Below are 288,358 nucleotides of genomic sequence, written 5' to 3'. Positions count from 1 at the left end.
CAAGTAAAATGCTGAGCACCACCACTTTAGGTTTTTATTGTCAATGTTTTTCTTGGTCAGGCCATTAAAGCCTGAGGTCTGTGCTCAAATCTGTTTGGACACAAGAGCAATGGTCCAAGGAATGAGAGTACCACATTGTCCCCTTATGATCCAACAGATTTTATGTCCCCGTGGAGATGAGTTATGTTTGCAAGTCCTCACATTGCCTGAAACTGGTCTCAGGCATTTCCCTCTGGCTTGTGCACCTCCTCCTCTATCCACTGCTGATAAAGTCAGCAAGTTTTCCCTCCTTATGCCGTGCCAGCTGCAGTCACAGTCTACAAGCCTGCACTTACTCCAGAACAAAAAGACATTGGGAAATGTTTTGAATCAGACAAGAATATGCCTTTCCCTGGATGTTATGAATCATCCTGAAGATATTTATCTTTGCCAATTGCCTTTGTGCATGTTGCCCTTTGACTTAGGATGGTGGAAAGCAAAAATCCTCTGGGGTGAAATGAAAATAAATTGAAATAGTTTATAGATTATTCTTTAACAAAATCTTAACAAGATCTTGCTTTTCAAAATTTCTAAACAGTCTTTTCATTATTTGATAATTGCAATGTATGGGAATTGATTAGTTGTAGAAAAATAATTATACATCCAATTAAAGCAAATTGAAATAGACTCAAAATGTTGGCACCCATTCCTGCTGTCCTCAACAGGAAGAATTGATTTGACCAGGATGGTTATATCACCAAAATGTTTGACTTAAGATAAAGAACTATATTTCGTTTTTTGGCATTGCAACAATGAATTTTAATGAAAGATTTGATTGTGGGTCAGTGCTGACTGGACAAAAGGCAACGTGTGGGATTTGACTGCAAAAATCAATAGTTAAAAATAGAACAGAAATTAATAAGTGCTGGGAAAGATCATTTAGCCCTGATTCCATTTGCATAGCTCAAACAGGAGTTACTGCTGCTTAAATCTATCAGGGAAAGCTGGACCTCACGATGAAGCAGACTTATCTTCAGACCCCTAGAACAGGAAAGCTTTTTATTAAAAGTGTTGGCCCTTTCCCACAGCAGTGATTTTATGCAGGCGTGGCTGAGGGCTGGCACAAGAGATGTTCAATGCATTATAATTTGAACAGGAAAAGGGTAGTGTGATCAAAGTAAAGTGTGTGGGAATTAAACAGAAAGAGGCCAAAGAAATGTCAATCAGACCACACACTAGCCAATTCCAGCTGGAAACATATCCAGACTGCAGGAGTCCAGTGTCTTAAAAGTAGCCCCTCTGACCCTGTCAACAACCTTCTATCAGTTACGTGCCAGATCAAAGGGCATGAAAAGGACAAAGGAAAAATCCTTAACTCTCTTCCTTCTGATACTTGCCTTCAGCCATTATAAAGTATGATTCAATCATCTCATCAATATTCCCTATTACAGAACACACCAGCGCTGGAGGACAGAGCATCCTGGAGATAGCTTACCCCTCCTGTTGACACACAACAGCGATGCAGTGATGAGTGTTTCTGAGCTACACGAGGTAAGTGACAAATACCCAGTTTACAGCTGGTATCTTTCAAAAGAAATCAGCATAGACTCCATCACTGCAGTGCAATCCAGCAACCCGCTATACTCAGAAAAGCAACTTGCAATCTGACTGCTAGGCAGAAACAGCTTAAAAGAAGGCAGTGAAGTAGTATGCAGTGCTTGCCTGAAGCAAATAGTACGGGTGGGGTTCACATGGAGAACCTGAACCTGTCCTCTCCTGCCCAGAACCGTGGGGCAGCAACAGCAACAGCTTGCAGTCTGCCACACAAAATGGGGATGGTACCATTTTACCAAACACCACTATTTGCCCACATTCTTATCTGAATAAAGCAATAAAGAATAAGATCCCAACTGCAGCTTTCCTTTCACACCTCCAGCCCTCCTCCCAAATAAATATATAAAATTTTGCACCAATGCTCCCTTTCTGTTAAGCACCTTCACAGATCTTGCCATACTATCATAGGAATATCCCTCTGTCTTACATTCTTCTTCTATTATCAGCTACAAAATCACATAACAGTCCTGTATACCCCAAACTGTTTCAGTCTACTAAATTTTAAAGGACTTTCAGAATAATGGGTGAATTGGTCCCAGTGAATTATCTAAGCTACAGATGCACAAAGAACAACAGCGACCACTGCTCAAAGCACCAACAAAACAGTTGTATAATCACTACTCTCTGCACTAAAACCAAATGTTGTTTCAGCTCTGGTTTATCAGCCATTAAAATAAGTGATTACAGAAATCAAAGAAGTATTCAAAGCTCCAATGTGTTTGGAGCCTTTATCGATTAATTTTATTAGTTCACCACAAACACAGCAAATAACACCTGCAAATTAGAGCTACTTTGGATTGCTAGACGCTGGCAGAAAAAATCTGCATAGGTACATTAAATTATTAAAGTAAGCTATTAAATGTCAAGGAGAATATCATAAAAAGCTTTAACTTATTGAATAACTGTATTTGCTGAAGGGCATCAATGTGTTAACACTAGTGTTTTATACAAAATTCATCTTGCAATATAGTAGCTTTACCTCTAAAGCCTATTATAGCTCTATCCCCTTGGGCAGAGGCTGGAGATCTGCCATTTAATTGTCAGTGCTATAAATTAAAGGAGTGCTTGAGTCAGATGTCATCCAGAGCTTACAGACCCAGCAGAGTGGGTAGGAAATGCTGACAGGGAGTATCAGCCTGGTGAGAACCTTCCCAATGGCTCTCCCAGCACTCCGAACCTAATTAATTCTGCTGATCTTTTATGTGCATCTGCATTTGCATTGTATTTAAATTAAATACAGCTATGTGCACTGAGCTTGGCAAAGCCTGGATAGCTAGGAAACAAAAAGCATGAAGGAAAAACAGTGATTCTGTTTTCTTCGCTATTGTTTAGCACATTATAGGGGGAAATGTAAGCCTAATATCTTACTGAGTGCTACAATTCCTCCAACTGTTAAGACTTATGTTACAACCCAAAGCAGAGAATCATTTCTAGGAAATACTTGAAGACACGATTGCCCAGCACATGAAAGTCAAAATCCTAATTGGCAGAAGAAGTAAAATAAATCAAATTCCCTACCAAAGTCAGAAATCATCCTTGAATGGCAGCACTGTGCCTCGTGTTTGTAAAGCACAGGTAATAATGACAAGCTGAAGGTATTGAGTAGAGCCCATCAATTCACCCACAGAAACCAGTACATTCATATTCAGCTGCCTGCTTCTATGATTTGAGCTGTTTGTTTGCATTTTTCATCAACATCTTCTATCAAAAAGTGAAAAAAAGCACGGTCTTGTCACTGCAGCCCCAATTTTGTATTTACAGATTACAATCAGAGTGGCAGAGTTAATAAACACAGCATTCCCGCTGCAGATGTCACCTCACCTTTCCTTTCTCACTTAAAATCTTGTCATAACATGAACTTCTTCCCTTCCATTTCCTAAAAAAATATGGTTTTAATCTAACAGGGTACTCAAACTGCAAGCCTATGGATGGAAATCAAGGTTTGCCAGTGGTGAGTGTCGATCGTTGATTCGGGCAGCTGATTTCAAGGCCATTTGTTTCATGACTAAGTCAGATGATATGACATCACCTAAATATGCAACCATGGTCAGCTAACATTCAGTTACTTTCATTTGTTAATTATGCATTTTTGGTTCTGGTGACTGAGTTCACCAGGGAAGCTGTATTCCAGCAAGGCTGAAGGTTCCCTCAGAGCAGGTTATTTCATGCTGAGAGTGTGTCATCAGTGAGAGTAATTTAAGCAATTTGCCATTTCTTTTCCGATTTGATAATTGCAATTTTATTTCCAAGAGTCAAATACAAGACTTAAGAGCTTCCTTCCATTCAAGTTCACCTAGGCCACTTGAAGAAACCAGACATAAATCAACATTTAAAAAAAAATCTGGTTCATTCTGATGAGCAGTGACAAATGATATGGAAACACTTGAAATTCAGTGTGGCTGGGAGAAAGCTGCCTACACTTCCTACTGGGTTTGTGGGAAATGGATGCAAAATAGAAGCTGAACATGCACAGATTAACATGGACACAAAAATAAAAGCTGTAATACATTTTAATTAATCTGCATGGGGAAAAAAAAAGAACTAAATAATTAACTAAACTCACATAAGTGCTAAGGGCTATACGTACAGAAGGACTTTGGTATTGCCCCATTCCTCTTCGCCACACCTAAATACGAGGCATCTGCGGTCAGGAGTGGCAAACACAGCCCTGAGCTCCCAAGCATTAACGGAGGAGGTAAGGGAGACTCCAAGGGACTGCCATAAGCCAGCACCTGACATGTGGGATGGCTAAATCCACCAAAGGGGAATATTGCAGAGGACCGACCAGGTCTGGTATTTCTCACCAGAGATGAGACTCCATCCTTGTGTCCTGAGTGAGGTATGTGTGGGAGATCAGGTATCACAACCTACAGCTTCAAACTAGATCAAGGCAATCATGACATTCCCTATGGGAAAACAGCTCAGTGATTAGGGCACCGAAAACCAGAGACCGTGTCCTCTTTGGTCCTCTCACAGGGACAGCTCCAGCCACTGCTCTGGGATAGCCCAGATGGAGCACAATGGCATAAAAGTTACCCCGGGCACCTGAGAGGTGTTGTACCATGCCTGGTACATCACTGGTCACACTGGAAAATATGCAGGCTTGCAAAAATAAAAATCAAGGATTTTTTACAAAGCAAAGATTAACAACCAGGGCCAGCCTCGCTGATGCTCGCACTTTTTGATGGGCAGGGGCAGCTAGCACGTGGCCAACTCTTTATTTCACCAATCCTAGGACAAAAAAAGACCAAAATATCTCCCAATATTCTCATAATTTTGTAAGGCTTGCCAAGGGAGGATTTGATTTTCTGTGGCAGAACATCCTAAGTGACCTTCAGTTCACTGATGGAAGGTTATTCTTCACTCTGATTGCTTGTCCAAAGAGTGCAATGGTATAGTCAGTACAAAAAGTTACTGAGAAATATGGGCTATTTCCAAATGTAGCAAACTAAATAACTCAATAATTAAAAACAAGGTGCAAACAAATGTAATAATAGGCAAAAGGTAAGGGCTATAATTTCATTCAATAATTCAGAAACAGAAATTATATTTCTTTGAGCAAGGAAGCTGACCCAGAGAAACTAGGAAAAGATGAGGGAACCTGTCCTCCTTCATGAAAGTCTGGAAAAACTTGCAGTATCTCAAAATATGCAAAGGTACTGAAAGCCTCATTTTTTCCATAACAACTAGAGGATATGAATCGTGGGAAATCAATGGTGCAGACAGTAAGAAAATTGAAGTTTTTGCACTGTGGTAAAGACAAAAAGATTCCTGCATCTCCTAGACCGAAAGGATAGAAATTGTGATATTGTGATAGAAATATTACAAACACTAGTGTAGGAAGGCAGACTGTGTTAGAAATCAGTAAAATAAGATCCGCACTTTTTGGTTATAGCAATCAAAGACAAAGTCTAAGTACTAGGAAACTAGAAGGTGCTGAGAAAGCAGAAGTGCCAGAAGGATGTAATAGATGCTGAGTGGAGCAGCATCCAGTGTGCAGAGTTAGCAATGGGACAAGGAGTTTTCTAAAAGTTTAGCTGAGAAATCACTGGTGCTTAGTTGTGGGCAAATGGATTTTGACTAGCAAGTGCAAGTTTTGCTGGCTGCTTTCTTGCAGGAGCTGGCAAGGATCACTCAAGCAAGCTCTGAGCTTGTGCATTGCCAAGACACACTGTAGGATGCATCCCTTGCAGTCCCCCAGACACCAAAAGCAGGCTTCAGTAGTCCGGTCACCAGCATTTCCCATCACTGTAGGCACTGCAGGGTGTCCCGGTGGTGACCAACTGCTCCTCCTGGCCCTATCATAGACCCCACATTGCATCTGCTGACCTCATGCAGATGTTTTGAGCACACTGGGGAAAATTATTCTAAATGGCTGGGAACCAATCCCTAAACCAACGTGAACACTTTTTGAAGGCTCTGAAGCAGCCTTGGTACCCCTGATACATTTGCCCATGGTAGGAGAGGGGCTAATGCGCTGTAAAGCTTGCCATCAGCATCTCAGCTCCATCAGCCCCTCAGATCACGAGGGAGTAGGAGAGAATCTGAAGGGAGGAGACGGGCCCTGCTCTGCTGCCTCTGGCTCAAAACTAGGGCAGCTGGCACCTGAATGCAAAATGGCTTTCAGAGGCATGAATGCATACATGTCTCCAAATGTGCACACAAATGGGAATTTGCTTATAGGATGAAAGCTGTTGTGTTTCCCTTTACGGAGAAAGCGTCTCCTGCACACAAGACTATTACTCTTCATTTGTTATTCACCATTTACCTGTTTAAAAACTTTCAATTCTCTAGTCAGGGAATAGAAACACTGTGGCTTAACAGCTCAGTTACACCACCTGAATAATGAATTGTTGAGCTTTACCAGCCATCAGCAGGTTCCCCCAAACTATCTAGCAACCACTTATAAATACCAGCCACATTTGCAGAAATCCCTGCTGATTCAAAACTATTTTCAAATAGAAGCTGGCACATTCGTCAGATTATATATTTCCAATACATAATTTAGTCAGCTCCAGCACCTGGCAAACAACAGAAGACAGCACTAAGAAGTCATCAGAAGGGAAAAGAACTGTAAAAACCTCAATTTTTTCAAGAATCACTGGAAATAAGATGAAACAACAAAAAAGATATTGGGTAGCCAAAAGATATTGTTACTTGCTGAAAGGTATTTCATTAATCAGCAACAATGATTTGCAATTCTATAGCACTTCTTGCAAAATAACCACCTCGAAGAATTTCAATGAGCTGCTTCTCTGGGCTGACCAGCAAAGAAAAATGATGCACAGCTCAGCGCTGTTGTACCAGTCAAAAGGAAGGGATCGAGCTGGCAGAAGCAAGTTTAATTTCTGACTGAGAGAAATGACAGAGTTGGAACCTGTATTGACATTTTTACTGTGTTTAGCTAGACAAGGTAACTAAAAGACTACACAACTAAATAAACTTTAGTCCATCCTCTACCTTTGCTCCCTTTCTTCCTCACCCATAAAAGTACAAGTAAAAATCTGAAAGTATAAGTAAAAGTTGCTAGCTTTTGCAGTAAAAGCAACCCAAACAAATCACAACCAAGGAATGTGGTTTCACTGCTGTCCTCATTAGACAGCAGTGAACATTTTCAGAATTTTCCTAGGGACCAAAGAAAACTAGGCTGGAAGAGGTTTAGAGGTCATGTAGCTCATCACGATGCACAAGGCAGGATCGGCTCTATCTGTGCCAGCCTGGCATATGATTGTCTGTTCTTAAAAGCCTCCAGTGATGAAGAAACCCCAGGCTCCCCAGCAATCTGCTACAGAGCTCAGTTAGCCGCGCTGGTAGAAAATGTAGCCTAATGTTTAAGTGAAATCTCCCTTGTTGGAATTTAAGCCAATTACTTCATCTTTGTAATGGATACGGAAAACATTTGACTGCCTTCTGTGTAGTTCTGTTTTACATATTTGAAGATTATTGTGTCTCACTTCAGTAACTTCTCTAATTCCTTCTGTCCAACCCGGTTCTTTCAGCCTTCCCTCCAAGTTCATGGTTTTAGGTTTCAGGCACTTTTGTACTTCTCCCTTGACTTCTTTCCAGCTGGTCTGCCTTGAACTTATAGAATGGTACCTGAAAGAGGACACAATGCTGCAACAGACATCTCAATGAGGCTGAGCAAAGTTTTGCTTCATATGCCCTATGGCGTTCTGTTCATATATCATAGTTCAGTGTGTGCTATTTTGTTGCAGTTTCAACAACAACATAATATTTTTGACTCATATTTAAATTAAAATGCAGTTAGGGCAGATTCATTCGTTCCTTCATTTATTTATGTATTTATTGCAAAAAAATGCAGCTTATCATCTTTCTTCACAGCTTGCTTTTGCACATGTGATCGTTCTTAGCTGTTTGTGGATAGCAATTCAGATGTGTATCTATACACCTAAGAATATAAATCCTAGCCTCCCTCTCTCAATGTACAGAGATGACATTATAGGACTTTTATCAGATATATCTCAAAAGACATCCTTAGAGGAACTCTTAAAGCATAGGCAATCAGAAGAACTGAAACGTTCAGGTTACTGAGTTTGTCTGCATGCATAAGCCTTGCGCACAAGAGCTACTGACAAACCGTTCACTGGAAGAACTGGAATTCTGCTTAAAGAATGGAAGGTTCAGGCTGGCATGCAACTGACACCACAATACACTAGTGAGTAAAAAATGGAACAAAAAAATACAGAAAATATGATGGTGCAATCATGTAAACCAATGGAAGAGCAGGAATGCTCAGGTCATCTCAGTCCAGCTCAAAAGTAGCAGAAATTAGAGAGTTCCCGAGAGTTATTTGAAAAGAACCAGTAATTATTTTAAATTAAAAAGTATATATATTCAATGTCCATTCCCCAAAACGGCAGTTTTCAGACAAGGTAAAACACAAAGTGAATGCACAGAGCATTTTCCAGAGTAGTAAAGTTTTAGCTCAGTCAGCTTATTATAGAGAAAAAATCATTTCGTAATGCTCTCACACTTCCAGTTCTGTCCTGCAGTAAATGCCTTCCTAGAGAAGTGTATTAGTGAATTCTCTCACGTAGTCCCAGCAAACAATTCTGATCTGAATTTTTTGCAGAGGTGCCATTACAGTCCTGGGAGCGAGCTGCTGATGCCCTCAAGTGCTGTTTGCTGTGGTAGTGCCAGGGCACTGCAGGAACGATTTGCGTCTCATTGTTCAGAGTGTAGTGAGTGATGCAGAGTAATGAGACATGACACTGAATAAATTGATGGAATGAGATACAACAGAAAGCGTGGGACTGAGTCCTACAGAGGAGACCTTTGTGTTGGTTAATCTGAACCTTTAATTTAATTAGATTTACGTGCAATGACAGCAGGGCATGAGGCTTTAATGCACAGTCAATCTCTGAGCTACTTTCTGGGAGACACAGTTCTCCCAAGATGAAATAAAATACTGTAAAAAAGTCTTTTATGTAGGGCATACTGCAAGTTCTCATATTAGGCTTTTTATTACTATTATATATACTGTTCCTAATGAGTACAGGGCCTCACTCTGGGAAGCAGCAGAGAACAACGCCCAGCCTAGGGACAAGTGAGAATACTGCCTTGATTTGTCAGAGGCACAGAAATAAAGGGTTGCACTTGATCCAACCATTACAGAGCCTAAAATAGACACTGGCATCTGGGTTCAAAAGAGTGACAAGCAATTGCATCTGTACATCAGCCAGTCCAGCCAGGCCCTGGCTCTGCCTTGGGACAGCGGGGACGCTCGCTGCCCATGCTCGAACCACAGGCTGCCAGCAGCTACCAAAGGCGGCCCTACCTACGAGACAGGCTGAAGGACTTGTCTCTGGCTTGAACTTCAAGCCCATAGCAGGCACCAAAATAGCTCACACAGGGTCACACAGTACCTGTCACACCTAGGTAATGGGTCAGGAACTGAAAATCTGACACCTATTCCTCCTCTCTCCTTTTTTCTCCCTGACCACCCAGAGATGAGACAGCTAACTGCTACTGTGAATCATGCTGTAATTCTCTTTTTACTTCTATTTAAAGAAAGGTTTATACAGATGAATGTGAATCCAAATACCTTACATTTCTGCGCACAGCAGACAGACATCCCTGCTGCACTGGTGGAAACTTGGAGCAGTTCTGAGGCTGTCCCCAGCTCAGAGGGACAGCTCTGGTACCTTCTGGAGCTGAACTGCAGCACTTGGAGACTGGGCAGCCGTGGTTCCATGTCTCCAGAGTGATGGGTAAAAGGAGATGCAAACAAACAATACACATTTGCCACCATATCTTGATTGCAGTAATGACAGAAATGTCGTACTTCATTGATTTTGGAACCAAAGTAAGTCACGAAAACACGCAATGACACTCTGCTAACACAGGGTACAAAAAGAGCTTTCTCCTGTTTTTCTCCCTGATAATGCTCATTTGTGGTCCAGGTCAGGCCTAGATCTAATATACTACAGTGCAACACCAGTAGTGTGCTCAACCAAATTCCTCTGGAGAGCAGGTTTGTCTTCCTCGCTGAGCTGACCTTGGCCGACTGGAGGGGTGGAAGAGAACTGGACTTGTAAAGACAGTGCAGAAAAAAGGGTAAAACACAACATTACTCAGTTAGAGATCCTGGGACTATAAGGTGGGGTGGAAAATCAAGAAGAGATCTTCACCACCACTTGGGAGGTGCTCACATCCAAGGTGTAGTTTCTTTCTGAAAGTGAGCACAAAGTCTGGACATGAATCCAAACAGTTGTGGAGCACTTAGATTTGAGGTTTTAGTTTGGATCTCTTCTTCATTTGCTCCTTACATTGCTCTGGAAACAACTGAGCTGATTCTGACAGGCTGGAATTTGGTCTTGCTGGTGTTGCATTTGATCCTTTCAGCTCATGCCTTTCAAACCTTCACAGACAAATGCCTGCTCTGCCTCCCAAGACACCTCGTATGCAAGGCTTGTACAGAAGTGCAATTCCTCTGGAGCATTTGAGCAGAACCAGTTTGCAGAAATGTGTCAGCAGGCAAGATGCACAGCTCTCACATTATGCCCGAAAAGCTCCTTTCTGAACTCTTGACACAGATTTTGCATGAACCACCACATAAGAATGTAACAGCCTCGACCCTGGCTCTTCCCATCACAAAGTAGGGCAGGTGAATTGCCCTTTTAATCTTTTCTTGGTGCCTGTCTCTACAGCAATCAAGCAATTTTTCTCCTTTTCTGAATTCTCTTCAATTTATACACAACTGCTCTTGCAGATCACTGGGCTTTATATTTACTACTTAGTGTCTTTTAAGTTTTATTTTAATTTGTTATTCTCTGCTCACATTTCTAGTAGGTCTAGATCCCTTTGTGGCATTTATTTTCTGCATGTATTCTCTGGTCTCAGTAATGCTGCTACTTTCATTATCATGCAGCTTCCTCCCTCTTCAAGATCGTTAAGGAAAATATTCAATGAAATTGGATCAAATAAAATCCCACACAAGCTTCTCAATAACTTAATCCATTTTGAATCATTAGGGCACATGTGTTTATTTTCATATTATGCCATAATCTTCATAATAAAGATAATTCAAACTACTTTTTAACTGCAAAAATCCAGAACATACTGCATGAAATTATTTCAATCCAAATATATTGCATTTGTTGCTCATTTATTCACTAATTTTACATCTGCTTAAAAATAAACGAGATTATAAGACTTGTGCATTGTAAATCCAGGTTACTAATTGTTCATAGGTCTATTATTGTCTCAATGTTTCATGAAAGTTAATTAAGTTCCCATTTTCTGCCAGGTCTGGTTTTATCACCAAACAGAGAGATCTAATTAGCATAGAGCAAGATGGATTCAATAATTTAGGAAGAATGTCTTTACAAATCTGGATCATCCAGGTTGCTACACCACACCCTCACCACTGTCTCTGAGCACATCAGTAAAAGGATCTGTTCATTTGTGTTTAAATCACAAAATGCAAATATGTCAGGATACTCATTGATGTTAATGTGAGCTTGCAGCTCTGTAAAGAAGAATCACAGAATAAGCATTGCAGAAAAAGTCTCTGCACAAGCCAGAACACTCGAGCACATGTGCAATAGGGTCATAAAAAAACAAGTACATGCTGCAAATGACAAAAGAAAAAGAAAAAAAAAAAAAAACAAACAATTGGAAACCTAATGGCAAACAAACTTAATCAAGAGCCAATGTAGCATTATGGAACATATGGTAGAAGCCTTCATTTCAGGCAAAACTGGAAACATTCAGGGACCTTGACATACTCTGTAAGTGTCAGTCACTCAGAGATGTTCTCCATTGCGCTTCACAAGGTTTCCTCGGGCAGACTCATTTCAGCACCAACTGCACCCCGTTTGCTTTGCTGGCTGTGGCACCTCCCCGCCGCCCCATGGAGGCAGCAGGCGTGTTACCCGTTCCAGCAGCATCTCCCCAGCCCTGCTGAGGCAGAAGTGGAGGCGGTGGCAGGGACAGCTCATGCTCTGGGACTGAAAGCCCGGCCAGGGAGAAAGAGGAGAGAGAGCATGCTGGGTTTGGAGAGGGAGAGATTCCTGTGTCCCTGCTCTTTGGTGCCACAGAGATAACATTATATCTTGTAATTAATATGTTCTGTTAATACATTAATATATTCTGTTAATATTCTATATAAATATAGTTTAATATCTTCACTTTAAAATAGCAAAGCTACTTTGAATGTCTGTGAGACTTGGCCAGACCAGACTTTTCTGTCCTTCCCCATAGATCTCCATCCTTCATTCTCGCCCAGGTGGGAACTGGACATCAAAAGAAGACAGAAGTTCAAAAGCTAGCAGCTGTCTTGGGGGAGTCAGACAGACATCCAGGAGTGAGCAAAATGGACTTTCCACAATGTAAGGAATAGGAGGCATTAGGGAGGGATTAGATATTCATTCAGCATGCTTTATTGTCCTGAAGATACTCTTTTCTGGAAATGCACTTTTCCTAAACAACAAATACAAGGCGTTAAGGATGTTATTTGGTCACATTACTACTATTGTTGCCCTTGATGGAAAAGAATTGCATATTTGAATGTAAGTTTGACCTACCGAGGTAATCATGGGTTGATACGCAAGAGACTGCAACTCTGGCATGAGCTGAGGGAGAATTGTCTGGTTCCACGGCACAAAAGGAGGGGGCTGGAATATGTGTGTCAGATACTGATCAGCACATGCAGTACGATGTCATGTATTTGCCTCTTGCTAGACAGATATTACCGTTACGGGCCAGAGGTTCACTCACCTTCCCAATAAATTAAACCAAAGGGACCGTGTGATGGCCTAAAGCATCTGTAGTCTCTTACCTTAGCATTAACTTCAGCAGCCCAGCTGTACAAAAAAAAAATAGAGATGGCTCCATATCAGTAGAAGATCTTACATAGCATTTTCACTACTGCCTGTGCTGTTCAGAGACCAAGACACCATAAAGCACCATAACCCACAAAAAGAACAGTGGGATGTGTAAGAATGACCTGGATCATTGCAGTTATAGGGTCGAGTATTGCAGAGAACAAAATTAGCTAAATGTTATCACCAGTAAATAAACAGCCAAAGCATCAGTGAAGGGGCTCCAGCTCACTACACCTATAAATTGCTGCTCCAGAGAAATATCGCAGAGTAAGCATGAAAATAACTGAACATTGTTCTGCTAAGGTCACTCACTCATATTGCCCCAGCACAGCAAAAGAAAAAAAATCTGTTTGCAAAGCCTTCAACACACTGCACAGAAGCATGTTTACAGTAAGTGATTTGCTTATAACTGGAACCTAGCACAGAAATTCCAGCTTCATAGCTGGATTTAGGTAGCAACACGTGCGTTCAAGCACAGGGAGTGTATTATGCAACAGCAGGAAAACGGTTAAACCTTCATTTTTTTATTTAGATAATTTACACAAGGCAAAAATTTTTCACGATGAGGGTGGTGAACCACTGGAATGGGCTGCCCAGAGAGGTGGTAGATGCCCCATCCTTGGAAATATTCAAGGGCAGGCTGGATGGGGCTCTGAGCAACTTGATCTAGTTGAAGATGTCCCTGGAATTGCAGGGGGGATGGACTAGATGACCTTTAAAGGTCCTTTCCATCCCAAAGCATTCTATGATTCTATGATTCTAAATGGTCAGGTGCTTTTCTGCGCTGTCTCAACAAGAGGATACAAAATGGAGAAAAGGTTTGCCAACTGGCTTTTCAGCATTGCTTGAGTCCAGCTGAGACAGAAATAACTTGACTGTACATTTTCCCTCTTTATTTTAGTACATCAAATTCTGTTTGTGCCTAGACACAAAACCGAAAACCACTGAGGAAGATACATGTCTGTGTATTTTTCTCATCTGTTTCTAGCCTGATTTCAGAATTCTGGGGTGGCGGGATTTATTTTGTTTAAAACTACCTTAATCTCTGTAATAGCTCTGGTTATTTTTGCAGGAAGATTCAGAGATCCAATAAGATTGCTTATTTCTATTTTTCCTCTCTTACATGAAAACAAGAGACTTCTTAATGATCATAAAGTGCCCTTCCAGATCTAATGTAATAACGATATCTGTCTTTCAGGAAAGGAGACACTTTTCCCTTTTCTCTTCTCTAAATAGCCTCTCTAACATTCATCTTTATTGAGTACTAGCTGCTCACAGTTGACTCTCTTTTCATTTATCTCTCTAAATTCTGGGCCGGTGTGCTCTCCATAGCTTGGTTGCCATTTCAATTGCTGGGCCCAGTGGGCATGTTATGTCAATACAGTGATATTTGAAGTCTGCTCTATATGTGCATGTGTTTTACTGAACAATTTGATACCAATTGCACAAGTTAGGCCTCTGTGCCTTATGAATGTTTTATTCTCCATCTCCCACCAAGTGACATAACCTTTGGATTACAGAATGAACATGTACAGTGATATTTTTGTTATACTTTTTGCATTTCATTTCCAGTTGAATAAAGAGGAGGAGTGGTGCACTGACTAAAGCAGTAAGAAAAGTGGCCTTTTGGAGAAGTGAGTTCAATCTCCGGCTCTGCCAAAACCATTCTGTGGCTTTATCTGCCTTGCCCAACAGCATGTGGTGCCGAGGTCCTTGATTTACTGTCCTTGATAAAACTAATTCCTCAAACAAACCTCCAGAGCTGGCCCAGAACAACGATGGTGCTCTACTTGCAGACCATTGTTGCTGCATCGTGCTGTGCTGAGCAGCTGAAGGTGCCGGCTGAAGTGTCCTGTGTGACCTGTCACACTTTCTCTTGAGTCAGCCCCAGCTTCATGCAGGTCCTTATTCACAAGTAAGGAAGCATTGTGAGGGTGACCAAGCACTGTCACAGGTTGCCTAGGGAGGCTGTGGAATCTCCATCCTTGAAGAAATTCAAAAGCCATCTGACATGGTCCTGGGCAATTGGCTCTAGGTGGCCCTGCTTGAGCAGGGGGGGGACCAGATGACCTGCAGAGGTCCCTTCAACCTCAGCTATTCTGTGATTCAATGAAGAGCCACTAGGTATCTACGTTAGGGTGAAGAAAACCCCTCTCCAGGCTGTGTGGACTAGATCTCCATCAGCTATAACAGGAGCTTACACACCTTGCAGACATGCCAACATCTAAATGTATGTGTTTAAATCTGGAGCTGAAATTTACCTCGTGTATCCCAGTTCCATGTCAGTAAGATGACGACAACACACTGTCCCTTTCCGATAGAAGTGTTGTTAGAGAAAAATGTTTAGTATTGGAAGAGTTGTATAGATACTACTGCTAAAGGAGTTCATGACTTACAATGACTAATAGCTGATGAAGTCCCATCATTTCTAACTAATTCTAAACAATTTGGGGGCCAACTTGTCAAATATACATATGCAAAGCCAACATATATATGTATTTATGTGATGTGGAACAGGTTGTAATCCTACCTCCACAATGTCATTTAGAAGGGGTCAAGAGAAACCGAATCTTATCTAAAACCAGTCATGGTGTGACTAATGTGGACAAGTCACACTTGGGCCCTTAGCCAAGAAAGAACGAAGTCAATGGGACGCTTCAAAATGCAGCTCTTTGTTTCTTGACAAATTTTTCATTTAAAATGACAAGATCAGTGTGCAGCCTGGGCAATCCTTGTGTCAGCAGTGCTATCTCCTTTTATTTTTTACATCTGATGAAAGATAAGACTTCTCCAAAGATTAATATTGCTCTGTTAATTAACTAATATTTGAGCAGATGTTAACTGCTTCAGTAGTGCCAAACATTTCTGTTGTTATTCACTGGAGAGTCAGATGTTTCTAGGCTTTTTTTTCAGAGCAATGAACAGGGTTTGAAAGCTTAGGGACACAACTGCAACTCTGTGGTTAAGTCTCCATACCAGGCTTCAAAAACTGTCCTCAAGGTAGGGCTGTATTCTGCCATTTCTGTGCGTATGAAGAAAGGCAGTGTTCGCAGAGTGCTGTAGAGTATGGCCCATAGCTAATGAACACTGCCTCATTTATCTCATCTAGCTGAGAAGAGGGACTGGTTCCTGTCACATTTTCAAGTGATGTCCAACAGCTACAAGTCGTCAATAGGGGACTAAAGATGCAGTGTTTGAAAGGCTGTGTCTGATGTAAGCTGAAGCCCCAGAATCAAATGTCTGCTACCGAAAAATGAAAATCTGAAGCTTACTGAACAGATGAAAGGAAGAAAACTTTGCAAGCATCACGCTAACAAGGCTGCATTTTGTAAATTGCTGTCAGTTTGGTCTGAAAGGCTTAGGGCTGAATCCTCACTTCAAGGGATGACAGTACCACAGAGCTCCATTTTGTTGGATGATTTCGAAAAAACGTCTTTCCCTCTAATCAAGCACTGCTGTAAACAGCAGTCTGACCTACTGCTTCTACAGTTTGAATACAAATCTCCACATGCAGATCTGAAGTGCCATGTGATGTTTATCTAATTTCTCATTCCTTTATAAAATGTTCTGCACAAAAAAAGTGTATAAAAGACCAAGCAGGCAAGAACCTAGCACAAAAATGATCTATTGCAGCCCCCTCACCCCTTGACTTCTATTTGTGCTGCTGAGAGAAGAAATGTTAAACATCAATTTTGATAGGCAACCGCCCAAAGTGTCCTACAAAGTTTTTAACTCTAGTGCAGAGAAGCTCTGAAATCAATGCAAGTCCTGTTGCTCTGCTCCCACAGGCTGTATTCTTGCTGCATGTGATAAGCTAAGTAGCACTGGGTGTATTCAGGTTGAGACCTGCAATTAGAACCCTGTTTCTTTAAAAAGTACAGCAGTTTTAACCTTGTGAGATGAGCTGTGCCTCATTCCAAAAAGAGAGATAAAACTGAGGTTCTAATGAAACTCTTCTCTTTCTTAAAGATGCTCCATCACTCTGTGGCAGTTGCACTGCTCAGACTCCAAAAGGAGTATGTGAATTCTGCCTAATAAAGTTTTCTCTTTGGAGCTTTGTAAACTGTGCTATGTGTTTTTGTACAACCCCAGTTCCTAATTCAAGAATTGGCTATGAGTCACTGCTGTCTCCATATCTTTGAAAAACACTTGGGCATCTTCTGGAGAAAAAAATATTAAGTGTTACAAGTGTACATCCAACATGTGATTTGTAAATCTGTAACATCAAGCAGTGCATGATCCGTACAGCCTACAATAAATACCTATGTGAACGAGGAACATTCCCAGGCCTAAAACCACACTTGAACACACCTGAATATATGGAATTTCTATTTACTCAGGCCTTAGATGACCTTCTCTTGAATGTCTTACCAGGTGAGCCAACCCCCTCTGACCAAGGAGAGGAAAAAGAAAAGGAAAAAGGAATCATTTCCCAAACATTTTCAGGACACTGCGATCAACAAATCTATAATCCCTACTACCAAAAAAAAAAAAAAAAAAACAACAAAACAAAAGCAAGCAAACAAAAAAAATCAGATCACACTCAATCAGATGTCACTTCCAGAGAGCTAAAAATCTAAGGCTGCATCTGATTCTCCTGGCTCACAAACCAGCTGCCAAATCAAATCCCAGAGGCTGGCCCAGATGCAGCACAACAAAGAACAGAAACTAATGGGGGCCCATCAATTCTCAATCAAGATTTTCCCTAATCTGCCATCAATCACAGAATATCATTGTTATTATCTCAATTGCCAATATGCTCTGGAACTCCTAAAGCTGTGTCCAGAGATTTTAAAGTGTTTTTTATCCTGCTACAATATTGAGCTGCTGCAATATACGGAAGATGAATGACCCTTTTTAGCTCTTCCTAATAACATTTTTCTTCTGACCTATAGCCAGCAAAAGTAAGATCATGCTCAGTATAACTTTGTTTTTCCCAGTTTATGAATCTGTAGTGGTTTTTAGAAATGTAACCCACCTGTGTGTTTGAAATGCACGGTACAGCGGTGTTCAGGAAAGCTCAGTGTGACAGTGTTCAAGATCCCAAGATAGTCTCATAATTTTTTTATGAAGCAAACCTCAAATTAATGAAATCTTGAGAGACATACTGGCTTTCCTAAAACACAGAACATACTGCAGCCTGCCACAAGGCTAGGGAAGAGAAAGGCATTTGGTAATCAATATTTTTTAATGTCTAGATTAATAAAAGTCAGGATTTAACCTAAATTTACAGGATTTACTTTATGTTACGGTAGAACCAAAATGTATTAGCTACTAATGAAACCCACAAGACAAGTCAGTTCTTGCTCTTAAGGCATTAGAAAAGTTTCCTTTTTAAAGAAACTTTGGAAGTATTACCATATAACAACTTGCTGCATGTGAAGCTACTGGGAATCTGCTGCTGGAGGCAGAGATAGCTGTCAGGAGCACGAGGCGTTGAGTTGTGCTGGCTGCTTATTTATTTCCTAGTAGAATTTAATCTTTAAAGTTCTCTTTTGCCAAACAACTGCACATCCAAATGACCACTTTTATATCACCTTCCCCCAGCCCCTCAACAGCCAGAGCTCCTTCAGCCTTGCCCTTCTAAATCTGAATGGAGCTGGAAATATTCCCTAACTGAGGGGCAAAATCCCAGGTAAGCTTTATGAAAGAATAACAACAACAAGAAAAACTCCTGATGGATGCCTGAAATAAACTGAAACAGCATCTGTCCTGACCTCTAATTTTTTATATATGTCATGTTGTTCCCGAACTTTCAATCCTAGAGAGTTAAATCTAGTCCTGATCAGATAGCCTACATATTAGATTAACTGACTTAAGCTCTCAGAAATAGCGCTAACCGTATGCCACGGAGACACAGTCTGGTTCCACCTCGCTGCCTTTTCAGAAATAGTTCCTCCAGGTCACCTGAACCTTTCTTCACAGAGCCAGCTGGCTCCTTCTTGCTCCAGGAACTCCCAAGCCCTTCTGAACTAGCCATTGTTCACAGCTGCTCCAGTGTTCCTCGCCGGACACCACGCAGCGTTGGCCAAGCGACCAATGGGGTATCACAGACATATCAGCATCCTGAAATAATCCTCTCCTACCTCTTCTGTCATCAGCCAGAGCAAATGCCCAAGAACCACTGTTCTTGCTCTGAGGAATCATACTGATCTTACCTAAAGCTGTCTATTTGTGCTAATGATCTCCTCAAATGTCTCCAAGTCAATAATTAGAAATACCAGCGTTTTCAGCAAAACCTCACCAAGAGCTCAAAATCATTAGTTAGTTCTTCTGCAAACCTTACCCTAATCATTGGCAATCAGTCATCCCTATTACATTTCTATTAGCAAATTAAGCAGTGCCAGGAAATATTCCCAATCACTGGAACTAAGTCACTTGGACTGCTGAATTGTCACCATGGTTCCTGCCACAGTTTTGCTCCAGGTCATCTAGGAGCCTCCCAAATATTCCCCAGCAAGGCACAGGAGATAGCAAGGCCAAGAAGTACAGTCAGCAACTGGCCACTCTGTGCTGGAGGGATGAGAATTTAATGCCATGGACATGGACCACCCTCTGTCAGAAACAGTCCCAGGCATGTTTCATTTCCTAACACAAACATAGCCCCAGGGTCTCTCAAAACAGCCACAGAAAAATAGATGAGATTCAAAATGAAACATAATAGGAGCCATTCAGGGTAAGACAAAAAGAGTGAAAATTTTGGTCAAGAGGTCCTCACCAGAAATATCAGCCCTTTTCCATCTATTCATAAAGGCAGTTACCGTAGCTCCCACAGCATCAGACAGTGAGAAGCAGGTTCACCCCAGGTTGCAAAGTATTTTACATTTAAAATCAACACCTTGAAATGCATCCAGAACCAAACTGAAAGCCAGGAAGACTCAAGAGCATAAATGTTATCAAGTCCCCTGAGGAAAGCATAGCTGAGTTGGGAAGCAGCTGTGTCCTTCCCCAGGCAGAGCGCATTGCAGAGGTTGACTCTCTAAGGGAACAGCCTGGATCACTGCAGCAATGCTTACGTCTAAAAAAAAAGTCACAATTTTCTAGCTAAGTACAGGTAGAAAAATGGATGAGGCCTGTTCTGTTCTACATCAAGAATTAGCCAAGGACTCATCTTGCCTCCTGTTTAGTGAATTTGGCTTCAAAAGAGAAACAGACTCTCAGTTGCTCCCTCACTTATATAATTTCTTTTCTATTTTTGCCCACAAGCCATTTTAATTTCACCTCATTCAGGCTATCAGCCTGATCACTCTTTCCCCATTAACACCACAGGGAAGCCTGGCTTGCTGCTCCATCCCTTTCTCAAGGAAGAGAGAAGGGGTATGTCTGCACCCAGCTTGGTGGACAGAGGCGCTCAGGCTGGGTGAGCTGCTACAGTGAGAGACTGTGGGCATTGGAGAGGCATGAAAAGAGACTGCTTCAGGCTGACTCCCCAAACACAGCTGCACACAGTGCTAGTAAGCTCTCAGTACTGTGCGCTGCCATGGTTGGGAGGCTTAGCTAGCCAGCAGTTCTGCACCATGCCAGAAAATTCTGTAGCCATGACCTCCTCATCACGCTGAAGTATAAGCTACGAATCATAACCCATCTCACCTCACTAGCTTAACAAGCAAAATCAAACCCTTTTTCTGCAATATTCATGATGGTACTGTGGACCTCACTGCCACAGGACATTGTGGAGGCTGAAGGGTTAAGCAGGTTTGAGGAGGGCTTAGACAAATTTCAGGAAGGTCAGTCATTCATGGCCATTAAACACAGCAGGGTGGATGGGACCTCTTATCCAGAAAGTTAGGTATTACTCTGTGGCCATGATCACTCTTACCTTCTTCATCCAAGCATTCATTGTTGGCTCTTGGTGGAAACAGTATCCTGGGCAAGATGGACTTTGTCCTGAGGCAGCATGGCCATTGCTATGTTAACCTCTGAGATGGGCCACTGTGTACACTGAAAGGGCATGGTATAAAGAAGGACTGAGATAACCCACAGGGAGCACTAAGGATAGCTGAGCATCATCCAAACATTATTGCACAAGGTATCCCAGAAAGAGACCAACCCCTTCTCTCCTTGACCATTTGAGAGGCATCCAGATAGCAGATCCTTTGCTAAGCAACAGCAAAAACAACCAATAGGTGCAGCCAAGAAGCAGTTTAGATCTGGTCTTCCTTTTACTGGAGCTATCTGAACGTTCCTACTCACAAGATGAAATTTGCTCTGCATTGAGAGACAAAACACTGCTAGCGCTACTACAAACTCAATCCACTTTCTTCCTCCAAAGACTAACTAAATAAGGCTGTGGAATTGTACAAGGCTTGAGTTTGCTCAGTGAGATCAAACAGCTAGAAGGTGCTACACAAGCAAAGTGCCCTTTGATCCTACCCTACTGACTCTTAATCCTCTACAAGTGCAGCTTGCTCAACAGCCTACTCTGTTGACTTGCTTGTGTCCCCCCCCACGACACTCCAGACTTCAGCAGTCTCATGCATGCGAGAGGATCCTTCTGCACCCAGCTTACCCCAGCAATAGGAAAAGGGGCAAGTGGCCACTGTGGCTGCCGGAGAACACAGAGGTCCTATACTTTTGTTAAAGGACACCACTCATATGGTTGATTATGACAGCACAAAAATTTGAGAAATTGAGAAGTATGCCTTGTCACAGAAGTAAGCTTGATACAGACCAGTGTCCACTGAAAAATTAAAGATGATTACCTGTCTAATTATAAAACATCATCATTTATTATGCCTAATTTTGACAATTACAGCAGGGTATGTAAAGAAAAAGCCTGAAAGAAGGGATCAGGAATATTGCAGCTACAATGAGGAATTATCATTTTTACAGAATGGGCCCAGTTACTGTATGTTAACACTTCAGGCCCTGGTTCACTTTGCTGGAATTACATGCACTTAACCTCCTGTGATGCACAAACTATTTCATTGACTTCTTACTAACAAAGCATGCCACATTCATTTTAGTAGGGATATTAAAAGAGGACAGACTGTCTATATTCAGCCTGGACAATCAGCTACCTTCACCTAATCTCCTACCTCCAGACCATTTTTAAGCACCCTTTTAACTCAAAAGCCGTATAATAAAATATTACTCAAAATAAAATGCACTACTGAGAAAAATACTTTCTAGTTAACTAAGCTTGCTTAACCTGCCTGAGAACTGAGAGGCACCTAGATCCAGTACCCACTGCAGTTAATTTACAACCTTTCACTGACTTCAGTCAGGCCTCAGGCATAAGATAATGTTCTTGTCTTGCTCGAAAAAGATGGATCTGTTGGGGAGGAGCAGTGCTACAGAAGAAGCCTTAAAAAGAGAACTGAAAGAGACCTATGCAGGGCTGTATGAGCTATGAGTTTTGGGGTGTTTTCTCTTACATATAAATATTTTTTCAAGTGCATTTATCAGAATAAAAATGCAGAATATCTGAAGGTTTTTGGCACCTTCAAGTCCAAGCTGCTCACAAACACAAACAAAAAAGAAGAGGAAAGTAAACAACATGAACAGTCTTCATTGTTCCAACATTAACTTGAAAGGAGCAGAAAGTTCCTTTTCACCCATGGTACCATAAGCATGAAGAAAATACCACAGTTCAAACAACACTGAGGATGCCTTGCTCACTTAATAACCATAGCAGGAATTCTGAAAATAGTCGCAGAAAGAAGCTAAATGTGGCAGACAGGCCTCCTTTGCTGTTTGAAAACATAAGAAATAATAGGGGATAAAATTATGTTAGAGGTGGTGGGAACAGAAAAGGTCACCTTCATTAGAGTTGACCATCATCCACAAGTCCAGCCAAATTTACCCTGTGGAGAATCCTTGAGGTCGGAGTGAAAATCAAATTCTTTAAAAAAATGCAACAAGATATGAAAGAAAATTCTCTTTATTTAGGTAACTGCTACTGGATCCCTAATCGAAGGGAAACAGGAACAGCTGGAGGGTAATAGCAGTCCTCTAAAAGGCAAGAGATAAGCAACATCTGCTAGCAGGGACCTGAGTGAAAAAAGACCTGTCTGTGAACGGACATAAAATATTAATATTCCCATATCTAAGTTCCTCTAGACAATGCAAGAAACAAAGAGCAAACCTTGAACAAACAAGACTTTTGCAGCAGATCTCTATTCTGTGAAATTTAAAGCCATATTTCACAGTATGACATGATTCACAGGATGCCTCTTCACTATTGCACTTCCCAAGAGGAATCACAACACACAGCCCCAGAGACTGTGGCAGCACCAGTCCCTGAGCACAAAGGGCTAGATTTTAATGCGCTGATTTTCTGTTGGTTGCTTGCTACCTTGTTTTTGTTTCCCTATGTAATTTTAATTTTGTCTGTAATATGTGTACATATTACAGTTAAGTGGCCAGCTCAGCAGAGACCTCAGCAAGCCACCGAACACGGTTACAAAAAGGCTAATGGACCCCTTGCCACTTTGCTGATGTATGTTCTGTGTGCATGCCATTTTTTCTTTATGGTGGCTGCTTTTCTTTGGAGAGGAAAATAACTGGCACTTAAAAGCAATTTTAACAGATATACAAGAGGAACAGACTTCCTGGTGACAGAGTTCTGCCACTGGCACCACACCATATAAAGCCATTTCATAGCCACACCAAGCTCCATTTTGGAAGCAATCACTGTATTTTGGTTAGAAGGCTCTTCCAGGACACCACCACTGTAATGATGGGGAGCCACCTTTTCATTTCTAGCCTGAATTTTCTTCTGGCCCATTTATATACCTTCAGTTCTTGTACCATTTTTGCTATTTTCAGAACATCCCCATTCATCCCACCAGCATTTTCACAGACAGCAGCTGTATCCCCTCCAGCCTCCATTCAGCTAAGCTAAACAAGAAAAGCTCCTTCTGTGTTTTCAGATATGACATGCTCTTCCTTCTCCTGTTCCCCACAATAATCCTTCTGCAGACTTTTTCCAGTCTGAAGGCAGAGCTGCACACATGATCCCAGACACAGTCAGAACAAGCCCTTGTAATAAATCCTACCATCTCTCTACTGGAAATCTGGGGATATTATTCTCTTCTACATACCTGCACAGCTGCTAGCATCACCCTTGGATCAGTCAATACACCAAAGAGTTTCCTCTGGAAAAGAAGCCCAGCTCTCAGCTTAAAAAACAGCTGGCTCGCGTGGCTCCACTTTCCTGCAGTGCTGCCTGTTGAAAGGACTCAGGCAGGACACAGACCAAAACCATTCCTACAGGAGGAATTAATGCAGCCTGCATCTTAACACTATATAGTAAGCCCTTCTCCTCAGAAATGGGAAACTCTGATTTAAATCACTCAATCCTCAGTCTCTTCTCCTAGGTCTGCAATATTCCAGTATTCCTCAGAAAAAAAAAAAAAAAACCAAAAGAGTGGTAGTTAAGATTCATTGTTAAGACACTTAATAGGGTGATCAAGCACCTTGATGGATCCAACCAGGGAGGCTGAGACCCTTCCACCCCATCATGGACATGAGGCCAGATTAACTTGCAGACTGGTTCGGGAGACTGCAGGCATTTAGCATCCCTTCAGGTAGTTTACAAAAACTGCAGATAATTTCAATGTGATCACTGCTGCACATGACAAAATTAATATTATTCTTCTTTTTAAATTAGAGCTCTCAGTCAGAGCCCAGGTAAAGGCAATGAACCATGGTTTGAACACTTAATTGATCATCCATCTGCACTCATTCTGTGTTCCCTTTGTCATCAGAAGACTGAGGCTATTTTGCACATGAAAGTGATTTTGTGCAAACTTTTGAGTGCTGAAAAGGTCTGGTAAGTCAAATCTAGCTTTAATTCTTCTGCTTTATAATCATAATTTTCAGACAAAGATAATTTGTTGATTTGGTTTTCCATCCATTTAAGCACAAGTCTCAGGCAATGTCCGCATTACCAGGAGAGACAGACAGAGCAAACCGTGACCACATGCAGACCGCACAGGGCTGGAAACCGTCCTTGTCTTACTCTGGAGAGATCAGGGACCCCCACATCACATCAGGGAACAAGTACCAGCTACAAGAGCCACAGGCTGTTCTCCAGGTTGTGTTAGTTCTGAAATGTTTGGGGACCAGTTCCTCATGGTTCATGACCAAAGGGTTTAGGGCCAGGGTGGCGCTAGCAAGTACTTCATGTAGGAGGTGATGAGAAGCAGCTTGGCTGCAGGGAGCACAGCCTGGGACTGACGAGACGAGGAGCTATGCAGGCAGCAGGGGAGCGGGAAAGAGCACTGCCTGCTTGTGCCTTATCCTGGGAGGATGAGGAGGTTGTTGCATTCCGATGAGGAGACAAGCTGGTGAGCATTAGGGAGGTCACCACATCTTTACTGGACTGTTTGAACTAGCAGAACGCTGATCTATTTCCCAGTGGTCCTATCTCTTGGGAGGGCATTTCATCAGACTGAATGTCCAAACACATGTTCCAGATGGTTTATAAGCTAAAATTGATGGCAAATGTATTCAGCTGCTGGATATCAGGCCTGTGTTATCTACCTGCAGTGAAATCTGCATTGCCAAATTTTTCTCAGTCTCTGTCTATTCACCACTAGGTTCGATCCACACTCAAACCTGCTGACATTTCTTGCATCACCTCCCAGCATGAGCTACTGAGCAATTTTGGAGACACTGACTAAATTTGCAGCCACACAGGTGAAGATTTACAGGCATGCATGCTAGGTAAGCTGGAAGATTTGCAGTGTAATGCTTCTGACAGTAGAGAACAAAGCTATGATAAAGCACCAACGTCTGGACAGTATGTGGGACTGCAAATATAACTAAGAGACATCAGCTTCCTGGCTGATGTGAGTCACTGCACATCCACGGCTACTCCTCAGCACTTGTCTACAAGCTGGCAAAAGCTTTTTTTAACACTGCGCATGTGTCCCTCCTTTTTGCAGTGTGATGGAGAACGTCGTGCAACTCACTGGCAGAAGTTTGAACCATCAAAGAAATGGGGAAGACTGAAGCTCAGCTGCAATGGGAATCGAGCATTATCTGGGCAGGGGCACCACCACACCCTGGCAGGTCCAACAGGGCGAATGAACTGGAAGGGAGATGAGGCTTGATGTCAGACATCCCACCGAATTCATTGTGCTGCCTGCAAACACCCTTTGCATAAATGCTGCAGAAAACAGCTGGAGATATTGCAGATGTGCAAGGCCTTTTCCAGACTATTTGAGAGGAGGCGAAAGCCACTATTGCTATTCCTGGTTTTGGCCAAGGGATCATTCTGAATGCATCAAAAGGGCAGGAAGAAACACCAAGGCCTGGTACAGCCCAAGCATACTGAGCTGAGGGACCTGGCATCAAAAGCCGGGCTGCAAAATGCGTGGGACTGAGCTGTACCTGTGTGAGGCTGAGTGAAGAGAGCAGCTCTCAGCAGGAGCAGTGAGCCCGTCTCAGCAGCCCTCCAGCAACTCTGCTTCCCAGGGGCTGCAGCAATGCCAGGCCAGTCTCAGGTGACAGAGGATATTTCATCAGCAGCTACCCAAAAGGCTGTAGAGTAGACAGCACTGACACATTCAGACATTTTCTTGACATAAAAAGAAAAGTGCACAAGCAACAATACAGGAGCATAAACCATGTGGTCAAATCAACCAAAGCAATTGTGCTTATCAAACTTGTCACCAAGAACTGTGCAGCAAGGGCTGTAATCAACACATCCGCTACCCAGAAACCATAATGGAGAAGTCCTCAGTGCTGCAGACTCCCTGTGCATTGCTCAGTACTCAAGCACCTGGGACTGGAGCTATTTTTCTACTTATTTATTTTACAGCTCTACAAAATTGCTCTACAGCGCTTCACTTTGCCTTCTATTTTCCCACAGATGTTTCAATATAAATTATAGTAATTATCCATTGTGAAGAAATTAATTGGCATTAACAATTGTGTGAAATGTAATTGTTATCAATTTCATGGGATTTCTGTCATGTTCAATCGCCCACATAAGCTTGAACAATCTGCATATTGTGGAAGTACTGATGTATAGACTATCCTCAAAGGATGAGTTATCAAGATGCAGTTTAGTCCATCTGACTTGGAGCTTTGGGACAGAAGTGAATTTTCTGGAGGAATCTGAAAGAAGTGGTGCTAGAAAATCCTTTCTGGAGCCAGGCAACAGTACAGAGGAACAAAAACTGTAGCTTATCCTTGTAACACCCTTCTCACATAGCAGACATTCAACAGAGCCCAAAAATGTATTCAGCCCAATTTCAATCTTTAACAAAAGTGACGGGACAAGAAGAATTTTAGCTGAAATTTTCATCCTAAAGAGTGAAAGAGCACTTTCCAACACACCTTTCTGGAGCTGAAGTTAGAGACTTTCAGCAAGGCATTTGAAGAAAAAACCTAAACCATTAATGTCCTGTTTTGATGTGTTAAATGGGACTTAAAAGAAAGATAAGAAAGGGTCAGTTTAAAGAAAAATTAATCATGTTGTTTGGTATTTTCAAAGCAATGTCTCCAGGCATCTCTCCTCATTGAGTCCCATCGTGACAGTGATGTTACTATTTCCATGACTGATTTTGCTGAAGTCTCTATTGTGGCTCTAAATCACAGCCAGTTTAACTACAGATGATGTTCTTACACATTTGGATTCCTCATTCTCTCTGAGTCCTGACAATCCTTTTTTAGTAATATCTTACAAATGTGAGTTGCAGAGATCAACAACTTTACTTCTTAGCATTCATTCAACAGTAACCTAAATGGGACCTATATAACTGAGTACTTGTCACAGTTTCACCTGGGATAGAGTTAATTTTCTTCCTAGTAGCTGCTATAGTGCTGTGTTTTGGATTTAGTATGAGAATAATGTTGATAACACACTGATGTTTTAGTTGTTGCTAAGTGGTGCTCACACTGGTCAAGGACTTTTCAGCTTCCCATGCTCTGCCTGGTGCACAAGAAGCTGGGAGGGGGCACAGCCAGGACAGCTGACCCAGACTGGCCAAAGGGCTGTTCCATACCGTATGGCGTCATGCCCAGTATATAAACTGGGGGGAGCTGGCCAGGGGGAGTGATCGCTGCTCAGGGACTGGCTGGGCATCGGTCAGCGAGTGGTGAGCAATTGCATTGTGCATCACTTCTTTTGTATATTCTTTTACGATTGTTGTTGTCGCTACTATTATTATTATTATTATTATCATTATCATTATTTTTCCTTCCTCTGCTGTCCTATTAAACTGTCTTTATCTCAACCTGCAGGTTTTACTTTTTTTTTCTCATTCTCTCCCCCATCCCACTGGGGGCAGGGAGGGTGAGCGAGTGGCTGTGTGGTGCTTAGTTGCCGACTGGGGTTAAACCACAACAGTACTCCGGACTGAAGGGCCCCCCCCTTCATGAAGACACTGTATGATAGCATTTCTTTTCTGATGATTTCCAGCAGCTGTTTAAAAGAACTTAGATTTTGTTACCTTTTTTTTTTTGTCCTTGCCATCTGGAAGGTTGTTAGCAAATGTGATTACTCTGATGGCTAAATAACCCCTTTTGACTTCAACTTTCCAGTTATTTATGGCAAGCTTAAACTCAGCTGTTATTGTGTGACCATGGCCTTTTGCAATAAATAGTTCCCCTCTCTCTGGGGTGCTTACATCCCCCCTCCCTACAGTGCATATGTTTTTTAGATAGAAGTTTCAGCCCTCTGAACAGGACTGGCACTCTAGGTCCCTTTTCATCCCTGTGACTCCTCTCTACACTCTTCACAGCCCGAATCTATCTCCTATGAATCACACAAGCACAGGACAACTGAGGTGGGAAAGCCCTTCTGGAGATCATCTAGTCCAACCCACTGCTCAAAGCAGGGTCACCTAGAGTAGGTTACTCAGAGCTGTGCCTGGGTGGGTTTTGAATATCTCCAAGGATGGAGACTCCACAACATCTCCGGGCAACCTGTTTCGGTGCTCAGTCACCCTCACCATAAAAAAGGTTTTTCTCACATTTAAATGGAATTTCCTGTGTTTCAGTTTGTGCCCATTGCCTCTTGTCTCATCACTAAACACCACTGAGAAAAGCCTGGGTCCATCTTTACTCCCCCCATCAGGTATTATATACATTGATGAGATCCCCCTGAGCCTTCTCATCTTCAGGCTGAACAGTCCCAGCTCTCTCAGCCTCTCTTCATATGTCAGACACTCCAAGCCCTTAATCATCTTCGTGGCCCTTCATGGGACTTGCTCCAGTATGTCCATGTCTCTCTGGGGAGCCCAGAACTCGACACCACACTCCAGGTGTGTCTCACCAAGGCTGAGCAGGGGCGAAGGATCACCTCCCTTGACCTGCTGGCAACACTTTGCCTAATGCAGCCTGGGATGCTAGTTCTGGGATCAGTATTTCTAGCATTCCTCATGTAATGGCATTGATATTCTCCTACCACCACTGCAGACAGCTAGCCTAGTTGAACAGTACTTTCATAGACACATCATTTTGGATACTTACAGCCACTCTCTGATCTACCAGTGCCTCCAGAAGCTTTTCCTCCTCTGTCATTTACAGCTGATGATATCCCAATTTGTTATAAAGGTTTTGTTATTAGTTAGCAAGTACCTGACCTTTCATTTTGTACTGTTAAATTTCAGTCCCTTTCGATTACTGCAGTCCTCAAGGTCACCCAGTTCTTTCTGAAGATGGTATGAATATTTTACATTTGTCCAATACATAACCTTTCTCTTTGGAAGTTCTCATTATCTTTTAAAAGTCTCTCTAGTTGGAAAGTCTCTGAAGTCTTATATTCCTTATTCATTTTGCTGCCCTTTTCTCAACTTTTATTATTTCTGCTTTGTCCTTCATCTTATCTGCAGTCATGCACCATGGCAAAGCCTTCCATCTCCCTTTGATATCAAGAGGAAGGCTTGGCACCACCCATTAATTTTCTATTAGCTAAGCACAAGCTGTATGTACCCTGCAGCAGGAATAACCTAGGTAGGTAGCGCAGGTACTTCCAAACTACCACCCTAGATCAAACCAAACTCCTTTCAATATCTGGTCTGTTAAACCCATTTAAGAAGCAGTCTTGTACTTCTGGTGTACTGAGAGTTCAAAACTAGGCAGGTAGCTGCTCCTTATATCTGAAATGCTAGCCTGGTTATGTCAATATAAGATGTAGTATTTAAGCCACATGTTGCATTAGCCAGAGATCTTCACTGAGCTACAAATGATGACTGACTTTCTTCCTAAGGTCTTACAAATAAATCAGAGCCTAAAATCCCTATATACAGAACTGAAAATGTTGTCTGCGATGGATATATTCTTGCTTATGGAATTGCAGCTGCTATTCTTTTACTTCCTTTGGGAACCTCTTCAACTGATTTAGACATCAGTATGTAGGGCATGTACAGGCCAAGAACAAAAAAAAAAGAGAGCTTTCTGAACAAAGCTCTGCAGCTAGGTTATTCAGCAAACTTTCAAGCCAATTCAAAACCATTAAAAAATCTTAATTATTTATAATTAAGATCCTAGCCTTGGGCAATAACATGACTAGACTTTGGATACCATGATAAACATCATATATGCTCTTTGGGAGTGGGGCCAAATGCAGGAAGAGTTGTTAATAGCTATGCATTTTTAGAAATTGAGATGAATATGGCATAGCCTTGCTCTACATTGTTTGCATGTGAGGCTTAAGGTATTGCAGTACAGTTTTCTCTCCTTAAAGTTATTTGTAGCTCTGTGAACAACAGCTGGGAAGTGGTCTTTCCTGAAGTAGTTGATAGATGCATTTTTTCTCCAATTTTCCTTTGGTATCTTTAGGCTTTGTTTGAAAAACTGAAAAGCCTTTAACTCAAAAACACATCAGAGTATCAACAACTGAAAACATGTTTGGGTTCCAATCTGTTATCAAAAAGCAAGAAGTGAATCAGGACTTCTAAATTAAAATAGAAAGGCATTAGTCTTGGCAGTCTTTTATAGGAAAAAAAAAAAAAAAAGCCGTGAAGGGAAACTTTTGCTTAGTTCTATGAAACCTGAAGACAGACATACTTTTCAGAGCAACTGGGAACTTCACAGTCTGTCCATGCTGCAAACAACAGCTCTGTTCCTCCTGCGTGAAAACCCTTCATACTTCACCTTTTAGGGTACATTTCTGATTTTATGAGTATTCCAAGAATGAAAGTAGAAAAAAACAGGTCCCTGTTAATTATTGCAGAAGGAATCCCACACAGTCCTTTGCCAATCACGCAGCCTGTGAGCATTAAACACTGTCAGCAATTACTGGGTTGCCAAGGGGCAGAAGCAGAGCTGGCTGACAGTCATCTCTGCTCGCATACCCTCGCAGAGTACACAGGCACTGGCCACCAGAGACCCTCCATTAACTTCTACACTAGCAAAAGTGATTAAATATGCAAGATGTGGTGAAACAAGGAGCAGTTAAAGTTGCTCTTGTGGCAGCATGCTCAGCATAACCAGGCAGCAGTATGCAGCTTTCCCAGGAGGGAGTGAAGAAGATGCCCTGCCTGCCAGCGCAGCCCACGGCGATGGAAGAAGGGTGCCACAGGAGACAAAACTAGAGGTGAAGAGACTGAAGTGAGCAGAGGAAACTAACTGAGGTGACGGGGGTGCTCAGAGACCCTCCTGAACCAAGGGAAGACCTCCTTGGAAAGCCTTTGGAAAGGCCACCTTTGGGGGAGGGGGGTGGAAAAAATGAACTTGCAATTATCTGGTCATCTCTGTCAACACTCACACCTGCACTGCCTCAGTGCCAGAAACCTTGAAGCTTGTGCCATCCTTATCACTGCTAGCTTATATTGTGTTTATTTTTTGGGAGGGGAAGGGAGCCGAAGCTCAGGAGCCTGATGAAGAGCTGGCTGGCAGCTATCCGCTGGTGTTGGGAGGGAAAAGTGGGAGCGCTTGCACAAGGTCACTTCAAGCTGAGCTGTGAACAGACACAATGTACCAGACACATCTCAGACTTTGCCCACATGACACATGGAAAACTATAACTAAAAGAACCAAGTTACCACACACCATCTGATCTGGAGGAGGTGCCTTTGTGTCCATTCTCACTCCTCAGCAAACGGTTGCTGCCACGAAAGGAGGAAAAAGGGGTCTGGCATTTACCTTGACATGTCATGAGATGAGAATGTGCTTATGGGCTGCTGCCATCCAGCAGCTGACAGACACAAATACAAGATCACAAATAATTCGTGGTCATTCTGGTTTTCAGATATTTTTCTTGGTGCACATGTTACTGCCTAAATGATTGGCCTGTAGAGAAGTGTCTTCCTGGCCATACAGCTTCCCTACAGCAGCTAAACAAACTGCTTACAGGGAAAGGCAACAGCAGGAATAAAATTTCAGATGTCCTCTTTAAATTACAGCTACTTGCCTGAGCCAAAGAGGCGGCAGTTGTTACCAAACATGCTGTCTGCTCTCTGCAGAGCAACATCAAGGATTTCACAAAACAGTTTGGGAACCTTTGAATTAACATCTTAGCCAGCGGGTCAGCAATGTGGAGAGCTGCAAAAAGAAAGAACAAAAGAAACCTCAGCATTCATTTTCAGATCACAAGTTTTCACATATGTAAACTAATACTTTCATGAGTACATTTGCTCTTTCTTCTAGCAAGGAGCATTTTTATGGTGAACATAAATTTTCTGCTCTAGAGAAAAAATACAACTTTTCTGAAGACCAAAATTCCTCAGAAATGTGAAAACTATTTCTTATATGGCAATACTTTTGCAAAAAGTGCTAGGAATTTTGAGCACAGCTCCAAACAGCAAACAGTTCAGTGCTACCCACCTAAGATGCAGAACAAGCAGGTGTCTTCAGACTACAACTGATTACTGACACTTAATTTTCATGGCTGGGCCTTGAAATTTCCCAACACATACACTAGTACACATTTTCCTTATATTGATATTGAAGAAATACATCCTCCAAGAACTCTTCTCATGTGACTAGCCTACTAGTCTGACCTTTAGGGCTAGCAAGGCCCTAAAGGCCCAGGTTTCATGTCTCAAAACGTTAAGGCTTACAGTGATGATTACAAATGATCATGTGGCTTCAAAGAGAAATGATGGTCTAATGATAATTTATCTCAAATAAATGCACGTTACATTAATTATGCCTTCTTATCAGAGATTTTTTTGTCATCTGTCCAGCTACGCATGCAGAGTATCACTTCAGATTATTAGAGGGAACACGCATACCTTTGGCTATGCAGAAGCCAGGAAACTGCAGCCTGAGATTTCCGCGCTGGAAACCCTTCCTGGAGAGGTTTTCCTCTGTGGCAGAAGCTTGCCTGCAGCACCCTGACATCTTTGCTAGACTGCTTGATTGCTGTTTCTAGCCCTGAGAGGCAGGACGGTCCTGGGAGATCTGGGTGGGGGACCCAAAATGAGCATCAGGTCTTGCACTAGCTACAGGAGCGGTGTACCCTGCCCGCTGCCTTGCCCTGCCCTGGTGCACCAAGGCTGCTAACCCCATGCAGGACGAGCTGCCTACAGTGACCAAAGTGAGCGGGACACCTGCAATACACAGGAGAATCCATAGGAGTTAGAGAAATTGCAGATGTAAGGAAAGTGCAGTGGACCTTTATAACACTGTACCCTTTATGTTCTGATAGGCAGCTTCCTGATGGGTGGCAATGCAGTATACTTACGGATAAGGTAAAAGCTAACAATATAGGGAACATTACTTTAGGGGAGAGTTGAATGCAGCCAATAAATCCTGAGTGTTGCACTGTCACTTTTCTCCCTGTTTTGAAGCCTGAATACAATATAAAAATTAGATGGATCCTACATATCCACAAAAACAGGGCAAATTGCAGTTAAGTTAAAATTAAGAAACTTAACAGAATGACATAGTGACTGAGGTTGGAAGGGAGGTCTGGAGACCATCTAGTCCAACCTCCCTGCTAGTTTAAGTTGCCAGTCCAACCCCCCTGCAGGTCAACACTAAGTTTATTCCTACTGAATTGGTTTTCACAAGACTTTAGGAAATTAACGGGTCTGAAAGACCAGATGACTTACCTTTTAATGGGCAAGAAGGCAAGGATATTTACAGAGCAGGGTCTCCAGTGGTAAGCTCACTAAGAGAGGTAAGGAAAATGCAGACAAGCCATGGTTTTCCTCAAAACCTGCCTTGGTATAAAGAAACCTTTTCTGGACAGGACCAGGGGTGTATGATGAGTAGGTAATCCAGCTATTGCTGTTAATAAAAGATGCTGTTTCACAGGTGGGAACCACTTGGTGAAGGATAAATATTACAGACAGCAAACTCAGAAGAATATAAGCAAAAATATTCAGAAAATATAATATTAGAAAAAGACTTGAGGAGTAGTAAGAAGTTGTGACACATCCAAAGAGCAGGGAGGGAGCTCATTTGCACCCATCACAACACGTATGTGATAAAACCAGTAAAAAGACAGCTGGTCAATAGCCACCTGCAGCACTGAGTGAGAAGCAAGCAGTGCGGGAACGCAGGACATTCACAGCAGGCACAGACTGCGCCATGAAAAAGCGGCATTGTGCCCAGCAGTAAAGGAGAAAGTCCTGAAGGACCTGAAAGTGCAGCAAATACAGTACATGCAGCTAAAGGCCATCTCTTAGGAGAGCAGGTCTCTCTGGCCACCCCAGAGAAAAGCAAAAATGATGGTTATGAGCTATATGCAACTACGCAGAAATACCCCCGAAAGATCAGAACTGACAGGCTGGACAAAAAGCTCATCATGTAAACCACTTCCAGCTATCTGTTAGGAAGACAGAGCTAATGGTGAATGCCCTTTTGTGTATCCTCCACACATTAGTTATTCCACGAGGCCATACTACAAGAAGTTGTGAAACTCTGACAAGCTTGACAAGAGGTGGAGACACCTGGTGATGTTCTAGCAGCTGACAGCACCAGAAAGCAGCACAATAAAACCTAGAAGCACTCCTCCCAAACTACAGGCAGCATGATCTAGAGGCAGACTACAGAAGATCGCAAATCAGTATGTGGCAAAGCAATTTTGGTCACCTTTTAGGAAATGAAGGAATCCAATTCAAGTGAAAGTTGACAGTTGTTAAAAATACCGACTCCCCAAAAGAACTGAAAAAGGACACTACTGGAATAGCAGTGTCAAACAGAAAACAGGCAGTCACCCGCACAGCAAATCTACTTTACCACAAAAACACCACTTCACTGACCTGCTTTACAAGGAGCGGTTGGAGCAGAATTGCTGCAGCGAAGTGTTCCAGTGGGGAAGAAATCCAAACAAAACAGAGCATATCATACTCAGATCAAAAAGGAACTCTTTTCCTTTGACCCTGGAAGTCAGGAGTTTGATTAGCACATGCACAGCCTTACAGTAATGATTGATTGCAACAGGTATCAAATCTCTTGGGAATATCCTTAGGATAAGTCTGGCTCCTCTATCAGCAAAACTTCAGTACGCGATCTTATAGTTACAAAACACCAGTAAAAAGGCAAAAAAAAAAAGGTCCTGTAACAGATTCTTTCTCACATAATGCTGAAGAGGAGAGAGACTTGAGAACAGGGCCACATGATACTATAGCAGTTGTTAGTGTCTGCAAATAAGAAAGCCAGCAAAAGTCATGAGAGAAAGAGGGAATTATGATATAAGTGAAACTTCTAAGAAAATAGGTGTCATCAGGCCAGTGTGCACAAGAACAACAACCTCCCTGCAATGTCTATGAATTTTGGAATGGAAAAACAGTTCCCTGTGGATAATGAACATGGCTAAAATTGATTCATTGACTGCAGATGAGAAAATTTTAATTCCGAAGAAAGCAACAACAGACAGGAAAGACTCATAAGGGGATTCCTATTTAAAAAAAAAAAAAAAAACCACACACACAAAAACCAAACAAACCAAACAAGAAGACACATACTTGTCTGGCCCTACATGAATTCAGAAAACAGAACACATGTTTAGAAATTGCTACATTTGTTCAAATGCCGGAGACAGAACTGCAAGGAGCTGCTGATAATTTGTGACACTCCTCGTGGAGTCTGGCAGAAATTGGCAACTGATTTATTTGAACACAGGAAAGCTCTGTGTGATGATAGTTGATTATTACTGTCATTTTTTCCAAGGAATTCAGCTAAGCTTCACATTATCCAGCACTGTAGTGAATGACATAATATATTATTTGCCAAACCTCCAACAAGCTTGTTTCGAACAGAGCACAATACTCAGGACACTTCCAAGGCTGCAAAGGATTATGCTTCATAGAGAGAAGTAGCAATCTATTTCAAATATATGTGTGACTAACCAAAACCAGATATAAAAAGCCAAGAATAGGGGTTCTAAAAGTGCCGGCTGCAGGCCTCAAACTCTTTGCATGTGCCCATTAAAGGGGCTTTTGAACTGTGATCATCCTCAGTGGAGCCAGCTGAGCTTGAGTCCATAGTGGCTACAGCCCCTTTCAGTTGTCCAAGGACCAGGGCTGTCCATTCAGAGACACTTAAGTGTTAACTACAGCCCCAAATCCCACTTCTACAGAGCCACCGGCCAATGTGAGCTTGGAGATCCCCCAGCCATACTCATATGCCAAAAACGCTATGCACCCTCCCCTCCACACTGACCAGAAATGCCTTAATCACAACAAGCACCTTCTGCTGCCTCCCAGTAACTGAGCAGATCAGTGAAAACAACTGCAATGTTAATTGCACAGGTTGCAAATGATGCTGCAAAGTTAAAACCACCTTGCAGAAGAATATTTTAGTTGCTATATTGTCTGGTCTCATGGACTCTGCCGTATTTGCAGAGCTAACTCTAGATGAGGTTGGTTTGGACTGGAAGATCAGGAGTGTTTTCTCTCAAAATCTGGATATATAAAGGCCAACACAAAGGCATAATAGCAAACAGGCATAGCAGCCAGCACAAACGGAAGACTCCACTTACCAGATGAGCATCCATGCAGGGACTGATCACCCCTTGATCAAGTCTTTCCCACAATTCAGCATATGAGTATATTAATGCACAAGGAAGCATTATCAAGAATTACCTAGCACAAGGCAAGTGCTAGCAATTTTCAGTGAGTTTTTTTCTATTTTCTTTAATACAAGAAGCACTAGAAGTCAGTCATTTTCTACCCTGCTCGCTCTGCACCAGGTGGGGAGTGCAAGCAGTGCAAGCAGCTTCTTCCTTGTAACGAACCCCCATTTCTTCCAGCAGCATTAGAAGCCACATTAGCATCTTTTTTCTAGGGTAACACACTGCAAAGATAATGGAGAGTTTCGACTGCAAATGAAAGAGGAGAAGTAATCCTGAGCAGGGGTGGGAGTGGGAGTCCTTCAGCAGGAGGGCTACACATGTGCGACGGGAGATGATGACTGTTACAGCTGTTGAGTGTAGAGTAGTTCATTGCAACCTTGCCTGCTGGGAAATCAGGAGCACAGCTCACATGGATTTCATTAACAAAAGGCTTCAGTCTGTAACAGCTCAAAGCAGCATCATGGTATTGCCAGGATTACAAATCACAACAAAATATGGACCAAAATTTGGATCCACGGAGGAAAAAAACAGGTTTCCTATTACAGTGTTTAAAACCACTGGAATATCATAACCTTTCAGAGCTGATAACTGACCCAGCGACACAAACAAGGACAAGTGTCACACAGCCAGTGAATGGACAGTGTCCTGGTTTTGGCTGGGATAGAGTTGTTTTGGTTTTTTTTTTTCCTAGTAGCTGGTATAGTGCTGTGTTTTGGATTTAGTATGAGAATAATGTTGATAACACACTGATGCTTTAGTTGTTGCTAAGCAGTGCTTACACTAGTCAAGGACTTCTCGGCTTTTTATGCCCTGCCAGCGAGAAGCTGGGAGGGGGCACAGCCAGGACAGCTGACCCTGACTGGCCCAAGGGCTATTCCATACCATATGACGTCATGCTCAGTATATAAACTGGGGGAGTTGGCTGGGGGGCAGCAATCACTGCTTGGGAACTGGCTGGGCATTGGTCAGCAGGTGATGAGCAATTGCACTGTGCATCACTTGTTTTGTATATTCTTTTATCATTTTTTTCCCCTTCCTTTTCTGCCCTATTAAACTGTCTTTATCTCAATCCATGCATTGTACTTTTTTTTTTTTTTACTTTTTTTCCCCCCCGATTCTCTCCCTCATCCCACTGGGGGGGGCAGTGAGTGAGCGAGCGGCTCTGTGGTGTTTAGCTGCCTGCCAGGTTAAACCACGACAGACAATTACATAGGACACATCCCAGGAAACAGGGACTCTTCTGCAGCTGCTGACAGGGACAAAAGAGCCACTGGTGATGCTGAAACAGGCATAAGAGTATGCAATGCTATCAGGATTTTAAATGGCAGAGCAAGTAGCACTGCAAATACAGTCATTAGAAAGACCATGACCTATTTCAGGAGCTGGTGTAGACACAGTAATAACTTTACTTCTCAACCCCTCTTTATTTGCAAGGAAGAGGAATTGTATCCATGGGTAAATTTAAGAGATTGGTACCTTCTCCCTTTAAAACTGGCATAGAAAGGGACAAAAGATATTTGTTTTTATGTCTGCCTCTTTCTGTTATGTACTTGTGTGGGCTACAAGGAGGAAAGAGTGAGTTTCTGAATCCTTTTTAATTAATCGGACTAGATGATCATTGTAGATCCCTTCCAACTGGAACTATTCTATTCTATTCTAACACCAGCATAGTTTTTACCATTCTGCTCTGGCTAAGCCATGATGATGCCACCAGAAATTTAAAATATTGGTGGAAAACAAATAAAAAATGAAAATTATAATCCCAGCAGTGTACAGTCTCCCAGTCCCTGAGGAAAGGGGCATGAATAAGGATGTGCATCCCAGAAGGACATCTCTCAGACCACAGGAGACACACTGCAAATTTGCTATTGGGCTGCATAAAGAAGAAAACACGATAAGAGCAGTATTCCTCCATCCTGCAATGGAGAAAGGCAGCCCCATGCCCCAGCAGCACCTAAATGCGGGAGCAGCAGACCAAAAAGGGACAGAGAACTTTGAAACATGTTTCAAGAGCATTTTTCTTCCCTTCTCACCATGTCCCTATGGGAGACGGGTCTTTCCACTCTGGTAACCAACCACTGTATTGATATACAGCCAACGCGCACTAAATGGCTAGTTCATGCAACTCCCTAATGAGCAGGGTAACCTCATCTGTGCTGCAGTGGGAGCAGGAGACAAAGTGCAGGCACCAAGTGGCAACATGCAGAGCTCTGGTCACTCCACCACGGACAGAGCAGACATAGAGAATTTAGGAGGCAAAGTACAAAGGCAGGTCAAAAAGACATCAGAATTGGTGCTACTGCAAATGTGTGAATAAAGAGCAGAAAAGATGAAGAAAATAAAAATGAACTACAAGAAAAGGCCACCTCTCAGAGCACCCCAAAGGGTACGCTACCCCTAGGTACATTTTGACTACAAACCCCAGTTCATTTGCAGTGAGTTTGTATATCATGGGCATATCATAGAATCATAGAATGGGTTTGTGTTGGAAGGGACCTTTAAAGGCCCTCTAGTCCAACCCCCCTGCAATGGGCAGGGACATCTTCAACCAGATCAGGTTGCTCAGAGCCCAGTCCAACCTGACCTTGAATATTTCCAGGGATGGGGCATCTACCACCTCTCTGGGCAACCTGTTCAGTGTTTCACCATCCTCACTGTGAAAAATTTCTTCCTTATATCTAGTCTGAATCTACCCTCTTTTAGTTTAAAACCATTACCCCTTGTCCTATTGCTATTGGCCCTGGTAAAAAGTCTGTCCCCATCTTTCTTCTAAGCCCCCTTTAAGTACTGAAAGGCTGCAGTAAGGTCTCCCCGCAGCCTTCTCTTCTCCAGGCTGAACAACCCCAGCTCTCTCAGCCTTTCCTCATAGCAGAGGTGCTCCAGCCCTCTGATCATCTTCGTGGCCCTCCTCTGGACCCGCTCCAACAGGTCCATGTCCTTCTTGTACTGAGGACCCCAGAGCTGGACGCAGTACTCCAGGTGGGGTCTCACCAGAGCAGAGTAGAGGGGCAGAATCACCTCCCTCGACCTGCTGGCCGCACTTCTTTTGATGCAGCCCGGGATACGGTTGGCCTTCTGGGCTGCGAGTGTGCATTGCCAGCTCATGTCCAGCTTTATCATGTCATCACTGACATACAGACTATCAATCAGAGCCAAACCAGCTATTACAAAGATTATGACACTATTTATTACTGAAAGAAAAAAAGAAGAAAAAAGAAACTAAATTTTAAAAAATGCCTACAACTCACCCCAGAGCAGAGGAAAGCTGTCACACAAGCCTTTAAAAGCAGCCTCATGCAGTGTTCAGTTTCAAAACATACTCCCACTTTTCACCCTATGGACACAACAGCATTAGCAGTAGGGGAAGGAGAATTGTACCAAAAGGAAGAGACATCCAGTGACCCAAATATGCTGAAGCCAAAAATCTGGCAGAACTGCCAGCAGAGAGGCTGTCTCAGAAAGAACCTCCTTCCTGAAGATGAGTTGTGATAAGTACATGTATTTATCAGGTTAATCCTCATTCCAATAACTGAGTAGTGGGTGGGCATATATTTCATTAAAATGGCAAATGCATTCGCCTACCATAAACCAAAAATATAAACATGAATATGAAAGGCCATGAATTATGCACTCTGCTATCTTTGATCATCAAGTAGGGAAGAGAGCTTGAAAAATGACTTACAGGAATCAGCTCAAGTTATCAGAATACCTCAACATCACAAGCATCAAGTAGGTGTTGATCTCATAGCTGATCAAAGGCTGATTTGTTGCCTGCCTTCGCAATAAAGATTTGCATTTGCACCATATCAAACTGCCTGTAAGATGCACACAGCACATTTCCCAGTAATCAGGTACAAAGAACAGCTCTTCCCTACCTGTAGAAAATAACTTTAAATTCCCAAGTAAGTTCAGGCTTAATTAAGAAAAAATGTTTTGCATTTCCTGATAGAGAAATAAAGAGACAGAAAGACCACTACATGCTGGTAATGATCTCAGTGCAGGAATACCTCTACCATACCTGAACACCCGCACAAAGCCATGCAGACCCTTGCTTGGGTCCTCCTATATCACTTTTTTTGTGCATTCAGCTCAGTCAGCACCAGGAGGATTCTTCACTTCCCAGTATGAACATGCCCTTACATGGAGGTAGCTGGTTGTACATGTGAAGGGAGGAGAAAAGCCCAAATGCCATATAGCCTCTCACTTTAGGTTTGTACCTGAACACACATGATTCCTCATGTTACTCACCTGGGGTGCTCCCTACATGCAGCCAAATGGTCTCCAGGGGGATGGACTGTGCTAATGCTGGTAGCACAACCCCTGCCCACCTTCCTCCACGCTCACCACCATAAACTCTGGTGAGGGAGGAAGCCTGCAAGCTTCCAAGCACTAAAGCACCCTGCAAAATCTGCTGACTTCAAGGACGGCCACAGTCATTCACGCAATAATTCACTGAATGCGTGAGGTGGGCAGCAGAGCCATACATCAGCACCGTCTGTTGGCTGCCTGCGCCAGGAGCCTCTGGTGTGCCACCGGCCTCCTGCACTCCCTGTTTCCTTGTACCTGCAGGCTCTTGCACAGGGATGCTCTCAACCATATGCATTAGGGAACCATTAGTCACTTGAAAAGCAGAGACGCTCTGACATTCACGTAGAGATAGGCAATTTTAGTGAGCTGGCTTTTAGTGAGCCGGCAACACAGATGCAACCACCTGTGCCCAGACTGTTTAGAGTTGAGAAGGACCTGCTGGTCTTGCTGCTGGGTGGCAGCCACCACTGCCATCTCCTCACCCACCTCCTAATGGGAGGGCAGAGACTGCTCCTCCACTATGCGAACATAAATATGAAGTGATTCAAACACACAGTGGTTTTTTTTATGTATATAATGACCTGATGTTGCCTGCTTTTCACCTTTATAAGCAGGTTGATCGGTTTATATTTAAAGATGGGAAATATCTTTTATTTTGTAACTTTGAGCTTTTCTGTATTTTTCTTCTCTATGACAGGAATCAGTGAGGGCTGAGGACAACCAGAAGCTTGCAAGAGATACGCTGCCCTGTGCAGCATTACAACCTGTGGGAGGGAAGGGCGTCAGACCTCCCTGCCTGGCTCAGCTACGGGATGGACACAGCGCCGGAGGAGGCACAGAGCGGGAAGTGCAGGGTGAACAGGCAACTACTGCAGCGGGGCAAATCACATCGTTTCTGTGCATGGTCTCTGCAGTGTCCAGCCATCACATTGCGCAGCTTACCGACTCCTGCCAGTGGTGGACAAGAAACCGAGTTTCCAAGGGACTCCCCCAGGTCTTTTCCCAAGCGATGCTCTACCCTTTTCCCTCTCCAGACTCCAGAAAAAGTAGATGCAGGTGGCCCTGAGCACTGTGGTGGGTTTTAGGTAGGAGAGGAAAGGGTGCTGAGCTGTGGGATGGCTCATTTCAGGGATCTAGAAGACATTTGTTACAAGAGGAGGCCTCACAGGTAATTCTTCTCATGGTGGGAGGGTTGAGGTGGAGGAAGGTGGGTGGGCTGAGGCCAGCAGTTACGAGCTCAGTGCCTGCAGAGCTGGGAAGATGGCAGCACACCAGAAAGGCAATGCTTGTACATGGAAGCTATATATGTGTGAAACAGATCATGACAACTTAGTCTGGAGACATGACAATTTAGCCTGGAGAGGAGGAGGCTGAGGGGAGACCTTATTGCTCTCTACAACTACCTGAAAGGAAGTTGTGGCAAGGTGGAGGTCGATCTCTTCTCCCTAGTAACAAGTGATAGGATGAGAGGAAACGGCCTCAAGCTGCGCCAGGGGAAGTTTAGGTTGGATATTAGGAAAAACTTCTTCACTGAAAGGGTGGTCAAGCATTGGAACAGGATACCCAGGGCAGTGGTTGAGTCTCCATCCCTGGAGGTATTTAAAGAACGGATGGATACGGTGCTCGAGGACATGGTATAGTGATGGACTTGGCAGTGATACGTTAATGGTTGGACTCGATGATCTTAAGGGTCTTTTCCAACCTTAGCAATTCTATGATTCTATGATTCTATGAACTACATTTGAGGTTATTAGGACAACAGAGAAGACAAAGGAAAGGGCAAATAGTGTCTTCTTCCACACTTCCACCTTCTGCGCATAAAATGCTCCCACTTCTTACACCCCAATAGCAGAGCCCCCAGGTCCTCTGTGCACCCCTCTGCAAAGCTCTGCTCTCTGGGCACAGCCCTAACTTTGCCCTGCCCCATGAAAGCCCTGCAATCCAAGCGATGGCAAGAAGCCCATGGTCACGCTGCTAGAAGAAAAAGTTTTCCAAAAGGAAGTTCTGCCATACAAATATATGTGGCAGGGAGGGAGGGAGGCAGAGGAAGGTCTCCTTTCAGGTTGTGCTTGATGAAAGCACACAGAATAGATGGAGGCGAAAATGCCCTCTTTGACTGCTGCTTTTATTCTCCCTCCCACTATGCCTGAACGTGGCATCCACAGCAAATTTTATTGCACAGACTGAGGAATCAGAAAGTAAAAAAACTGGGGGGAAAAAAGCAAAAAACATTACAACAGAGAAGATTTCTGAGCCTACGAGCAGCACACTAAAGAGGGCAGAGCAGGAATAAGAAGAGATTTTTAACAACTGGAAATTATTTAGATCACAGAAAGAACACCACAATATGTCTACAGGTTGGAGAAAAAGAAAATAGGATGAGAGAAGTCACCCTGTTCTTTATAATGGAGAAAACTGTTCACGTGGTCCAACTCCTTGCCACCAGCAAACTGTGGAAACTAGAAATATAGAAGGGTTCAAAAGTGACTGAATAAGCGCAGAAGAAAAATGAATCAAGGGGTTTTAATATAAAATGTGCCATCTTTGGCTCACACAGTCCTTCAGCTACAAATTGCTGGAGCTGGGGAGTTAGGGTAAGTATTACTACGTTTGCCCTCTTCTGCTCTTGCCATTGCTGGCCCCTGTCAGAGAGAGGTGTTGAATTGAACAGAGCTTTTGCCTGACCTGGCACATCACCAGCAGATCAGACAGGACCTTGGAAAATCCAAGATGTTCTTCTGTCTCCTCTCCCTCTTCTTTCTTTTCCCCTTTTCTCTAAGGAAGGTAACTTTCCACAGGAATATAGCTGGAAATGATAAATCAGTATGGTCCCAACTTGCACAATATGGCTGGTTTATGTGCTTATCAAACCCCAGGGGATTAATTCAGTTGTGATAAATTCCTGTTAGGCAAACAATGCAGAGTCTCAGATGAGAAAGCCAGGCCATTACTCTAGATACACAATACAGCAAAGGAAGACTTGTTCACCTGCTCCTTAACCTCCATTTTCCTCATATTAACAAACCAGTTCTCCTATAGGTCTGCACTGAACAAAGTCCAGGGACACATCTCCCACATTTCTTCTCTTTGAAATAGTCAATTACCTAATCAAAAAAAAGGTTGGCTCCATCTGCCATGACCTGACACAATCCCTGCTGCACTGAATGAGAAGCAGCCTCACAAGGAAGCGGTCAAGAAAACTGCCATGTTCCCTCCAGGACGCGGACGATGACTTCATTGGCATTGCTACCACGATCCCATAGACCCAAGAGGGCTTCAGGGCTATAGGCAGGGTTTCACTGTGACAGAAAGCTGATCTGGCACTAATGATGTGCAACACAGCAACACTGTTTGGCCCAAGACAGACAGAAATTTCATTACACACTCCACATCAGAAGGCAAGAACAAGAACATTATTAACTAAAAAGGTAAATATAACCCTTCTACCCTTGACTGACAAAACAGAGCTGTATATACCCCTGGGCAACCACTTAGATATTGGCTTTGGAGTTGATCAGTTCCACAGGAAATTTTAACTCTGTTTATTCCTGAAAAATGTCATTATGAGTGTTAATTCTGATATCGCCTCGGTTGTATTTTCACCTGCACGTGGGACTGAAAGTCTCTACAATCATGACAGAAGCCTAATGACAGAAGACTGTTAAATGAGGCAGCCCTCTGTTGAATATAAACTTCCTTAAACTATTATTTCGATCCCACCAAGGAAATTGGTCTCTTAGGGGACAACGTGCTTTTGCTGCAAAGCAGCCCTGCAAGATCAATGCCCCAAGCCCCAGAGCTGTTATGGGGCACGAGGCACACCAGGAAGATGGCGTTGCTTTCTGTGCCTCTCCCATTAGCCATGACATGCAAACAACAGTGCTCTCACTGCAGCACTGCATTGGCGTACCGGGAATTTCCTCTGAGCTCTTTAAAAAACAGTCATGTGATGTTGACACATCAGCGAAGGAATAAGCTGTAATATCACTGCAAATTCAACTTCATTTAATTCAGTTCCATAGAAAAATTCAGCAAGACTTTCAGTATTCATCACAGGCTGAGACAGCACATCTCAAAGTTCCTAAATAATGTATTAAAAGCAGAAGAGTTAGGTTTTCTTTTAGTTTCTATGGCTCTTTTGTCAGCATTTAACATTACTGATCACAGGCTCTCTCTTTTCATCCATGGGAGATGTACTGTAGGATTCTTGCCTAGCAAGGACTGTGTCAGAGCTGTTCCAGGACAGACAGCCTTGGTGGTCTGCAGGATGCTCCAGTGAGACCCTACAGCAGAGACACTCAACCTCTGGTACGATGCCAGTTTTCCCCTCTGGGACATGAAGGGCTTTTGGTACGACTAGACTGTGCTCTGTATGCTGCCTTTGTGCTCAGGGCACGTTCTTGACAAACACATGTCAAGCAGCAACCTCCTTAGGACTGTGCAGCCAAAACAACTCAAGGAGCATTATGTGCTTTGATACACCAGCCCTGTACCTAGGTGTGGGTTACAAGAGGGAATATCTTTTTCTCCCTGGCTCCAGTCATATCACATAACATCAAAGCAAAGGTCACTTAGCTTAGTTCCAGTGCCAGCCACTGCAGCCTTATCTTTTCTGGTTTTCCTTCTCATTGTTCTTTTTATTTCAGCTGAACATGAGCAGGGTAACTTCATCTGCTTTTCCTATAGGATGATGAATTTTCATGTCACTATAGCAATCTGTAAGAGGTGTCCTTAACCAACCCTTATCCCCAAGGGAAGCCATCATCTTATTGGGCTGCTATGACCATTCTTCCATTTCCTCATGGGAAGCACAGCTAACATAAACTTACTTGTACAGACACCACTGTCCTTCATCAGTGTCATAACCAGAGCTTTTCCACCCTGATGATGTCCTCCAGTGTACTGGCATTTTTGTTTTGAGAATGTTAATAGGGGTCATCACCAGGCAATGCTAACAAAGAGGACAACGGCCAGCCCAGGGTCTGGAGACAGGCATACAGAGATTAGACCAACCCCATAACATCAGTAACTTTTCTTTCAGAGCAGCAGCTTCTCCGTGACCAAAGTCACTTCTTATTTGTAGTGACTTGCTCAGCCCAGAGGAGCAGCCGACCACCTGGAGTCTCTTGGCTGTTTCCAGCGCTTATTGCTGGATGCACATCAGAAATAGTTTAATCTCCTCAAAAAACAAGGTCTAGGATTAATGCTGTGTGAGTTTATTTTAGGCATCATTTTTCCTCCAGAAGCCCTGGCCTGTAAGGATAGAAATGATGTAGAAATACCTCTGTTTTCAGTGAGCATATGCATGTGCATAGCCAAGGTTTCAAACAAAATCAGCTTAAAAATTCCTGGGGTTGGTTGTTTTCTTGGAAGGTAATTTGTCCCTCCATAATCACATCATGTCAAAGAACAGTGGCAGGTTGAAGCGTACAAGCCTCTGCTGCCTCCAGGCTCTGTGTGCCCCTGCACTGTTGCCTCTGCAGGTCTGTGCACCTCAGGTTGCTCTGCAGAGGCCTGTAGTAACACAAAATTTACTGACCTGCAAGTAGCTCAGAAATTCAAATTACAACCTTGGCAGTGGAGAAAAAACACCAAGTTCTCTTCAACTTCTGTGCTAAATCAAAAATCATAAAATTTAATAAGAAAGAGGTTCCTGCTAAAGCTTATTCCTTTGTATCCAGAAGCTTGTCTCCACAGAAACTTGTACTAACTACAGCAGGTTTCTTTTCTGTTGTATAAACCTGGGTGGGGGGAAAACCCCACCAATCAAAGAATGCATCTGCAGCACGGAGGATGGAGGATTCATTTGTCAGAAATTTGTCTACGTCCACTGCAGATCTGTTAGTCAGACAACTCTGGAAAGAGACTTGGCTTAACACTGCAAGTTAACGCTACAGGATAACAAGTGTGGTACCTGAGCTGTCTTGGAAAGACCGTGTCCCTGATGCAAGCTCTGCCTTTCCCTGATGCTCCACTTTACACAGAGATACAGCCAGATGCAGGCTCAGTACTTATTTCTTTCAGTGTCCTCTGCATTGTTTGGATATGACTTTCCACACCACATTTCATCATGACCAACGTAGGAATGAGTTATACAAACTACAGAGAGGTTTGAATAACATTTCTTTGCATTCCTGGCAAGCTCTGACGTGGGCATTGCTTCTTGTTTTACCAAGGAGGTAATGCCGCAAATAACCAAGCAGAACAGGTGGGACTGGCCTCATATTTGGGGGAAAAAACCCACAAAACCAACCAACAACAAAAACAACCCAAGAAGCCCCCCCAGAAAACAAACAAACAAACAAACAAACAAACAAACAAACAAAAACAAACAGGGAGTGCTTGTGATAAATTATCCTCTTTTCATTCCTTATTGGGCAAGTTGTGAGAACACTTTCCTGCCTCCTCAGGCCGTGCCATGTTTCTGAGCTGCCCAGATGCCTTTCAGGACAGCACCATAGACAACCTAATAAATAAATAATACACAGGTGCCCAGCCAGCTGCCCTGAGTGCCTGAACATCTGCTGAAGGCTGTGCTGGTCCCCAGAGGTCCTTCCAGGATAGAGAGTCCCTAGTGTAGCCCTCAGTCAAAACAGTGAATCTCTGGGCAGGAGACAGAGCATCTGTCAGGCAGACCTGAGGCTGTGGATGAACTCCCATGGGAAGCAGGGGCCATCACACACCTTGGCACCTTCCAAACCGTGGCAAAACACATTCCCTTGTCTTTGTGTTTTCTAGCATACAGCAGGACATAAAATATGACAAACCTGTTTCTCCTCCATTCCCCAAATCCTTAATTGCTACACTGCAAACTGAGAGACAGAGCAAACTTCATCCACCAGAGATTAATCAGGCCTCACCATGTGCTGCTGCCATGTTTCCAGGTGCTGTAGGCAGCCAGTGCAATACAAGAACCTGTGGAGAACGGGATATAATAGCCACCATGACCCTGGCTTTCATCCCGTGGTGTCACTTCATTGTAAACTGATCCTTTAGAGCAGAAATGTTTTAACATCAGTGTGAAATACTGAGTTGTATTTATCCTGAAGGCTACAAAATAAACAAAATCCAGGGAGGTGGCTTGACACAAAAAGACTATTAAGTTATCCTATTTGGAAACAGAGTAAAAATAAGAAAATCATTTCCCTTTTACATTGAAATAGTATTTGTTGTCACAGTCTGGTTACTACCACCCTTGCCCTTTCCCATGCCAGAGCTCCCCTAGATAAAGAAGAGCTGGGACCATCATTCTGCTGTCCTCTGCAAGAAGTAAACTGGAGGTATCCCAGTGGGGATTTACCTATCTTTCCTTCACAGGAACATGCCACTTGACAGATATTGAGTATGAGCCCATGAATAAGGGCATAAATCTGGGAAAGGACTTGGGATTATTCTTGTTTGTGAGGTGGTAGCATGCACCTGGCTTGCTAGTGCCTCTGCCTTCCCTCTTAGCTGTGGTATTAACATGGATACTCTCCAAAGCAGAACCTCCTTATGCATTGAAGACGACAAAAATAGTGACAATGAGCAGGACTTTCAGTTACCTGCCTATCCAGTCCTCATGCTGTGTTTCTGCCTGTGCAATTTGTGTTGCCTTCACTCCTTACCAGGTGCCTCTAATCTTAGCCTCTACTGCTGCCTGCATGTCTTGAGGCTCAGCTTCACTTTTCCATCTGCATCCCTCTGTTCCTTCAAGTGTCTTCCAAAGCCTTTTGTTCTACATCATTCACTAATCTAAACTGTCCATTCCAAAATGGTATGGACTTGAAACCAGGAGGGGGGACAGAGAGAGAAAAAGGGAGAAGAAAAGGAAGAAGGGGATATGTGTAAGATCTGAGGTTCACCACAGTGGTTTTCTGCTCGTCTCCATGTGTACATTGCCTCTTCAGAGCATTTGTTCTTTGCAACTGATGGTTTCATTTTTGTGCATTAAGTGCTGCGCAGTATTATGGCATCATGGAGATAATAATGAATAACGCAATCTCTCACCTTCCCAGTGGAGTGAAATCATCATTTGATTTGTGAATAGTTTTCTTGAACTCCCACTGAAAGACTTCTGTCAGAGATGAAACATTTTTTTTAATTATTAATGGTTCTTCCCATTAAAATAAACAAAACAATAAGTTGAGTTTTTAATTGACCTGGTGGTATTCAGAGACAACTGCAGAGCAAATTATTTGATGAGGCTGGTAATCACAAAAAAATTAATCAAATTTTCTTTTTATAAATTATAAACATTTCCTAGGGAACTCACCAGAAACATCTTAATTAAGAGCTTTAACATCACAGTACAGTTGAGATTTCCTCCCTCTCTCTCTCTCTCTGGTGTTTCCTATATGGAAAAGGGTTACTTGCCAAGGAATCCCAATTCAGTCCATGCTAAGGTGAGTGGGAGTTTCCCTTTCATCTCAGCTGGTGTTGAATGAGACACGGTGTCCTTATACAGGCCACAGTGGCCGCAGCTGACCCCTCCACGCCTTCCCTCTTCTTCCAGGCAAACTGCCAGGACTCTGCTGATGGGATATGTGATTTCTCTTCTCTTCTCTTTTTCTTTTCTCAATAACATAAATTTCCATTGTAAATCTTAGGTGGTAAAATTTTCAATGCAGTAAGCAAAGGGCAGTTCAATCAGATGACTTCCAGTTGAGTTTATTAAAGCTGGAAGCCACAAAGAAGTGGTGACAGAAAACTGGAAGTAATATCAGAGATGTTTAACAGGATAGTGTAAGAGTATGTTATGATTTTGATAAGTTGGAGAAACAACCTGAAATTAATAACGGAAGTTTCATTAGGACAAATATAAACTTAGTCACTTCAGAAAACATTTCCCCAGATGCAGAAAGACTAATACTATTAAGAGATCTTCAGAAATTTACTGGCAAGCCTTATTGGTAGTGCTCTCATGAGGATGATGTTGAGATAGAAAGGAACAGCTGCATAATCTGATCAGGGTTTTCATAAATTATCCTTAAAAAAAAAAAAAACCTTGAAGTCTTCCCTGAACAGCAGAGGAAGGGCCATTTGCCTCACTGGTTTTCTCCTTTATCTTGTCCCAGAGTGCTATAAAATCCACAGTAATTATATTTAAGTACCTATAATCAAAAACCTTGAAGGAGGATATATGAGAGAGCATAAGCAGCAGTAACTCTGCTGCCATCACTGTGACAGTTGCAGGCAGAGAGGAGCCAGGGAAGGCAGCAGAAAGCCACCGGGGGGGAGGAGAAGAAATCCCCATTGCTCCTCCTGCACACCCCTGCAAAGTGACCCCCCAAGGCCATGGAGGGCTCCAGGGGACTGATGCCAAGAGGACAGCTTGCCAGTGTGAAACTTGACTTGGAAAGATGACAAAACAGCAGTTCATCCAGAGTGTGGTTCTCCAAAAACCTAATACTATCTCTAAATGACTAGGACATCTTCCAAACAACAAACACATGCAGCAAAACACGCCTGCTCCTTTTCCTTTTCCTCCCAAATACATGACTGCTTCTATGGCTGCATCAGAGCAGTAAGCCAAAATAAATCACTTATGGATATGATGTGCAATGAATACACCAACACTTGGGAATCTGTGTAAGTTCCTCTCACAAAGCACTCATGGGGAGAGGGTAAAGGCAGGTATGTGGTCCTTCTGTTCACTGAAGCCTTCTGGTTCCCCTCCTGTTGAAGACTTGTAGCTTATGAAATTTTCATGTTCATGTGCTTTCTTTTAATCCTCTGAAACTGATGATATAGTTAAAATTTGTATTTGTTGTTTTCCTTCTAAGAAAAAGGCATTTCATAGTCTCGACACAGCCAAAATACCCTGTCCATTCAAAGACTACATCCAGCCAGGCAAGGGCTCCTAAAGGCAGGTTTGGTTTATTCTTCATTGGTCCAGTTCAGTCAGAACACTTCAACAGACGTGAACCAGGCAGGAGTCAGTGGTCCCTGCCAGAGGCTGATCTGACACCACCTACAACAGAGACCTCTGGGTCCCCCTTATAGCCTGCGTTAGACCAGTCCCAGTCCCGGTGTTCTTTGCTTTGGTCCACAAGGTCCTTTCCCCACACACAGCAGCCACATTTCTCCTCCTGCACAGAGCCCCTGTGCCATCCACCACCCCATGGGATGGTGATGGCTGCCCCTGTCCCACATCTCACCTGGGATTCCCTGGCTCAGGGATTCACCATCCCTGCAGAGCTCCTCAGAGGCCCATGAGCTGCCTCTCCCTCTCTTAAGTTTGTCTAAGAGCAACCAAGAGGTTCAAAATTTATCAGAGTTGTGGGAAGAGGCAAGCAGAGATGTGGGTAGGATAGCTGCAGAAATTTTCTCCACCTAGGAAATGGAGAAGATTTGTTTGGGAGGGATTAAGCCTTTCCTAAAGTATCCAAGAAACTTCAAATATTACTTTCAAATCTTTATTAATTATATACTTTTCAAAGGTTTTCCAAAAATATGTAAAAGTACTTTTTCTCAATGGTGACTTTTTCTCTGCCAAGTCATAACTTAACATCACAAGCCATTCCAACAGTCTGAAAGATTTTTTTTTTTTTAAGTAAAAGGTAAAGTCTTTCTCGTGCTCATCATTACAAAAGCAATGGTATATATACTGACAGAGTCCCAGCTTAAACAAACAAAAGGACAGCTAATAATGTGTACTTAGGACTATGTAAAACCAGAACATAATAGAAATTCAAGTGGCAATCTTCCTGCATCAACCAAATTTTAGTACTAGTGACCCTCTTTTCCCCAGAGGGCTTGACACTTCAAATTTGAAAAAGTTGCTGAAAAGATCACAAGGATAAATCTGGAAATATATTTAAACTGTGGGAGAACATTAATTTAAATTATGATAATATGACCTATTAAAGAAAGAAATTAAAATCTCCCAAATGATTACGACAAAAGAAATTCAATTCCAAAAGGGGCTGAAACACCAGTTATGCCTCAGTTTTGAAGAGGTGGAGAGAATATGAATGTTTAGTTCTCTGGCTATTTACAGGAGCGATCCAGTGGCTTTCAACCTTCTCCAATTTTTCAGACCCCTAAAAATTTACACCAGAGGATCCCATTAAAGAAAACACACGCCTACTCACAGAAGGATTGCTTTACTTGGTTATTTTTACTGATCTGTCCGAAATAGTCTGTGGAAATTAAGGGCCTAAAAAGCAGCAGTCAAATCCTGCTAAGGACGGATGTTGCTTCCACAGTTAATCGATGCAAAAGCAGCTTGCCCTTGTTCTTACAGGGGACTTCACCTTACCAGACATCTGCTAGAAATACAATATAACAGAGAGGAAACTGTCTAGGAGGCTCCTGGTGTGTGTGGAAGATAACTGCCTGACACAGCTGGTGAGCAGGCCAACTAGGGAAGGTGCCCCGCTGGACCTCTTGTTTGTGAACAGGGAAGGACTGGTGGGTGATGTGATGGCTGGAGGCCATCTTGGGCATAGCAATCATGAAATGAAGGAGGTTTTTATTCTTGGAGAAGTAAGGAGGGGGGTCAGCAGAACTGCTGCCTTGGACTTTCGGAGGGCAGACTTTGGCCTGTTCAGGAGCCTGGTTGACAGAGTCCCTTGGGAACCAGTCCTGAAGGGCAAAGGAGTCCGGGAAGGCTGGACATTCTTCAAGAAAGAAATCTTACAGGCACAGGAGCAGGCCCTCCCCATGTGCTGAAAGACGAGCCGGCAAGGGACAAGACCGGCCTGGCAGAACAGAGAGCTTTGGCTGGAACTCGGGAAAAAAAGGAGAGTTTATGACTTTTGGAAGAAGGGATAGGCAACTCGGGAGGACTACAAGGATGTCGTGAGGTTGTGCAGGGAGAAAATTAGAAGGGCCAAAGCCCAGCTAGAACTTAATCTGGCTACTGCCATAAAGGACAATAAAAAATGTTTCTATAAATACATTAGCAACAAAAGGAGAGCTAGGACACGCTACACCCTTTATTGGATGCAGGGGCAAACATAGCGACAAAGGATGAGGAAAAGGCTGAGGTACTCAATGCCTTCTTTGCCTCAGCCTTTAATAGTCAGACCAGTTGTTCTCTGGGTACCCAGCCCCCTGAGCTGGAAGACAGGGATGGGGAGCAGAATGAAGCCCCCATAATCCAAGGGGAAATGGTTAGCAACTTGCTACACCACATAGACACACACAAGTCTCTGGGGCTGGATGGGATCCACCCAAGGGCACTGAGGGAGCTGGTGGAAGTGCTCGCCAAGCCACTTTCCACCATTTCTCAGCAGTCCTGGCTAACCGGGGAGGTCCCAGTTGACTGGAGGTCAGCAAGTGTGATGCCCATCTACAAGAAGGGCCAGAAGGAGGATCCGGGGAACTACAGGCCTGTCAGCCTGACCTTGGTGCTGGGGAAGGTCATGGAGCAGATCATCTTGAGTGTCATTACGTGGCACGTGTGGGACAACCAGGGGATCAGGCTCAGCCAGCATGGGTTTATGAAAGGCAGGTCCTGCTTGACTAACCTGGTCTCCTTCTATGACAAGGTGACCTGCTTAGTGGATGAGGGGAAGGCTGTGGATGTTGCCTACCTGGACTTTAGTAAAGTCTTTGACATCGTTTGCCACAGCATTCTCCTGGAGAAACTGGCTGCTCATGGCTTGGACAGGCGTACTCTTTGCTGGGTAAAAAAACTGGCTGGATGGCCAGGCTCAAAGAGTTATGGTGAATGGAGTTAAATCCAGGTGGCGGCCAGTCACAAGTGGTGTTCCCCAGGGCTCAGTATTGGGGCCAGTTCTGTTTAATATCTATCTTTATCAATGATCTGGACGAGGGGATCAAGTGCTCCCTCAGTACGTTTGCAGACGACACCAAGTTGGGCAGTGGTGTTGATCTGCTGGAGGGTAGGAAGGCCCTACAGAGGGATCTGGACAGGCTGGATCGTTGGGCCAAGGCCAACTGTATGAGATTCAACAAGGCTCAGTGCTGGGTCCTGCGCTTGGGTCACAACAACCCCATGCAACGCTACAGGCTTGGGGAAGAGTGACTGGAAAGCTGCCTGGCAAAAAAGGACCTGGGAGTATTTGTCAACAGCTGGCTGAATATAAGTCAGCAGTGTGGCTAAGAAGGCCAAGAGCATCCTAGCTTGTATCAGAAATAGTGTGGCCAACAGGACTAGGGAAGTGGTTGTCCCCTTGTACTCAGCACTGGTGAGGCCGCACCTCAAGTCCTGTGTTCAGTTTTGGGCCCCTCACTACAAGAAGGACATGGAGGTGCTGGAGCGTGTCCAAAGAAGGGCAACAAAGCTGGTGAAGGGTCTAGAGCACAAGTCTTATGAGGAACAGCTGAGGGAGCTGGGGTTGTTTAGCCTGGAGAAGAGGAGGCTGAGGAGAGACCGTATCGCTCTCTACAACTACCTGAAAGGAGGTTGTAGCGAGGTGGGGGTCGGTCTCTTCTCCCAAGTAACAAGTGAGAGGACCAGAGGAAATGGCCTCAAGTTGTGCCAGGGAAGATTTAGGTTGGATATTAGGAAAACTTCTTCACTGAAAGGGTAGTCAGGCACTGGAACAGGCTGCCCAGGGAAGTGGTTGAGCCCCATCCTTGGAGGTATTTAAAAAAGACACATAGATGTGGTGCTTAGGGACATGGTTTAGTGATGGACTTAGCAGTGCTAGGTTAACGGTTGGACTTGATGATCTTAAAGGTCTTTTCCAACCTAAATAATTCTATGATTCTATGCTGTCAGCTTTTGGCATGCCAAAAGTGTAACTTCTATCTGGATTTGCAAGGCACATTCAGGCATAGGTCCTGGCGAGCCTGTGGATGGAATGAAAAGCTCATCTGTGCTCACCAGCAGATGTAATTAGCAGAAGTCTTTGCCCATATGAATTACTTAATGGCAGGATAAGGAGACATGGGCTGCAAGAAGACTTTTGCTACCTAGGAAAAGGACAAATGCAGTAAAAGTCAATGGGGAGACATGACTATGCTACAGCAGGACTGAACTGTAGGCCCATATCACCAAATTTCCTCTAGACTCTCATCCATTTACATTTGCAGCAGCAAGTCCCCATAAATCAATGTTTCTTTGGAGAGGGAAGTCCAGATGCCCTGTACTTTTTGCTCTGCTGCTGACAGCTTGGCCCATGATCTTTCCCTTCACCCTCTGCCGATGGATGGGGCAAGGAGAGCAGACCCAACAGCCCCAGATGGTCTCTTAATCTCACCTGAGCAATTAGTTCTACTTCATATATGCAGTTAAATTCTCTCCCTGGCAGAAGGCAGCAGGGGCAAGGGAGAGGCAAGGGCCTGCCACTAGGGAATTTGGGGACTCGAGCCCTTCGTTGACCCACCAACTCCACTGTAGGACACACAGTCAGTTTGGCCCTCCTCATCCCAAACTGTTAGCTGTTTCAGACGTTGCCTTTCTCCCTTTTTACACAAAATCTAAGTTTTGTTCAATTGTGCAATTTACACAACTTCCAAAACCTTCATAATTCTCACAAATCAGAATTTTTATATTCTGGCTAGACAAGGTCACCCAGATCTTCTGCTGCAGGGACCAGGACAAGCAAAGTGACTTCATCACTATTGTTCTCATCCCTGATACTCGCCTTCCCTTTTTGGGATCACCTTATGCATTTATAGCAACACAGCACTGCTGAGCACAGTGCATGCAGTATTCATCACTGGGGTAGAACCTCATGCCAATTATTCTTCATCTCTCTTTTACAAAGACCAGGTAGAAAAAACAAAGACTTACAATTCTCCTATCTTTGATCTCACAGCTTCCTGAAACTTGTTATTTGTTGTTGTATTTTTAAATGTTATATGATTATCTAAGAACTAGAAGGCCAGAACTAGAAGGTTACATAGACATCATACAAATAACAAATACAGTATCAAGTTAATAATTCGGACTAGTGAAAGTTGCCCAAAACTTGAACTTTAGCTGAATGAGTAAGTGTACAAGGCATGGCCCTGCTGTATTGCTGGAAACACTGTTTACTTCCATAGCACTGATACCACCTGTGTCTTGTGTCCCCCAAAATTAAAGGAACATATCCACTGTCATATGACTAGAAATTACAAGACTAGGCCTGCGCCACTGAAAGGAAAAGGGTTATGTAAAGAATTAGATCAGTATGACTCATCCTGAACATTGGGTTTGAAGAATGTTAATAGTACTATTGTGGTATTAAGCTGGCTGCTACAGTTAAGATTGCACTTGGAATTTCCATTATAAATCCTATTTTCAAGGGTTTATAACTTGGCTGTAGTATAAATTCAATCACAGCTGAAACTCAACATACAGAGTCTCATCATTGGAAGCAAAAGGTTTTTCAAAGAAAAATCCTTTTGGCTGTTTGAGGTTGAAGGAATGAAAAAAACAGTAGAATCATTAAGGGAGAGTTCACACTTTTCTACCCTCTTGTAAATTACAAATTACCTCTGTATTTAAACTCAGGATTTCATAGGTCATTAATCCAGAAAGGAGAATGCTGTCTCTAGGTGTATGGAAACAAAACTCATTAAAAACACTTGATCTGTTACCCTGAAAGAGCTACTAGAAGGTATATTCAGCAACGTCTCCAAAGTTTCAGTATAAGTTTTGATATTCAGAGGACCAAATTTGAGCATTGGCATAAACTGCAGAGCTTCCATCAATTTCTGAGCAACTAATGACACCACGTTTCAAGCATTGAGTTGTCTCCAAGTATATTCAGCAAAGCCATCCTATCGGCACCAGGATGGATCTTGCAGGGCAGGTGAGCTATCCAGGCTTCCAAAAGTGAGCTCAGGTACATTCATGTAGTCAAACTCTGGCTGCACCAGAGGCTTCGTGTGATCCTTGTGCTTTCTATGTAGGTTGACAAGACCTACGCAGGTCGATAAGCAGCGTTTTAGACATGGTCAGTGGCTCCCAGATGTGAAACAGAAGAATAGATCCCAATGAGGTATCTTGCTCTATCCACCCTTACCTGCCTTCTTGCCCACTCCCCTCTTCCCCCATATTCACACAGCTGGTTAATAATAACCATTTAAGCCATCTGTTAATACTGTATTTTCAGTTCCCTAAGCACACACTTTCTCTGCCTTAGTTGAGAAAAGACCATCATTTCCATCATCTGCCAGAAGATACAGCTAGTCTTTGGCTGAGGCCTTTGTTTCTACACACCTTATATGTAAGGAAAAGAGCAGGAATTCATTAGATAACAATGATTTTGAGTACTCTGAATAGGCAATATGCCACATGAAGAAGTGTCTTTGCTTACCAGCTAAAGCACAGACCAACAATGAGGAAAACATCTGTTTATAGGGTTGGTATAAAATTAGAGGAGTCACTTTTTCTATTTTTAAAGGAGGGATCATAGGAAGAATTTGGGTCTCCAAGTATTTCTAAAATGATAGGAGGCTTGGGAAGGATGGTGCTGGCGAGGCAGGAAGGGTGCAGCTGTGCTGCAGGGAAGGCCATGCACACAGGACTGTGCAGGGAAGGCCATGCCAGCCCTGGCAGAGGCTTCCCACCAGCCGGTGGCTAGTGCAGCCCCAAAAAGGCTCAGCAGCCCCAGCCCCTGCCCGCAGGCAGGCTCACCCCAGGCTGGTCCTGCTAACAGGGCAAAGCACTGCGCTGCAATGTGCCACCATATAAATGATCTACATTAGAAGGAAAAGAAAAAAGAAAAGTGTTCACATTGGCGCCTGGCAAAAACATTTGTCTTAGGTAAGCAGCTTTCATTTCAGATCAAGCTGTTTATTCATTCCTAGTCAGATCTTTAATGTCAGTAGCAGTGGTTTGGAGGGTGAATAGCATTTTAATGATACAGGTTGCAACCTAATTGGAAGCTTCTAACTGAGTGTTTCTAAATGGCAGGAATTAATTGCATCTATGAAAATTTGATGGGGCTCCTGTCAGGTGTCCATCTAGATTGGAAGTATTTCTGCAAAGCTGCTGAGTTAATAAGCTTCTTAATTTCATTGAAGGAGATTTTGTTTCATTAACTTTCCTCACCCACGTCTGGCTAGACTTGTCAAAAGAATTTCATATGAACATCAGACCACCTCGATGCAGCTCAAATGTAACTGTTATGATGATGTGGATCGCAGGCCCTTGAGACAAAATGTACAAAACCCTTAAATAATGGCTTTGATCTTCAAATTCACAATATTCTTTCTTCTTTTTTTTTTCCCTCTTCACATGAAATGTATGTTGGCTAATGAGGAACACCTGCCAGCGTCCACAGGAACCGCAGGGTTCAGGCGGTGTGAACAGTTGAGCAGCCCCTTGATGGGATGTCCCCAGGAGCTGGGACACTTGGCACCCGGCAGGCTTCATCACAGCTCCGAATTAGTCTTTCTGCTTGAACTGAAATCAAACCACTCAAAACGTTTGGGTTTTTTCCTCTGCATTAAAACAGTGTTAAGGGGTGTTCAGTAGGTTCCACAACAGATGACAGGATGGCAGAACCTCCACTTCATCTCACCTCCTGTTTGGTAAGCGGTATTTCTTCCCATATGTTACGAAGCAGCGCAATAAAGCAGAAAGCTCTCAACCTGCAACACCATGAGAGTCTGTCTGAGGGGAACTTAATGATCCTTTTAAAAAAACTGATGAGGAGGAAAACATGTGAGTGGTAGTTTATGGGAGAATTGAGGGGCTTACTGCAGAAACTTGTATTGCTGGCAATATAGTGAAGGATTGCAGCACTCTCTCCTCGCCTATGAGATAATAAATACAGACAAGCAGAAAATATTTCTCCTCAGTGTCTGTACCAGTAAAAGATACCCTTTAAAATGTTTGCTGTAGCCTCAAAACCCAGGAGCTGGGACCTTTGCAGCTCTTCTAAACTTCAATAGAACAGCGTGTCAAAGCCAACGTTACTGGGCAACACCATCAACTTCAGAGCAAGGCAAAGAGGTGAGGGGAAAGCACTGCTGCTGCAGGCAAGCAAGAGCAGCAAGGGCCAGGTTCAGTAAATGTCTTAGAGACCCAGCTATGTCAGTTGAACCGAATTTTCGTCTCAACAGTTGAGAGACGACACTGGCAACCGCCATGGAGCTGGGGAGGTGAAATAGTTGCCAGGGTTGTTTAGCCTGGAGAAGAGGAGGCTGAGGAGAGACCGTATCGCTCTCTACAACTACCTGAAAGGAGGTTGTAGCGAGGCGGGGGTCGGTCTCTTCTCCCAAGTAACAAATGACAGGACGAGAGGAAACGGCCTCCAGTTGTGCCAGGGGAGATTTAGGTTGGATATTAGGAAAAACTTCTTCACCGAAAGGGTTGTCAGGCCCTGGAACAGGCTGCCCAGGGAAGTGGTTGAGCCACCATCCCTGGAGGTATTTAAAAGATGGGTAGACGTGGTGCTTGAGGACATGGTTTAGTGGCGGACTTGGCAGTGCTAGGTTAACAGCTGGACTTGATGATCTTAAAGGTCTTTTCCAACCTAAATGATTCTATGATTCTATGAAATAAGGGTAATAGTAGTTGGTGAATAACATGTAAAAGTGAGACTTTGCAAAGTGACAGCAAAATTAAGCCACCAGTCTTCAGTAAGTAAAGTTGACTCAGGATCAAAACTGTGGGGTGGAATATTTCTGCTTATTTAGGTTCACAGTCCATCATTTCTATAAAGTGAAATCAAGCCGTGGCAAGTTCCTCATACACGACTATTTTGACTCATGTAATAGGCCTCAAATAATAGCTCCAGATGTTATAATCAGAGAAGATAACAATTTGCTGAACAAGCATGTCTCCATGCCACAGAGTTTCAAGTGGCGAAGCAGAGAAAGCCATCAAAGACAGGCAAATGCACAGAAGAGTGTTTATGGGTGTTTGGGAACAAAACTGCCTCGTTTGCTTCAAACTAAAACTGGCATAAGCCTACTGGTGGGAGGGAAGATGAGAGCTCGTCTGGACTTCTTCCATCTTAAAATAGAAGGGGAATTCTCTAGGAAGCAAACCTACGCACTGAGCCACGGGGAGAGCTGAGCCTTGGGAATCTCCTGGGGATTTTCCAGACCAGGACGGGTGCAGCTTCAGCAAAAGATAAGCTTCAAAATTAGCCCCAGTATGGCACAGAGCCAAGAGGTACCACTACCTGCAGAGATGCCCAGCGGATGAAGCTGTGGAGTGGTGGCCACATGGAGGAGCGACGGTCAGTGCAGGACACTGGTTTGAAACCTGTTGAGTCAGGGACAACCACAGAGTTGCTGAACTGGTAAACAGAAAAGAGAGAAGAGGCTTCATTTAGACAGAGGACTACTTCTACACCAAAACATTAAAAAGGGAGGGCTGGCATATCATCTTCAGAGCATGCGGGTTGGTACCGCGCTTGGTCACTTCCTCACTGCTCCTTCTCTGGTTGTGATGCTGCTTGGTGAAGGAGCACGTTCCCAGTCCTCAGTGGGGTGGAAGAGTGTTGTCTTCTGAACTGAGCCACACACATGATCCTCTTCAAACGAATTTCATGGCAGCACGTATGGAGTACAGTGCTAATCAACATAAACAAGGTTGTCAAAACAAAAGAAAGAATGATAGACTGAGTTCTCAATTTATTTTTGAAGAAATCATGAAATTGCTTCTCTTTAAACCCAAATACTTTAATTGTGTTTGATGCATTGTAAAATTATTCTTATAAGCAGAAATACTTATTTTTAAAAAAATAACCAAAGAAAAGTTTTCAAAGGACTTAAAAGACATTTTGTTATTTTCTCATGGTAATTAAGCAAAAATAAAAATGGTGTAACTGTTATACCCAAAACTAGGCAGAAGGAATACAGCTATTTATATGGGTGGTTGTAAAACAAAATGAATCAAAATTGTACCTTCCGTTACAGAGAACACAGAAGTCGTGAATTTATCTATATTAGAAATGTAATGAAAAAATGTGTTACACCTGAAAAATAAAACAGTAAAAGTCCATGCCAGCTGCATGTTCAACAGCTCCTATAGCACATACACCACTATGTTCCTGTGGGCTGTCCGCTGTATACTGTCCTTGCTGCCCTGCGTGAATGCACATGCTTTAATAATACACTAGGTAAGTGCCATAACACAGAAACATGAAACTTTGCCCATAATTTTTAATTGCATAAGGATTTTTTAAATAGAAAGCATCACTATCCTTTTTCGATCTGTGAAGCTATTCCAAACAAGGGAAAGCAAAGTTTAATTAAACCTAATTCAAATCTATTCCCTATCTCCCAGTGGAAAAGCCTTATCTACAAGGGCCCAGCTGCCAGGCTTGCTGAGAGGGGCATATTCAGGGTAGTTTTTTTCAAGCAGTCATTGCATTAATGCATAAACTATTCATATAGCCGAGACTGAAACCTAAATCTTTCAAGTGAGAACACGAGTGCCACGGGCATTCACTTGTGTGCTCTCTCATCCCATGATTTTTTTTCATGCACAGGGAAAAAATCTCTTATTTCATGAGGAAGAGAAGTGGACTGAATTTCTTCAGGCAAGAAGTTTGGCCTTGGTCTTCTGCATGACAGAAAGAGCATCTCTCTCATCCTAACTACTGGATTGTAAAATAAAGGCTTGATCCCTGCTCCCTTTTCTTGGCAGTACTAACCTTCAGGAAAAGCTTCCACTGTAAATCCAGACTGATGAAGCTGCTTCCCTCAGCTCTGAGAAAAAGATCTGAGTCCCAGAGAAGGAAATAATTTAAAACACATCCCCGTCTGAAGTGACCTTTGTTAACTGGCACAGCTACTGCCTGTTCAGCATGATGCCTCCTGCTGCTGCCCTCCAGCCATGTTTAAATCTTCCCCTACGCCTCGCAGAGAGACAGTCCTCTTACCTGGGGCTCTGGAGTCTACTGCCAAGACACAGCGACTAAAACCACAAAACACTCCACATCATGGTGCACAAGTCCTTTTTGGACACCCATTCCTGTTTCACAGATCACACGCACCACATGTCAGAGCATCAGTCCCATGAACCTCATGTAGACCAGTCCAGCACCAAGGACCTGGGGCACAAGACATCACTCTGACCAGTCAATGTGCAGGTTTGCGGATGACAGCTCGGCTCCTACACTTTGTGGTTCCTCCCCTTGGGCTTCAGCTTCTACACAGTGTTGCACACTGTGTATGCTGTCCCCGTCTCTCCCCTCCTGCCCAGTTGTCTTAACAATTATTTTTTCCCCATGTTAATTAGCATAGCCGCCAATGGCTTCACTAGTCACATAGCCCAAGGCAAGCCAGTAGTTGCCACCATGGTTTTCATCAGCTTCTGTCTCCCATCAAAATTTTGGAAAAATGAATTGTTACATTTGTTATCCAGCTCACACAACATTAATTGGGTCCATGCTGGCTGGGCAGAGGCAGATAGGTCTCACCTGCTCAGGAGGTGCCCCAAGGCAGGCTGCAGCCTGGATCTACTCTTGGTGGATCTACTCTTGATTCTTAGACACTGAAAGACACACCAGACAATATGCACAGTATAGGACTTTCTGGCTAACACTGATAATCAGAAAGCTGATTCTTCAGCCAAAGTATCTTCTACAAACAGATCAGCATACCAGTTAGGATACCAAGAAGTGACATTGGAAGAATCAAAAAAGGAGAGGTCTTCATAATCTCTCCTCAGTCAGATGCCTTCTCAAAACCCACTGCCTTCAGCATCACTCCAAGAACTTAAGCCTGTAAAAATTTATATATTTAAAGGAACCACGGAGCCATACCTACTTCTCATTATAAGACTTGCCTTCCTTCGCCTTCTTTCCATGGTGATAATGCTCTCCCCCCTCTTCAGACGTCTAGATTAAAGTCTATGCTTTCTAGGACAGAGAATAGGTTGATATTGTTTATTTATTTATTTATTTATTTGCACTATGATGGGACCAGCACATTTTTGGTTCTTTATAAATAACAGTCAATGAACCTGACCTCACATATCCTAACTTTGATAAAATTCCAGATAACTTTATGAAGACACTCTGTAGACTAAGCATTACAGCATCTGAATGCAAATAGGTAGTGAAAATACTGGTTTGAGTAACAACAATCACACAGTAAGCTGGAATTTAAGCTGAGTTTGTGGAGGTATTCATTCAATTTTATTCATTCAATGTATTTCATTCAATCTAGTAAATATATGGTAACAAATATTAATTTTTTTTTTTCTGTAGATTACTTTAGCACCCCTTCCCTCCTATCTCTGGACACTCCGCAATAATTAAATGCTTTCATTAAAAACATGCCAACTGCTTATTTCTAAGGCAGTGCAAGCAGAATTGCTCTCACTGAAAAGCAAGTGTAGTTGCTACAACATATTCTGAAACCGTGAATGTTTGCATTTATAGAAACAAAGTAATGATCAATTTTCAATATGAAAATAGTGAATACATTTCTGTACCTCATGGGGATTCCTAAAGATCTGAAGGAAAAATTCCAAACCAGCAGGTAACTTCCTATGGGACCCTTGTGGTTTAAAAAGAGCACTTCACTGGACACGAAACTCATTAGACAGCTTTTAAATTGAGTTCACATAACATCATTCCAATATTCGAGTGTTTATTTGGGATCTAACTAAAAAGCACTCTTACATTGACTTTGAATCTCCCAACTTCTTTAAGTTTTTTTTTCTGCCCATCCACTGGGGACCTCTATCTCTGAGAGATTTCATGTTCTATTAATTCGCTTGCACTCAGAGGTGATCTTTAGTCTCTCTTCATCCCGCCTGATCCAGTCTATTCAGTTCAGCTACAGTCACAGGTCTACAGCTGAGTCTACTGCAGGCCTCCCTTGAGAGCTGCAGGTGTTCTCTAGGTCTTCCTGGAATACGCTGTCTGCACCACCAGAAAATCGAGTAAAGCAGGACTCAAACTGGACAAAAGAATTGACCCTGCCCTGCCCAGGCACACCAGTCTGCTGATCCTGTGCAAAGCTCTGTTGTGTAGCAGCACTGACTCAACCCTGTCCAAGGAGCACAATACATGCGCACAATAACATTACTCAGCACAGTAATATATCCCAGCCAAGCACAAACAATATAATGGAGCTGGTTAAAAAATCTGTTTGGGCTTTTATGGCATTTTTTACCCATTTTATGTGTTCAGCCTGCCAGAAACTATAAGAAGCCTCAAGCAGTTAGAACAAGGCAGGAGAACAAGAGCAATTTATTCCATATCCAAAACAGGACAAATAACTCAGTGTAACATGGAGTAATAAAGAGACCTTTTTAAGCAAGCTGGGGATCTCCCTTGCAAAGAACTTTCTGCATTTACTTTTGCCTGCTACCAGCATGTCATCCTTCCCAAGGGGTCAGCCCATTTGTATTGCCAGTCTGAGTGGCACTGAATGTGTGCTCAGCTCATTTAGCGTAGCTGCCAACGGAGAGCTGGGGATGATTTCCCTTTGTATATGCATTTCATATACCAGGCAGCCTCCCCGCAGCACTGGAGGTGCAGGGGACTTTCAAGCAGAGTGCATGGTCCCTGCAGCCATACTAGGAACTGAGACCACAGCCTGCGGGAAGGCAGAGGAACGCATGCTCGTATCCCCTCCTGTGCCAGCTAAGGGCTCTGATAAAGGCAATCACAACAGCGCATCTGATTTCGCTAAAAGGGTGGAGTAGGAGAAGCTGGGGGTGAGTTTATCTTGCACCCCCTGCTCAGCGCTGCTGGATAAGACCTTGCGCTTTGCTTTGCTCTTCTGGTTGAGCGGCACTTCTGACTTACTCAGAGGATTTGCCAGCCCACAAAACACATCGCACCAGATAGGAGAAACCCAGTGGGACTTGGAAAGCAGAAAGAAGGGGTGTAAAACCCAATTGCTCAGGGGACTAGTCTGTCACTCCTAATCCCTCAACCATTTTAAAGTCTCGGTGCGACACTGGGACGTACCCAAGATTCCTCAGGTTACAACTGCCTTCATCCTCTTGCACAGCATTTCAATTAAATGGAGGTGTATTAAAGTAAAAGGGAGTTTGACACGGTCTTCAAAGGGCCCCTAATCTCACAGGAGTTATTGAGATGGAAAGGATATTTTGAGTCATCTCTTCTTGTTTAACTGCCTAATCAGACAGCTACTTTCATTGTCTGATTTGTGCCAACATTGAGATTGAATTTAAGATTCACATCTCATAGCTCCTAATTTTATCACATTAGTGCTCAAATGTGGTACAGCAGACCAGGCTCTTTCCAAATGGTAGCCTGCAGGACTCCTTTATGAAGTGGGTTTAAAAAGACCTTTGGTACTTTCCTAATAGATAGTCTTCATTATTTACAGATTTTAGAATTACAAAAAAGATTCACTGCAGAGCTAAAGCAAGCTGACAGGCTGCATTCAAGTTGCATCTAATAGATAAGGAGACATTGTAGTACAATAGACTTTAAATATTTCTGCAGCTTTACTTTTCAACCTGTTTTTAATATGTAGAGAATTTGCCACCATCCTCTGCTGCACTTTTGATCATAAGAAGGATATCTTGTGGGACAATTCCTTTCCTGGAGCCCCTGTGCTCCATTTAGACTATGTGAGATGTGATTTGGCATAGTGTTGAGGTGTTTTGAAATAATTGAGAAGGGGGGGGGGAAAGGCATTTTGTGAGCATTTCTCTTCTGATAGCTGAAAAGGCAAGAACAAAGGGGCTTTGCAGGACTATTTTCTATTGAAACCTAGAGTATGGCATGTCCAGTCACGATCCAATGGTCTTTTGATATGACGCAATATGCTATCTAATGAGCTAACAGCAAATATTGGACCACAGGCTAGAGGATAACGTTTTTCCTACTTTTTCTTTTTTCATCAGGAACAAAATAAGCGAGGAAGCCAGTGACTGATTCTATGCTACCGAGGGTTATCCATTTCTCTGGTCATTAGCTACAATTAACAGTGTAATTAATTATACAGTTTGCTGTTTTATGCTTCCTGGCAGGCTAATGTCATTTTACCTGAAGCAGAGGGTGCAATGTGGGGGATTTAATTGCTGGGCCTTTTGTCAAACAACTGTCATCTCTTCCACATGCACAGTCCTTGGGATATGGTAAATCCAGCTAAATGAACAGGTGACAGGTTTTATCTCCACGTGAATCAGAGAATAAGAGTAATCAATACAATCTCTTTTGGTGCTTATATAGAAAAATCAAAGTGTGTGTTGGTAACTGAAAGACGAAGAGGGATCCTTACTACCATAGGACCTGGAAACCTCCGCCCAAGTGCATTCCTCACTGAGTGAGGTCCTCATCAAACAAATAAATAAAACTCAACCTCAGTCTTTAAGCATTCACAGCTTAGACATAGCCTAGACAGGGAACAGAGGGCAAACTGGGACCAGAAAGGGAACAGCAGTGCCCAGTGTGATGGTGAGGTAGAAGATGATCCTTTCAACATTGTATTTGGGTTGTGCTTCCTTCCAACAGTATGATCGGTCCTGTTGTATTGATTTCTCATTCACTAAACACGAAGGAAAACACTTTCAAACATGTCCCTTTAGCTAAGGCTCCTGAGTCCCATTTACAAAGGTGATTTTCAAGACACCTGTGCCAGACAGCTATTTTCCCAAGTCACTGAGACACTTCTGACATTTTTACTCAGATGCTTAATTAACCCAACAAGAGGTGCAGCGCTGGCATTGCAGCCTTCCCCCATTTCACCCTAGCACTGGCCCTCAGGCTTTGCTCAGAGAAGACAGCAAGCCAGGCTGAGGAGCCACATGGACGTTCAACAGCCCTCCCACGTGCAGTGTCCAGGGAAGGCTGCCATTGAAACTCATCCAAAGCATTGAGGTAATGGTGAGGTGAGACCACCCAGGCCCCAAGTCTGTGGCACGAGTCCATGATATTTGTGCAGTCTCAGAATCCATCTATTGCATGTGATAGGAAATACATTCATATGTATGTAGAGGCTTAAACAAAAGAGAGGACAGAGAGTAAAGGCCAAATCCTGTTTGCATTATTTACAGACACACACATGCCCAGCTACCTACAAAGAAGAGATCACGGATGAGTGGTGAATAATACCTAGCTTTCACACAAGGGCAGCTCTGAGAGATTCCTCTAGGCTCAGGGGCACAACTCCACAAGTACCACCAGAGAAGTCCATGCCCAGACACTATTAACTACAGATGAGGGCATTCAAACCCAGCCTGGGGCCACGAGGGTTGGTGGTGACCTGAGGTCTGAAGCAAAACCAGAAGTGACCCTCAGGCAGTTCAGGTACTTGCTGATCTTCCCTTGGCTTACTGGCGTGGAGCTCTTCTCAACCTGGGGAGAATACTGCTCTGACAATATATCTTCTGAAATAGTCTTTGACACTATTTTTCCTAAATGCTTGATGATTTCTGTTTAATCACCCCCACAGTAAAGAGCTATATTAAGTCCCAGCAGCACTCATCCCACTGCCTAATGTATTTTTTTAGTGCATGCTTATGACCTTGCACCCTTCTACTCCCTTAATGCCCAAAGGACATCAGGGCAGAGCACAAACACAAAACAAAAAGACCCTAACAGGGCAAGCAGAAGCTGACAAGACACAAGATGATCATCTGTGGAGTCTTTTTCCCTGCTCCTGTAAGAGAAACCATCAAGTAAACTCTGCCTCATCCATCCCCTTTGTGCCATTATCCAGGCAGCCTGCGTCACCAGAGCAGGTGACATTTCCACCATTGCAGTAATTCTCTAAAACCTTGGGCAGTCCTTGTGCATAAAGTCAGCTATAGGATGAAAGGGTTAAGTGAACTACAGCCATCCTGTCAAAGGACAACCAAGACAAAGTCCAGCAAGAGCATTTATATGACTCAGGATTATCTCAGTATCTGTTAACACAGTGTTCTCAGTGCATATATTCAAATTAACTAAAATTAAACCAAAGATGCTAGTGCACAATGGAGATCTACTAAGAAGGGGGTTGAGGGGGGGAGTGGTGGTGATTCTGAGCACATAAAAAAAGAGCGTTTCAGATAACCAGGACGGGTGCCTGGCCTGGCAGCTCTGCTCTGAAGATGCAGAGTGGTGGTTAATGTTGCAAGCAGATAAAGTGGGAACGTGCTGATGAAAGTACCTGTGACCTTCAGTTCCCATTGCTTCCCACGTCTCAGTCATCCTCAGAGAGCTGCCCTCCACTGTGCTTTGCAGGAATCAAAAAAGCCATCTCCTTCCTAACCTACATGCCACAATTTGGCTCTTGCATACATCAGTGTTATCTGTCTCCTTGTAAAAGGACAGAGATAACATCCTCCTCCAGCTCATCAGCATGCATGTCCCCAAATAAATTAACTACAGCAGCCACTTTTGGTTTTCTCAAACAAATTAAGATTTTGTTCTTAAATTAGGCTACAGAGAAAACATGTACAGCACAGGGACAAAGAGATTATGGGCTTCTTTCTCAGGTGGCTTATTGCTGCTCTGCTCCAATGTCATTTCAGGGGATTTTCTCTCGATTTCCAACAACATGACAGTGATCAGAATCTCGATGTGCCCCGGTTCTCCTCCTGGAGAAGGTCAATGAGTTTCTGTCCTAACCTCTGCTACGTAAGAAAGAAGATGATGCTTCAACTCCTGTGATGATAAATTGTTCCTATAGACTCGTGCAGGGTTTGATCCTCAGAGTCAGAGCTAGCATTAATTTCATCAGATACAGAGCATGACCCTCACCCTTAGTCTTGCAAACATGAGACCTCTATTTAATAAGAGACTATGCAGTGGTTAAATATTTGAAGTTCACTTCTAAATAAGGCTGCCTAAAGTTTAGAAATTGCCATGCGTTCCTGTTAGTTCAATAGCATATAGAAACGCTCCTGGATTAAATAGAGGGGTTTGTGTCACTAGGAACAAGATATGCAAAATATTTTTGGTGACTATTATTCAGTAGCTAAGCTGGAGAGCTGAGGTCACGGCCCGCTGCACTGCCGGTCCTGTCCCATTGTCACGAGGCGTTTCCCACCTCTGTGTGCCTTTGCCTCCTGTCATTCCTGGAACAGGTTGCCCAGTGAGGCTGTGCAATCTCCATTCTTGGAGATGTTTGAAACTCAACTGGGCTGAGCAACCTAACCTAACTGGAACCACTTCAACAAGGGGGTGGGACTGGGTGACCTCCAGAGGCCCCTTCTAACCTAAATTATTCTGTGATTTGTTCACAAGCATATGGAACAAGAGTTACCAGTTCTTTGATTTGTCATCACCTATCTAATTGGTCATTTATTGACCACAAAGTCAGGTATTCTCTTTCCCCGACTCAATGTCATGTGTGTAAGAAGAACAAAAAGGCAACTCAAAGAGTTTTTTCAGGAAAGAGTTACTGCATGGTATATCAAGCAAACAATGCATTTCAGTATTATTGGGTTTAAATGATAAAGAATAAGGCTCCCAGAAGAAAATAAGTTATGAAGGACTATGAAAATTGAGTCCATCTGCCAAAACCAATAATTTTGCTAGACAAATTACCTACACCAGTAGACACTTCCCCCAGTTTTGCCAGCAGGCAAAACTTCACCTGAGCCAGAACATTGGGTCAACACTGCAGAAAGTACCATGGGTCAATCAGTAAGTGGCAATCTTCCTCCAGGTGAATGTTGAGCTACAAATGATCTAATGCTAAAAGCCCTGGATTATTCTTTCCACCTTTGCACAGATGTCCTGTGTGTCCTTGGCACTCAGACTGATTCAGCTCAGCTAACTTCAGCTATCTAAATTTAGCCATCTGCTTGTCCAGGCTCTACCTGTAGCAAATGGAGAGCGAAATACCTCCAGATTCATCCCTCTTACTCTGGACAGGTATCTCAGATATTGGCTTAAGTTTCCCATTGGGGGTGCCTGTCTCTCACTCTTCACCCCTCCTTGTCTTTACACTGCGTAGGGAAGGTGTCTGCTCACTTTGCCAATTGAGATCGCAGTCCCATGTACTGGTTATTTCTTGTCCAGTTTCTGTCTGGCACACAAAGGAGCACTTGTCCTTGGCTGAGGCATCAAGGTACCGTCACTGGACAAAGCAGGCAGGCAGCACTGGCATGGCCAGGAGCAACCAACAAACCCAAGGCGCTACCAACCAGTAACACATACCCCCAAGAGGGGCACCGACAGACCCAGCGTGGGGAAGAGGCACGCACCCAGCATCCCACAGCTGCTGGACCTCTACACTTAGGCAATAAAAGTGGAGAGCTAGCTAAAGTTTTGCTGGTAAAAGGACTGGTCTAATTCTATTTTATGTTCAATTACCTTGCTTAAAAAAAAAAAGAAAAAAGCAGGAGTAGGAGACATTTTGGTGTTCAACTTGGAATGGCGCTTTATCATAAATTCCTTGCACAGCAACAGAAATGTATGATCTGCACTTTGAATAAATATTTAACACCTAAAATGGAGACTCCAACTTTGATCAGGGACCACACTTGGGAATAAATTGTCATTGCTTTTTAAATTGCTGCAGTTAAGCTATAGCAGGTTACATACAGCAGTTATATAAAGCTATATACAAAGAACAGTTTCTATGCCACCACACCAGGAGCAGAGTATGAGTTATACAACACTTACTGAGACACTCTGTCCAAGGGAAACCATATTCCTCACTCCAAGATTTCATATTGGACATTTATACCCCAGGCAAGAAAATGGATTTTCATAGGAATATATATTTATTGCGCTTATTCAAACACCGCTTTAAAAATGTGCAAAGTATTTTTAAATCCACATTAGAATTGAATTGCCTTAACTGTTCAGTGCCAGGTCTTCTCTTCCTCTGAACAAAACTGTATCCAAGACATTATGGGGTTTAAAATGTTCTAACGAATCCACTGCTGTTCATTGAGAATATGCCAAAGTAGCCATAGTGTCTGTTGTTTAAAAAGCACTGACAACTGGTAATCAAAAACCAACACTGTGGTCGCTGACTCTGGGTCCTTCCACAACAGTAAACCCCAAAAAAAGTTACTTTCAAACTCTGTTACATATATGTGAAAATAATCAATGGGAGGAAGAAAACAAAACAGCCATGATGATTTCAAGACTGTTTTATATAGCACGCAGCATTACAGAACCATGTAACTATTTCCAAACACCTGGCAAATCTCTGTCAGGAGCACCAGTTCTTTCATCTTTTAGACATCTTGCATACTTACAAAATAAAAATGTCTTTCCCTCTCCAGAGCCTTAAGTCATCCCAAAGTGATGCAAAAGAAACTCTGCAAAAAAGCTGACTTGTCTGTGGTAGAAAATATTTTTAATTTCCACTGGAGAACCAGCGCAGCCAGCTACTGTGTCCCCAGGATGGTGGTAAGGCTCTCAGTGGTCTGGAGGGGAAAAATGTCACTATGTCACCTACTAAATCAGTGAGTTAACACTCTGCAGCAAACAGATGCTCTCCAGCTGTCTCCAAGTTGAGCTGAGCTGAGTTTCCAGGGTCATCCAGCAGCCCCGGTGCATCTGCCTGCAACACACCCCTGGCAGATCCAATGTGCTGCGGGTACGGCACCTCCCTGAGCGTGCCCTGCACAGTGCACGGGCACAGGCAGTGCAGAAATCCCAGCCACAACCTTGCAAACCCAGGACAAGCCAGCCCACCAGGGCAGGCAGGGGGGCCTGCAGGAACTGGTCACACAGCCCCTCAGCAGAAGTCACAGGACTTCAGGACCTCAGCTTTACATCCTATCCAGGTAGTGCTGGTCTGGCATGACATTTGGTTTTGCTTTGTTTTCTTTCCCCAGGACCAAGATACTGCTACGTGTGTTAGCAGTTCTACCTACTACCCTGCCCCAATGCCATTTCTCCTGGAAAGCTGCTTTTCAAAGAGGAGGGAAAGTAATGAGTAAAACTGCTTCCCACTCTCCTAAACAGAAGACAGCTATGGGCTCACCATGCTGTTCCAAACTTCATTTCCCAATCAATCAAGTGTGTACCTGCAACTGCTCCCCCAAATCTTCTCCCCCCCCAACTCACAGCACTCCAGAGACCAAATTGAAGAGCTTGTGATTCTGTCCATAATTCCCACGTCTTGAGCACAGGTAATAACTGGAATTATGGAGGATTATCCTATCAGTTTAATCAAGACAGGATATCCCAGGCCTTTATCAGATATGAGAAACACTTCTATTCATCCTGGCTAAGGAGGTAGGCCCAGATCCAGAAAGGTTTTTAGCTCCTACCTCTCACCAAAAGCAACAACCCATAGGTACCTGCATGCTCCCATGGACCTGGCAAGGTTCGCACTCTCTAAGTTTTCCATGCCATAGCCCATTTGCCTTTGAACCCCAGCCCAGGTGAGATGGAGAGCAGCACACTGAAACTCCATCAGTATGCACAGAAATGCCGCTTGCACATTAAAGCTTTATCAAGCATAGTTATTGTATAATGTATTTTACCTGTTGCAAGGTGAAGAATTTAAGTCTGGCTCTTCTTTGAGGTTTCTAACAGCCATTTTGGTTCAATATCTCATTACCTAGTGCACGAAGCCAGCCCGGAAAGCCCAAAGCTGCTCCCTGGCTGGCACCTTCTGCAGGCTTTCAATCACACCAGCAAACCTGCAAGCGTCAAAAGATTTATTCAGGCATTGCCTGCCTGCCCCATCGTTCATTGCAAGCAGACTTTCACAAATGCATTTTCTTTACACCAGACTCTATTTGTGTACAGCTTATTTGTAGCCATAGGCATCTGATCCATTAAGCTTTACACTTCAGTGAGCAGACTTTCAGCCCCTAAGGCATGGCGCAGTTTGATGCCAAGCGGCTCTGGAGCACCAGAAATCCCTCAAGCCATCCCCAGCAAGGGAGACAGAGGCGTGATTCGATCATACCTGCCCCGCCAGGGACAGAGCCCCATGGCACCCGCAGCCACCTTGCTGGGGCTGGCCAGGCAACCCTGCTCACCTCCAGGTTCTCCTCCAGCAGAGGCTTCCCGCAAGTCCCATCGGCCAGGCAGGACGGAGCCCTTTGGGGAAGCCACTGGTAACGTACTCCAGCTCAGGAACTACTGGTGCAAAAGGAGCCTCAGGTCTCAGAGGGCTTGGAAAAAGGTGCTGAGAGCCATCGTCCCTGTGCTGAGGCTGAGAAACACGATCAGCTCCGTGCTGAGGAGGAGGACAGCCTGCGGGTTACCCAAGCCGAGATCTAGTCAACACTGGAGGTCAATTGCTACAAGACTGTACTCACGATAAAATGGGAAGCCATGGGGAAAGGGATGATAATGTCAGCTTCATGAAGATTTACCAAAAGAGAGCATTGCCAGGAGAAAACGTGAATTTAGCTTCAAAAACAAATTCCTTGCCCAGACTAACAGAAACAAAATCTCTTCTTGATGACTTTTTGCAGTTGGGCAGAAACAGAAAACCTTTCTGTAAATGTTGAGGAGATTCTCTCGCCTCTTGCAGCTGCCCCAAGCGTCAAGGGAGATGATGAGATTACATGTGAGAGTGAGAAGAAGCCAAGTATTAGCAGAAGGTAAGAAGCATTGTCTTGAGAGGGTGCTGCAGCCACCTGCCAGAGCAGGGGACCGACGCCAGTGGTCAGAGATGTCCCCTGCTGCTCTTTCAGATTCCTTCTTGACACAAGCTCCTCAAGACACAGCTGGGATTTGACAAAATAAAGAGAGCTACAGCAGAAGTAACACAGAAATGAAGCTTAGTTCAGCTCATAGGAAGGCAACTGAGCTTGCAGGAGCTAGTGACACTTTCTTTGGTGCCTGGTCAGCTCCTTAACCCAGATGAGTGACCTTACTAGAGCCAGTACGAGATGCAGATGGCCACCCTGGGGAACTGGAGTTACCTGCTGCAGGTGAAAATTCATCCTGTGTCAGAGACACAAACACTTCAGCCTGCCCCGAGCACACACCCACCGTTTGCCTGCTCTCAAAGACAAAGTGGCACAGGAGCAGGACACAGTGCTATAAAAATGAATGAAGAAATCCCACCAAGCACCAGTGTGGTTCACAGTATGAGTGGGGCCTAGGAGAGGAGAGGACGTGTGAGCGTTGGCCGGGATGCCGTGGGCAGGAGCTGGCAGCCGGGCAGAGGCAGCTGCTGCAAAGGCAGAGCTCCACGGCTGCAGATATTGACAGAGCTCTGCAGAGCGCAAAGCTCGTCTGAAGGCAGGAGGAGAGAAATGAGAACAGGAACCAATTACAGAAAAACAGATAGAGCTCGTACCTGCCACAAATGAAAGAAAATTGAAAAACAGTCACAGCCTTCAACAGTAATAAAAAGAGAATGGTTCAGTCCGTGGATGAGAGGCTGCGAACAGACCCTGCAAAAGCACAGAAGGAGAAGGCAGGGCTGCCTGACTTTGCTCTTTGCAGGAGAACGGACATGCTGTGGGTAAAGCTCGCCTGCAATTTTCAATTAAACCCTTTAACCTTGTCATCATGAACACCTCCCCTCTAGAGAAATAAAACAAAAAATCAAATGTGGTAAACTGAAAATGCAGGGAATTCTTTGCCACAAACATCCAAAGCACTGGAGGAACTTTGGAAAGATAATTCTTCATAGCAAATTGGGAGGCAGATACATAAAAGATCAGTCAGCACAAAATTAGTTGTGGAATCCATCCAATGAGATGCAGATGGCTACATCTCAGCTAACCGCCCCAGGCGCCCTGTGTGCTCACCAGAGGGTGTTCATGGGGACAGGGTCCCCGTGTCATTCCGTCATTCCCTCTTTCTCTCCCCTGTGAGCAATGGGAAGTATATGAACAGGAGATGGGATACATGAGTTATGGGAAAAAGCAGTTGTTACATTTTATAAGGTGAGAAACATAACAGAGAAGCTGCACCGTAAGTTACGTTACCACAGGTGGAAGAGTTAAGGTCTCCTGATTCACTTCTACTTATCTGTGTGACCTGAATAACCTCTTCTCCAAAGAGTTCCTAGACACGGCTGCACATGGCACGCTCACGCACACATGTCTGTGCTGGTTAGAGGGTGATTGACAGTGAATAATTAAAGTGCTGCAACCGTTCTCCAGATATTTCACTGACTGATAGATAGACAGAGATGTGTGTATATGTGACAGAGCACAAAGTAATTATACACATCTAGGTCTTCACTCTTTCTAGTCTCGGCTGCTTGGCAGTTTCCTCAAGTTGTCTACGTCTGTAGCCAAGTTTTAATCACTGTTAAATCACACCGTATGACTTATGCTTTGGAGTACTTTGTCAACATCAAAAATAAATATTATTCCCACAAGGAAACCAGCTGGCCTCTAATTAGCTTTCAGAATATATCAATTAAGGTGTTAATGTGCTGTCCAATGATGAAAGCCGACATCCCATCAGCTTCTAGAAGATCAATACAACTGTATGATATGAAATATCCACCAATCTATTTTCCTGGCAAATGAATCAATATAGCAATTTTAATGGCACCAATCATTAAATAAATCTTGTCAGTCCTGAAGAAGACCTAAAACCAAGCAAAATCAACTGTATACATTCAAGCAACATTTTTTCAACACTTGCAAACTTCTTTCTGGTCCTTTCTCCTTGCAAGGAGAATAGGTATCACTTTATAATATATATACCAGCAGCAATACAACTAATGTAGCTAATCACTGTCCTGAACTTCAAGCTATGCATTACATGGTAAAGCTGTCTTTATTTTTCTGAGGAGCTGTCTCCTAGCGCTGCCTTGGTGCCAAGGAAATGTGTATGTGATACCAAAAAAACCCCAAAATAACAAACATTGTCGTTTGCCCCCAGTCCCTCTGCTGTATCATATTTCTCATAAGAGAGTGGAACTTCTTTAGAACTTCCATGTATTTCACGGCCATCTGAGCAGCATCTGAAACTCCTTGAGGCCAGTTTTGCTGCATTTCTGCTTCATTTTGAGATTCACTTGGGTCTGTTCCGTAACCAGGAACAACCCGAGTTTTGCTCCGTGATGCGGGGGGATGCCTGTGCCCCTGGGAAGCAGGTGTGAGCTCCAGCATAGAGAAGCCTTGCTCTCAGAGCGATGCCACCCAGGACACATGATTAGGGATCAAACGAGAGGTTGTTGCCACATGAAAACACCTCACAGAAATGCTTCTACATACTAAAGGAAAATCCTGGAAAGATCTCTCATCAGCCCTAAAAATGGATCACAAGTCAGCTCAGCTAAGCTGACAGAGGTACAAAATGCTACGAGAGCGTCTTGGCTGTGTCAGAGGCTGTTATCGCCTGCTATAAAGCACTTGTCAAACCAGAATAAAAGCTGAGACAACGGCAGATTTCTCATATCACTGGTGAGAACACATTTGCATTACTGCTTGCAATAAATGATCATTAGTATGAAGTGTTTGAATATATGCCGAGAAGCAGCGGCAAGCTTGCAGGCAGGGCAGTAACACTGCAGATCACCAGGAACCAGAGGGCTTCGAAGTACTCAAAGCCCAGCATCCACTACAGGGCATCCCTTTCCCCACCTCCCCCTGGTCCCAGGTGATGCCTATCTGTTTTGATTTCCAGTGCCTTCATCTCCTGCACTGAAGGCTCCAAGTTTTTGCTCACATTTCACATTAATATACTGAGCAGACAAAGCCACAGCTGGTCTAAACTGGCACAGCTCCATTGGGCTGATGCTGGTAGCCACCAACTACATTTCTGGACAGAGAAGGGACAACACAGAAGTCTCTTGGTCCAGGCAAGCAGGGTTTTTCCCCTTGTAAATCTTTCCAAACGTTTCTGCCAGGCTATTCCTCAGAGGCTGGAAATACTCCTCTGGGGACATGGCCACCAGGGCCACCTGCCCTGCACATTTCTTCTAGGTGGAGGATGGGCCCAGAAACAGCCTGCCTGGATCCATGTCTTCTGTTTGGAAGAACCTCTGTTATGTTTAATAAATAATAATTAACACCAGTGCCAGTGCAGGGATTAGGATGGGTTTTTCACATCTGAGCTCAGTTTTTGCAGATGCAAAATCAGTCCCTTGTCTGATTCCAAGAGTTTCTGCATCCTTGTCTTGCCAGCAACCAACTTCAATGACAAACCTGTTGTTTGCTTCAGGAGAGAAAGCAAAATGAACTTGGAGTGAGCTCAGGGGCTACATTCAATGCTAATGCATGCTGCTGTTGCTTACAGTAGCTCCAGAGCAAGGTCCTGCCTTGAATATTTTCATGCCATGATCAAATCTGCTTCATAGACAAAGGAACTTTCTGTTTTCTCTCCTGAATACAGGGCACCTTTGAATAGCGTCTCATTTTTAACATTACAATGAATTATAACCCCTTTCTGACTCTATGTAATTACTTCTGCATTTGAATTGCATATGTATCAAGTGCAAATTCCTGAAAGAATAACAGATACAGAAACTGCTCCTAAGCAAAAGGTACAGGCTGGTAAAATTAACTACTCACCTTCGCAGTTTCATTTCCATGCATACGGTTATGGTCAAAGTGTGCCAGAAAACAGCCAAGTACTTTTCCCTCCTTTAAAAATAATTTTTCCACCAAATTCAGAAGGTGCCTTTGCAAGGCCACCAACCAAGTGATGAGATAGCAATCAATGGTGTCACTGCTCATTTACAGATTTATTTTTGTCAGTGGCTGATCATTGCTGAATTCTTGCAAAGCTATAAGAAACTTCAAAGCATTTCAGCACACAGCCTGACCTGAGCACACTTACCTCCTAATGCATCAATCTACACAGCACACGGTTTTCTTTCCAAGAGCCCTCGTACAGCCCATTGCCACCTGGCTGTTGCTGCTGTTCAGATCAACATATTAAAAAGAGAAATGTTATTCATGCAGAATTCGGTTTATAGGATTCTTTATAAGCCATAGAGAAAAAATTTCAAAAAGTGATCTAAAGTGAAGAAAAATGCTTTTTCCCATATATCAACCACCACATTTTCTGGGACAGCACAGGTAGCCTCTGAGAGGGCAGTAAAAGGCTGCAGCCCAGTCTTGCCCAGTGCCTGACTCGTGCACAATCTGTCTCACTAAAATGGCTACAGGTCCCCTCTGGACTGGGCTCAGCTATGCTGAAAGCAGCCTGACAAAACCCATCCCTACACAGCTCATGCTCTTGAAAGCTAAAAAGACAGAGGATTTGTCGTACAAGAAAATTGTCCCTAAGTGTCCCAGCTGGCCACGTCATCATCAGCCCAGCTTTTACATCCTTTTTTTGAAGACACACGTATATTTAGCCCCACCATCACTGGTAAGACAGGGCAGGTCTCTATGACGCAGCAGTGCCATACATCTCCCAGCAATGAGGGCAGAGCGGCCTTAACACACCCTTGCAGAGCTCCACCAGTGGTTTCTCATGGCTCTTCAGGTCTGAGGTTACTGCCCATAGATGAGCAACCTGTACTGGAAGGGGACAGACCCCCACCACGGCTGTAACAGCCTTAAATGCCCATGATCCTTATATGCCTAAGTGCTGGTGCTTCTGCAGTCGTGTTTTCCAACAAGATCAGCTGCCTGGAGGAAGCGAGGGGTCAAGGAGACAACCCCAACAACTCCTCGTCCAAATGTGAGGGGGACTTGGTAGTACAACTGTGCCTTGACATTGGTGATGCTGAAGAGCCCTGGCAGCTTCCTCCTTTTGAGATGGCAAAGGGATCAGAGGAGGGGAGAAAAGAGTGAGAGTCCATTGGCAATCCAGCAAAGCTGGGACAAACTGCGACTTTGAAGGACCAATGCCAATGTGCATTATTGCACTAGACTGGAGCATACCTCTCCCATCATCCCAGCCCACCACAGCAGCAGGACATGCTCAGGACTCCTCCCTCACCAGGTCACCAGTGAAACATGCATCCAGCCTTTCCCATCCCCCTTTCCAGCTCCATACACAAGCTCTGCTGGGTCACAGTCAGCCCCTTTTTCTTGGCTGGGTTCACTCTCCTGACTGTGTCTTTGCAAGAAACCTGAGATGAGTAAAAGGCTCTCCCGAAGTCTTGCTACCAACCTATCCTCCCTTCTCCCCTCCCATGCAGGGATCAGCTACGTGGGCTTTTTAAGAAACCTACACCAATACATAAGGTGACATCAGTAGCTGAAATCCTACTCTTCCCTCCATCCGGGCCTCCCCACTGTTGCTGATACAACTGAACCATTGCCCAGAAAACAAAAGCGGTTCCCCAAAGCTGCCCCCAAGACAGCCTCGCTTTGGCTAAATATAGGTCCTTGAACGCAGCTCCAACCAGTAAGTGCTGCTCAGCGTGAGCACAGGTGACAGGTCACAAGCTGGGGGGATCATTTCTCTGGAGCTGGGATCAAAAGTGAGGCTTTTTTCAGAAACATCAGCCCGGAGGCCACCTCTGCTCTTAACAAATCAGCAGGACTTTTATTGCCGACCATGAGGCACAGGAAGTGCCAAACATTTCAAAGAGTCGACCCAGTGACTTTCAGATGCTTCAAGCGGTACTTAAAGCACTATCATAAATACATAGCGAGGTCCTCGTTCATCCTGCCGCTTTCAAATGAGGGTAGTAGGGTGGTGCCAGCAGTTCTTCAGGCACTGATGTGAACAAGAGGGAATTAATAGCAGACTCTCCCAAGGCACATGAGAAACCTGGTGTCCTTTTTTGGAACAAAAGCCAGAGGCACCAGCAGGATTTGCACCTAAAAGGCCATTGCACCAAGACCTGAGTTCGATCCCCAGCTCTGCCGCTGGCTCAGCGTTCACCTGGGGTCAACAACCCGGCTCATAAAATGAGTGTAACACACTGCAGAACAGGATCCTTAAAACCCTCAGCAGGGAGTGTGCACTTTCATTAGCCACAGCTGAATCCCAGGCTGGCAAACGGCAGCTGAAACACCTATTTTTAATTGAAATGAGCCATGCTAGACAGATTTTCATTAGTGTTCATACATAATACTAAAATTGCTCTTCATAGGGTAATCACCCATTAATTTGATCAAGATCACGGTTTTCTTAATGATATGGCAACTCAATGCAACATTTTCAGTAAAGTGAAAAATTTCTCCTCTTTCTCCAAGTTCATCATTGTTCATTTCTGTTCACTGTAATCTTTCTTACTGTGCATGACATCAGCCTCTTAAGAACTCACATCATTTTCTCAATGCTTGTCCAGAAGGCTCAGCATCAGCCAGTGTAGGGCACCACTTGTCCAGAGAGCACCTGTTGCACCACGGATGCGCTCTGGACTTGCAAAATAAAATCAGGATGTTCTCTCCGCAGTTCTCACAGGGAACCAGAGACCACCCAAGGACAGTGGTCCTGCTGGATGGGACACAATGTTAGGGAGCACATCTGCTCCTTCACTCGTTAGCCTCTGCTCCACTGAACCTTACACACTTCTCAGATGACATATAATGGGCAGCAGTGACAGCTGGCAGTGCAGATGTGACACGTTCCTCACTTCCAGCACACATGAACCATGATGAATCATCTGTGAAGTTTTAGGTAGTTATAAAATAAATGCCCAGATAACCAAAGGCACTCTCCACAGATAGCCAATTAACACTTTGCAGATGGTCCACAAGAGCTGCCTGGACACAGACTCTGACCTTGAAGTATGCAAGGACTAATGTGGGGGAAGCTTTGCCTCTGCTGAAAGGAGAGTACATGAACCTGACCTGGGAGTCAGCGACTCCACATTTCAGAAAAGATCATCCTCACGTGGGCACACATATACGGGAGCATCCTCTGCCCTGCACGGCCCCAGTGGTCCTCAGAGGGACCTCTCAGCCCAGCTTCAAGGGCTGTGCTTGGAAGGTGACACGGCAATTGCTGAGGGAACAAAACCAGATGGCCAAGAGGAGTGAAGGTGGTGGTAAATAGATGCTGGAGAGCGTGGATAGTCTGCCCATTAGGCCTGACTGCCCGGCAAGCCCGTGGAGGTTTTGCTGCTGGGAGGCTGTAGCAGTAGATCAGACATCTTGCAGGAACGAAACAGGCATTATGTAGACCACTGCAACACACAAGGCAGAGCTGCTGCGTCTGGACAGCCCAACACAAGCTCCCTGCCAGCCCTTGGACCACCACTGGCCCCTCGTTGGGGAGGACGACAGGCATTTTTTCAGGCTGCTCCAGAGCAGGAATTGCCTGCCAAATGGGCAGTAATGTGCAATAACATGCAGCAGACTAGGCAAACAGGGAGGCAGGGGGCTGAGAGGTTGAGGGGGGCACATATTTTACATGATTTACCATGGACGATCAAACACTGAGCTTTGTATTTCCCTACTAAAACACTCAGCACACCATTTCATGGTGTTACTTGTTCCTGCAGAAGCTGTGGCTGCTGCAGCCACATACATTAACTGAACACAGAATGGATGCTAACATCGCTGCAGAGATAAATAGACAAGCTCATATTTTAACTTAGTGGAGAAAAACTGCCCCTCTTAATGCTTTATGACTTGACTGACAGAGAGAAAATTTCAGTGTCTGTGCAGGCAGTCAGGAGGAGATGGGGAAAATGATGAATATTTACATTACAGAGGAGAATATTTAGGTGAGATATTGAATATTACCCACCAGGAATGTGAGTGTGAATTGTTGTTAAATGTCTAAGACCTTGTATTATCACAGAGTCATATTTTGAACATTCAAAATAATTCTGAGTAGCTAATGCAATGGAAGAGCTTATCTTAAGCACACAATCTTGCAAAATGGCGTAGCTGGCCAATCACACTTGTCAAATAACCAGAGAGGATTCAATCAAGTTTCAGAAGAGACCAAATAACTGTGTTGGCACTGGCCGCTGTGGCAGCCCTGGGGGACAACTGCAGACGCACGTCCCCAAGCACGGGCCATGCACAGCTGCACCCACAGGACAGGAACAGCTGCTCCAGAGCAGGCAACCGCTGAGGCCAGGAGAGGACATCTCTGCGCGCGCTGAAGCCCTGGGCAGGCGGGATGCTCCCAGCTCTGCGGCACTAACCCCGGGCCAGGTTACGAGGGGTGGCAGCTGAATTCCCTCTGCGATAACCTGACCTGAAGATGGGCGCTATAAGCCTGTGTTGCACTTTGCTTACAAAGCCGAAATAGCCCGCTCTGCCAGACCTGTCCGGTGTGGCTGTGCTTCTCTGCCGTTTTTTCTGTAGGTCTCTCTAATAAGCGAGTCCCCATGAAGGAAACAGCATTATTCCCTGCAGCTTGTGCAGCTGCAGTTTTTCCTTTTTACACTAAGGAAAGCTCTCGAAGAAGCTGCCGGATTCCAGCGGCGTTTCCATGTTCTGCAGTAAGTTAAACCTGAGCTCCTGCTGGCCCAGGGGCTGCAGGCTCCAGCCTCCCCACCAGAGCTGGGCAAGGCGAGCAGCCAAACCCACCCAAGCCATCTCTGCAGAGCCCAGCCAGACTTCAGGAGGCAGGAGAAGACACTGGCCATCTCCCACCCCATGTCTCACCCCTTCTTGGCTTCACTCTCCTTAGTGTTTTCTTACACCTTGTCCTGTCAAGGGCCTCCCAGCGCTTGGTTTTTTTCTGTGCCGTTTGTCTCTGTGCAGACCCCATACTGCTGCACTAACGCAGACACCACTGTTAGGGGCTGAGGCATCCTCCTGGTGCCTTCCTTCAGCAGAGCAATGCTACTATCCAGGTCCCACCAGGCTGGGGCTGTGGCGGCGCCTCAGCCCTGGGCAGAGGGGGTTTGCAGCAGGCCAAGGTGGCCAAGTCCTGCACTCCCGTCCTTCACTTCCACCATATGAAATAGGGGATAGAAACAAGAACCTCAGATGCTTAGCAGGGTAAATTCAGCGGGGAAAAAAAAGAGAGCTTAATGCAGTATTTTACCCTCCCCTGATTTTATTTAGCAAGTTTCTGGAGGAGAGCTGCTCTTTTAGCCAGGCAATTCTGCATCATAACAGCTTGGTATTGTTTATGCTGAAATTAGGTGCTGAAGAAGCAAATCAGTTTGCAAAAAATGTATCAGCATCTACAAGAAGAGGCAGAAAGAGTAAATGGGCTTAATTAGTCACTAGACAAGGAACTAGATTAGCGCATTCTTACATATATTTAAGAAATGCAAGCTTTTCATCCTACTCAGAGCACTTGATTCCTTAAGCTGGAGAACTCATCTTTATAAAGACGACTTTGAACAGCTGCGTGGGTCAAGGACCATCTAGCCCAGCAGCTCCAGCCACAGAGCAGATGCTGGACAAGAGCATAGCCTGAGGGAAGGCAGAGGTGGAGCCTTTCCCCTGCATGCTGAGCTTCCACTGCATGCTGATGCCCTGCAATCCCCTCCACCGGCTTTCTGCTAGGTGTAAGATTAGGAAAACAAATTTCTGGAGTTTAAAAAAAATAAAGGCTTTCAATGAGGATGTAGGCTTGAAAGAAAGCTCCTGGCCCAGCCCCTGACAGCTGGCATCCTCGTGTCACCCCGTCGCTGCCTCACGCCGTAGCACACAGGTTTGCCAAGGGGCGTCAGCCAGAGCCCTGCGCCCCTGCTAGGGGCTGCTTCTCCCCTGTGATGGGGGAGGAAGAGTTTTGGCAAGAGGGTGCCAAAGACAAGCTAGATAGCTCCCTACAGGGCTATCGGATGTTCTTGTCTTCCTGATGTAGGATGGAGAGATTTAGAGGAAAACTCTAAAAGTAGTCAGATAAAGGCAAATATAATGATTTATCTCTTGGAGGAAGAAAGGGGCGCATGCACACTACAGGGTGCATTTCAGACAGTGTTAAACAGGATGTTTGCTGCTCACCGTAACCTCGCTGGCTATTTGCTATTGTGTTTCTTAAAGCATGTCCTAGGTCTCCATCACACAACCATCCCCACAGGCCAGGACCACTGAAGGCAGGTTTAGTAGCATCCAGTTAGGAACTGTGCCATTTACCATGACCTAGGAATTGGGAGCAGGACATCTGGTTTCCCTTCAGGGAACAAGATTCATCTGCACACTGACTTTCAGTCATTTCAGCATGCGATATTGTGTGGGATGACACCAAATAATTTACTGAATTCCCAGCATTTCTCTGTACCCACTAATGACCATTTCAGCCAAAATCAATCAGGTTAGGGTTGCACAGACACTCTGTTTGTTAAAAGGAAAAAAACCTAAATTATTGGGAAGTTGGCATAAGGTAACACTCACATGGGGAATCAACTCTCCCAGCTGGATGATCAGCTGCTTTCTGGTGGCAACAACAGTCTCCATTGCAAGGTTCCTTGTGGCAGCATCTTCAGCTGGATCAGGAGAGACTCCTCAAACCACTGTTTTGCTCAGTTCTTGGCATCCAGTTGGTCTTGGTCCTGTGACCATAGCAGAATTCACTGCTATTGACACACCTTAACGACACACAACACATCCTTTAAATATCTTAACTATATACAAAAGACTGTCCTGTGCGACCATTTTTGCAGGAACAATTTCTATTGACTATTTACAAATGTCTTAACCACACACAACGGCCTAGGCAGGTCTCTGGGACACTTCACCCAAGATGTTAATGCGGGCATACAAACTGGACCGGACACAGCAGGAGTTGTCTTGGGGAAAATTTCTAGCACTGTCCAAAATTCCCACCTGGAGTCTAATACTGAATCGTGAAGGTTCAGTCAATTGTCTCGTCTGAAGTCGGCCCATGGGCTCCAGCCTCTCCATCACGTCATCGCTGCCGAGCACAGCCTGGGGGTGCCTGGGCCACCCAAGGAATGAACCACTTAATGCGCTGGGTGTGCATACCAGCACAGCCCTGACACCCAACTTGATGTTCATGCTTGTCTTATAACTTAAGCCCCATAAATCTTGTCACCTTAGTCAGAAAGGGCTCTACGGAGGGTTTAAGAGATTTTTTACCACCTCCCATGTTACTCATGAAAGAAGCTGCCTATGAGAGAGCAGGGGTGGCTGCGAGGCTTTAGCCGCTGCGTCAGCCTGCCCAGGGCTGGAAGCCGGGGCAGTGCTCGCACTGGATCAGACCCAGGGCAAGGCGCACTTGCCTAGCCATGAGCAGCCCTTTTATTGACAAGTCAGGGCATCAATATGAAGCACATCAGCAAATTTCTGAGTGCAACTGAGAGATTACTGGAATAGACTCACCTCACTGCTCGGGGAAATGATTCACATTAGTATCTGCTCTAAGAAGGGAATGCAAAGTTCTCTCAAACCCGAAAACAAATCCCAGTGTTTTCCACAAAGGCCTGGTAACATCGCCAATTAAATAAAAACTGTACTCAGGGCAGTGGCATCAAAAATCTGTAACCCTGCTGAGATGCAATTTGTAAGACATTTGTGGTGACTAGCAAGCTTAAATTAGTTCCTAAGCTATATTCATTAGCTTTCACTGAGCTGATTAAATAAAAACAAGTTGAATTTCAGTATAATCAAACGCAGTTGTTGGGAAGGTTGTATAGCTATTAAACATACAGATTGGAGGAACCATTTCACATTGCAGCACAATGTGTATAAGATGGACTTGCAAATGAGCCAAATTCCATTTCACCTTAAGTGTGATAAGTTCGAGCACATCAACACCAGTAACAGCAGGTTCAATATACAGCCTGTACTTACACATGGCTTTTGTGTAACAGCTTAGGTTTAGCATCAGAGGGACAAGCTGTGCATGAGAGAGAGGACTTCTGTAGCCCTGGAGAGGCCATAGCCAGGAACGTTATCTCCCTCCAGGACCCCCATACGTGATTAGGAGAACAATGCTCATCAGTTTCCTCTTAATGCAGCTGAAATCTCAGCACAGCTACTTCGCAACTCAAAAGGATTTCAAAAACTGCTCAACAAAACTAATTTAGTTTAATTAAACTTATCTATATTTTATAGACAAAGCACAACCAGATGATGTGCAAAACTTACAGATAGCATCTACCCAAGAGATTCCGCTCCTGGGTAAATCTGCTAGCTGATAGCCCAGTGTAATTTAAGCAATCATTTTTACATGACTGAATCTGATGAATAGTTTTCTTCACAAAAAATGGCTTCTGGCCAGACATGGACAAAAATAGGCAATGCACAAGGCATTCTTGGAACAGATCGACTTCTCGCTACTGATTTAATCGGAGCAATACCTCCTTACAGGCCTGAAAAGAATCTTCTTCTGCATTAGGCTTTCTAATTCGTTGATGTTCTTGACTGACTCATTTGCCTTTGAAGTTTGGGGAGTACTTCATTATAAAAGTGTTCACTTGGTATAGACTAAAGCCTTGATAGCAATTTTTATGATTTACAAAGACGACGACAATGCAATTTTCTGGCATCTAGTTCCACCTTTTAAAGATAAAACTTGCAGATGCTTCTGAGAGTAAAAAATTAATCTGAAAGGATGAGACTAAATTCAGAGCGCTGCAAACACCAGAGAAGAGAGCAATAAAACAAAGAAATCTAATGAAATAATATGGTCAAAAAGTGAAGGTAATAGTCTTTTCTTACTAGAACTATTGATTGGAAATTGTATTTCTCTTGGAGTTAAGATGCATTCTGGATCTTCTAGCTTGAAGCACGCCGGGTGCAAGGTTTGGCTACGCTCTGCTCAAGGTCCCTATCAAATTAACAGTGAAAGTTGCTGCTGCACAGGGAAGCATTACTGTCCTTCAGCTGCCCGTTATCAGCCCTCTGCCCAGTTAGCAAAATGGACGGCATAAGGATTCATCTGTTTCAGGACAGAACCAACCAGCTTAATTTAAACGTCAGGTTATTAGTCAGGCGAAGGTACGGCTGGGGCAGTGACCTCCAGCATAAAAGCAGCAACATCGTGAACCACAGTGGCCATGCCTGCAGCAGCAGCCTACCATAGCCTAGCATCCCTGCTCCAAGGCATACTCAATCTCTCACAAGAAACAAGCATCAACCAGGTCAAACTAGAGAGTAGCACGATAAGGAAAAATACCCATTTGCAACCGTTACTGATATACATTTTCTTCTTGTGTTTTATATCAATTTTATCATATGTATCCAGGATTATAGGAACCCACAGGGTCACTTCAGTATCTTCAAATCTTGTACTATTTTTTATAGTCTGAATTGAATGTTCTCTACCACAGCTCTCTGGTTTTTAATGTTTTGCTTCAGGCATTTCTCTCTCTTTACGAGTCTGGTCAGAGAGCAGGACACACCAGTTAATGCTCTAGCTGGACTCAGACAGTTGCAGGAGGAATAACACTTATTTTTTATTTCTATCCATATACTATTTAAAGGAACATACCCATTTAAAATGTAAAATATTAATTTGCAACCACTTATGTTAGAGCCTAAATTTCTTATACTCTTCACACAATTTAATGTGCTTCATCAATAAGGTCTTTACAAAGTGAACACCTAAGAGAAATTTCTATGATGCTGAGGCAGAATGGTATCTTTGCAACAACCCATTTTATATGCCTCATGAAAATACTGCAAGCGGGACAACTTCAGTAGCTAGCACGTTTCATGTCCGTCTATTTAACTAATTTAAAAACCCCAAACTCTTCAATGCTATCATGACTTTTACCTGACTTCCAGTTTCCATCCAAACGAGGCTTCAAACAAATTGTAATAAATTACCCAGTAAACAAATGTCTCTATTATTTTGTATGCAACAAAGAGAAGATTTGCCTCTGAATAAAAGCCCACTAAACTATACCATTACATATATGCCTAATGCACATCCTCAGAATGTAAAATGTACTAGATTTAGTCTTAATGCTATACCCACCTATAAATCAACACACTGGAACCATTCCAGCAGCAGAAGGAAATCGACCACTATTAATATAAAGTACAAAGTGCAATTTATTAATATAAAGTGCAAACTAATATGAAAATTCATTATTTAAAACAAGGTTTCCTGCTTGGTGATTTAAGGATGTCTCCTGGCCTTGGAAAATACCACCATACTCAGACCTTGCTACCCCTCCTAAAGGAGTCCCCAAAGGGGACTTTCCCTCCCCTCCTCGTGGAGGGCTGCAGCCTACGGGGGTGAGAAGCAGCCTGAAACCCATCCCAGGGTGCTCACAGCACCAGACACCATGACATCTGATGGTTAGGGTCCTGCACAGAAGGCAATTCAGATGCCACGTGTGAGGCTGCTCTTTCTAAATCACAAGTGATTTCGGAGTTGTGGATTCAACTACGTAAGGTCATCAAGGAAGTCTTTGATTACAGGCAAGCCAAATTATTTTCACGCTTCCATTTCTCCTGTGTAAAGCTGGGATTATAACGCATGTGAAGTACAAACTTGCAAAAGCTTGGGATTTGTTCTGATGCTACAGCAGCACATGCCGTAGCTGGGACCAGGAGAAGGGGAGACGATGGGTGGTGTCCCCAGCTGGCCCCACTCCACCTGCCTGTTAGCCTTGGACACACATGCCAGGTCTGTGGGCAGCAGGTTGAGAAGTCCACTGGTGTGAAATGCAAACCAGCTCCCTGGAAAACACCCTTCAGTCAAGTCACTCCTTGCATTTATGAGATTAGCATTTGGTTTGTGCACTTTTCACTTCTTTTCTTACTCCAGTAGCACAGCTAAAAGCAGGGCTCGTGAGGAGCCTCTTAAACCAGATTTACAGCTGATGGGAATGATAACTCAGAACCATAGCCACTGCCTCAAAATGCTGAATCCTGGCTTTTTTGTCTTGTTCTTTCTAGCACACGTAGCAGTTTCCCATTCTTAGACACACTCATTGCATGGAGCATCTGCCTTAAGCCCCTTCCCTCTACTTTTTCACAAGGCTCCATTCTTGTGGGAGTTACACTCTAGAGATATGCATCCCCTCAAGGACAGCCATGTTTGAAGTAGATGGACAAACTTCATAAGGATTTGAGAAACAATGGCTCTATATCAGACAACACAAATACATTAGAAACTCCATTATCCTGAAATACAAAAGTAAGAGCACATGAAAAATTATTTTATGCAGACAATGAAAACATCACAAGAATAGAAGTGCAGCATGATCCTTCCAATATACATAATTCAATTTTTAGTCTTATTGCTCACCGGGTAAGAATACTTCTCTCACACCCCAGCATACAAATGAGAATATTCCAGTAAAAAACAGTAAATCTTTTGGTTTTTTACTTACTTGCCCCAACAAACTTATGCTCAACCTTCTCAGACCAAAGATTTGAGTTGAGAGACATCAGGTGATGTACACGACAACTGATCACCATAAAGTACACTACGAATCTACAAATAGCTCTGAATAAGATGTATACACCACCGTATGTATTATCATCTACATCCAGCTCATCTTTGAATAGCTTTCCGCTGTTGCTGCTCCTTGCCCTGAAGTTCACCACCTTCCTCCACGACTGCAGGAGCAGGACCTCTGTTATCCCAGTGCAGAGCCATTTGTTGACACCGCTCGTCACATTCACTCCAGCTATTCACATGACGGAGCCTAAGCACAGTCACAACAGCATCGTATCAGATCCTTCTTCATTAACAGATTCATCAGCAGTACTATTCCCAGATCACAGTATTTTCCAGGCCCAGTGTGGCACCGTAGACTAAACACCACCATGCATCAGCTGCCAAGCAGGTCCCATCTTTCATGTTTAGCTGTATGTGAAACTCGGTCATTTCTTCTCGTTCCACATTGTCAGGAAGGAGCAGATGGCAGATGTGCTCTGCCTGTAATATTGTTTTGATGATACCCTGCCTGCTGGCAGAACAGCGGAAGCAACATTTGGAGACAAGAATTTGCAGTATATTTTCAGTTTTGGGTAACTGAGATAAAAGATAGCATGGGGTACAGGGAGAGGAAGAAAGGCTTTTACTGAATTTGTGCTGTTAGATTTCTGTGACAAAAAAAATGGAAAAATTTATATTGGGAAAAAAAAAGGAGTATTTACTTTAATATCTTCTTCATATAGGTGATGGGAAGACCAAACAGCTTTTTGAGACAACTTGTACTTGATGATTTGCTGAAGGGAAGCAACAGGGGAAAGCCCTCAGGCATTTGTACCTACTCAGTGTTTTACTCTCTACTTTGCCATATAAACTTCACTAAGGCACAGGTCTGCTGAAAACAGTCATCACTTTACACGCCTGTTTGCTGTCAAAAACCTTGTGTCAGCAAACAAAACAAAAAATTTTTCTGCTCCCCTTCGTTTTCTCGCACAGCAGCCTTCCCTTTGCCTAGGTCATTCTAGAGATGTGTAAAACTCTCAGCACTTTTCATCACTCTCCATATTGCAAGGGTTTACCATGCTTTCTTCTGAACACTGAGCCAATATTCTTGAGGGGGTAGTCAAGAATGCAAGCAAGAAGACAGCGAATTTGGCTCATAGCTGGCATTTGGGTGCAAGCAAGAGAAAAAAATCTACTTAAATAACTAAGAAATTGGTATTGTGTTAATATTTTGTTTTGCTTCAGAGAGAATGCCCGCTTCTTCCCTTCCCCAGGGAAAGGACTCACACAGCATCTATCTTGTTGCTGTTCAGCAAAGTGCAGTGATTAAGGATAAGCATGCACAAAATCTGCAATAAACAGCCATGGTTTGATGGGATGAAACTTGAAAATATACTCAAAAATAAATTCTTTTTCTTCATTATATTTGGTCATAACAAAAAAATGTAGCTCACTTCCAGTTGTAAGTCTGCCACAAAATCTACCACCTTGTAACCAATTCTATCAGGCAGTGTTATGCTCTACCTTTTTGTGGCACCACTGTGTTCTCATTCATATGGGATTCAAATGCAAGATTCAAAGTTTTACCTTCTAGAAGTGGTTTTCTGAATTGCCTAACACCAGTGACAGAATCATAATAGAAATTATAGAATGATAGAATGGTTTGGATTGGAAGGGACCTTAAAGATCATCGGGTTCCAACCCCCCTGCCATGGGAAGAGACACCTTCCACTAGACCAGGTTGCTCAAAGCCCCATCCAACCTGGCCCTCAACACTTCCAGGGATGGGGCATCCACAACTTCTCTGGGCAGCCTGTTCCAGTGCCTCGCCACCCTCATTGTAAAGAATTCCTTCCTATATATAGAATTTCTTCCTCTAATCTAAATCTACCCACTTTCAGTTTATAGCCATTACCCTTTGTCCTATCACTATGGTCCCTTGTAAAAAGTCCCTCTCCAGCTTTCTTGTAGGCCCCCTTCAGGTCCTGGAGGGCTGCTATGAGGTCTCCCCAGAGCCTTCTCTTCTCCAGGCTGAACAAGCCCAGCTCTCTCAGCCTGTCCTCATAGGAGAGGTGCTCCACCCCTCTGATCATCTTCGTGGCCCTCCTCTGGACTCACTCCAACAGGTCCATGTCCTTCTTATGTTGGGGGCCCCACAGCTGAACACAGTACTCCAGGTGGGGCCTCACCAGAGCAGAGTAGAGGGGGAGAAGCACCTCCCTCGACCTGCTGGTCACACTGCTTTACATGCAGCCCAGGATACAGTTGGCTTTCTGGGCTGGAAGTGCACATTGCCAGCTCATGTTGAGCTTCTCATCAACCAACACCCCCAAGTCCTTCTCCTCAGAGCCGCTCTCAATCCATTCTCCGCCCAGCCTGTATTTGTGCTTGGGATTGCCCCGACCCATGTGCAGAACCTGCACTTGGCCTTGTTGAACTTCATGGGGTTCGCACGAGCCCACCTCTCCAGCCTGTCAAGGTCCCTCTGGATGGCATCCCTACCCTCCAGCGTGCCAACTGCACCACTCAGCTTGGTGTCGTCGGCAAACTTGCAGAGGGCGCACTCAATCCCACTGTCCATGTTGCTGACAAAGATGTTAAACAGCGCCGGTCCCAATACCGACCCCTGAGGAACACCACTCATCACTGGTCTCCACTTGGACATCGAGCCGTTGACTGCAACTCTTTGAGATAAATAATGATAAATAAAAAGTAAAAAATTAAAAAATGATAAATAATAATAGAAAGGATAAATAAATGCTTTCACAGCAAAGCTGTAAGAGACACCAAAATTTTACACCAAGGCTTCAGAAATTTTTATTAAAATATTTTTAAAATATGTGCATGATACACAGAAGAAAAAATGTGTTTTATTTTAAAGTAATATAATTTGAGCTGTCAACAGTATTTCTTCTGTAATAATTTGAGTACACATTTATCTTCTAAAATATCAAACCTGACACAGTCAAGAAAGGAGCACCCTGTTTTTATTTAAAGCAAGATTAGAATAAAAAAAGATAATTGCTTCAAAACTTGGAGATTTTAAATTATGAATGTGTTACTGCAAAATGACATCTGGGGATTTAGGTTGGAAAGTTGGTTTAGAAAGCCTTATGAATCAAACTAAATGTTGTCTATAATCTATGAGCCAATCTAAGGCAATCCCATTGCACATGGAACTCATTTATCTACGTCCACTGGTACCCAGCTGCCCAGATGCCAAATTCATCTTGTGTAGACTACTGACAAAATTATGAAGATGTCCCAGAAAAGAAAACCTGCAGAAAAATAATTAGCTGTGACTGTTGAGCAGATGTAGTACAAGCTCTTCATCCTCTGCCAGAGAAAGCCCAGTATCTAACGGCAAATAGGGTTCCTCCTCTTGGCTGAATTTCGCCTTCTTTCTTTTCTGTGGCATTTCTTCTTCTGCATTACTGTTGCTATAGCTTCTTTTCTTTCTTCCGCTCTTCTCCTCAAGTTCACTGCAGAAACAAATCAATTAGTCTTTTTAACAACTGTGGTAATCAATATCATCATGTAATCAAAGAATTCATTTTAAACAAGGCAAATTTATGTCAAGATAAGAGCAAACAAAATTACAATTCAGAAGGGTGAAGCAATAGAAGCTGATGAACTCTGAATGTCTAAATTAGAACTACTTTCAGGCCGAGGTGGTGGTGGGTGTTCTGCTGTCTTAATTGATTACAGTGTATCAGGATATTGCTATCAGCTTTATCTAATATTTGCTGCCTTATAGAGTGACAGACAACTTGACCAAACTGATTTACTGATATGTCAGTGGACCTTGACATGCATTCAAGATCTTGTCTAAAATAAATATGTGACAAACATAAAAAGATGAGAACTTTCATTTCATTGGCGAATCCTACACGTAATACAGTTTTGATTTGAGTCCATCTCATTCAAGCCACTCTTTCCCCTTCTTTAAGAAGCTTTACTTGGAAGCTATTAACTACCTCTTTGCCACGAGAGAAAAACACAAACCCAGTTATTTTCTCTGGTGAATAGCTATTGCTTCTGCTGCTTTTCTTAAGACTTGAATGAATTGCCTTTTGCAGCCTTCAATCTGGACGGAATGGCTGCCTATCTGTTCTAATACTTTCACTTCTACCACACGGCCACATGACAGTAACAGCAAGAAAGCCCAAGCTTTCATGTTTCTTCATGTGGGTTTTGCCCATAACATAGAAAATATGCCATAAATCATCTTATCTAAGATTAAAATAATCTAATGTAACAAAATCTCTACAGAGGGATCTGGACAGGCTGGATTGATGGGCCGGGGCCAACTGTATGAGATTCAACAAGGCTCAGTGCCGGGTCCTCCACTTGGATCACAACAACCCCATGCAACGCTGCAGGCTTGGGGAGGAGGGGCTGGAGAGCTGCCTGGCGGAAAAGGACCTGGGGGTGTTGGTCGACAGCTGCCTGAACATGAGCCATCAGTGTGCCCAGGTGGCCAAGAAGGCCAAGAGCATCTTGGCTTGTATCAGGAATAGTGTGGCCAGCAGGGCTAGGGAGGTGATAGTGCCCCTGCACTCGGCACTGGCGAGGCTTCACCTCAAGTACTGTGTTCAGTTTTGGGCCCCTCACTCCAAGAAGGACATGGAGGTGCTGGAGCGTGTCCAGAGAAGGGCAACGAAGCTGGTGAAGGGTCTGGAGCACAAGTCTTATGAGGAGCGGCTGAGGGAGCTGGGGTTGTTTAGCCTGGAGAAGAGGAGGCTGAGGGGAGACCTTATTGCTCTCTACAACTACCTGAAAGGAGGTTGTAGCAAGGTGGGCAACAAGTAACAAGCAATAGGACGAGAGGAAACGGCCTCAAGTTGCACCAGGGGACGTTTGGATTGGCTATTAGGAAAAATTTCTTCACCGAAAGGGTAGTCAGGCACTGCAACAGGCGACCGAGGGAAGTGGATGAGTCCCCATCCCTGGAGATATTTGAAAGATGGGTAGACGTGGTGCTTGAGGACATGGTTTAGCGGTGGACTTGGCAATGTTAGGTTAATCGTTGGACTCAATGACCTTAAAGGTCTTTTTCAACATAAATGATTCTAAGACTGAGCTTAGGCTTTCTAAAATAGATCGTTAAATTCAGATTTTCAATTAAAATTTGGCAAATTTCTACTCAGAAAATTCAATTTAGTTCAAAAGAGTTTCAACAAGAATTTTAATTGCCTTAATTTTTATAATTGCTTAAGTGTAAATGTAATGTTTGTGAAATGTTTCGTTCAGAAATACTGTTTAGAGTCTTAACAATTAGAAACACCAATTATAATAAATAGCTCAAATTTGGGAATACTGTCCTTCAAACCAACATGGCACACAGGAACCCAATCCCCACTTCAAACCACCTTCAGCTGCCCACCTTGTCTTTTTCCATTAATAGGGCTAGTTACCAGTATGTAAAACGCTGGTTTCATCACTCACTGGAAACCAGCCTAACCCATACACTAACCCCAAAACACGGCAGTTTTCAAGAAGTTCCCGAATGGTCTCTGAGCGGGATCAGCAGCACGATGCTTCCTCCTCTTCCTGGCTTCTACCTCGTGCTTTCTGGCTGCCTCTCCATCAAGATGAAGGAGTAACATGAGATCTGATGGCCTCGCACTGGACTGCAGTTGTGTGACCTGCCTCCCTCTCTCGTCCATCCCACCTTTCATGGAAGAACGGTGCCAACTCCTGCCTACTCATTACAGCACAGTGAGAGGAGGGAAATCCTATGAGAAACACCTTGCATTTCCACAATTAACACAAACAAAACACCCTACCTTTACATTGTCCTTCCCTGCTTATCCAAAAGGAATAGCGTAAAGCAACCTGATCCAGTGAGAGATGTCCCTGCCCACGGGAGGAAGGTTGGACTAGATGATCTTTAAAGGTCCCTTCCAACCCAAACCATTCTATGATTCTATGAATAGCTGATGACTGTGCACCAAATACTTTTCCTAAAATTGGAACATCTCAAAGGATATAGCAAATTTGCCGGCTTTGAGCTGTCATTTGCATGGGGGTGGCTTTTTAGTGCTTGCTACGAGTGTTTATTTTACTCCTTTTCTGAGGAAAGAACTCTATTTCTCTCTGCAGTGCTTAAGATATTCCATAAATGCTGAAGTTATACTAACAGTATATGAAAATACTCCAAAGCACTAATGTTTCCCACTTTTCCAAGTAGCCAGTGTGGGTTTGGGCTGGAGTTTCATCGTGTTTGCTTTGATCAGGACAGAGTATGGGGGTTCACTTTAAAAGCGTAAGGCTGAAACCTCATTAAGTAAAAGCATTTTAGCTTGTTTGCAAGACAGCCAATTATTTCCAGCATCTGAATGGACTCTGAAGCCCAGTTTGCATTCATAATTGACTAATGCTTCATCTAGGACATTAGTTCAAAACATCTTAGCAATTAAAACAATGCAGAAATCTCACAAGACTTTAAATACCAAAAACGATATTCCTTTTTGGAGTTTCAGAGGCCCATAGGCCCAGATGTCTATAAGGTGTAACATTTAAATATAAAACACATTCAGAAGCAACTGTGAGATTTCTAATTTTTTCCACAAACAAAAGCACATCAACACAATTATGATTAATTTTCATCATAAGCTTTGTGGGAAAATTATGCTGAGTCAAGCTGTTTCTTATCATTACTGAGGGATCATGGTGCTTAATTAGTAGTGCATACTAAAGATGTATCTACATGGTAGCAGGTGCATCTTCACACTAATTTGACCCCTACTGGGCTGTAAGCTGGAGAGGTGAACAAGGAGGAATGTGTAACACACGAAACAGCAGCAGCAGCAAAGCCACCAAGTGATGAAGAGAGCTAAAGGCTTGTGTTTTCATGATGCACAAAAAGTAGAAGCAAAACAGTATTTGATAAAGGAAACTTGGGAAGGAAAGCAGAGAGTCATGTGGAACATGCGAATAAGATGTTCATAATTTTGAGATGCAAAGAGAAGACAGACAGTGCCTGTCCATAGAATGGTTTGGGTTGGAAGAGATCTTTAAAGATCAGCTAGTCCAACCCCCAACCCTGTTCCTGCAGGATGGATTTTTACCAGTGGTGGTTTGGGTGGTATGGAGAGGGGCTGTACTACTCTGGAGGAGCAGTCAGAGATGTAGCTTTTACAAAGGGTGAAAGTGGCAATTTTAGAAGGAAGCTGGAAAATCACCGGGAGAGATGTCTGGCATCATGATGCCAAGGGGTATCTCATACTCCATCTGGGTGCTTCTCCTTAACAGTTTGGACAGAAAGCTCTTTGGAGGAGATGTAACAGGTGTAATTCTCAGTTGTGCATGTAAAAGGGCAGCTATACAGGGATGACTTCTCCACTTACTGTCAAATGAATTGCTCCTCGGTCTCCACTGACCGAAGACCTGTCAGCTCACTCTGCAGAAGCAATCTTTTTACTGTTGGTCGCTTCCCATGGACATAAATGGTCCGTTATTCCTCACAAACACACAAACTGATATACCACCAGCTGGCATCCACAAATAGCCAAACAAAATAAAGTTATTCTAAGGTGCACTATTTTCTAACAGAACAACGCAGTTAGAAAGCAACCCCACAATTCAGATCCAAACCAAAGCCAGTGCGTCTCTTCATCTTCTATTTATAACACTTAGAAAGCGGCATGTGCAGCTGGATTACAATCCCTTCCTTTTACCATCTGGTGCTATTTAGTTTTTCAGCCGCCTGAACGACCTGCGCGGTCTGAAGCTGCCTGATGGAAGGATTTACTGGGACGGGCTGTGTTTATACAGCCGAGGAGGTGCTAACAGCCGACTTATCAACAGGCACAGTAATTCCTGTGGTCACCATTTGCACAGCTGTAACAACAAAGGAAGGTACTATCATTTGATAGATAACGTTTAGTACTCAAACACTAAAGCACGGTTTATGAATCCTGTCCCTTAAACAAATGCCAGCATATATGAATGGCATCTGGGAAACAGGGGATCTAACTATGACCCTGATAGCTATACATATACCAAGACACTCTCTTAATTTAACTATTAAAAAATAATCTCACAAGTGTGTTTTGAGGTGATACCAGGAAAAAAATAGAAAGCTTTTAATTGTTAGTATTTAACTCACTCCTGGGCTTCAAGGTATGTCTTGACAAGCTGTGAGGTTTAGATTTTAAGTGCTTGAGAGTCAGCCATTTTAAATGTGCAGCCACACAGCCAAGTTGCTGTTGTTTAAACAACGTGGTACTGTGAGATCTCTAGACAGGCTCTGCTTCAGTTAACATTTATCAAAGCTTGCCTTGGAGCCTATGTTTACCAGCACTGCTCTGGAAACAAACCATCCTTGCCACTGAATTGCAGGCCATGAGTCAAGCTTCCAGGCTGCAATATAGTGCACACGAGCTCTTTCCCAAAGAAATGTACAGGAATAATGAATGAATCTGCTAATAAAATACAGTTCAGAAAAGTTAGGAATAATTTATTCCATAAATATTGGCATTTTGCTAATCAAACATGCTGTGCCACAAACCCTTTTCCATGTAATAAATTTTAATTCACAAGGCCATGGCAGAAATCCTAATGAAGATTAATTACTGCAGTCCCTTCCACAAAGCCCAGTGCAGCTTCTTTCTTTCTTGCTGTCAGAATGCTACAGCACATAGAAATGGTAATGAAAATATATTGTGTTGTCTTATTTCCCTTACTGGCCATTCCACTGATGTAAATCAAAACAGCTCTAAAACTAGATTTATAAAAAACAATTGGAGGAAAAGGGATGAATAATCTACTTGTAATGAAATACCAGTGTAATAGTACTAAAAGCAAAAGACAAGTCTGTCTTGGAACTGAAGTACCATAATCTGGAACACGGAAAAAAAGTATTTAAATGGAAACCAGACCAGTAAGACAGTATGCTTAATATTTCTTATTGCATGGGAAGCATACAGAAGATTTCATGAGAAAAAGCACTCAAACCAACCATCAACATCTCACTTCCGCTCTGAGCCACCTTTACTTTCTAAAGGCTCTATTGGACAAGAGCGGTGGACTCAGATCGGATGTCTAAAGCTGGAACAGCACTTTTCTTCCCCATTCCCATCGCAGACATTGCTGACCGTAAAGCAGCAGTACCTGACCTAGCCCTGGACCACTGGAGTTTCTGTTCAGTGTATTTGGGCTAAGCAATATTAGCTTATCTTTATACACCAGTCTGAAAACTGAAATCATTCAGGGGTTGATTCTTATATGGATCAAATATCACTGCTCTGGGTTGAAACTGCTCCAGCTGGAGGTGACCGTGGCTTCAATCAAACCATTTTGATTTGCTCTATGTCCCTCTGTCAGAGGCTTAACCTTCTCTGAAATGTGCTGCTGCCTTTGGAGATGTGCTAATGACCTTCCTAACCCTCACATCCATTCACTCCTCAGCTTCACCTGACACCGACGTTCTTCAAATCTGTTCCTCTCCTTTTCTTTTGTGACCACTATCATCCTCCAGTTGTTGATAATTAATTTCTGAACTACAGAATTTCAGTAAATACTCATCCCATTTGTCGTTCATTCATGTGGACACTTGCTGATGTGATGACACACTACATTTTTTTTTTTTCTTTTCTTTTCTTGGTAATTTCTGTAGCTGACAAGTTTACAGGAACCACAGGAAGGATCGAGTCTGACCTGCAGGCATAGGCTACCAAACTTCACTAGGAAATTCTACCAGCAGATCCATTTCATATAGCGAGCTAGAACATAACTATTATAAAGACTTCCATGGCACAGGAATATATCACATCTCCATCAACTGCAATCCCATGTCTCAATGTCCAGTTTTACAGCTAAACAGCATGATCAAGCCCTTAAACAGAGACCTTTTACAATGTCTGTTTTACAGTGCTTTTCTGGCCATCACAACATTAAGTTCTGGCCTTCACAAAGTCACTGATATGGTGTGAATAACACGTTAGAGGGAGCACCATGATTTGCAGATGAATCATCAAAAAGACAATGTAATGTCAACTGCGTCAAGAATCACATAAAACTTACAGGTCAACATCAGCATCCTGGTATAAGAAGAAGGTATAAGAAACTGCAATTTGCCCATAATTTTCATAAATAAAGCAAAGTACACAACCAAGCAGCACTGACTCCTGAATTGCACACCTGTCAGCTGGTGACTGGCCATAAAATCACAAACAAAACAGTACCAGAACTAACTAAGACATTTCTCCTTTCCCCTCATGTCCAAGATCTTTTCCATGCTGATCTAAGAGTTAATGCGATCAGTAGCACCTATTAAAGATTTAAAGAAGGTAATGATAAGGTCAATCGTGACTTTGTTCTTTCTCAACATTTTTATTTAAAGAGGTTGAGGGATTAGAAATATCAGAAACTCAATTTGACTGCAAAATGAATATTTAATAAATCCAGCTGCTTTTCTTCCACCCTATTCGATACACTTAAATTTTTCACCTCATTAACAATTTACATTGATAGCCTTAAACCAAATATGATGAATGTTGCTAGATATACAAAAATTAATCTCATATTACATGCTTGGAGTCATTAATTACTCTGCTTGTAGAGGTATGGCTGGAAGGGAATTTTATTCAAAGGCAAGTTCAACTCATGATTTGTATAGCTCCCCAATTTAAAAATAAAAAATGCAGGGTTGGGTGGAAGATTAACAGTGGTTTTGACTTCTTAAACCATGGACAGATGGTCTATTTTTAAAGACTGTTGAAGGAAGATACCCTAGGTCTCACATACTTGCTTTGAATTATCCCTTTTAGACGCATTTTTTAGCCTTACTGCAAGTAGCAGCTAATGTAGACCAACATGTTTTGATTTTAATCCAACACTTTGAGCAAAATCTCTGAATTTTGGAAATATAAACCAGAATATAGTTGTATTTTCTAATCTCAAAGCCTAACTTCACTGTGTGCTACTCTCGGCTGATTTGTTTTTGTTAAAATCTTTAGGTCAATATTTCCCAGCCCCAAGAGCAACTCACCATACAATTCAGCGACAGCTCTAAGAGAGGTGCACAAAGCATGAGCGTTGATTTAACAGAAACCACTCCTTCCCACTGGCAGCAAGATTTCTTGCCTGTTCTCGTATTTGTTATTCTTGACCCACCAGATCCCCATCATCCTCCCTCGTCCTTTCATGCATACATCCCCTCCACCTCCTTCCTCCCTCATGCAAAATCAATACTACTTCTACACGGCCTTATGCTCACCACCAGCCTCTTCAGCTACCACCTTCCTTTACCAATATGCTTATTGGTCATTCAAATTCTCTTGCTTTTCTTGATTTTCTCTTTTTTCAGCCCTAAGTTAATTTCCTACACTGCATCTTCCTCTTTCAGTTGTGCTTCTGCTTTCACAAAAGCCTCCTAAGGGGCGCTCAGAGCACCTCACAATTCTCCAGACTTACCTCAGACTTACCTGAGCCTCAAAGCTGACTTCAGAGCTAGAGAACAGACCACTGCATTTTTCACCCACACACATCTAAAAGAAATGTGGCTTCATCAACACTGCCTACTGGAAACAGTCCTTGGCCTGTCCTACCGCACCAAAATATGCTGGGACATTGCCCAGAAGAGCTCTAGTTGGCACCATCTGAAGTCACAGCAGTTATGGACAATACAAAAAATCATGTGCCAGTACTTAGGCCCACACCCTGGCCAAGTCCATTTAGCCTGTAAAGACATGACTGATGTTCCCTAGGCAGGCCCAAGCCAGCATGGGATTAACCACCACATGCTGTGCTGCACACCAGAGCCATCAATGGCTCTTAATTTTGACACGCTCCTTTCAGGCACTCCTAGAAATGTAATTTTGTCCTGGACCCTGTCATCTTCCAAATCTATCTGTCAGCACATTGTCTCCCACTGCTCTTGCCCTCATGAGCATCCCACAGTTTTTCACTCTCCTCTTCCTTTTGCATACCCACCCTGGCTGTTTGCACCACTCAATTCAATTTAATTTCTGTCCTTAGCAATGGCTGACAAATCCACTCCCGGCCTGTCCCCAGCTATAATATAATACCCCTGTCTCTGCTATCTGCTTCTGGAAATCGCTGCTGATAATAAACTCAAAATTGTGGTCTTTGATGTTGCAGGTTTATCTGTAGTACTCTTCCCAACAGAACAGTGTCTAAACTGACGTGGCCTCTTCTAGAAAGCTCTTAATGTCAGGTCTAGCTAGGCTGTTTGAAACTGCTCTTTGGGTCCTTGTTAACTCCCATTCAGCTTAAATGCTGGAGAAGAACCTGAAGCAATTTGACTCGCTTTCCAAATTTCAGTCCTCTTGCCTTCTTAACAAAGGCTGAAAACATCTACTATCCATTGCCCTAGTCTTCCAGCAAACACAGATAAGACTGAAAGGCAGGAAAGTATTCAGTCTGATTGTGTAAAGATGGAAAAATGAAAAAAAAAAAACAAACAAAAAACAAAAAACACAACCAGCAACCTTTAAAAACTTTAAAAAAAAACTTTAAAAATCCCCTTGGAAGAAGTCATTAAAAAAGTCAAATAAAGTCAAATACACGGATACAATGTAGATAGCAGTGTACCATGAAAAATGTTCTAACGTTGCACTTTGCTCTAAGTCACCTCCAAACATAGTCCAAACAACATACTTAAAGTACACTCAGTAAATTAAAACCTGACAAGCCTTAATACACGGCAGAAAAATATCCATATCTCAGCTCCAGTTGAATCATATATATATATATATATATATATATATATATATATATATAGTGTATTTTTTGTGCTCAAAGTTAATCTCTTCAGCCCAAATAACATTCGAGACTAATCTCCTTGGGATAACTGAAATACTGTAGACATCAAAGTTCCAAGAAAACATTCTTTGAAAAAGTAACTCAAGTAAGGACAAGTCCAATAAAATGGAAAACCACAAATGATTAAACTGTGTCTATGTGGTATTAAATCTACATGTGTGAACCCGGCATACTGAAAACAAGAAAAATATTTTAAAAAATCAGTTACCACATGTGATTCATTGTAGTTTCAAAGGGAATGCTATCTGTCTAGTGGATGGAGCCCTCATGGGCCCTCTGGGTGCCTGATTTTTATTCCCAGACCCGTGTCAGTGCCATGATCTTGGGACAAGTTACTATGTGACTCAACATTGTTGCCTACAGAAATCGTACTGACCTCCTTTGTAAAGTGTTTTGAAATTTGCTGAGGAAAATACTTTGTCAGAAATTATTACTAAATTCCTGTTTTCCTTTTTTGTATGTTCTTTCTTCTCCAATCTACTTCATAGGAAGGGGAAATGACCAAGATCATCTTTGAGCCTTAGCTCTCCTTGAGAGCAGACACTCTGACTCCAGGGGGCCAGATTAGCCACAGATTCCACAAAAATCTGCACTGACTACCACTGCCAAAAATCTGTCCATCTCTGTCAACTTTTCTTCTTAAAGCTTAGCTAATCTTGAGTCTAGCTGACATCTTTGGGGAAAGGATCAACACAAAAAGTGATGTATGAATACATAAAAAAGACAGAAGTGATCTCCCCTAGATAAATAGTTACTTAATGATACTGAAAGTAAACTAGAAAAAATTCCCAATTTTAAACTGACTGACCTCATAACTTTTTCAAAATTAAGTAGTTATGCTACAAAACATTGTATTGTCAAGGTAGCTAAGCCTAGCTAAGCCTACCTAAGGCTACAAGCTGAAATAATGCAAAATCTTGTTTATGAAATGCTGCACTAAACCACTACCTTTTTCCTTCAGGAAATATGCAACAATTTAGCAGTAATTAGGATATGCCCGAGGTAATTAAATATTTAATAGATAGTGTTGTGGCACTAGGCTTCCTATACTTGGTTGCTGGTAACTCCTTCCCACCAGCTCAGTTGTCCATCAGCTCAACGGATTCCAGGAATCTGTCCTTCAGCAGCAACATATACACCAGTAAACAAGACAAGTGTTGCTCAGTCTCTAACCACTTACGAAAGCTTTACTTCAGACTTTCTCAATAAACTCTTGGGTTTACACCTTCCAAGAAAAAAACTACCAGTAACTATCAAGATTCCCTCTCTCCCTGCAGCAAAGCATTACTACAGAAGTCAGGTCAGAATTTGCTCTCAAAGGCAAAATGACAGAACTAGCACTGCTATGGTCCCAGATGGAGAAGCATCAGTATCCTGAAATACTTCTCTTGGCACCTGCATTACTGTCCTACATAAATGCAGAATTGCTAAATACACTTTTCTTCTGGTCCTTGTCTCACAGTTAATATTAGACCGAACAGAGATGGCCTCTTCCAACAAAATGGTGGTTTACAGGATCCTCTAGCTCAAATCACTGCCTTGTATCCAGGTTTTACTCATCAGAATCTCATATATTAAAAAGACCATATTAACCATATTACTGAAGTTACCTCGAGGAAGCTGAGAGTAAAGTTTTATCATATTAACCTGGTTCCACTACAAGCAATATACCAATACCACTAGAGGATGCATTTATCAAATATGGACAGATATATATCAACTCCAGTAACATGTGAAAAACAACCTACAAATCTTCTTATATAGCCCTCCCCAATAAATACTGAATCTTAAACTTCATTAAAAGAGAACTTCTTTAACAAATTATGCTGCTTCCCCCACCAAAAGCTGATGGGCAGAGTCAAGCAGTCATAAATAGAGAAGGAACTGAAACAATCTTGTTTATGAATGATGGGTCTCATTTTCTGCTTGTTTTTAGGAAGCTGTATTGACATTTTACACAGCTTTTTCATGCATTTTACATGGAGTGGAGATACTGAATCAGCTTAGGGAAGTGAAAAACCAGAAGGAACTATAGACTTACAGTTACCCTCTTTCTCCCCCTTGCACAAAGAAGGAGCAATTTACTGCTGCTCAGAAAAATCAATGCATTTCCCCCATCATTGTCAGTTCTATTGACCAACACACTGGTGAACGGGCTACAAGGGACCTGGTCACCAGTCTGTTAGCCTCAGACTACCTAGTCTTTAAGTCCATCCCCCAACACCCAGTCCTACATACTGCCCCCACAACGTGCAGTGACACGGCACTAGGGACAACTTAGCCACTAGGATTTAGATAATTCAGACGTGAAAAGCAAGAGATTTGTGAACCTAGACATCTAGAAGAGAGCAAAATAAAGACCTATACTCCCATTTAAGCATTAAGATCATGTTTCTGAATCTGTTACACAATAGGCTGTTTGTCAGAACCACACAGATGGATTTCTTGTTGCGGTGAAGCCAACGACAAAAACCACACAGGACTTCACGCAGTATCCCCCGGACCTCCTGCGGGATGTCCTGAAGAAATGCAGTGTTGCCATCAACTACACATCCTTATCCCCACCCTGTGCTTTTTTGCTAAACTACAAGAAACAAAATCTTCTGGTTTACATAATTAAAACTACTGTTTTAAATTAAGAAGAAAAGTTTAACAATGTTAATTTTACTATATATTTACTTCTAACTCAGTTTCCACTTCATTTGTAGTGTTGAAGAGTCTGAGCAACACTGAATCGTAAAACTTATCAAGTTTCACTGTACACAAATTTATTTAATAGCACAGGTACAGAGGGCTCATTCAAATCCTCAAATGACTTCTACGTTTTTCCTTTCAAACAGAACATGTAATGTGACGGTAGAGAAACGTATTTCTGAAACACAGTGAATTAGTCAAGATTTTTGCATGTGGAACAGCCTCACCAAGATCCCTTCAACACTGACTCAAAAATCTTTCTCATATAGCGTCACAAAAGAAAACAGTAGCTTTAGCACAGATTTCTGTTCAGCACGTACCTCACAAACAAACTCAAATACTAACTCCTGGGAGCAAGAGGATGACTGTAAAATGAGTTCCTAACATCTAAACAAAACAGTTTCTAAAAAACATGAATATTTCAAAATGAATGTGGAAGATGTGTACATACCTATAGCTGTCTTCGCTTTCTGAATCCTGCTCTTCATCAGAATCTTTGAATTTATCAGGGTCTGGAAGAGTACTTGGATCAAACTCTTCTTCACTTCCACTGTGATCAAGAAAGGCCACTGTTTCCTCTTCAGCCTGACAGGTGACAAATGCAGGGTTACAAGACAAGCAAACAAGTCCGTGTTACTTGCCACAACCCCATTAATTGGGATGCCGTAACAAAAACCATTGCCCTCAACCGCAGTCAAAGGCCACCGCTATTATAGCCAGGAAAACGGAATAATTTCTGTCATCACCAGTGCTCTCCTCCAAGGCCGTTTGTTAAAGGTTGAAGAAATATTAATCAAAAAGGAAGCACAAGGATTTACATTCAAATTCTACCTTGCCAGTATCTTCATCTTAAATCTACCACATTGAAGAGAGATTTGGGCAGCAACTAATCAACAGTCATCTGAGAGCAAGCGTTTAAGTACTATGAAGCTTCACTGTCTCTCAGAAACAGACTGGCGAAGAGATATGCGCTTGTGGATACATTAATCACTGCTGTAAAGTACATTTCATAAAATACTCAGATTTAAAACTCATCCAGGTGTCCTTGCAGTTAAAAATCAAAATGCTGCTTAAGCTGAATTAACTGCTCCAAGGGAGTTTCAGCCATCCACCACAAACGATGGATGTTCTTCAGGCTTCCTCCCAGACCCTCTCATCTCTCCTCTCTGGGGCTCAGCTTGCCCCCGTCCCCGCAGCACATCTCGGGACGGGCTGCTGGCATTGGCAAATTTCCCCAGGGTGCGGGAATGCCTCACTAATTCCTTAACAAAGAGGACATAGGAGATGCTGCTCCATAGAAGTCGTGGATAATATAATAAAGCTGACTGCTTTTGAAGATATAGGTTCTGCTCCACGCAGTCCTGAACTGATGGCACCACTTTTGTAAATTTTTGCTAACAGGCGTGAAGAAAGCAGACAGACTGGAGGGCGTACGCAATTGTATATGCACACAAAAACGCAAACAAAAAGCTTACAGACACTGCTGAGCAACGCGAACCCTAGATCCATGCGTATTTATGCTGAAAAGCAAAACCAAATGCAAAGAAACTATAATTAAAGACATCGCTACCTTTTGTTTATATATCTAATCAACATGCACACAGCTGAGTTTCCAAAACAGTACTCATTTAAATGATCTTTCATTCTACAAATAACTTCACATCACTAAACATTTTTGTTCTGATTTTTCACCATTTCCATCTATCTCCAGGTTTTAAAAGAACACTGTCCTTATGTGCACACACCTCATCGCAATAAAAATACATGAAAAAACAAACAAACAAAACCCTAAAAACCAAAACAACAACAAAACCAAACAAAAACTATACCAAAGGTCCCTTTTATATCTGCATATAGAGTGAGTGAAAGGAAATGAGCTGGTGAAGGGTAAGATTAGTCACCACTGCAAGAGTCCCTCACTGCTTGTCCAGTGACACTTCTGTAGTGCACTGAAAGCAAGCAGAAGAAAGGGATAAAAGCCAGATTTGCAATCAGAAGGCAGAAGAAACACATACTAAACACGCATTTCGTTCTTGACTATTTTGAAATACCAGCAAAGGTAATTGTATAGCTAGGCGTATAAAATCACTAAAAGCATCCTCAGACTCAGCAGCACTGTAAACTGCCTAAGGTAATGTGACCAGACTGAAAAGCATGTTGATTACTGGGAACTTCAGGTGCTGCTTCACAACAAAGTTGGTTTTGTTTTGTTTCTTTTTTTTTTTTAAAGTATTTTTTTGCTTACAAAAAATATCTTCTAGTTCATTTTTAGTACAATATTACAGAGCACTACTAATTAAACAGAAAACTATGTTTTTGTCATTTATATATGCACACATAAGACAATTACACATACAGAGATCAAACCTTTGGTTTTGTTACACACTCATATTCATTTTTTCCAGCAGAAAATCTGCAGAGATGTGTGCAAGGTAATGCTTACTATAGCAAAAGGAATAATTGGCAAAGATGCCTCTAATTCATGAGGAATCATAAGGTCATATTTCTTATGAGTATCACCTGTTACATAGTCATTAAAACATTCGTAAGACCCTGAAATTGTTAAGAACTTGAACACGAACATTCATCATCCACAGCTGAACAACAGAAACTCATTATTTTTCCCATCTTGCTTCAAATTTATGTCAGCCAGTAGGAAGAGGAAATCTTGTGACTTTACTTCGCATTACTCGCCACAAGAGGTGGAGAAAAAAAGTCAAATAATAGCTCAAGATAACAGTTGTAAAAATTCTTCAGATACAAATAGGCTGCAATTTACAGACTCAGGATTAGAGCCTTCCTAAGGCAATCGCTATCAAAGAGATTAACTGAAGAATAGGTTTTTACCACCTGCAGTTTACGTCTCAGGTTAGCAACAATGTGCTTTGGAGCATGTATTTATTACAAAGTTCAGCTGTAGAAGGAAACCCATTCAGACATCAAATCAGGCCGGTCAGGAGAACAGGATTCAGTGGCACCCACCTTGCTATTTTCATTCTGCTCAGGGGTTACAAGCTCTCTCTTTTTTTATACCAGACAGGTTGGCCCATGTATTTTGCAATCTAGTTCCATAGAAACTTTGCACAAAGACTTTCAGTTTGAACATGGCATTCAGATGAAAGCATTTCTGCATTCACATAGTCTCCCTCTGAGGCATAAGAAAATTATTCTTATGCAAACTCAACATTTTAGAAAAATTCAGCAAAATTTCTGTGCTGGAGGTTTTGGAAACCTCATTGCCTTCAACTCTCCACACTGTACCAACGATCACCCTCTACCTTACTGTAGTCATTTTGGAAACACACACCAGATAAGGCAAAGAGGGCAGGTTCCTCTAGAGCTTTTGTCCTGCTTCTCGACAGAGTACCTCCAATTCAACTTCTAGCTGTCTTTGTTACAAGTAAAGAAGGCTGAATGGCTGGTAAAGCTCAGGTAAACATGTTAGGTAAGCTAACAGAAGCTTAAAATGAAGAAATTGATGTACCTTTTTAAGAAAACAGACACTCAAGGGACTGAAATGTTCAAAAGAGCAGAATGATGTCTCATTTCTACCAGGCACTCAGGTGAAAATTATCTACTACCATAAGATAAAAAGGCAGAACTGAAAAAACATACCATGAAAAACTGTACATACATAAAAAAATGTTGTATTTTCCAAGATTTATTTTACAGAATACATATTTATTATGGTATTTAATTTATATCTAATTTAATAGGTAGGGTTTTTTTTTATCCAATTAAATTGTCTGGAGTTGCAATTTTTATGTTCAACTCTAAGCAATTTATCAGTTCCTAGCAACCAGGTTGAAGAGGGAGAAAGAATTGTTTTGGCACTGTCGATTCTGTCCATAGTACTTTATACAGCACAGTGGGGGAATATTTCTGATCAGCTAAAAACAAAACCTTTAAGGCTTGTTTAGAAGTTGATCAGACTTAATTTGAGTCTATCAACAGTCATACTTACACAATATTCAGTTCCTTTTCAGCTATGCCACCCTTTAGCTTTTGCTAATAATACGGCCTTTCACAGTAAGTGGTGTTTGTGATTTTAATGCTAAGAAAAGGTAAGCTTTAAATACTGCTAGGACATTACCCTACAACTTTTAAAAATTTAGCATATTATGGCTCATACAAAAGGATATTTAAAAATATAATCCCTTTCATGATCTGACAGCATTCCAAATTTTATTAATTTTCTTCTTTTTGACAATTATTTTTCAGGTAAAAATGGGAGTTGTTTCTGCATCATGTTTATGATGGAACACATTCACAGAGAGTGAATTTTGTAGCATTTCCTTTAAAACATCTTAGTCTGGATTCACCTGATTGCTTCACAGGTTTGGGGTTTGTTGTTTTTTTTTGATAGCCTGTACCCCCAACCAACAACACTGTGTCCTCAGCTGATGCATGGTTGCTCTGACATTTCATCATCTACATTGCCCCAAAGGAATATAGCTATTCTGGCAGTTCACAAATAGAAATACAGCCTTTGATGTAGCTGGGGTGTTTGATCCAACAGTTGCTTTGAAGATCAAGACCAAAGCCTTACACGATACTGAAAACTGAGTGGGAGCTAGTGGAGCGAACCAAGTGCTGATCTGACATACAAAGAGCTGCCTAAACCATGCCAAAATTGGACAACTACACTCCCTACCATCTAATGTTCATCAATAGCCTTCAAATCCAAACACAGAAAGCATCATTTCCACTGAGGGAAGGATCTTGCAAGCTAAGAGGGGAAAGGCCACCTTTCAACCACATTTCTAAGATGTGTGCAGGGGCGTTTAAGGTTAACCTTCATGAACTGTGAGCAAGTCATGTGAGCTTTCTTGCCATTGCTGTCTACCCTTTGTCATCTGCATCAACATTGAACATTAATTCTAATAGGTGACATACACATCCATTCCACAATTGGTTTTGCGACTCCTCCTAGGCTTGTTTCTTCTTATGGATAAGTAGGAAGTGACATACAGAAGGGTGGCAACAGTAGAGAACAGGTTGCTGTCGCAGGACTTTCTGTTCTCTTGGTCTGAAGCACACAATGTGTTCAAGGCACACCACAGAAAGGAGATGATGTGGACACAAACAGGGTCAACTACTTCAGAAGGACTGGCCATGTTCCATGGGTCTGGCCAGAAAGGCTGGTAAGCAAAAATTGGAGAAACCAAGGTTGCAGGTTAGTCAGACATAGTCTTTGCACTAAGATGATCTAACTGATTTTCAGGCTCTGAAGCCATAACTCCTGGTTTTCACACCACTGCATAGAATATCATTCTTGGTTTTCAGTAGAAAGGACAGAAATAACTCTTAGCTTCATCTTCAAAGCATTCACCCATCCCAATCACTAGCAGTTACACCAAGGTTCAATTTCATCTAGTCATTCTTTAGTTCTTTTTAAGCAACCGTATCCTGGGCGTGGGGAGCAGGTCGAGGGAGGTGATTCTCCCCTTCTACTCTGCCCTTGTGAGACCCCACCTGGAGTACTGCATCCAGCTCTGGAGCCCTCAGCACAAGAAAGATGTGGACCTTTTAGAACGGATCCAGAGGAGGGCCACAAAGACGATCAGAGGGCTGGAGCACCTCTGCTATGAAGACAGGCTGAGAGAGCTGGGGTTGTTCAGCCTGGAGAAGAGCAGGCTCCGGGGAGACCTTATAGTGGCCTTCCAATACTTAAAGGGGGCCTATATAAAAGAGGAGGAGAGACTCATTATAAGGGCAGATAGTGATAGGATAAGGGGGAACAGTTTCAAACTGAAAGAGGGGAGAGTTATATTAGATGTTAGGAAAAAATTCTTTACTCAGAGGGTGGTGAGGCACTGGAACAGGTTGCCCAGAGAGGTTGTGGATGTCCCATCCCTGGAAGTGTTCAAGGCCAGGTTGGACGGGGCCCTGAGCAACCTGGTCTAGTGGGTGGCATCCCTGCCCGTGGCAGGGGCGCTGGAGTTAGATGATCTTTAAGGTCCCTTCCAGCCCAAGCCATTCTATCATTCTATTCTATGATTCAATTTGACATCTTAAAAAATACAATTAGCCTAGTTAGCAGAATCTTGCTTTTACCAGGGGTCTCAAATAACGTAAATGAAAATACTTAATTTTCTTTCTTGGCATTCCTAAATGCCCCACATTTTATGGTCAGTGACTGGGTAAGCCTGTGTTCCAAACTAGCACACACTGATGCATATATACCGATGTACAAATCTTTGCTGTGTAACTATAGCAAACAATTTGTGCTGGAAATGGCTCCTGTCACAAGCACGGTTCAGAACCACTGAAAACACAAAAATCATAGAAATTTCCAAACATTCACTTCTGGCTTTTTTCTATTAGTAAAGCTTTTGTCGTTTTCATAGTAGTAAGTATATGTTTTATCTGTAGACTTGATCTCTACAAAGTACTTATAGTCCATGTCAGAATTAATAGCAACATAATGAATGCATATACAGAAAGATAATATAATTTGGTAAATTTACAATTACAAACTCATCTATCTCAAAAAGAAATGCTGAGAACTTCTAAATCTACTCAAAGACTTTTTTTTTTTTTTTAATGTATTTGCTCTTATCTGCATTTGAATTGTAATGGGTACATCTCACAACTAGACCTTATGCTTTTAATTTTTTTTATTTTCTCTTATAAGACACATGTGGAATACTTTTTGTAAAGACAGGATTTTTCAGGTTGCTACTAGCCACAATTATCCATGTGATTTTAACTAAAGGGCAGACTAATATAATTCTGGTGGGAAAGGTCAGGATAAAACAACTATACTGTTAACTTACATATAATTCATGCCACAGACATGAAAATACAATTTAAAAGATGGGTAGCACCAGAAGCAAAATATATACTGGAATAGAATAAATTTTGACAAAGAGAAAAGTTTAACCTACTGCATGTGTTCTTGATTTTAGAGATTGCTTGTACACAGATTTCACAGGAGTACAAGCTAATACTTCCAGGGTAATGAAATATGGGCATGAATACACAGTTGTTTTATTTGCCACAAAAGATCAAACCTAGGATCTTTAGTACCATAAACAAAGTCTCTGGCATTTAAGTTAACAGAGTAGTAGCTTCATCTCTGGCAAAGTATAAAGGTTCCCGTGCCTCCATGGCAGCAGCCAGACAGAGATGCTACCACGCACACTAAATCCCTGTCTGAAACAAAATTGATTTAAAGCACTTAATAATGCAAAGGCTTCAAACCAGAAAAGTCTAAACAATTTTTATTTTAAAATCTTTCTAATGCTAGGTTGTCGGGTATCATTTTGCTTGCAAGTGAGCAAGTAGTACAGGAAAAAATATTGGGTTTCATTTGCTGTGCCTTATTAAAAAAAATTAGTAAAAAGGTCTGGGAGAATTAAACATGCCAACAGACACATCCAAAAGTCTAAAGCTCTCCAAAAAAACCCCAGAAAACCACAATGCAGAACACTGTTTTTAAACTTATATTTTCCACACGTAATTCTTGGACTGTCTCTTTACACTCCTTTCTCTCCACTTTTTAAGTTCACAGCAGTCACGGCTGTCAGCTCAAATACAGAAAGTAATTCTCCAAAGTAGTCTCTGTGTTCAAACATTTCAACACATCAGTGTTCTCCAGGGAACCTCAGCATATGTCCACAGAGATGGTGCCTACACAAGAGAATTTCCTCTGTATCGCTTTCTGGCACTTTTGAACAGGCCTGAAGAGACTGCACCCTCTGCCGTGATGCAGCAGAGGTGTCCCACCGCCACCACTACTCACAGCGGAGACTGGGAGCAAAGACCGCTCTTTGCTTAGTGACGTGTATTTTTCAAGAATAAACAGATCAACAGCAGCACTGACATGAAATAATCAGAATGGAAACCTTGTAAGTCACGTAATTCTGTAAACTGGTTAGTTCTGCTCTTTTTCTTGAAACAACTGATTTGTATTCAGTACACGAGAAACAGCAACATTGGCATTAAGCGCTTGTCCTATGACAAGACTTTCATGTTCTCAATGTACTGCTTAAGTCACGTACTCTAAACGCTTGTACAAAATATGTATGTTAAATAGCACATTTACAGGGAGAAAAATATGAATCAAATTAATTCCTCGCAGTGAAACTTATTTTAACTGCTACTGGTGCTTCTACATACAGAAGTGAGGAAAAGAAACCCAGAAGTAGCATTGCTGCTCATGGCACTGACTCAGCTGCTTGCTGTGAGAATAAGACCTTGTCTGCCTTCATTCAGGATCTATTTATCAGCAGCAATAGATTCACATCTGTTCAAATATGCAAACAAGTAACCAGTAAATCAGAAAGCGCATGACTGATGCTGCACACTTGCAGAGTCATTTATTATTCATTTTTGTGTTGTTGTCGAATCCACCTTCCCAAGCCATGAATCCCTTTATACAAAATTTAGCAAAAGACAACTCCTGGCCCAAAGAGCGTAAGGGTTAAGTAGAAGGCACGAGAGAACAGACGAATACAGCCTGATGAAGGCCAAGGAAGCAAGCTGCCCAGGAAGATTATGAGCAATGGGCATGACACAGCAGGAGACCTGCCCTCTCGTATTTCCACAGGCATTCCTGCAAAGGGGAGCCTGGATGAAGAAACTGAAAAAGCTTCTGAGGGTAGACCGGCAGCCATCCACCAGCAGCTTTTGTTAAGTGTGAGGAAAAGCTGAGGCCAAAAAAAAATATCAAAGCGGTGTTTGAAAAATAAGCAAGTGGGCAATAACAGTGAGAACTAAGCTCTTGATAGCAACTGACAGATGAGAAGCCATGAGGGGTGCTGAAAGTTAAGGGCCTGTGGATACACATGAAGAGAGGTAACTTTGCAGCAGCATTCTGAATAGATACTAATGGAGCAACATGGCATTCATAAAGGAAGGCGGAGAAGACGCTGCAGAAGTCAAGACAGAAAATCATAATACCCCTTGATAAGAATTTTATCTATGTGAACGAATAGGAAAGGCATGTCTTAGAAATGCCAAGTAGGAAGAACAAGAAAGATTTATATAAGGCAAGATCTTCTAGACCGATTAACTGAAAGAAACACAATTATTCAGGTCTAAAATAACGTAAAGCAACCTCCAAGGGGGAAAAAAAAAACCCAACAAATTAAGAATAATTGCTGAGAGTTACTGTTACTCGGGGAATTGAGATAAAATGTAACATCATGTGTGCAATAGGGCTGGGGAATGTTAGTACAGGGAAAAGCTACAGAAGAGTTCTCTTCAGGAAAGAGAGAGCACGTGATTTGTCATCTGTGGAAAATGAAGGGACAAAAGGAGGATTAAGAAGGATTTAGATAAGCACCAGAAAGTGACCATGGCAATACTAAGGCACAAAGCTGCAGATCTCTTCAGCCAGGGAGTGTAACAAGATCACAGTTTGAAAACTACTCTGCAGGTACGACTGCAGATTTTCCTGCTAGCCAACTAAAAAGAACTGCCAGATCTGACAGGGAGAAGGGAAGAAGGTCGTACTCATTTCAATATGTAGCCATTTATGGAAGTTATTTTTTTTCCACTGCTATACTGTTTTCTATCAGTCTTTTAGGGCTTCTCGTACAAATATCAGTTTATTCAATGAATCTGGTGAAGATGACTATCATTTCATTCTCAGCACAAAATGTTTGAAACAATGCAGTGAGGGGAAAATTGAAAGTTGAGACAACTTTCCATCAAAAGCCTAAGCCTGTGCCTAATTATATTCATTAAATACATCAGTGGTGATCATATGCAATGGCTCATTGAGGAACCCACACTGTACTACCTCAAACAGTCCTTGGGTTTTGTACTGCTGCCACAATGTTTTACCCTATTTCCAGTGACTGAATAACAACTTTTGGTTTTAGTAATTGAAATGCAAGTGGTATACAAATACTAAGAGTAGAAGATCTGGCACTCATCTGTAGGTGTAATTAGCATATTATAGATTTTTAACTGACTTCTCGCTACTCCCCGAAAGTCCATACTTGCAGCAGATCAGTCCAAACATGCTGTAAGCATTAAAGGCATCTTTACAAATTTTAACCTAGGAAATTGCATTTTCAGCTAAGGATATATTATACCTTACAGTTGTTCATTCACTTGCCTGTTCATTTCAACAACATCTGAAAAATCTTTATACTGCATAAATAATGTATTCTATCCATAACAACAGGATATGGTACACTGTATGATTGATTACCTTGGCATTTAGCTCTTGTGGGAATAGCTTTTGTGAAACATGGCTCTCTTGGACTCCCAGAAAATTACATTTTCGTAAAACTGTCTGAACGATCAAACTTTGGTATGGCTAGACATAACGTTATTAACATTGCACAGGCAGGTACAAACTTGAACTTTTCATACTGTACCAAAACAATGCTATTTTACATTTGTTTCTCAAGGAATCAGAGATAGCAAAGTCAGGGTCAATCCATTTAAATCAGCGCTTTAAATCACTTATTATAATGCTGATTAAAATCAGCAAACTTTTAATTCACACAGTGGTTTACGCAAGTAACCACTGCTACTTTTGTTTCTATTTCAGTATTCTGAAGCACGGTTGTTTTACACTGGACTTTACACAAAATTTTCTACTATTTTATGCTATTTAAAGTCCCAAAATTTTCTTTTCCATAATGATGTTAGCAAATAATAAAAGAGCCATCACTTATTTACCAAGTGATTACTACTCATTTTTGAATCATGGTTAGTGTCAAGTTGACTCTTATTCCATCTGAAATTGAAAGAGATTTCAACCAGAATTTTCATTATTTTCTAAAATATATATATCATGTACATTATTTGAAAGTTACTAATTAATAGTTTAAGTAGAACCATCTTAAATACAGCAGATACACGGAAGAAAAATTAAATTCATCCAAGCAGGTGCTGCATTGTAAATTTAACATTTATGAAGGTATACATTCTCTGTTGCTAACAAATTTACTACTTCTGAGCATCCTATCTCATGAGATTTTGGTATGGCTAGCAGCCTCAAACCTAATTTATATTCACAGACTGAAAGAGGACAGTAAGAATAAACAAACATATCCAGTTCCTCAAATCCTAATATGTTTTTCAACCTTTAACTGCACATTGAATTGAACTTATCAAACATATCTAAATGAAGAAAATGTTACTTCTGAAACAGGAAAGTATATAACTTGTTATGAAAACACAGTTAACTTTACCAGTTAATGAGTGTTTTCTAAATCACATCACTATATGAAACCTTATCAGCAACTTTACTAGAATAACCTAAAAATAAACAATTGAAGAAACAAATTTTTTCATAGATCATTCCTTAATACCTTCATTTTACCTACCATAAAGTTCTTAAAAAGAAAAGAACGTATCTACCAAATTAAAATATGTCTTTATATAACTGTTTTGGTCTCTTTACTGAGCTGTTGATTTTTAGCTCTCATGTTCTTAATAATTATTAAGATGGTTCCCCCGCCCATTCCCCCAAATACTTGCAATGTACATACAAAATGTCAAGGAAAGGGAGAACAAGAAGGATAAATGTTAATCTCATTGATTTAAAAATCAATCATAGCACGCTTAAAAAGCTGTGAGGAAAAGTAATTTCAGCCTAACTTTACTGCTCATTATCAACCCCAGTGCAAACAGCTCATTTGCTCTACTGATTTTTTGGCGTTATACAATCTGCTTGCAATTATGATCTGCCATACATTAGTAAATACTGGAAACAGAAATAGCAAACTGAAAACAGTATCTACTGGCCTGAGTGTAGACATATTGCCAGTTCTCATTAATACATTGGCCACAACCAATATAAAGGCATAAGCTTTTATTACCCTCATCGACCTCCACCAGCAGCAGAATTTAGTACAGCTCAATGACATGCTTTCTCTATAGGTCACACTGATGAAAAGTACTACCTTCATAACATCGTAGAATGTACCGAGTTGGAAGAGACCCACAAGGACCATCGAGTCCAACTCCTGTCCCTGCACAGGACAACCCCAAATTTCACACCATATGTCTGAGGGTGTTGTCCAAATGCTTCTTCAATATTGTCAGGCTTGGCACTGTGACTACCCCGCTGGGGAGCCTGCCTTCACTACAAATAAAAATAAAAATAAATACACCAAATAAAACATAAGCCCAACACTATGTAATTTCATGAGTTCATACAGTGTTATTCTGTAAAGTTTAGGCTCTAACTCTGCATTATATTATCATCCTCAAGAACCTTTGCTTTTTTTAAATTAATAAAATTAATTAATTCCAGATTTCAGATTTGCCCTAAGAAGCTCAAAGACATGAACTAGCTGAACTGCTGTAGCAATAACTTCTTGAGACTGACAGCAACTGGATGACTGGTTAATCTCACTACAGTGATAATTTCACTACTCACTGACAAATGCTGTTAAGTGCTCTCTAACAGAGGAAAACCCCAGTGAACGGTTGTGTTCCAAAAATCCAAAAACTGTGTCTCTCACCTTCCTAGCTGGGACTTCTCCAACCCTGACACAGAAGCCTCTCTGACACACACTGCAGTGCAGCTGTCCCAACAGAAAACACAAAGACTTGCAGAAAAACAGGGCTGGTGGCCACCGACTCCATCGCCCTCCCCGGTGAATAAGGCACAGTTCTATCATTCCCACCTCTGGTTTTGAAGCCTTCAATAATGAGGATACCACAGTCTCCTCACAAACTTATTCCAGTATTTAGATTATTTCACCATTGGAATGTATTTCTACAGTCTATACTGAATTTTCCTCTTAGAAACTTGCTACGTTTTGCACCAGTCTGAGAACAGACTGCTCATTTACTTTTCAATGTATTTGACCTATTTCCTTAATTTCTCTCCTCTAGATCACATCAACTAACGTACAAGCTCACCAGCCTGGATACAGGTTTGAAGAACACTTTTTTGGCCTGCTGAAAACTGAGATGCAGAGCTGTTGCTTGTCCTGTCCAAGGACAAAAAGACTCTGCAAGCCTACTTTCTGAATGGATCACCAGTTAAGAAAACAAACACATCTCCCAGCTGGTGTGGCTGCCAACCGGCAGACAAAGACAGACTGACTGATCCATCCAGCAAGTGCTCATGTTCTCATGTATGAGGAGAAACGTAGCAACTGGAGCAGGAGAGAGAAGAGCGTGGGAGAGGAGAGCTGCTGCCGAGCAGTGCCTGGTGTGGGGGGCCGTCAGAGGTCCGTGTCAGCCACCCGCTTCAGCTGCGCTCCCCTACTCGAGGCAGCACTGCCCACCCCCTCCAGTCTTCATGGAGCACTGAGAGCCTTGACACAGCATAAAATACATAAAACAAATAACGGAGGAAGCTCCACATCATTTGTTTTCATATTGAACAAATTCAAATCATACAGTTATATCATTAACAAAACCTTCACGGCGAGTTTGGTTTCTGTGTCATACACTCAAATTTGAAAACTGCGAGCAGCCCTAGGATCCAGGCTACCATGAGGTTCTGGTGGTCTTGGCTATATCCCACCACCGGAACACCCAACTCACAGGCACAGGCCTCAGTGTGCTAAGCTACGCACGCCCTTCACTGCATCTCTGAGGTCCCTATTCCAACAATTATCCACCCAATGCATCAGACTGCAGGATGACACTTCAACCCATAATTTCTGTTTTTAACGCAAATCACCACTTCTTCAGAAAAACAAACAAACTAATCCAACCAAACTCAGGTTGGTGTGTTTTACCACTAGCAGAAATAAATATGTAAAAATCTTTCCTAAACTGCTGAAGGGACATACAGGGTTTCCTGTGGCCATATTAGTATCTCCTCAAGATTTTTTTGTGTCTTGAGAACCTGCAAAAGCACATAAAGGATCCATTAGCAGTCATTGCTGTTTACCATTTCAATCTCAACAAAAATCCAAACGCAGCAACCATAACATACCTCATACATAAAAATTATATTCAGTTGCTACTTTCTCCACTGCCTGTCATGCAATGATTTAGATTTACATAATTCTTCAATTCTTGACCTGTCTAATACTTAAAATGATAAATGAAAACCAATCTTTTTTTTTTTTTTTGCTTAGAAACCTTTTTCATCTGTTATGTTGAACAAAGAAAAACAAACAAACAAAAGAACTGTGACTTTGAAACCATGTTAAACATTATTAAAATTTTAGAGACATAGCAGTATTTCTCCATCTGAGAGATGGTGGACCCTAAGTGCCTGGTCCTCTTTACATCCTCTTTACATCCTGTTTACGTATCTTTGCATGGGGAATATTTTATCTTGAAAATAATATTTGTGCTTTCTTCAGGGCTCCTATTCATAGAATCGTTTAGGCTGGAAAAGACCTTTAAGATCAAGTCCAACTGTTAACCTAGCACTGCCAAGTCCACCACTAAACCATGTCCCTAAGTGCCCCATCTACACCTCTTTTAAATACCTAAAAGAAAATAATAGTCTCTCAAAGAAAATCATAACCTGCTCAAGGTGCTAAGACATTCCTTTGTTATCTGATAAGCAGAAACCCTAGCATTCCAATATTATTAAATACATTTTCTACTGTTACTCTTTTACTTTAAACAAAGAGGGAAAGGACAGTATGGCCTACAGAGCCCTAAAAACCTACACCTACTTGTGAAGACTTCCACAATAATTTCCCAGAAAGTTATTCTTCAAACCAACACTCATTTTGAATCAGTACAAAAATTCTTTGCAACAGACAAGTTTAGGATTTCAGCTTTATGGAGTAACTAAAATGATTTCTGCCGCAGTAGAGCCACCCGATTATAAAATTCAGTTGTGATATGATTGTATCCACAAACCTATCTCCTCACGCACGTAACTTAAATGTGTTACGCTTCCTTTTTAAGTTCTTGCAGTTTCACAAAATTTTGAGGATAAAATTTAATGACCTATTGAAAATAAATAAATCGTTTGTTATATCACATTCTACTTGGCATACAATATTAGCACAGAGAACATTTGCTAGAGGTACCGTTAAGTGAAAATGCTTTTTACATTATGCATGACTTCCCAAAGCACTGAGTACATAATATCCATCATGAAATTCAGAATATATAACTAAATTTAGAAAGAGGTACATTCAGACCTGTGATCAGCATTCTGACATCTCCAGTTGAGTTTTAATTAAACTTGCTTTTTGTATTAAGTCTATTTTTATTAAATAGGCACAGAATCATGTTTTATACATTATGCATAACTAAAAAGAGATTAAAAAGTTATTTGTAAATGCCTTTTCTTAAAAGAACTTTAGAATTCAAGTCACTGTTCCATAACTCCTCTTCACAGTTTTGATGAAGAGGCACCACCACTGAACGTAATCCACCTCTTTGAGGGCTTCAGCCACCTCGCCAGCAATCCCTTTCAGCACCCCAAATACCGCTTTCTGTGATGACAGGCTGATAAGTGAGATCGTTGGATGACGCAGGGCTTGGATTGCTTTTTTGTCGGGAAGTAAATTATCAAAAAATAAAAACAAAGAGACTCTTGGACATCTCTGATGCATCAAACCAACCCTTGGATTCCACAGTTCCTCTCCTTTGGTACTGAGGATCTCACCACTAAGCAGATAAGGTCTCACTCTCTCTGTATTTTTCCACATAATACATCATATTTAAAGAATCTTCTTAAGTCCCTACTATCACAAATAAGAAACACAAAGATGCACCTAGATGAAGCTCAGAAGGCTGAAGTCCTAACTGCCCTAAATGTCTCCTTTCTCTCGGAAGCTGCGTCTCCCAGAGCAGAGACAGCAGAACTGCACGGCAGCAGCCCTGTAAGCTATCAGTCTACCACCCTGAATACGAAAACCACGCGACCTTGCTTCTGGATTGCGCCATGGGCTGTGGTGTAATCCACAGCTGGTTCAGGTTCCTCTCGGCCACTTTCACTGTGCAGGCAGAAAATGCCACGAGAAAGGTGGTTCCTCTTCAGTCGCAGGCAGGAGAAACCCTTTCAGCAGGCTAATCCCACTCGCGTTCCCTGGTCTTCCCCGCTGCATTTTCTCTGACAAGCAATTCGCCTTGTAGCTATGCAGTCCTATCGCTTAACCCATGAATACCACATACACGAATGCCATGCAGCTCTGACCGAGCATTACACAGTCAGCTTGCACACAGTCACACGCTAGAAGTGCTTGCATCTTTTCCAGACAGGAGAAGCTGGCAATGCCTGTTAAATCCAGGATTTCAGCCTTGCGAGCACAAAGGACCGCTCACCCAACAAAAAACAGCAGCAAATTTATCAAGTGTTGTCCCTTGAAATATTCCACTTGCAAAATGAACAGTTTCAAATGAGCCTCAAGCAAGAAATGAAACTAGAATAACTAGCACACCAAATTACCCAAACCAAATAGTACTTCTCAAACAACAAGGGAAGCCCAGCTTAAAGGAATCAGTATTTTGAGCTTCAGGAAACCTATGAGAATGGTATACTGACAGTGTGACACAAAAGAGGGGTAGTTTTGTGGTTGGTTTGTTTGTTTGTTTGTTTTTTTACCATTACAATGCTTTTCTTTGAAGGTTACTCTTTCTAACATTTGCCAAGAAACAGTTTTTATTAATAGAGCCTAGTACTATAGCATTCACCTTTTGACCTGGACAAATAACTTTCCAGAACAGTCCAAACCGAAATTCCTTGGAATCAGCACGTTTATATTTACAAACTCTACACCACTTCCTCTTTGATACCAATCAAATGCACACACACACAGATTTACTGGCTAACCAGTATTAAGTAGAAGGTGAAAGTAACTCTCTTTTGGAAAAATGCCTTTATTGAAAGACCACAAAGCTATTTTCCTGCTGGAGAGAAACCTGCTTAGTATCCAAGAGAAGAAACTAACAACTCCTGATTTATCTGAGCACCTTCTGACTTAGCTGAGCAACTTCACTCCATTTCCTGAAATCGGACGGCTAGACGCAGCACCTGCTAATGCTGCAGTACTAATTCAGCGCGAATTGTGCTTTAAGCTGCCTTTTTTTAATCTCTGAAGTAATCTGTACTACCAGAAAATTCTGATTTGACACGTGTATTTCCTCTTGCTTTTCAGACCAGTAGGTAGCCAGAGGTTGTGCATGGCCACATACTGGTACAAAAAAATTTCCACCACTTTTTGTGTGTACTGAGTTGTGCAAACAAGCATCTTGCACAGATGACAGTCACAGACAAACAAAATATATAGCACTTACAACAAGTTTCCAAGACGTCAAGATTTTGTGCAGAAAATAACCTGAAAGATGAGTATTTTCATAATATTTCTTGACTACATCATTCCTATAACAGATTGTGTGCACATGCTGATGAAATGCTGCATATACGTAAACAGCAAAATAAGAGGAGGTAAAATGCTTTAAAGATGTGTGCAGATAAACCACCATCAAGTAATTAGCATAAAAAGAAATTCAAATATTGGAAAGCTATTTTGGTTCTAGCTTTGCTGTTCGTGCTTCATTGCTAAAATGTTGCTAAATTCATTTTATCACAGGCATGCAATGTACTGCATTTTCAAGATCAATTAATTTTGTTTTGCAAATATGAAATACCTAGAATTTCAATCTAGAATTTTCCTGGAGAGAATTTTGGACAACGAGTTTATCAAATTTATTGTTAACTTTATTTTCCTATTCCTCCTCACCATTTCAACCTATTGATCTTTCAATCTTTCAATCTATCAGTGCTTTTGATATGGCTTGCACAGTGCACGCTGCAGTCACTTTTATTTCATTAAAGAACACTTATTTGGAAATGAAGATTCCCCAAATCATATTCCATAGCGTTTGGAAAGAATGAGAAGTGAACAACAATAAACCTCCTGCATTCTAAATAGAGCCACTGACTGCAAGACGTACAAGAACTACTGGGCCAAAATGTTCTTGCTGTTGCTCCACTGACATCTCTGAATTTGAACAAATGTGGCTCATTAAGCTGAGGCAGAATAAAGACAAAAATGAAATGGAGATTTTCCAAAATGCTCTACTACCTTATTTATGAATTTGATTTTTTTTCCAATACAGGTAGAACGGCAAGAACCAATGTATTGCATATGCTGTAATAAGTCTGAAAATGTTTCAGCTGATCACTCTTAAATCTCTGGTTTCTTCAAAAGGTGTAAAAGAGTTAAATGCATGGCCTAAACAGAATAATTCTACAGATGGGTAAAAATGACATTTTAGAGGAAAAAATAAGAGTCATCATGGCACATTTGTACAAAATGTAGTTGAGAGCAGTTCATTCTGGAACCTTTCCAACACTGAGAGGATGCTGACTTTTTTTTTAACTGAATGGTGATTTGAGTGCAGCAACAGCGTTATCCTGTGTGAATGTTCAACTTCCTGCACCTTATTGATACTGTGATTTAAATATATATATATTTACAATACAATTCATAAAGAAGAATATTATATGTGCGTTTTTCAGCAGGTCATACACATTTTTGAGAGAGACCTAACGCTCGTTATTTTTCTCACTTTTACAAACAAAGCATTAAACAGGAATTGCTCCGTGCAGGTACGCACACACAGACTGGGATTGCTGAGAATAATATCAAGCATTGGAGAGAGAGGGTCAAGTCAGGTTCACACTGTTTCAAACACCACGGCCTGTGAACAGCATACTAGTCCCTCACAGATGCCATATGGAAGCCTGAAGTTCCCTCCTCCTCTGCACACTGACCAGATGAATTTTCCGGGTGTTACAGAGAAATAACGGGCTAACAAAAAGTGAGCTGCACATATACTGAGCCCTTTCATGCTTTTGTAGTTTAACGAATGCTTTGCTAACCTCTCCAAAATTATCATTACTAATTTGCTTGTCCATTTAACAAAAATAATGCTTGTTGGTATATGACATTTCAAGATTTCTTTATTGCTTTTAATTACCTGTTCTATTATTCTTTTCATTTGAATTCATTTCTGTTTAGTCTGTTAATAAAAGCAGTGATTTACTCTGTCATATATCAGGTATTTAGAGAACATTTGCATAGCTACACCAATTAGATGTTTTCCTATAGTCAGAAATTTATAATATTTAATGCAGGTATACAAAAGAAATCCAGCAGGCTACACTGGAAGGGCTGAAAGACTGATTATGTCAATGAATTCACACATAAGAAACAAAACTACATTTATTATGCACTCTAATTTCAATCAGGCATGCTTCTTTCTCCAGGAGTACTTCCAACCAGAGGTAAACATAATTTTCAACAAACAAATTATCTTTTCATAGAATGCTTTACTCTATTTGAAGCTGCCCAGAACCACAGTAAGATGGGGTCCAGCGCAGAAGAATATGCAACCACTTCTGTTATCTTCAGTCAATAGGTGAGCTTTCCTCACACTACTGCGCAGTCTAGCACTCCTACGGAGATGGTCAGCAGCAATTTTACATCAGAAGATTAGTTCAATATCTACCAATTCATTCTTAATTAAATGAACTGACATCTCTCCATCAGTAATCACCATTCACAAGATAAGTTATAAGCAGAAAGCAGCCAATTTCCAGTTAGAATTGGCTCAGGGGAAACAAAGCAGATTAAAGCAAATACACCTAAGTGAAAGCACAAAACGCAGTCATGTGTTCCAAAACATGACTGTCACGTGCCAGCGTTCTCCTAGATGAAGCTAATCCTGATTGCACACATCCAGACGCTGTTAGGTTGTTACAACAGTAGCTTCTTGCAGCATTTCAGGATCTCAAAGATATTTTTAAGTGCTAAAACGGGCACATCAACAATCAAATATTACATATAGCTGATCAAATTTCCAATCCAAACAACTTCTAAAATCTAGTCAAGACAAAGCACCTGTATTTTAGCATGCGTCACACTGACCAGGTTACAGCTCACAGAGAAGCCTAAAATTTAATTCTCTTTTCTCTGTGCCTATTCAAGTAGTGTTGTTCTGCCTGTAAAATTAAAAAAAAAAAAAAGAATTGTTATCTATAGTTCTCTACCTTTAATCCTAACTTAGGTGATGCTCAAAAGAAGATGAAGCTCAATTGTTTTTAGCTAATTACCTGAATAATTATAGGCTTTTAAAATAAATCCTAATTATAAATGTTAATTAGTAGAATATGCAGTTATTCACAGTTACTTAAAAAATACTAGCAGGCATCTTTAAGATCAAACAAATTTCTCATGGCTTTGTCACAAGCTGTTCAAGTTTAGCACTTGTTTTCCTAAACAAGTAGGCCAGTACCATAAAATAAAGGTGCCACTTTAATGCAAACAATATTGACACTGACTTGTTTCAAGAAAACAATTAGCTACATTCCTAGAAGTCAAGGTACAATCTGACAAATGATGGGCTACTTGCAAATGTGTTGAATTTACAAAAAAACACAAAGTCACTTTCTTCATTTCAGTCTCCTTACTGGGACATGAGAAGAAAACTGTAAATTAAAATTACTAAACTCATCTGGACTATGTGAGATAGGCTGTGCTTCCAACCATTTTTTTTTGAAAGCACACTGGACATAGGAGACTTGCCCCCTTTAGTGGCTGCACTCTAAGTCATCCCTATTAAATGGCCTGTGATTTAAGATTTAAAAAAAATATTTCAAACAGAAAGATATTTTACTTAATCTTAAAAAAACCCATCTTAATTCTTAGTCAGCCACCACGTAGCCTAGTCAATTCACTGCTCAGACGTTGTTAGGTACAAGTTTTACTCCTAGAAAGTCCGCTGTGTCTCACCCAAGAGGTAGCTACATGAATCAGTCGATGTATTATTTAATTTATAATGTTGCAATACTCAGACATGCGCTATAGCGTAGGTTTCTATGAACTCCCCATTTAAGAAAAATAAATTAAAAACCGTTGCCAGCATGCAACTCTTTCAGTGCAGTTATGATTAATGTAGCTGCCATAAGGACATATGCAAAAAAGATGTTTAATTTATTCAAAAATATTCAGGGCAACATTTGGATGGCTGGAGGCTACAGCAACACCTCCAACTAAATACATTTGCATCAAACCACTTGGTTTACAAGTATGCTTTCTCTTTATTTCAACACATTTTGCATTCTTTTCAACTGGAGCTGAATTCAAACAGGGGAAGTCACAACTGAAGAAACAAATCTTTTCAGAGCGCTCAGATTTTCAACATCAACAAGTAATCACCTACGAACATGCAAAAATAATCTAGGAATTAATCATTTTTTGCTTTTTTCTCATCTGATAATATATGTTAATAGAGAAAGAGAGATTAAAACACCCGCTCTATGTATGGTTTCAAGTAATTGTGATTAGAGAGTACAGAAAATCTGAAGCAACTGGTTATAATTTTTATTTAAACTCTGACACCACCCAAACAGTGAGTATCACATCCAGAGCAACAGTATGTACAAGCAGTACCATGCCAGAAGTGCCCCTACATTGACAAATATTTGCAAGGTATTTCAACTTAGGCAATATTACTATATTTTATATATTGACATGCTTAAATTTTCTTTTTGTTTGCCATCTTCAGTGTCATCTGGTTCACTGAACCTCTTCCCACAACAACTGCCCTTAGGTAAGTTCAGACACCAGGAATTTCCCCTAAGACAGTAACAACTTCTGGAAATAAAACTAGAGAAAAATACTACAACGCAGCCTTTTGACATCTTTACCATTTATTATTTAGAAATAACAATTCAATTGCTTGAAAACAGACCTGCTCGAAAACTGGCATACCATTCACAACCTGGAAAAGCCTTCACTAGGCATTATCCATAAGTGAACAACAGGCTACTGAGTCAGCCATTACCTTTGCTCTGACTATCAGAAACCACATCTGAATGAAATTTTTCTAATTCCTCCTGCTAACACCAAAAGTTAAAAATAGGAAGCAGAAACCACTTCCTTTAACACAGAAAGCCATCCTTGTATTCACAGATTTTAACATAAGGAAAGCCTCTAGAGGAATGTAAGTCTCAGATGGTCACAAACTAATCCTTGCATTAAGTCGATACCTGCTTATTGAGACAGATCAGAGCCTTAGATTACACAATAATTTATACATACTAATATTCTTTTAACCATTTCTTAACAGGTGCAGTGATATTTTGTTACATATCTTCTAGGCAGTCATACAAAGGGATATCCTTCCAGAAGTCTGACATATTTTGATGCTACTGTGAATGCTCTCAGTGACACAGGAAAAAAAAACCAACCACTTTTGCATATGCAGGCTGTATTAATCTTTTTAATACTCTTTTGTGTTTCTACCAAGGAGCCTTCTAGGACTTTAATTCACTCAGTGTCTGACAGTCAAATGCAATTAGCGATCTGTAAAAATATGAACAATTTCAACCAAAGACTGTTTTTGAAATGCAATGCCTAATGAATTATACAGGGAATTGTCTTTCAAATGCCTATCAGAAAAAACAATACAGCAGATTTTCTTTAGCACCTGGAAAACTATTCTAATACATTTAGAATAATCAACTATAAGTATGTCACCTCCTTTTTAAGCAGAGCTAATTAACAGAATTGGTCTTTTATTTGGTGGATCAGAAGTCACTAGTATTATCTGCACAAATCTCTCAGTCTTTGTCTACATTTAAGTGTTTTCCGAATGTTTTCAGTATCACTGGCATTATCAATTATGAGAATGGAGACATTAAAAAATGCTACAGGGTAAACTAGAGCATGAACTCGCAACAACTCATCACTGACCACCCATAAAGTGCTTTCATCCCATGGCAAAGTAGACCACTCTCAGAAGAGCAATGGCTATCTAGCCTTTTTATGAATAAACACGTTCACACAGAGAAGCCAGCACGCAGCAATGTATGACCCCAAGCTTATTCCTGACCTGTGTCCATATGGCAACTTTTAAAAGAGAAATTAAATACAGGAACCTGTCTTTTCTGCCATGGTACGAATGAACTCTGCATTCACCAGCGACAGAGGGAACTGGATGGAATTCCCTCACAAATACACTTACTAGAAAATTCCTTTTTGTGACGCAACACTATGACGTCAGAAGTCCTTTCACCAACTACTCCACACATCATACAGTTGCACATTTCTTATAGGCTTCTACGTAAATTATCTTCAAAGTTCGTAAATAATCTGCCTTCATCTCTTGAGGCTCAAACAGTGGACCTGCCCCTTCTGCCAAGGGCCAAATCCAAACATCCTGGCCATATCAACCAATTTTAAATGACATGCCAACTTTTGATAGACTTCAGTAAAATGTTAAATGCGTTTTTCAGCATGACACCTTTTACTTTTCTATGAACTCTGTCTGAGCTACAGTCTGACCTAATAAATAGAGCAGACTTAACTGGCAGAATTCAGCATAAATTTGTTGCTTATAAGATCATTCAGACAGCTTCCCAACCTCTATTTTTACCTCTTCTAATTTTAGCTGTTTCTTTGCTTTACATCTGCCAACTGGGACCTTTATGTAAGTTTTGTATAATTTCACTGGTAAAAATGCAACTATTTAAAGAAAGAAAATATATGTAGCAGTGTAGTGCTAAGACATGAGTTCTAGAGGAACAAGCAGGTGGCACAGTCATTTTTTTCAGTGCCAGATTTAGCTACTGCCTGCTATCTGCTCACCTCCTACTGACTGAAAACTCTAAGGTCTAACTCTAGAAGTAGAAAGATTGGAGGAAGGAATGAAAACGGAGTATGCTGTTTAGGGAAGAGATGGAAAGGTAGGTGGAAAGAGATATTTGGAGATCCCCAGGCCAGTTTCCCACACAAAGTGGTACTATCACAAACACTAGATCAGGTCAGCTGAGGCTTTGTCCATCTAGGTCTCAAAAATCTCCAATTAGGGAGGTTCAGCCTCTCTGGGTAATCTATTTCACATCAGCACTACCCTCCCTGTAAGCAAGTTTTTTCCCAGCGTCTACTCTGAAACTTTCGAGTCACAATTTTTGGCAAATTTACACCATTTGCCACTAGCAAAAAAAAGCTTGGCTCCACCATCTCTGTAACTGCCCTTCAAATGTGCTATTAGAGTGTCCCTTAGCCTCCTCTTCACCACACTGAAGAAGTCCAGCTCCTTTACCCTTTCTTTATAGATCACGTGCTCTAGACTCCAGACCATCTTGGTAGACTTCACTGGACCCTAACCACTTTCTCCACACCCACCCTGAAGTGGAGAACCCAGAACTGGACACAGGATTCTGGATACAGCCCCAGAGGCAGAAAAGGAAGATAGTAACTTTCCTCATTCTGCTAACCATGCATCTTCCAGTGTAACCCATTTTGTCTTTTTCACACTTGGCTCATATTCAACTTAGGATTCGCCATAACCCCTGGCACCTTTTTACCAGGACTGCCAGCCAGGCCTCAGCCGGCATGAGCACTTCTCCTGTTGGACTTCATGAGCTTCAGCAAGTAGACTGTTCTTTCATTCCATACCTCCACAGCTTCCAAATGAGAAATCTACAGGAGGCAGGGCCAAAAGCCTTACTAAAGTCAAGGTAAACTGCATGCACTACTCTCCACATGGACCACTTTGCAGTTGCTTCATTACAGAAGGCAAACAGGTTTTCAAGCATGGTTTGCCTGTTGTAAATTCATACTGACGGTTCTTTATCACCTTCTTGTCCATTTCATGTCTGGAAATGGACAAGCTTCATGATCTTCCAAGGGACTGGATGAATATAGTCAGCCAACAGATCCCCAAGTCCTCTTCTTGCTTTTCTTAGGGAGGAGTATAACATTAGCCTCTTTCCAGTTATCCGTGACCTCTCATGAATATGTTACACTTTGCTAAGTACTCTCCAGCTGGTTCTTCTCTCATCATTGGCTCTTTCATTCTCCCTCCCAAACCATACTTGTACACCCAGAGGTCTGGGAGAATACTTTACTCCAACAAAAAAAAAAAAAGTTGAGTACTTCAGCTTTTCCATATTGCCCATCACTGGGCCAGTCTCCCTATCAGTCATATTCTCCTTTAACTTCCTTTTGCTACTAGCATACCTACAGCCTTTTATGTCCCCCTCTAGTCTTAGCTCCAGATGGGCTTTAGTCCTCCTTTACCTCTATACCTCCAAGAACCGAAGCAACACCTGTGCCCCTTTCCTCTTCCCATATACTCCCTTGTTAGTTTTAGACACAGAGATGCTCCTTGCTTGTTATGATGTTTGTGTTTGGCATGAAAACATGAATCATCAACCTCCACTGATTACTTTTCTTGTTTGGAAAGAAAGGTTTCTTTCTTCTGCTCCTGTGTATCACTCTCAAAAGGCAGAAATGAATAGTGATGCTCCACAGAAGTCATTCAAAGTTATAATGGGTCAATTCTAACGTACATCTCAATTTGATCTACTCACAGTCAAGAGAACTAGTCTCAAACTGTAAAGTCTTAGTTCCTCCACCACATGAAGCCTCTGAATTTCAGTTAAACTTGCTCATACTTTTGCTCTTGTGCTTTCCTAAATTCCTTTGTGCATAGTTCCGCTGAAATAGGCATAACATTTAAAGTCCCGCCAATGTCTATGAGACTGCTAATGGCTTACAGAGAGGGAGACAGAAGAAGAAAAAATGATTTTGTTTTATGTTGATGCCTTGCAATACACCTATAATATTATTTTATTTATACATGCAACTTTAATTTTGGCTAACTTTTATGATGCTTGTTATCATGGCAACAAGGTGCTCTTATAGAGCCCTTCACATCATACCCGAAAGATTTTGTTTTTAATGAGGTCCTGATGTAGCCAAAATGTCCAACAAGGCTCTTTTTTCTTTTTTCTAATTCTGTGAAGCCAGTTTCCAACACTTGTTTCACTTCTCTAATGCCACAGCATCCTTCTTTATGCTGCTCTTTACTTCTGGGTATAACGATAATATCACAGTAATTTTGCCACTGTACAAAGTTGTGCTGCTCAGGAAGGAATGCTGCAAACAGCTACTGAAGTGAAATATCTGCATAATTGTGACTAGCAAACTCCTAATGATCTTTGTGGGTCCAAGATATGGCCAGAACCATTACATTACATTTGGCAACTGTTCAGTGATATGGTCAGAAGTAACAATAAAAGTATTTAATGTTACTGAAAAACTAAGATGTAAATAGAAGTGTTCCTTAAAGCAAAACTATACAAAATATCCCTTTAAGATAGCACGCTGGGAAACATTTTTAGATATTGCAAATGGATAGTTAACATGCTCATATTTAACCATAAAGAGGAAGAGCAGACTTGAGCTGTGAACCTAGTATTGTGTATTTGTCCAAAATAGATATGATGAATACATGATTGATGGCCTAACTGAAATTCCAAAACAAAGTGATTTAATAAAATGTTCATACCTCAAAGGGCACAGAATTAATTTGGAAAGAACCCAAAACTTATGTGTTTACACCTAAAAGGACATCATCTTCAGTCAGAAAAGAATGATTGAGAGTAAAGCTAAATCAGCCACTTAGGTAGCGCTAAGCACCTTCGCCAGTACCTCTTCTTTGAAAGCACTGAGCAAATATTAATTCTTAGAATATCTTCACTTTTATACACACTATCTTCATTGTAGCTGTAACAAAGGACAAGAATAGCTATTCCAAGCCCTGAGCACAGTGTTCTAGTGCTGTACAGAAGCAGGCAATAGCTCTCAAAATAAGGTACAACTAAGACTAAGCAGCATCTACAGATCTGTGTTATTCACTGGATCACGTAATCATTCAATCCACCTATTCAGTTTTATTTGCTGTTGCACAGCAAACTAAAAACTAAGCTCTAGGAGTATAAAGTATCTTTGACCAAAGTCTGACAAATTACACTGTAGGAAAGATGCATTCACCTACAGCCTCTGCTGTGAGAAAAACCCACTTCCCAGCACTCCCTCCTGCTGTGTGCTCAGACCATGATCCCTGCCTAATACCTCACCGGCCCAGCTGGCTCAGAGATAATTATTCCATTTGCCTTTCTCATCGAGGTAAACCAGGCTTCATTCCAGTTTAACTTTCTAGAGGTAATAGCATCACAGAAATGGAGGCAAGTCTTGACCAGGTATCAGAAAAATAATACCAGTGAACTTGAGAGTTCTTCTAAACTAAATACGACAACAACAGAACATGAATGATTTTAAAAATTAAATCAGAATAATATTAAGCAAAGAAGTGGGTTACCTTTTGTATTATTCGTAGAATTTTGCCACACAAGCTCCTGGAAAGGATGAATTTCATAAACTCTATGCATCTCTTAAGTTAGTCAGTACCTTGAACAGTGATAATTACCCTAAGCACTACTTTTGTAGATATGTGATCTGCTAGAATATTAGGTGATGGGAAATAAAAAAATGCTAATAACTTTTGACATTTTTAACAGCACATAGATCATCAAAGAAAATGGACTGAGATTGCCATTTAAAATGAAGCCAAGTGATCTTTATGAGCTTTCAGCTCAAATAGCCACTCGTGTTATCATGTAAATGTAAGTTGACTGTGACTGTAATTAACCAATCACCTTCCCTTGTCCACCCACAATTTCTCTTGCTGAAAATTTCAAAGCTTTGGCAGATTGTCCAACAAGAACGAACAGAGGAGAGTGATATACTTGTATAAACCAAGTCTAATCCTATTACATGCTGCTGACTGATTTTTTAAATCAATTCATCCTTATGAACATCCATTTGAAAAACTGATTTTTTTATGTAATATACTGAAATTCTGTACCACATAATGTATGATCTTTAGGTTACTGTTTAATGGAGTACTTCATAAAACTGCTATGTTGCTATCCATATAACTATACATAGAAAAATCAAGTAGCAAATAGGATTAGAAATGCTCGTTCAGCTTTTCATGGAGATTTTTCTCCTTACTGACAAATGCTTAACCTACCTTTCTATCAGTAGTAACTGTCTGCTTTGCATAACTGCTTACAAGGCAATTCTACTTATTTATAAGTATTTTCCACAAAGCAAGGGGAAGATCAGTGTCAATGTACTGTGAAACTGCAGTAACCCATTTTTGAAGATACAGGACCATTTTTTCCCCCATATCACAAACAGAAGGGCACTTGGTGACCTCTCATTAGTCTACAGGATCAGTTGACCATATTTGATGTCTACCACCACACAGGCAATGGTTGGAAAGTTCTGCACAAGAGAAGCCCAGAACAAGTACAAAACCCTGTAACTACAAGGTCCCCTTCCCAGCTGTTGCTCTAAATGTAAAACAGCGTGAGGAAAAAAAAAAAAAATCTCAGATTATCATAGATACTGTTCAATTCTGTGGTAGTAATTTAGAAAATTTCACGTGGGAAGACACTAATTTCCCCCTTCCTCGATAAAATGGAAGTTCAAAGACAAGGGGAAAAACAAGTACCAAACAAAAAAGGAAGAAACTGCACAAACACAAAAGAGGAAATGAGACTACAGGCACATACCGTGCAAATGGCAAGGCAGGCTGTGATTATCTATGAAACAGAAATCACCGCTAACATCTGGGTATGTAGGGAGTTACCACAAAGCAAACCTATTTCCAAATCTAAGGGAATTTCAGGCACCATGAAAAAGAATAAGGATGGGTAGGAATGCCACAACAACCTTTTGTTGCAAGACCTGTGTGTAGAGTTCAGCATGTGCATAGTCACCCCAACTGCGCATTAACTCATACACAAGTCGCAGTTCTCAGCTGTTACAATACAGCAAACTGCACTTCCCAATGATAACAAGGAGAGAACTGATACTAAGGAAATTAAAGAACCAAGTTAAGAAGCCTAATCTCAAATGTCTGGCAAACAAAGCATTTGCAAACCAACCCTTCATGGCCTTCGATCAGCAGCTCTTAGATTTAAGCATAAACCTTGAGAACAGCACGCTACTGCTCCGTGTTCTCCGTGTCCAGCTTCATGCAGACATTCTGCCAGTTTTTAATGGCATCTGCACAGGGCAGGCAGGGTGGGGAGGAGAGGAAACTGAGCCCAATCCTTTCGTTGGGCCAAATCCACACTGTGCCATGCAGTGCAGCATAAGCTTGATTTCAGAAGGCATTGTACTTGGGGGACTTTTCCCTATGAAGAATAAACAGCTGTACTTTCTTAGTTCAATCAGTTAGGAAATGTCTTGGTATCTCCCCTCACTCGTTGTCTTTGCCTATTAACATCATGCTTTTTTGAGTTTTTTGGACCTCTTTCTACTACCTGCTTTCTGAGCTGAGAGGGACCAGAACACCACATAGTTCCACAACTACACTGAGGCTCGCTGGATTTACATCTCCCAGAGAAAATTTAAAAAAAAAAAAAAAAAACAAAACAAAAAACAAAAAACAAAAAACCAACAAAACCAAACCCAACAAACAAAGCAGGCATCATGTCCGTGCTAGTTCTAGCACAGTTTCAAAGACAATTTACATATCACAATTTCTAGTCCAGAAAAGAACTCAGGTTTCCTGGATCCAACTCCTCTTCACAAAATAAATGTTAGCAAAGAACGAAACTTGAGTATTCTGGGAAATACAGACAAAAGATACAAAAGTTTGGAAAAAAAAAAAAAACAGTAAATACTAAGAGATAAGGATGTTAGCAACAGTCCAGCTCACAGTTTATGTGTGCTTGTTGTTTGTCAAAGGATTTTTAATCTATTTATCTAACGGATGGCACTCCCACCAGAAGCAAACGAAAACACTACATAACTGGAAAATATACAGTCTCCTCCACTCGTTACTACACACTAAGCAAACTATGAGTTGAGGATCTGGCTCAGCTGGAAGTGCAGGCCAGACAGGGAGAAACAGAGTCATCTCTCTTGATCTGCATCACTATATTTATGCAGCAAGGGACAAGCACTGACAACTTTAATTCTGGCTTTTCTTAGCTTACAAGTAATTAGCTTTGAACCCTTACTGATGCTCTTTTACTAAAAGGTTTCTCGTCAAAAGATAAATGTGTGCAAGGAGTAATAGAGACTGAACCTCTTCCAGCTCTCCCTACAATGAAGGAATGGTGGGACAGGAAAAATCAACATTTATCCAGCAGTACTGGAACTGCCCGGCCCAGCAAAATAACCAGTATGTATTTATTTGAAGGAGTGTAAGGAAAATACGAGACAGTACAGAAAGAAGAAAACAAAACAAAACAAACACACAAAAAAAACACACACAAAACTTCGCCCTAAAAATGCTAAGCACATTTCCTAAGGCTTTGCCCCCAGATGATGCTATTACCTTTCTTCCCGTTGTTCCCCACTGCTTCAGCTCTTGGTTTCCACAAGGCAGAAAGTAACCAAATAGAAGCAGAAGCAGCTTGAATTTAGCTCCTTCAGAAGAAACAGAAAAGGGGCTGAGGAAACAGCAAGAGATAAGAAACCTGGAAATCCTCAAAAAATTTCATAGAAGACCAGAGGAAAAACAAGAGGGAAAGGAAACATTAAATGGAGGAAAAGTAGAAAATAAAGATTAGTCATTGCCTTAAGAAACCTTGAGGGAGACCTGGAGTCCACACAGGAAGACACAGGTCCTAACTACCAAATAGAAGGTAGCGCTCCATTTAGGGGAAGTATGGGGCTTACCAGGCTCCCCATGCACCCGTTAAATAACCATACACGTTAGTTACTAGTTTAGCATTTCCTAACAACAAACTGTTTGGTTTATCAATGCAGCTGATAGTGTTAAAGAACAGAAAACCTATTACAAATATTGCACGCTGTGGTAAAACACGGGATACTGCACTACTCCTGATCTAGTATATCTGGCAAAGGAGGACTCTGACGAAACACTAAATCTTTAAAAACTGCCTGGAAAAAAAAAGTATATTGAGAGAGTCATTAATACCTTTTTCCTTTTAGTGCTCATGTAAGATTCAGCATAAAGCAGCTGGCATCTTAGTGACTACATGACCCTGGACTATTCTGCCGTCAGAAGAATGCTGGCAACTGCAGCATTATCAGTCAGAATGCAGATAATGATTTTCTGATTGCACAAATCAATTTTCATCACTAGTAGCAATTACGACTGCTGAGAGTAGCTATAGCAGACTACGTACAATACTGCAAGCAACACATTCCAAGAATATAAACAGGGGAGATGCTTAGAAAACAGAGCTGCTTAATTTCAAACTAACTATGATTCCTTACTGCATAAAGATGTCAGCATCATCAAAACACATCTGAAAGATTACCCTGGCTCATCAGCCAATTAACTCATTCTTAAGAAGCTCATACCTGAGATATGCAGAAAAGTAGAGTCCCTGCATCTGAAGTCTATAATCTAAGAAAGTTTCAAACACATAAGGAAAGCTGGGAAGTGGCTCAGAGTAATACCAGAACAAATCAAGATGCAAAATAAACAAGTTTGAACAGTCTGATCCAGCTTACTTGTGAAATGCAACCATCTGCATAATATTTATACAGACAGAATTGAGGCATGACACATGCTTTTCACAACAGAACAGAAAAAGACCTACCAATCCAGAAAGAATTTCCACTTCCTAAATAAAAGCTTTGTGTGAAAGCTGCTGTGAGCCTTGGATCATTACTGCTGGATTGTTTGAGGTTTCATACACCTTCAGGATTGAGGGTGGAGGCAGAAAAGAGGGTTAAGATCTCCAAAAGTTCAGTTCCAGGCTATTTTACTGTACTGTGTTGGTTAAGGCATCAAAGGACTGTCGTGAGGCAAAGAGAACAAGAACGCCACACTAATAAACAACAACTTGATTTGCTGCTCAAAACACATATGGAACACAGCAAATAAGCTTGGTAGAACAGCTTTAAAGTTTGTGTTTTAGAGGGAGAGAAATTTCAAATATTGGTTATTAGACACTATTAACTAGTAGCATAGAGCAGATTGACAAATGAAGTATCATTATAATTAGGTTCATATAGTGCATCTGTTTACTAAGATGAAAATGCCTAAGGATGGTTTATAACACTTTAGAACAGATTTTTTTTTTTCCTTTTTCTTTCATTTTCTTTTCTTTTTCTCCCCCCTCCCTTCTTTTTATTCTGGTGGATGTGCTGCTCCAGCGCTGTCCATTGCCTCTTATTCCTTGGCGAGAGTCAGGCAGGGGCAAACTGACCATTTGTGTTCTGCTCAGATTGGGACTGTTGAGGAGGACATCAAACCAGAGAAGAAACGGAACAAGAAATTTTGGAAGCCAAGAAGAAAAGATGCTGCCAATTTACATATAAATTCCAAACCACATTGAAGTGGCCAGTTACGTTTAAATTGTACACTTGCCACCTTTAAAGAGAGCATATTCAACAATGAAATGCTTACACACTGATGGGCAGTGATCACAAAGCAAAGTGCCAGTGCTCTCTTCTTTCCTTATTTAAGTTTACAGAACATGGTGCTATACAGTTAGCATGAAAACATTCAGTCAATGCTGAAATGGAAATCTGAAGCTCATTTCAGATTCAGTCTCTGCCCTTGAATATATGTGTTTGCACTTTGCAATGCGCAAAGAGTTCCTGTCTGATTTCTTGCATACCTACTGTTTTTCTAGATGCGTGTATTGAACTGAAATACGTTGCCTGAATTGATGAAGTGTGTATTCAGACAGAAAAATGTATATAACCTTAGGTATTGGAGTTTAATCATTAGCCTCAGAAAGGCATCTGTACAAGACTAACAGAGCTCTCATATTGCTTTCCCTGTGCCCCACCATCCTGCCATATGCAGGGAGGAATCTGATGATGGAATCCTGCTCCGAATATCCATGGAGATAGGCAAAGAGGAAAAACGAAGCGGAAGAATATATACCTCCCTTGTTCAAAGGAGAGACAGAGCTCAAGCAGCGACTCAAGTAGCCATTCATAGAATCACAGAATCATAAAATCGTCAAGGTTGGAAAAGACTCTTAAGATCATCAAGTCCAACCGTCAACCTATCACTGCCAAGTCCATCTATACCATGTCTTCAAGCGCCGTATCTATCCGTTCTTTAAATACCTCCAGGGATGGAGACTCAACCACTTCCCTGGGCAGCCTGTTCCAATGCTTGAGTTATTTGCTGATCCCTATTCAAGAGCCTGGGTGGCACAGTGCCAAAGCACTCCTTAATTCTACAGCTACCAAGAGTTATTCCTAACTATACTATCCAAATAAACTATAACAAAACCCTCATAATTCAAGAGGAAGAGAGAAATGCATATATGTTGGCACATACTTATTTCAATTCACAATCTTGCAATTTTGATAGCCTAAGCCTCTAATAAAAAAAAAAAAAAATACTGAGTGTCGTTCCCCACCCCACCCCCCCCAAATGCCAAAATATTGTTGATTCTGAAATAAACAAAAATGTTTAGTCTTTAACATGTTGAAAGCTCTGAAGGTCAGCAGTGGAAGTCTAAGATGGCTTCAGAGCTCCTGTTCCAATGCTATCAAACTTACATGGCCATTCTAGAAACAATAAGTTCCCTAAAGCATCATGAATTAAACAGTGTAATCTTCCTGGAGTTTAACCTAGCTACTGGAGAAATTTCTTCAGTATTGCCCTAGAAATGTAAGAAAATAATTCGCAATCAAGTAAGACAATAACCTTTGTGCTCCCTAACATACCAAAGCCTGCTCCTCTGCTCTTACAAATCCCTATTACATCTTTCATCAAAAGCTCCCCTAGAACTGCAACCCCCCAAAATAAGAAAACCAACAAAAGTTCAAAGAAGAAAGAAGTTTCCTCTCTTTACCATAAATTTGAAAGCAAGCACAAAACAAAGCATAGGGTACAGGTATGTCAGACACTGTAATGAAGATGCATTTGTGTTGATCCACTGTGCATCCACCTCATCCCAGCAGACCGTCAGAGGATAAGGGGGGATGTGCAAAGTCCACAGCCCCCCTAATCTATGCTTCTGCCAGGACTGGGAAGAAATCACCTCAGCAACTGGTAAATCATCAGCTTACTGGATGCAGAGCAGCAGACTGTCATCATATACCACATATGATTAAAAATAACAATTGTGAATATTATACTCACAAAATTCAATTGCTATGGCCAACTAGTATAAATGGTCAATCGGATAAATATATTTAAAATCCTCTGTGTGCTGGTGGCTGCAATGAAAAGGTTCACAGAAGCGCACATAATTGTCAAATCAATCCATCAGAATCCTTCCTTATTACTTGTTCAGGGTTACGACACAGAAATATTGGTTTAATTATATACATTCTTAATTGCAGAAAAGGCAGGACTTGTTACAGCTTTACTTAATTTAAGTGTTATATTAACTGGAATCATCAACATGTTATTTTCAAAAAGTAAAATACAGGTAACATTTCCATATAGGCATGTAATACCTATTTTCAAATATTAACTTAAATATTGTAGAATACGTTGATTTTAAAAATATTTCACAATACAAGTAGTTCAGAATGAGCGATTTCTTTATTTTCCATTTAACAACTTGAAATCGTGATTCTGCCTTAAGAAACCTATTTGAAATTACTAAATTAGTAGGTTAAAATGTTGATATTCCAAATTACTCTGTTTATCCACAGAGCTTCTCAAGGAAATTCAAAACAATACAAACACAAACGTGTAATGAATAAATAAATACATAAACCTACTTACAGTTTTTGCATATGTGTACAGAACACAAGAGCTAACAGACCAGAGCTACTTCTAAACTAAGGTTAATTAAATTGTTTTAAGAAGTTTGACTTAAGAAAAGGGATCTAATTCACATGGTAATTGCAGGTGTAAGCTCCACACACAAGATACTGGCAGATTTTGTAGCTGAACAGAAGTATCATTGTTGAATTTTTTGCTGTTCTTTGTGGTTTGAAGAATCAAGAATAATTATTGACGAAGAACAACTTTAGGTCCTTTGCAACTATCAAAGAGCAGTGACAAGACCTGAAACCCTGCTCCAGCTCCAGAAATTGCAGGGAGCTAAAGCAATGGCTCCTCAACACCATCCATGAGAGGGTCATAAGAGGTGATCCAGAACCAAAGCACCTCCACCATTAACCATCAGTAAGCAGGGCATCCCATGAGACTTTCCCAAGAACACTTAGTGATAAACTGATCAAATGGACTTGGGAACCTGTATTCACAGGAGGCACAGACCAAATTCCTCCTTCACTCCTGTAAACCCCTTTCCACAGTGAAATTACTGTTCACATCCACACTGAATCTAGAGCCTCCAGCCTAAACACCAGGTTGTGGGCTAGGTCTCAAGAAAAAGGAAATTGAAGGCAGAAGCAGAGCTGCCAGGTAATAGACATCAGTTCCAGTAACCACAGGAACAATACACAGTGGATGCAGAATTTTCATCGTATTTTAAAGATTATATTTCTCCCAGTGGATTATTAGCAATAGCTACCCAAGAGATCTGACTCTGTCCCTTTCTTGTTTGAATTTTGCCACACGGTGCAAAGATTTCTTGAGCTACGTTCAGCAAGCATATCCCAAATCCCATGGAGGGTACTGGAGATTAAAAGAAAATGGTGCTTTTAAGTATTTTTCTGGATAAAATCTCAACAGAGCATGGCACAACATGCAGAAAACAGAATGCTATATTGAGGATTATACCTTGCAGTGATGTGATACAGGCAGATATCAATGCCTGAGTCAGTCATATCTTTAAGTATGTGCCTCCTGCTCACCCAGGTGTATTTTGTAGATGTGCTCACATAAATCCCTTTGTAACAGAGTAGAAAGATTCCTAACTTCATTGCGACTCTGTGAAAATCTTAAATTATATATATAAAGTATATCAGACATATCCTTTTATAAAGTATATAAAGTATATCAAGTGCATATTTTGTAAAATACGTAGAATCTCATACACAAGTACTAATTCCTCTGGGAACAGCAAAATATGTTGAGAAGAGAGCAGTTAAAGCATAAAGTTAAAGCATACTTATTATCCTGCTGTTGCTGTTGATCTTTTATTGCTCTACAAGTATTCAGGAAGAATTCATTCCTATGAAAAAGTGCCCCTGACAACTGAGTGCTTAGATCTCTCTCAGAAGAGGTCAGTTTTCCAGCCTGATAACAATCCCCATCCTCAACTTTAGTCCAATGATTGGTCGTCTTCCTTCTTTTCTAAAACAGAAAAACCCTCTCACTAAGGAGTATGTGTTCAAGCTGGATTTCCCTACATTTTCAGCAGGCTTCATTTTCCTTATGGACCCTGGGTAGGCAGCCCCTGGTCTGCTAGTCAGTCCTTTTTTTCAGGTTTTTCTATTTTGCTTTGGACAGCAGCATGGTATAACTGCTAAAGGATTGCCAGCGGCTGAAATGATGCACCAAACTGGTATGACTGAGCAAGTTTTACCTCCTCCCACTGCTTACAGATACTGTCCGAACTATTTCTAGCAGATACTGGTGCCTTCTTTTAGGTGCTAGTTATTATTTCTTGCATGATGTTGGGAGTCGACACCTGAGGATCACAGAGCACATCCGTGCCTCAGCAGGAAGCAGCACCTTCTCCTGACTCCTGCTCTGCTCCCCCACCTTGACCCACAGACCTGTTCAACTGCTCCTGGAAAATGCCTTTCCTATAAAAATAATGTTCTTTAAAAGAAACCAAAACCTTCCTCATTTCATAGTTCTTAGCACATCAATACTGCTCTAAGGCATCAGGGATAGCAAAACACTAAACTCGCTAAAGGAGAAATACAGTCCTGTTTAGCTTCACTGCAGCTAACAGTTGCTTGCAGAGCACAGACCTTTAAATGCTGGTTGAAACCTAAAATAAGTCCTTTATGTATACTAAGAAATCAGTATGTGATAGATTACTAGAAGTAAAGAGCGGAGCACTGCACGGCGCAGGGATGTCCTGCTTGAGGCCAGGGGCTGGCTTCACCAAGAAACACCCAGCTACTGTCTCGGAGCAGCCATCCATGTTGCTGCTGCTTCTACACAATGCTTTACTCCTTGCTCAAAAGACAAAACGAGTGCCTAATTTTCTCTAGACCATCTTCAAGCAAACAGTATCAAAACTTGTCTGAGAGCTTGAGGACTACAATTTTATCAGTACCGAGTGAGGACATAATGTTTGCTTTTCTTGTCTTAAAATGCTGCACTTGTAAATATCTCATCAAATTCTCCTGAACTGGGAGACAATTAAATATCTGATGATAAAAAAATCCCCCAAAAACTAAGTTTCCAGTTTTGCTTCAATATGAATATAAGAGAAAATTTCTTTTATGTGTTTTCACAGAGTTTTGCACTCGAATTTAATTAATGGTCATAAATTCCAAGAAATACTTTCTCCAAAGCATCCTTTTAAGAGCCCTCACTTCTTACCCAGTTTATTTATTGCATGAGGATTTATCCAAGGTGGAGTCAATAACACTGCAGCTACCTACTCATCTAAACCCCTGCTCAAGTACATTCAGCAGAGCGTGCCAGAACTTGGTTGTTCAATCCCAGTTGCAGGGAGCCTGCCTCGTCCCAGCGCAGCGAAGGCTGAGCAAAACCTTCCCTGCCATTGCTCCTGTGGCACCAGAAGAAAAAGCAGGAGGCCCATCTCTCCTGTGATCTTTCCTTTTTGTTGGCATACAGACAAAAAACTGCACTCATGCAAGATGTTAAAACTTTGAAATGAAAGGGAAAAAAAGGCAAATGAAAGAAAAAAACCCCACAACTTAAAATGGAGATACTCCCCCTCCTCCCCAAAACAATATGGGGGTATAAAACTGAAGGAAAGCTGTTATTAAAAAGGGTAGGCTGTGAGTTAAAAAAATATAGGTAGAGTAAATGAAAAATGTCAAAAAGTCAAGATTCCTGGCACAGGAAAGGGATGAACATATACAGGACAGAGAAATCCTAAAACTACGAGTATCACAATCCAAGAATCTAAGATTAAATTAAGACTAAGATTAAATCCCACAAGTGTATGGTTTAAAGGGTGAAAACAAATAAACTGTAAACCATAAAGTTTTAGTTCCAAATAAATTCCTTTTTCATTTTGGAAAAAAAACAGCACACATTAAGAATAACATGCCAGGCCCTGCCCAGTCAGCAAAAGGGCACAACCAACAACAGGACAACAAGAATTACACTAAAGCAGAGATGAAAAAGTCATAACTGATGAATTATTATTTAATGATTAGAATGGGAAAGTAAACTGCCATTTTGGTCATGTCAGACCCGGTGGGCTGCGTACTAGTGAAAGATAATAAGTAATACTCTGTAACCCAAGAAGTTCATGATGTGAGAGACACACAGTTAATAAAACAAGCAAGGGGAATAAAGCAGGTAGACGTGGAACAACAAATTATGACCACAGCTGCTTTGAAGTGACTGGCTGCTCATAATTTTGATCTAGCTCTTTTCTCCAGCTGCTAAACTGCACTAGTATAGTTAAAAATACCTTTTCTGCTTTTTTGGTTTCCTTATTGTTTTCTCTTTTAATAAAACTTATTAATTGTCAAAGGAGTTGTGTATGGCAGAGTAAGTGGGTCACAAGCCATATTCTGAAAGCACTAGTGAAAATGCAAATGTTTTTGAACTCCTTATTTAGGCAGTATATATTTTCTAAACTAGTTTCTGTTTCAATAGTTTCCGTGTTTTACTGTTTCCTTCTTTTTTTTTTTCCCCTGTGTGTCTCCTAGGAGCTGCTTGATTCATATCCTACATGGACTATGGAGAGCTTCAGCTACTGTGGCTTCATCTCTAAGATGCTGTGAAACAGGGAGTATTCTTAATTAATTCCTCAGACACCCAGCAGACGGAAACTGCCACCTTTATCTACCGTCTACTGCTCCCTTCCACTTCCAGGCGTGAACGGCCCGGCTCCAAGCTGGCAGCCTTTCCCAGCGGAAGCATTTTCCCTTCAAATGAGCCCCACTGAAAATGACAGCACTCAGCCGCACACAGTTCTGGCAAAAATAGCCTCTAAACAAGAGAAAAAGCCCACCAGTTTTCATCAAGGAGACATGTCAGCTCCTGAGGCTTGCACCTCTTGCAGAGAGTGAGCTAAGCGCTTCAGGAATAAAGTCAAAGTAATAGCAGGTTTGCACACTTGGTACCTTCACAGAACGTATATGCCAATCTCACGCTAGACCAGGACTAGTATATCAGCTTTCCAAGTGCAAGTGTTGAACAGAAGACAGACAAAGGTACATCAAACTGGCTTTATCTTATGCAGTTTTAGGGGCGAGGCTCCAGATTTAACCCGTACTGTACCCACGGACACACACCCCCCACACAGACAGATCATTCCTCAATAGAGAGCAACTTCATTCATTTTCTAACAGAACAGAGATTCATTTGCTTGGCAAAGAATAGGATAGGAGCACATCAGCAAGCAGATCCTTTTGAAAGGAATGGGTTTATTTCTCCAGCTGCTGAATAACATGACATTAGGGGGTTTTTTAATTCCTTAAAAAGAGGCAAAATTAACAAGCAGCATTTACGAATGCAATACAGCCTGATTTGATCAATGTTTTCTCCCTATATTAAGATGTTTGTTAATCATTCATTCCATAATTTTCCTAAAATGCTTGCTCAATACATTAAAAAGTATGCATCTCTATACATTCAATTACACGCAGAAAATTTCTATTGCTTGATTGGGGAGTCACGATGCCAACAGCTCTCATAGCTTGCCATCTCTGAAGACAGAATCATACTTAATACTTAGTATAACTAGGCTTTTCATCTTAAACTGTAATTACTTTCCACTTCAGAACTACAGAATGAAGCATCTTCCTATGCTTAAGCCTCACAACGCACGGCCAGCTTGCAGAAATCGGACACAGAACATTATCGATTTTCTCAAGGGAGGAAGATATTTGCTAACTGCCAAGAACAAACAGTAAATATTCATGTGTAGCATACGGAGATGCATCATGAGAAATGACATATGTTACTCTGTCCATAGTCTGGAAAATCATTGCAGCTGAATGAAATCTCAGTTTATCACAAACCAAGCAACATGAAAAACTAGAACAGCCTCTAGGAAATTATTAACATATAAAGAAAAGCATAGCAAAGGTTTTATTTGCAGGTCTAACAAGGGGAAGGAATAAACTTCAATGTAAATACTTGCTGTTTAAAGAAAAGGTTCAGCAGAAACAGGTTTAAATGAGATTTGACAAAAAAAAGTATCTTACTGCCTGCAAGTTATGAGCGTGATCAAGTATTTAGAAAAAAAAACTAGCATCAGCACTGCAGCTGAAATTGCAACTCACTTGATATACAGAATAAAGAGGCTGCAATTCCAAAAGGCTTCCATACTTTTTATATATTTATACACACACACACACACACACATATATATACATACACACATATTCATGCTTTCTCAGTAACCTTCCGCAGCAAGTCATTATAACCACATCAGAGCAAGGGAGTAAGAAACAGCAAGCAAACATAAAATGCCTTTAAAGAGTCATTAATCACAACATTGCTTATTAAAGAAAGGAATGAAATAAATAAAAAAACATTTCAAACCCACAATCAGTAGCTTGATCAAAACAACAAAAAATCCTTACCTGTGTGTTCTTATTCCTGGCTTCTCTCCTGGCTGCTTTTTCTTTTAGCCTCTTCTCCTAAAACAAACAAGATGCACAGTTTTAAAGCAAACTCATGCATTTTTTTCTTTTACTATTTTAAGATTAAAGTTGAGCCACCTAGATATTTTTAATGCACACATGCTATACTGGTGGTATTCACCCTACATGTTACTGATGAAAAGTGATAAATAAAAAAATCTGATTGAGATATTATTCATTCTTCTTGCTCTTAAAAGAACTAAAACTACAAGAATGATTCAAACTCACATTTTATCTTCACCAAGACTTGGTTACTCTTAAAGGAATGATGCAGCTAAGTATTTTGACAAAGTTAGTATTTGTCTCTAAAACAGGGTAGTTAAAACGGCACCAAGAGATCCAACTTTTCTTATTTCTCAGTGGCTTAATATGAAGTCCAATCCATTTAACAAACTAAAATGATGATTTTCCTAACTTCAGAATTGCTAAAGCAACTGGGGAGTGAAAGCTAAAACACGTTCTCCCTAGCTTTCGTATCTCCATTATTAACACTCTACAATAGCATTTGCTTAGTAATTGCATCGATTCAGAAACCATAACATTAAGTTCCCTCCACCAAAGGGATTCTGCTATGGGAAAATGAGCAAAATGCAATGATAAAATTAATTCAAAGCTGCCTGCCAGATTTCTGAGCATAGAAAATTGGCTAAGGTATTTAATTCAATTGACATTTATTGCTGCTTTTTTTTGTTGTTTTTCTTATTGGGATTGATTTATTTTTAAACCAACTGAAGGATTATCTCTAATTTAGACTCTGTCAGGTCCTTACAATTGAACATGCTTTAAATTATCTATTTCATGAAGTAAGGACAGAAATTCAGGTGAGGGCACATTACAAAAAGAAAAACACGCCAATCCTTCTTTTGTCTTAGTGATGCTGATGACATTGGTATTGAAACTTTTTTATGCTAGCATAAAAACATTTATGGAACACAACTCTCAGTTTTTTTGAGCAATATAGGCCATTCCTAGCATCGGCACATTTAGAAGAGAGTCCACATAAAAGGGGACATTACTTCAATGTCAGTCCCAGGGCAACATCTCAGCACAGAGAAGGCTGAAGACCAGTCACATTTCAGCTCACTTGTGGGAGTAAGGAGAAAACGACAGCTCCAGCAGTCCTGGAGCCATATCATCACAATGATGCGACTAAAGCATACTGGTAGGTGCCACACAAAGTTGCTTAGAAAAGCAGTGTGTTTGAGTGCAGACCTGGGAAAAGGAGAACACAGCCACCAAGATTTTCAAAACTGGTGTCTAAATTCACTTTCTTTTGACCCATTTCTCTGGTATGTGCCATTTTCTATTCTCCCAATTGCTCAAACTACGTAAGTGTTAGCTTACTTTCAAACTCTCTTTCTATTCAGAAAGTGACTTATTCAAGTCAACCTCTTCTCTCCAAATCAAAACTAAAAAGATAGAGTTCATTCCCCACCCAAAAGACAGGAACAAAACTGCATAAGGTTTGTGTTTCTTTACTTTATACAGTTCTCCAATGCTGCGTGTAAAGCTGCTTGGTACAAACACCTCAATATACTCAGAGAGAGTAGACAGATACAACACGGCTGTCTTCTTATTTCAGGTTTGTTAAAGTAAGTAAAAGCAATAAAAAATAATTACATTTAAGGCCACAAGGGCACCATATGGGGCAAAAGAAGCCACCAGGACCACGTACTGTCTGGTACGGACACAGGCAGTCCGCTCTCCAACAAGCTAGACCTAAGCACTGTCACCTCATGGTCATAACATGGTCATCCATGTTAGGATTCCTTCTCTTCCAAGTCAAATTTGTAATAGTTTCTGATCATTTTTACTTATGCTTTTCTAGTGATTTTACTTAAGTTTTCCACTTTCACCCACTCTGTTTTTAAATGGTTTAGTTGTGCATTCTTCGCTCTTTGGGGTCACCACTGGCGTTCTCTCATTTTTCTGCTAAAACTGTGATCATTTTCAAACTTTACCACTGAAAAAGTGAAAGAGAACAGAGCTAGAAAGTAACACAGCAGATATTACAAAGCAGAATAAAGCAGCTTTTAAATTGGATAGTACAGAAAATTTTAGATAGAAAAATTCTATGGTATATGAAAAGAAGTCTTAACTACAGCCACAGGCTTAAGCCAATATAGCAGCAGTCAAAGTTCCTGCTCAAGGGATTTACAACAGAGCACTGAAAAGACAGGTATGAAAGCAGGAGATTGACATAATGCCATAGAAGAGGAGTACACCAGACAGCATAATATCCGTAAGTCTCTGAAGAATGGTAAAGACACAAAAAGATTCTAAAGTTAATAGGTGCAGAGATTGAAATCAGGAGTACAAAAGAAAAACAAGACACAGTAGCAATCAACAGGAGATGCTGTCAAGACCTCTTTTTTTTTTTTTTTTTTTAAGGGAAAGAGAGGGGATTTGTTTCCTTGTCAATGAAAAACAAAAGCAGATTTTGCATAGGGTGCATCTGCGTTGGCAGTGAGTTGGAGCTAGGAGTGCATTTCTAAAGCCCATGTCCTAATGAGGCCCACTTCCACTGTGTTTCATGTTACAAGGCAGTCCTCAGGAGCACAGCTAATACACTCCAACCAACACTGGGCATTCACAAGGTCACAGGATCATTCCGACTGGGAGGAACATCAGGGGGTCTCTGGTGCAAGCTCCAGCTCACAGCAGGGTCAGCTCTGAGGTCAGGCCAGGCTGTGCAGGGTCTCATCCAGCTGGGTCAAAATCCCAAGGCTGGAGACTGCACAACATCTCTGGGCAACCTGTGCCAAGCCTGGCTGTTCTCACACAGAAAAAGTTTCCCTTACATCCATGCTGAACCTCTTGTTTAACTTATGGCCATCATCTCTTGCCCTCTTGCTCGGCATTGCTGTGAAGAGCCCGGCTCCATCTCTGTGTCCTCCATGACCTCTCTGTAGGTGTTGGGGGCTGCTGTCAGGTCCCCCCAAAGCTGTCTCTGCTCCAGGCTGAACAAGCCCAGCTCCCCCAGCCTCTCCTCGCAGGACCGCCATCTCAGGGACCTCAGCTGAGCTCACTCGTAGTTTGTCAATGCCCTCCTCTACTGGTGGTGTGTGGGATGTCACGAATACTGAGCAGAGGAATGACTTCCCTCAGAGTGATTCAGTTCAAAGCATCAGATGAGAGCTAATACAGTGTAACCCACCACCACCACCACACAGCATGCAGTCTGGTTTTCAGCACCATCTTACTCTGCAATCTTGCTCTTACTGGGCTATTTCACTTGCTCGTGCAGGAACAGCCATCAGGCTTTAGCTTAGGCTTTAATTCCGGAAAACAAGCCTATTAAGGCACTGCTTAAATTTATACACAGCTTCAAGCACACGTGTAAGTACACACAGTGTACTGAGCAAATGCTTAAATACTTTTCCCCAGTCAGGACCTTATTTCCTATTACCTAGAGGACAGCTGTAGATTCTACTGTGCCATGGTAACATCCCCACATAATAAAGACACCCTTTTATATGACTGCATGAAACCCAAAAATTAACTACCTTGCCTTAGGTTACAAAGAAATGCTTCAGCACAGCTAAAAACCACAGATCTCCACTCAGATGAGTATTTTAACTACGATGTCATTCATTCTCACATTGCTACTGCTATGATAAATATGGGCCCATGCAGAACACACGTGGACAACATACTGTAAAGAAGCTGTAAAAAGGAATCAAACGAGGCAAAGCTGAATCAGTCGAACAGCTGGATATTGATTTATTTCATGTGAATAGATTCTGTTCATTTATGGATAAGCCTGTAACTACCTGTAACTACTAAGCTGTCCAACATTATTTTTCACACACAGGAAAAAATAATAGAAAAGTCTGGATTTTCTTGGAATACCTAAAGTGTAAAATAATAAGAAAGCCAGGTTTTATCACTGTTCTATCAAGCTATAAATCATTACTTGTAAAACTAGCACATAATTTAGAGATGAAAAATCCAATTTACTACAGCAGGAAAACAAAAGATTATGTTTCAAGGTATGAATACTTAATTATATATGTTACCGGCTGTCACTCTGTTATAGCATAACTTCATAACATGGCACCATGAGGCTGTCAGATAAAACTCTAAAACATCACAATCTGATCAAATACTCTTTTATCTACAATGGTGAAGTCAAACATCCATATTTTCTTTTACATTCATATTGAATAGCTCTCGTTTGTACCCATACAGCACCTTCCTCACAGCTGAAAGATCTAGTCATGTCCCTTCCAGGCTATCAACACGGAGGATGAGGAAGAAGTTTAACCAAAAAAATCAATGCAATAATTTGTCGTAGCTTAACTTCTAAGAAAGTGCTTCCAGCCCTTTTAGACCAAAACCAAGCAATCTCACCATAAAGGCAGTAGCCATAACATTGATTTATCATCTTAGGTCAGCAACATGGTGTGTGCAGGTTTTGAACAGTGGCTAAATGCAGATTACCTAGACATCACTTAAGGAGCGGTTTGAATAGATCAAGAACCACAGGTTCATGAACTTATGAAAGAGAAGAGGTGATGGGATCAATGTGCCTGACTAGCACAATACAGGCTGTAAGACTGAATCACTGAATCTACTGCAGCAGTCATATCCTGGTTTAGAAGAATGCTCTATCTAGATTTTAACACATTTCACTGAAGGATGGTACTCCACAATCTTTCAATACTAGCTGCTGTTATTAGTTACTGCTGTTAGTAGTCTGAGCCTACTTATCTTTGATTTTTAGATCCTGTCTAAACTGTCTAACTCGTCTCTTGACCAGTTCGAAGGAACCCCCATTATCAAAGTTTAGGTCCTTATGTAGATACATGCTGACATGCTGACCATGCTTCCTCTTAACTTCCCTGTTTGCAAGGTGAAGAAAATCAACTCCAGATGTCTCTCAGCAGTGAGGTCTACTTTCCTAAATATTTCAGGAACAGACATATCTGAGATCTCACCATCTCCCCAGCCCTACCTGTCATATCTGTTTGTATATTCAATAATTCTATCAGCCCTTTTGATCCTGTCAGAAAAATCCTACTGCAATAGTTCACATTGACCTGATCAACCACATCACCCAAATCTTTTTCAAGGTCTCTAAGGAAGAGTCAGTCCTAAAACTCTGTTCTAAATTTCTTCTTCCTAGAAATTTGTATTTCTGCTTATCTTAAAACACAGCTTTCTTTGCTTGAGCCCAACTTAGCAAGAAAGCTTTCTTCCATGTCACTAAAAAAATCCTGAAATAATACACTTCCCATGGAACAAATCCCATGGGCCCACCAGAAACATCTACTTAATCAGAAGCCACTGGTTTGGGATGTTCCAGTTACTGAGGTTTTGGTCCATTTAATTTGTGCCATGTTTATTTATTAATTGAAACACTTAAGTGAAAAACCTCGCAGAAATGTCAGTGTATTTCATAGATGCATTTACAAACCACATTCTGCTCTGATAAAAACACATATACACACACAGTTCATCACATGCCTGCTTTCCACAAAACCACGCTGGTTAACATTATATTCCTTTCATTTAATTCTTCATTAAGACAGCCTTGTGCCAGTCATTCTGTTACTCTGGTTTGGACTAGCAGCAGGCTGAGTTACTAGCTTATTTTCCTCAAAAGCATTTGCATGGTAGTTCTCAAACTCCTCCAGAACTCTCCCGCTGGTTCAACACCCTTTTGAAACCAACATTAATGGTATTACACAGTTCAGAGACCTTCTTGATCAGCTTTTTAAAATTTCCTGCAAATGACCTTTCTTTTCTCCCCAATTACACATCTGGTTAACAAGGATGTTTAACAACCTCAGTAAGCACGGGGATGAAAGTTTTTAGTCATCATCACGTAATATGGCTAAATCATTTGGCTTTCAGCTAAACAAAGAAGAGTTACGGTGACTGAACCCTTCTACCTTTCCTGCACTAGAACCAACAACAGAACCAGCTCTGCCTAACAAGGAGCCAAAGCCATGGATAAAGCTGCTTCTAATATATGGAAAAGCTACTCGCTGTTCTTAACTCTGAAGTTAACAAGTCTGCCCACTGGCTTCTTTTCACACTCATATTTCCTCTTTCTTTCACTGTTTCATTTTAAATCAAAAACTCATACCCCTTTTACTTCTCCCTCAAGACTCCAACACACTTATTAAAAAGAAATATTCTAACATTTACATTCCATGTTCTCAAGCTGAGGCAAAAAAAAAAAAAAACCACAACACAAAAAACCCAAAAAACCAACCAAACCCCCCAAAAAACCAAAAAACCACTAGCATGGCAGCTCTGTCTAGTTGGTGAGGTTGGGAATATGTGAAAGATGCATATATAAACAGTTTACAAGCCAAGTTTTTGTTTATAAAAAAAGAAAATCCAGCAATTTTGAAAGCTGAAAATTCTTCCCTGCCCCCGCCCAGGAAATTCCCTCTTCTTTTGACTCTCTTCTTTCTACAGTTGATTAAGAGTTCATTTTACTTTGTCCAGAGGGTTAACTGTGATATTTAAAAAAATATAGGTTTATTGCCATGTATTATTAACAGCTTTGTTTCATATAGTAATTTTTCTTTCAGCTTTTTAATTTGTAAACAGCTTGTACAATAAAAGCCTCCTTTCTTCCTCTTAAAGAATTTGTACATAGGTCATAACTGCTCAGATTTACATTAAATAAATTCCTTTAGTTGGTGCTATACTGCAGTTTTACCAGCCTAAAATTTCACTGACCTCTTTTGTTTGCTTACCTAAAGGCAAGAAATAGTTTCACTCGCTACAACTAATGCATCTTACGACATGTTGAGCCCTGAGAGCATTAAAAAAGCCTATGGCAAACCTATTCCCTGTAAAAATTTCACGTTCATCTGAGGCATCTGAAGTCTTTCTATTTAAATGCACAAGAACTCCCACAGGTTTTGATTAAAGATTTTAATGATGCGTTTTTAATAATTGATCCTTTACATACTGATGCAATAATTTCGAGCTACCCACCTATTCTATTTAAAAGCTGAGGTAATGGTCTACACACAATAGTTCTTAGAGGTGGCTGAGGTTTGGAACAAATCACACTGTTGCCTGGAAAAATCTGGCTGGCATTTACACGCACATCTTAGTTGATACCAGCACCTCATATAATTTCTCAGTATTTTACTATCTCTTGTTATTTTAGTGGGACATAGTTAGGGACAGTCAGCTGTGCTGCAGAAAATACACACACAGCTGTTCAAAAATTCATAGTATCTCTTATATACTGGCATTGTCATATTCAAGAGCTGGTTTCCACCCAAATTTTAAAGCACAAATGTGCTCTGAAAACTGACTTAATAAATGGCACTGTGGTATCCCACAGTTGTCTTCTCTCATATTTCGCACCAAGTTTGTGCTGCTTACATGCAAAATATGGTTTTGTTATTATTATTTTTAACTGCTCAGCTTGCAAGCAACTTGGTATCTGAAAATCCAGCTCTAATATGGCACCAGCCCATAAAGCAAGATTACTAACTTCTAGCTGCACAGTCAGCACATACATGAGCCAACACACAATCAAACTGTGCGCTCTTCCATGGTGGCTTTGCTCTACACAGATGAATAGAAGAAAAACTAGAATTAATTAGACCTAGTTATTAATTACTTAAAAATAAACAGAATGGGGGAGGACTGAATACACATTGAGTAAGAAAATTCTGTTTCAGCAGTCACTTTTTGGCCATTGCTACATTTTATATTGCTATGTAGTTTAATATTTGTCTTGTTACAGAGATTAGCAAATCATCTATATGCAAGCAATGCTCCAACCACCAAAACAAACCAACATTCCCAACTGAAAGATAAAATTGAATCAACTTATTAGTATCTCTTTGAATATTATTTTCAATGAAAAAAAATTGGAAATTAAGTACAAAATTGGTTACCAGTAAGTAAACAAATCTTAATACCTTCAGGAAAAAAAGCAGAACCTTTTTGATTATTTTGTGTTTGTTTTGTTTTGCTTTTTTTAAGTCTCTTAACATTTGGTTTTAGAAATCTATTAAATAATCTCTTCAAACAATAAACTATATAAACATTGCAATGTAAACCTCATCTGTAGAGCTGATGTTAGAGCTGATGTTTACTTTATAGGCAGGGAAACTGAAATACATAGGTCTAGTATGACCTATTTAAGACAAATAGGAAAAGTGTGATGTCAAAAGCATGTGAAAGACAGCACAGTGACCATCTTAAACATTAAACAAGCACTGGAAAAGGTCTTAGAGGCAGTTGGGGAAAAAAGCATCCTCATATAAAAGAAGAAAACACAAACCAGCAGAAATTGACCCTTAAAAGGACATTGTTAGAACGAAACCAACACAGGAAACCAGCTGACAGAACTGAAAATTATCCCTTTCTCATTTAACATCTGAACACACTGAACATGTTTTAAGGACAGAAAAATTTTTAAAAAGTTGGTAAGTAGGCCACCTGGTTTAAACATATGTATGCTTAACACATATATATTGTCGCAAAAGCGATTTGGGATGTTTATCGACCAAGGAGGAAAGGGACTCAAGTATACATACAGTTTGTTTCTCACAAATAGACTTCCAATAAGAAAGAGATGTTAAATCATAGCAATTAGAATACAGAGGCAGTCCAGTAACCATCTTTTTTGTGTGCAAATGGCATCTGAGACAGATTCTGAACCAACAGAAATCAAAGGGATTCTTTCAAATGAATTCACAGACTCTTCCATCCCATCCTGTATATAATACATACACAAACACACAGAGAGAGGTACAGGTAACCCTAATTCAATTTAAAATACACTTTCAACAGAATAACATCAGCAATTAAGTTAGTTAACAGTGTTTAGAAGTAACATTTAAAGCTGTAAACTAAAATCTTAATGACAAAGTCAATGGGAGTTGCACTGCAAAACACACTAGTATCTTCTAGAGAAAAGTAGAGGAAAAAGGCTGATGAATCATAGAACAATGGAATGGTTTGGGTTAGAAGGGACATTAAAGATCATCTGGGTCCAACCCCCCCAACACCTTTCACTAGACCGGTTGCTCAAAGCCCCATCCAACCTGGCCCTCAACACTTCCAGGGATGGGGCATCCACAACTTCTCTGGGCAGCCTGTTCCAGTGCCTCGCCACCCTCATTGTAAAGAATTTCTTCCTAATATTTGACCTAAATCTACCCTCTTTCAGTTAAAAGTCATTACCCCTTGTCCTATCACTATGCTCCCTTGTAAAAAGTCCATCTCCATCTTTCTTGTAGGCCCCTTTCAGGTCCTAGAAGGCTGCTATGAGGTCTCCGTAGAGCCTTCTCTTCTCCAGGCTGAACAACCCCAGCTCTCTCAGCCTGTCTTCATAGGAGAGGTGCTCCAGCCCACTGATCATCTTCGTGGCCCTCCTCTGGACTCGCTCCAACAGGTTCATGTCCTTCTTATGCTGGGGGCCCCAGAGCTGAACGCAGTACTGAAGATGCACTTCATCCGATTCTGTGGCTGCTTTTGGTTTTGAAGGGATGATACCATTTAAGAGTGGGAATTCATAATCTAGACAGGTCACAGACTCTTGAGCTGTCTTAATGCAGCTGCTGTTAAGGAAACGCCCTACTCACACACACCAGATCTGAGAGAAGGCAGAAAACCCCCGCAGCTACCTGTGCCTGCTCAGGCAGATGCAGGCCCCCAGCAGTACCCAAGCATTCAGCAACCAAAGGGTGCAGCTCCCATCAGAAGCTGCTAGGTTGCCTCAAAGACCCATGAAAGGTAGAGGTCAGCGTTTCGGGCAGTTGTGCCATTACATCCTCCAGTAGGACAAGCAGCCTAGCACTGGAAGTTCTTCCCCTTACAGCACTACAGCTGCAACTCCACCTGAGCTGAAGTTAAATTAAGCCTCCACCCACCTTCCAGCTGCGTTTTCCTGGCATTCACCTGATTAAGGTGTACACAAACAACCTATTCACAGTTATTTCATTTTCTCATTTTTCATATCAACAAGATGAGGCCAAGAACTCTGATTTTGCTGGAAAACTCTTAGAAAACATTCAAGGGCACTTCAAGCTTTAAGTGTAGCCCATCCAGCTGTTGAAGTGAAAGAAAAGTAAACAATGAGCAAGCCCTTGCCTCCGCCAGCAGCACGGCGAGGCCGGATGGATGCTGCTGCTAAGACTGAAAAGGGATGTCTGTCAACTCACTTGTCAGTGTCCATTCCCCTTATCTTAATAGCTCTGCACTTGGAACATAACAGCAGCATTGCCTGCACACAATAGCTATGAAAGGGCTCAGATAGGCTTTCTAACAAAGTAATACTCTCTTGATTTATTTCACACATCTCTCCAGCTCTAACACTTTTCTTCTTTGCCGTTCAGCAAAACGCTCCTCTAAGCAGCAACCTTCTTCCCTTTATATTTTGCTCCTGTGCTGGCACACTCTTTACGTGACAGAACTTTATCATCCTCACCCAGCACCACATTAAACCAACTGTACAATTACACTGAAATCTGACAAATTTCACCTCAAAGTGAAGGACTATTCAAGTGCTTTACTTAATAAAGAGCATAGTACTACACTGAGGTTTTTTTCACTTCAGATTATTTCCTTTGAAATATGATGCAATCTCTCTTCAGAATTAATGTCAATTGATTTCAAACCAGAAATATTATTTTTCATGGGTGCATTTATCTTCCAGCATACTGAATGGTTTGTGCTGTATAGCATCTATTTTTGTTTTTATTAATTGCATATAATTTTTTTTTTAACCACGAGTAAAGATTTGATAAAATAAAGAAAATCCCTGGGAGGTCTTTTCTGTTTCTTCAACTGTTATATACAGAATTCAATGATCTATTACAATATGCTACAAGTACTTTTAGGATTATTTTATAAAACTATAAACCAAACATGTTTAAATCATAACTACTCTGTCATTAACAGCAATCATTTGCAAAAGCAGGACTGGGAGCGAGACAGAGCCTAGAGCTTCAGTTGGAGGAGGGCTACAAAAGGGCTGCCAAAGGAAGGAGCAAGGTGCAAGGCGTTCTCCCCCAAGAGCTTTCCCATCTGGGCCATGGCCCAGCCAACGCCAGGGGTTGCTCAGCCAAAGTGTGGGGTCAGGCTTGTGGCAGGGGCTGGAAGTAGGAGAGAGACAAAGGCTACAGCATGACAGCAGGAAGTAAACCCCAAGGAATGCAGTGTGGCACAAGATACACAAAGGAAAAATAATCCACTATAAGTATCAGCTGACATCTTAACTGATTTGGTCACACCGTTCTTCTCCTACTACTTAAAATTACCAGCATTACTGCTTTTAAAAACAAACTCACAGTTTGATTCTAACCTTCGGCCAACTGCAGGTTGTAAAGGAAATTAATTCTTCCTTCATAAGTGAACCTACATCTCTTTTTCAAATTCCTACATCAGGTGAATCTTTCATTGGATCAATTCAATTCATACAGATTTTAAGTCATCATGAGGTGACCATAGCTTTCCAGGTACTCACTCCAAGCATGCTAGATGTCCTGTATAGCTGTATAGTACCTTTTCTTCCCCTAAATGCCCCTAGAAACCTTCATGCTTTTCAAGCATCAGCTCTAAACTCAGTACTGAGGCTGTTATAGCATCCCTAGTATTATAACCCCATTTTTCTCCCTCAGAGGAAGCATCCTTTCCAAATTCTAAAGAACTGTATGTGAATTAATATAGAATAAATAAAGTTACAGTCTGTCTCCTACTCTCCCCCCCGTATACTGCTAAAAAAATTATTAGAAAATACTCTTTTTGAACTCCATGTTTAAATCTACCTGGATGGTCTCTCTAGGGATACCTTGAATGTAATAATGTGGTTTGTAAGGATATCCTGTTAACAGTGACACAAAGACAAGGAGGAGAAAAAGTAATAAACTGAACACCAAATATACTAATGCTAACAAGCAGTAAGGCAGACAGCAACACAGACCTGAACTCCTAAGTCACTGATAGATGAACAATAAAGGAACCATAGAAGCACAACCTTGAGAAGGTTCACACAGAACTTCGTAACTGATAAGAACAAGAGAAACAAGGTTATCTACGTTTATCAGTCTCATGGGAACGAGTAAACTTATTACAGAATATTTGAAAGGCACTGTGAGACTGTGTGAAAAGACCAGCACCTGGAAAGACCCATGGTCACAGCCAGTGACTGTGTAAGGGCGCTATGGCATGGGTATGGATATTGGACATACTTAGGGCCCATGCTATTATTTAAGGGATTGGCGAATGTGAGTGTGCTGTGAATCAAGGGAGTGAGGGTGTTGGTAGTTCTGCTAGAAACTTCAACTTTGATCAGCCAGCAAGAAGGAATAAGCTTGTGCTGCCTGTGCTGTTCATATTTATGTGAGTGCTGCCTGCATTTATCTTTTCTGCATCTCGCTTCTGTGGCCACCCACATGTGTATTGTGTGTGCGCATCTGTGCAATACATGTGCAGCCTTGCTAGGGCTGGGTCTGTAACCTGGAACAGCAGCGGCCTCCATCTAACACACCTGCAGAAGAAACCTCCTGGGTTGAAATCCAAGGGATTTGGCTTCCCTTACCAGTCTGCAATCTTCCGTTTTCAAGAATGAATTTTAATCAGTAAGTTATTGAATAAATTCACTGGGGTAAGTATATTCTTCCTGAAACTGCAAGCTTTTTATTTTATAAAAGTCTTTCCATAAAGTCTGGTATGAAGAATTTCCTCTTTTAGCCTTGGAAAGAGTTAATTAAGTAATAATATTTGGGAGAGCAAATATACGAAGGATGAAATACCACAGTGTATCCTGCTCATTAAAACCATCCACTCTCCCATTAACAAACGCGGTTAGGGAACAGGAGACAAACCAAACAGAGGCACTCTGTTTCAATACAGTTTCTAAAATAGTTCTATATTTTCTACTGAATTAAGAACAGTATGAGCAAAACTGAGAGACCACATAACTTTGGACTTCAGGTGGTACAAATCAGCACCATTTCATTAGCACAAGGGCCACAAAATATCTCCAGTTTCCTCCCAGCAACAGCAGTATCTTCTGAAAGATTCCCCCTGTGACCTGAAGTCTAACTGCTGTCATACCTCTACAGCCATGGTTGTTTAACTTCTTCCGGGGAGGTACTCCCTGCACCTTGCAGCATCAGGCCCCTGAAGACAGCCTCAGTTTGTTTGCTACTAATATCGCCCAAATAAAATAAAATAAAATAAAATAAATTTACTTCTAGCCATCTTCTCACATTGATCATCCCAAGTTCACAGCATATCTTACTTGCTGGAAAGTGAGGTAAGAAATAAGGTTCCTATTCATTTTTCCTTCAGCACCAATAGGCATTTTTGTAAGCTTAGGTTAGTATACAGAAAGAGAGGTTATTAAGAAGTGAGATGAATCCCTCTGTGCCACTATTTTCCTCCTAACAACAGTGCATTTTCAGTTGAAAACCTGAAAAATAGAGTGCAAAAACATGTTCTGAATACTTTATTCACTTCTCCCTTCATTGTTGTTTATAACATTTTGCACATTTCAAAAGAGCTCAAATCTATACCTCTCACTGGGCTGTCATTAAATATCCATTAATGCAGAATTCTTTTTACATCGTCTCAATCAGTGTTACTGCCCTTTCCCTTGTGCTCAACTGCTAAAATTTACTTTGCTTCCAAAACTTCAATAAGCATTAATTACATCACAATTATACCTCAGATTTTTATTTATTTTATTTATTTATCCATCTGATTTTCAATTCTTCCCCATTTGCGGAGGAAGGAGAGGATAACAAAATGTGAGACTCATGAAGGAAACATAATTATAGTGTAGATGCTTTGCAAGTTTGTACAAGCCTTAAGGCACTGCAACACGCATCTCATCTAATCCAAGCATCTCATGAATGCACCAAAACGTATTTCTGATCATACTGAAAACTGTGCTCATTTAAATGACATTCACAAATGGATTTAAAAGCAATGGCCTGTGGATACTTTCTGAATAGTTCTGCTCTTCATCAGAAACAGCTTCGCAAAGACAGTTCATATTAAGCTGACAGGCCATATTCACCTATAAAAAAGCTATTTTGTGCAAGTTTTGGTTTTAAGAAGTTCTTTTTTTTTTTCCCAAAGATCTTTTATCTTCAAGATTATACTGAAGAAACCATAAGAGGGGGATTCTCAATGGAAGATGACCTATAATATTACAAGGTTTATAAAACATTGTTTTTTCTACATCTACTCACAATCTAAATCAATATCTGAACCCACGTGCAAGATATAAAAACTGGATGAAACAACATATGCTTTCATTGCCTTCGGTAAATTATTCTGTTATCTAAGTCACCATTTTAAAGCCAATGTAGAGACTTCAGGGATTAGCATACATTCACCTTCAGAGGACTTTTTGATTACTGCTGTACCTAATCATGTAGCAGACTGCTACATTTGGTTTATACAAAACCAAAACACATTTGTCTCTAGTGGTCTTCTAATCTACCTGAATAATAACTCTATTAGAGTTAGCAAGTTTCAAAAATTGATTTAAAGGAAAAAATAAAAACTTCCAAAATTACAAACCAGGAAACTACACCAAGCATCAGCTGCAGTAGGAAGGAATTAAGAGGAGGAAATATGAATCAAGACACAGACATTCGAAACTTGCTGAAAATGAAGGAACAGAAGAAAGTTAAATTGATGAAAAAGTTAAGTAAAGATCTTGAACAAATCTGAAGCAAAAGCAGAGAGGAAAAATTTAACCATGGCGTTTTCAAAAGCTAGGAAGGAGAAAGAGAGTTACGGGAGATTTCATTAACCAAGGTGGAAAACCAAGAAACAGCCAGTTGTCACATCTGGCTGTTAGAAAAGATGTCAAATGGACAAAAAAAAGATCCACAGCAGTCTGCTTGCAGGAAGGAAATTAAAACAAAGATGGGAATGAAATAATTACTGTTATTGCAGAAAGGAAAGGTCAGGCGACAGAGCTCATGCTATGCCATGATGTATTTTGGCTGATACTGAAGTACAGAGGATTTTAAAAGAAGCAATGACAGTCACAAGTGACAGATTTAAGACTTTGTATGAAAGGCATTGCTGAATGCCAGTGAGGGGATGTATAAGATGGGATGAAAGTATGTGACTTTCAAAAGCTCCTCTTTCAATGACACAAGAAGGGGCACTAAGACATCCGTACTTATGCAAAATTTGAAGTCATGAAAATAAGATAAGAAAGTCTCCTAGTCTTTATGTTGCTTTTGTATCCTTTGTTGGTAACACACTTGAATTTCTTTTAAGTTTCATTCTCTCCCTCCAAATAAGGCTAAGAAATAACTTACACCACTAGCCCATCAGGCTTACATACACAACCAAACTTTTACCAGCAAATTCAGACAACGATCTGACACCTGATCAGGCTTCTGCAGTACAGTCATGACACACGCACTTGGGTAGTTCTTCTCACTGGTTCCCCAGTGACTGGAAAAAAGGGAAACATTGCACCCATTTTTAAAAAGGGTAGAAAGGAGGACCCTGGGAACTACCAACCTGTCAGCCTCACCTCTGTGCCTGGGAAGATCATGGAACAGATCCTCCTAGAAGCTACGCTAAGGCACATGGAGGACAGGGAGGTGATTCGGGACAGCCAGCATGGCTTCACCAAGGGCAAGTCCTGCCTGACCAACCTAGCGGCCTTCTATGATGGCGTAACTACATCAGGAAAGAGCTATGGATGTCGTCTATCTATCTGGACTTCTGTAAGGCCTTTGACATGGTCCCCCACAACATCCTTCTCTCTAAATTGGAGAAACAGATTTGATGGATGGACTGTTCGGTGGATGAGGAATTGCTTGGATGGTCACATCCAGAGGGCAGTGGGTGAATGGCTCAATGTCCAGATGGAGATCGGCGACAAGTGGTGTCCCTCAGGGATTGTATTGGGACCAGTGCTGTTTAATATCTTCATCAATGACATAGACAGCAGTATCAAGTGCACCCTCACCAAGTTTGCAGACAACACCAAGCTGAGTGGTGTGGTCGATACGCCTGAGGGACAGGATGCCATCCAGAGGGACCTGGACAAGCTCAAGAAGTGGGCCTGTGTGAACCTCATGAGGTTCAACAAGGACAAGCGCAAGGTCCTGCACTTGGGTCGGGGTAATCCCAAGCACAAATACAGGCTGGGCAGAGAATGGGTAGAGAGCAGCTCTGAGGAGAAGGACTTGGAGTACTGGTGCATGAAAAGCTGGACATGAGCCAGCAATGTGCTCTCGCAGCCCAGAAAGCCAACTGTATCCCAGGCTGCATCAAAAGAAGCATGGCCAGCAGGTCAAGGGAGGTGATTCTGCCCCTCTACTCTGCCCTTGTGAGACCCCACCTGCAGCACTGCGTCCAGCTCTGGGGTCCTCAGCACAGGAAGGACATGGACCTGTTGGAGCGGGTCCAGAGGAGGGCCACAAAAATGATCAGAGGGATGGAGCACCTCTCCTATGAGGAAAGGCTGAGAGAGCTGGGGTTGTTCAGCCTGGAGAAGAGAAGGCTGAGGGGGGAGATCTTACTGCAGCCTTCCAGTACTTAAAGGGGGCCTACAAGAAAGATGGGGATAGTCTTTAGCAAGGCCTACTGCAGTAGGACAGGGGGTAATGGTTGTAAACTAAAGGAGGGTAGATTTTGACTAAACACAAGGAAAAAACTTTTCATTATGACTGTGGTGAAACACTGGAACAGGTTGCCCAGAGAGGTGGTAGATGCCCCATCCTTGGAAACATTCAAGGAGAGGCCGGATGGCGCTCTGAGCAACCTAATCTAGTTGAAGATGTCCCTGCTCATTGCAGGGGGGTTGGACTAGATGACCTTTAAAGGCCCCTTCCATCTCAAAGCATTCTATGATTCTATGACTTGCCCCACTGACAATGCAATGAATTCCCAAAAAGTATTAGTGAGAAACCAATGGCTGAAATGGGATACAGTAAAATAATGATTATCTCTGACACCTATCCATGATTTCTAAATTATGCCATAGAACTTCTCCCTCTAGTGTGACTTTAACTAATTACACATTTTCTGCTATGAAAAAATTGAATAACATCTGCCCCACATAATGGGGGCATTATTATTTACAATAGCTTCTGATCACTAGACCAGCTTAACATGACCCAAAAGAAAGGACGTAGTGCTTGTCTCTGCTTGGATGAGACAAAAGAGGAGGACTTGACGTACTTTCCCAACTATTACTATTAGGGCTATTTCCTAAGCAGCAACAACTGACTGTCAAGAATCCCAGACATAAAGGATGACTTAATAATAAGGTAAAGTAACAGAAATACACTCAATCTGTGGCAGCCTTACTCTATATAGCCTTTATTAATTTACACATAAAATGAATTGGTATCTCAAACTTGAACGCCTTCTGAAGTGAGCGTGGAGGATCATCTTTAACCACAAAGTTAGTGAGACTATGGGGAGGCAAATGAGGTTCTACCAAAGTGAATCCTGAACTCCCACCTATCACCTTCCTGCCCCTTCCGTCCTTTTAAGTTTCATCTCCTTTAAATTTGTGTAAGTGAAAAATCAGGATTAGTTTGTAAGATCATTTCAAAAATTAAATGTCAATCAGGAAACTGAATACTTCATGATGTACAGAAAATTTACCATATGAAACATTTTTCTCCTCAAATTGATAAGCCACAAATAAAAAATCTGAATGTGCACACAATGACTGAATGCAGTAAGGCAGCCCTAAATCCTAGACACATATTTCACAGTACCTCCATCAGAAGCCTTTTTTGTTGTTGTTGTTAAATATATTTCCTTCTTTTTGTCACGCTACCATTCATTTCTTTATTATCCTTTATGAAATGAAATAAATTAGGTGTAATGTGAAAAACACTCATGCAGTAAAGTAGGTTACAAGAATCTTGACACTTTCCATAATTACAAAAAAACTCCATGATATTGATGATGTGGCCAGTCCTGTTCATTTTGTCTGCCTCACTTTTGAAAAGAGGCATTCTCTTTTCATAGTTATCTCCACAGTTGAAATATCTTTTTTTTTAATCTGCAGAAATCCAAACCCTTCTCACAATGACTAACAGAATGATCCCTGAACTCAAAGACATCCAGCTGTGTTCCATATGACTGGTACATGACACGGTCAGAAAACTTTGGTCTATGATAAGTTATACAGAAGCAGTTTGCAAACTTATGGTCTGCAATTTAAAGGTTTTTAAATGCCAGAGAGAAGCCGGACTGCAGATGCTGATGTTTTGAAATGACAGTCAAAATTATATGACACTATTTGAATAAGTAATGAAGTAAATTCTGATAGCCCTAATAACACCGATGCAAAAAGTTAGCACCTTTGCCTACCTGAAATGTAACATTGAATGTTGAGCAAGTGGTAGTCTGAAGACATTTTAGAGACACTCTTTCATGTCCCCTTCCCCCTAAACATCTTCAGCATTTGTTAGAGCATGTACGCCAAACAACACTTTCTTTTTGTGAAACAAACCCCTTCACTGAATGCTGCTTAAAAAAAATGATGCTGCCACTAAACTCTTACCAGATTTTCAAGTCGTAAATAAAGCTCCATTGTTACCAAAAACTGGTATTGCATAAGGCTTTGTGTTATCCAGCTACTTATATCAGAACAGTCTTCCTGTGTGCAATGTAGACCCCAAAAAATTGAGAAATTTAAATGAACTTGTACTACACTTATTTCACAATATATTTAAGTATTTTTCCTCACTGAGCAATTCATATCACAGTATCTATTTCTGCATTTCATAATCGAGGGAGAAATCAACTTACCCTATGTTTTTCCTTTACTTTCTTCCTGTATTCTTCTTTGTCAAATTTGTCTTCTTCCCGCAGTATCTCTTTTGCTTTATCTAAGTTGATACCACTGGCATCATCATCTTCATCTGCTTTTGCCAAACTGGATTTTTGCACGGGTGGCCACTGCTGCACTAACTGAATTATACATGTCAACAAGAAAAATAATGGTTAGAATAATTTTTTCCACGTCAAAGTTTTGATGCCCTAAATATTCCAACACACTATTTTTCTAGACCAAATAAAAAGGCCATTTGCAAAGGAAACAAACAAACAAAACTTCTGCACAATACAAAATGGGATACTTTGTTTAACATCACATTCAGTCAAAAATGAGTATTTGAAAATAGTGTCTCTGTTACTCCATATTACTGTTTAATAAATTCACTTGAACTTCTTTCCCTATTTTTCTCTCTTTGCCTAATAGAACAAATAATTTATAATCCTGCTACTCATTTTGGGAGAGAAATTATATTTGCTTTCAAGAAATGACTGTCCAAAATATATGCAACAGAACAGAACACCAGTAAATCTAAACAGTATGTTTTCATGTAAACAACCAATATTCCAACAGATTAACTGAAAGAAAAATGAGATAAGACTTCATGTCACAGTGCACGAGAAACCATGACTGCAGGTTCATGTTTTCGGGGGAAGCAAGGAGGACAGATGTGGAGGGTTTTATTGGTTATTGTACAAAAACTGGATTGGAAATGTTTGATGATTCAAGTTAGACTTGCGGATGACATGCTGAACACATCCAGCTCCCTTAAATATCTGAAACTCTAAACTGAAGACAAAGACTAACTATATATTCACCAAAAAATATGCCCACCTATCTTATGACCTCATGGTATGAGCAGACATCATCTGGGGGTAGTCTTTGCAAAAATCATTCTTGCTTATGGATTGGTAGAATAGTAACTCTTAAAAAGAAACTATATGGTGGAAAATATAGAATGTCTTTCAGATAAAAATGCAAACCCAAACATGTTTAGGACTCCCTAATGCAGACAGGGTGTTATTCACCTGGATACTGATAAACCCAACCTACTGTTTCCATTTCCTTTCATAAAACGGAGTTTGCGTACTTGTATATTCTAGGAAGATACATTTCTTAAAGGAGTTTTATTTTATCAAAGAGAAGCATGTGGAGTAGAACAGTAAAACTTTAAAGCACAGTTTTACACAGCTCAGGAAAAAAGCAGGAACAACATCCATAGATGCAAACTTTATGTTTCCTTAAATAAGTCACCCCTTCTCTATTGTGCTACTTTTCTAACTATAATCTTTGTCCTTTTTTTTTTTTTTTTTTTTCCCCTCCATCCCCATTCCTTTTTGCTTCACTGCATGGATACATAGAACATTTGCATACGCATTTTAGGATGAGACAACAGCTTTTGAATATCTAAAAATATCTGAAGATATAATTTCCAGTCAATGGGTCAACCTCTAAAACCTTCTAAATTTTGTCTAATGTCAGTAATTATACGGCTATACCCCCTTCACCTGCAATACAAAATGCTTTATTTTTATTTGGCCACAAAAGCAAACTGTATACTTGTAAAGGTGACCTCTCTTTCAGTTTATGCCTTACTAAAATTAATCTAGAGGAAAAAAAAAAAAAAAAAAGGCCACTTTCTTCTTAATGCTGGAAATGGAAAAACAACATACACAGCATCTGAAGCTATGAAATCAAATGTTAGAAAAGTTTATGGAGTGTGGAGACTTGCCAGTGAGGTTATCGCCACAATGAAACCCTAGAGTGACTATCATCCACAATAGTTCTTTTCTGTATAAAATCAATACATTTTTCCAGAGGCTATTAAAAGATTCAATTAAATTACTGGCAAATTTCAATGCACTGCTACATCAGCAGCAGTAGGCGAAACTTTGGTACTTCTTTAGCTTTCCTAACAACACTTTCAATAGTGAACGCTAGAAAGAAAACCAGGGACTTCCTCTAATTCCAGTACATCAACTCAAGACTTGGGGGAGTTTTGGCAAAAACCTACAGGAAAATCATTTTACGTTTCTGTAAGGAAAAAATAGGCTCTTTATTCCATCTGAAATTGAAGACAATTGGCAGAAAAGAGGTACGGTTCTGTACATCCACTAACAGCTCTCATACAAGTATCTTACACATACAAAGGTGAAAAGAGGTTGGTGCTCAGCATTCTTCTTTTTCACGGTGGAACTGAATTCTAAATGGAAGCTGAACAGTTTTGCAGAACTTAAACCAATTACGAAAACCACACACATGTGAAAAACATATCTTTTTATACAGATATAAACTGTATTTTTGTCTTTATAGAAACTACAAATTCAGTTCCCACCAAAATACAGTTATTTTGAATTGATCTTACCTCTCCATCTTCAGTGAAGACTATTTTTGTGTTGACTTTAAATTTCTTCTTCAAGATTTTTTTGGCTTCTTGAGTTTTAGTTGTTTTTTTCTTCATCTTTGATTTTGATGCATTCTGTATAAAAGAAAATGACATGTCGTATGTTTTTTTTCCTAGTCACAGACTCTATGCCTCAAACTTTCCTAAAAGCAATTAGATGTATTAAAATGTAATTCCTAAAACACATGACTAAGAGTAATTTCCAGTAAAAATTAGCTAACAGGTCTTTTCACAAAAGTGTTTCAAATAGGCCATATCATGAGGAACTCATTTGCTCTATTAACAATTCAGCATAACTTAAATCCTATCAGCAGCAGGACACCTGACTCATTCAAATCTCGCTCACCTTTTTGGGACAAGGACAGTAGATTCACCAGCTTATGCTGTTAGCAAGCCTCATCAGATAAGAAATCCAGTATAACTGACTGAAGCCATTAGCCACAACTGATCAGATACCACTTTCATCTCACTTGTCATCACACTGTCCCCAGGCACCGCAGCATACCAGTTTGAGTTATTTCTGTGTCAATGAAGGGCACAAGTGGCCATGCAAGAACCTTCCTGTATCATAACTCGTCCCTTGCAGTCCCATCAGGGTGCAGAACATGAGTGCTACAAGATGTTTACCAAACTTAGCATTAAATAACATCTAGAATCACAGAAGTTACTAGCATCATAGAAAAAAAGCTGTAGTGAAACAAAGTGATGAAGACACCAGGAAAACTAATAAATGAGTCAGCAGAGAATGTGAAATCCAGACATTAACACTGTTTCCAACAGGCCGAGGTTGTTCTTTCCTAGCTACCACTGAGGAAGCAATACTGACCAGAAAAAGCAAATATTATCAGCAAAACAGTATCCCTGTATAAAACACACTGATACTTAAGTTGCATTTATTTTTTCTGTGCACAATCTTGCTGTTAGAAAGAAGACTTGAAGAGGTCACTTCTATTTCTGACAGAGATTCTGGATTTATCCAGAGTATTTTCACATTTTGGAGGTAGTTTGCAACTCTGGGAGGACCATTTTAATTACTTCTGTAAAATGCAGTGGAAAAATCAATTGTCACATCCACAGAAGGCCCACATAAGTTTCACAGAGCCACCCATCTGGTGGTAACATCACAGAACCAAAGAACGTGGAGATTCCTGACCTCCAGCTCTTTTTCCCCAAGAGCTCTCCTTTCAAGAACGAAGGCCGTATGTGTTCAGGCATCTAATGGGACACAATACACACAGAGGACATTTTAAGCAGTAACTCCCATTGCAGAAAGTATTTTATGGCAAAAGATATTCCGTAGGAATACATGGAGACTCCAGAGAATAAGACCCACAATTCATTCATCATCGTGTAAAGACTGCAAAGCTCCATTACTCAGGAAAAAGTGCCTGAAAAACAGTCACTAAACTGTCTAAACTTCTGATAAATAATAGTCAGTGGTCAAAGCAACCAGAGAGAAAAAGGAAAAACTAACTTCTTTCTCTCACTTATCTTTTTTATTTTGGTCATTTTAATCAGTTTCGTGTTCTATACCAAATCCACTATAAAAGGAAGCAAAAAAAAAATTAACTCAGAAAGTCACTGTCATTATGGTCAGCACACTAATGCACTGAAATATGAACTATAAAAGAGAAAAATTACAGTCTTCCTAACAGGAAAAATGGTTTGTGACAGCTACTGCACTGTGTTATCAAGTAATGACCATATCCATTATAGAAAATAGTAACTGTAGCAGCACTTATGTCCTCAGTATTGTCATGCGATTTTTGTTGCACTGTGCAGCTTCAGCTGCCACGTCTTAGGCACATCTTTAACAGCTCAGAAAGCGGTGCTATTCCCTCAGCCCTGTTGTTTATCCCACCAACACAAATTGTTTGAGAGTCTGCATGAGCATAAAAGCCTTACCACAAAATATGGACTACTTAGTAGAACAACAGGAATTGTCCAGAGGAAGAATTCAAAGACAGATGTACTTCAAGGTGGTAGGACGGCACTTCTCACTACCACAACGTTTTCTTTCACCAGTTGCTTTTGTTTCTTTAAAAAAAAAAAAAAAAAATACAGCCAGTGCTGTTTAATATCTTCATCAATGACATAGACAGCAGGATCAAGTGCACCCTCACCAAGTTTGCAGACAACACCAAGCTGAGTGGTGTGGTCGATACGCCTGAGGGACAGGATGCCATCCAGAGGGACCTGGACAAGCTCAAGAAGTGGGCCTGTGTGAACCTCATGAGGTTCAACAAGGACAAGCGCAAGGTCCTGCACTTGGGTCGGGGTAATCCCAAGCACAAATACAGGCTGGGCAGAGAATGGGTAGAGAGCAGCTCTGAGGAGAAGGACTTGGAGTACTGGTGCATGAAAAGCTGGACATGAGCCAGCAATGTGCTCTCGCAGCCCAGAAAGCCAACTGTATCCCAGGCTGCATCAAAAGAAGCGTGGCCAGCAGGTCAAGGGAGGTGATTCTGACCCTCTACTCTGCTCTCGTGAGACCCCACCTGCAGCACTGCGTCCAGCTCTGGGGTCCTCAGTACAAGAAGGATGTAGACCTGTTGGAGCGGGACCAGAGAAGGGCCACAAAAATGATCAGAGGGATGGAGCACCTCTGCTATGAGGAAAGGCTGAGAGAGTTGGGGTTGTTCAGCCTGGAGAAGAGAAGGCTGCAGGGGGGAGATCTTACTGCAGCCTTCCAGTACTTAAAGGGGGCCTACAAGAAAGATGGAGATAGTCTTTTTAGCAAGGCCTACTGCAGTAGGACAAGGGGTAATGGTTGTAAACTAAAGGAGGGTAGATTTAGACTAAACACAAGGAAAAAACTTTTCATTATGACTGTGGTGAAACACTGGAACAGGTTGCCCAGAGAGGTGGTAGATGCCCCATCCCTGGAAACATTCAAGGCCAGGCCGGATGGGGCTCTGAGCAACCTGATCTGGTTGAAGATGTCCCTGCCAATTGCAGGGGGGTTGGACTAGATGGCCTTTAAAGGTCCCTTCCATCTCAAAGCATTCTATAATTCTATGAAAAATAATCTTTCATTTCTGCAGTGCCAGTATTACTGGTACCAGCATAATATGCTAATGTAAAAAAAAAAAAAAAAAAGGTTACTGAAAGTTTCAAATTAGTACATCAATATTTCATAGATTATATTCAACTGCGAATCTCAGCTGTTTACATTTCTTGGTTTAAAAAAGGTTTTCCTGGGTAAAGAGTACAAATATCCAATGTGCTGTCTTTGCACGCATACATAGGCAATATTTCCAGTTGTACCTTTTTCCCCCTCTCTCTCCCATGTGATTTTGAGAAGGAAAAGTATTTTGATACTGCAAACCAACACGGAAAAAAATGGGAGAGAACAAAATTTCTAAACAAAGAGGAGGAACAAGAGCAGGAGGAAACAAATGGGAAGCTAAATTCCCTCACTATACGCCTAAAAAGCATAGTATAAGATCCGTGTATGAATTTGGTATATTTACAATATGCAGCAGGAAAACTAAGAGATCAGAATTTTTAAAAATATACAGGAAAGAGTATTAGTATAAAACTCTACACAACCCATAAGTAATTAAACTGTGGTTTTTATTAGGACACTTTCATTGCTTTACTAAACTGAACACACTTCAAAGACAGTAGCTATCAAGGCTCCCTCAGCTTCCGACACCATCTCCTGACTGACTGTCACAGTTTAAGACCAAACGGGCTCAGATACCAAAACATTTTAATCACAGATGTAGGCACAATTTTACAAACTACACGACTTCTCTGTTCAGTAGAAGAAGTGGTGCAGCCCAGGAGGGAGTTGGGTGGGTTGGTGCAATAGTTCCTTGCAAGGCCTCCCTGTCCCAAGGGGGAGGCTAGAAGGTCCATGAGAAGAGTCAGGCAGGTCAGGTGTATATAGTCCTGGGGCTACCATGGGGTCCCATAAATGCTGCTTTGGTCCTCTCCTGGGTACCTCTCACATTGTTCTGGAGTCCCTATATGGTCCTGAAGTCTTTCTTTTCTGTCAACTAAGTTTCTCCCTCCGTGTGTCTCCAGTAGCGCCTTTCAGAGCATCTACTTCCCACGACTCAAGAGCTCCTTCCCATATCTCCTGCCCCTGTGGCTACCACTCTATCTTGAACGTATCTGAGCCAGGAGTTCCTCCAACTGGCTGCAGTCTTGACGCAGGATGGGTTGTTTACATCCGTCTCAGCTCATGGCCTCCTCCCACCCACACTACCCCTGCAACCCCCTCACCCAAATACCTCATGCCACCTGTCTTTGCTTTGACCTCACATTTGAACAGCTACATTGAAACATCAATTTCCCATCAAGCAGGGATCTGATTCATCCATTGTAAGAAGCATAACACAAATGGACAGCAGACCTCAGGCTTTCCAAATCTTCAGTGCCAGCCCCCAGTTCCCTGTGTTTTCAAGCCATTGTGCTTACTCGGTTCCCATTTTCATCTTTTGTACTAGAAGGTACCCAACAATTTACAAGCAGCAGGTTGGCATTTAACCCTCATTCTTCACGGCTTCCTCTCTTTTCTTCACAATGAGTTCGCCACACCAGCAGACAACACCGGCTGCTGGAGGCTGCCAAAAGATCTCCTCCATCTATTAACCTCAAGTACTGCAAAGAATACAAGTGTGGCAGGCGCAATGACTCCTCTCTAACTGCTCAGTAAACAGCAGAAATCTGGGGTCACAGGCTTCGCAGGCAGAAGCACTGTCACATCAGCAGACATGAGCTTGCCCAATACCCAGTAAAACAGGCCCTTAAGTCTCACCTTTTCTTCTGTGTGGCAACAGTTAAAGTGATCAAAGATGATCAGAATGATAATCAACCTCTTTAAAATGGTATATAACAGTTAAGCATTAGAAGTTAAGAGTCATGTGCGTTTATAAAAATTTCGTAATACGTAGGCTCAGCTGCAGGGCTGGGGGATTTTCTATTGTTACTAATCAAAAGCCTAAAATTCTTCTTCCTTTTGCACATGCACATGCCAGATGGCTTGCTGGATTATTTAATGAGTTAGAATAAAAACTAGCTCTTTGAAGCACAGATAATTCAAACATTTTGATATATAATCAGAAACAATACAGCTAATATGCAAGTTCTTTTCTGTTTTTCTCAAGAAGGAGCAGGCTTTTGTTTTCTGGCTTAAAAGATCTGATATTCTTAGCTGAATCTATGACAAAGGCTCTCTAAATGAAGATACTGTCAAGTTTAAGACATAAGATTTACTATTTTTCAATTATAATTTTTTTCTGAAAAGACAGGGCATCAAACACAAACATCAGTAAATTTTGCTATTCTAATACGGAATAATTTTTCTTATTGATACAATTTTTAAAGTCAATAGTTTAGACTGAGTATGTAATCCTCAGTAACTCGGGATCAAAGCACTTACAGTCTCCTACCGTAACCAAGACAAACACATTTCCTTTGACCTTTGGAGTGTTACAAATCATCAAATGTAAAGTCTCTTTGTTTCCAACTATAGTTTCCTTTTTCATTTCAACTCAACAAGCCTGTGAAAGCACGCACAGTATATTCACTACATAAGCTGTCTAAAGACAGGACTACATTATTGTGGTGGGGTAAAATATCAGTAGAAAGAAAAATTATAATCAATTTTCCAGTCACATTCACTATAACAAGCATTACTGCGTTTCTAGGGGGTTTGTGGCCTTTTTTTTCTCCCCCTCTGCTTATACCTTACAATTCCTAGGAAGAATGGTGCTGTACCTGCAAATATTTTTCAGTCTCTCCCAACATTATTACATTACTTTACCCAGAATTCAACAGCAGCTGCCTCTGAGAAACAAAAATCAATGTGGTACTCAATTTCACACACTTGTTTTGTATTTCTTCAAGAAACTGCCCACAACAGGAGCAAGTATTATCACATTTGTATTATCACCAAGCATGTCAATCCCCCTGTCAAGCTACCGAGTTCAGACTCAGAAGTCATTCCCCGCAGAGTAAGACAGGGTTGCCAAATTGAAGCTACCAAACCTTAGACAAAGAGAAGGGCCGTCTTCCTCTTCATGCCATGGAGAGCATACAGACATGGTTTTCATCTGGCAGGCACTACGAAACTTTCAGAAGATTGAGTATCCTCCAACCACTAGTCTAAAGAGCCTAACCAGAAAGCATTACCTCTCAACCCCATAAACTTCCCAAACTCAGACTATGAAGCTTTGATTACCTGCAACAGAGATAGGGTTAGGAGAGAGAAATTTTCACTGCTCCTGGCAAATATCTAACCATAGAAGCAGCAGTATGATACAAACTTCACACCTTACACAATTATAAAACACAGAATCATAGAATGGCTTGGGCTGGAAGGGACCTTAAAGATCATCTAACTCCAACCCCCCTGCCATGGGCAGGGACGCCACCCACTAGACCCGGTTGCTCAGGGCCCCGTCCAAGCTGGCCTTAACACACAAGGAAAACATCAAGAGAAGCAAAATAACCAGACTTTGAAGTCCAGTCCATATTACTTCAAGCACCTACAAAACTCTAAACACCAAAAAGCTTCCTCTTAGTAATACAATTCGACTCAACAGCCATCTGTCTTCCCGTTGAGTATAAAGGACCAGAGAAGCAGAAATCCTAGGATGCGGCATGACCACGATGTATGGATGCTGCTTTCCTTCATGATCTGGTAGAGGTAGGTGGTAGCTAGGTGGTCTCTAATTTAATTTCCAGCCCACTTCTCTGCAATGACAGCTATTTCAGTCCTTCCTGATTTCTGCTGACTGCTCATGAGCCACAGGCCACTTTGCACTGTCGTGAACACCAGAACAAGCTGGAGCCACTGAGAAGCAGCAGTGTAAAGTTCTTCAAACCATCCCTCCACTTCTACAGCACAACTCCCCCAACCTTTCCTAGGAAAACAGGCTTCTTTTGTTAATATGTGTTTGGTTTTTTTAATGTAATACAAGTGAGGCTAATTTTGATTTGGTGAAGTATTCTAAGTTTTTTCTTTTTTAATTAAATGTTAAAAATTAGGAAGCTTAAATTCACAGACGCTATCCAACCAACTTGCATAGCATCTATATATATCACTGAGCACAGCTTTTACCATGACAGTTGTGAAGATATGGAAATAGGCAGGTTGGTACTCAAAAGACAAAACCAGCACTCCTTACAAGTTGTTCTGTTTGCTTCTCTACGAACTTTTAAAGCACATCAGTCAAGTATCAAGATCAACATGATCTTGAATTTTTCAAGTGGTTAAAAGGGGGGATTGATGGGGTTCTTGTTGTTTTGGGGTGTTTTTTCTTCAGGGTGTGGGTGTTTGCATTATTTGGTTTTTTTTAACTAGTATCATGCAAGATTTCAACCAAGATACTGAAAAAGCACAAAGTCTAAATTATTGGTTGGTACTTCCTTATGCAATATTACAGTTTGAACAGCTAAATTACTTGCTACATCTATGCATTATTTACTTTCTAAAGCTATTGAAAGAATGTTGATTTTGAAAGAGACCATTTTCTAGGGTAGAACAACCTACACAGAGAACTGAACATGGCTTTTACAGTAACAGTTGTGAAGATAAGGATAAATCCAGGTTGGTATTCAAAAGAAAAACAGCACTCAGCATACAAAATAGCATAGATATGAATCCTTTCAAAATCACAGCAACAGGAGAAATAAAAAATAGAGGAAATAAGAAAAGCTTTTAATAACCACTATTCAACATTGCTAACCATACTACGGACAAAGACCACAAGACCACCAGTTCACCACACTATCATTCCCATTTAAATTGCCCTTCAGATCAAAGAAATAGCAACAGATACAAGAAACCATAGCAAAGACAGAACTGTACTATGGCAACCACACGCTTAGATGATGCTCGCCTTTGTTTATTATTACCGGTAGGACAGAAGATGACATCTGAATCTGAATTTCATTAGAGTTTTGTGTTTGGGTGCAAGAATTTGGTTAGAGAGGGTTAGATGTCTTAGTAAAGAACATACTATTATTTTCTATAAAACAAATTAAATTAAGCGATGAAGGTTGAAACGAACAAAACTTAAGATTAAAATCTCAGTATTTAACACAAAATGCAAGAGTGAGGATTAAAAAACTTGCCACCTTACAACTTGCTAGAACAACTGGAATTTTCTGCAATATATTTACATTATGAGCTCGGTTCTATGTTTAGACAGGTATTTGCTACAATTCCTTGTATTTTTAAAAAGGCATTTACTTAGGAGATTATTTTTACTTGTATATAGACTATGATAGCAGAAAAAAGGAGAAAGAGGTGCCACTAAATGGCTCCATGCCCACTATTTCTCTCCAATCACAGACAAGAACCAAGCTTAAGAACAGAAATGTTTATTAAATGGTTCTTCAGTGATAAATATTACTCCCATTTCTAACTGACACACATTTCTCTAGAATACTTCTAAAACACTGAAAACAACTAAAATAATTTTCTACTGAATTATTACACTTTTTCTATGAATGAATGCATATTCCATGTGACACCTGACTGTTCATTTCAGCAGCTGCTATCAAGACCTAAAATTAGGAGTTTTGGCAAAGCTTAAACAGAGATAGAGGTTGAAGTTTCTCTTCCTAGCAAGTCAGTAAAAAAAGCAAAGGTAAAAAAAATGTTGATATAGCAAAATTTACATTAAATTACTGAACTTATTCTTTGAATTACAACTTAAAAGTCATAACCATCTAAACAATGGCAAAGACACCAGCATTTTCAACACAAACTACCTTTGCAAGACATTGAGGATTCCATCAGTAGCTCTGCACTTCCAACTATGAATTTAGATGAGACAAAGCATTTTTTTATACACACACACCCCTACCCTCCATTCATGTTGAGGTTTATTTCTGCTTTAACTATTTCCTCTTGTTTCTTTACAGGTAATTTAGAAATGCCTTGGTACTATTCTTACTCCTGAAATTATTTCTGAAATACAATTCCTGTTACCCTCACAGCAGCATTTATCATCTACAAATTTAAACCCAATCCTGAGGAAAAAAAAAAGTGCATCTGTATTCTTCCATCCCTGAGAAAGTTTTCATCGCTTTCATTTTCTATATTGAAAAAAAAATAATGTTTTACCCTGATATAAAGTCCTATGATACCAGGAGGAACCATGAATGAGCAGCATTGCACAATCCATTTTTCATGCTTTTTGCCTCCCTATCTTTCCCTCTCCCTCTGCTTTCTTCCTTTTTTTTTTCCCCTTGGGGTTTGTGTTGTTTTGTTTTACATATATCTATCTATCTATCTCTATCTATCTATCTCTGACTCCTCCACAGAACAGGTAGATTTTAAAGAATGCTTTAGTGAAGAGCCAAGCTCCCCCAGCCCACAAAACAAACATTTGATTTGAGTACTATAAATTATGTAATTGTACATACAACTCTAGTATCTGCATATGCCAATAAACAGGTTTTGTCATTGATCTGCAAAATCACTGCACCTCATTTTCCAAATCTTTAAGTATAAGAATATTATATAAGAAATAAGACAACAAAATAATAACTAAGTTTATCATTATAAGACCTAATATGGACAAAACCACTATTCAAGGCATTTGTGAGTTATAGTAATTAGATAATATCTCACTCTGAAAGATGTCTCTATTTAATGCACTGGACCACAGAACTTTTCAGTACAGCTATTACATTAGCCTGAAAATCTCCATTACCTGTGAGCATAAGCAGAAATGACATCCCCTTCTAAAGCATTAGGCCTTTAGTAACACAAGACCATGACTTCTCGTGCAGTTTATTTAAAAGAAAGGTGTAACAGAGACTCGTGGACTACTTTACAATTTCTAGGCAAAAAGTAAATTAAGTTATAATTGAGTATGCCTGACTAAATGAAGATAAAGACATTCCAGAAGACTGTCATTCAAAACCAAACATATTAACATAGGTTTTGTTTATTCTTCAGGGTTAAGGTTGGTAGAAAAGTATATTTCAAAGAAACACGTAGAAGCTAAGATATCCAAATAACTCAAAGACTGCCTCAGACTGAAAATATACAAGAAGTATACAGAAATGATTAACACCACTAGTAACTGCAGTGCCAGATCAAGACATAAAATGTTTTCATTCCACCCCTCCCTGTTATTACAAGGTAATGCATCATTACAACACAATCTTCCTCTGGTAAAACACAACAGAAACGCAGAGTAACAATCAAATTTTCCAGCATTTCTACAGTTAAGAGAAGTAGATGAACTGCTTGCAGTTATCCTAAGCTGAGGATTACATCTTAGTAAATGAACAAGTGTTTCTCATACAGCATCAATTAACAAGCAAAAAACATGATTTTGTTGACTGCTATTCATCCTCCCTATTGCAGAGCTTCCATTTTTTTATGCAAGAAAAAGCCATCATGAAGATGCTATTTCATAGAATCATAGAATCACTTAGGTTGGAAAAGACCTTTAAGATCAAGTCCAACCGTTAACCTATCACTGCCAAATCCACCACTGAACCATGTCCCTAAGCACCACATCTACACATCCTTTAAACACCTCCAGGGATGGGGACTCAACCACTTCCCTGGGCAGCCTGATCCAGGACCTGACTACCCTTTTGGTGAAGAAATTTTTCTTAATATCCAATCTAAACTTCCCCTGGCGCAGTTGAGGCCGTTTCCTCTCGTCCTGTCACTTGTTACTTGGGAGAAGAGACCGACCCCCACCTCGCTACAACCTCCTTTCAGGTAGCTGTAGAGAGCAATAAGGTCTCCCCTCAGCCTCCTTTTCTCCAGACTAAACAACCCCAGCTCCCTCAGCCGCTCCTCATAAGACTTGTGCTCTAGACCCTTCACCAGCTTCATTGCCCTTCTTTGGGCATGCAAAACATGGCAAATTAGAAATAAGAGTATTAACATGTCTTTGATATTGAACCAAATTACAAATTACTTCAAACATAGCCATCTTTTGTCTGTCACTTCAAAAAAAAAACCTCAAACCAAACAAAATCAACCAGCCAAACCGACCCCAACCCAAAGCCCATAACACATTAATGTGGAGTTGAGGAGCTAGGAAAACCTGCACTTGCTTTATACCTTTTGTTCTATTACAGATGTCCAATGTTGAGATCTTTCTCACTTTCCAGCAGGTGGAAGATCCTGCCTATTCACACCCCACTAATATTCAACATGAAACAAGGCCCACACTCAAAATGGGGGTGAGATGAGACAAGTAGGAACGAGAGGGGAGAGCTGCCTTGTTTTGGATGAAAAGAACTCTCAAGCCCTTCAGGTGTGCTGAGAACATGCTATGTTCTGGAACTTGTAACTTTTCAGTCTCCAGAAGAACCAGAATTGCTTCTTCTCTCCCAGGCTGCACTTAATATCTTAGTGCAAGACAGTTAAATTGAAACATTCAAAGAAATGTAATTACTGAATGATACAGCAAGAAGGCAAGGCTGAACTGACATTTAATGAAATGAAAATTTGGGGCTTCTTTTAGTTAAAGAATAAAGATAGTTTTTTTTAACGTGACTGTATTTTCTAGTAGTTAGGACACAGTTATTTAAAAAAAACCCCACTTTTCTGCATAATCATTAAGGCAGCCAAGGCTTAAATAAATGCCATAACATCATTAAAATTATGGCTTGAAAATACTCTGCAGAGGAATCTTAGGTTAAAAGGTGAGATGAGTAGACCACACTTTCATGCTATTTTTCTTTAAGGTTGAATATATTTTACCATCCATGAGCAGTGTGACATTCCCTTTCTCCCTCAAAAGCCACCACGCTTGGCCCCAGGAACACAGTGGCAGCCAAGGCTGAAGCTTCTTAAAACATTTTGCTCACTACATTCTCCTGATCTGCCATCAGAAAGTAACAAAAAAGTTACTTTGCAAAAATAAATATATTTATCTCAGCTCTCTCTCGTCCTCCTTTTGCACACGCTAAAATCAAAAACTATGCCCATTTAATTACCATACCACAACGATATCCTTCACAGGCTATGACCGCAAATAGCAATGACTGCATATTTTTTGAAAAAACACCCAACATTGATTTTTGTTCATTTGAGCAGTATAAGTTTTTCAGCAGTAGATTAGCGTGATAACCATCATTATTTTTTAAAGAGTTTTATTTCAGCTTTAGATTGAGATAGACGGCACGTACTCCTTCCCCTTTAGAGGCCTCTAAACGCATTTCTCTCAGTGCACAAGAGCTGACACAAGTAAGAGCATTCATCTGGCCTCCACCTGGGCACGGCACTGCTGAGGCCACTCGTAAGAGAAAAAAAGAGATACCACTCGTGGGCAGCCTGTGAAGGTTTATCTTCAAGACGAGGCTTATTTGAATTTAGCTCCCAAACAGGGAGTGCACAACCTATCTCAGAACCACATCAGGGCCTCCTCCACAACCCCATGCACCGGACAAACCAACAGCTCAGCATGGGAGACCCAGCTGGGGTAAAGGCTGCAGCACAGCAAACACGATGAACACACACCACAGAAGAGGAGGAAAAAAAAGAGGGGTCAACTGAGTGAGCTGCTCATTGCTGGCAAGAGACCCGAGAAGAATGTAGCCAGTTTCTTCCAACTAAATGTCAATCAAGGATAATCTGGAAAGACATAATTTCTTCACAACTAAAGGCTGACAGCGAAGCCACAATAACAACCATAAAACAATATTTCATGGCTATTGTTTTCCTTCTTTAAAAAAGGTTGAGTATTTTACTCCTTTCTCCATGTACTCAATACAGACTAAAGGTGCTGCCAGAAGCGGTCTTGTAGCTCCTGTGCGCCGCTCCTCCAAACACTCTCATCGCTGCCCTTTGCTAACACAGGTCCTTTCCCAACCCAGCAAAAAGCTGCTTCACGGATTTAAAATTGGCAGAAAGCTAACACTAAGAAGACTGCAAACTGTATTCTGCTATTTTTGCTCTCAGAGTCAGACAAGCACTCCTGCAGGCTCGTGGAGGGGAGTAGGAGCCGGCAAAGCAGGGACATGCAGCCCTTTCAGTGACAGCCAGCCAGCATCATAGCCATGCTGTATGATGGAAATGCACCTTAAATAAGTTTGACAATCCAGGTAAGAAAAGTAGCAAAACTTACTCTGAGATCTTAAGGTACACAATGAGAACCTCAAGCACTGATAAACATGAGAAAAAGCGCACGTGTGCCTGGTGCCACTGCCATCGCAAGTACCCGAAGCACACAGAGCAACGCTGCTCTCCAAACCCAATAAATTGTGTTGAGGAAAAAAAAAAAAAAAAAAAAATACCAGAGGGTCCAACATCCATTTGAACCGGCACAGCCAACATGACCGAATCAGTCTGCTAAGGTTTTGCTTTTGTTCCACTACAGAAATGCCCTGGGAGAAACCCCTGCCGAAAAGGATGCCCACTCACTGTTGTATGGAAGAGTTTGATAACCATAAGCATAGCCATCTCTATAAACAGGTACTAAATCTCAGAGCACTAGCAACTACTTGTCTTAGGGCTCCAAAATTGTCCACAGTTTAAATCTGCCTTCCAATATCTTTTGGAACATTTTGCCTTTGAGCTAAAAGCCTCCACACCTCCTTTCTTTGCAGAAGTCAACTTTAAACAAGAGGTCAAATTTATATAGAAGTTTACATAATTAATATTTTCAACTTGCTTTTCTGAAGTTTAAAAATCATACACATCCCTGTCTCCAGCAGAAGCCATTAAAAGTTTTCAATTGTTTCAGCAATATATATTCAGATAGTCTAAACTCTGCCTAACTCCCAGTGCTTAGTTATGAGAAAGAGTTAAGAATCTGTTCAGAACAAATGGGAGGGCTCAGAGCAAACTGAGAAGTGAAGGACGCGCTGTATGGCCACAGTCAGCTGGTCCCAAACACCTCTCCTCTGAGCTCATGCCTTCAATAGTTTTCATACAAGTCAGTCTCAAACGCCTTACACGTAAAGGGATGTTGTAAGAAGAAAGCACTCATGAAAGTGATATTGTTTCATTTAAAATAAATATTAGTATTTTCTCAGTCCTTCTCAGTTCCTCTAGAATTCTGTGGTGGTTTGTCGGAAGTTTTCAGTTTTATTTTTTTGACTGATGAAAATGATAGACTGATAAAAAAAAAGAAACACTCTATTTAAAAATACTTTCAGTTGCCAGGATACAGTGACCAAAGTGTAGCAGGCTGATATGCTGAAGTATACTAAGATTTTCCCTGTTGCTCCTGAAGCAGCAGCAAAGGTGGAAATATCTTTATTACTCCACAGAATTGGAAAAATGTGCAGATTTCAAGAAGCCTGCTCAGTTTATTGTCGTTTTCTTTCTTTCCCTTTAACAACAAGACAATTAGGTGTAAAAATTGCACAGAGGTCCTCACAGTAAAACATTCAGGCAGGATTTAGACCTTTATCTATAGAGAAGTAGTCCAGAAATTCTGGTCCAGATTGAAATAGAATAATCACCTCAAAATGGAGAACAGGAGTAGACAGCAGAAAAGGGGGAACTCCTAGCACCGCCCAAGAACATGTATTGACTGTGAGAAGATGAAGGCATAAAAAGAGGGTCACAAGCCAAGACTTAGTGAAGGAGGCAATAAAGAATTCCTCAGTAACACAACTGAAATTAAAACAAATAAAAAAGTAAGACTGCTACGCTGTATGATTGAGGTAGATACTGAACATAAACTTGCCATGACCTCAGTGTTAACTCAGCAAGACTCAGTAAGACTACTAAGGTACTGGATGGGCAAAGGCAACTTAGCTTCCAGGAACTTGGACATGAAAACTGTCTACTCACTTGGAAGGAAAAAAAAAAAAAAAAAAAAAAAAAGTTTAAATTATTATTTTATTTTTTCCCAATTCAGGCATTAAGGCATTAAATTATCAGATAGTCCCCATCATGGAATTCTGAAAATATTAGCACATGGAATCACAAAACCAGTAGAAGTTTTTTTTTTTTTTTTTTAAAATAAACCTTTCTTACTGAAATGACAGGTGAGGTAGAATTGGAGATATCAATATTTATAAAAAAAAGTGAAGGAAAGGAAATATAACCCAGGTTACTTCAGACCATTACAGACCCTCTGTCTGACCTCAACAGGACATAAAGCAGAAAAGTGAGTTTTGGAGGAATGATGAATTACAAAAATGAAATGGAAATTGGAATAAGGAATATATGATAGCCCAGGAATGCCAAAGGCACATTTGTAATAAAAACGTTATCTTGACTCTTTAGACAAAGCCAATATAACAGGACTAATTCATTTAAATTTCAGTAGAACATGTACCATAGTACCACACTAAAAGGCCAAGGATTAGAATAGTTACAAATAGCGCCTACAATGATCTGTGCTGAAAGACAAATTACTAGGGCACTAGTGATTCTCCCCAGTCAGTCCCATGGTCCCCGCTCTGCCCAGCGGAGTTAGCGATGAAATGTCCCAATGGCACAAAGCTGGGAGCTATCACCAGCTCAAGAGAATGAGCAAGAGATTACCCAAAAGAACGAGACAGCCTTGAAAACGAGACACATTAAAAACGAGATTAAATTCAATAACACAAAGTGCAAGGGCTATTCAGAATTTAAAATCTAAAGTGAGAGCTCAGACTGAAGAAAGAACAAGGAAAGGGATCGGGGACCTTCCGTCACAGGATGGCTGTGAGCCCCACTGCTCACGCAGCCACAGAAGAGACACATGCACACGCCACGACCTCTTGGGCAAGCCACTGCCAGTAAAAGCCATCAAGGATTGATGCGGCTACAGGAGGCAGTGGTGTGACCTCGCACGGTACGCTGTGCGCACCTCTCGCTTCTCCGACCGAGTCCAGATGAATTCAGATGGAGCATGGGCAGGGAAGAGCTGCTAGGATGAAGAGCCCATCTTTTGAGAGGAAATGAAAAGAGCTAAATGAAGCATCAGAGGGAATACAACAGCTTTCTTGTAAACATATGTGGGATAAACACAGGAGAGGGAGAAAAAACATTTAAGCTTAAGAACAGTCTTTGAATAGGACTAAATTAGTATGAACTCACCATGAAAATATGTGTTGGAAAATAAACCAGGATAGAGAGTAACCTCAAAAACAGCTCTTGCAAATAGGAATAATAAAGGCAAATCATCCTACCCTTTTGTAAAAATAGCTGAAAAAATTTTATTGAAAGAGCCAGATACGTTTGATACATCTCTTTGCGATACCCCAGGGACTGGGCTCAACCTAATCAGAGCATTAGACCCTGAAAGGATCAGGACTCAATTTGTAGTTAAAAACAACAACAATAAATGCTGCAACAGAACATTAATTAAGAAATGAAAAAAACATGTTTAATCCATATTTGAACCTATGACAAATCTTCAGTCACTTCAGTAAATGCAAGTATGCTAAAATCTAGCTTAAAATCTTTGAATATCATCAGTCTTTTCAGCTGTCTTCAAAGTGACCAAGAAAAAGAATGTTCCACAATGTTTTAATTCTAATACTTCTACTTCATACAGTAGCTGTGCTGTCATCTTTTTTTAAAACTGGCTTCACAATAAAATCATATCTTTAGTATTCCATAAAGGGATATACAACATTCCATAGTTCCCAAATAATTTTTAAAAGAAAGTGTACTAGTAATAAATAGACAAAAGAGAAATACCAAAAAGTACATTAGAGAACACAGTTTAATCTACACGGATAAGAAATTATGCTTTTGTTTTCAAGAAGGTGTGTTTATGTTCCTTACGTTATAATAAACGCCTATATTTCAGGCTTTTAGAAAATATTTCTGTGAATTATTGAAAGAAATCACTGATTCTACAGCAAGATACTAATTAATTTTGCTTTTAGAATTCAGTACGGCTATTATTTTCTGCAGTATCTCATATTCGTCATATACCACTGTTGCACAGTATTACTGTTTGATATTGGCAGCATTAAGAATGTAAGTGGAGAAACTGTTACAAATATCTGAGCTTTCACTTTGAACACAATAAAACTAAATAAAATATAGAAATGAAAAACTGGTAAAGCATGTTCCACAAATTTTAACTCTGAAGCATCCCACTTTGAAGTCTGAATTCTCAGCGTTCCTTAAAAGTTGCCTTCTTAAAAGACATCTGCTATCACAAACATGTTCTGTACCTGGACAAACTACTCAGAAAGAAGGTCAAAAGCAAACTTTGATGGATATTAAAATTAAAAAGACAGAAATCAGGAAAAGGACATTTCAGCTCCACGCTGTCAGGCATCATACGTGGATGCAATATGTCTACAGAATTTATAAAGCTTAGGACTAAACACGACTGATTTAACTATCAATTACTTCAGAAGTTAATTACTTAACTGAACTTTTGCTTCCAGAAACATTAGGGCTTAATATTTCTAAAAAACACTGAACTTGTAAAGCATTGAATAGAAAAGAGCAACCTGAATAAGATGCAACACTGGGTTTCAGTACTGAACCAAAAAGGACCACTTCCCCCCCGCCTCTTCAAACCAGTTCCACTTTTATACTCAGAAGGACTCTCTACCTTTAATGCCACAGAGATGTCACACAGGCTAGATGATGACTTTCACTGACCTTTAAAAAACAGACCATTTCTTATTCTTAAGTCTGCATTAAGGTTTGTTCCACGTATTTTTACAGAATTGTTCCATTGACCGTGCCATGAAATTATGCATGTACATGAGCTTTTACATCGAGGTAGTTCTGAACCAACAATCTTTTGATTTGACTAACAACTTTTTGTACCTTAATAAGCCACAAAGTAGAGGTAATGCTTTCACACCTTATCTCTAAACAATTTGAAATAGGAGACAAATCCTTAGAGTATAATCTGGCTCCATGTCTTCAGGCACTATAGTTTTCAAAAGCATACAAAACCCCATCAAAATATAAAAAAATCTAGTAGAAATTCCACCTATTACAATGACCCTCTATACAAAAACAGAGTTTGATTTAAGTCTTCAGTAAGTACAGCATGCAATACACCTCTCATACTACTGAACTTGCACTATTTTTACACTTTGATTTAAAATATCAGCCAACCAGTAAAACCTTCCGGCAGAGCAGATTTTTTTTTTTTTTAAACAGATCTATGCCTTATTATATTTAATACTGAGATCACATCTGGGACAACAGCATTCTTCCAAGCTTATAAGAACTTCTATATTCATTTATGACAGTTGTTTTGAAAGTGGAACGAACATCTGTCATTCACAACACTAATTGTCTTAAAATTTATGGCAGGCAATTAATTGCATTCTAACACTCGAACGAATCTCTCCTCCGGAGCTGCACTAACAACTCTGCTACTGTCTCTGGGAAAACTTATGTTCTGGTTATCCTATCTGAGCCATAATACTCATATTTTAAGAACCTTGGAAAAAAGTCAAGCTGAAATCAAACTAGTAATTATTTATAGAGGAATGCACTGGACTTTACAGACATTAAGGAATGAACATAATCTACTTCTTATAGTTATTTCATCATCATAAATTAACTTTGGTTTTGTATAACGGTACACACTTTTCTCCTCCCTTTAAATTTAATTGTACTACTTTTAAATAAATGTGGATTTTGCATTCTGCATAGACAGAAAAATAAGTCTACAGGGATAATATATGAGCAAATGTGTTTCTTGTCAGCTGTTCTCCAAAACATACAGCTCAGACCTGGAAGTCTCTTGTGCTTACTGAAAATCCTTAAAATTTAACAATGAAGTTTCACAAACCAGAGTTGATAGAAATGCATCAGTGATTTAGCAAAGAATGCTCTGAAGCCAGCAAAGGGAAGACACGTGGGACTGATCAGTCATCCCCATCTCTCCCCCATCATTACGCCAAGGCCAACACTGCAGCCAGCTCACACGAAGGCACAAGCAAGGAGACAGGAGTGGCATTACCATTTGAGCAATACAAATTAGGTAACACATTCGTATTCCTGAAGCATTTTTATGACTACTGCCAAAAAAGCTGCAAGTTGTCCATTTTCAGGCTTAATTCCCATTCTTGTAATTCAAAGAATGTGGGCTCCTGAGAACTTCCCTAAATTAAGAAATCCTCTCTTGACAGACATGTCTTAGCTGGACTTCACTGCACTTCTCTACCACCAAGAATTATCCCATTTGAGCCTTAGCTGAGCTCCTGGGCACACACACAAATTGCTACGTTGCCTTAAGTGAAGAAGCAAGCTGGAGCCATCAGGCACACCAGAGAAAACAGCTTGGAGGTGGTGATACAGCGGAGATGCAGCAGCGTGTGTTAGCACACAATCCCATCATGACCCCCCCAGGCCTGCCCCATGCTCATTCGCACTCCAGTGAGATGGGAAAGCTCACCTAGCTCAGTGTAGTGAAAAAGCAGTTTGAAAAAGTACTTTGACACAGATGAGAGAAAAGGAAGAAAAAACAGGTTTATGCCTAGGAATCTGTTATCACTGTTAAAAAAAAAAAAAAAAAAAAAAAGGCTTTGCTGACAGATCTGTTCCTTGCAGGTAGCCTCTACGGGCTAACATGTTGGCCCTATTGCCATCTCACTAGAGGTCTCCATTTAAAAAAAAATCTAGATAGGCAGCATAAGAGATAAGGGAAATACTCATCTCTTACAAAAAACAATAGTTTCTGAAGCAGTTTCAGAGAATGCATGGGTCACGTATGGCAGATGACATTTGTTCAGTTAAGAATAATCTGTCTGAAAGTCAAGTTTTCTAGCATGGTGAAAAATGTTTCCCATTTCTGCTGCAACTGTTTTCACATTGTGCCAGGAGCCACTCATTGACCACAGCTGGAAGAACCCCAAACACCACTTCCCTGGAAAGTACACGACTCCAGCATGTACATAAAGGCAGCTGGAGAAAGTGTTAGCAGCAGAGAAAAAGTTGGAAAAAGCGAGAAAATCAGGAACCATGGCAGATCAACTGCCAATGTGGAAAATGGATGTTAAACATGTGCATTCACATTGATACATCTTATTCTAGATTAAACAAAACCAACCTCTTAAAACTTCTCAGCAGAAGAATTCTTTCCTAAAAAGATCCTAAATAAGAAACACTGCTGAGTGGGAAGACATCCATGTACTCCGCATTGCTAGTGATCTTTTTCTATTCAAAAGAGTAATCCAAGATGGAACCACTTGAGATAAAGAGTAATTTAAATCCCTTTTCTCCAAAGTATTTTCTCAAGTTCTGTAACTGTGATAATGCAGTCAGATATGGCTGTTGCAAACAGACCAGTTTGTAAGAACAGCCAATTTGACCTTCTGCACAAGCTGCTGAATTTAAAACCACGAAGTATATTGCTTTGAGATAAAGCTTACAACATCTCATACATATATTTTTTCCCAAGATCATGAAAGATCATATATATAACAGGAAGAAAACTCAAGGAAGTCATTTTTCCTACTGCATCTGCAGAAACTGAGGTCATCCCACTGTATCACTGCATAGATGTTGTTTTGATTTGTCTCAAAAGGGAGATGATCCTATGACTTACTCCTACTCTGGTAGGGAAAAAAATTCTGAAATGCTTTTACAAGCACTTTTTACAGTGATTCCATGCTTGAACAGTACAGCTTTTTATGGCGCAGTAACTTTTTATCATGCATTCAATAGATTTTATTCCTGTAGCCATTTACAGAAATGTGGGTAAGATTTTTTTTTTTTTTTTTTTAAGCTATCATTTTCAACTGCTCTGATGAAAAACATTAAAAAGCATATCCGAGTTTAGGCTACCATAGACAAGCAAAGTTTGAGAGATCATTATGGATAGAAGGTTATCTTTCATTTCAGTCTAGTGTGCAACTCTCTCTTATGCTTTGTCTAACATGAAACTTTCCTTATAAAGCAAGGAAATTTGACTGATTTCTTTTTAAATGCAAAAAGCAGCTCGGGATGTTCAGTGGTCAATAATCAGGACATGACAAGAAGCATGATATAAAGTTCACACTACGTTGCACGAGCAAGCTTCTTTCAAGGACGTAACCATAATATATTTTCTATCCGTTTAGTGGTTCCCAGAAGATAACTGCCATAATTTATTACCTTATTTATCTACTTTGCTGTTTAGAACATCAGTAGGTTTCAGTATTTAGTACAGCTACAGGAAAAATAATGAGGCAGCTACAGGCCATAAGTGTAAAGAGATCGATATTTTAGCTAGGATAAAACTGGAATGATCAGTAATCAAAACTACGTATCACACGGAGCCAGTCCACCAGTAAACATTTCCTCTGAATATATTTTATACCTACCTCTAATACAAGCTTATGCAAAACAGATTATTAACTTTAGAATCTATCTGCTCACTTATTTACACTGCTTTAATAAAATTTGTCTTTTGGTAAGTCCCACTCTCACTGCTTAAAATAAAACATATGTGAATAAAAAGCCATATACTTTTACGCAAAAAAAAAAAAAAAAAAATCACCCAGTAAACCAAATTAAAAAAGGCGGGGGGAGGGAAATATTTCTCTTCCTTTGGGGAAAAAAAAATCCTGAAAGTGGCAGCAGGTATTTGCCATTAAAAAAATCTTGACTTTAAATATTCAAATTGAAAATGTGAGCACACTTCCCACAGCAGAAATAAATTCCTTTTCCATGAACATTTGCTCAATCAGGTTTTACTTGCTCATAGTTTCATGGATTGCTCATTTGCAAGAACTGTGGTTCAGACTCATTTTTTTCTTTTTTTGAGATCTGGGGCTATTAAGTCTTTCACTTGCAAAATTATAACACTTGGATTTTCAAAGAAGCCACCATGAGTGTATTTTCTGGTAGAGGATTTTCAAAATCATCGTAAGGATGTCAGAACTCTGGGCAGTTAGCATCATTCTCAATTGCTTGGGTGGCTTGAGAAATGAACTGAATTTTAAAGGGAATCAGACATGAGACTCCTTTCGAACCTTCTGAAAATCTTATCTGGAAAATTACTACATTTCTAGAAAGATAAGAAATAGAGGGAAATATAATGAATCTAAGAATAATATTTTTCTTTCAAAGGTGAACTAGAAGAAAAAAAAAATACTTAAAATTTTAAAATACCCAACACAAAACCATTTTCATCATTATTATGTTTTAACTTCAGGGTCCTTTGCACCTCTAGCCATAAGTGATTCTTACTGACGTAACCCAAGACAAAACCATAGTGGTGAGGAGTTTACTGACCAGCAGGTACACAATAGTTACAAGTTCTGCCATCTAGATTATTATAAAGACATTTCACTCCAAAGCATTAACATGAGACTTCAGATCAGATCCTGTATAAAACTGCAGTTATGTCACTTCCACATCTAAAAGGACAATGATTCACCAACCGTTTTGGCTAAAGATTTTCTGTAGCAGAATTTTAACAACTATGCAGCAAACTGCTTCGTTAGTGGGTTTGCCCATTCACTCTATATAACCCAGCAGACAGCCACTGTTTGATATGTTATTTTTCAGCTGTAGAGGAGCCATTTTTACTTAGAAGATATAAGCACAATTTGTAACGCAGCACAAATATCAACTGTGTACAGGGTAAATATACAGATTTCTTTTTTTCGTTCTAAATATTCTATGGAGCAAGTAGGAGGCACTGTGCAGAGAGCAGGACTGTATCGCACAGACTTGGTGCTTTTCTTACCTGAAGCGCAGAATACATGAGACTCTCAAACAAAGCGGGGACAAAGCAAACGGGAAGAGCAGAGAAGCACCCAAGGAAGCAAGGAAAACTATTCTCTCTTGGCTACCTCTGCACACAAAGGGGGCTGATTTTGAGCAGGAGATACACATTAGGGGCTTTGAATCAACTCCTAGAGAAGCATTACTTCCCTTCTCCACTACAGGAGTAACCCTGGATGGCCAGCCTACCCAGGAGAAATTCATGGTCACCCCTACCAACCCTTCAAGATGCGCTCCAGCAATTTTCACTTGGGCCCCCCCAAAATGCACCAGCTCCTTGCTAAAGATTCTTTTCCCTAGAAACCTTTGTACCCTTTACATGCCCTCTGCTACTGTACCCCCACCACAAAAAGGTGGTGTGGTACTGGCCACAACACCAGTTGTATTTCAAATGGCACAACTTATCAGCATCAGTCTTTCCACACAAATATCTTGATTCCTTGCTATTTTTGCTCTTTCCACAACTACCTTTCAGACTCTTCCCACACTACATTCAGCTTGCCCTCATAAGCAGACATACCTCATTAATGTAATTCCATTCTTGTTGAGAGATTTTGTTTCAGGTTAAAGTTCCCTGCGTAAAACATTCATATGACATTCTGACTTATGAAACCTTAGAAGACTAAGCTGCAAGAAACCAATACCAGTATTTATTATCTACCTTATCTGACTTTCTACATAAAGGCTGCAGGTGACACAGATATGCTGGCAGGGATCAGATATATTTATACATCTAATGTTATGAAATCTCTAAGTGATGTGGGCCCTGTCCTGCAACCACCAGATTATCCAGGACAGGACACTGCCAGAAGTCCTGAAAATGTTCCAGACACGATAAAACTTTCTTTTCATTAAGTCCTGTTAAAGGCGCTCAGATGTGCGTCCTACTACTACAATGGCCAAAAAAGCCAAGAAAATCACTAGGTAAGATAACAGCTGTGTCAAACAATGTTTTCTGTTGAAATACCCACAATCTTTCTTCACATTTTCCCCATGCAAAATAAGCTTCACTAGTCTTCCTAAATCACATGTTAACAGTTAGTTAACTGTAGTTTCTCCACCCATCTTTCTCTTTAAAATGTATTTTCAGCATCCTGCTGTATACCCCATTGCATTAGTCACCACAGTCAGCTTGACCCTAAACCTAGTATCAAACTGGTCAGTAGGTTTCCAAATTTGATGGAAAGAGGTTTTTGAGGAAACAGTGATATAACAGTCCCGCTACTTAACCTTTTTGGACTATCAACAGGGGTGGGGCAGGGTGGGGGAAATCAAGCATATTACTTAAGTGAATTGAGTTGATCCCTAAAGGATGATTTGGGCAAGAGAAGCCAAACACTAGACAGGTTTAAAAAAATTAATGTGAATACTCCAATTCAGGCAAAACTTGGAAACACCACATGTAAGACAGAAGTGGTCTCATTTATGTCACTGGTACTTCTGCACTGTATGAAAGATGACTACTCTTAGCTGGGTAGTCAGGGGGGAAAAAAAAAAAATCTTAAAAACCTCAGTCAAAGCTAGTCAAAACAGTAATGCAGCAACAGAAGAAAATACTTCATTGCAAGACTGGAACATTATTAAAGACCAACATTCACCGATATCCCCTTACCAACTGTAATTCCAGTAAGCAGGTCCCAGGCACCCACAAATCTGGGCACTGAACACAGCTGAGAGCTGAAGAACAACTCTCTGCCTCCATAATAAACTTTACCAGCCAACACTGCTCAGGCATACAATTATATATGCACATGCATTGCTACAGCCTTAAGACAGAATGAGAAAATAGTGCACTACAATAAAAGAAAAAAACTATATTACAAATTTTCTCTCCATAGCTGGGCAGATGGTACACTGGAACTACAGCTTATTACAACACTCATAATTGTCTCCATTACCTTGTGTTTCCCCATCTGTCTTCTGTGTTCACCTGTTTTCTCGTCTTAAACTGGCAACTCTGCCACAGCATATATGCAGTATGTTAAGTGCCTAGTGCAATGAAGTCCCAGCCTTTACTTAGAGATGTTACAATCTATGCTAAACAAAACAAAAATTGCATTTAGTCAGGATTGTGTGTGGATTATTTAAGATGTACATTATTAACATCCACAAATCATGTGTTATGTTTTTGTTGATTTAGTTAGTAAAGGAAATAGATTTTTAGTGTTCCCTTGCCTTCAAATGCAAGATTTTTACATTACATTGTAGAAGAGGAACTGCTAATCCACAGAATTTAAGGTAGATGGTCTCTCTTTTTTATTATCTTGCCTCTCCGCTTCCTCCAACGCTACTTAGTGTTCAGCTTGCCTTATTCCATAAGCCTCAAGGATTAGTGTTAGTTCACAGACCAAAACTCAGGAACCAGCAACTTAGATGCATTTTGGAGCTGAAATGCTTCACTGGATTCTACTGGACTCAGCCCAAAGTAACCACAGACAGAAGATTCCCATTGCTCATGAGACATATAAAAATCTCCATTGCTACAGCAATGGAAGGCACAGTGAAATACTAGGTGTTTATTTTTATCCTGCTGCTTCCCCATTGTCAGTGTTGTGATTACAGTAAGTGCTCCTCGCCCACAGTTTCTCCAGCGTTATTTGTCAGTAGTTGTAGTCTGCAAAGCTAAAAGCATTTACTGTGCCACCGGGTGAGCACCACTGTGAAGCAGAACAACTCCTTTGTGTCCCAATCTTCTCCTTTACAGTTTACACGTCCTCATTAGTTGTGTCCTGGATGCTGTACTATATAAGAAAACACAACATCAAATGCAGAACCTTTATGCCCAGATCAGACGCCGCCTTATTGCTGAGCCATTACCAAATCACTCTGCTAAAATATCACTCTACATTAGTGAAATACATGGCTAAGACAAGATGAAAGCAAGCAATAAATCTGACAGAAAGCATTTGATCAGTTGTTTTAATAAGCAGCTAAAAAGGAAACTGCATGTGTTAAGCCTTTATACCGGTCTCTTTTTCAAATGTAAACTGTTAACCTCTAAGTGAGGCAAGCTTTATGCTTAAAAATCCATTACTGTCTTTGCCTGTGCATCATTTAATGAAGGTAGTGATAGAGGGGCTATTTACTCTAATACCTTAGATTTCTTTCAAATTATGTCCATAACGCAATTTTTATTCTGATTGCAAATTTAATATCCTACTATTCTCCTTCTCTACAAATTCTTCTTAAAGCAATAAATACTTCAGAAATACCAAAGCTTAAACACTGTAGGCTATTGTTTCTTCTGAAGCCTCCAGAGATGTATTTCCTAAATAAATAGAAATTTCGATAAAGCTTTACATCAACCCAAAATATTTCTGAAAAATAATGTATTCATGAAGGCAGAAATGCAAATTTGAGCAAACTGAGGTTACATAATGCAGTAAATAAAAAGCACAGAAGACAAATAGCAAGCTCTGAGAATAAAAGCCATCTGAAAAAACCCAAACAAAAAGCATTAATCCAAACAGGAGGCTTCTGAAATTCCTTTTCGTTCTCTAAAGACCAGCTTACCCCGAATCGTTTCATGCATTTGCTTGTTTACTACTCCTACATATACTACTTATAGCACTGTTGTTTCTTCTCATGCATGACTTCTTTTTTTTAACAAGAGTTTATCCTAGTGAAACTGGGAAAAGATATAAAGTGAAAGAAGAGATGAAAAACAAAAAGATAATTAAAAAGATTTAACAATAAGGTCCAATCAGAAAAGGAATAAAGTTAATATGCAGCACCACAGAGCAGTAGAACTGTGTTTTGAATCACAGCATTAGCTCATTAGAGACCAAACCAACTTCCACAGGCAGAAAACATGACAAGAAGAAAAAAGAAAAAAAAAAAAAAACCAAACTTTTTTAAAAGGCAACACAGTAATGCAAAGCTAAAATGTAAAGCAATTATTACTGAAAGACTCCAGTTTTATATACAGGAATGTTATAAATGAAATGCTAGGCTAAAGGTAAACAAACGAGTTCCTTAGAGGCACACAAAAGTTAAAGACACATCAGTTGGGACAGAAATACACTGAGTATAAGGTGACACACCAGTGGAGATAAACAGAAAGTTAAAAATTTCTACATTAATTGGTAACACAAAGATTCATGATCTGTTGAAAGCAGATTTGAACATTTGTCTCTGTCTGTACAGCCAATGACAAAAATACTTACTTGTTTACAGCAACTACAACGAGCACTTTTCCATAGTTTTATTTGGATAGTCTGAGAAAAGCTTCCAATTTTGGACAATTTTTATATAACTATCATAGTTATTCAGAAGTAATAAAAAAAAAAAAAAAAAAAAGACCAAAAGAAGCAACACTAAGGTAAAAAAAATAAAAGGGTATTATTTAGCATAATTTTTAACAAAATATAGTTTGCCATTATTAAACTACTAAAAAGAAGGATTTTCAGGAGAGCAAAGTAAAATTTAAGGACAGAAATCAGGGATATGACATCAAATAAAATTTTCAATAAATATGTAATAAACAAAAATAGCCCACGATTCCTACAGAGTTTGGGATGAAGTATATTAAGCTATTTGGTGGCGATGTGAAATAAAGATTTATTTATTTATTATGAGAACTAACAGATTATAACCTTCCTACTGAATGTACTTTTCTCAAGTTTTCAGTTTTTTATTGCCATCCTTGGCCATTCATGGTCAATAATGTCTGATATGAAAGGGACATTAAGAAATCCATTTCCTTTCCCCCAAGTGCTACATAAAGCTGATAGGAAAAGCAGTGCATATTCCTGTTACAACACGCTAAAGAAATACGACCCAAGTAACAACTGAATTAAAAACTATCAGCTTGCACTTTAGGAAAGCAGTTTTTTGGAAATTGCAAATACTACCCATGGAGTCAAATTTGGCCGAGGTCCCTGAAGACGGCATTTCATCCCCTCCAAGGGACCGATCCCTCTGGACCTACGCTTCCCAGATGCGCAGTATCAGTGTCATGACCTCTGGCACCTACTGCCTTGGATACTCCGAGCATGAAAAATTAAACCCCCAAAAGGGCAGGCTGAGAAACTCAGAAAGTAGAGACCAGCTGGAGGACTGATCAGCTTCATTAGGAAAGAGGTTTTGTCAACAAGTGTAAAATTCTTAAGAATATATATCTAAGCAAAAACAAGCTTGCAAGATTATAGAGCTTCTTGAATAAATAACCATTACAAGACAACTTACTGGGAACCCTACAAGGAGCAGAAATAGGGATCCGTGTGAGAAAGAGAAATCATACAAGTCAGCTTACAGGACTGAAGCCAAACTGATTCCTAGGACTACACATAAAGACAGAGTAGGAACAATATTGGTGGAGCTGTTACGCAGGAAAAAGGAAGGATTACAGATTATCTGAACGTGCTTTCAGAACGATACAGCGCAGTAACAAATGGAGCCTAAGGAAAATAGAGCAACTATCAGCAGGTGACTCAATGGGATGAAAGGATCTGGAACAACATTTGGTGGAAACGGTAACAGAGGACATAAAAATACAAAGTAGGACAAGATTCAGCGGGAGTTGACCAAAGATGCCAGGCTAAACCAATAATCTTCAGTTATCAAAAGAAAAGGTTTTAAGAAAAGAAATGCGGAAAAAACAGTTCTTCAATAAAGTTTTTGTTTCAGTGCCACATGGAAAATTACTACTTAAGTCAAAGGAGAAACACCGGTGTAATTTAGCTACGAGTCATCTAGCGACAGTGAAGATAGCACGAAGGTGTTACTGCAAGTTTAAGTGTAGGACTGCAGAGGAGGTTACACGTCCCTTAAGCACAGCCTAAATGGCCTGTAGGCGGCACAAGCAACTGATAGCGTAAGTAGCCTATGAATGAACCTCCCAAAATAACACCAGCAGCTGCCACTGTGCGATTTGAGACTCACTAAACATCACAGAAGAGAGGAAGGAAAAAGCCAAAGAAATCATAGAATCATAGAATTGTTAAGGTTGGAAAAGACGCTTAAGATCACTGAGCCCAACCGTTAATCACTGGCGGAGAGGCAAGGAAATATGAACAGTTGGAGGGAGGCAGGAACTGCTGGGATAAACTGAAGTCCTATCAGCTTGTTTGTAGTAGAAAAGAACAAAAAAGTGGAAAATTGTAAAAGGTGACGAGAGCCAAATGAACTGCAAACGCACCTAGAGGAGCTGAATCTGCCTAGCTGGTCAACAGCCATCTCCAGGCCCTCAGCTGCTCTCCGGATTACCTGCCTCCAGCTCAGGATTATCTGCCTCCAATCCAGCTCAGCGAGCTCAGGATTAATCTGCCTCCAGTCCAGCTCAGCGAGCTCCTACCGAGAGGCTCCACACAGCACGGCTTCTGCTGGCACAGCGAGCACCTCTCCTGCAGCTGCTTCGCCAAGAGAAGTCACCGTCCAGATCCTGCTTGCTCGCTGCTCAGCTGCCCGCTACTCACATTTATCATGCTGGCAACAGAAATATCAGTCTTGGCATTGCTATTTTCGGAATTCTAATTAATTAATTCTGCACAAAGACTACACTAATGATATTTTCTGAAGAAAAAGAACAGGGAGGCAGCCACAGCCTGCGAAGACCAGGAAAGAAATTAAAGGATGAAATACTGCAGGATGAGAGAGCAGACCCCCATATACGTTGATAAAGAGTTAATTTATAGGAAAGAGTGAAGGACATTTTTCACAGTGTAGGAAGGTCGTTAACAGGATCTTCCAAGGATTTAAGCTAGGATTTATACTGCTCCACACATTCCCAAGAAATTTTCAAGCACGAGTGACTAGGTTAGAAAAATCTGTAGACAACAAACTTACTGAGAAGGATCACAGTGATATTGAGCAACTCGATAGTAAAATGATGTACTGAATTACAGAAAACACAAAATAACACAGAAAAATGGCTATGCAGCACTATCCACACACTTATGAGTTCTACAATAGCTGTATCACCCACTTAAAGATCACAAAATCACTGTGCATAATTCTTCAAACATAAGCTAACCACTTTAACGCAATCAAAAAGGCAAATAAATCAAGAACAAAGCAGAAAATGAAACATTATATATTCATGACGCACTCTGCATTCTGATAGCTACATCTGCTCTGATCATCTTGCCCCAGAGATATAGACCCTTTGCAAGAGATACCGAACAAGGCAACACAGATAATCAGAGGTATGGAGTGGCTTCAGTACAGAGCAATCACAAGCAAATCCTATGTGTACAATAGACCACGGGGATGAGGGTGTGTAATATAATAAACCCTCCAGAAAACTCCTTCACACAACATAGAATCAAATTATATGCCCCTGAAATATTGAGAGCAAATACAAAATTTAAGTTATTTAGACTTAAAAATAAAGCCTGCACAGGAAGAGGTAGATACAAATGAGATCTTAAAAAAAAAAAAAATTAAGCTGTAAACCAGAAGACATTTTTAATCATTACAGAAGTAAAAGTACAGCTTCCCAAAGAATAATTCAGGCAAGAAGCCTAAGCCTGTCCTAAGATGGAACTGGGAGAAAAAAAAAAAAAAAAGGGAAGGAAAAAAAAAAAAAAAGATGAACAAAAAGAGATGACGGTGCTTCTACATGCAATCGTAGGAACATGAATCCTGAAAAATCAAGTCCACTCCAAGACTTCACGTTCCTAAAAAAAAATTTCTGAGAGCATAAAACTCTTGGATTTGCAACATTTTCTTTATGAACTGTTGAAATCTATGAACTTCAACCAAATACAAGGAAGGAGTTAAAAGAAAAATTGAGATGAAGGAGAAAGTTTTGAAGGACTGTATAGTGACAAATATCCTGGTGGTGTACAAGGTTCAGTGTGACCTTGCAGAGCAGAAATAATAGTTACATTCAGAAAGAGAGATAAGGATATGAAGACCTGACAAACCCAATATTGTTTCAACATAGATCTGATACTAGAATCTTCTTGCTTTCTAGCTGTATTCTAGAAATATACTTTTTTGTACAGTATATTTCATCTGTAGAACTATTAAATTCAAACTATGTTATTTTATAAACTGCATCAGAGAGCTAATAAGATTTTAAATTTTGCGTCTCTGTCCAGAACCAGAGATTTAATTTCTTCCTTCCCTCCAGTGATGTACCTATACTTCAAGAAGGAACAGAAAAGTGACATCATCTGCTTTATCTTCCCTGTAAAAGCTGTGGCAGATTTTAATGTTAGAGAAGACCTTAAAGAGTTCTCCAAATTCTTAATACTTCAATTGCCGTGCAGTCTGGAGACACTGGCTGCAGAAACTTTCCCTGTTTTGTCCCTATCACCAGCGCTGACAAACAGTCCTGAGGAAAAGGCCAAACACTTGACCCAACTTGATAGCTTTACTTGATCCCAACAAACCCTCAAGTAAAATATTGAAAAACAACTGCTTAGCTCCCAGAATCCCATTACTGGCCAACCTTGCAGACGATCCCCCTTTGGCTGATACCACCAGGCAGTGTCAACTCCACACTTGAAAAGCCACACACGCATCTGGAGAAGTAGCAACGTTTCATACTGGGGTGGAGGCTTAAATTCCATGAAATACACCAGTGCAGATTGTTCAAGGTTAACTGTACATTTTAAGCCCCACTTTTGGATGCACTGATTGGGGCTGGACATGCTGTGAAGTCATTTTTCTCTCATGATCCCAGTCTTTTGTTTTAAGAGCTTACCATTTTTTATGTCCCCAATGGAAGCACAGAATTTCAACTGAATATCTAATAGGAGCTTTGGGTATTCAAATTTTACATTTGAAGCTTTCATAAGCAAATTAGAGCAAGCAATTATAAATCCTTGTCTCCTTTAAATTAGAAGTCACATTACAGTAACATCTCACTATAAAAAATGAGAGCTGCATTATGAACTGCATAAACACGCAGTGAAAAAACACTGACCTTGTAAGAGAGAACAATACGTTTAGAAGTCACTGTGTCCCACCGTTTGAAGTAATCTCATAAGGCAAGGACTAATGAGAGTAGTAAGTCATGAAAAGGTCCTCCAAAGCCTGTCCAAGCACAATGCACTCCTCCATTTGCAGGGAGAGGAAGACAACTTGGTCCTGGGGAATGCAGTTGCAACACCAAGCTGAAGAGGATAATGGTCACAGCTGGTTTCAGCACATGAAAGACATTACCAAGTGTATGCTGTTAATCATTAATACCGTGACATCTCTCCATCCTGAATACCTTCCTTAATCACTACCTGGACTATATTGGGTCAGAGGAAACAGACTGTAACACCTATTGACATACAGACTGTTCACCAGAAGCATACGCATGCACATATGTGGGTACACGTATACACATACTCATCTAATTTATACTCTGCTAAGAATGAAAGTCAATTAATATGGTAGATCACAGGCATTTTGTGCTGAAAAAATGTCAGTGATAATCAACAATATGTAAAAAGGAAAGTTACTCAATTAAAAAATATGTACTAAAAAAGGCATAATTAAAACTAAGCCACAAAATATACCATCAGTATTACAGGGTGTTCCAGTGATGTTTCAGTTTGCATGAAAGGATGCTTTTGAAATTATTCTCCTGATTATTCCTACCTACCATGTTTTGGTGGGCACACTAGAGCGGTCTCAGAGCATACAAAATGAGTTGCTTTTGGATGAAACAAGACTTGCAGATGCACCCCAGGAGTGCACCTTACCTGCTCCAACTGCTTATGGGCAGTCGGTCCACAGGAATAGAGTAACGTCAACTCCAAAGTAAAACCCTATGCGTGTAGTGTAGACACGGGGTTTGCTCCACAGATTCAGTCTTACTGCAGTACACTGCTTGCCTCTGCAGCCACAGACTCAGATAATTCTGTACTTCCACTCTAACAAGAAGAAAGAACAGAAGCCAACAGATTTCACAGATTTTAAGTGTCTTGCCAGTTCATACATCCCTACTTCTCCCCTCATAGTGCCAGCTTGGTATACAGGCTTTTACAGAGCACAGCCTGCCTATGTGCTGCCACATATGGGAGAAAGTGTTAACATACTGATCTATATTTTGGTGGAAACACTCATTTAAGGGCTAGAGACCACTGACAGCATCACGCAGTATTTGCTAGCTAAATTCATGTGCACACCAGAAAAAGCCTTGCAACCTGCTGACAAAGATTCTTCTTCCAATTGCAACATTAGTCCCCATGAAACTAATCCATAATCACTTGGCTCATCACAAAATTCACCCTGTGTATAAGAATTAGGCCTGCTGAACTCAGTAATAGTGGACACTAAATAAAACAGGATCAGAGGATTTTGGAGAAACAAAGGCAATACACTAGAGATGGAATTTATTCTTACATGAATGAGACATCTGTGTTACCAGGGTGCTCTGCCAGAAAGGTTGATAATGATATATCTAGAATTAAACAAACAATGTTAGGACATGCCCTTATTAGATCTCAATTAAGCAGGTTCCTGACATGGTAAATAATTCTCAAGAAAATAAAGCACTCCTGGAATAGGTAATGAATGAGCATGAATGCTCCAATATGTTCTAGGGATTGATTGCTTAAAAGTGTCACTTTTCCTACTGCAAAGAGAGAAGACCATTTCAGATTATTAAAACTCCTGGTGTATTTTCTATGGGCGCAGTGTGCCTTTGTCAGACTCCTACTCTTCCATTTATATTTTGTCTATATAAAACATGTCATACAGTCAGTCAGAAAAAATAATTCAAATTAAATATTTTAAAGCTTTATCTGATTACACATGAGCATCCTGTAATGGAGAACAGCCAGGTAAGTACTGGCCTCTAGAATCTACCTGTACAATCAATGACTCACAGTGTATACATTAAATGTACTTCTGTTAAAGTTTATAAAATGCGTGACAGAACTTTATAACCTTGCAGAGACTGAAACATGTGTCCCTATCAGTGAAAAAGTTTAGCACTATTTAAAACAGAAGGCACCGGTTCAGACCTCTCAGCAGACTTCTTTCCCGGTGAATGAGGCCAACAACATATTCGACAACTGATGCTTCTTGCACAAGGGACACACAAGAGGCCAGAGCACTTGGTGAGGGCTGAGCTGCCTTCCCAGCAGCTCCCACAGAGCTGTGGGGTCACACCACACTCTCTCCCCTCCGTCCCAAGGGACTCGGCTTGCACATGGCGATAGGGTGACCTACAAAGCACACAGTGCACCCCCACAGAAGGCATGTGTGGTGGGTTGACCTTGGCTGGACGCCAGGTGCCCACCAAAGCTGCTCTATCACTTCCCCTCCTCAGCTGGACAGGGGAGAGAAAATATAACAAAAGACTTGAGGGTCAAGATAAGGACAGGGAGAGATCGTTCACCAGTTACTGTCACGGGCAAAACAGAATCGACTTGGGAAAATGAGTTTAATTTATTGCCAATCAAATCAGAGCAAGGTAATGAGAAATAAAACCTAAATCTTAAAACACCTTCCCCCCACCCCTCCCTTCTTCCTGGGCTCAACTTTACTCCCCATTTTCTCTACCTCCTCCCCTCCAGCAGCGCAGGGGGACGGGGAATGGGGGTCGCGGTCAGTTCATCACATGTTGTCTCTGCCGCTCCTTCCTCCGCAGGGGAGGACTCCTCGCACTCTTCCCCTGCTCCAGCGTGGGGTCCCTCCCATGGGAGACAGTCCTCCACAAACTTCTCCATCGTGAGTCCTTCCCACAGCTGCAGTTCTTCACAGACTGCTCCAATGTGGGTCCCTTCCACGGGGTGCAGTCCTTCAGGAACAGACTGCTCCAGCGTGGGTCCCCTGCGGGGTCACAAGCCCTGCCAGCAAACCTGCTCCAGCCTGGGCTCCTCTCTCCATGGGGCCACAGGTCCTGCCCGGAGCCTGCTCCAGCACGGGCTTCCCATGGGGTCACAGCCTCCTTCAGGCACCCCCCTGCTCCAGCGTGGGGTCCTCCATGGGCTGCAGGTGGATATCTGCTCCACCGTTAACCTCCATGGGCTGTAGGACAGCCTGCCTCACCATGGTCTTCACCCCGGGCTGCAGGGGAATCTCTGCTCCAGTGCCTGGAGCACCTCCTGCCCTCCTTCTTCACTGACCTTGGTGTCTGCAGGGCTGTGCCTCTCACATATTCTCGCTGCTCTGTCTGGCTGCAATTGCGCAGTTGCTTTTTTTTTTTTTTTTCTTTTTTTTTTTCTTTTTTCCCCCCTTCTTAAATATGTTATCCCAGAGGAGCTACCACCATTGCTGATGAGCTTGGCCTTGGACATCTTGGAGCCGGCTGGCATTGGCTCTATCAGACCGACATAGGGGAAGCTTCCAGCAGCTTCTCCCAGAAGCCACCCCTGTAGCCCCCCCCACTACCAAAACCTTGCCACATAAACCCATACAGCATGCAAACTTTAGCTGCAGGGAAATACGAGGTGGGAATCAGCCAGGTAAGTCTCATTCCACGTGGAAGACGCGGGCAACTATGACACTTCAATACTGAAGCCAACATTCACTCCCCTTTTTAAGCTGACAGCATGATCACTGAGTGATCAGTGTAAGGATTCAGAATAAGAATGGCAGGTTTTCTGCTGTTGTTTCTAAGAAAGCAAAAAACACAAAGCATGTAGCCAATCTGCAAACGGAGTAAAACACTCAAGCTATGCATCAGGTCTTGACCAACAAAAAGATCCCTTAGTTTTTATAATGTATATGTCTCTATCAGTACAAATCATTTCCTCTTGACAAAAACAAACAGTAGGAAAAAGATGAAGAACCTATTTTTCTTTTAAACACATTAAAAGCTCCAGGCTGAAGAGGGAAAACTAAGAACATATATCAGAAGGTACACAGTTTTTCTTTAAGTTTAAAATCTTCTTAAATCTCAATAGCGCCTATTCAAAGCAATTTTCATTAAGTCATCACATTTTCATCAAATTAAGAAAGCATCATAACTAGTTTTCAGTTTAGTTTTGTACAGTTAAACTGCCAACCACTTCATTTAATATCAGCTAAATTATCAATATTTATGAGCGGAAAAGGCCCCAAATTAAATATGTATTATACTACTCAGGCAGCAACTTGCTTACAATGACACTGGTACAGGGGATGCAAACTAGCATTTGTTTTCATTTACGCAAAAAGTTATTCCACTACTTCTTAAGTATATATAGCTAAAGGCAATTCAAATAAACTGTCTCACCCATATCTCAAGGTTCATTACCGGGGAGGGGAGAAGGTTTAAAAACCAGAACAGCATTTTAACACTGCAGTTCTTGGTCTGCAGTGAACTTGGGGGTTGGGGGATTTGTCTAAGGACCCACTCTGGCTCTATCATTTAAATTCTATGAAAATAAAAGCATCATTTAAAGGAATAGAGATTGCACCAGGTGCTCTGAAGCAAGACTCTGGCCCCTAACTTTTAAATCTACAATCTCAATTCCAGCGTTTGCACCCACATCTAAACCAGTATGCACAGTTGTCTGTACCAGTTTCAACTTCCACTTGAAACTGGGCACAAAGTCAAGAAAAAAAAGAGCAATAGTAATCCTAGAACTCTTCTGAAATCACCAGCAATATTTGCTTTTTGCCTGCCTCACTGCAGTAGAGGAAATGGAAGGATTAAGCAACTCTAGAGCAAACCTGGGTGTCAGGCTTGCTCATGTCTTCTTATCAGACCTCTAATGACTGGGGACAGTGGTGGCTCAGCTTAGGACAATTTAAGGTTGACTGTGCCGCCAGCCACATCAATGTATAAAGCTATTCAACCATCAGCTCTGGAATTTTTGCAGAGTATAACCGTAAGGTTTTTAGCTTATCTAAGTGTGTTACTTCACCCTGAAGCGCCACACCAGAAAAGGCATGTTCAGGAGCTGACTGCCGAGTGTGTCGGGCATCCAGCGGTGCTGGCTGTGCTGCAAATTAAGGTCACTGTGCTGAACACCTGATGCTTGGGAGCCCCGACTATACTATCAGGACTATCAGGGATGCTCCTGATACTCCCCAGTTTGCATACCTGTTCACCGGGTGTATTACCAATCTGTCACATAACCACATTAAAATAAAATCACAGAAGGACCTCAAAAAATCATCTGGTCCAACCATTCATGGGAAAGGGAGCCTAGACGAGATCATCTAGCACTGTCCAGCCACGTCTTGAAAACTTCCAGTGGCGGGGACTCCGCCACTCCCTGGGAAGGTTGTTCCAGTGATTGACTGTTCTCCACATTGATTACTCTTAAAATACTTACTTTTAAAAATATTTTATCTTGAGACTGTGCAGCTCTGAGAATTCCAGTAGAGATCAAGCAAGTGCTTAAAACAATGACAGCCTTTATCCTAAAGATCCTGCCATTTAAGACACAGAACAACAGGCAAACCTTAGCTACACAGGCAAATGGGCAGGGTCTAAAGCTCCTCCTGCTGCAGGCATTTCCATGCTAAAACCAGGGCAGTCTCGCTCGACAAACTTCAATCCTGTTGACTGCATTGCAACAGTTAATCAAAGCTGCCTATTTTACTAGCACAGAACTGAAAACTGCTGCAACAGTTAGCTGACATGATAATTCTGGGCATAAAGGCACCACATGTTCAAATCAGAAAGCATTCAACAACTATGAATTGCATTTGTTAAAACATTTCTGCAACACCTATGGAAATATTCCACAATGTGTGAAGAGACCAGAGATAATTATAGTTCAAATCACTATCACAAAGTCAATATCTACTACTAACTATTCTGTAGTATCTTTTGAAAAGGCTTTCATTAAATGGCCAAAAGTCTAAGAAGTTATGCACACTTGCAGGCTGGATAAGCACACAAAATACATCATGGAATATATCAATAAAACTATTCCCAAATGCCAAGTCCTAATTTTCCACTTGTCACTTTAATTTCACAGTATTAATAAAATCATAATTTCAAACCCTAGGAACACAATCTAATGTTGACTTTGAATAACATTTTGGCTATTCTGCAAATTAAAATCTGCTTTGTAAGCTATGACAAATATTTTTTTAGAATAATGAAGGGTTTTAAAACAGTCCAAATCTTTTCTCTTTTTGTCTCTAGAGCTCATTTTTCTACACCCGTCAACATTTTTAAAGACTATTTGTACCAAAAACCCTTTTATACATTTGTGTTAAAAGACAACAAAATCCAAACGTTTGCTTCTGAGATGTCCTAGACAAATGTTAAAGCTCCATTTTGAGCACATATTGGCATCGCAACAATTCAGGCTAGACTACTTTTACCATCCCTGAATAAAGAGGGGGTATTTTGATATGCTTATTTCATAACTGTGCTTATCAACAAACTATTTTTATTTTTGGGAGACACAGTCACACACAAATTTTGGCCAACCTTACCACTGTGTCACCCTCTCGAATGGTAAGGTAGCACAATGGGAGGCCTTCTATAGCGGACACCTAAATGAGAAACTGGAAATAATGATAGAAATACTTAAAGGAAAGTTTACTTTTACCTTTTCATAGACTTTTACCAAGTCAAGTTACTCTACAAGTCCCGTTTTAAAGAGACAGCATACAGAAGCTTTCTCTTTAACGAGGATGATGTATTGAACTTTTTCAATCTGCCACTCCAAGAAACACCACAAAGCACAAAAGGTTTTCTCCCCACACAAATTTGAGTGGTTCAAATAAACGTTTGTTGGGAAACAGATTTAAACAAGCCAATGCAAATAACATATGTCCAATTTCACGGTGATTCATTTTGGCTTATTTTAGGCAGAAAAACAAACATCTGTACACTCTCTGGTTAAAACAGATATCCACATGTAATTTATATGGTGTTCACAAATCTCTTTACACCTGCATTTAAATCTTTGAAATCACCTTACTTTTCAAATGACAGTACTGGTATAACTTGTTTTTCCATTCACTCCAGAAAATTCACGAGACTGGGCACTCACTGCTCACTCACTGCTCACAGGAGGACTTACACTTTCTGCATTTTCCTGATGCCCCTGTGTAACAGCCACAAGCCAATCCACCTTATCCTTTCACTGGAACCCTTTTCAATATCTAATTTGTAAATGGATCAGCTGTCAGCACTGAAAACAGCATCAGAAATTATTGCTATTCCCCTTGAGAATACCACTTAATAGGCTTATGCAAATTATGTACCTTTTACTGCCCTAACCAAATCTAAAGGGAACACGTTGTCAGTAACAGCTCCTTTCCCCAGTCGTATGCTCAGCCCACTCAGTAGCAGGGTTGAGCGCAGCACTTAGATTGTCATTCAAGAAATAATAAAAGCATCTCTTGGGACATATCACTGAGACAAGTATGCTCATGGAGTCTTAGTAAACTACAAAATTACAAATTCAATTTTTTGATAACAACCTGCACAAGCAAAGTGCTTTTAAACTTTTGGGTTATTTGAAGTACATCTTCACGCTCAAGTGAATGCAAGGAAATGCGCCAATAGCTACTGCAAGCTGGCTGCTGCCACAGCCATTGAGAAGCATTTCTGAGATGAGAATCATCGCACAGTTGGTTACAGAAATGTATTTTATATGTTACTTGTAAACTTTCCTGTTTCAGATGTAAGTACCAACTCTATTTTAAAAGTGTGGGGCACAGGCCAGATGAGCTGAACAAGGTTAAGGCTCAAGTTCTTGCAACAAGAATAAACACTTTCTGAGAAAATCTAGAGACCTGAGCTGCGCTTTTGGGGGTTTTGACACTGCTTAGAGAGAGAGAGGAGCTTTCAGGTTTCAAACTACCTACACACGAGCATACCTTGCTTGAGTACTGGAAAGTGCTAGAAAAAGTGAATGCACATGCAGCAGCCTGTGAGCCTCAGCATTTAAGTATAAATATAAGATCAGATTCATTTCCCAATTTATGAATATTCCAGTTGCCAAGGTCAAGGTATTATTTTCATTTGCCAAACAAGTTGCAGTACTGCAGCCTGTGTCACAGAGCTGATTTATGCTTCATGATGGAATGCAACATTTTCATAAAACTTTCCATAAAAAAAGCTATTCCTATGAAGTTATCAGGTTTTGGTTTTATGTAGGAAAGGGAGGGATTCCAAAGATTTGCATACATATAGCTACTGTCAACCTAAACCATCCATTCATATTTTAAACTCCAGCTCCTCACTCTGTGCGTATCAGGTAACTTCTCTCACAGCTGTGAAGTTAGTCAGGGTTTCATGTCAAAGATTATGTTCAGTAATGACTTTGCCAGGAAAAGTTACAAGCAGTAGTGTACCGAGTCGCCTTTACCATGCACTACAGCTCCTTCAAGGACCAGTCTGAGTCTGCATCCGTTAACTACTGACTTACACAGGCTTTTTGGCACTAAACCCGTTTCCTTTCAGAAGGGGTGAGAGGAACACAAAACATTTGTTTTAAAGCAGCATTTCAAGAGGATGTCTTGTCTTCAGCAGAATTGCACAGCGCAAGACTAAATTCTGGTAACTCCACTTTCCAGTTCCCTGCTTGCTCCATACCACACAAAGACACCGAAGCTCCAGCTGTGACTCCATTCTTTCTAATGACCATTCATTCTAATCTACAGCTGTGAAATGAGACTTTTCTGTGAACCAAGTGAAGGAGGAGAACAGCCTCCCTTCCACACTCCTGGTATCTCGAGGAGGCAGCTGCATGAGAGACATGTGAACATGCTGTGTGTGACCTTAGCTTGGTTACATGGCTGCAGTGGTTACAGCCTGGCTATATCACTTGATTTTTGTACTGTTTTCTCATTTAAAAAGAAAATATTGCATCCACTCAGACAGTATAAGAAGAATGTTTTTGTTGAGTGTTGTACCTCATCTAGCTTGTCTGCCAAGTAACTACTCAAAATTAACATCCCACAGGAATACAGATGATGTGTAAGCAGGTACCACATAATACTACTAAAACAATCTCCAGCTAACAAAAGGATGCTGATGCCAAATTCAAACTTTTGACAGAAAAACTCTTTCCTTTTAAAAAGGAGAAAGCTGCTCAAAATGAAGTAGGGAATAAATGCTGAATATTCGGGGTTGGAGGAAAGATATAGCTCTACCTAGCACCTAACTATGGAGCTAAATAGGAAAGATGCTTCTGTTCTCCATCAAAAAGAAAAACGAACAAAAATAACTTCTTCATTCTCCCTTGCTTGTGGCTGACTGGTATAAAAAAAAATAAAAAATTATTTCTAGGGCATTTACTGCAAATGAATTTTCTCATATGAACAGTCACTGATGCAATGGAACTTTAATATTTTTACTTTTGTTCTAATAAAAACCCTGGTCTTGCTTCATGGTTTTTTGATTCAAATAAATCACTTTCAAGTTCTACTACTTATTCCCCTAAATTAAGAAGCAGAGCTGAAAATTATATCTTAAGGTTGTTTTAGGAAAGCTAAACAATCAGTCAACAATGAATTCTTAACAAAAATAAACTTAGAACACTTTCTTAAAAGAAAGGTTCATACATGCCTTTTTTCCAAGGGCAAATTCAGATAGTAGTCCTTCCAGTATCAGACTGAAATACGAATAGGTTTGTTCACTAAAACAGTCCAGATTTTAAGCCTTGACTCTTTTCTTCTGGGAAACTCTGTAGATAATGTGCCAATTCATTTCCTGTCTCCACCTGCTGGGAAAACTTTGTCTAGGGTTCTAGTAGATCTCTCCAATGTATTTTGTACTAGGCTTTGATTTACTGAAAGGTACGATATTACCTTTTGTGTTCTGAATACACATGGACATAGGCAGAATTATAAACTGAAGGAGGTCCAGAATATTTTAATGGAAACTCAGAAGAATATACATTGTAAGAATATCCACTGATCTGTGATGCTGGAGAATGTTGTTCTTGCACAGGAGAATTAGCATTACTCAAGACTTCAATGTATAGAACCATAGAATCATTTAGGTTGGAAAAGACCTTTAAGATCAAGTCCAACTGTTAACCTAGCACTGCCAAGTCCACCACTAAACCATGTCCTCAAGCACCACATCCACACATCTTTTAAATACCTCCAGGGATGGGGACTCAACCACTTCCCTGGGCAGCCTGTTCCAGTGCCTGACTGCCCTTTCGGTGAAGAAGTTTTTCGTAATATCCAAACTAAACCTCCCCTGGTGCAGTTTGAGGCCGTTTCCTCTCGTCCTATCACTCGTTACTAGGGAGAAGAGACCGACCCCTGCCTCGCTACAACCTCCTTTCAGGTAGTTGTAGAGAGCAATAAGGTCTCCCCTCAGCCTCCTCTTCTCCAGGCTAAACAACCCCAGCTCCCTCAGCCTCTCCTCATAACACTTGTGCTCCAGACCCTTCACCAGCTTCGTTGCCCTTCTCTGGACACGCTCCAGCACCTCAATGTCCTTCTTGTAGTGAGGGGCCCAAAACTGAACACAGTACTCGAGGTGCAGCCTCACCAGTGCCGAGTACAGGGGGACGATCACTTCCCTGGTCCTGCTGGCCACACTATTCCTGATACAAGCCAGGATGCTATTAGCCTTCTGTACTACTATCCATTTTATTTATTTCCTTCCAGACTTCTAGTACTTCATTTCTAACCATAATCCTATATTCTGCAAGTCAAGGCTTTTTCCACTCTTGTTTGTTTTCTTGGCCACCTCTGACCATACAGTTTCAGCACGAGAACACTGCTAAGGCCAAAAGCTTTATGGTTTATGCAGTACAACCTTCAATGACTTCTTTATCAAAATGAAAGGAGCATAAATACTACCGGAACAAATTATTACACTGTTGAAAGAAGTAATATAATTCTCTCACCAAGCTACAAACTGCCCAGAAACTCATGTTTTAAAGCTACTACTTTGTAACAACTTTACTTGTATTTCTTGATGAATTTGTTTTGTCTCTATTGAGAAACAATTACAGGAAGTTCACAGAAGGCAGACTGGAAGGGTGAGGAACATTTAAAATAACTTTTATAGGCAGAGAAAATAAAAACATTAAGAATCTTTGCCCTTAAAATGAAAAAATACATTAAAAAAATTAATAATGCATATAATAAGTGCAGAGATGCACTCTGTTTTATAATATAAGAACAAGACATAATAAATTAAGAAGTCACAATTGAACTAGAAGGCAGGAAATTCTTTTTCATATAATACCTAATTAGACTGTGAAACTCATGCACAGGTAGCAATGGATATAAGAATTTGATCAAAAATGCACCACACTTTACCGAACTACAGGGTATTTGGATATAATATCTCCTAACAGGAAAAAAAAATCTGCAAAAGGCATTTGTTCAATCTCTTTCTCTCCATGTTTATTTCTAACCAATAAAGATAAAAATGAATGCTCTGGAATTCTTGTGGAATCAAACAGGTATTTTTTAGCAAAACATTTTTCTTGAAATCAAATTTTGAGAGTGTCGTGGTTTCGGCTGCGATAGAGTAAATTTTCTTCGTAGTAGCTGGTATAGGGCTGTGTATGACACCATGCTCAGTATATAAACTGGGGGGAGGTGGCCGGGGGGGAGTGATCGCTGCTCAGGGACTGGCTGGGCATCAGTCAGTGGGTGGTGAGCAATTGCACTGTGCATCACTTGTTTTGCATATTCTTTTATCCTTATTATTTTTTCTTCCTCTGCTGTCCTATTAAACTGTCTTTATCTCAACCCACAGGTTTTACTTTTTTTTCTGATTCTCTCCCCCATCCCACTGGGAAGGGGGAGGGTAAGCAAGCGGCTGTGCGGTGCTTAGTTGCCGACTGGGGTTAAACCATGACAGAGAGACTTCCTTCATATCAGAGAAGCGTAGAAGGAAGAAGCCTCCAATTTAAGAATATCATCAGATGCTGGGTTTTGGTGGGTTTTTTTCTGTTAAACACAATTAAAAAAAAAATCTGTATGCTGAAATTTTCCCAACAACTAGAAGTATTCATTTTAACCATGTCCATTCAAGCCACCAGCTCTGAAACATGTGGCAGTTGCCACTACAGAATGCGATGCAGCCAGCACAGAGGTCCTACCTGGTAAAACGTGGGGGTTTTATGCTGGACCTTACGTGGCTTCCATCACTGTAATCATCTGAGCACTCAAAAAATAGCTATGATTTATCCTCTCAAAAATATACTGTCTTCTTTTCACAGGTGAGTAAAGACAAATAATTTAGACATGTGCACCTGTAAATCTGTGAATGCCCTTACCAGAGTAACTATTTAAGCATGCACATTCAATGCTTTGCAAAAGGGCCAGAAAGATTGGGTGACCTGCCCCAGGCCATGCAGAAAGATCTGTAACACTTCCTAAAGCAAACTTTCTCCTTCTGAAGTAAGCAGTTAGCTTTTCTCACCTTCTAAGTCTACCCAGAAAATTTCATCCACCTTAACCCATGTATCTCAATGCCTTTAAAACATTGAAAAAGAAAGATATCCCAGTTCATAGCTTCAAGAAGTGAATAGTTCATCTGCTGAAAAAACACATTTATTCAATGCAGCACTTCGCTGCACTCAGTTTGGCAATGCCTGCATGGAGAGTAAGGGATGCTGCTGCTACTGCTGCCTCAGTGTTTTCTCATTCTGTGCTGAGCAACCACTAAAAAAAAAAAATAAAAATATTTTATGTGATGTCCATCCCCGTCCCCCCCGTCCGTCCCCGCCCCCAGTATGAAAAATTATCTCTCCTGCTGTCTACAACTCATCACTCTGCCTACAGCCGTCAGCTGTCAAATCCAGGTCTGGGACAGCTGGCACGTTACTCTGACTACACAGCTGGGACTAGCAATATTTCTCAATTTGAATCTCAAGAGGGAGTTCTTGGGTAGGTTTTTTTGTTGGGTTTTTTGTTGTTGTTGTTTGTTTGTTTTAAGATTCTTTCAACTAAAGTTTTAAGTGCTTTCATCAACAACCTATATGTTAGAACAGCCTAATTAGTCCAGACCCAGTATTTAAAAATGTTGCCTGTTGTGTGTGCAGCTAGCCACCAAAGCTTTCTGATACAAGCACAGCCCCTTCAGATCTTAGAATTCATTTATTCATTAACAATTTGGGGGTTTGCCAACCCAATATTAAAAGTGACAGATGTTCACAAAATAATGTGTGACAACTGCAGCAGCTTTCTGATAAAACAGAAGAAGCTTTCACTGGCTTAACTGCCATTAGCATATCCAATGCAAAAGGAGGAATACAATAAAAAGGTGAAGTATTAACAATTCATACGTTTTAAATTAACTCATGTCCCAGAAGAACTAAAAAAAATTCTAGTTGCCACTGGTAAACTCCCATTTCTGTTTACATATCAGTGTGTTTCTGCCTTCTCTCCTAACATCTACTATTCCTTATATACTTTTAGTTATTATTGTGTATGCCTTTTGGTTGAGCAATATCTTCTCTGAAATCTGCCTGGAATGAAACAAAACGAAAAAACCCCAAACCCTTCCCTCCCTGTAAGTAATCAGAGCTAACGCTAAGCAATAATTAGGTGTCTTCTGCCACTCCTGGCGCACAGGGGCCATCCGCCAAAGTTCAAGTTCCTAACCATAACCACCTACACTGAAGGAAATCATGTAGGTTGAATAACCCAAAAGGGATGACTTGGCTTTCCTCCAGTCTAGCTACTCATTACCGTAACACAGCCATAACATAAACCCTATCTTCCAGCATCTTAATCTACATCCGAAGGTAAACAGGACTGCTTATGTTACAATTATTGCCAAAAAGTGGTCCAGGAACTCCTACCACCGTTCCCCAGGATGAATAGGAAATCTTCGCATCCAGCCTTGATTACACACAAAAATGAGCTCAAGACAGTAACAACTCCTTCTCTTTCCTGAAAATCTAATGACCAACATTTCAGACTAAATACAAGGCTGTGAAAGCCGGCAGTTTTATCTTTCTGCACAAAGAAAACTGATTGGCAAGAAATTCTTTCTCCTGAGTCAGCTAACTCCTGCATTTGTGATACAGTCAGCACTAATGAAAGAAAAACATATAGGAAGTAAGAGAGAAGGGAAAATGAAGTGAGGCACAGATCCTGTACAAAAATAAGTTTATCCTATAACCATCATATGAAAAATCTTCAAGAGCAAAATTGCCTAAGAGAGGGGTATACCCTGCTTCTCTGCAGCCTTTGGTAATTGCCTTCTAAAACAGGGCATCTTCCAGACGATCACAAAACAAAACATGGAAAAATTCCTGTTAAGAGCTGGTACTCCTAGCTGAGATTGTAAGAAATAGCACAAAAATCAAGATGTTAATCATCAGACTCTTGTCACTTGCATTAGCAAAATTAACCCCATATAAGATGTGCTGAGTTCAGGGACTCAACAACAAGGTTTCTTAGGAAAGATGTTGGAGGCAGAAGTATTTTGGCAGCATCTTTTTCATATATACACCCACATACACACACACACACACATACATGAATTTCATATATATGAAATGAAACATATATAAATTAATATTTTATATAAGACATTTTGTCTTTATACATTATATACATATACATTTTGTATATATGAAACATAAGGGTTAAATATTTTATGTGTATAAGTTATATATCTTTTTTAAAAAAAAGTTTAAGACAACCCAAACTTGTCACACAACTTAGTCATGCACCGAGTCCTGAGTGGCTGGTAGCCTAGTAAGTAGGTAAATTAACTCAAGTGAAAAGAAAACAGGGTCAATTCCAATTCATCTCTGATCTACTTGCTGACCTTATCCTTACGACAACTATAAATTTAAAACTATATCATCCTCGCAATCCTACTAAAGTAGGAGAAGAACGCAATTTCATCAGATAGAGCTTGACATTCAGGTGCCCCAGGTCTCACAGCATAAGCACTGAATTTCTATTTTGTACCAAGTCCTTTTAGGCTGTGAAGACAGCGAGTGCAGTAGCTATACACTCCAGCAGGGTATCAGGAAAGACAGTTTGTAAAGGCAGATGATAGATAGCCCTAAACTGCTCTCGTTGATAGATTTCAGCCCCTTGGCTGAAGATAAGTGAACGGCCAAAGTCTGTCGCAAGACAGTGAAACTCAGTTATAATTCATTGATGTAGGCAGGATAGGAAGTCCCGCTTTCAGAGTGCTCCAAGATAAAAGCTAGAGCTTCTACTTGTGAAGATACACAAAAAGAATAAATAAAAAAGGAAAGGATAAGTTTAAAAAGCCTGTTCACATTCACATTACAGGTTATCATGAGACATAGACTTTGACATTCCAACAGCTTTCCATCGTTTTACAAATGCAAGCAACAGGGGCTACAGACACCCAGTTCACAAATACCAGATATTAATGTACACAGAACTGCCCAATGAATTTTAAGCCACCTATGTGTAACAAAAAAGAATATTTTTACCTAGCATGGAAAATGAGCTTATAGCATGCGCTCAAAGTAAACAAACCAAATATAGGAAAACAAACTGGTTGCAGGTTCACAGTTAAAAATAACCTGGGTTTCTCCCACCACCTGAAATTTCCTTATCCACTATATAATCTCACATGACTGAAGAATTTGCGTCGCCCTACATTAATGTCATTACGCTCAAACGTACAGCTATACTTGTGAAAAACTTTATGTCACCCATATCTAAACAACTGGTTTGTTATTACTATGCTGAGCCACCTCAAACATTCCCAAGGTGAACCCTGGTCACTGACATTTGTGAAGATACCTTTGAGCTTTGAGAGCTTTGCACCTCTTTGCAAATATATTCACGGCTTCCAGAAACAAATGGCACTTTTTCTGTGAATCACAAATGCCCACCACATTTCAAGGAGGATGAAATTCTAAAGGAATTGATCAAAAGCACCTAGGAGAATTAAGAATATGAAAGTTTGGGTTTAGTCTTGAAACAAATTTAGGAGATGTGGCATTTGGAAATTAAATACTCATATTTTACTGATTTTGGAGCAACATTATGAGCCTAGCTTACAATTTTCATTCCCCCTTACCACCACCAAACTGGAACATTACTCTCCTCCCCTTTCTTTGGGCATGCATGCACTCCATTTCTTCAAAGCCAACCTGAGACATACTTTTTCACACACAGTTTCCTATGGTCCTGTCCAGGTACTGAGCTTTACGTTACATCCCAACACAACCCAAGCCCTCTGAAACCCTACACAAGATGACTATTTGAAATACGTACAAAGAAAAGAACACCTTGATCAATAATCCAGATTTAAAAGTTTGAATATTTAATATTAACATTAACCTGCTGAACATGTACCTCTATAGAACTTCCACCTGAATTTAATCTGTTTTTTATAAAAATACTTTAATGTAGATTCCACTTTTCCTGCTGCAAAAATGAGAACTAATTTAGCTGGGGCTATGTCTTTTAGAAGCACCGCTTTTCTCAGATGAATATCTTCAGGAAAGTGCTAATAATTCTTTAGCTGTAAAAGCTTTATTTAGACACAGTTATACATGCATAAAAATTGCTTTTGCTAATTTTTGTGGATTTGACCTAGCTTCCTCCTTACATTCAGACTAGAGAGCTAGAAGCAACAGTACAACTACCTATTCCTCCAGTTTAAACGCTAAGCTTCTTGCCATTAATTCCCCTTTATCTAACTGAGTGAGTATCTTCAGAGTTACCGTATAACCCGCCAGGAACCACGCAACAAAGTCACTCCTGAAGGAGAGGGGGAATCCTGCAGCATTCTGTTCCTGAGAAAAACTAAAGCAGCGGGCAGAGGTGAGCCACAAGGGAGCACAGATGTCTGCTATCAGGGTAGCTCAGCCGCTTTAGTGGCAGAGGCCAGGTGCCACCTTGGGCCCTGTGGAAGCCCCAGCCCTGCCCACAGGAGCCTCTCCCAGCAGCGGCAGCCTGCAGCCGTAACAGCTCGGCTCCCCGCAGCCTGTCCCGCTCCCGTCCTCCCACGGGGACACAGCCACAGCCCCATCCAGGCAAAGATGAGAAACTGGAAAAAACTGATTGCCAGTCTGTCACCTGCCTCACCCCAGCAAAACTCAAGCACCCAAAGAGCCTCCTCCCTAAGTTCCTTCTCCTTCACCATACAGGGATAGCATCTTCTTAGATATTCTTCTTATCTAACTGATACATCAGTTGCTATATCAACTTGGTAGCCAACATCTTGCACCAGCAGAGAATGTGCCCTTTTCTAGATTCCCTCCAAATGTTCAGACAGGCATAAAATCATAATGTAAAATAAGATCTACTCCAATTTACCTTACATCTTTTTTCAAGAAAATATCTGAGGAATTGCCTGGCTCTGTAGACATTATGGCCAAGAAGTTCCAGTACAAGAGATTATGCTGGTAGGCTGGTACAGCCACACAGGCAAGAAATTCATCTACCTGAAGACCCAGAGAAAAAGGACAAGTGAAACCATTTTTCAACTCCATCAGTTACCGCCTACCCCGACACTAGCACAGTGTGGATGCCAGGACAGCCCTACGCTTTTGAAAGCCACAGCACTTACAGTACACGAAGGCGAGTACGTAACAACAGCATCATTTGAAATTCCTTTTGTTATTTCAGCAACTAAAGCAAAAATTGAAAACAAGAAGCCAAGACTTGTGTTTCATTGAGATGCTCACACTTGACAGAAAGACTCAACATAAAATTACATTTTAATTCTCCAATGTTTTTTTCACTAGAAGAATTCAACATTTCTCAAACCATTATTTACTTGTTAGTCTCTTCTCAGTTTACCCAGTAAATATTCCATTATAGCTGTCTTAGTTTTAATCATTAGCAGCTGTTCTACATTACATCATGAAATGTTTTAGAAGAATATTATTGCTCATAAGTGCTTAAAAAGTGTTCAAAGGTAAATAAAATATGAAGACGTTATTTTTCCAACCATAAAAGAAGATTAGCAGTAACAGAAACATCAAGACTGATTAGCTTCAATGACCCACTGAAAAATTCAGCTACACTAAAAGGAATAAAATACTTCTTGAAAATGGAGAGAAGGCAAAGTAATTTATGCTTTAAATTTCCCACATTAAATAAGGATTGGGAGAGTACAGTGACAGGAACAAAACTGGCTAATGAAAACATAACATTTCCTTGGCTTAGAGTAAATGCTGATCTTGAAACCAAAGCGAGAAAAAATACCTAAGGCTTGCCTTGTTAAGCTAATTATAATACTTGAAGCAGCAAGGAGCAGAAATTTGACTCAAGTTCAGTCAGTCAAAATATTCAACCTTCAGCTCCCACACTCTTCTCCATACCTAAGGAACTATGGGATGCCTTCCAGATTACTTGCAACACTTGATAACATTCAGTAACAAAGTGTCCCTAAGCTAAATGATGCCTTAATTTGCATTTGCACATTGCATTTTCAATTTATATCATATCATTCACCTCCTCCATAACAGCATCACATTTTCTTCTCACATTCTTCTGTGTGCTAAAATAAAGTCTCTCTTGCAGGCCAAAGGAATATTTGCTGGAATACCTTTATTTTCAGCTGCTGTTCTCTTATCATGTCCTCTGCTGTCTTTATTCTTCAATCCCATACTCACCTCTTCAATGCAACGTGAAAAAATGAGTTAAAACCACTTACTAGTAGTGGTGGATTTTGAATCTCTTCATGTCTTCAGATCCAGACAGGATGCCTTTTCAAAGACGCACTTAAGCAAAATTCAATTTTTGCATTCAATACAGGAGTGACAGAGTAAAATAACAGGATTATGATATCCAGGGAAGTTGGACCAGATGACCACTTCCCTTTACATCTATAAAATGTAACTACTGTAGCGTTGAAGAGCTGCAAGGAAGGGGAGCAGGGATCACATACCAGATGAGTAGTCAATATTCTAAACCGTGGTAGTGAGCAACACACTAACACATATTTTAAAAAATCAGTGCAAAAGAGGTAGTATAAATTTTCATGAAACGTGACGATAAGAGAGACAGGAATCTGCTGACAGTATCCTACAGGGTCCCCAAGGATCAGGTTGGAAAGATGCCTCATGCATTTGTCATCCCTGTACAAAACGACGGCCTTTCAGCTCTGGTCTCTCACCTTATCCCTCCTTTCTCCCTTCAGTCCCCTCTTGATGCCAGTCCCAACAGCTTCTGTCACAGCGGTTTACGGAGCTTTCTTTTACAGTGTGCCTCCTTCTTCCAACATTGTTTCTAAACTGGTCTAAGAGCTGTATGTACTAGAAATGCCTGTTCAAAATGTGTGTCCTACAGCTGGAAATGAGTATTTCTTTTCAGTCCACTAATCAAAATACACTTTGCATCAGCACTCACTGACCTGTGACAGTCTCTCAGATTTCTGCTATTGGTCGTTATTTTTTGTTACCACGTCATTCTGACATGTAGTATACATATAAATATATTCCAGATGGTATACTTATTTTTAAAAAGCTTCGGCTTTTTGTGACCACCATAAAAATGAACAGATAAGCAAGAACTTATTTATACTTTTCAGACAACATTGTTGGGCAAGCTATTGCAACAAAAGCTAGAGAAAGTAACAAATTACTATAACCCACAGCTGTTAAATAAATTAAAAAAAAAAAAAAAAAAAAACCACCCTAGTCTTTTATCTGAGACCCTAAGATGGCTCCACAAACGGCAGTGAAAACACCATGAAAACAGAGACTCAGAATTTTAACTTCATTCTGCAAATATACTTCCCATTTCCAATTCAAGTGAGTCTCAAATTTCAACCTAAAGTGAAAACCTCAAGAAACAGGACATTAGAAAACACAGGGAACACCTGTCCTGCAAATACAGTACTCATCCATGAGCCAGGACATGTAAACTTTCACAGAACTTCTTATACGCCACCCTCTTCCCATGCCCAACCTCACATTAACTAGGCATCACAGGAAATAACAGCAACAGTTCACAGAGGTTTATTCTTCAGCAGAGATGATGTAATTCTAGGTCAGCATGGAATTCCCAAAATACATGAGCAAACTTAGGAATTACCTATTTCTGCAAGCCCAGATCAGTGGATTCCCATGGATGGAATATAACAGAATCCAGCAGAACATGTGCCTACTGCATTACAAGTCTCTAAACAGCTATGGCTAAAGTACATTTTGGCTTTCAGTGTATCTTGATGTAAACAAGCCTCAGATGGAAAGGCTTAACGCAGCTGCTAATACGCATTTTAGTAATATCAGCTTCTTCTTCTATTTCTCTTTGTTTAGGGGGAGAAAAAAAAAAAAAAAAGATTGGGAGTGACATTGGGATTTGCGACCTCACCAGAAAGACCCCCTGCCCTGCATTAGCAAGATATAAAGACGCCAAATGTAAGAACATCACCCAGAAGTAGATCAACAAACTCAGACTAGTACTGTATATACGGGGGAAGAGTGATGACTGCAAAAATAGTATTTCCCCAAAATTATGAGGTATGTGCATCATTTCTCCACCAAGGCAGCAAGAGACCTACGGAGACAGAAATACATGCTGTCCTTTCACGCTCTGCAAGACCCAGCCCTTCTGTTGTGAACCTGGTGGAAAGCTGCCACCACAGAGCTGGTGTTTTGAGGACTCTGGCACTCTGACTCAAGAGATAAGAAAGTGCCAATGTAAATAAAACATCAACTAATATTAATTTTGCTCAATGTAGAGATTATGGAAACAAGGAAGACACTGTCAGCAGCTCCAGTTTAAAATGAACAGTAGCAGTACTAGCTATTATTTCAAATAGATACTGGTTCGTATTCCGTTCCCAGCGTGCTCATAGCAAGGCTGACAGGGCACAAGTATCTCAAACACACTCCTCTTCAATGCTGCTAGTTGATAAACGTAGTTTTAATCACAATACTAGTTAGGCTAGCTTATCTTCTCCAGCTGCCTTCCTGGCAACTGCAGTCTCTCTACAAGAAGCATGGTCAACATTACCAAAGAAAACTACCATGAAACACGGCATTTTAAAAAATACTTTGTGGTCTTGGCCATGTACGGGACACATCTGAGAGAAATTACAGCTATTTAGCTCCTCAAAAAGTCACTTCTGTCATTTTGTTTTCCCATAGGTTCCCCCCCAACTCAAGGACACCACCACTTCTTCCCATCTGTATGCTTTTTTTCTTTCGGAGGGATTTACTAGCACACCCCCATTTTCTTCAGGCGTGTTTGCCTGACATTTCACTTCTCAAGCACAACCCAATTACTTCACAGGAGTCTGTTCAGAACATACAGGGCCACAAGGAGCAGGCAAAGCACTCTGCCTTGATCCAGCGAGCATCAGCTAGATCAAGATTTCCTGCTGGAGGAGTAAGGAGTAAACAAACACGCAGCTCAGGCAAAGGAGAGGAACAACCCTGCGCTGAAATAAGCAGAGAGCTACCACAGGAACAGCGTGGTACTGGTAGTGAAGGATGGGAAGACCTCCAAGACTTCCCCGCCAGGCTGGCCCAAAGCAATTTAGACTTCATTTACTTTTCACTCAAATAAGGCTAGTGGCTGTGGCCTTAATTGTTTTATTTTCCTTTCGCTCATTCAAATCAAAGCTCCTTTAAAAGATTTTTATCCTCAGGGGCAGTAGCTGTTTCTTTACATGGAGAGCAAAGAGCCCAGCCTGCAAAAGGTAAGAGACTCCCTCCCAGTTGTTCCTGCCAATGCTACAACTCTTCATGGCTGGGACAAACCAAAGCCTCATGGAAGCAAGGAGCGCCAGCTCCGTGTGACCAAGCAGATTTTCTCTGATCACTGGCCTAGCTCCTGGTCAGTCAGCAGGTCACTGTTTGGAAACAGTGTACTACACATATTTTTCCTTTTTACAATAGTCATTACATTACAATTTGCATGTTAGTGATACTGTAATGAATTACCCAGGGACTCATTTTGGCTAACAGCTGATGAATCATCACCAAAACCACAATTTTTTTTTCCCATAATTATCAAACGATTCCAGCTAAAAATTACACAGCTCAGATAAGAATTCAGAAATCTGCCCCAAAATATTGTTTAAAATATGCACGGGTAGTTTGTTAAGCAATTCTTACAGTAGCAGATGTCTGTATCAGAGAAGATATTCACATACACAACAAAGAATAATTCTCATCATTTTAACTACACGCTGTGCTGACAGTAGTTGGGAGACTCCGGATATGTATTTGTTAGTAGGTCTGCTTTATTACTATTTTAGGAAGCAGCATGTCCTTTAAAAATTAGTGCTGTATAATTTCTCGTAGCATTTCACAATTTTAGCACTCAACATCTAGAAAAAGCTTATCCAAAAACTGTGTCATACTTATAAATACTTCCAATGCCATCGCTCCGCAAGCATTCGGGCACTAATGATTTTAAAGGCAATTGTGGCATTTTAGAATTTACAAATCCTATGGATTCAGAGAATATTGATTACAAGTAGGCAGTTTTAATGCAGAGTATTTGGCTCACCCTCATCTATGAAACTGCTGCAATATATTAAACAAGGCTATAAATCAGTGACTACGCACAATTAAAACTGAGAGTATTACTGCAGGCTTGGGTAACCTACTGGAAGTATTCAACAAATGATATTTTAGTGAATAATTTTAAATCATACAGTACCATAATATTTCTTGAGATGCAAGACCACACATTTCTCTGTCATTTCGGGTCCATTCAGTCACGAGAGAAAGCGTGACTCGTTGCAACCTGAATTCGCAGCAGACGCTGCAACCTGAGCCTGTAAGCAATGTTCTAGCCCGCTCACACCACTCTGCACTGCACGAACCATCAATCCACCAGCAACATCTTTGCTAAAGAACAGGTTCACAACTTACGTTGTTACACACGAGTTTCAAAGTACTTCAGTACACGTTAGCCACAGAAACACTTTGCAAAACGGCTTCCTCTCCTTAGGAGAGCAAACGATGTGATACTTCAGCAGGTTCAGCAGAGTGAAGATGCCTTGTGAGTCTACTTCAGATGGCATATGGAATTAAGGATTTTTTTAACCCACAGCTTCAGTAACTGAAATAAAAAGGTGGCACTGCTTAGTTCAGGAGTGTGCTGAAGTGCCTACTAGCTTCTGAACACCCCTTGCTCTAGAAGACAAGCAGCACGGCGCAGCCAGCTGGAAAAGCCACTGACGTGAGAACAACTCCCACCAGACCTGGGGACGCCTCTCCTGGCTCAAAGGAGAAGGTACTTGTCAAAGAGCTGCAATGAAAATTTTCAAAGCGAGTGCCCTACACATGGCATCTCTCTATGCCAGATTCTTATTTACAAAAGCAACAAAGGCCCAGACGACAGACTGCGGACAACAAAAATACCAAAGTTCACAATAGTTCATAAGCACTTTCAAATGTAAAACTTTTCACAGAAGCTAAGCCCAGCACATCAGAATTACATACTTCATAGTTTATAATATGGAAAGCTAAGATTTGCAATAAGGGCAGATATTAAAATAGAAATCCTAAATTATACTTTCTATCCAGATTTTAAACATGGTTAAAAATATTTAGGATGACCATTTTATGCTGCACACATACCTTAAGAGATATATAGCAGCCATCGATTTGAAATATATAGCTTACCAGTAACTCAGAGAGAATTTTAATCCTACAGATTTTCCGGTTTTCCTAAACATCACAGAGATTGACGCAAATACCTGGAATGCTGCCTTAAAGGTACAAGAAACTCAAATATCTACAGCGATTTTTTCATACACTACAGAAGCTTTTAGTAACTTGCTAAAAAAATAATTGAAGTAAAAATCATTAGAGCAAAATCTGAAGATGGATTTGAAGCAGACAGAAGGGTGCTAAAAGCAGCTAACCCAAAAGAGCAATGAAGAAAGATTAAAACAGTAAGTGATCTATGGATCTGGAGTTTACCATGGATTATGGGTTTTTACAAAGGACTGTCTGAAAAGCCTCTGTTACACAGCTAAACCTAGCACGTAAGTCATTAGTGTTCTACTTAAAAATAATAAAGCCAGGGGTATGAACATCGCTGCAAATCTCAAGAGCAAAAGTTGTCCAAGAGCACAAAGAAATGTTTTTGCTCTGTCCTTAGTGTAGCTTACAGAAGCACTCCTGAATGACAAGACTTTTTAAAATTACATAGACTATAATATAACTGGACATCATAGACATTCTTAAAAAAAACAAGTTTTAGTTGTACTTAAGGTACTGAAATTGCATGGAAAGAAAATGTGATTTCTTTAAAATTTTCCATCCGCTCTGTGGAATGCATTCTGTGCTGGCTGCTGTGCATAAAGGGGCTTGAGGTACTGTCAGCAGGTTTCATTTCCATTCGTGGCTGATAAAAGATATTTTTTCATAACACAGTATTCTTGAAGCACTTTGGCTAATATCCAAATGTAGGCCTACTTCACTTGTATGCAAATATTTTGTACTTCATATAAATCATGACTTGCTATAATTCAACTAGAAATACACAAGCACACTGTTACTAGGCTGAGAACCTAAGGCACTTACACTCTGTAGGAAGGAGAATTTATGTTATATAATGCATCACAGTATTGACTTTTATTTAACTTAAAAATAAATAACTTCTATATTTTCTCTGCCAGAATGCTAGCTTTGCAACATGTCTCCAAGGAATAATGCTCTTTTTATAGCTAGCAGGATGCCCAGAGCAGCTTTCTTCTCTTGGACACAACGCACTGCTACAGCAAAAGCAAAGAGGGCTATCCGTAAGGGAAACAACACCGCTACCAGTCCGCCAGCTCACTCCATTGCTTCTTCCCTCCTTTGGGTATTTTGTATCTTGCCACCCCCCTGAAAAGCACGATGGAGACAAAGTCACAAATTTAATATAAATTAATATGAAAGCATAAGAAAAACAGCTAGCAACAGCTGGTAAGAGGAATGAGAAGACGCTTCACACAGAAAAAGCAGTATATAAACACGACTGGCGAAAAAAATCTATCTCATAATATGGAACAGGAAATCCCATTCAGAAGGAAAAGCCAACGTAAGAGAAGCAATCAAGATGAATCACAACTCTGAAAATTAATTTTGATTTCTCTGAGTGGTAACAAGCTTTCTTCTCAACATCACAGAAGAAAATTCTAGAGGACTATGTCCTCGCTTTGGTGCACACTGAATTACGTTTCCTTGATCCATTTTCTGTGCGAAGTCCACATTACAATTAGCTATCACTCTCTGCTTCTTGGCATAGACTCCTCTATCATCCCTAGTTAGGGAGATTTACTCGTGTCTATTCTCTCCTGCTTTTATAAATATGTACATGTCCAGGTCATAATGTTTCAGTTTACAGTGTTCATGTGTCTGAGAAGTGTAAGAAAATGTCATTGTATGTAATATTAGTGGATTACAAGGCAAGCCGGCTAGCTGAGACAGAATCATGACATATAAAATAATTTCCCTCCATAGCCACAGTATTCAAACAGCAGGCTCTTCGAGAGTCCAGGCTAACTCCAAGGAATCTGCAGGTACTATTTAAGGCAGCCCTCTGTAAGCTTATGCTTACTACAGGGTTCGAAGCAGCCAGTAAGTATCCCACTTAAAAAGTTTTAGGGGTCCATAAATCGAGAGATGGGGGAACAGGGAGGGAGTCACAGTAATCTTAAGAACTCAGTAGTTTAATATTCTCTATCCTGAACCAGAAAATTCAATACCAGAAGTCTGACAGTATGCGATATGCCTGACAAGATGACTAAAATTAAAGTATAAACAAAACCAAGAAAAAAAAAAATACTATAGGCTTAATCTTAGTTCTCAAAATAAATAATGTTTGAAGTTTAAGAAGTATAGCCTTTGCATTTCCAAATGCAACAACCAATTTCATAAAATTAGCATTAAAAACAAATTTTGTAAGCAGGGGGTACTTACAGTCTTTGCAACATCAATACTGTTAATATTGTTAAATGCACTTTAAAAAAATAATTTCCATAATGTTAATGCAACAGCTAAATACTGCATATCTGCTAATGGCTCTATGCATATAGCTGACCTCCTTTCTATGCATAAGAACACTGTACTTCCAAATAAGTCCCATGAGTTACATCACCAACTAAAAATCCTGACATATTTAAATAAAATTCATAAATAGGGCAGCTAGTGAGTACCTCTTAAAAAATGAGCTCAGAAGCTCATAACAAAATTTTAATATCTGCCAAGGTCTTTCACCTTATCCAAGGTTTCTTCTTTTATACGGCAGTGCAGAGAGAACAGATTTTTCTTTGTATCTGTCGTCACAAAATGAGAGAGTACGCACGCAGCCAAGGGCCACACTAAAAAAGGGAAAGATGAAAGAGTGGAATCGAGCTGCAAGTCGTGCTATTAGAGGAACTAACATTGGATGTGTCTCACTTCACACCATGACCTACCTTTCACTGTTAGGTTGGGTACCATGGACATTAAACAAAAACGAAATGTTCTAAGAAAGTCACACAAATCCCCTTCTATTCCATCATCATTTTAAATAACCCTTGATCCTTTTGCCTAGTTCCTTTCCTTTGTTAGAGATGGATGAGCCCACCCCACCTGCGACTGAAGGTCAGGGCACTACACCACCACACAGGATGCTTGGAGCCAGCCTAACACCTCCTCTTGCTCCTTCTTCCTCTGGAGGGGCTACGGAAGACACGGGGATAAGGAAGCAATGGTGTCTCCAACAACAGCTATTCAAGAATTGAAGCCGAATGTAACGTTTCCATTTACAAAAACGTCCTGAAGCTCAACAATCGCAGCAGGACTGCTTTGCTGCCAACAATAAGCGTAACATAAGAATAGTGAAATTGCAAAATCAATCACAGACATTAAAAGCATAAATGCAAACTGAATTCAACCTTTGTGGGCACTCATCATCTCCAAATTAGATGATCACATACAAATGTTTCCACAGGACTCCTACCTTATTTAGCACACAGAATAGATTTTAAAAAACCCTCCTAACTGATCTAGCCGAGGATACACTCTGTGTTCATACTCCTAGACCCTCTGCAGCATTTGATACTATCAATTAATGCACTGCCTCATCCTAGAAATGCAGCAATGATCCAGTACGCTGTAGTCAAACTGGTTTCTGAGTCCTGCCAAGAAGGACACTCCAACACGCAGCAACAGGAAAATGGCACTCACTGCTCGGTGCTTCTCACATCCCAGAGGAATCAAATCTTCTTAATTCTTTAAATATGAATTGATCTACCTTAATGCAGCAATAATCACTTCAAAATTTTTATCCAGAAAATAAACAAATGGGAAAAAAAAAATATAAAAAGTGTTGCAACATATCAATTTGTTTTTAACATCCACAAAACATGGTGCTGTGGTATACACATGAAATATAAGATGCACAATGCCTGAATCTATGTAATTTCTTTTATGTGCCTTTGTATACCAAAACATTAAAAGACAATACACAGTTAGTGATAGAAACCTTTATTCTCTTATTCCTACTGAAAATGGAATTCTTATATTTAAAGCATTCCACAATTTATCATCAATTTTCACAGTAACATAAGGTAATAACCACCACACTACCATATGCATCGATCAAGACTAGATCCCACAGTTAGGCATAGTATGATCTGCATTTCTGCTTTCTAAAAATTACATATTGCACTACCGTAAGCATTTCTGTAGGAGATTATTTAAATTATATTTACGTTCTTTAATGACACAGATCTTGAAACTTTTGATTTTTTTGTTCACAACTGCTTAGAAGAATAACTAAATATTTCATTATTATGCCCCGGTAGTTCCGGGACAAGAGGGCAACCTGCGGCAGCCTCCTGACCGGAGAGGCGGGAGTGCAGGCGGTGGTTAGGTTACCACCCAGCAACTGCTCACCTTCGACAAAGTTAGCTGATAAAACTAGTTTATAACACTTCACTAAATACTAAAGGAAAGATGCTGCTTTTAAATGCAGCTGGTGGGCTGATTAGCATAAGTTCATGACAAATGCCCTGCACTGTTAAGTAACAGCACAGAAAAAGAAAGATTTAAAATACCAGTTGGAAAAACAAATACTTTGCTTAACAGGAGGCTCCCCTTGCATGCATTTAAGTTCAGAAAAACATCTTGCTGAAGCAGATGGGTAATTTACTTGGATCTCTTTACTACAGCGATATAGTTGCTATATAGCAAAGGATACACAAAAAATTCACAATATGCACATACCAAATCTGCTTTATAGAAATAACTAAAAAAAAAAAAAAAACACCAAACAAAACCATCCTTACTATAACACCTTATTTAAAGATTAAATGAAAGCAACATTTCTCAGAACATCGAGCACAGAGAAATCCTGAGTTATCACCAAGCACAGAGAAATCCTGAATTATAAAGCTACTTGCCAAGGATCTACATGAATACTTTTAATAAGCCTTTATAACCATGCTTTACAAGAAGTGCATGCACTCTCTCTCTCTCTCTCTCTAATACCAGCTCAGTTCCTAATAGCAAAGGTCCTGCTGAAAGTTACAATCGTGGTTTGAAGGTTACATTATTGTAAAGATCATTTGTGACGATTTGTATCAGGAAGTGGCTCATCATGCACTGCAGTTTGCTTCCCAGTGCCATAAACGGCGGCACAGCATCAACATTATGACTGAAAGGGGCAGCTATTTTAGAGAGGTAAAAGCAAACTAGTAAGTGATAAGAATTAAAACTGTCAAAATTTCCCAGGTATTCAAATCATGTTATTCATAAATTAAAGCAACTACAAGGATATTCGTTATGCAAATAAAATTACTTTCTGCTAATAACATAAAATGATAAAAACGTAAGTCACACCACTTATCTTTTGGGAGCAATTCTGACCTCTGATATATATCGACAACACATCTGACTTCAGCAAGTATTCTGCTAAGAGCAGAATTTTCTCCTTTCTCCTCCTCCTTACTTGGAGTATGTTCAATATAAAATCATTGAGATTCATAAGCCTTACTATAAAGTGAACTTACCGGTGCTGGATTATCTTTAGATTCCACACCAAAAACATTCCGTCGTTTCACTGTCAGCAAATCAAGATCTTTAGTATCATCATCATTGTCGTCGTCGTCGTCATCGTCATCTTCAAAGAACTGCAAGGCGTCTGGGTTTGGAACCCTGCTTGGTACAGGAACTTCTTTTTCCTCCTCCTCAGATACCTCTTTCGATTCCTCCTCAGACTCACCACTCTCCTCAGCACCTTCACTGGAAGCAGAACATTCCTCAGTTTCTTTTCTTCTCTCCTTTTCTTTTCTTTTGTTAACAGACACCTTTCCACTGAAATTAGTTCCGCATTTCTCCACTCCTTCCTTGTTTGTCGAGGAAGGGGTATTCTTATTTTCCTCTGTCTCCTTCAACTGATCCGTCCCATCAGCTGCCTCATTCGCACACAGCTGTTTCCGAGCTTTTTGAAGAAATCTCACACGAGGTGCCATTGCAAGACCAAGTGATCTAAAGCATGGAATTAAACATAAATTAATCTGAAAAGTAGATACAGAAAATTTGACTAAATTAGAAGCCCTCATGGATGGCTCAAGTGATTCGATTTTAATTATGGTAATTCATATTGATACATTTTGACCAACATATTTACAAAACAATATTTAGTCTACAAAAGGACAATCTAGCTTTAAAAATGCAAGTGAACATTGGGAGAGGAAGGAAGATGAAACAACTGAGAACTCTCAAGAACAGTTACAAATCCTCCCAGGAAAGAAAGCAAACAAAGAATCTGAAAAGCTGTAGACAAGAGCAAATTATCTGTGATTCACAGTTAAATATGGTGGAAGAAACACCGATGTAATTTGGTATTGAAGATACACAGGTGTCATGTCAAGGACCGAGACAGCACTGATCTCTGTCAGTGTCCTTCACTGCTAAAAGTGCACCCAGAACATGATCCCCGCCATCTCGCAGTGACGGAAAGATTAGAAGAACACAGTATGGATAAATGACTAATTGCAGAAAAAGCTAAGTGAGAGACATTTCTCCCTTAAAGGAAATCTCACCTGCCTGCATCCCTCCACAGCAATGCTTTACCTTCACGGTGTACGTAACTAGCAGTGTCAACAATACTATTATTTCACCCAGTTATTCACAACAATTCAAAGTTATACTAATACTCTAAGGGGAAAAAATCAGCCAAAAAGCAAAAATACTGTATAGCAACAATACTGGAGAGCACTGCATGGGAACAGATACTCTGTCTCCAACAGACCGTTTGACTTCAGTAAACTTCATAATTGCCCACTATTACTACACCTGACCCTGTCAAATCCAAATAAGCAGTATTTAAGTCTCTTTCAGAGTTCATGAGACTTCTCATTAAGTGAATAAAAAACGTGGGGAGACACTGGTACTGCGCAAGAAACACACGGAGATCACAGCTACATTTGAAAACACACAATACAGAACTGATAGCGTTTGTAATACTCAGGGCTCGTACGTACACTTAGCAAAGACAAAGTATTTAACCAACTAAAACGTGCCCACACAGATATAGAAGGCCAGTCTCTTTTGATTCAGATTATGCACAGTTATACACCGCCTCTCCTCTCAATGCTGCTCATTTCAAGTAGACAGCATTATGTCTTCTCTTCACCACACAGTTCTGAATAAAGAAACCTGAGTTATGTCACAGGAGAAAAATCAAATCTACACTCCCTGGTGGAAATGTCATTATGAACAGCCCATGAAGCATCCAAACAGTACTGCAGAGCAGCAAGAGTGGACTATAGGCCCTGGAGAGCCTTGAACTATTAATGGTAGCCAACAGGACAGAGTAGCCAACAGGAGAGGCACCCTGCTTAAATAACACACAAACAAAAAAAATAAAAAAAAACAATGCAACCACAGCTGTGGTTAAATGGGGCAGTTTTGGTACTGGCCACAGGTTAAAACACTGAAAAGTGGACACGCACCCAAAAACCAGCTCACACTGTTAGGATGAGGAACAAGTTTTTCAATAAATAAAGCCTTAATTTTAATGTAAAGTTAATTTTGTTTAAGTATTTCTGATAACCCAATACTGTTCTTCTACAAACAATTAACAGCACTAGTAAAGCAAATAGAATTTTATGAAAAAAAAAAAATCTAAGTAAGTTTTTATCCAATGCATTTTGCACATTTACTGATAGTGCACTGCTGAGAGGATAACACAACACATTTGGGAACTGAAATTGGAGCAACCAGCAATCTTAAACTTGTTTCAGTGTTTGACAGCTAACGCTAATTACCTTTGCAATGAAACTAGGTGTTAAAGTTTGGCCTATTGACTAACTGAAACAAAAATAACCAAACAAAGCAGATGTAATGCTTCACAGCAGCAGCTGGCGGAGATTCAAACATGGAATTGGGCCTTAACACCAGGAACAGTAAAACACGTATAAACAGATTGCTGCAATGTCAATGAATGTGCAACCTCTTCAGAAAGGGGATCAATGTAGCAAAAAAAAATCCTTTGCAAGAGAAACACTTCTTTGCTTTTGTGGATTTCACAACATTATTCTACATAAAGTATTGCCATCAGCTGTTGACAAAGTATTGCAAGTAATAGTACTGTATGGAAACTACACCATCTCTGTTCATTTCTCTTTCTCATGCAGACAGACATAGGCAACAACGTACACAGGGCTGCAAACTCCAATTTTATCACAGCTTCTCTTCTATGTCTCCAGAGCTAGTATCAGAGATCAGCATCATGGCTGCAGAGAAAAGTCTGACAAGGTGAAGAAACTACTCTCTCCCTAGGAAAAGTTAAAAAAGACAAGTCAAAAAGAGCAGCCCATGATGTGGAGGAGACTTCAGCACAGCTTTTCTCATTCAAATATGAAATCCCACCCACCAGATTGCTGTTCTGCACTAATGTCTTTCTTTAATAACTGCATAAAATTAATTATCTGTTAGTATTGGCCAATTTTTCTACACTGCTTAGCAACCCTACCAAAAAGACCAGTGCTATCAGAATTCAAATGGCATCTGAACCAAAAGAATACAGCCCTTAGACTTGGGGAAGAGAGAAGGTATTAAGGTCACATTTGGTAAAAAAGTAATAGTAGATAAGTGTAAACAAAGTTGTGTACAAACAATCCCCAAACACTTTTAATTACATAACCTCTCAAAGAAATGTCAGCATTTTGGCTCATTACTGCCTCTTTTTAAACAGAGAACAATTTGGGACAAACATTCTACTACTGCTAAAAGTTTCCTCATGCTGTAAGATTCGACAGTTTCTTCAGAATTTATTTCTTAAATCTTTTGCCAAATCTAGAGTTCAGTCAAACAAAAAAAAACCTGAATATATGAGCCAGTTTTTCTTTCCATCAACTAGAAAGGGCAATATTAGTTTTCATTAATTCATTAGATGCCACTCAGACCACAATCCTACTCTTGACTGAAGTCACATCTATGCTTTGATTTTAGTGCTAGCATTCACGCGCTCTTCTGGAATAAGAAATGTGCAAGGTTTTCTCATAAAGACAGACAAAAAACAGGTAAGTTATTTAGTAAGATTTCATAAATTCTAACACAGAACACTAAAAACATGCTAACACCACAGTGTAGTCCTCAGACTATGGTAGCCTTAAAATGGCAACACAAATTCAGCTGACAAACCAAAAAACAATCCCGTTTCATATTTTGGTGTGAAATGCAATGACTTCTTGGGAGTAAGCTCTTACAGAAAGACATTTTAAATCACCTTCTAAAAGCAATGCTGAAACCAATGGATTATTTTGCTACTACAAATGAAAGCACAGCTGACAGTTCTGTTTATCAACAGAAACTGAAATGGCCAGACATCATCATTCCCTAACACTGATCAGGGAATGCATAGAAGTAACTGAACAAAACACCTACAATGCTCAGGTACTTCCTTCAAAGCAAATTGACAATTATTTTTGGGAAATAAGTTAAAAGAGTAAAACTCCAAAGAAAGAACATTGTATGGCTTTAAGAGGAATACCATTTTTGTTTGCTATTGAATAAGGAAAATCAAATATTAGTAAACATTTTTTAAAATTAATTCAAATGAATGGTGTATCAGACTTAAAATACTGTCTTTTCTGAGGTTTATTAATTATGCTTGTACGGAGATCTTGAGGATGTTCACATTAACATGGTAACTTCACTATGACTATTTGGATTGGCTGAAAAGCTGGGCACCTCTCAACTCTTTAAAAAGATGGAATCTTAGACACTCAGAGCAAAATCTGTCCTTGCACAAATCAAATTAAACAGGAAATTTAAGACCAGTACAATCTTTTAATTTTTAAGTGTCACAGGAGTTCCTAATCTTCACCTAGATTTCCAGTCCTTTTTGAAATGAGCCAGTTGTAAAGAATCTGAAGTCACTTCTGCAGAACTGCCACACAACAATTTTACACAAGTTAATGCTTCATTCTAGTACTAAGTTACTACATTTACTAAATATAAGACATATTCCATTAGTGAACTTGTTCAGAATGATTTGAACACATGATAACATAGCACAGTGATTTCTTTTACCGTAGAACAGGTTCAGACAAAGATTTAAAATAGCCTGAAAAAGGTTAAATACTCCCAGAAGCTATTTCAAGAGAAGAAATGTATATTACTTGCCTTGCAATATATGCTACATCTACATTTAACATTTAAAATGTTTTCAGAAGACAGGATGAGCAACCATTTGAAAACAGGAGAAATCAAATCAACTGAAGTGACGCAAATCTGAATTAACAGGCTTTCCAGATGGTCTGATTAATAACCAAAATGAACAGATAAATTGCTTTTGCTGTGTTATTTATTTGACTAGCCAGCTTTAGCCCGCTACATTAAGGAGCTCAAATGCATAGCACTCCACAAATAATGAGAACCAATCTAATCAAGAGTTATGGGTCAGGATCAAAGAGACTGGAAGGACTGGAAATCTAGGTGCAGATTAGGAACTCGTGACACTTAAAAATTAAAAGAAGGCCAACAAAGAGGATTGTCATGGTTGGAATCCAATCGCTTAGAAGACTGAGATGTAGCCTTCTCTACAAAAGTAAAAGAAGCCTCCACACCGCAGTTGCAGGCCCTGGTGCTCTTGGTACCTGACACCTGCTCAAAGGTCAATACAGCAGAGCACAAGTAACAGAGATTTCTGGAGTGCATTAAAGACCATTTCTCCAAGTTAGCTGGATTAGCCAACTGTCAGATGCACTCTCCTGGAACTGCTACTCATGCATATGCAAGTATATTTACTTCTAAGGTGAGTGAAGGTCAATAGCAGGCTTGGCTGCACAATGAGAAAAGGTAGTTCAAGATCCTAGAAGAAACAAGGATGATGACTAAGAGAATAATGATCCTGGACTTCCAGAGAGGAGACTACAGCTTGTTCAGAGATCTGCATGGCAGGATCAGAAAGCTCAGAAGCTTACAGAAGTAGTTACAGAAAGCTCAGAAAGGGATGGCTGGATCTCACAGGTGGTTGAGGGGGAGCTGCATGAGAAATGCCCACTCTACAGATCACTGGAGGGAATACTGAGGTCCATATGAGTAATACCATATGAGGCTGAGATTAACTAGGTAACAGCATGAGAAGTCTGGTTACAGGTGTATGAAGACTGGAAACAATTGGAAAACAGTAATTAGGGGCAGGCTTTTTAGTTGGAAGGAGACGGGGGTCTAGAAAAGGAAACACAAGGGCAGCAAGGAGGGACAAGAACCAGCAAAGGGATGATGAGATGTGCAAAGCCTACGATGGACGCTGTCTGGGGGACGTGACAGGCAGCCCTGCACTTGCTCATGGCAGCCAGAGCAAGACAACGAACCAAACTCTCTGCCCTGACCATGCAGTTAAGGGTCAGGTCTACATCCACAGCCAGGGGGACTGGGGTGAGAGTGCAGTGGGTGCTTCCCCTGGTCAATGAGAGGACAGACAGATGTGGACAGATGGATCATGCATCTTGGTATCACCCATTTCAGACCTGACAGCACCTGCAGCTACCTACTGCTTTGTAACACTCATCTGTAAGCAATACTTGCAAAATTAGCTGGGTACTAAGTTGCGTGTATCAGGCATTTCCCAAATAACTTGGCTTCAACCTGCTTTATTTATTCTTTATGTACCACTACAGGAATAAACAGAGAAAAATACGCTGCATTCCTCCTGGAAGACACGATGAAATTCACGGAGGAAATTACCTTCCTTGGCAGCCCCTTAGAGCTGTGACTAACTTGTCCATCCAGCACACTCGCCTGTTAAGATCTGCCCCTGGAGACTGATATATGTATGTTAGCATTTAACAAAATAAAGTTCCTGAGAAGTAAAATATTTTGAATCCCTGCTTCCTCTTTACCTTGTCTCCTATCCAGGAGGCCAGACTAACTAATTATTCCTTTCCACCCTGTTGTTTGTTTACATTTTCTTATGTTTTCAAAGCTGTCCTTTGCAATGAAAAGACAAATTTCTCTTTTATGCAAACATCAAGGTTCTCCTTCACCAAACTTAAAGGCTGCCTATGTTAGCACAAGGCCTGTGGAAGTCTTCCTCCAGCATATTATTCTTGATAGCCATTTGTAATGAGAGAATACTGGAGAGAACACTAACGTACCATAGCTTAAACGTGATCAGCCTCTATAATACATCTATGTATAGATATGCACACACACACACTTTTTATTTTTTATATATATATTGTTTTCTAGATATATAAATAATTTTATATAATATATAAAAATCAAAACTACTACTGCTTTTCTGCAGACTCTATCAACAGAGCTTAAGAGAATCACAGTGCACAGACAAGCCAGGCAAGAGAGCAATGGAGAAAGTGGGCAACAGCCTGCCAGACTGAAATGCAAACCTGACAGGGGTATTAAGCAGCCTATTTTCTCTGCAGAATTTTTAGTGGAGTAACATCTATCAAGCTAGCAGTAAATCTCCACAGAAAGGCTGGAATACTTTTCAGAGAATACACAGAGAAAGTAAAGGGAAGAAAGGATTCTCATTCCAGGTTTTGCCATGAGTTTGAGTGCAGAACGTAAACCAAGGTTGCTTCTGAATGTGCAATTCAAACGTACCAGACTTTGAGGGCCTTTCAGATAAATTAAGCTGACTGATCCACTCTATAGTGGATGTGCACTGAATTGAAAGCCAGGGGACTGCAGGGTGTATTCAGGCAAACTAGCAGTCTGGAGAGTGGGGAAGAAGAGTGCCAACAAACTGTTCATTTAGAACAGAATCCCCAAATTATCTCCCAGATTTATTACCTTCTGACTTTTTGATTACGCTTCCATATATTTCACAGTCTTGACTAAACCTCTCCTACTTTCTCCAAACAACTGTCTGGTTTCTTCCATTTTAATACAGGAATGACTTACGAGTAACTTTACAAAGCTGAGATTAGAATTCACTTTGATGAAGGACCAAATCCTGGCACAGAGGCCTGAGAAGAACAAAACTGGACTACTCTGTCCACGACGATATCAGACACTAGATGGCACACCATGCTGAAATCCAGAAAGAGGCACTGGGATTCTGAAAATTCAGCATTACCACCATCTGTCAGTTCATTTCTTAACACGCTGGTTAAATTTGTGTGGTCATCCCTCTTAGTCCCAACCTTCTGCCACTAGCCCTTTACGGTCAGCACAGTAAGACCTACAATAAGGTTTTAAAGAAGCTGACTAACCACACGGGTGAAGGGCCAGGCAACGCACGTAGTGAAATTTTTCAAGTTTTTGCTAGTTCTCCTTTTTAAAAATTTCTCAGTCCATAAAGTAAGAAAGCATCTTTTATAATAGGCTTATGTACCTTAAAAAACATAATCATGTTAATTGCTGCACAGCACAGGAAGACCAGGTGTTCTACAGTCTACTAATTTGTCACATTTTAGTTCATTATGCCACGTGCTGACAAGTTTGAAGACTTAAGTCTTCTCTGCATGAAATTCCAGAGACATAAAATTAATTTACCATGCATCTTTGAGCACCTTCCTGCTCCCTTCTGACTATCCTATGTCCCATGAGATTATTCAAAAACTTCACATCTTAAAACAATCTCAGATGGTTGTCATCTGTAAAGTCAACCTGTCAAAATTAATTTCCCTCCCATACAAAATGTGGAATGGTTCACGTATATGTACAAAAATAGACATAGTAAAATAGATGCTATTCAGTCCAGTGCAGATGTTTCATCTTTACCAAGTGCACTGAATCTTCTGAAAAGTAATTTATGTCCAAGGAGCAACATGCCAATCGCACTCAAAATGAGACTGCAATGTACCATCTTTAGATACTCCAGTTTCTTTTTAAATAATACACTTTACAGGTTGGCATTTAGCTATAAGGCTGAAGGGCGAATCTGAAAAATAAAAAACTCAAAAACCTATTGTTCTCTATCCTTTTACTTCACAAGTTTTGTCTTCTATTGTACACAGCAAATGTACTGTAAGAGTTATTTCTCTTTGTAGAGATACACTGTTTTTACACAGAAGTTCTATTTAGAATGTCTTTGAAAATATGCAAAAGCACAGCATAAACATGAAACTGTAAACACATTATGAGACTGTCCAATTCTGCGTATTAACATAGTCAAAACAGCTATTTAAAGCTATCATACACTGCAAAACTTCTCACTATACAGTTTTCACTTTCCAAGTCGATCATACTTACAGGGCATATTCTGCTAGAGGCAATTTGAAAACATCAAATACTTCCTTATTCTTCATTAAGTAAACTGAACGCAAGTAGGATACAAAACACTGAAAGAAAAATAAGAGTATTTAACAAAAAAGAAACCTTCAGTTACCAACACATGAAACTAACATTATACTGTTGCTCTAAACACAAAATAGAATTCCATTATTAAGTGGTCTACCATCAATTTCAGACGGAAATTCTTTTACTTAATACCCATCAGCCAAAATTTATCAGTACTACAGAAGTGATGCGACTTCAAGTATTCAAATATTTCATTAAATGCACATTAATTGGCTGAATTTCCCAACGGTATGTCATGTTATTTTTGCTAGAAAGAAAATACAGCAAACTAGTCAGGAGGAAACATCACTGATTCAATTTTTTTTTTTCCTCCCAGCTTTTCTGAATGTTGCTATGCTATTCTGACCTCTGTGTTATGTGGAAGCATGAACAGACTGTGTTGCTATCAATCTAAGGCGTCCTGACAGTCTTAGACACTAAAAGAATGTGATTCAATTCAACATAGCTGCCTTTCACTGTGGCCTAGCATAATTCATATTACCTTGCATTTGCCATCAGCTCATCACATACACACAGTCAATGAATGCAACTCAGCTGACCAACATAAATTCACTATACAACATTTACTAAGACCAGTCCAAGGTTGAAGTTTCAATTAATGCCAGACTTTCACCAAGTAAGCTGGAAGCACTGCATAACAGAATAACTTCATCTTGTATTGTATTTTCCCCTCCATCCTTCCCAAAAGGAAAGATGCTTATTCTTCTCATGTTTTTTTTTTTTACGTAGTCTATTTCTGCCTCTCAGCAGCAGCATAAATACTGGAATATTTTAAGCATCAAAAAAGATCCTTGGATTTCTATTCTTTGTAACCTAATTTCTAACACATGCCAAAACTCCTATCGCGAGGCTTAAACCAGCAAACACTAGTAACAATAGCAAATTAAGCTCATAGGGTTATATTCAAGCATACTACAATCACACCTTTGTTCTGCTATGTACAGGCACCTGTCAGAGAAAATTATTGTATTAATAATTCAGGCGGAATTAAAAAAATCTATTTCATGTTAACCTGAGATAGAGAAGGAAAAGACCCAACAGTTAGGAGCATTGATCTCTTACAGCGGTTCTTTAAATGCATATAAGAGAAAAAACATTTCCAGAGGTGAAAATAAAGATAAGACAGTAAATTAGGCAACGTCATAAAGTCATACTTTTCCCCTTAGCAAACTGAAACAACAACTATTAATTGTAAAATATGTAGTGCTAAGAGATGTACTTTTCAGTCTGCCCAACACCTCGTTACAGAAGTAAATTTTCATTTGCTTATTTTTCCAAATGCTAAGTTTTTGGGTAAAGTTTCCTGTCCAGATTATTTCTTTCAATTAATTTTAGCAGTGGAAGGTGTTAGCACAATCCATTCAGCCACTACCAAGAATAAGCTGTAGAATAAAATACTTGTTTGCTCACATTAAATTCTTAATCATTTTATGAAGATATCTAGAACCTTCGGGAAAAGGCTTCAAATGTCACAGATATCATTAATTTATTGCTGTCTAGCAAGCAGTGACAAAACTAAATGACAGAGCCTCTTCTTTCTCTGTAGTGGCAGATGGGAAAAAGCAGGTTAAACAAGAAGTAGCTTTCCTGTGAATCTGAGAGTTGCAACATCTACAGATCTGAAGATCTATATGAGTCACTACATGCCACAAGGTAGAAATCTCATTCTGCCTTTTGGATAACCTATAAAGCCATCCACTTACCTTACCAGTATTTCTTTGGTACACATGTTCTAGAAATTAATAAATGATAGATAAGGGGCAGAAAGAACACACCTTTTGCACATGTATCAAGGCCTACAATAACGAACAATGAACCACCACACGAATGCCAGGTGTTCTAACTTGCATCTACCAGCTGTCAACAGGGTTCAGCCCACTCAGACTCGAAACAATTTTTCAAGTTTGTCATGGACTGTAGGCAGGATGGTATTACTCTATGTTCAAAGAAATGGGCATGTAATTAAGGTAAGAGGCTTCCAAGATCATTCAATAGTAATATAATGATGATTAAAGTCTTCGGCTGACCTCATTCTCTGTTATTTTAGGCAATGTGAACACTTCCAACAAAAGATATTCCCTATTCCAAGAGCTCACACCCAAACTAGAAAAGTTAGATACAGCATAGAAGAGTTGTTTTACTTTACAAGAGAGATGAAGTACAGAAAGAGCAAATGACTTCTTTGATTTTGATTTGATTTCAGTACCTTCACTTCTAAAATACTGTCATCCCTCTAGGATTTTATTCAATTCTCCTAAGACTTGGTCACTCTGCACACACACACTGGACACCTGAGGGAGAAGTTTAGTCAGTCTGAACTTTTTTCCTGCTCTTTTATCAATTGCTGTTGTCCACTGCTATTTTTGCTGTTTTGCTATCACTTTCAAGGGTTTTTTAACAACTGAACGTTACAAAAATATTATATGAATTAACTTATACCATTATGGAAAATGTTATGGTTGAGCATCAGAAACATATTACAGCTCTATTGCAATAGTAGCTGAAGGCCCACAAAACCACCTCAGATTCTTGTACAAGCACTCGAAATAAATAAGGCAACAAGTACTGTGCTTTACTAATTTGCTACAATTGAATTTTGATTTATTGATGTATTTCTTGGATAATCATTTTAAATATTAACACATACACAATTCAATTTATGTGCCATTTTGAGAGAATTCAAAGTAACAGGGCACGACTGGAATCTCAGGCTGTAACACCCTGCATGTCCCTCTGGGTGCGATGAATAACTTAACGGACAGACATCACTTCAGTGTCCCAGTACCCGCTACACAGTCACATTCAAACTAGCCAGAAAAACACATTCTTTTTTAAACTGTTTTTCAGAACTGGATGAGTTGATATATTAAATATTAAAATTACAAGAAATGCCAAAAGGCAGCATCAGTCCATCCGAGGAAATGCAAAGGTTTCAAAGGAGCCCCAATCTGATTCACCCTCTCTCTTTCCAAGCAACAGCAGAGGAACCACGTCCTATCAAATTAACCTTGAGGTCTATTGAAGCAATTAGCAATCAAGAATTTGCTTTCTTGCTTTTTCTTTTTTTTTTAAACAAAAGTAAAAGCATCTTGAAGTAAATCAACAAGCTTAGAGGACACAATCGCTTAGACCTCATGCCCTCAACACAGTAAACTATATCCTGTGTGAACTTCTGTGCATAGCTATGCTGTTTCACTGCTATCTGATCCATTCAGGTAGGGAATTTATTTCTTACAAATGTCAAGAATTTGGCAGCTTGCAACAGACAGGATAAACAGCACAACGCCCGCGCCTTTGAGAAATCCAGCATTCCAGATAAGGATCCAAGGTCAGGATTTCATTTGCATTATTTTTATTGTTTTATTCACATTGACTACTGGGACACATTTGCATAGTATGTCTAAACACTCATACTTAAATCTTATTAAGGAGGGACACTTCTGTGATAAACCACTTGTCCATACTTCAAGATTTTCAAAAACTGAATGTACGTACAGTTTGTCTGCAAGATGATGCTGCACTGCCACCCATAAATGAAAAATTGCAAGAAAAAATGGCTTGAAAGGGTAATTAAATGGCAATCAAAAAATTTCAAAATTAATTTTTTATCTGTAACACTGACAGATGGCCCATGTTTGATTTTATTCTTGTGCTATTTTGAAACTTTATCATTATTTTCTTTTGCCCAATTCAGAATGATCTTTCTCTGCCTTTTAAGAGATCTTAAAAAGCCAAAGCCGGAAACACAGCGGTTTGTTAGTATTTTCATTCCAAGTAAGATGATGCTGGCTTCCTCCTCCTCCCGTCCTCCCCCAACCAGCTGCTCTGTCACTCCTGATACAAACTGGCGTAGCCGCGACTTCCTGTGGCAGTCGCAGATGATCGCTGTGTGTCACCAGTACATCTGGCCTGTGCAACGTTAGGATGGAGCGTACGCTGACATTCCACATGCTACAAGTAATACTTCAGGCACTACAAAAACCTGGGACACCTAAATGCCCAAAATAGTTCTAAAAGTACTCCCTTGAACGTTGCCTTAGATATTTTATTCACAAAGCTCCCACTGACTTCCTCAGGCACTTTGATTTAAGACTCCTTGTTTAGGAAAGTTAAGAATGACGCTCCTCTGACCCAGTATGTGTCTCTACTGCAGGCAACCAAGCTAGGTCACGTCACGCAGGCCACCTTCGCAGGGCAAAGAAACTGCCATTCATCTATCCCAAAGGGTTTTTAAGGTATCTGTGTCAGGATGCATCCCAGAAGTGCCTATTCCTCGCTATCAGCTATAAATGAAAGCTCAGGCAGACTAGCTCACATAGGACATCTAAAGTTAGGTGAGACAAACCTCAATTTAAAGAGTTTTAAATATTGCAACTTGCCTCGTTTTACATCCCAGTTCAACAGAAAGGCTACAACTCTTAGTCTCTCTTTAAGCATTCATAATCTCCTTTTCATTTTACCCTACCACTCAGGGAGGTGACAGTGCCCCTGTACTCGGCACTGGTGAGGCCGCACCTCAAGTACTGTGTTCAGTTTTGGGCCCCTCACTACAAGAAGGACATGGAGGTGCTGGAGCGTGTCCAGAGAAGGGCAAGGAAGCTGGTGAAGGGTCTGGAGCACAAGTCTTATGAGGAGAGGCTGAGGGAATTGGGGTTGTTTAGCCTGGAGGAGAGGAGGCTGAGGGGAGACCTTATTGCTCTCTACAACTACCTGAAAGGAGGTTGTAGCAAGGTGGGGGTCGGTCTCTTCTCCCTAGTAACAAGTGACAGGACGAGAGGAAATGGCCTCAAGCTGCACCGGGGGAGGTTTAGGTTGGATATTAGGAAAAACTTCTTCACTGAAAGCGTAGTCAGGCACTGGAACAGGCTGCCCAGGGAAGTGGTTGAGTCTCCATCCCTAGAGGTATTTAAAAGACGGGCAGACGTGGTGATCGAGGACATGGTTTAGTGGTGGACTTGGCAGCGCTAGGTTAACAGTTGGACTCTATGATCTTAAGGGTCTTTTCCAACCTTAACGATTCTATGATTCTATCCTATGATTCTATCTTGGTGAAGTTCACGTATTGTTCACGGAGCCTCCCAACATTAATCAGCACAACAAAGATATCCCATTCATAGTTCCATTCGCACACTTCATCTTACCTGGAAGAGCTATTCTAAGCTATTTGGCTTCTCATTTAAATCCAAATGAAAGTTAAAACACTTTATTCCATGCATTGCATTTTACCACTGAGAAAGGACACACTGTTGCATACATTCAGGAGATACGACAATAAAAATTGATTAAGAAAGTGGGCACGTGAGGCCTACGTGGTTTCATATTTCTAACTTTTTAAGCCAAGGAATGAGATCTGCTACTTTTCAGTAACCTATTATTATTATTATTATTATTATTATTATTATTATTATTATTATTGTTTCAAAATGCTCTATATAAGCTCCCCAAGAAAAGTACTCTCAGGAAGAACTACCAACTTACCTATCCCCTTCAATCAAAAGGGTTATTGAACTGAAAAGGGTACACAGTCCTATTCTCCATCATGCTACCAAGGATACATGATGAAAAAAGATATATTTGCCCTGATTTAACAGCTTTATGCTTTACAGAATCACAGAATAGTTGAAAGGAACCTCCGGAGATCATCTAGTCCAAACCCCCGCTCAAAGGAAGGTCAGCTAGAGCAGGCTGCTCATGAACACACCCAGTTTTTAATATCCAACAACGGAGACTGCACAGCCTCTCTGTGCAACCTGTTCTAGGGTTCAACCACCCTCACAATAAAAATTTTTTTTCTTGGGTTTAAATGGAGTTTTTTTGTACATAAATTTGTGCCCATTGCCTCCTCTCCTGTCACTGGGCATCACTCAGCAGACTCTGACTCCATCCAATTTATACTTCCTAATACAGGAGATACTCCAAGTGCTCAATCATCTTTGTGGTTCTTTATTAGTCTTGTCTCCAGAATGCCGATGTCTTTCTTGCACTGGAAGCTCAGAATCAAGCTTTGCACTCCAAATGTGTCTCACCAGGGCTGAGTAGAGAGAAAGGGAAGAATCACTCCCCTTGACCTGCCAGCAATACTCTGCCTAATGCCATCCAGAATGCGGTTGGCCTTCTTTGCTGCAAAGGCACATTGTTGGCCCATGTTCAGCCTGTTGCCCACTAGGACAACCTGTTGCCCCGGGTCTTTTTCTGCAAAGTTGCTTTCCAGCCATTTGGTCCCAGCCTATAGTGGTGTATGGGGTTACTCCTTCCCAGGTTCAGGACTCAAACAGCTGGGAAAGACTCAAAACAAAACAGTAAAAACCCTCAAACAGCTGAGAAGCAGTGACTACTAAATCAAAAATTACTTGCATAGCCGAGACTCTAAAATAAATATGTCCCCACCTATGCCTTAACTTTGGCACAACAGCAGTAGGTCAGGCAGCTCTTCAGGCATTAGGGTCATGAGCCCATGTTGAGCCCACGTCAACTCACACAGGCTACAACAGGCATACTTACCAACTGCTAATACATGATTACTGTTTCTACGGATGCCATGTTTTAAAGCTTAAAAATCAGAACAATTTAGCAGTTCCAAACACTGCTGCTAAGGCACATGTGAGCAGGTGAGTTATTCCAACAGCAGTTCTATTTGACTAGCACGCCTCAAGAACTATAGTGCAGCAGATGACTTACCCTTTGAGCTTTGTCTTTTAACTCCTGATCTTGAGCTAAGAAAGCTTGCATCCTCTTCTGGATGTCTGTAAGTTTTTCAGGGTTAATTCTAATTAAAAAAAAAAAAGAAAAAGTTAGCTTTAATTATTAGAACATGCAAAAATAAGCACCTATTAAGGTCTCAGGAGTATCTTCATGTCTTTTGCATTGCTTTCATACGCATAAAGCTATTACCACTCTGAACAAGCTTAGAATGGAACCATGTTACGGATGAAGCATACACTCCTCAAATGAATAATACAGAAAAGACAAATGGGAGCTCAGACTTTTTATCCAGAGACAGTTTTCAGTGAAGGTGGTGAAACTTCTGCCAAAGCAAAGCCAAAATCAGCAGTAAAGAACTTCTTGAATTTATAAAAATGCTGAGAAAAAATATAGAAGAAGCATAATGAATTATAGTGTTACTTTATACTGAGATAGCAGTCTTCATAAGGAAATTCTCAGCATTTTTGAGAGCTTAAATAAGATCCATTGCCCTGGGAATACTGAAATTTAAGTACTTCTTTCTTACAGCCAGATGAGCAAAAATAAAGGACATTGAGATTAAACAGATTTAAGAGCTCCTCAATATATTGATCAGGTGAACAAAGAACATTGACTGTATTACAGAAAATGCCATTAAACCTAGTAAGAAGTTATGCAAGTCCTCTTCCAGACTCTGGATTTTTACACTTATTCCAGTGATATCTACACCATTCCAGGTTTATTTGCCCAGATCTTTTCTTATCTACTTCTGGTTTTGATCTGCTACTGCCACCCAAGTGTGTCATACAACCTACCAAACATGGTAGGAGGGTTCCCCTCAAGCAGTGGTCAAAAGAGATGCACAACTACCAAATTTCTTAATCTGGTTCTTGCTGCTGTGTGCCATGTCATCCATACTGCACAACAAAACACAGCCTTTGTTGAAGGAAGTCAAGAAAAAAAAACAATCAAAATCATGCTTCTTCACATAGCACTAAGTCAGTCTAGAACACATGACCAATTAAAAAACAATTTATAGACATTTTTTGTAACATAAGTCATTATGATCATCAATTATTCTTACTAAATATGAAAGCAGCAATTAAGCAAGGGGTTGGAGGGTATTACTAAAGAATAATTTATAAAGACATCAAGCTTTATACCCTCATCATTTCTATTTCTTATCTCTGTCAGATACAGCCAGTGGAAGACTGTAGCACACACAAGAGCTATTTAGCTACAGTTTTAGTGAAAGATCAAAAAGCTGAGTTCCATTTTCAAGCCAGCAAATAATTTACTCTGAAAGTGTAAAGACACGAGAGAAAAGAAGAGGCATGAAAAATTCAGTGGGGCACAAACTGACCAACAAGTCTTTGAAATGCAGTGCAGGATGGAATGCAGACAAGATACCGAAGATAGAAAAAATAAACAGAGAGAAGGCTCTTCTAGATTTTATTCTGCAAAACAAGATTGAGAAGGTGACAATGAAAATATTTATGATCCTAACAAAGGAAAAATGGTAGAATAGCAAAATAAAAGCAGTGGTTTGCTTAATACTGAATTGTATTAGAAGGTACAAACACGAAGTATACGACCTCACTGCAGAGGAAAGACAGGAGGAAGAGCAAAAAGGCTGGCTAGATGAAACCTACGTGTTTACAATGACCTGAAACTCGAGAAGAAAGCTTCAAGTAGAACTGAAGACAAGTATAAAACTAGCACAAATACACTGGGATAAAATAAGAAATACAACCACAAAATGAGATACAAAAAGTAAAGAAGGAATAGCATGAAAAATAAACGACAACAAAAAAAATTAACATGAACACCAGTAGTATAACAGCCCAGAGAAGTATCAGATTGCTGTTAAATTATGGGAAAGCTATTAAGGGATGACCTCAAGGCACTTAAATTAGCCAGTGTCTTTTTTCCCTTGTCTTCACTCAAAGTGGCAGCTGCAATCAGACAGCTAACGGCAGCTACAGCACAGTCCAAGCTCACACCAGAATTGCAAAACACAGGATAACATGTACTTAGATAAATCAGCTAGGTCAAAAGAAACTTGCTCCATAGCAACTAGAAAGTCAGAGCACTTCTGAGTCATAGCTGTATCTATTCTTGAGAACTCATCTGAGACAGATAAAAATCTATGGGACAGGGCAGGTAAACACAGTGCTCATTGTCAAAGGGGGCAAAAAAAAGAGAAGTTAAATGTTTAACTTTTTTCTTGATACCGAAAAAAGAACTTGTAAGCACCTAAAGAAAATAAGCAAACACACAATGGCCAACATAGCTTAGTCAGAAGCAAAACATGACTAATCAGTCTGATTATCCTTCATAACAGCATTAGCTGGCTTTAAGAATTAGGAAAGAAACAGCATATGTCATATTTGATGTCAGCAAAGCAGCTGGCAGTTGCATATCCTCATAAGCTAGGTAAACATGGTCTACATTAAATCTTTAAGTAAGTGCAAAAATGGCCTTGGAGCCGTACTCAAAGAGTAGTTGGGACTGTCAACTACTCACTGTAGTCACTGTCAAACTCAGAACGCATACCAAGTTCCAATTCTCACCTGGGCCCGCTATGACTCATTATTTTCTATGACTTGATTATTGTGAATATGATCCATTATTTACAGGAGACAATAGGTCATTGAGGCTCCAAGCATAATGGACAATAAACTTAGACAAGATGTAATAACATTTTGTTGACTGCATATAAATTTTAGTTTAAGTAATTTGGTTGAAATTTGCAAGAAAAGGGTTTGAAAAAGACAGAAAACACATGATGCTTTACAGTTAAAAGCAAGGCAAGATACTGTGGCATAAATCTAAACAATGTCAACCAAGAATTGCCCCAAGCACATTTTGAGGTTATGTGTTTGTTAATGAATGAGTACATTTGCAACACTGAATATTAAAAAGAGAGTCAGAATACTGGATTCTCTCCTTTCCAACTCTGTATCATGACAACTGCCCACTGTCTGTCGTCTTTGTCTCATGATGGGATTCCAAAAATAAGAAAGCTGGTCACTGTTAAACTGGATTTTGGTTTTAATGAGTTTGCATGTTATTTCTTTCTGAACAAATAAAACTCTCTACAGTAATTATATACATGTGACTATTTGGAGAGACAAACATAAAACCTAAACACTTAAATGAACTATTGTAATTCATAAGCTTGCCTAAACAGCTAAGAACCAGCAAGCAAGAACCAACCATGCAAAAACTAGAAGGGGATTTTATGACATTGTCTATCATTTTAACCAGGCTGTTTCTTTTTCTTAACTCTGCAAGTACAAATCTTGCATTTAAGGAGCAGCATAACTTTTTTAAACTGTTGTTTTGCCTAGCAGTTGCACAAATGGCCGCACTTGACTGTGCCATGATATAAATATGAACTCCGCTCGCTTGGTCTTATGAACTGATCAGACAGCACTCTCCAAATCTCCTGGTCGATACGCACTCGGCTTTCCACTCATTTCTCCTGTTTTTAACATCAGCATTCAAGTACTGCTTTAACTAGATAACTCTTCCCCATCTTCTCCAAAGCAGAATTTGACCAAAAAAGCTCAACAACCACCAAAAAGACCATGCTGTCATGATGTAGCAAAAGTTTCTGTATTCCACCCAGCTTCCAAGCAGCAGCAGGTTTTGATCTGTGCTCTCAGCCTGGAACGTGGCTCCCTGTGGTTACACTGGACAACCTGAAAGGCTGGAGAGAGGAGGAAGAGCTGGAACTCAAGGAAGGCTGCTCAGAGCTACCAGGCTCGCACCAGCAGATCACGTACAGGTGCATAACCACACTGGTTAGTGACACCAATGGACTGTCCTACAGTAATGATGGTAATTGGGAGGCAGCAAGTTTTAATAGATTCCCTAATATTAATATTACTGTCATGTGGAATACATATCCAAGTATTCTCCACTGGCAGAAAAAGAGGTGGTTTGTTGTTGTTGTTATTGTTGTTTTCTTCAAGAACCACATTTTTGTCATAATATTAAAGAAAGCAAATTACATTGCTGGTATCTACATACCTGCACTTCCTTTGGTAAAATTTTCTAGACACAAAATTTGTTACAATAACCCCTTAGGAAGCAGCTCCTATCTTGTAACTTGACAAAATTGGATGTGATGAAGTAGTCTCAAGGTATTATCAAAAATAACTTTAGTTTACAGCTTGTATCTAAAACTTTGAATCTATAGACTCCTTATAAATATATACATAATATTTAATACTTCCAGAGTAGCTTTTTGCCATATCTGAGTGCTCTAAAATACGATATTTATTATTGCATATTTTGCATTTTCTCTTGCTCTGTTTGAACAATGAAAAAGAGATGTATTGTTAAAAGCACCACCTGTAAATTGGCAGCTTGTGCTGTTTAAATTGGTATGGTATACTACAGGGAGCTTAGATCTAAAATTGAAAATTAAGAAAACAGTCCAAACCTTAGTCTTTTGAATAGGTATTCAGGAAAAGAAAAAAGTTATTCTCCTCTCTCCTTTCAAATTATGGAACTGTTTTAAAAGCTCTGTCTAAATGAAATAAAGAAATGTTAAGAGCTGTTTATAAGTCAGAAAATACAAACCAAGGAAAGTAACAGAAAACTGGTTCTTGCAATCCCTATGCAAGATAACAGGTTAACAAGAACAGCAAAACAAACACTTTCATTGACAGTGATGTTTTAGAAACAAAAAGCTTTCAGAATGAATTTCAGAAGTTTGAAGAGTTAAACTCTGTTGGCAGCAAGCAATGCTCATTACCTTCTAACTCACAAGTTAAACCAATTCTTGAGAATCTATAATTAGGTGAACATGTACAAACACCACCAGAAAACTTCAACAGAAGACCTGGAACGTGATCCATGGGCTGATGGAACTTCTTCAACAATTTATCAATTGACAAAACACACCAGGGTTGTATTAATTGGGAAACTGGCTAGAAGTAAACAACCTAAGAAAATTTGTAGTTAAAAACTTCTAGGATTAAACTGGTTTGCAGTCCATAAGTAGTTAAAAGAATTGTTTTTAAGGATTTTAGTTAGCATCTTACAAGTACAATGCTAAACCATTTAAGCCTTAACCACACTACATAGACAATTCTAAGTAGAAGCATTCCCCTCCATTACGATGTTACAAATACTAATAACATATGTTTTGCAAATCGAAAATCTGGACCTCGGGGCAGGCTCTTAAAATACGTTAGCAGTCAAAAGCCCTGAATTTGCTTATAATGATTCCAGTTAAGAATGTTACTTAAATGTATTTATTATACATATGCCCTAGTGGCTTGGTAAAATAATGAATTTTTGGGGTGATGTTGAAAAAAAAAAAAAAATAGCAGAGAGTTTTCCACTGATGTAACATCAGATTATCAAGAATGTGTTAAGAGATGCAGCTGTGGATGTCTCTCCAGAAACACATCTAACTTGGATTATAAACAGAAGACGCATTTATTGGGGGGGAAATTAAATATTTGCCTTATTAAAATTGAATTGTTATCCTGGTACAAAAATACTGATTTGGATTTGCATGAATAAATACAGCATAAAGAGGCTTTTTTACCATGTTCTATGATAAGCTGTTCAGACAATTAACTGCATTACTCAAGAAGTTAAAAGCTTAGCTGTCAAAGAAAGGTGAAATATTTATAATATGCATGAGATCAGACATTTATTTAGCGAATATCAAAACAAGATACATGATTTGAATAACTATCATTTTAACAAGGAAAAAGATGAGGTTTGGAAAGAGACAATTTGCTTAGGCTGTGGCGGTTATAAAACAGATCCTTTTAAAGCACTATGATGCTTAAAGGAAAAGAAAATATCAGACTTTAATTCAGATTCCTTACAGATATTGTCCACGTTCAGTTGGGATTTTTTTTTGTTTGTTTTTTTGTTGTTGGGGGAGGTAAACAGCAATTTCAAAGGAAAGCTATAAGCACAATTAGACCTTTGGTAGTTGTTTGACTCCATTCTAGTCCTTATTTTCACTGTTTTAGCAAAAGTTGTCTTATGTTTGAAGTTCACGCATGTTCTACACAGAATTGATACCTGTGTTTGACCAGAAAAGGTGTATTTAATTCACTGGCTGCTGTGTACTCAGTTACATAGAAGCAGCATTCACAAGTGCAGTTCACAAGTGCCTCTGAAATGGCATATCTCATGCATCAAAAATACTTAAAAAAATAAAACTAAACCTTAAATCCGGAAAGTGCTATATGCATGTTTCTATTCCCTGCAGAAATGGCAACTTGTGTCCAGGTGTGGCATGTTTGGAGTGTTGACATCCAACTATGGTATCAAAAACAGCAATCCTCAGGGAAACCAAACAGAAAAATCAGCCTAGTGAAGCTGAACACTGGAGCACTCATAAAAGAGTAAGATTCAGTAGGAACTGACAGTATTTTGTGGTTATCATTCCAAGCTCTTGCTTCTTTCCCCTTCACTATAGTCGATCACACAATCTTTCCTTATTGTTTGTAAAAACAAAATAAGAAGTTTGTTAGAAGTCACCATCATATCAAATTGCAATTGACCAGGCTATCCTGACTTACCTTAATGCATCCTGTTATTGAATTTACAATAGAAAAAGCCAATGAAGTGAAAAAGATTCTCATTTAGTAGACTTTAATAATGACAAGTCCCAAAGCATGTGTTCACTTTATTCCCTAACTCAAGTTTTGACATAAATGTATATGAGCAGTGTAAAAAAAACAGATAACAGTATAAGTAACAGCAATTTCTTACTATCCTTCGTTACACTAGAATACAAAGAATACACTATAGTTAATTTTGAGCAGACCTGAAGGTTTAAGCAACAAGATAATAATAACCACTTAAAGCTTCACCCTACTTTGATTTCTTCTCAAAACCAATTATTCCACAAACACTTTCCACATACAGTTAATTATCTTCTTTGCTTAGATATCCGAATCTTCACATCCAAACCACAGCTTTTCAAAGTAAGAGTCCTAGCCTTGCTCATACCCACTTGTACAGAAACTTAATTTTCTACCTTCTCATCCTTCTCCAGATTTCTTTTAGCTCTACTCTATGATTTTTGATATGGTGTAACCTGAACTATAAAAGTATTCAAAATGGAGTCAGGCTCATACCACACTTTCTGGCTTGCTTTCAATTCTTCTTCCATATTTCCTTCACATTCAGTTTCCTCTTTTGATTTAGCATTAGACTGACAGGCTCAAGGAACAATCAACTCCTTCGTCCCTATAGCTGCTAATTAAGAAATTACCACCGATGCTTTTTAGTGGTGTGGGGTTTTTCTCTTATTTTACAGTTAGGGTTTTTGTCTTTCCTACATGTCCATTACTCTGCATTTAATAGAAACTGGAAATATAGGTGGTTTTTTTTATTTTTACATGGTATCATTATATACTTCTGCAACTCTTTCAAAGTCAGTTCTCTTTTGTACAGATAGCGTAGATCTCTACAGGTCTCCATCAGAATACTCTCTCTGTTATGTAAATTGACCATTTAGCCACATCTTTTATTTCCTGTTCTTCAACTAACTGATGCAGAAAGATCATGACAAATTGGAGAAACAGTCTAGAACTAAAGAAAAGACAGGTAAGAGAAACCAGAATGATAAAAGGTATAAAAACCTACAAGGACAGATTAAAGAAATTGTAATTGTTTAATCTGCAAAAGAAAAGAAGAGCATGATAATGTCCAATTACATAAAAAGTAGTTGCAAAGAGGGAGAGAATACATAATTTTCCATATATTCTTGGCACAGGACAAAAGAAATATTTCACTTAAATTACTTACAAGGCTTATCAGACACTTGAAGAAAAAACCTTAATGGCAGGAACTGCTGAGTACAGATGAGATCACTTTGGGAAATTGTGAAGATATTCATTGGCAAGTTAGAGAAGCAACTGATAAGAATGATTTGTGCAGCTGATCCTGCCTTTGGGAAAGGGGATGGAATAGGTAACCTCTCAAGGACTCTCCCTTCTACAACACTAACAAAATCAAATTATCTCCCTTGTTTGTCCAGCTCCAGGCAATTCAAGCACTTTACTCCGTCAGGATTATCATAGACTCATCACACATTATTCCTGTAGAAAGAAGGCTGAATAACAGACAAGCCGTTAGTCACTTACTTGATTTCACTGACAGGTACTTTCCTCTGTGCCAGCTGTTCCACCATGCCTTTTTCTTCTGAGGGAAGCAATACTAACAAAGCTTCACCACCTTCTTTGTATCTGATCAGGGGAAAAAGCCACAAAAGAGAGACCTCAAGCAAACATTCAAAAAAAAAAAAAATTTCTGCTAATGTTTTCAATAACCAGTGAGAATTTACATTTGCTTCCTTATAAGCAGCCCAAAGAGGAGACAAAATCCTCACTTTCCAAAGGGAAAAGGCAAACCAGTTAAGTGACTTGCCAGTATCTCCACTTGAGCTGATTCCAAGACCACACCTAGAGCCTTAACCATCTGGGACTAGGACACAGATTCAGATCAGTGGATCTTCTCTTCCTTAGATTAGAAATATTTCTGTAGTAATTCAATGGCACTTGATCAAAGCTTACAATACTAGAAGATCTAGCTACTTGCATCCATCCTTTACCTACAGGTAAGTCTTAACACCTGGTAACAACTGATTCTCCTTTGCACATGCTGCAAGTGTAAAGGCTAGAAAAGGGTAAGTGTCTTGATCCCAACAACAACTCCTACTTGCATGTTCAATAAAGGCTACCTTTCTAACAGGTCACAGAGGCGTCACTGAAAGAAAAGCATAAAAACAGGAGTTCTTTCATTTATAGAAGCAGTTTTTAGGTGCAAAATAAAAAATACAATCAGACTGATCCCATAAGATCATATCTAGTATTCACTTTTCAATGCATTTAACAGCTGTTTCAAATGTAGCTGAGTTAGTAATTACTCAAGATACATAGTTGGCAAAGAAATAAAAGTTCTTCTATTTTATTCTTAAAGTATCTTCTTGTTCACTTTCTTTTTGTGAAAGAAAATGTCAGTTCCTACTTTTGGCAAACTTAGCGACTTGAGGACAGTCATGGAGAAAAAAAAAAATACCCAACAGCATTAGTAACCAAACAAGACAATCGGTTTAAGTCCTACTGAAAAAGTAGTAATGATAAGTTAGCTTATCTGCATTATCTAAGTGCATATCTACTGTAACACATATATTATTTCCTCATTTACAGTACAGATTGATAGGAAAATATTGCATAGAGTCCTCCATTACATAAAAAACAACAATCCAACTAAACTTCAGAAATATGCCAAAATTGGACAGAATCCAACTCACAGCCAACTGATGAGAGGAATGTGTGGGACAAAGCAAAATAAAAGAGTGGTAAGTTACTACACAGAGCAGCTCTAAACTGCCAAGAGCTACTCACAGGGAAGTCCCTCAGCAACAGCAGGTTGTAAGCCTATACGTAAACTGCTATGACTACAAGTATTCTATTTGTTTGAAGCAGAACATTATCATCGTATTATTTTTCAAGTGCCAATTTATATCAAATTATTTACTACCTTAACAGGCCTCTAGTTTGGTTCCTACTCCAGTCATATTTCTCTTTTTTTTCCCCTATGCTGGTAAAAGTTTTCATCCATCTTAAGCATATCTGGCCTGTCCTTTCTGTTTTCCACACGGAAAGTTAACTGTTTCCTCTATCTTTATTCCACTCAGTCTGTTGCCATTTCATAAATCTTCAGCTTCTGTTACTCCCTCATACATTCTCCTGTTGGGTCTTTACTCCAACTGCATTCACCCTTCTCCATCAACAGAACCATCAAGGAAAGAATATTATACAAAAGGTATAAACTGTCAGCAGAAGGGTGGAAGATGTTATTAATTTGTCTTTGGGTCAGAGACCACAGAGAACAAGGCTGTGCCAAGGTAGGTCACGTATCTTTCCAATAAAAGCTCAGCAGTGACCGAAGAAAACACCAGTTCAGTCTGTGGACAGAAAAGGGGACATAAGTGCTATTTAAGGAAGCATTAGAGTCAAGGCTCCTTGGCTTAGGAGAGCTTTTAAGTTGGAGGCCAGAGAGCGCAGAAGGATGTTCGCAGGCACACCAAAGAAGAATCATACTAATAAAAATCATTTCCGATGGAATATAGGGAGCCCACATTTTTCCAAGTCTCAACAGTTATCACTTGGCAAAAACAGTACTGCAGAACTGTTTGAAAACTATAAACACTATCTGTCACAGCACAGTAAGCAATGCAAGTAGCAACAAAATCTGCAGTTAAAACAGTCTGACAGCTTTTATTACAGCTCTCTGCTTTCATCAGATGAATTTGAAAAATCACAACAAAACGCTCTCAGATGCCTTTTTTTTTTTTGCCCAATGTTACACATGATGGGTTTGGGGACTGACTTTTAAAGATAATTTAAAAATGCTTAATAAATGTTTTTGTCGTGAGATTTTAACCCTTACATTCTAGATTTTGAAATTTTACATGGAAATCAAATTGATACAAGAGGAGAGTCTCTGCCACACACCAACACTCTGTAAAATTTACTGGTTTTATACAGTTTGGTAAGAGTACCAAAAGAAATGGTAAGACATTTGGACTCTGTCCCAAAAAATACTGCTTTAGGGTTGTGGGTGAGGGAGAGCTACTGTACAAAAACTATACTAACTTGATTTTAATCCATTTAATTAGTAGACCTAAAATGTTCTCAATGCAGAAATATCAGCTTGTAGAATCTTTCTAAAAAAGATTTCTAAAGCAACCCATATGCTTGGTTTAAGGCAATTTATTATCTTTACCAACAACATAGGAGGATGTAAGTCACTGCTGATCAAACATGCCATGAATGTTTGGGCCCTTTATATAATAATTAAGGTTGGGACTGACTTGCTTACATAGACGAAGTGCACCTTCTAAGAAAGCTCTATATATTCTAACCCAGCCAAATTCCAGATGATATTTCCACAAAGTAGGTGCATGTCAGACACTGCCACTGCCTGAAGAAGCAATGAAATCCTGGAAAGCCACTGAACCTTAGAGGACTTTGCATTTTATGGCAAAAATTGATGATCACAGTTCCAAGGCAGCTAATTATTCATCAAAACAACCTGAGCTCTCAGAGCGCTGTTGGACAGAAGGATGAAAATATTCTCTTTTATCTACCATAGGCTTGTATGAGACAGGAAGACAGAGATAATATTGCTGCCAATACTAGTCTCGCCGATTTAGAGTACAGAATAACACAAAGCTCTGCTCTTCTCTTCAAAACAGATGCTACGAAAGGAAAGGATGCCAAAAAGACCTATGAGAATGATCCAATATCTGGAAAGAATATCTGTTTAGTCTCTTAACAAGAATCTTCCTCATTTGCCAAGAAGACAAAAAAAAGTCTTGATCACACTATATAAACACCTACAAAGGATGATTTTTTGCAGATTCTTTAAATTTAGTCAAAGGCATGAAGTGATTTGTGTAGTCCGGTTGCTTCTGTTGTTTCTTATCCTGGAGTGCCTGACTTGGCATTCTCAAATTGTTGCCTTATTATATTTATTTTATTCAAGTGTGCAACACACTATGAAAGACCAGTGCCATACAAATCATCAAGAAATACCCATCAAGGGTCAGAGAGTGCAGATATCCTCTCTGCAAGCCACAAACCCAAACTCTGGAATGATATAGTACAGGAAATATCATTCTACATTAGTTTAGCTTTTATAGCTTTTCCTCAGTACCCACGAGGTCACTCTCAAAACAGGATGCAGGATCAGACGAACCTTCAATCTGATCCTTGAAAGGTGTTCTTGTGTTATGAGTGCTAAACACATTATATGCCGAGTCAGTTATCTTTTCAGAAAGTACAAATTCAGGAGATGTTATTCTAAAGGCACACTCCATAGGTACTTCGCAAAAAGAAAACAAGCATTAAATCTGGTATCTATGGACAGCGACTAATTCAATGTTTACATTAAGTCTTGCAAAGCCTTTATACAGAGAAAATAGTACTATAGCTGAGTAAAGAAACAATCACATAAAAATAGACAAAGAAGAGACAGAGGTTTCCAAACACCTATACTTTCTCATCTTTTGGCAACTACTAAGGGGGGAGGGGAGGCAACATTAAAAATATTTCCCAGAGTTGATGCCTTCAGAAATTCAAAGGGAGTGAAAGCCATCTGGTAACTATTGATGCAGTGTAATCTTCTTCCTTACCTATTTTGGAAACATTCACTCTTTTCAATGCCAATATTTTAAATGTACTTGAAGTTAAGGAGGAACAGTCTTTGCCCATTTTTATATTGTAAGTGTGATTTAATTAATTAAAACAGACAGTTTAATATTAATTCTGTTCTTCAGAGCTAAACAGGAAAATGAAATCATTACAGAATTGAGAAAGCTGAAAACAAATCAATCTTAAGTACCATGTGGGAAGGTTTGTATCTATTCAGTGTCCCCAATGGGTGTTTAGCTAAAGAAAGCAAAATGTAAGCCTATAAAAAAGGAATTTTACTTGGGCAGAGTATTATCTTATTTCTCAAAAAAGAAAAGAACTTAGTAATGTGCTAATAAGAAAATTATGGTCTTAAAGACAACCTCAAAAAGAGAGGCTGCAGTGGAAAATTTAAGTTTTCAAAACTGTTTTCTCTGTGTCTTTCATACTAAAAACTTCCATACTGGCAAACTTACAAAAGCACAAGCTACTAAAAACTGGCATAAACAATAAAAAACACTTATATCTTCTGCTCAAAATTTGTTTCTATTACAATGCCTAAAACATAGGGGAAAAGAACATCCCTCAGTATCCTAAGGGAATAAAGTTCCCCACTAAAGCCAACAAAAGAACATTTCTATAATTATTTTCAGTAGACAGATAAAACCTTTAAATCTTTATAGATGATACAGCAGCAAAAAGTCAACCTCAGCTACCGAAATTCTTCAGCAGGAGGACTACTCCTTCTACAGATGAGAAGACATTAGGAGAAGTTCTCCCCATTCTTGCTGACTGCAGCCTTCAAGTGGTCCATCATCACCAAAACCAAACATCTGTCCTAAAAGGCTAATTCACTCTGGTGATTTATTATTCACTAAGTATGCACCTCAACTGTGCTGGAGAAAAGTAAATTAAAAACGTCAAAGTAATCAAACTTCCTTGGACTGTGTAGTAATTGATTACTTATCTTGTCATCTCCTCAAGGTAATCAAAAAACCGGAGCAGGGAATCATCTTTGCATTGCGATTTTAACAGTCTCTTAGGATACCAGATACAATTCATTCCCATTCTATGGAAAATTACATTTTACTTGCGGGAAGTCTTTGGGGGAAAAAAAAAAAAAAATCCCATACTTCTAGTTCAAATCTGCCTTATTTTCTAGGGTCTATTGGCTTCAATACTTATCAAAAAGGCAAGTAACTTCTCTGCAACTCAGTCTTGACTTACAAGCAAGGAAACTGTGACAAATCATCATTAGCACTATAAAGCAAAGGGTAGGAATGATATATTCACACTGACTGCAGATGAGATAAAGGATGCCTACATTCAAGGGCTAGCACCAAAGCCTGGACAAGAAGGAAATAGGATAAATTATTTAGGACAATGTGGTACTGGCTAATTAGAAGTAGAGAAAAATGGTTTAAAATGTCAAGAGCACCATTTCCCTAGGAAAGAAACACTAAAGAGTTGCCAAATAGTTTCATTTCATACCAAAAAATAAATAAAATAAAACACTAAAATCAAGATGATAGATTCTGTCATGGTGAATGAACTATCTTAAACTTCTGCTAAAAATCACCCTGAGACAACAGCTGGTATCAAGCATGAAGGAACTAATAGCATGGCAACAATTCATCGAGGACAAGATGAGAAAAAATGCTTTTCGTGCAGGCCAAACAGACACTCAGTTTTCGCTAATCTTAACCTACCCTTGATCAGATCCAGCCAAAGGCTGCATATACCCCTAGCCAACACTATTAAAGCAAACAATACTACCTTTATCACAAAGGCAATAGATGAAAACGTACCATGGTTATTAATCAATTCCACCTTGCCATGCAGCTAGAGTTGAGCTTGTTCTAACTACATTCAGAGTAATTTTACATCCTTGCCACAACCATAGTAACACATAGTTCAGTCAAATGCACCATATTTTAATTGTCAGTGATACACCAGTCACGGTGATACCAGAATAAAATAGGAACGGGGACCATCTGATTGATGGTCATCAGGCACCAGTGTTCTGCTGTAGGGCAGACGTCCAGTATGGAAAAAAAAGGATGGGAAAGCACTGGAAAGAGAACTGTAAGGATAGCCTGCGTAGATATGCAGACCTTACAGGAAATGTTTTACGGGTTGTCTTGCACAGATGTAGTGCAACATGTTTCCCTAACATTTGTATTTCAGAAGATATAAGTTGATGCCAAATTTCAAGAGAGTTAAAGCAGTATTTCTGCTTTGTTTGGCAAGAAAAAAAAAAATCTATTTTAAAAACTGGCAAAGGAGAAAATGGAGATGATGAAATAACCATAAAATCTGGAGGAGGAGGGTTGCAGATATAAAGATATTTGCATTATAGTTTCCTGAACTGGAATACTTCCATTACAGAAAACTCAATATAAAGGAGGTGATAATGTTTTTGAATATATTTACCACACACAAACATGCAATGAACCGTAAGTATATAATTTTTATGCTTTGGAGGTCACACATCTACCACCATACTAAAAAAACCTGTGTTTTGTGGGGTTTTTTTAATCTTTAACTTAAATGGGACATTACCAAGTTGACTTGATTAAAGATCTAATTTTAGCCTAACTGGGCCAGGATGGATAGTATCAACATATGCTGTCATCTCATCTGTCAAAAGACATAGAAGTAAAGTATCACTGCAAAACTTGTGAGCTTACATCAAAGCCATTCCTAAAAAGCCTTGCATTCCAAGCCAACAGGCCACCTTCAGAAACATTAGTATTGCAGAAACTCTCCACAGTAGATCCCTTCAGGGAAAGGAAATCAGGCACCAGGGAACCCAAATCAACTCCTCAACTGTCTCTTTCCCACCCAGGTCAAATTTGCTAGAGGCTTACCAGATGTAAGCAAAAGACTGCTTTCCTTAAAACATTAAGGGCAATAAGTTAAGCATTTGGAATAGCATCAAAACCAAGCCCACTAAATTTGCCTGGTTTTGCATGCACATTATGATACACTCTAATTACATATTTTCACTCTTCTTCCACTGGACCCTTTTTCCATCAGACATGGTTGCCAAACTATTAATACTATCTAATAGTAACTTCCACTGTGAAGCCAAATTATTCACCATGTAAAGCGATCATTTATTCACTGTGCACCATTCACACCCTTCTCAGAACATAAACACTCTGGACCACTTGATTTTGCAACAATAATGTTCTTTAAACCTTTGCATACATTTCTAGTTTCCATAAAGAAACCAGAACAAGACAATTCCATCACGTGGAATAACTGACAAGCAAAATTCAAAAAACAGCACAGATCCCTGCTTCTAGAGCAAAGATTGACCCCTGTAAAGACTGAAAGAATATGCCAGTGAAATTAGAGAGGTATTAGTTAATGTACACACTATTGCAATTGAGACTTGAGGATAAGGCAAAAAACCTGGCATAGTACAGTTATTCATTGTTGTAAGAAGTACTTGAAAAGAGAGAATCACCATCTGAGTATGCAAATATACATCTAGTTTTTAGAAGCTAGGTTACAGTGACTTCCCAATCTATGGGTTAGCGAAAAACCTAACAATCATACTTAATATAACGCGGACTAGAAAAAAGTTAGCGAGTCAAGTTCTATTATTTCTAGCATCTAATTTATATTCTATTTTAAAGTTATTTTCAATTCCTTGATAAAGTAACTACAGTAGTGAAGGAAAAAAAAGCATTGTATTGATGCAGACATTTGTCTGCGTTGCACTCTTATGTAAAGGAATAACATAAAACATCTACAAAAATATATCCAAAAAACATCAAAATGGACAGTTTTATTCTGAGAAGACCTATTTCAATCTGATATGCATATGAATAAATCTGTTCACCCACACACTATCCTTCAACAAAGAGAAACTAATATCCATATATACCCCAAGGCCTTCCACAGAAATACAATAATTCATAGTTTTGTTTTAAAATTCAACTATTAAATCTGATTATATAAGATACCGTTTTTAAACATATTTCTTAAACAAAGTAACAGCTTTAAGTCTCTCCTATCGGGCTCAATTCAGGCAAAACTTTGTTTCCAATTATACTACCTTCCAGGCCTTTTGACATAATGAGGACTGGTGAAACCTAAGCTTCAAAACAAGAAAACATCATTTCTCCAAGCCCAGGAGCAAGAAGAGTTTTATCTACTGTTTATCATACCTTCTACACTGCTGGGTTTCTTCCCTAATGTGGTAATTTGTTATTCTATTTTTCTAAGTGACAAATGAGTACAGAAAAAAAAATGCATGAATATCAGAATTTCTATCCCATCTACATGACCAATGGTCTCTTTTTGTAAAAGATATTTTTCTTTAAAACAACAAATCTTTAACAAGAGATCTGTGTGCACTGCTAACTGAAACTGGGCTGTATCATCTACAGCAACTCCTACCAAATCAGCCTAACAAAAATTACAATAGACCAGAAAGCGTGCTTGCTATTCACAGCTGAGCAAACACTGCAGACAGCCCGTGTTCACTGCTGGTTCCTCGATTCAGCCAGGGAGAAGAGCTCTTTCCCATGGGTTGTGAGCAGTCCGACATCCCAGGGAGCATTTAAAACAAACAACAGAAAGTGAGCTGGCTTCTTTTTTTGGTTTTGCTTTAGCTCACTTCTAATGCTTTGTTCACTCCTAATTTCTCCACTGCATAGACCTTAGTTCAGTATCCTAAAAAAAAATGCATCAGTAAATACTGCTATGAAGTTAGAGATTGCTTTGGGGTTTGTTTATTTTGGGGTTTGTTTTGTTTTGTTTTCCTCTGATCACTTAATATCCTTTTCCTTCTCCTGTCTGGACAGTAGCCCATTTATATCTATTGCCAAGTTCTGAGAACCATGCAACTGGGTTTTATTCATACCACAAAACCATAATCCCCTTCATTCAGTCGTACTGGCTAGGTGTCCTTGTTTGCCAGACAGACTTAGTCACAAGAAATAATGGACAAGAATAGGCAGTGGCTGACCAACCTTATCATGCTCGTCTCAGAATGAACCGAATTCAAAAGGCCTTGGGAGGTTGTTGGGTCCTCCAGCCTAGGCTGTAAGCAATCCATTTTCCACAGCAGCTGTGTCCATTCTACCGCATTAAAATACATGTGCTTATTTATTTTTTATTACAGCTTACAGGATAGCTTCATGTCAGCAGGTAATAACCTTAGGCACTTCATATTTCAGTGTGTTGGAACATTCATACCATGCCATTATGAAGAGAATTCTAATGGATAACACGGTGCCAGTCAGTACGACTGCAGCATCACAGGCCACTGTCAGGAATGTAGCTAGGGTACAGTGTTTAATTTTAGAAAATTTAATAATGTGAATTGCAAGTTAAATATGTGGTGTCAACAATTTCTCATGACCTCCACTAGCAGCTATTTTTACTTAACTTGAGTTAGGATAATGACTTGACTGCAATATAATACTGCATTTATTTTTAAAGAAACGTCAGTAAAAGTGCTTCAATGGTTATTAAATAAAAAAAATAATCAAACAAGAAGCTGCCTGTACTTGACTGTACTGTTTATTCAGGACCAAAGACATGTATCCTTGGGATACATTTCCCAATTTAAAAAACAAACAAACAAACAAACAAACAAAAACCCCAAGCTTCCACCATTGAAAAATAGCTCCATTAAGTCACTCACAGTTTTAAATGCTCTAGTGCCACTTGCAAGGATTACTCTAAAGCGTTATTAGTCTCACTTTCACATGTATGAAGTGGAATTACTTAAGGAGAGCCCCAATGAGCATGCTTCAAAGTATTTTACTATGACAGAGTAAGATCATTATATGACCTGCCCCTTTCACCTTTCCAAAATTTGATGTGTGTGTATTCTTCAGTATTCACAAGGCATCAAAAAGATCATAGATCTTTTAAGTCTTTATTCATACTTCTTGGCTCTAATCATCATATCCGCCAGTGCAAAGATGGTAGGCAGAGTATCCTGCTTTGAGAACATGGACTTTTATTACTCCATTTGTTTTCAGCATATAATTTACCAAAAGGAAAAAAAGCATATGTAGAGCTAGACAGAATATGCATGCCTGGATGCACACTACATTTAATGACAACAACAAAATTACAGTGACTTTCCTAAGTCAGTTTAAGCACCTAAGAAACCTAACCAACGAGCCTCGATTAAATACCATCAGAAGCCTGAGCCTGAGTCAGACCTAAAGCCTATATAAAGTTCCAGAAATACCACAGATAAAAACTGCAGAGCAAAGATGTATTCTGTTTAACATTCCACTGTCAGTGTCTTTAAAAAAAAAAGACTCCTGACAGAAAAATCACTAAACTCAAGTAACAGTTTTTAATAGTCTCCTCTGAAGAGTAAAAAAAAAAAAAAAAAAAAAAAAAAAATGGAGTGGAGGGAGGAATGTAATGCTAGGAAAGAGAGAAATTAATTGCTGAGATGTGCCAGGATACAGGTACACCCAAAATACAAGATATTTACGCATGAATAGAAAGATGAGATAGACTTTTCAGTGTCTTTTCTGCTCATCAATGCAATCACGACTGAAAGAAAAACATCCCTATATATGTTTCTTTCATGCCAGACAACTTACAAATGATGTTTGGAAAAACAGTTGGGGAAAAAAGTGAGTATCAGAGTGCTTCAGAAATTATTATCCTCTGCTGTCCCCTAGCGGCACTGTAACTTGTTTCACAAAATTGATCAAAGAATATTTTCAACTGTAGGCTTCATAGACTACAGGACAAGAAGCATCAATAGAAATTAAAAGCAAGAAGAAAAGTTTTGCAGACAATTGCTACAAGTAGCTCTTATTTACTTATAATTTTTGAAACTAAAACCCACAGGAAGACGCTGTGATCTAGTATTTTAAATTACAGACTTTGCTAAGAGATTGTGTGACAAAAATACAGCCAAAAATATTTATTGGCATGGCCATGATATTGTCAGTATTTTAGAAATTCTGTTACTGAACTAGTTAAGACTTTAAATACATTAAAATGCAGCTGGAAGAAATAGCTTCCAATCACTCCAATCGTGGCATACCTTTCAAGTTTTTAAAAAAAAAAAAAAAAAAAAAATCAAGATACGCCAATTCTACTACAAAGTAAAAGCATTACTGGACAACACCCAGATTTTCCTGATCTTACTTTACCACGAATCAAAAATGCAGGAGTTGCAATTTATGTTCTTCAGTAGAATTAAATGCAAGTGAAATGCTACTTAGGGAACATGGTGGTCTTACCCACTTAAAAATCAATCATTATCTTTCATCTTAGATAAGGTTTTGCAAAACTGTAGAACAGATGTGGGAACACATCCACAATTGTTAGTCAAAGGTTTTTCAGCCACATCCCCAAAACAATTTCTCTCTTGACTTTCATATTTACTTTTGTATCACAAAATAATTTGATTTCAAAAGTAAACAGTATTTGGCATCCCAGTTTTAATTACAGTTTAACACAGTCTCTTAATTAGTTGAGATATTTAATTCAGCTTTCATTCCATGCAATTATACACTCTCATAACCCATGAAAATTTGTAATTATCTCTAACCTCATTAATGAGGACTACTAAACTGCAGTTAAGTTCATTTTTATCAGGTTTCTAGAAGAAACACGAGCTTTTCATACTAACTGTAGCTACTGAAAACAGGTGAAGTTTCATACTCAACAATTCACCGAGAAGTACGTTCTCAATTATCCACACCTAAAACTGCATTAGCATACTTAGTACACAGTATTTACTTAAAACTATTAGATGTCTCCCTTGTTTTATTTTCAATGATTTACTTCACGCTGTTAAGTTCACTAAACAAATCACTTTCCAGGACTGCTTTACTTTAGGGACAGAGAGAGCCTCTATGTTTCTCCAAAGTGAAAGCTCAGCGTAGGCAGAACCTTCCTTGATCTTCGTATCAGATTAAGAGACAGAAAATACCCATAAAGCTTCTCCTACAGAAGGAATTTGCTTTCAATATCAGTCACCACCATGCCAGCTCAAACAACTTGCTCTGAACAATTCACGTAAAGGGAAATGCAAATGACAGCCTGGTGAAGCAAGGGGCAGGCCTCCAGCACGGCCCATGGCCTACAGGCCAGGCTCTCTGCCCCAATTTTCTGCCTACATCTGTTCCTGAAGCAATCACAGAAGGCTGTACTTAAGGGGCTGCTGAAGACAGACCCTTAAGGTTGCAAGGCTAACGTCCTCATCAGAGTGACATTTTATTAAAAGCATTGTGGGAAAGGGGCATTATTTGTCTTTATGTAGCTGCTTCCCCTCTCTAAAGCTACTTGCAGCTCTTCTCAGCACCTAATGAGAACTGGGACAAGGCTGAGGATTATAACTCCAGGGAGGTGCTTTAAATCAGCGACACAGCTTGGGAAGAGCTCAACAAGCCTCCCAGAAACTGCCAATTGAACAGTGCCAAATATACTGTTTTCCTTTCCACAAGGACAGTATGCCATAAAGACAAAATTACAAGCCTTCTGAGGAAGCCGCAAAGGATTACACAAAAAAAAAAAAAAAAAAACCACACAACAAAAACAAACCCCACAAAAAAAAAAAAAAAAAAAAAAAAAAAACAACCAGAATTCTAACTCAGCCTATATGTTTTTTCTCTCAATTGGGATACATGAGATTACATCTAGATTTGAATTTAGCCTAATAACTACATGTTTTACCTAATCATATATAACATTTGCTGATATTGTTCGTAGACAGTTTTTTTCCAAAAGCATTTAAAAATTTATTATTCCCTTCTGTATTAACAGGTAGATAGGAAAATGGAGAACACAGGACAGAATGGGGCAGAAGCATTACCAATTACAACAAAAACATGGCTAGAACTTCCACATTCTGAAAGAGGGCTGGAAGTACACACTCCTATTGCAGTCACCAAAATTTAATGCCATCTGATCCAGAAAGACAGATTTCAAACTCCTATAGTGCAGAGTGCTGAAGTCTTATTCTAAGAACCTGTTCTATCATTAGGTTTGACTTCCACCTATATTGTAACAAAGATGATAAGCCCTACTACAAACAAATTAAATTATGTACAATATATAATGCCAGGTCTTGCATTTTATCCTTCAGATAACTGCGTGAAGTTTTTGATCTACTGAATTATATGCAAAAACAACAACTGTTTCTCTTAAAAATCTATTTCAGAGATCAAGGACGAGACTTGCAATAGTACATCTGGGTAACTCCCTTCTGTCAGAAAGGCTTAGCCACAAATATTTTAACTAAAGCTATCCCTAAGAGTATAATTCTACAAAAGACTTAGAAAATTAAAAATTTAACCTGTAATTAACATTATTTGATTCCTTCCTCCCCAAATTAAAGTAAGGAAGAAATATTTCCATTCTTTTGAAGAATCTTCAATGACACAAAGAAATTGGATTCACAGTCTAAAGCATTATTTATCTATAAATGGCAGTGACAAAACAAGCTTTTCCACTCACAAACATGCTCAACTCAGCCTTTGAGAGAATCCTGCCAAGTGCAAAAGAAGATTTTTGCTTCCTCACTATTAATCTTCCCTGATCAGATTAAACAATTGGGCATATTTTTTCCTGTCTCCTGTAAGGAGTCTCTGAAGCTCACTAAGAAACTATTAAGTCAAACCATTACTCTTAAGTAATCAAAAGGGTCTTTTGGTGATAACAGCCCTTCTTTCTTTCCAATTTATATCTTGACTTTTTCAAGTGAGTCTTTAGCTAATTATCTGTCCCTATAGCAATCTAGTTTTAAACATTAAAATATTAATGAAAAGTGAAAACAAACCTGGCTGTTCTTCCCACTCTGTGGATGTATGTGTTTGCATCTTCTGGACAATCAAACTGAATGACCCAGTTCACTGCTGGAAAATCTGGGTGAAGAAAAAAATATGTCAAAATTTAAGCTCACTGTACTCAAAATCCTCCTATTGAAGAGCAACATACTATTTTGGAGCATTAATTCTTGTAAGAACCATCATTTAGATCAATTTACAGACACTGGGTACAAACTCTGAAATAAAAATAAAATTAATTGCGTGTATTAGCATATCATAAACAATCCTCCTCTTCATCAAAGAAAGCTAAAATTAATGGTGTCTTCATTTCCTAAATTATGACAGTACACTGAATGGAACAGAATTTCACACTTGACAAGAACTGACATGTTTTGTGTCACACACATGATAAAACACCACTACATTTAATAATTAAATAACAATATCTGACCCACTTTTCACCTACAGTATCAATATCCTACACCACCGGTGTTTGAAGTTAGCTGTGGCAAGACAGTGCTACTTCAGTTGTCCATATACAGAAATATCATAGTCCCTCTCAAAGACGGGAAGGAGTGACTAAGCCTGATAAAGAAGTCAACATTGAATGTGAATGATAATTATTAATAAGCATTTTCTCAGTGCTGCACTTCATCCAGCAGCAGCATGCTTTGCATTTGAGTAAGTTTGTGTTACTTCCTGACCAAGTCTGTAGCTATGCTGTATTCCACAATTACACCTACACTCTAAACCCAAACAGCCATACCCACTTTAGATCCTCGCTAGTGAGATTTCAGCAGTGTAGAAGGTATGATAAACAGTTTTCATTTCCGCCTTCAGTTTTTAGAGCACATTCCTTCCTTTTGTAGCATACTGACAAAACCTTACATTTTGGACAACGGAGTTTACTATCTGAAAGAACAAGTAGACTCCGGAAAACATTCTTGTGTCATGCCTAAATGCCTCCAAGTACTAAACAATTAAAAAAAAAAAAAGTCCAAAGTATCCACTGAAAATATAAAGAAGTAAATCATAATTCAGCAGGTAATGACCAGAGGAAAGAAACTCAAGCCAAAATAGGTCCTATAAATATTCTTGCTTTTTCCCTCATCTATTTTTCTGCCTCCTTAAGAATACAGTCCTATAATGCCATTCATAGTTCAGACATTAAAATTCTTTCAGGTTTTCATTTCCACATCCTGGTAGGTTAGTAATTTTTCATATCCTTTGGAATAACCCAGAGGATACAGACACATCAGAAATACTTAAAACTGCTAAAATCTTGCCTTAAGGCATGTAGTAAAGCAAATACATTACTATTTCCATTTTCCCTTGTTCCAGATATTTGTCACAGAACATGGCTGGAAAAACTAGATTGTCTACAGACTTTAACAAATAAATAAATGACAGCTCCCACCGACTACCTCACTAACAAATGCCATTACAAAACTAGTGACAACATAGGTCTTTTGGGGACAAAAAGAAAAAATAAGCACAAATGAAGTTGGCCTCTTCAGTAAAGAAACAGTAGAACTCTAAGAAGCATGTCTCTTCTGAGACACCCTAATGAGCTCTTAAGCAAACTACAGCTTCATTTCTTACAAACCAGGTTGGTCTTCTGAGCATACTATCACTGATAAAGTCTCAACAGGGCTAGATGATCACTTTGTGAATAACTGTTGCTTCTGTGGATACATACCCAGGCCACGAGCTGCAATATCTGTAGCAAAAAGTACTGCTGCCTTTTTCCGAACAAAACAAGTGTAGACTTCCATTCTCTTCATCTGTTGCTGCTTGCCATGGAGTGCCAGTACAGGGAGACCAGGCTGAAGCTTACAGAACACTCTGAAGAGATACTGGACCTACCCAACAAATCGAGGCGGGGGGAAATTACCGTGCAATGTTAAACTTAAGATCATACCCAGTATATAACAACTGACTTAGCCCATCACAGAAAACGCACTTTTCTCCACATCAGACACAAGAGATGCTATTTTGAGACTTTGTCACACGCCCAGGTACTAAAAGAGGAAATGAACTGTGGCACAAGATTGGCATGCCTTTTGATGGCACTTCCCAAAAGGAACCAGAGTAGGTAACAGCAAGAACACCTTGGGACATGACTAGTTAGGCTGTACACAAGGGACCGAAGTACCAAAAGTCCACCAGAAGCACTGCTTTTAGGCAACACTGGAGGGGTGCTGTGTCTTGTGCTTGCACTCAAAGCTGTCTGCACAGACTTGGTTTACTATTTCAAGCTTCAACAGCTTCCGTTATAAAAGCAGTCTGTTTACTCTTACATACAGTACCATGATGCAGCATTATTTTACAGCAGGTAGCTATCTAATATTTTTTTAAGAAAATGGTTACAGAAACTGCATATATTGCAGTACAGCTGCAGCTCAGAGAATTTCTGTACAACTAAGCCTACCACCTCACTGTACTCACCAGCCAACTGCAGAACAACAAAAATACTGTAACCTCTTGTACAAGTGGAAGAATTGCAATGAATATTTACTACACTATTGTATGTTGCAAAATATTCAACACATGCAGTAGTTATGGGAATAAATACCTGTGCCATACAAACACATACAAATAACTTCAACAGAATAGTCCCAGAACATTTATACAAGTAGATATTTGAAGAATCACTTGCTATATAACCATAAGAAAAACCTTTCCCGGCACTATTTCACAATTACAATTTCTTATATAGGCAGATTTAAAAGCTCATAAAGAAAGTAGGTACAACTATTAAAATACTCTGTAACCCAACTACAAAATGTGCCATGAGACAAAAGTGAAACAGCTAGCCCTTAGTGACATAACTTTTAGCATTCATTTTTAACATCAGAGCACAAAAAATGGCTGAGTACACTGAGATCTCCAGGACCTTCCTGCATCGAGCCTGGGTCGCTGAGCTTCCCAGCAGCCAGGCCCTGCGTGACATACCCACAGGAGTAGGTGATGTTCGGTTCCTCCCCCAACCTCCTGTTGCAAACTAGTCCACAATCTCACCTCTCTGGTGCCTTTACATCTACGTGAATATCTTAACAGTTTTAAAATGGTACAGGGGAAGAAGGGGAATAGCCATACCTCTTTACAGCTTGCAAAAAACACAATGGTCTTCTTTTTCAAGTGACTTCTCAGGAAAGAGTATAACATGTTTACTTTTTGCTGAAGTTCACAAACAACGTAGTTCTGATCCAAAGTTGCTGGGGTACTAAAAAAAAAACAAACAAACAAAAAAAAACCAAAAAATACATTTAGATACCATTAGTTCCCGTATCATTAAAATGAGAAAGAAAAGAAGAGAAGAGAGAGAATATACAGGCATAAAATATCTATACAATACCTATACAATATTTACAGAGCTTCCTCTCCTTTCTTTTAAGTCAAGAGTGTGTGGCAAATACCCAGAAAAAGGAGAATGGAAAAAAAAAAAAAAAACCACAAAAAAAAAACCAACACACACAAAAAAAGTCAAGCTGGAAAGTTGTCCCACTTTGAGGAACAAATCTTAGCAGCCCCACTAGAAAGCTACTCTTGAAAGATGAATCTATTTCCTTGCTAAAAGCCAGTGGGGAGGAGGGAACGGCTTTTGACATTACTTCTAAATTCATTTACTACTAGCAAGTCAAGCTCTTCCCATGTCTAAGCAGCGACATTAAAATTGCCTTGACTTAAAATGCAATTTTGTCTATTAGTCCTATTAAAGCATCAGTTGTGCTTAAGGCAATGTCAAAACACAGTCTAATCACGTACAAAAATGAGCACTGATGTACTTCTACTGATTACACCCTGACATGTAAAGTGACTTTGTAAAGCTCTGAATTGTCGTCTTAACTCACCTTTCTGTTCTTTACAAAATAAAATAAACTAAGCTAAAAAAAAAATGTTCTTTGGCATATTTCTCCTTGAAATACATCTAAATGCTCATCTCTCACAGTTCCTCTGCTTCACCCTAAACAGACCAAGGGTATTAAAAATTATTTTATTAAAGGTGCCACTTGGGAGGATGAAATTACAAGACACTACTCCAGTTTTTATTCTGCCAATCAATTTGAATTATGCCCCAGCACCTTTTGCTTTGTAAGTCCTTCAGACGAAACTGTTTTCAGAAGGCAATAACCTATTGTAAACTAAGGCAGTAAATTCTAAAGCATGTGAATACTTTCCTTTTTTTTGATTCAGCTTACTATCTAATTGCACACTCCCAAATATTAAAAGAGTAATTTAAAATAGACTTCACAAAAAAATGCAAGATCTGTGAAATAGATGTATAGTCAGTCCTCAAAATGAAGACTATGTACTTCTGCTAAGCGCATGTTAGCCACACAATTTTTTCTGGCAATCACACTTATTTAAGATACCTTTGATAGTACTACTGATTAAAAAAAGGTATTTGCAGTACAATGCAGAGATAATCAAATCAAGTAGTTAAAACTGCCTCAGGATTCAACCTGGTTCTGCTGTTGATTGCTGATGATTTCTCATTTGCTTTTGGGAAAGCCATTTTTACCACTGTGCTTCACCTTTCTCCTGCATCTTACATATGGAAATATATGCATGCTTCATAGAAAAGCAGGGAAAAAAAAAATCATACGTTTTCATATGCAATTTCACACTTAGGTGACAGAATCCACAGAAATGCAAAAATATTAAATAAGTTTCTTCACTTAGATTTCAAAAGAAAAAAAACATGCCAAAAAACAACGTGCGTATTTTTTTCATTTAGTGACACATTGGATTTTTTGAGCTTGGCAGACCACATACTTCACTTCTCACAAGGCCTTCCCATTCTGATCCAAACTGCATGGCATGACAAATTTATTTGTGTGCACAGTAAATTCAGCACGTCAGGAAGCCACAAGACTTACTGCACATGGACTAATTGGTGAAACACTGGAACAGGTTGCCCAGAGAGGTGGTAAATGCCCCATCCTTGGAAACATTCAAGGTCAGGTTGGACAGGGCTCTGAGCAACCTGATCTAGTTGTAGATGTCCCTGCTTATTGCAAGGTGGTTGGACTAGATGACCTTTAAAGGTCCCTTCCAACCCAAACCATTCTATGACTCTAATGTCACATGCTTTTCTTTGGGCACCTAATATTGAATACACAAACAAGACTGTCATTCTGCATTTTCCCAACAGAGTAGCATTTCCTTGGAAAGCCAGATTTATCAACTGCACGCGGAAGAATTATATTTCTGCAACACATCTGGTGGTTTTGCACAGTAAGCATGCACACACAGGAGGTAAGGAAGCCAAAAAAAAAAAAAAGTAGCAATTCAGAAGCAAGTGCTACAGCCAGGACGCTACTCCATCCAGGCTATAATCCACTCTGGGGCTTGCTCCTGAAGAAGAAAATTTCCAGTCTGCGAAGCTGCCTGAGGAGCTACAAGGAAATTGCAGATTCAGCCTCCCTGTAATGCATCAGTCAGAACTAGTACCCTCTTATCTGGAAATTCCTTGCTTTCAGGAAGGCACACAACAGGATCAGACACTGCAGGAAGGAGGACGCACGACTTCTTAACTTCTGATTCAAGGAACTGACAGTCAGAGAAGCAGTTAAGTAGGATCAACATCTGTTTAACCACCACAGAAAAAAGAAAATTATCCCAACATACCTGAATTTGGCTTTCTCATGAACCCAAACATATTCTGGATCTTTCAGACTCAGCCGTGCAAGATCCTTCACGGATTTTGTTTGTGTTGCAGAAAAAAGCAAGGTCTGGCGTTTCTTAGGTAGATTTTCTATGATTGCATTCATTGTATCAGCAAACCCCATGTCTAGAATTCTATCAGCTTCATCAAGAACTGAGTTGAGAGATAGATTTGAGAAAATCTGGTTTTAGCTTTATTTATATTAAAAAAAAAACCCATACATCAAATCCATATAGTACAAAAATCCATGCCTACCTAAACTGCAGAAATTAGCTTAATTACTGTATATGACAGGATTCTCTTTAGATATCCATGTACTCCATAAAATATGTTTTTAAAAAACTGCAATAGAAGTCATAGTATTTCCCATAATCTATGCACTACAGCCCTCAGTTTCACATGCTGAAGCATAAAAGATCAGCATTTCAAGTAAACGGTTCAGCAATTTGCAGACAGACTACAAATTACAAACTCCCTGTCCTATTACTGAAACAAAAGCATGGAATATAAAACAGTGCTGTACTATTCATGACAGAGGAAAACAGACTCTCCTGTACCTAAGCTGAATTTAGCATTAAAACATAAGGAATAAAGCTTTGTCGCTGTGCTACACTGTTTAAGAAAACGGCCTACGTTTAATGCAATTCTTGTGTAACTGCCATGAATTGTACTAAGTGTAGCAAGCGTAATTTCACATTTTATCAGCTCCATTAGCTTCTTAATTGCTTCTAAGTTCCTCAAGCTATGCTAAAGATTATGCAGTTCTTAGTGGCAGGCAAACCTTTTCATTACACTGAGATTTTTATTCAAGTTGGAAGGATGAAAAGAAACAATGTTAACAATGCTAACAAAATAATGAAAGGAGCAGCAATCTGTCTTAAAATTAAAAGAAAAGTGTTTTCTAGAACTGGCCCGAAATACACACACCACAATGGATATTCCATGTAGTTAATTATCATGTCAGGAAAAACACAAGAACCACAGCCAGAAAGCAAAGGCCAGCATTAGCCAAGACAGATCTAAAGGATTATATGGGATACTACTTTTGGTTTTGGGTTCCTTACTAACTCACCTACTTGTTCTTATCATCCTAAGGAAGGCATGCTCAGCAACTGTTTGAGAGAAAGTACACACAACAAAAGGGTTTTCCTGTTTTCTATTTTAATTTGTACATGTGTGAACTTAAATGCCATTTCATCTACATACCATGACTAGGATAAACTTTTTACCCAAGGAAGTGCTCCACACAATTATGAACTGTTGCAAAATATTTCTGAGTACTGAAGTACTCAAAAAACTTACTCAACATTTGCAGATCAGATGCATAGAAATATGAAGTTTCATCCATGTGCTGTAGAAGCCGTCCTGGAGTGCAAATTAGCATATTTATGTGGTGGATTCTTTCAGACTCTTCTTTCAGATCCTGAAAAGGAGTTAAACCAGCTTAGCTCTAGCTGTTCACACTAGAAGCCCGGTACCAGACATGACCAGGCCAGCTTAACCTATTTATAGTTTTTAGAAAGAATAGTCAAGGATCAGCCCTTCCTCTTTCTACAGAGATATCACAATTTCTTCAGCTTGCTCACACTTGCGGCTTGAGCAAAAAGTATTTCAGAATAATCTAAATTAACAGGATAGTCCTGGAAGACTTGGCAGGAAGGTCCATCCAGTCATTTAGCCTGGAAAGACTGTAAATATGCAAAAGCTTCAAAAGACACAGACAGGAAAACGAGTGGGTCATTGATAGGTTCCCATTAACTACTCTCTTCCCTCATTTTTCATTTCCAGGGTTTCCTTCCTAAACTAGCACTTAATATAGCACTCATTTATGCTTCCATACAGCAAACTCCAAGAGAGGACAAACCTTTCCTCCAATGATAAGGCCAGCTGAGAACTCATGATGCCTTCCCACTTTACGCAGAACCTTGAAGGTTTGATATGCCAGCTCCCGGGTAGGTGATATTATCAAAACTCCCAGTCCATCAGCTGAAGTCCACTGATTGCGATACAGGAGTTCCAAAGCCTGAAAAAAATTACCGCATTTTCATTATAAAAAAGTCAGAAGCAAAATATGTAACAACAACAAATTTGTAATAAAAAGTGTTATTAAAAAAAAAAAGATAAAGCCATGCTAATTAAAATAATGACTTGAACATTAGTATACATTTCACATAGTTTGATTACATACCAATTCTAACTGATGGTAATTAAACTTGCTGTAGCAAAGTTCCCCAGTAACAATCTATGACAGGCAGGAATGGGTGGTAAATCGTAAACATTTTACTGCACAATTAATCCTACTCTGCTAAATTCTGGAAATTAAGCCTTAATCATTTATACAAGAATAGAAATCAGATGTAGAAAAACATGAGAAACTTCCCTGCTCATAAGGTTTTGCAGGAACCAGAAACAGAATGAGCAACTAGAAGAAAGTCAATTATTGCAGCTTAAATTCCAGTTATAGACTTGAAGCAGTACTATCCACACATGCTACATACAAAGCATAAGTTGCCATAAACCTCAGACCAGGATTATTCCTCCTCTTATGAATTCACACTGTAGAAACGCTGTCTTAGTCAGCTAATCCTAACACAAAGATTTCATAGGTATGAATACCTGAAGCATTCTGAAATACTGAAGGCTGTTAAGCATCCTGGCATAATTAATTTTTTTTCACTCTTCATCTCTCCAGCTCCTCTCTTACCACTTTTCTCCCCTAAAACTGTTTTACAATAAAGTCTGTAAAACAAAGTACTTCTGCTCCTAGATTAACTAATTGAGCAATCTCACTTTTGTTTCTCAAGTTCACAAGACCATCTTTTGAAGCCACCTATTTTTTTTTTATTCTTTACTAATAAAAAATAAACTTTAAAAAAACAGCATAAAGCATAAATCTTCTCAACTAGAGAGGGTATTCAAAACACCTACTACTGTTCCCACAGTTACTGACAGGATAGGCTCCAAAGAAATTTATGCTTACAAAAATGCAAGTAATGTTTAAACCAAAAAACCCTCCATAATCAAAATGACATTTCTTTTTCCCTTTATCTAATCATAACATGATGGGGTTTGTATCCACTTAGATGTGCACTTCAAGCAAACGTTTCAATTATACTTTCAACTTGAAGAAATGAAATGTAGAGCATGATGTTTTGAGTAAAACAGTCAAATATGTATTATCCATGACAGCGATTTTCATCCTGTTTTCCTGCTTGCACCTGGAAGTGATTTCTAAGGAGTCCACAAAAGACAACAAGAAAATGGAAGTCCACAATCACTAAGCTTAAGTTTGCTATATAAGGTCCAAATCCTAAAATTTTAAAGGGGTGAAAACCACTCATCTAAAAAAAGTCTAAGGAAGTAAAGAAATTTCACCATTCTATTCCATACACCTAGTTTTCAAATTTTAAAAGAATTGTACAACAAAAGTTGCACCAGGAAAACAGATTCCTGAGAGAAAAACAAAGCACTTTCTAAATCACACAGGGTCTACTAATGTAAGGATCAAAATAGAATTTCTAAGTGTCAGAATATTCCTAGGGCCAAAAATATACTTCTTTCAGAACCTCAAGCAGCTTTATTAAATTAGTATCTTGGCTTTCTTGGAACATTTAGATCGGTGGAACTATAACTTTTCTCCCAGGATCTATTAATCTAAGCTGTTTGACATCCAATACTTCCCAGATAACTCGCTTTAAGTACACATGGAAGGATGTAAATTACTTACTGGGACAATAAAAGCCAAGGTTTTGCCTGATCCAGTCTTTGCAGCTCCAAGTATATCTTTACCTTGTAAAGCCAAACCTATGGTTTGCCTCTGTATCTCCGTTACCACACGATACTGAGCTTCCTGCAATCCTAGTATTTGCAGTGTGGGAATAGAAGAGAGTGTGGGAGGGGAAGGAAAAAAAAAAAGAAAAAAAAAAAAAATCTTTATTTTTGTCTTGCCCAGAGCTGTATTCCTCCATTTAGAAAACACTGTACATGGCAATACTTATCTAAAACTTAGTTTAAAGCAAAAAAAAATTCAGATGCAGATAAATAATACATTCGTTTTTACTTAAATTGCTTTCCAAAGAAAACTTTTGTACTCACCTTTCAGGGTTTTCTTTGACAATGGAAAATCTGAAAATCTTTGAATTTCACTTGCATTTATCTGAAACAAAATAAGCTTAATCAGTACTTACAATCTAAGCATAACAGAGAAATTAAATAGCATTCTTTAAGTTACTGTTAACATAAATATGCAGTAGTTCAGTATGACCTGATCCAAGTTAGCTGGTCAGGCAATCTCTACTAGTTTGACCAGAGCCAAACCGCTCTTCTACCATAATCTGTTTAGTAAGTAATAATATATACTTTAATCATGCAGGCTAACAGTGCAATTTAAAGCTCAGATCATCACAAAATCACAAAACAATTTAGGCTGAAAGGGACCTCAGGAGGCCTCTGCTCCAACCCCCTCCTCACAGCAGGTCGGCTCTGCGGTCAGATCAGGCTGCTCAGGGCTTCTTCCAGTCCAGTCTTGAAATCGCTCAAGGACAGAGACTGGACAGCTTCTCTGGGCAACCCGTGCCTCTGCTTGACTGTCCCCATGGGCAAAAAGCGTTCCAGGCTGAGCCTCTCTTCTGTCAACTTACACCAGTTGTCTCTCATTCTTCCACCCTGCACCATCTCCTCAATGATCTCCCCAGGGGCACCAGGGGCTTCTGTAAGGTCCCGTCCCAACCCCAAAGCCATCTCTGCTACAGACTGAGAAGCCCGTCTCCCCCAGCCTCTCCTCACAGGGCAAGTCCTCCGAGGCTGGAGCACCGTTTCAATGGCCCTCCACTGAACTGCATCCACTTTATTGATGTCTTTTTCTTATTAGGGGGTCCAAAACTGGATGCAGTGTTCTTCAGAAAAATTTTTAAATTTTTTTAAAAATCGCATTTTAAAAAGATACTGCAGTATGCAAGCAAGGTCTACATTTTCCGCAATGCAGCATGCCACAAGCCCAAGACATAACTTGCAATTAAACCTCATGCTAAGCATTTCACATACATACAGTATCTCCAAAAATCAGAACTTCTGTAGCCTTTTTCTCCAAAACTGCCCCAGTCAGACTAACTGCCAATAGAGATTATAAGAAAACATCTACGGCAAAACACATAACTAGCCAATTATTTCATATTTCTGTGTGGCTTCAACGAGTACTGCATTTATGATTCATGCACACTAAGCATAAATTAATTTTCCTGGGAATATCCACAGAGGAGCAGTTTGTTTTTGGAGGCTACTGTAAATGCAGTAATGACAGTCATATCCCATAAAATGGAACTCGGAGTTCTTACCTCCCTTCTTTTATAACCATTCCAGATTAAGGAAAAAACATTACTATGCTGCAAAGTACACAGCCCTTATCTTCCTGAAAAAGAGAAGCTCACCCGCACCCTTAACCATTTAACGCTTACGGCTCCCATCCATAAAGGCAGACTCCTTCATCTGCAAGGACCTCATGCAAACACTGCTGGCAGCCTCCCTACAACCTTACTAGAGCTAAGCTCTCCACCTGTATTTTCAAATCCCTTGATGCAATGAGGATGAAGTGTATTCCAGCTGCTGTATGAGATCGGACATCACAAAAGCAGGTAAATGTTCTGCAGGGTAAAGGCCTGGTAAACAAACGCTTTGGGAAATAGCTCCAGATAACAAACACATTTCTTCCCCACTCCACTTTTCCATTTTGACTCTACAGTTCTTGCATCAAGATTTATTTGCATGTACTTAGCATTAGGTTGTGTTATTAACAATTAATTGCTGCGAACACAAAGACCCCAAGAGAATCAGTGAAACAGCACCAGGGAAGCAGCCTCACCGATGTCCTCGCTGCACATCAAGTTAAAGCACCCTGGGACCATCGGAGGAGAGGGGTCAGCCCACGGTCCCTGGGCGAACCCCACTGAGGAGCCAGCGGGGCCACCCCCTCCCCAGGCTGGCGGGGGTGTGGGGCTCACGGGGGGCTGCAGGGGAAAAGCATTTGGGGACGTTGTACAACTTCTCGTAAGGTGTATTAAAGGGGTTGTGGGAATGTGCAAGACTTGTTATGGGATGTTTAGGGGAAGGATCAACGGCAGGGAAAGGGAGGGAACAAGGTCGACTGGGGAGGAACCAGTGTGAGAAAATAGAGGGAAAAGGGGATAAAAGGCACTGGTCCTGGGTAACAGCTGGCTGGTCAGTACGCTTGTCTGACCGGGGCCTGCACCCCATCACCACAGCCAGCCCTACAGTCTTACTTAATATTCTGATAGAATGATGTAAATAATTATTTACTACTAATAACAATTACTCTTACATTCTTTCCATCCACATTCTGTGCAGGCACACCATCTAGTCTGAGCTCGTGTGAGAGACCACCAGCAGCCTCCAAGCCAGACTGGTGGGCAGCAGCGAGAGCCGAGTGCTGGCAACTGGAGCGGGACCACGAACCCCAGAGGCTGGAGGGCGCCGGTGCCGGCACCTGGGGAAACCGGGGCCTGAGGCCAGCTCTGGGGCGGACTGAGGAGCTAATGCCAGCTGCTGGAGAGACCCATTTTCCATGTGTGGGTACGCATTTCACTAGCAGACGTTAATCCTGACCAGACAGAGAGGACCAGTACGTGCCGCCCGTGCTGTTCACATGTGTGCAAGCACTGTGTGCGCGTGTGTCTGCACAGGTGCTGATAAAGGCACTGCTCTGTCGTGTTCACCTGTGGCTGGCCATGCGTGTGTGCACACCTGCACACCTGCTGGGAACACATGCTCACCCTCACTGCAGGCTGGACTTGGGGACCCAGAACTGCAGCAATCTTGATCCACCTGACTGGGACAAGAAGAGTCCATTTATGTCCTGAGGCTCACCAGATTCACCAATCTCTAGCACTTGGTATACTTAACTTTTTAAAGCTGCCCTACAGGGTACAAAACATACTAAAAAAGTAATTCATTGTCCTAACACCTACTCATTTACTTCTCTGTACACATCCACCTCTACAGCATACTTGAGAGCTGTTAATCACATGCGTGCGCACACACACACACAAAACCCCCAAGAGCATGTGTTTGAGTCCCTGAGTTGGCTGATTTACAAAAATGCTGAGATGTCAAGTGGAGATCTTAAGAAAAATGTAATACTTTCAAGTCTGTTCTAGCTGATAGGTCATCAAAAGATGTGGAACAGCTTCCACTGGCAAAGTTCACAACAATCAATAGCAGCAGGACAGAAAAAACCACAGAACCCAGGAGAGAAAAAACAAAAATAGAGAGACTACTGTAGCTATAAAGCCTGAGCAGATGAAGAGGAAGGTAGACTACACAGCTTTGAATTCATACTGACCAGCATCCATAAACTGAGATTTCCAAATGTCAAACTCAGAGCTTACACATGTTGTGCATTTCTAATGGGTATCGTTTATCTCTAACAGACTGCTGAACAGAAATCTCCCAACGCAGGGACCAAGCAAAGTGGCCCTTAGACGTTCCTGACAACTTGTGATAACAATTCCAGAGGCAGCCTCAAATGAAGAGCTACTGAGCTGTCAGATCAGCCTTGTATCTCCTTGAAGTACCAAGCCTTCTGCAGGCTCTGCCTATTACAGAAAACGAAACTATTTTTTTCCTGAGGGTTTATACCTGTTTAAAGCACCTAGATCACAACACTACTCTTTTCAGCCTAGTTCTCTCTAGTAAAAACAAGAAAAGTAATTTAATGCATGAATTTGATCTCTACATAAAAGGTAGTAACACCCTTATTAAAATCCATTTTTGACTTATTTTAAGACTAAGCTCTTGCAAGGTAGATTTCAAACTTTCACTGTGTCCCAGCAGAGCAATCAAACTTTTGCCAAACATTACTTAGAAAACTTAAAGGTGAATTATTTTTATAAAACCTACTTGTGCTGAGAAGCATGTACTTTAAACTAGTACATTCCTGGGAGGGGGTAAAACTCCTATCAGAAATCACCACAAAAAAGGGGGTTTTTTTGACTTTCACAAATTGGAATTTCTGACAAATATTTCCAAGTTCAGCTGATAATTTTGAAGACATCACGTATCACATGTGATAGTGATAGTATATTGGGCTAATTCCCAGTCTTACTATTTTGCATTCTAAAGGATCACAACTCAGTGATGTGTACAGGTTTAGTTTAATTTCAACCAAGAGACTGTCCACATAGGAAACCAGTACGCCTACAGGAGGGAAAACTGTCTTACTAACGTCCAAAAAGAATTCAAGCAATCCATTATGTGCAACTAAAGGGGTAGATTTTAATAGGTTTGTGACACATGAAATGGGCTATGGCAGCAATGTGAAATCGTTCTAAATAATGAAGGCTGCTTTAAGTATTTCAGTGGTCAACTTCTTTTTAACTCTAGATGACCCAGTAAGAACCGATGTGTTAATCACGAAGGAGACAAATAGTGTTCCGCTCTTCTACCTTAAACTCCTCTAAATCAATTTAAAAATCATTACATGCATAAGACTAGCTCTTTTAAAGATGTTCAAGAAGGAAAAAAAGTGAGAACCACATTAGAAGAGCGAGGCACAGGAATGTTAGGAAAGGCCGTGTCACAAAGCTTCCTGTATTATTTCTCTGCCCTACAAACTTCCTGGAGCACAAGAATGATCTGTTGTAGTACCCTTAAACTCCAAAGATATGAGTTTATTTTTAAATAAAGTCCGAACGGCAGGAGTAAGAAGGACTGGTGTTAGAGGTAGATCTTCCAATAGATCTATTCCATATCTACATGTACCAGTGGAAAACAACACCAACTTCTACTTAGTTTGTTTCCCTGTCAGAAGTTATTACCTGCTCTAATCTGCTGGGAATCTGTACTTGTGAGCTCTCTCTAATCTGCTCTAGGTGAGAGCAGCCAGCTTATTTCAAATACTTCAAATGGTACTCTGATCCAACTTGACTAATTTGACGTAAAGCAGACTGAAAGAAGTTTACACAAAGAGCTCCCCAGCACATCAGTTAGCTGTTAATGCTTTTCATGAGCACAACTGGATGGAGAAGACAATATTCATCAACAGCCTTACAGTTAGGCAACAAAGTCGCTGAATCAACAGATAACAGATCACCTATGAACACGTAACACAGAAAATGGTCCCAAGATTTGGACATATTGAAACTCAATTTCACTTTTTCCATCTATGCTGCCACACATTCGCCATCCCATGTCAACAAATTACAAAAAAAAAAAAACAAAACAGTAACAAAATATCTTGGTCATCTCTTCATTATTGTTTAATTTTGTCTTGGTTATTCATTGCAGTCATTCTCACACTCGAAATTATAGACAATATACTCTAAGAGGGAGGGCAAGGTGGATACTCTTGCATCCACCAGCCACGATACCCCTATTCCATGCCACACGCAAGATGACAAAAGCACATCAAGACCTAACCCACCCACAGCCTGCGTGCCAGAGAGCCCAGGCAGTGCTCCTCACAGAGAGGAGCTTACCAAAGAAAGAGCTTTCTAACTCCCTTGTCCCTAAGAAGGGATCTGCCTGCTGCAGAACTCACTGGGGACCCCTGAAGATCCAAGCACATGGCACTTCCTCACAGTCCCCACCCTCACTATAACCAGGTCCAGGGTCATAGGGAAGAAATGCAGCAGACCAAGTGGAAAACCAGGTCAGGGACTAGAAAAGGAGATATGAAGGACTGAAGACAGGAAGCGAGATGGGCATCCACCTGTATGTTCACAGGGAGGAGACTCCTGGAGCAAGATGACAGCAAAACCCCAGAGGAGTTGAGACCAGGAGTCCCCAAAACCATCCTAATACAAACATGTTTACTCTGTCTTCATTCTGATGGATACATGCCTGACCACTACCAGCTTCTCTTCTTCAGCCTCTATATATACACACACAAACACAACCTCCCACTACCCACTCCTTACCTATGCTGCCCCAAGCTCCACAGAGACACAGAATTATTACCCATGTCCCAGAAATAGATGTGTGCGCAGACATCCACATTGGTGACACAGAGGCAGAGCAGAAATCTATGTAGAATGAGTGGAAATTAAATGCAAGTATCAAATGCATATGATGTGTTTCAGGGAAAAATGACTGCATTTAAATATTACACAAAATATTTAAGGCTAGGAGTAAAGGAACAGACAACTGTAGAAAATCAGAATGGGGACTACTCAACCTAAAAAGTCTGAGAATTGCACATCTACCTACCACAATCCAGATATATCACTGTAAAATTTATGAGGATAAGAAAGGAATACTGACCTCACTGTGGAAAAGCAGAGGTTACATCATTCCCTTAAAGAATGTTGTTTCATTAACTCACTGCTTGTGTGTGTTCCTTTTAACCCTCTCTCCTGCTTACATGCATCTATGAGCACCACAGTTATACCCCACTACCTGCCAAGGATGCGCTCCTGTAGAGTGGTATGACATATAGCAAAGCAGCTTTTCCCCATAAGAACTAATGTAATAGATAGGGATGCGTGTAGGGATTTAATACATGCATACAGCATAAATATGGCAAAACTGTATATGAAGAACATATACACTGTGTACGGGGAGAACAAAGAGGCAAAGGCAGCATCAAGTGGAGGAGACGGTAGCTTCCCAGAGATAATTTTTCAAAATATTTCTGCCACTTCATCTCCGACACTGAATGCCCAAGATAAATCTTTTACTTCAAGCATTCTTGCTGCCTCCTTCTAAACAATTAGATTTTTTTCATTGTCATCATCTTCCTCAAATGAATCGAGATCAACTAAGGGCAAGTGACAGATGAGTAGGGGTCATGTTTGGCCATTCAGTCTCACAGACAAAGAGGCTGTAATCCACTCCAAAAAGCCACCATCTCCTCCAGTTGATGATTCTGGTGATCCTGCTCCTGCCTCTCAATACACCCACACCATATACATATAATTTCAGTACACAGGAGCAACATACTACTTAAGCTTCTGCAAACATGTGTCTACTACATTAGAAGAAAAGCTATCCCCTGAACTCAACCACTTTCTCTATGAGACTACTGCTCAGAGTATTAAATGACCAGTGATGGGACTCCAAAACAAGAGACAGAGAAGAAAGAATAGCTAGATATTGCCATAGTGCCCTAAGGTAACACAGCAGCCTAATTTGCAGATGGCATTATCAATTAAATGCAAGCTATTATCAAATGTAGAAACTATTAGGGCCTGACAACACGAAAAATTAATTTCACTACACATCCCCCTGTCTGTGTTCAAATACACAGAAATACAAAGCAATCTATTGTATATATACCGCAATTTGGTACATAAACAATAAGCCCACCACCCTGGGATCTGTGCAGAGAGTTCTCAAACTCTGAACACAGCCTTTGCAAAGTTGCTTTAACTCAGTTTCTCTCTCCTGCTCAGACACGCACCCTCCAGGGACCATGCAGAGGCAACCGTCTAAGTTATAACAAGCAGTCCAACAGTACTGTAGTTATGTAGGAGGTTTTTCATTCCACAACGAAAGACACACACCTACCAGTGATCATCCCACTCAGAAAAATACAAGTTTCTAACAACTAGAATAGTCTTCTTTTACAGTCAGCATCTAAGTCCTCTTTCTACAGTGAGCAGAAAGATATTGCCAAAACAAGTTAATTCAAAAATTTATCCACAATAAAATGTATTAATCATGTATGTAGCTACCATCTTTAATTTTTATCATACAAACAATGAATGATAAGTCCATTTTTTTCCCTGAGAAATAATCTGTGATTCAAAACAGTAATTTGACCATCTTTGGAAGCATACCATTTGCTTTCAAATCAGTAAAGCCAATGATTGTGTGAAGTTTCAGAAGTCTAACTTGCTGAATCTTAACCAAAGGAGCTATAACAACCTCTTCATGGTAACAGACATGTTTCTTCTGTACCTCTTGTCATTATTTTCTGCTCAAATTACAACTACCAAAAAGTCTCTACTATTAGCTATGCTGAGTGCTGGGTAATCAAGTACAACGGCCATGCTCCTCCCCAGCAATAGCTTTAAATTCAGCAAAAGTTGACAGGACATCGAGCAACACCACAGGCAGAGCACATCTAAGCCGTTATTCACAATTACAGTACTTTCCACTAATCAATGTGGCTCAAAAGCCGGCCGTCTCCCAGAGGAATTCAAGGGAATCTGGGTGACAAAACCGACACCGCTGACTCTGGCTCTAATATTCAAGTACCTATTTCCTGACTTGAGGTTAAGCAACCTACTCTTCTAGCGTGGTGTTTGCCTGTAGGGCACCTTCTATGGAGACACACGTGTCCCACCTCCAACAGCCAGACATCCGTGCTGCCTGGTCAGAGGGGCCACGGGCCGCTGCTGACAACGGTTCCCGCCATCTGCTTCAACCTCCTCCTCCTCCTCCTCCCCCCTGCGCTCTCAACCCCTCACTCCCCTCCTGAGGGTCTGACTACGCCCGCTCCACAGCCCGCCCAGTCACCTCCACCAGAACCACTGGGACCGCGGCCACTGCCCCCTCCTCCTCTGCCTGGGGGGAGAAAGGAAGGGAACGGGGGGACCACCCCTGCCTCATGGAAGTGAAAGCCCTTCTGCCTGCCACGAGCAGCGTCACCCAACAAACCTGTTACCTACAGGCACGGCCAACAGCCAGAGGAACAGCCCTGCCAGCTCCCAGGACCCCCCCTCGCAGATCCCCGCACACCACACGAGGAGAGGGGCCGCTCCTCCGCCCCCCGCAACCCCGCCATGCCCACCCGGCCGGGCCCCGCAAAGCCCCTCGCTCCCGGCCCGGCCCGGCGGCACCAGCCGTACCTCGGGGTAGCGCTGCACCAGCCGGCCGATGCCCTCCCGCTCCACCTGCCACTCGGGCCGCTTCCGCTCCTTGCGCTGCAGCCGCAGCTTCCTCGTCCGCCGGGTGTATTTCTTCTTCCAGCGCTCGAAGCTGCGCACCGGGTCCATCGCCGCCGACCCGCCGCCGCCATCGCTGCCGGCCCGGCCCATGCTGCCGCCGCCGCCCCGCATGGGACGCACACGGCCGCCGGGGGCGGGGCTGGGCGCAGGCGGAGCGCGTCAGCGGGACGCGCCGCCGGGGGAGGGCTCGGCCCGGCTCGGCTCGGCTCGGCCCGGCTCGGCTCGGCTCGGCCCGGCTCGGCTCGGCTCGGCTCGGCTCGGCTCGGCTCGGCTCGGCCCTGCTCGGCTCGACCCGGCTCGGCCCGGCTCGGCCCGGCCCGGGCGCCAGGGGCCTTCCCCAGTGTGTGGGGAGGTGAAGAAGCAGCACAAGAGTTAAAGAAAAAAATCACACTTCGTGTGATATAACCCAAAAAATGAGCTCTTGGCGCAGCTTGCAAAAATGCAGCATGCAAAACGTGCTCTATGATAGAGATTATAAAACAAAAATTAAAGCCTCAATAGGAAAGGAATGTGCACTTAGTACTATCACAAATTTCGTCCTCTTCCATACGGTGTTGTGGGGGATCGGGGGAAGAGTTCTGGGACAAGTTCATTCATGCTTTCTTTGCCAAATCATTACAGGAAAAAACTCACAAATTCGGAAAAATCAAGAAGCAATTGAAAGACATCTGGTGGGCCTTGTGTTGAAGATGCTGGATTTAAGCTCTGATGTGTGTTTTGACCCTTCGTAATACAGTTGTAGTCAATCAATGGCCTTGGCTCAGAGCCTTGAACCGCGCGGAGGGCTGGCAGAATATCAGGGAAAACTGCACACATGCCGAGTTGTTTTACACTGACTGGTGTAAGGGTGGTCTCTATAAGAAGCACATATCTCTCAAAGTAACTAGATGTAATCAACGAACTATTCATAATAATTATATTATGCTATCTTTACGCGCACGGATTCTTAACACCTCCCTACGGAGAAGGGCTGCATTGTCAGAAACGATTTGCTGAGTCAGTTGTAGCACCTCATCGGCGCACAGAGTTAAAAACAAAACCAGGCTGCAGAGTTATTGTGCCACATCAGGAAGAGAAAATTACAAACATATTTATGCAATGTCATAAGAAGGAAGTAAACACATTGATGAGGCGAACAATGAAAGGCTCCCAAATTAATTACTGTCTGTGATGAGGGTTTGGAATTCCAGAAAGCCAAGGGAAAAAGGGAGTGTCTCTTAATTAGCTCCACTTTTGCCATGCATATGTTGAGTGTACCACTGAAGATGTTTTCCCTCCTCCCTGACATCAGGGAAACCTGTGATCATAGAAATGTTTGTTTTCCCTTTAAACTACATTACATTCCTAATTTCAGGAAGGGCTGGAAAAATCTCCATTAAATATGCCCCGATGGGATCTCTCCTCCCGGGTACAGCTTTGAATGCAATGGTTTTCTCTAGGGGTTTATTTGCTGTTAAGATGAATAAGGAAGGATATTGAAGGTTTTATTCTTGAAACAAAAATTTTTTTTGCAGAAGTACCTGGTGAAAATCTGTTTGCAGAAGGTGCTGTTCCACCCCGAAGGATGTGCTTCTGGGGGGTGGCGCATCTTTCCCAGGATCACAGCACATTAACTTGACATACAAAACAAGGTCCCAGTCTAACACGATCAGACTGTTGCAAGGCTCAGCTGCCACTTCAAGCCTTTCTGTTTGCCTGCCTGTAATAGAAAAACAAACAAACAAAACCCCTCCTGTGTCCAGCACTGGAGTGAATTTAGCCTTTCTGTAAGTAAATGTATGGGTAAAAGTGTTGTGTTTGAACCCGCTGCCTTTGCTCACCTGGTCTATGTTTCGCCTACAGGCTCAACTCTCTTACAGCAGAGCAGCAGCAGTGGTCTGCGAATCACTATGGACATAAATCCTCAATGAAAAAAGTTATATGGGAAATTACATCTTGCCATCATATTTCTAAAGCAACTTTTTTGCTGCTATCATGACAAACACTGTTAATTATGCCTATATGTTTCCGATGCTTTTTAATTATTTATTTGTTCATTAGCCAAGAGGTCTGTATGCCAGGATAGGAAAACCAGAAAGTCAGAAGTGGCCTGTCCTGTGTCCCACAGGAGAGGGTAAAGCGCTGGAGATCCCCTCGGCCCCGGGCTGGATGTCTGGGAGCCTGCAAAGGCCAGGAGCCACCCTTCGGTTGTCTCTGCTGTCCTCTCACCCTCCAGGGCTTGCCTGAGAAACAGCCAGTGGTTTGTAAAAATTTCCATTATATACATGAAAAAATGTTACCGTGTTAAATTTTATTTGTTTACAATGTGCCAGACTACTTCAGTTGTCTTGTAATAGTACTATCCCTGAAACTATTGCAAAACCAGAGATCCTGCTGAATAATAAAGAGCTTGAGAGAGAGAGAAGAAAAATTTGCTTTTACAAGCTGACAAATAAAAGATTCAAGCACGGTTGTTTACTTGCAATTCGGAGAAATGAAGGGAGTATGGCTGTAGCAATAAATGTAACGAGGCTCTGTACAGGACCACATAGAAGAAAGCATTTTTTTATTTTAAACAAGAGTGATCTCAGTAGCAATCATTCCCACATGGATTTCACTCTCATGCGTACTCAGGCTTTCCTGCTGATAAGCACAAACCTGTCCGTGTCTGGGCAGGCTTATTTATGGTGACAAGGAGGACAAGGGGCACCAAGTATCAAGGTCAGGGCCCTGAGGCCTTAATGGCCCTGACCAGCCTCACCTGAGGCCTCCCCCTACACCCCACCCTCGGGCCCAGGAGCCCCATGTCAGCTCCTCCCTGGGGCTTCAGGCCCTCCCTGAGTTATGTCACCTGTCGTGTTGGTCCCCAGCTCAGCCACGGCCGTGCCTGTCCTTGGCCATAGGCCCCACTGGTCGGGACTCTGAGCTGCAGACTGGCTTCGGGCTTGACCTGGGACCTGCTTCGTCGCTGTGGACCTGCCCAGTCATTAACGGCTGTATCTGACCCTGGTTATGGCCACCAGACCTGATCCTGATCCTGATCCTGACCCTGACCCTGACCAGAACATTGATCTCCCAGCTTGACCTTGGACCTGTCTCATCACCACAGACCTGTCTGATGAGCTGGGCTCTTGGTTGACCCCGGCTGCCACCCACAAGCGTGCCCTGCTCCCTCGCTCAGGGGCTGTGTTATCACACCTAGCTCTGGCTCTTAGGGAGCAGTCAGCCCTCACTGTGCCCTGGCAATTAAGCCCTCATCACTTTTTCTGGGTTCATCCTGAATGGTGACAATAGTGCACGATCTTTGGTATCGTTTATATTCTCCCGTGACAAAACCTCAGGGCCAAGTTGAGTTGTATCATACTGCTGTGTTATGGGGCTTTCTTCATGGCATGGACTTAGTACAGTTGGCCCTACACCCAAATCCCGCCAATTCCCCATTCTTACCTATATCCTTTCTTGCACGTCATGGTTGGTCTTAATCTCGTGACTTGCTGCACGTGCATCACTCCCTGCACTCCTGCTGTGCCATTTCTTCTGGTGCCTCATGCTGCTGCAGAGACTCTCGTTCACATCATATACCCCAGTTGTTAAACATTTCCTTTGCAAATCTCTACAGGAATTTAAGATGGCTAGGGGCCGACTTTATTTAATTAAAATAAAAGTAACATTGTGTGTGCTTAAGTTAAACTTTGGGGTTTCCATTAAATCTTTGATTGTTTTGTACTAACCTGTTTTCTTTCCATTTTTCCATGTAATCTTGATCACCAATCTAAAGAAGTAATCAGCAAACCAGAGGAAGTGACCCCATAAGTACAAGATGTCAATGAAATACCGCTAAAGCCTTTCTCAATGAAGCAGCCAAGTGCTAGTAGAATTTCCTCAACTGAGAGGCTCTTGACACTCTTCTCCTTATCTTCCAAGGCTGACTTGCTATGCTTCAGGAGATTTGAGAGAAAACATGTAAGAATTTGCATCTGAAGATTGTGCTTAGAGTGTCTGTGAATGAGACATGGAAGCTTGAAAACACCCACAGTGATAGGATGGATCTTCAATGTAATATTTGCAGTGCTACGATGTAACTTCAGACTGTTTTGAAAAAAATATGGAAATGGCAGTCAGATTTGTGAATGTTATTTTTAATAGAAGTAATGTTCCTATAAGAAATTATTATGTCTAAAGGATGTACAGTATGACACAGAAAAATGGTAATCCTACTTGCAAAAAAAAAAAATCACTTTAAATGGTCGTTATTAGGTGTGGTGGCCAGAACTGTTCAGAGAAGAGGTGGATGTCAGGGTGGGTGTCAGGGCCCTGAGGGCACTATTGGACCTTACTGTCCCCGCCTGCCTACCCTGGGGTCTCTCCTGACCCCTGCCCATGGGCTCAGGAATACATTTCACCTCGGCCTAAATGTATTACTCTGAGTACTGCAAGCTGAAAAAAATCAATGCTGTCAGTTTAAAAGAGAGATTACAGCACTCTCATGCAGACCCAGGGTAAGCAGCTCTAAAAAGGAGGCACATTAGGTATCTGTAATGGAGAACAAAAAACCAAAAAGACAGAGTAGAGAAAAAAATAAGAAAACCCATAGAACTGGGTTTTCCTGTATTGGGTAGCCCTATAGTAAACGGGCTGTCACCCAAGAAATTAAATTTAAAAAGTTAAAAGTTAAACTGGATTTTCAAAAGCACAGTAGAAACACTCTGTTTCAGTAATTCCTGGTCTGAGCAAATGGGTAGGTTGTGATGAATAAATATTGTCAGTTATGACCAAGAATATTGTGTGGTGTAATTGAGGGTTTGTACTTCCCTCTTAGTAATGAGCTGCTGTTTCCCAACAATAAAACAAATACAATTTTGCAGATGACATTATGGGCTCTTCTTGTGGAAGTAATAAAATGAAAACACTTTTACCAAGTATATCAATATTACAGGAATTTGGTTTTGTGTGGACACTCCAAAATGTATTCTGCTCTGGAAAAAAAGTAGCCATACTATTACTCTAAACATGAATGCATGGTCCAGCTTAAAAACTCTTGCAACAAACTACCGATTGCAACTTTGGCAATACAGACATACATAGGCAACATAGAGTTAATTCTGCAAGATTTCTTACAGGTATCTGGATTTAAATGTTCCCATCACAGAAGATTTTAGAATTAAGTCTTTTCTGTCCTCATTGGTAAATAGTTTTATATTTTGAAAAAGCCAACTATCGTATATAAAATAATATCAGAAAGTTGCTGCTGCTTTTTCAGGCCTGACCTCACTGGAGGACAAATGGTGTCTTCATGGAGAGAAATATGTCCCTCTTCAATGCAGTCCTTCACTCATTCTCTTTGGCCATGGACAATTTAGTAGCCACCACTATGGAAACAGCCCTCAGTTCTTAAAATTGTCCTTCAAAAAGTTTCCAAACTGGGATTCTTTTAGGAGAAGCAGGTATAAGCCTATTAGCTTCTTAAAACCTGAGGTGAAACAGACTGGGAAAAGTGGGAGAGAGAGGATTTATGCTTTGCTGTTCTCTTGATTACTAGGATTTTGACTAAATGCCAATTATATTGATCAGAATGACAGCAACCAACTTACTAAATGTTTAAATGAAAACCACCCTCCAAAGGACAGATTTAAGTTCATGCAATAAAAATAAACTTTGTGCCATGATGCTTCAAAAATACTCAATGTACGAGAAAAACAGTGGTGAGGAAAAATTAACCAAGTTTCTTCAAAATCAGAAGCAAAACCAGCTTGTCAAGTCTCTAGAAATGCCAAAGAACATTGATACTGTTGGTCGGGAAGTGTTGGATGATATTGTATAATACAACAGAATGTTTCGGGAAAAAAGCTAAAGAGCTCTTTAATAAGATGGCATAAACACATTTCTTCTGGAATGACAAAGGACTTTTTGTGTTCTAGGGGACTGCTCTTGGTGATTCTAATATTCATTATTTAGTCTGCAGGGCCCTCAAAATGAACTTTTTGCCAATGAAATGTTGGGAAACCTGATTCCCACCTGAATGTTGGGAAAGTTGTGATGAAAGCCCTGGCCAAAGAGAACACTTCCAGAGTCACGGAACAAACTTTCGCTCAGATTGTCAGACAAGAATGTGACCCCCTATAAAATGGAAACTAA

The 288,358-nt window shown here is 40.5% G+C and overlaps 1 protein-coding gene across 1 annotated transcript; it reads right to left on the bottom strand.

Annotated features, from left to right (window-relative positions):
- Nucleotides 1–91,927: 91,927 nt before the first annotated feature.
- Nucleotides 91,928–282,355, bottom strand: DDX10 (DEAD-box helicase 10; the record flags this gene model as incomplete). Its single annotated transcript, XM_082337940.1, has 18 exons — nt 91,928–92,455; nt 104,911–105,044; nt 144,752–144,808; nt 163,562–163,723; nt 165,952–166,065; nt 226,257–226,734; nt 234,919–235,007; nt 241,705–241,792; nt 249,843–249,944; nt 263,683–263,767; nt 265,371–265,533; nt 266,771–266,897; nt 269,306–269,495; nt 270,645–270,765; nt 271,207–271,365; nt 273,070–273,200; nt 273,438–273,498; nt 282,146–282,355. 18 exons carry the CDS (start codon nt 282,353–282,355, stop codon nt 92,266–92,268), a joined length of 2,661 nt encoding a protein of 886 aa, XP_082194066.1. The 3' UTR covers nt 91,928–92,265.
- Between the last annotated feature and the right edge of the window lie 6,003 nt (nt 282,356–288,358).

Source organism: Platalea leucorodia (assembly GCF_965183815.1).
Source record: "Platalea leucorodia genome assembly, chromosome: 2".
Classification (NCBI taxonomy): Eukaryota; Metazoa; Chordata; class Aves; order Pelecaniformes; family Threskiornithidae; genus Platalea; species Platalea leucorodia.
Note: the sequence above shows the minus strand (reverse complement) of the source record. Positions and strands in the feature narration are given on the sequence as shown.